Consider the following 288,358-nt stretch of genomic DNA (forward strand, 5'->3'; position numbering starts at 1 on the left):
GAGAGAAAAGTATTTTTTTAAAAGATTGTAGGTTAAAGGTCCATGGACAGTTATTAGAATATTATCTGTCCATGCCTCTTAGAAGTCTTAAACATACTTAATTATGAATATGGAAAATGAGCTAAAGTTCTGGCACCATTTCAGATTTGGGGAAAATAATGATAGATTTCGTATTTTCAAGATGGGTTTAAATACTCGATAATTATTTTAAATGCACATATATTAAAAATATTCTCTGATACTAACCATAGTTAATTATTTGAATTTTTAATCTGTCAGTTTGTTAATAACTTCTAAAACAACTGTTAAACTTAACACTGAGTGGGAAAAAAATGCCATATGTAAAATTTTTTCTTGAGATATGCAAAGTACCTAAAGATTTGTGTGTGTTATGTAATATAAGCTAAGAACAAGTGGAATAGAACCCTCACATCAGGAAAGAATGAAATCTAACTAACCTTGATCAACATTTATTGTCTCAAATATCACAGTAAATTCAATGGCTATTCAGTAAGCATTCTCCATGCACACAGCATCTACTGAATTTCTACTATGAATCTTTGGCAAAGAGAGAAAATTGTTTAAAATTTTGCCTATCACTTATCTATAATTGAGTATATTACTACAAATATCTTGACAGAAAAAGAAATGCTCATTTACCATAATTTAATGTGCCAAGATATATAACTTAAGATCTAGGTGGAATCAAAGTATAATATCATCCTGCAATAATTTCATTTTAGTGTGAATCAGATTTATATTTTAGTTCAAATAATGACCCTGGCATATCTTTCTCATTAAAATGTAGAAAAAACCCAAATGATGAATGTAAATTTTATCTCTGTCACCAATGTTATCACAGTAGCTCCATTGTTTCACCAGAGCTTTAAAAGTCCAACTTTGAGAAAGATACAGAATTCTCCTTGTTGAACCAACACAAAGCAAATCCCCAAGTCTCCCTTCTACATCTCTGGCCTTCCTTCTCTTACCACATTCCCTCCCCTCCCACCACCTCATCCTCTCAAAGGGCAAGAGGTACACCCTAAGAAGCTATGTATGGTCAAAGACATTAGAAAATTAACTCACATTTTTAAAAACACTTTAGTGATTACATCACTCACTAGGAAAATGTATGCAATATACCCTTTTTTAAAACTTTTTTCCCTCCTGATAACAATTCCATCACTTCATCTGTACTCCTGGAAGTGTAAACATATTCTCCTGACAGCAAAAAACAACGAAATTAGTCATGGAGCTTACAAATCAACCATGTCAATGATATTTCAAAATTCTTATTAATGTCAGCTTTATTAGCCCCCATTTGGAATAACTCATTTCCTTTGCTTTGTCAGAAAGACAACTATTTTAAAGGTATATGACAAGATCTGAAACATAGAATTTCGTAACAATTAGAGAGAGTGCATAAAAAATCATTAAGACATTTTATACTTACCTTCAGGAGTATAAAGTTTTTCCTTCACTTTCTCTTTGTTTTTGAACTTTCAATTCAGGAATGAGAAACCTAGTACCTGATATATGTGTTATGTAAGGCCAGTGAAGATAACACCGTTCTCAGGCTCTTATAAATCTTAAGCGAAATGCTGTAACTCAAGATATGGAGCCTAACCATCAAACAAATCTTCCAATTTAAGAGTCAATCATTTTGATAAAAGCACCAAATTTGGTGATGTTAAAAGAAAGTTACAATAAAAAGAGGAAAATGTGACAAAACAGCAGGGCACACTATATTCTAACTTGTCTCACTAGGGAATTAATGCGCTGTAATGTTTGATCATAATTTAGTTGTTAAGGGAAATGATCGTGTGACAAATGAGCATAACAGAAGTGTCGTAAGGACCATCTAGATAGTGAGGGGGTGTTTCATGCCTAAAAAGACAACATCCTATATTAATAGTGCCATGGTAGGAAGAGTATTTTTAATAATGTTTGTTTTTTACTATGAAAGTAATATTTTCCTGTGTCCACATAGTTGAGATATACTATATATAGAATTATATATGCATTATATATGTGTATGTATATACGTATATAGATAGATTTTTTTTGCCCTGCTTTCTTCATCTAACATTACATCTTACATTCTATTTTCTTGAGAAAGTGTTTTGAAAGTGTAATTAAGGGATCCTTTTTCTGCTACACATCCCTCGTCAAAAGGAAGGAAAAAGAATAGTAAAAACTGGGCAGCCAGCTGAACATGCCACAGTGCTAAAGCAAGACTTTTATTTATAAATTATTTTTAACCTCATTATTATTATTGATCATGTAAGCTTTCCATAGGGTGTATCATTAGGGTGTGGATTACTCTTTATGTTGCAGATAACAGAAAACCAAATTCAAACTGCCTTAAACAGTGCTTTAAGCAGCTTAAATCCAGAGGCAATTCTGACTTTAGGTAAGGCTGAATTTAGCAGCTTCATTGATTTTACCAATGAGCCAATTTATCTCTATCTTTCCCACTTTATCTTACTCACTGCTGATTTGATTCTCCAGTTCCACATATTTGCCCCTTGTGGCCCCATCTACAACAGCTGCAAATGTGGTGTCTTCATATCATGCCAGCCAAGAAAAGAAAGACTCCAACAATCAAATACAAATTTTTTTTCAGGATCTTCTTGGTCCAGATTGGATCACATGGCTAACTCTGAACCAATCACAAGGGCCAGGATCTCAGGAATGAGATACTGATAAGCCAAATAAGACCCAGTCCAGGGCTACAAATAGGATCAATCCCACCTACCACATCATTGACTAAGAATAGAAGAAGATAGGATGGTAATGAATACTGCAAGACAAAATAAAACAGAATGATAAAATAAGATGGTAAAAGATGTACTCTATACCAACCACCATGGTTGGCTCAGATCAGACCTTCCTTGATCCATAGTGTTAACAAAATAAAATGACAAATATGAAAAATTAATAGGTAATTCATAGATAAACAACAAAGTTGGCTAAATTTATTTGGATTTCTTAGCCTACAGAAAGGAAATCCAAAATCTGATCCAAAAGACTCCATTAAAGTAGTCATAAAAAAATTATGATCTACATTATTTTCTCTTTCATAAGTTCTCCTAGATCGTCCCTTTAATGAATTCTTCTTGCTATGAGACTCACTGTCCAATCATGGAGTCAAGTTGGAATGTTCTATCACTTCACTGTGGTTTAGAATGGCAGAATTAGCCTGGCATCTTGCCTAAGCATTCTGTCACTCACAATAATAACAACTCTAACAAGGGCTAACTTCTATTGACTGCTTATTATGTGCCAGACAGTATGCTAAGAGCTTTGTGTGCATGCTTTCATTTAGGTCACACAATTCCATTGGGCGGTAAATATTATCATCTTCCTTTTAAAGATGAGGAAATGAATTGAGTTTCTTCTTCTCCAAGGTCACAGTCTCTAAGTAGTGCAGGATTCTTTCTACATGTCCAAATAATAAGCAACACAGTGACCCTATACTGAGCCAGTTACGGAGTTCTGAGATGGGGTATTTTTAAAAAATTTTAATGTTTATTTATTTTTGAGAGAGAGAGAGACAGAGCGTGAGCAGGGGAGGTGCAGACAGACAGAGGGAGACACAGAATCCGAAGCAGGCTCCAGACTCTGAGCTGTCAGCACAGAGCCCGATGCAGGGCTCAAACGCACAAACTGTGAGATCATGACCTGAGCTGAAGTTGGATGCTTAACCGACTGAGCCAACCAGGCGGCCCTGAAATGAGGTATTTTTAAAAAGAAGATTCTCACTTTTCCTGAGGACACTGATTGAGGATGTACTCATTGAGGATGGTTACCAACTCCTGTGCTCTTCAAGTACTCATTACAGCCATTCCAGAAGTATAAGCAGAATTGTACTCATGGATTATGTTAGTACTGGATTAATCTGGCCAAAGACTCTTTTAAAAACTATTGTTCAAATCTGTTTGTCTAATTTATAATAGGCACATAAACCCAATTGAGTTTTAAAGGTTTTTTTACATGCTAAATCTATAAATATTGATTCTATCTTTATAATTAAGCCCCTCTGTATCAGTAAGCAATTGTTCCATAACAAACCACCCCAATACTCAGTCGTAGAAAATAAGCTTTGATTCTTAGTCACATGTCTATGGGTTATTTGGAGTGTCTTTTCTTTAGACTGCACCAGAACTGCTTTGCTTCACTGGTCTCATTCAGAGGCCCACACTGAAGGAGCAGTGGCTACCTGCTATATATTCTTATCCTGGTGGAGGCAGAAGAGAAAGAGACCAAATCCTACTGTGGAAGCATATATCAAACCTTTGCTCACATTTCTAACATCCCATTGGTCAAGATAAGTCACATAGCCAAGATCAACATCAATGAAATAGGGAAATATGCTTCTTCCTTGGAGGTTTTTTTTAGAGGAAGAAACTAAATGTATTGAAAAACTTTTTTTAATGTTTATTTTTGAAGGAGAGAGAGACAGAGCGTGAGTGGGGAGTGACAGAGAGAGAGGGAGACACAGAATCCAAAGAAGGCTCCAGGCTCCAAGCTGTCAGCACAGAGCCTGACACAGGACTCGAACTCATGAGTTGTGAGGTCATGACCTGAGTTGAAGTCAGATGCCCAATCAACTGAGCCACCCAGGCGCCCCAGAAGAAACTAAATACTATTTGCCAAATAGTTGACTCTATCATAACTCAAATAAAGAACTAGAAGAGGTTAGCATGTATTAAGCACATACCTGTTTATCCATCAATTTAGAAAAGATTGTGAAGTAGGTATAATGTACTGATTTGGGGGCTACATGCTGGGATTGCAATAATGAACAATAGCCTAGTGGCAAAACAAATGTAATTTCCTTGTGAATCCTAATAGCAATCCTACTGGTAGATATGCTCTTTCCCATTTGATAGCTAAAGAAACTAAGGCATCAAGAGATCAAACAACTTGGTCAAAGTTGTACAGATAGCAAGTGGCAAAGGCAGATTATAAAAACTGAGAATAGGCCTAAATTCTTTCAACCTCACCAGTGTTGATTCTCAATAATAAATAAACTCTCATATGGCTTCAGAAGTGAATAACAAAAATGGACAACCCATCAGTTAGAGTTCAAGCAGGCAGGCAGAACCAAGGAATTCACTCTTACACACATTAGTCCATACGCAGCCATGGATGTCTGCCGCCTTTAGGTCTGGTAATGAGCCCAAACTTCAGCAGTTAGGAAGAGAAGGTAGACACAAAGGGACAACCAAAGACAAAGCAGAACCTGCTAGGAAAAACGGAAAGATCACCTAATCACTGACTTCTGTCCTGATAATTTAGGCAACTTGAGGGATAAGCCAACATCTCTTTACCATAGGGCTGCACATGCCCCTAGTCCGGGATTCTCAGAGGCTGAAGGAGTTTGATGGGAGCAGGGGGTGCCATGGGTCCAGTAGGTGTCCTTGCCACCAGCAGATCCATGACAACATGCACAAACTCCAACAGTACCCACCCTGCAGCAATCCTCAGAGCTGAGAAATGGGTACCCTTCAGTGCCAAATCCTGCACAAATTTCTCTTGTGGCAAATCCTAACCTGGAACCATATGGGAGGAGAATTTGGGGAAATTGACATGGTACAAAGACATCACACCATGTTAGTACTTTTACTATGAATTAACTAAAACTTGTATTTGACGTAGGAAAGTATGAAATAAAGTGATTTTTCCGAACTTTCAAGTGTCTAGAGTGGAAAATACTGAGAGATGTCAGAGAATTCATGTCCAGAAGCTTCTTCCCATGCAGTGACAGATCGTGAGTACTTTTTATTTATTTAACCCTGACATTTCATACTTACGGAGCCATAACACTTAGTTTTTCTCAGCATAATGTCACTCTGATATATACTATTTTGGTTGGAAGAATTCAAACCAGTGTAAGCAGAAAAGAAGGAATTTGTTGGCTTACATATCTGGAAATTTAAGGATGGCTCTCACTTCAGGAATGGCTAGGTACAGGGGTGCAAATAGTATCATTAAAGTTTATTTAGCATCTCTCAACCATGCTAGTCCCTACTTCTCTTTGATTATAAGGCACATGTTTTCCTACTCCAGACTATCTTCACATGTCAGAAAACATAAGTGCCAGTATTTCCAAGTGTGCATCTTTAAATCTTGAGATGCAAAAAATAAATAAGCCCTTTCTTTCACCACACACACACACACACACACACACACAAAGTTGCCTTGTCTGGGTCAAGACAAAACGGTGAGACACCATGAGTGGACAGGCTTGGGTCTCCTGCCCACTCCTGCAGCAGAATCTGCAAGACACGGAGACTGTCCTTTCTCCCAAAATCTGTAGGATGAGGGAGAAGCCAGTCCTCAAATAACACAGAGGTTCTGGTCAGATTAAAATGATTGATATTTAATGCAAATATACCTTAAATCAAATAATTGTAGAGTCTGCATTGGTAGCAAAGGAAGATGTTGAAGTTTATGCTATTATTCTTTTCCTTTTTCTAGAAAGCATGACAGTGACGTAAAGAAGCACCTGATAACAGACGGAGTGTAGAAAAAAAAAAGGCAGCACATATTGGCAATAGAACCAAATGCAGTTTTCTATAGATAGCACTGGCCTGCTGCTATCTCAATTTAAAATACATTCAAAAAGTTGCCACCAGATGAACTTTATGGCCAGCTTTAGCTTTGAAGGAATTAAAAAAAAATCAAATGTCCAACAGATATCCTGTAATGGTTTGCCTTTGCTTAGGATGTTTTATTATCAAATAATCATGTATGCAGCTGTTACCCATTGGTCATTCACAGTTCATAGTTTCTAATACCAAAAAAGAAAAGAATCCATAAGAATGGAGAGACTTCCTGATAATGAAGAATGACCTCTAATTGTAATGGATTTACTTTCAGGTAAATTGGTTAAAAGCTAATTTTTATAGCATGACTTAGAATTATTATTTTTCTTACTGGTTTTGTTTCAGACAAAATGTAATGCATAGGTAATAACACTGAAATTGGTTCACAACTAAAAGCACTAAAGGATTATCCATTCCCTCATTCTTTCATTCTGTATTGACAGCCCACTGTATTGTCATGCACTGAACTAAGCACTAAGGATACCAAAAAGAATCAGACATGTCCTTGCCCTGGAGAAGCTTCTAGTGTAGTGTAGCGGAGGAAAGCTCAAGAAACAGACAGTGCTACAAACCTCTTATGTCCAGACAGCTTATGACAGCACAGAGGAGCAAACAATGAATTTTGCCTGGGGATGTCAGAGAAGGCCTTTTAGATCAAGGTCTTGATGGGAAAATAGTAATTTTCTAATCAGAGGCCCTAGAAAATGATATTCCAGGAAGAAAAGGCAGCACCCACTGTTACAGGACTTTGTGAATTAATCGTGTCAATGGCCGGACAGGGAACAGTGGGAAGGAATGCCCAGGAAACTAACAGGCTGAGACCAGACAGAATGGGACAGGAATTGATGTCATGCCAAGCAATTTGAAAAGGTAACTCTGGAAGCAGGACAAGGGAGAGAGACTGATTATTCTGGGGCTTTGAAGAGGGTACAGAGAAGGTTGATATGGGGCCGAAATTGAGACTGGAAATTACTAGCAATAAATTGAATGATGGAGCTAAGGAAGAGGGAGGAATCAAAATACCTCTCCTGTATCCAGTTTAGGACACTAGCTGGATGGAGATACCATTAAAGATATTAGGGGAAACAGAAAAACAAAACAAAACAGATATGGGGATAGAGGGCAGGGCTGGGATGGAGTAGGAAAGAGAATGGAGCTCATGATTGCCTATGAGTCCAGACATTAATTGCATGCATAACATAAAACAACCTGTTTCACCCATAACATGTTATTCTTTTATATATTTTGATTAATGCCCCCACTTAAATGTATTCATTCTGTCAAAATACTTGTTATTAAGTAATAGTTTGCACCATGTTATCTGTTTCTATATTTCCAATATTATAAGAGAGGTATAATATTCTGAGTAGCAGTACAGAAATCTCATGTTATGTTTAGTATTCCAGCTTTATGAGAATATTACAGGTTTTTGGGAAAAAACTCTGTCTCCATGTGACTGCATAATATTTTGAGACAAAAACCATTTTTCTGACCTCAACTTGTGATCTCTTCAAAGCCAAGAACTGATACAGTTCATATTTCCTAACCTTCACTTTTCCTGTGGAGATATTTTCATCTCTAGGAGTATTAACAAAGCTAAATCTATGCAAATGGTGTCTCCTGGTTTAGTTCACAAAACTCGTACTACAGACTCTGACAGCTTAGGAGTAAACCATCCACCAGAAACAATAATAGCACCAGTTGTTGAATATACATTGCATTTTTCAATGATGTTCTAAGAAACTTGCTTTACTACTGTATTATAAAACTTCTACAGTGATCCTAGCTAAGGTATTAAAATGAATTACAAGAAAGGTGGCTGAGTTTTTTCCCATCAGATGTCAGGGTGGGGGTTTGGGTGTCTAGTCTTGTTTCACACTGAGTCTTTTTCATTTACTTTTCTTAATGCATTCAAAAGTTGTTAAAGTTTCTTATATAAAAATATGATTGATTGTTACAGTGACAGTAATTGCATTTTAGCAAAAGTAACCATTATAGTAATTTTCTTCAAGGAAGAGAAATCTAACTAACTAAAGTAGCTAGTTACTTCCTCATACATTAACTTTGAAATTTTTTAACATAAAAATACTTGATAAGGGAAGTACAAATTGAAGAACATAAAATGGCACGCAATATTTATAAAACTAGTTCCATTTGATGGTTTACAATTTTATGTAGCTGTTAATCACAAATTATGTGAAACGAAATAAAGGGGGAGACTACAATTTCTAAACAAGTTGGTCAATTAAAGTAAGGCCTCAACAGAAACCTTTTAAAAATGACTCTCAGATATCTCTTATGTTCACTTCTAAACTACAGAAAGTAATCATTTGTTTGTAACCAAGAAGATGTATTCATAGCATGCCCTGAGAAGATTGAATCAAATGAATACATGGAGATACTACGATTACAAAGAAAAAGGAAAAAACAACAATTATACATGTGCATTGACAGGATAATGCTGCATATAGTAACAACTCGTACATGTTAAATCACAAATGAAACAGCATCAGCATTGAATTTCATGTATTCCATTGCACACCTGAATACTAATTAGCAACTAAAATAGGAAATGTGTGGTACTGCATGTATTGATAAGATCTCAGTTCTGTATTCTTCAGACACCAGCGATCTAACAGGAATTGCATACTAAGAAAAAACTACTTTAGCATTTTTACAGTTTCCTTTCTAAACTTTTTTCTTCCTTATTATTGAAAGCAATATACTAATTCCAAAATCAATCAAAGGTAACTGAAATGTTGGCTAAATCTGGAAATGCATTTTCTAATATTTATTGTTAACGATGTACAGACAGTAACTTCCAGGAGGAGTACAAAGCAGAAGCCTCAAATTCAGGATGCAAATAGATGAACAGTATTCAAGGTAACCTAAATCAATGGAGCCAACTCAAATTTTTCATTTTTAAGGGGCCACAGAGGACACTGGTACTTTGTTTCTGCCCCTCCTTAGCCCTGTATTGAAATGGCCCCTGTAACTGCAAAAGAAAGATTTATTTTGAAGGCCGAGACAGAGGAAAAGGAGTTTAAACTTCATGACTTTTCCCTGGCTGCCTCTATTCATCTCTCTCCCCATTTCCATTCCTTTGCTCGCCTCTATATTTAAATTGGCCCTTGCACTACCATTTGATTTATCCTGGAGTTACTCTTATAGAAGAAAATTTCAGTCACAAAGCCATATTTCTTTGAGTGAATACTTTCCTTTATTTTTCCACTATCCCCCATAGATTACATATCCTCTCCTGTTTGTTTGTGCCATTTTGCCCATCAATAGCATCTATAATACAAGTTAGTTTTTGTTATGTATGGCAAGGAATGCAGTGGGGGAAATTGCAGATGTGTGTGTGTGTGTGTGTGTGTGTACATGCTTGCCTGCACGTGTGCATGTGTGTCTGTTTGATTTTAGGTTGTATTCTAAAATAAGGATTCAGTATAAAATTGATGATAGTAGTCTTTCAGCAAAATCCTATTTCCTTGAAGCTTGGCTGGCGTTTCATTTACTAACAGAACACAAACATAAAAGGTAATTACAAAATAATTACACTAGCAGACATCAAAATAAAATGTTTCGGAGAAAAGGACCTGATAAATATCTGCTAAGAAAGTCACAGGGACCGTATCAATTAGGATGCTTCTAGTTATAAACAACAGAACACCCAACCCAAACTTGCATAAACAATAAAGAGAATTTATTGGCTCATGTAACTAACAGTCCAGAGGATGGGAGAGACTCAGGTGCAAATGACCAAAGCTACAGATGATTTGGCTGCAGTTAGTTGTCTCAGTTCTTCCCTTCTTTGATTATTGGCTCTGTCCTGAAACTAATTTCTTTCCAGGTTGCACAATTTTAGCTCACAGCAACCAGGGTCACCTTCTTTCCCACTCACATCTCCCAAGAGGGAGTGTGTTCTTCCCCACCCAGAAAATGAAAGTCCTGAGCCTTATTCTGATTGATCCAATTTGGGCCACTCTTGAATCATCTGTAGTAGCAGGAAGGCAAGATGTATTAGTTTAAACCAACAAAGGCATATGTTTAGCACAAGCTGACATAACTCCATAGTTTTTTTTAAATATTGAAATGCTTCTAAACCAGATGATAAGTAGCCCATGCTCTGTGTCCCCCTACATGTTCCTCACTGCACAGCAATCTATCCTGGAATCCTCCTGACCTACCTTTATCCAGCAACTAAAAGTTAACATCTACAAAGGAAGGATCCATTTGGTCCCTGCTCCGGCAATGCAGCAGGCATCTCTTCTGTTTAGATGGATCAACCCTGATGTGAAACATTTTGACTATAACCTCAGCCTATAGCTGAGGGCATTATCAACCCCACTATATTAGTTTCCTAGGGCTTCCGTGACAAAGTACCACAAAGTGAGTGCCTTAGAACAATAAAAACTCATTCTCTTATATTTCTGGAATCAAGGTGTTGGCTGAGCCATGTTCCCTCCAGAGTCTATAGGGAAGGATCTCTCCTTGCCTCTTGTAACTTCTGGTAGTTGCCGGCCATCCTTGGTGTTCCTTGGTTTATGGTAACATAATTCCAATCTTGGCCCTCATCTTCCCATGATGATCGTCCATGTGTCCATGTCTAAATGTCCCTCTTCTTATAAGGATGCCAGTCACTGGATGAAGGCCCACCTCAATCCAGCATGACTTCATCTTAACTTGATTGTATTAACAAAGACCCTATTTCCAAGTAAGGACACATTCACAGGTTCCAAGTGAACATGAATTTGGGGGGACACTATTCAGCACAGTACACTCTTCTAAGCGGGATGGCTGTTATGTGATGGGAAAGTGGCAAAGTGATACTGGGGAAGTTCCTACAATGCCCACTAGATGCTGGGCCCTCTGGGCCTCAACTCTCTTCATTTACCTGTTACAATCAACAGCTGCATAGTTGACCAGGCATTTCAGATTTTATTTGCATCTTCTGAGCTGGATCCTAGTCTGTTAACCTCATTTTTAACTCTAAGGCTTAAGTCCATGGATTTCAAAAAGTAGTTTGGGGAAGGGATCTGACAGAGAGTCCTTAAATATATATGCCAGTCCAAGCATTATCAGTAGAGTGACTAAGCAATATATTTCAGCTAAGCAAGTACTATTGTTTTTCAAATATACATAGCTGTGATTAATTAAATAAAAATCCATTTAAAATCTTCCTGTATTTATAACGCCTCTTTGTCATTATGTATGTTCTCTATCAACGATAATAAAGGACAACTATCATTGCAAGTTAGCACACTAGCCTCTATTAGAAGGGCCATGCATAAACTGGGATACAAGTCTGTCTGCTGTCACAAAGGCCAAAAGAACAATAGCTCAAAGAAATAGCCATTGATTTCTTTCTCATACAAGAGCTGGAGTACAAGCAGTTGAGGGGTCATATGGCAGGTCTTCAGTCTTGAGGACCTAGGCACTTTCTACACTGTCATTCTGCCTTTCTCAAGACAGGGCTTTCATCCCCAGTCTAAAATGGCTTTTGTAGCCCTTGCTAGTGTGGCTGGATTCTACTTACGTATCATTGGCCAGATCCTAAAATATATGGCCAAACATGGCAGTAAGAGTAGCTGGGAAATGTAGTCTTTATCTAGCCAGCCATGTGCTCAGCTAAATGTTGAGAATTCTAATACTAAAGAAAGAAGGAGCAAATCGATATTAGGGGAGAGTTAGCCCTCCTTAACAAGAGCTACATGCTTGTGGGAGAAAATAATGGATATTTGCAAGTGATATGTATATTCCTAATAGATTATTAAGTTTGTTCTAAGATAATTTTCAAGATAAGTGTACACATCCTTAACATTATAATTTTGTGATGTTTTCTTTAGCCTCTACCTCATCTTACTAACTGTACTTACATAGTTGGACTAAATATGTTCATTAGATGTCTATGGTAAGAAGGTTTTAAAGTCATAAGGAGAATGGTTGTAAATATTGGAGTCAACAAGAAACGTATGGAAGGGGGAAAATGACAATTTCCAGAGTGACTATTTTGCTTGCATGAGACTTTTAACCCCCTGTATCTGGTAACAAGTTATCCAATTACAACTAATAGGAAGAAAAGTTAAGCTAGGGTATCAATATTGAAGATATAAACTATCTGCACAGTGCACAGCCAACCAAGATCTTGTTTACTTAAAACCTGGTACCCAGTTTAAAAGCAGATTCTTCTTAAATAGGAAGAGGCAAGTCAAGGTCTTTATAAATATTGAACAACAAATTTGGGCAGAACTTTGCCAAAACAAAACAAACAAAACAATAATGTCCCCCTCCCAAAAAAAAAAGGAAGGGGAAAAAAGGTGAATGACTTTTTTTAAAAAAAAGAATTAACATTGGAGATTGGAAGTATACTATTCAAGTTACAATTGTTCAAAGGTCTTCCGATGCTGAAATTCTCACAATTCTTTGACTTTTCGCAAAGTCTTATTATAAACTTTTTTATGGAGACACGGGTACTGAATGGCCTCAGTGTGTCCTTTGGATCCATTTCCCATCCCTCCCCACCTGATCTGTACCCTAAGCGGCTGATTTGTATGGAACACATCACTAGACTTGTTTGCCCTTTAGTTTTTGCTGAAACTTGCTAATGAGAGGCTCCAACAGGATATCAGACAATGGAAGGACATTGAATTTGGGTATTTATTCCCCTACTTCTCTCCAAGCCACATTACAGGTTGGCAGTGCCTGTGGTCCTTCACTGAAGACCACAGCCCCTGTCAGCTTGTCCTGTCCTATAATTACAACCATAGTTGCCTTGCCTGTTCCCTGGACCTACAGAATCTAGCCTGGCCCTTCCTATTGATTTAACCCTGCTTATAATTTTATAAATAGTTCATTAATTATATTCTCCTAAATTGCTCTTTTTGGGTGAGCCATCTGTTCTTATGATCCTGAGTGATACAATAAAGAAGAAATGACTCATTCATCAAAAACTAGTCCTACTAATCCAGTGGCTAATGGGCCTGTCTCAATTTTGAAATTCTCTCCTTTCTACAAATCCATGCTCTCTCCTTCCTAAATTTGGATCAAGGCTCACCTCTTTCACGAACCATTTCTAAACTAACCACATGGCTTTTCTTCTTAAAAACACTGGCTATCACTTCCCAGCTCTGCCTATTACTCCACTTACCTACATTTGACACATTTATAAGCCATGTCTAAATTTACTGATGCTAGCTCTATACTATTTTTTTAGAGGTTTTAGTGTCCCCAATGTGGAGATGACTTTGTCTACTTTCTGTACAAATTCTGAACATTTCTAGAGTTCTATGCTTCTTAAGCAACAGATACTCAATATTTGTTACGTCTGGGAAGCAAATACCCCACTTTCTTAGGGTTTGAATTGGGAAGTAAGGTGAATATAAATTTCCTCAAAATGTACTCCTCTACAACTTTCACTGTGAGCAACAAATCAGACAGTTTCTCCTCATCTCCAGCACCTCTTAATGCAAGAGGGACCCAGGATTTAGTCTCTTGTGTGTGTATCCATCCTCTTTCCCTGGTAGTTCCCAGCCAGTCTCATGACTTTGTAGGTCTAGTGAACCTTTCTACTTTTAAGTCTAGTAGACATTTTTAATCTCAAAATTAACATATCCAAATCCAAACTTTGGATCGCCATCTTCACCCCAACTCCAAATAATTGTTCATGTTCCAGTCTTGTTCTCTCAGAAACTCCAGTTTCTTGGGCCCAAAACTTTGGAGCCATCTTTTACTCACCTCTTTTTTTCCCACACCTTACAAAAATCCTTCAAAAAGTTATGTCAGCCCTATATGCAAAATATATCCAGATTCCAGTCACTTCTCACCACTTCCTTTGCTGCCTACTATTCTGGTCCAGGCCATTACAATTCACTAAAGAAGCCTCGTCACTGGTTTCCCCAGCCTAGGCCCTCATCCATCTAATAGTCTTCTCTTAGTAGAGCAGCCTGAGTGCTTCTTTTTTAAATATTAGTCACATCATGTCATTTCTCTGTTCAAACCCCCTCTCATGGCTCCACTTTTATTCAGAGTGACACCCAAAGTTCTCACATGTAGCCTATAGGGTCCCACATGATTCAGCTTCTGCTGTCTGTCTAGGTACATGTCCTACTGCATTCCAGATACACTGGCCTCCCTGTTTCAGGATAACATACCTGCCACCCCCTCTTCCCTTAGGTATCCACAAAACTCACTCTCCCACCTCCTTCAAGTCTCTGCTCAAGCATTACCTGCTCAGGGTGCAGCCTGAGCTGCACCTCTCTCTGATATGACTTAAAACATGCCTCTTTAAACTTAAAACAACAACAACAACAACAGTAAAAGAAAAGATGAAATCAAACATTCATTTAAAAGGGGGAAACTAGGAGCACCTGGGTAGCTCAGTCAGTTGAGCATCTGACTCTTGATTCTGGCTCATGTCATGATCTTATGGTTAGTAAGATGGAGCCCTGCATTGGGCTCTACTGCTTGGGATTCTCTCTCTCCCCTTCTCTCTGCCCCTCCCCTGCTTGCACTCTCTCTCACTCTCAAAATAAATAAAATAAACTTAAAAGAATTAAAAAAAAATAAAAGAGGGTGCCTAATGCCTAACTAGGATTCCACATGTGTAAAACTATACATCCTAGCTTTTAAAAGAAAAACACTGACTAGGCCAGGAAAAAGGCTGAGCAGAGATTAGAAAGTCAGAACCATACACTTGAGCAGACCAAGAGATTATATTAGAGAAACTGCTCTAAAAACCATCTTCTTTTCTCTTTTATGGCCATTGCTGAAGCAACAGCAGCCAAAATGAAATTCAATCCCTTTGTGACTTCTAACCAGAGCAAGAACCATAAAAGACATTTCAATACACCTTCCCACAGTTGCAGGAAGATTGTGTCTTTCCCTCTTTCCAAAGAGCTGAGACAGAAGTACAATGTTCCATCCATGTCCATCTGAAAGGATGAAACAGTTCAGGTTGTATGAGGACATAACAAAGGTCAGCAAGTTGGCAAAGTAGTCCAAGTTTATAGAAAGAAATGTGTCATCTACATCAAACATGTGCAACAGAACCCAATGACACAACTGTCCAAGTGGGCAGCACCAGCCCTAAAAGGTGATCACCACTAGGCTAAAACAGGACAAACACAGCAAAAAGATCTTTGAATGTAAAGCGAAATCTTGTCAAGTGGGAGAGGAAAAGGGTAAATATAAGGCAAAACAGTTGAGAAGATGCAGAAATAAGGTAACCTTATATACAATCTTCATAATACCAACTGCTCAAATGAACAACAGTAACAACAACAACAACTCCCCAACCCTATTCCTGTGATCCACCAGCTGCCCCACACTCCTACTGCACAAAAGGATGGGAGATTGTTTCAAGTTCCTGCTTATTGATTTGATATCAATTAGCATCAGCAAACTGAGATAATCAAATAATTCCAGAAATAAAATTAGGGCCCTTAGTATTAAAAAATTCTCCTATCTTGGTCAATTAGAAAATAGGAGAAGAGTGCCTTCCTTTGCTCTTTTGTTGGTCAATGAAAAAACCTGGGATTGGTTCTGCCCCTTCTTCTCTGAGTCTTCTTTCTTTGAAAGAGGTACAATGTTTGAAAAGCCCTATGTTTTAAAATAACCCAGAGAAGAAAGTGAAAGAGTGTAAATGTCATAGTACACCCCAGACACAACGAAATGTTCTTGGGAAGCGTTCACAAGTAAGTATCTGAAACTTTTCAAAATAAAAAACGAGGTTACGTGAATGACTTTTGAATATTGAAACTTCAAGTATGTTAACAAATCAGAAAGTCTATAAAACAAGACAACACCCTTTCTAACATCCCCTAAGGTCTCTATCATATAAACAGAGGTTCCAAAGGGGGCATTTACATAAGTAATCCACATTTGGAGCCAACACAAACCTCCTACTGATGAGAATATTCTAATTGTCAACATCTCTCAACGCAGTCCTTAAGATTTGAATACCTCACATTATTTGATTATAAGTTTCACTGGTTTTACACCAGAATTAATGTCTCAGAGAAAACTAAAATTTATATAAAACTTTAGGATTTTAAAAGCATTTTATAACTTGGCTTTATTAAAGAGAATTTTGTAGAAGAGAGGTAAAATGTTGAGATTCAACCATACCAGAAAGAAGGCAATGAAGTTGAATTTACTAGACCAAATCAGGATTTCAGTACCCACAGGTACATATGTACATGTTCACAATCTTTGGTTTTTCTCTTATACATCATTGGTGTTCATTGACATACTTCCCAATAGATATGTTTACATTTTTCCTAGTAGTTGGAAATATGGCACAACTTGTGAGGTCTTCAAATGAGAAGATTCTTCAACATACCACATTGTATCTGACCGTGGCTAGCTCAGTACTAAGACTTGGGTGACAGCTGTGGCTCCTCAGAAACTAGCACTAAAGGGTGCTAATACCTTAGGAAGTGCTTAAAGAAGATGTAAAGTTGTCTCTATCTAATCTGAGGTTGAGAACTGCGTATAGAAAAAAGGCTAACAGAAATTCAGCAACCAGACATCTGTGTCTCCTAGTAAAAGACAGTTGGATAAGTCCTCTAAAAGACAGCAAGTTATTATTCATAAGTCAAACATTTGGGGGCCCCTAGGTGGCTCAGTTGGTTGAGCATCTGATTCTTGGTTCTGGCTCAGGTCATGATCCCAGAGTCGTGGGACTGAGCGCCGTTGGGCTCTGTGCTAGTCTCCGAGCTGAACGTGGCGCCTGCTTCAGATTCATTCACTCTCTCCTCTCTCTCTCTCTCTCTCTTTCTCTTCCTCCTTCTGCCACTCTCCCCCACTTGCATGCTGTCTGTAAAATAAAAAATAAAATAAAGTCAAACATTTCTTCTCCATTTGCAAGAGAAAAATATATTCTTTCATCAAAATCTAGTATATGTTATTTTTAAAAATTATATGCCTATCATTGAATGGCTGAGTTCACCTACATATTTGAGCTAACATATCAAACAAAGAAAACAGGCTTGGCTGCAAAGTCAATGAAAGTCAAATAAAAAGCCAAACTAAACAGATGAGACACCATGCCCTGAAGATCAACAAAGAAGATCATTGTTAGGTGAGGAGGGTTTAACAACCAGCAAGGAGGATTTGCTGTGCCCATCATAAACACAAAGCAACTCATTTAAGCTACTTAAATATAAATCCCACTTCAGGACTGATGGGTAGTTGCTTGCATACACAACTGGATTTTTTCTTTATGATACTGTATTAGAGTTAAACTCCATGAGCCTTATATGAATATCTTAGAAGTATTTTTGAAATGTTTGGTAATAACAATAGTGGTAACAGATTGGTAGCTTTGTATCAGTAATTTTTAAAAATAGAGTGCTCTCGTGGCATGCCTGGGTGGGTCAGTCAGTTGAACATCCGACTTGATTTTGGTTCAGGTCATACTCCCAAGGTCATGGGATTGAGCCCTATGTCAGGCTCCATGCTGAGCGTGGAGCCTGCTTAAGATTCTCTCCCTCTCTGTCTCTCCCTCTGCCCATCCCTGCTCATGCGCACATGTCCTCACTTTCTCTAAAATAAATAAAAATTTAAAAATTTGTTTAAATAAATAAATAGATAAAATAAAATAGAGTGCTCTCTATAAATATAAGTGTGAGGGCAATTATGATGACTAGGATTAAGATCATAATGAATTATTTGTTTTAAAACAATCATCATTCCAATACATCCCTTCTAAAATGATACTATAGTTTTTGAACACTGAGCATTACCTAGTCTGGTCTAGAGTACCCAAGAGTCCATAATGTATCTATATTTGTCCTTTCTGAGATTGTATCAGCATCCATTATGAATCTTCCTGCAAGGTATTATAATTATATACCTGGAAAACTCATGAGACTCAACTAGAAAAGCTATTTAGCAAAGTAGTGGGGCACAAAATTAATATACAAAATAAAAACAACAAACAGTATAAATATATAATGGAAGAAAGTACTCATTTTAAAAAGAAAAGAAGATTAAAGGCAGGGGAATAAACTTAATAAGAAGTGTTAAAATCCTACTGGAGGACACACAAGAAATTCTGTACAGAGTGAAGATGTATCTAGTTGGTAGAGTTAACATTAAAAAATGTCAATTCTTTCTGAGTTCATTTATAATTTCAACAAGAGCACAAAAAGCAAAATATTGACAGTGAGTTTTTTGAAACTAGGCAAAGTGATCATGACGTTTTATGGAAAAATTATCAAAAATGGGAAGGAAAACTGGGGGAGGGAAAGGGCAATGAGGGGAAATTATCAAATGTCTTACAAAAACATAAGCATAAAACCTGAACACATCACAGTGGTATTAGTTCATCATTAGACAAACTGACCAATATAATATTATACAAAGCCCAGGAATAATTCCAAATGCATACTACAATTCACCACATGAAAAAGATAGCATTTCAAATCAGTGGAGAAAAGATAAACACTTCAATAAATGGTGATAGAATATCTGAAGAAAAGATGTTGGACTCATACGTCATACCATACTCTAGCAAGGTAGCAGAACCAGGATAAATTTCAAACGAATTGAAGATATACATACAAAATAATGAAAGCATGTGAGTATTAGAAGAAAGCACAGGAAGTTCCTTTCTAACATTTCAGTGGAGAAGGTTTTTTCTGACTCAAACTCTAGAATCCATAAAATAAAATAAAATAAATTAAATTAAAATAAAATAAAATAAAATAAATTTAACAACATATGAAACTATAAACAAAGTCAAAAGATAAATGACACAATGAGAAACTTATGTCATAGACAAATACCAACCTCCCTAACATATGAAGAGCTACTAGAAACCAATAAAAGACTAATCACATACTAGAAAAATAGGAATACACATAAAGATATGTCACATGACATATATGTCATAGAAAAAATAGAAATGGCTTATAAACATAAACAGATGATCAAGTACACTAGTAATAAGAGAAATAAATGTTAAAACTACACTGATATATCAGCTTCCAGTTTGGTAATGGTCTAAGAGCTTGATAACACATTTTGTTGTTTTTAGGAAGACAGCCCTCCTCATACATTAGGGAGAATTGAAAGTGGCACAACTCTGATGGAAAGACATTTTCAAGGTTTATTAAAACTGCACATACATCACACTTTCAGGAATTTATCCTGCAGATATACTTGCCCACATGTGAAATGACATTATGTGTAATGTTATCTAGGTCAGTATTGCTTGAAATATAAAACTGGAAACACCTCACATGCCCATCAATAGGAGACTAGTTAAAAAGTTCTTGAACATTTACAGAGTGAAGTACTTACACAGTGGTTTAAAAAACTGAGGAAGGGGCGCCTGGGTGGCTCGGTCGGTTGAGCGGCCGACTTCAGCTCAGGTCATGATCTCGCGGTCCGTGAGTTCAAGCCCCGCGTCGGGCTCTGTGCTGACAGCTCAGAGCCTGGAGCCTGTTTCAGATTCTGTGTCTCCCTCTCTCTCTGACCCTCCCCCGTTCATGCTCTGTCTCTCTCTGTCTCAAAAATAAATAAATGTTAAAAAAAAAAATTTTAAAAAAAAAATAAAAAACTGAGGAAGCTCTCTGGTATTGATCATTAAGATGTATATTTAAATGTGAAAAAAATGATATAAGCCAGTGTATATTATGTGCTATTTTTTATAAAAAGAGGAAGAATACAACTATATATTGATATTTTCTGGTCAATTCATAAAGAAATCTGTTAAGAATAATCTGTCAAGAATATATAAGAATTAATTATGGCTGTGTGTGTGTGTGGAAAAGAGAGCTGTGTAAACGGTGGACAGAACAAGAGGACAAGTTTTCACTATATGCCTTTTTACATTTTTTGAAAATTTTGCACTATGTGAATATACGACATTTTAGTGTGTGGGGTGGGGATGGGGGGGGAAGACCGTGCTTGCCAGGAGGAGCTGTTCCTTTACAGCCCTAGTCACCAGCAAGTCACTTGCTGCTGGGGAGAGTGGGAAGTCAATTAAGACTAGCTTTTTCATTGCCAAAGAATCCTTTCTATTAAAAAGTACACATGAAAGCCACACTTTGGAAAAAGAACCAAGAAAAATACTTTTTTGTTTTTTTACTTTTTTTGTTGTTTTTTTGAAGATAAAAGGAATTTGGCCCAAAACAGTGGGTCCTTCTTTAAGTCTCTTCTTTGTAACCCTTTTTAAGCACACACAAACACACCATTCAGCATTGTCCTTGTCATAGTACATTTGTCTGCTCTAACAAAATATCACAGATTGGGTGGCTTATAAACAACAGAAATTTATTTCTCACAGTTCTGGAGGATGGAAGTCTGAGCTCAGAGTGCCAGCAGGGTTGGTGAGGACCGTCTTCCATGTCTCAGACTTCCGATTGTATCCTCACATGCTGGAAGAAGCTAGGGAACTCTCTGGAACCTCTTGTAGGCTGAATTTTTCTCTACTTTTGTTGATTTTGCCATTAATCTTTGAAATCCCTCAATTTTGTCCACAAAATTGTTTTAGTACAAGTCTGTCAAATGAAAAGTAGAGTGGAAGGATTATCTTTCAAAATAAATTTTTGGGAATTTCTTTGAAGTTAAACCTCACCTTGTATTTGTCATCTCTGATTTTACACTTTGTTTTCAGACTAACATTTTATCAACTTTCAAGTCATTTCTCTCGCCATTCCAGGATATTAGCAAACCACTTAATTCAGTTCCCTGTGAGTCTGACAATATGCTCTGAAATTTTTATCCAGGACATCAATAAAGATATGAAGAAAATTATCCTCATAGCATGTTTCCACTAATTGTCACTTGATTCACCTCATCTAGAAACACAACCATGGCTAACTACTCTTTGTTGTAACTTTGTCAAAGTGTTTGATTATCCAGAAGTGATATAAACCAGACCTCACTGTTATAGTTGTTTGAAGGCTTCTTCTCCTCTTCTTGTAGATGCTGCAGATATCCCCAGGCCCAACCTGCCTGGATTGAAACTGATTCAATTTTGTCCAGAGGTTCACCAAAGAATACAACGTAGGATAATCATTACAACACTAGCGTGGTGAAAGAAAAGTAACTTCAATAGTCTAGAATCCCCTTTAGCCATTGAGAATTTATAAGACATTTTATGTCATAACTTGCCTTATATGGTAAAGATAATACAAAAGAGATACTGCTGGAATTAGAAGAACTATATTCAGTTTGTTCGTTTTTCTTTTTCTACCCCTAACTTTTTTTTTTTTTTTAACTGTGTTTAATTTGGTTTCAGGACTAGATTTAGAATAAAGAGCAGATTGGTCATGGGGAATAATAATTCATGAGAAAGCAATATTAATACAATATAGTTACCAAAAACATTTCTTCTAAAAATAACCAGCTGAACGGCTCAGTTGGTTAAGCATCTAACTTGGGCTCAGATCATGATCTTATGGTTTCTGAGTTTGAGCCCCACATGGGGCTCTCTGCTGTCAGTCTGCTTTAGATCCTCTGTTTCCCTCTCTCTCTGACCCTCCCCCACTCACACACATACACTCGCTCTCTCTCAAAAATAAATAAACATTTACAAAATAAATTTAAAAAATTAAAAATAACAAACATAAGCAGACTATGACAATTGTAGAAGTTGGGTGATGGATACCCGAGAGTTCAATATAATATTCCTCTACTTTGGTATATTTCAAACATGTTCCATAACAAAATATTAAAATAAGTAGACATTAAAGTATATTCTTAGTCTCTTTTGCTGTGGTGCATTTTATCAGATAGCCTCTAAATTACTCTTGGCCTCATCCCCCAAATTGGATCTATGTCCAGAGACAGAGATGAAAGTATAATTGAAGAAAATGTACTATTATTTTACTGTATTTATTTATTTTTTAAGTTTTTTTTTAATGCTCATTTATTTTTGAGAGAGACAGAGTGTGAGCAGGTGAGGGGCAGGGAGAGAAGGAGACACAGAATCTGAAGCAGGCTCCAAGCACAGAGCCCCACACCAGGCTCAAACTCACAAAATGAGAGATGACCTGAGCTGAAATTGGACGTTTAACCGACTGAGCCACCCAGGCGCCCCAATTTTACTGTATTTAATAATATGATTAGAAAAGTAGAGAGATAGCAAAGTGATGGTATCCCTGAATGCTGGAAGAGAGGGCTACTGAGGTGGGTCGACGAACTTGTTTATATGTTTAGAGGGGACCTGGTGTGGATTAGACAAGGCTCTACAAGGAAATAAGGTTTTCAAGGAACTGTGGGTCTGGATGGTAAAAAAGAACATGAGAAAAGAAGGGAAAGAACAAACGTAGGAACAGCTGATAATGAAAAGCTGAACTCAGGCAATCTCTGCATATATCACATACCCAGAATAAAGGAAAGAAGGTTGATCATGGGATTTCTGTGGGTTCAATCCCAAAGACCTCACACAAGGTTAATACTCAGATGCCTACAAGAACGGTAGCTTTAGCCCAAAACTGATCCAGCCAGAAAAAGGCCCTGCCTTCAATGATAAAGTTTTCTAAAAAAAAAAAAAAAAAAAAAGGTGGGGGCGCTTATCTGCCCTCGGCTTGAGGATGGAAGCAGTCTGAACTAGGAAGAAAGGCAGTGATTTTGATGGTTTGGACTCAAGGAGAGAGCATCAAATGAAAAGAACTGAGCTGGCTTAGGAGAGAAGGGTTACTGTTTTCAGGCTGTTCTGAGTTGATGAAGCAATGTACCCCAGTAACTCACGTCATCCATCTATAGCTTTTCCTGAAGCCCAAGAGGAAAGTAATATTAGTTGTGGGACTGAACAGATTCCGTGTACTGTATCTTGGTTGGATATAAGGGGAAAGGTGTGCTCCAAGGAGGTAAAAAGGGTATGACGCTGTAGAGAGATATGTGAAAGAAAAATCGCCCCTCTCTCCCCCTTGAGTCTTCAAGTGGTTGAGAAGTTAAGTTTTTTGCTCAAGATGAGGGGCAGAGAAAATCCAACTAAAGTTGCTTTCTGTTTGGGATCTGGAGTGGCATTTCATCAGCTATTTAGAACTTAATTGCAAAAGAATAAATAAATATTCCAAGCCCCTTATTCTCTTTATAAATGGCACTTTCTCACTTGTGTGCTATTCTTCATTTGCCTGAAAAGCAAATTAAGGCTTTCTACTAACTATTCACAAATACATAGCAGCTTTGTGGGCCCTGCTTTATTTATTATTCTCATTTGTGATCCCAGGATTTATGTTGAGAGTATACTTATTAAACTAGCTAAAGATGCAAAGTTAGCTGGCATGCCTATTACTTAAGAAAACACATCTTCACAAATCAAATATCTTTAATTCAGGGAACAATTGCAGATTAAATCACCTAAGTAAAAGAAATAGATGTTAGAAATTTACATAAACATGGCAGAATATTATATAGTAATCATGATATATCAAAAACAATAAAAACAATAAAATCTTTGTATTAACATTGACCAGGTCTTAACCAGAGTACTGTTTTCTAGAATAAAGCTTCATAGCATAGATGAAATGACAAGACAAGGATATTTTCTGATAGGGAGAAGTTCAACAAATATGCAAATATTTAAGAAGTGATAGGAGGAAAGCTTAAATGAAGTAGGGAAATGATCACTAATGTGAAGATGGTTTTTAATATTCCTCAGATATTTAGAAAGGAATCATAGACTGTGATCAATCATTCTATATTTGAGTAGAAGTCACGGAAACAACAGGCTGCAGAATAGAAACTTAGTATAATAAGGGATGAGTTCCTATCATAAAAAGTATGTGATATCTAATGAGCGAGCATTATGAAATCTCTCAAAATATATGTTTAAATTAGATGATAAATACTCTTGTATCTCACAGAGACTCTTAAAAGAGGAAGTTCAGAATTCTGTCTGTTTCTAGAATCTTGGGATTATCTAGAGATTCAAGAATTAATATCATACTTTAAGAACTGATTTAAGAGAATTTTAGAGAGTTCTGAAACCATTGACACACATCTAATTTTTATAAGTTGGTGTCGAGCAACTCTGAAGACTGTAGGTGTGGTAAAGAAGCATAATAATCTAAGAGTCAGACACATAAGGTATCAATCCTCAGTCTATTATTCACAGATTTTGATTCTTCATCTGAGTGTACTCATTTGGAAAATGTAACACTTGACCTCCAACTTCAATAGCTATACAGATGACAAGATAATATATGTGAAAGCAGTTTAAGAATCATAGCGCTTTGTAGACATATATGCTTCTGTTAATTAGAAGAAACAATAATATTAGAAACAAATCATTCCTATGTCTCTATGGTACACATTTGACTCTCTTAACCACAAATATGAGAACTTTCACTCCTTACATAACACTCTGCGAGGGAATCTATATCCAAGAATTAAAAAAGGGACTGAGGTTAACCATTTACTTTTGTTTGTTTTTAAAGTGTTTTTTTTTTCAAAGAGTATACATTCATACCATAAAGTTCACATAGTGTATTGCTCAAAGAATTTTAGTAAATAAATTCACTCGTGTAACCACCATCCAGGTCAAGATATGGAACATTACCAACATCCTACAATATTTTCTCATGTTCTATTCCAGTTAACCATCCTAAAGATAACTAATATTCTCACTCTCATCACAACAGACTCATTTTAACTGTTTTGGGAAGGTCACATAAATAAAACTAAGCAATAGGTACTCTTTCTGTCTGGCTTCTTTGGCTCAATGTCATTTCTGGGAGATTCGTCAATGTGGTTGCATGAAACAGTAGTCATTACTTTTATTGCTGTATACTACTTTACTTCAACAAAATCTCAAAACCAAAGGCACTTCTGGAATGGCAGAGTAAAGACTTCTGATTTTCTTCTATAAAAGCAATAAGAACATTCATAAAAATTGTCAAAATTAACTTTTTCTGACTTCTAGAAATAAAGCAAAGACTTGCACAATCTAAAGAGCATTTATTCAAGAAAAATAACTGAATTTTGGTGAAAACAGCAAGCTTTGCAGCATTTTAACTTGCCCTGTTCTGGTTACCCTCTCCTCAGGTCTATCGTAACCTTGAAACCCAGGAGCCTTACACCATAGTAGCTATGAAAATCACCCAAGTAGACAATGAAGGGGAGAGAATGAATTTGGAGCTCCCAAAAAATCCCCAGTCAATTGTCACTATTTGACCCATCCAGCAACTCCCTGGAACAGCCGCCATTCATAATATTTGCCTTTATTTTACCTGAACTAGGGTTTGCTCGGTGAAGAGGGCTCTATCCCCAAGGCATTGTCCAAAACAGTGAGTGGTAATTGTTTAACATCACAGCTACCTAAAACAGAAAAAAACTTAAAAGGGAAATCTGGGGGTGCCTGGGTGGCTCAGTCAGTTGAGTGAGCTGAAGCTCAAGTCATGATCTCATGGTTTGTGAGTTCGACCCCACACTGGGCTTGCTGCTGTCAGCAGCGCAAGCCTGCTTCAGATCCTCTGTCACACTCTCTCTCTGCCCTTCCCTCGTTCTCTCTCTCTCTCAAAAATGAATACGTTTTTTTAAAGGGAAATCTGGGAATCAGATATGCACAGTGGGCTTTGAAAAGCTCCAAAATATTTCTAGGGATCTAGAAGGCCACACGGTGGTGTAGGGCTGTATGCATCTCTCAGAAAAAGTAAAAGGCCCTATTTCTCATTTCTAGCCCAACCTGAGACCCAGTGCAAACAGGAAGTGAAGGCTAAGGCAGACTTATAAGATGCCAGAGCACTGAAGGCATACCCAACACAAACACACAGAGTCTCTTGGCAAAATCTTGGACACTTATTGTTTCAAGACTTATGAAAAAGTCATCCTGCAATTATTAGCTGATCACTAAGCTCACCAAGCAGAGACATCAATATGTATATATATATATATATATATATATATATATATATAAAACAAAAAATAGTAATTTTACAGAATTAGTCTAGGAAAGTCACTAAAAACAACAACAACAACAAATAGCAACAACAATAACCCCTGTGGTATGAAGGTACCACATTATATTGCATAAAAATTTCAGTTTACAACAACAAAAAATAATTACAAGACTTGCTAAGACACAGGAAGTTATGGCCCATATACAGTGGAAAAAGCAGTTAATACATACTACCCCTGAGGAATCTTAGATGTTAAGCTTACTAGGCAAAGAATTAAAATCAGCTACTATAAACATGTTTAAAGAGCTAAAGGAAATCATAGCTAAGGAATTAAAGAGAAATATGAGAAAGATGACTTAGAGAATATCAGGGTGCCTGGGAGGATCAGTAGGTTAAACATTCGACTTTGGTTCAGGTCATGATGTCAGGTTTGTGAGTTCAAGCCCCACATCAGGCTCCGTGCTAACAGCTCAGGCTCTGGAGCCTGCTTCAAATTCTGTCTCTGTCTCTCTCTGCTCCTACCTTGTTCATGCTCTCTCTTTCTCTGTCAAAAATAAACATTAAAAAAATAGAATAAAGAATATCAACTATATATATACACACATATACATGTATACACATATATATACAATATATATATGTGTATACATGTATATGTATACATATTTATATATATAAATATAGTGCTCGCTTCAGCAGCACATATACTAAAATATATATATAAATATAAATATATATTTATATATAAGTATATAAATATATATTTATATATAAGTATATAAGTATGTATATAAATATATACATAAATAAATAAATTTTGAGCTGGCAAAAGTAGAATTAGCAAACTTGAATATAGGTCAATAGAGACTGTCCAGTCTGAGAAACAGAAAGATTTGGGGGCGGGGGGGGAAAGAACAGACCCTCACAGATTTGCAGAACATCATCAGAAGTACCAGTATATGCATAATGGGAGTCTCAGAAGAAAAGAGAAAGAAAGAGACAGAAGAATATTTGAAGAAACAGTGGACAGACATTTCTCAAATTTGATGAAAAACATTAATCTGTAGATCCAGGAAGTTCAACCAACTCAAAGTATGATGAACATAAAGAGATCCATTCTCTTGCATATATAAATGATAGTCACACTTCAAAAGACAAAGAGTAAAAATGCATTTTTGTTTGTAATGCTTTTCTTTTTTTATATGAATTAAAAGATACATGCATAAATTATAAAACTTTGTTAGTGGACATTAATACATAAGAATATAATTTATATGATAATAATAACACCAAAAATGGGGAGCAGAAAGGAACTAAAGCAAAGTTTTTGTATATTATTGTAATTAGGTTGGTATTAATCTGAAGTAGATTGTTTTAAGATAGCATGTTAATTGCAATCCCCATGGAAACCACTAAGAAAATTAACTCCAATAATATAATAGAAGAAACGACAAGAGAATTAAAATTGTACACTGGAAAATATCTAACACAGAAGAATGCAGTGATTGAGAAGGAAAAAACATAATACATAGAACACAAATAACAAAATCATAAAAGTCCTACCTTACCAGCAATTACATTAAATGTGAAAAGATTAAGCACTTGAATCAAAAGATGGAGATTGGCAAAATGTATTTTGAAAAAATGACCCAACTGTATGCTGGCTATAAAAGACACACATTTGACTTAAGAAGCAAAGAGTTTGAAAGTAAAAGAATGGGGAATAGTCTCTTTGGTTATTGTAACAGAGACCCAGTAACTAAAAGAGACTTAAAATAGGTATAATGGTATCAAACAAAATAGACTTTAAAACAAAACTGATGACTTGGGTCAAAGAAGGGCATTTTATAATAAAAAGTGGGTCAATTCATCAGGATGGCATATCAATTCTAAATACATATGCACCTAGCAGCAGAACTCCAAAGTATGCAAAGTAAAAGTTTACAGAATTGAATAAATGGACAATTAAAAAATAACAGTGAGACATCAATGCCCCATTTCTAATAATGGATAGAACATAAAGAGAGAAGACCAAGAAGAAAATATAAAAGTGTATCTCCAATATAAGCCAACTAGACCTAACAAACATCTATAGGACAGTTTACCTAACAGCAACAGAATTCACATTCTTCCCAAGTGCTCGTGGAATAATTCTCCAGGATAGGCCATATGTTAGACCATATAACAAGCTGCAATAAATGTAAAATAATCGAAATCAGACAATGTATGTTCTCCAACATCAATGGATTGATATTAAAAATCAATAACAGAAGGTAATCTTGTATGTCAAGTATACTTCACTAAATAAATACCAAAAAATTAACAGAAAATAATTTTGAGACATTTACAAATATGTGGAAATTAAACAACACTCTTCTAAACACCAAAGGGTGAAAAAAATCACAGGGGAAATTAGAATATATTTATTTTATAATCATGTACATATTTTAATATTGTGTTATTAGGTATATTTAAATTTGTTTATATTCCGGTTGATTCTTCATTATTCAGAAACACTGTTTTTCTATAGTAATACTTTTTGCTTTAAAGTTTGCTTTGCCTGATATGAGTACAATTACACCATTTTCCTTTGGTTATCATTTCACATTATATCTTTCATATTATTACTTCTAATCTTCAATAGTCCTTATATATAAGTCATATCTTTCATGAGCAGTATATGGTTGGTTATTGTTTCTCTGTCCACTTTGACTATCTTTGTCATTTAATTGGAATATTAATCCAAGTACTTAAGTGTAATTATTGATGTATTTAGGTTTAAATCTACCTTTTTTTACTATATATTTCCTATTGTATCATCTTCTTTTGGATTAATCAAGTGTTAATTATTCCATTTGCCCCATGTTAGCTTGTTAGTGATATATATATATATATATGTGTTAGCTTGTTAGTGATATATTTTTTTATTTTATTAGTCACCCTAAAATAAGAAATGCCAAGATTCATTCTTTGTTCATTGCATTCTACTTTAAGTTTGTGCTTTTATGACTTCTTGGATAATACTTTTAGTGTTGTCACGTATATTGATTCTATACTTATTTTAAGTCCCACAGTGATTTACTTACTATTATTTGCATTTATTTACCCTTCTCTCTGTTAATTTTTTTCCTGCAGTTCTGTGTTTAAACCTGAAAAAATCCCTTTAAGACTCTCTTTTAGTGTAGGTCTTCTAGAAACAAATTTTCTCTGCTTTTGTTTGCCTGAAAATGAATTTATTTCACATTCTTTTCTGCTGAGTATATTTGTAGGTATAGAATTCTTGGTTGGCAGTTTTGGTCTTTTCAGAACTTTAAGAATGTCATTCCATTGTCTTCTGGATTCCATGGTTTCTATTAAAAAGTCAGCTGAAGTCTTTGTTGCTTAAAAAGTTTTTCTCTGACTACTTTTGATATTTTCCTTTTATTGTTGTTTTTCAGATGCTTGATTATAATACTCTGGGTGTAGCTTCCTTGTATTTATCCTAAATACAGTTTGTGGAACTTTTTGAATTCATGACCTGCTATCTTTCATCAGTTTTGTAAAATTAGTTGCCAGTAGATTTGAAATGTTGCTTTTGTTCAATTTATGCTTTCCTATTCTTCTGGGACTCCAATTACTGGTATATCAAACTTTTAAAAAAACTTTTATTTATTTTGAGAGGGGCGAAGGGCAGAGAGACAGGGAGAGAGAATCCTAAGCTGACACTGACAGTGTGGAGCCCGACGTGGGACTCGAACTCATGACCCATGAGATCATGACCTGAGCTAAAATCAAGAGTTGGTTGCTTAACTAAATGAGTCACCCAGTCTCCCCTGTTATATCAGACTTTTAAATGTTGTTTCATATAACTCATATTTTCTCTCCTGTGGTTTTTATTCCTCTTAATCTTTATACGTAAACTTGAATATTTTATACTTCTCTCTTAGTTTACTTTTACTATTCTCTCTGATGTGCCTAATCTGTTACTAACTCATCTTTCAATTTGTTTTAGTTCTTGTAACTTTCGGTTCTAGCATTTCTGTTTGGTCCTGTTTTTTACGTGCTTGGCAATTTTTAAATTGGATGATAAACATCATGTGTGAAAAATTGCAAAGATTCTACAGGAAGTTATTTTTTATCCTGAAAGGATTTGATATGCTCCAGTCATATAACATATGGACTGAGCACATTACTCAAGTCAATGCTGGGTTTCAGATTTTGTTAGCCTTATTGATTTTCAGTTTGTTCTAACTCTTAAAATATAGCCTTTAATTTTTAAGAAGTAGCCTTCTTGGATTCTCTTCTGAAATCCTGAGGTGTTTACTTAGGCTCTAGCACCTTGGTGGTTTCTAAATTTTCATCTCTGTCTCCCAAGGTTTCCAAGGCTGTGAAAATCTCTGCTCGGCTATTTAACATCCAAGCTGTTCCTTTGCACTTAGTTTCTCTGCATTTTACCCTGCACAGTTTAGGAGTCAGCACATGCCTTGAGGGGACATTGTACATAAGTTCGGGCTTGCTCCTCTATGGTTTTCTCAATTCATGTATCTTAGTCTCTCAAGTCACAATCACCTTGGTAGCCTCAAACTACAGCATCTGTCTCCCTAACCCAGTGAGATTGCCATAAGCCCAGGCTGACACTTCTTCTTAGCTTCTATTACCCATGCCAAGAATCTGCCAATACACAAGTGAAAAGCTGAGGTGAATGTGGGGCTCAATTCATTACAGTTTTTTCCTCTCTGGGATCTTGGATTCCCTGGTACTGGCTTCCTTAGTTTTTCTCTGGTGACTCCAAATAGTTGTTGTATATATTATTTTTAAATGGTTGTTCTCAACAGGAGAGTTAAAATATTACAAGCTATTCTATCATAGCTAGAAGTGGAAGTTGAATCATTCACTTTTAATTTGCAATTTTCCATAATCTCTACTTTCAATATAGTCTTTCATTTGTGGTTTTAAAACTGCAGAGTTAAAACTGAGTCAGAAAAAGTATGTACCTGGGTGAACTTGAAATAAGAAAAATGAGTCAGGGAGGCATTTATTCAAATATTAAATAAAATCTGTACAATTGCTATTTTTCTATGGTTAGTCTAAATAACAAAGGGAAAATGGATTCCTGAATTATGTAGGTGTTAGTCTAATACTGCAAATTCAGCATTCTGTGTATTACAGGTGTAATGTCAGTATTGAACAACAAAATTAAAACACTCTATTGGTTTTATAAGTATAAAATATAGTGCCTTTCTGTAACATATATTTTGTATTACTTTTTGAATTCATAACATGTATTTTCTCTCTGCAGAAAGGTAAGTCCGACGCTTCAGTATGTAAGTTGTTTTTATTTTTTTTTGTTATTTTTTTTCAAGTGAAAGAAATAGGTCTCTTTACTATGTTGTGTAGGTCTTCTGGATGGGACATGCTCCATTTAGAGCTCGGTTTCCTGCTTGGAGGGACAATTAATATGCTTACTACTTGAGAAACAGCATGGCTCATTGGACTAAGCTTTGAGTCAGTAGTTTGGAGTTATAATCCTACTTCTACTACTGATTCAATTTATGTCCCTGGGCAAAACATTTAACCTCTGTATTTGTTCACCTAAAAAATGGGATAAAATGATCATTTATTTGAATGAGTAGGTAGTAATAACTAATTTTGAATATAAAGAAATGCGTACAATATATTTCGACCAGTTAAAATTACTACAAGTGTTCCTACAATTCAGTTCCCCCCAAAGCCTCAGTATTGCTTTGATTAAAATTCTTCTGATCTAAGTTAAAATGAAGCACAATAAAGTGCAGCTAAGTGTTTTAATTTGCATGCTTAAACAGATGGGAAAATCCAGTGTTGTTTAGCCTGAGAAAACAAAAATTTTTTAGAAATAAAGTGAAAAATAATTTTTCTTTACCCATTGTTTTTTTAATTGTAAAGAGTATTATTTGTCATACACATGTATTACTCTCTATTGCCTCAGTGCAAAAATTCACTTTTACACACAATAACAATAAACTTACATCCACTCTTTTCATTTTCTTATAATTCTCTAGAATGGAGTTGTAATAATAATTACTGTTAAATTTTATGATAATTTGATCTCAGCACAGATTTTTTTAAAAAATGCTCTCACCATATCATAAAAAGGAGCAAATATTCGGATAGTTCCTTTGCCTGGTACTTTACCTTACTTTGCATAATATACGCTTTTGAAAAAATGTAAAGATAATCTTTTTTTTTTTAATACAGAGAAATTTTCAAAATACTTGTATATAGGAAAGGTGCCATTGAAAGGAAGCCTTAAAAAGAATGCCTTTAAAAATTTAATAAATCACCCTCAATTTTTTTTCACAAATTTGAGTTTAATTTAAAATAGAGGACAATAAATTGACTTTCTTTACCATGTATCTCTTTATAACTATTTCTAGTGCACTGGTACTAGACTGAGACTCATTTTTTTTAATCTATGAAATGGCAATAATATCATCAAGGCTACCTATTTAACAAAGTTGTAATGAAAATCAAGTAAGTATGTATAACAAAACACTTTGAAAACCATTTGTCTTGTTGGAGAGAACATTGAGGAATGCTGTCATCTAATAGCCTCCAAGAAAGATCTCTGTATTCTTGAAGTCTTAATGTTTTTACTCCCTTGTCTAATATTTGTCACCATTCTAAGTAGTTTCCACCTCCTTAGAAATGACCCATTCAGCTCACTGGATGCTTTAACATCCAATTTTGAATCCACTGCCAGTCACAATTTTTTTCTATCACTGCATTGGTAACTCCCTGGCCACTGTCATCACAGACACAACTCCCCTCCAAAACCTTGAATTCTTATTCTTAGATAATAGTTCCTATCCTAGCTCACTTGCTTAAATATCAGCCAGAAGGCAATGAGTCCAAATGGTGTCAGCCTTCTAATCCATTGCTCCTGTCACAACTCTACCCACAACAGCCTCTTCTAGATTGCATTTTCTCCTGTCCAACTCAAATTCCATTATTCAGTGTTTCAATACAATTCCTATAACTTTCTTGTTTTTCTTTTACTCAAAAATCACTTACTTAACAAACCCAACCAAGGTAGAACTCAATCATCTGTATGACATCTTTCTCAGTTTTTATCTCATCTCTCTGGCTGTTACTTTTTCATCCCCTTTCCTGGCTCTTTATCTTCCATTTGCTAAATTTCTTCTCTCTGTCCCCTTTCTACTTAAACACTTTTATTCATTCCCATGGACTTAAATACCTTTTATGTGCTGATAATTCCTAAATTTGTATCTGTAGGATTGCCCGTTCCGTGAAACTTCAGTCACATCCAAATGCTTACTTACTTTACATCTCTATTCAGATGTCTTGAGGTCATCTCAGATTTAACATTTTCAAAATTGAGTTCTTTCATTATTCATCTCTCTGCTTCCTTTTCTATATCTCTCCCTCTAAATATTCACCATCTCAACCAATGACACTATCTCTGCTCCTTTGCTTAAGAAAAAAGTAGCAGTCATCCAATTCATCAGTAAATCCTGTTGATTCTTCTTCCAAATTATATCTTGAATCTGTCTGCTTCTTTCCATATTAGTTCATAGTACCATAATCTCTTGCCTGACTTACTGTGACACCTTTCTCACTGGTCTCTGCTTTCTTTGGTAATTTCTTACAACCTGTTCTCCATATAAGAGCAAGAATAATCTTTAAAGACCTAAGCTAGAACTCCCTTAACTTAAAACTGTCCAATGGCTTGATGCTTCACATTGAATAAAATCCAAGGACTTTACTTCTGTCTATAAGATATTGCATGGTCTGGGGCCTGAATTCCTGTTTCTCCTTATTCATACCACTGTCTTCATAGCCATGAGATCCTCTTTTCAATTTCTGGAATACATTATAGGCTTTGTACATACTGTTCCTCCTTAACTAGCTCGATTCATGGCTATCTCCTTTTCGTCTTGTGGGTTCAGTTTAAATACGACTTCCTTAGTAGGTCCTTCCTGATTTATTCTAAATAATGCCTTTTTTCCTCTCCAGTTCCACCACTCTTCCTTATCTCAGCACCCTGTCTGCTTTTATACATAATCTTTCCCACTTGACAATTACTTGTTTACTTGCTATTTTTCCATCTTCCTTATGATACTGTAAGCTCAATGAGGGAAGAGATGATATCCACTTCTTTTATCATTATACAACCAACACCTAGGACAGACCCTGTAGCTAATAATTACTTGTGGAATAAATGAATACCACAGATAAAGATGGACAATGTGATGAAAATGACTGATTCTTATGCAGTCTTGCATTAGAGACAATTTTAGGGCCATAACCATCAAAGCTTTATTTAAGATCTTAAACATTTGTTAAAATGGATGGAAAGCACTATTTTTGAGACAGTCTTAGGTATATAGCCTATTTTCCACTCCAGTCCTTTCAAATGATCTATGGTGATTTTCCCATCTATGAGACTTTTATAAAATACAATAAAACTAAATTGCTAAAAACACGAAATAAAAAAAACAAAATATAAGCCCGATTATTTTTAACTTCCACAGACTTAACATTATTCTTTAAGTTTCTATAAAACTTTTTAATTGAATGTTGTCAATGTCTATGCCAATCGCATTGAAGATCATAACAAAGAGTTTGAGCCAACGCTGGTTTGAGAACTGCATTTTTGAGTAGTGTTGTTTTACTCCAACTTGAATGAATGACTGGGGTCATTGGGATTGATTTATTCACTATATCTCAAAGCACATGTAGCCTTTGTTATAGAAAGAGGAGTTGAAAACCATTAGAAGTAAAATAGAAAACAAAATAAAAGCCATAAGATGTATAACATAGGCATACAATTTAGAAATAAAAGTTAGAAAATTAGTTGAAAAAAAGTTATAAAACTATGAAAACAGAAAACTAAATCCCTGTAGTCATGAATATAAATTGGAGGGTGGGAAAATACCTCTGGATTTTGAAGGACATGAGAGTGGGAGAAAAGTCAAAATTTACCCTTGGGATGTTACACAAGAACCAGTTGGTTGTTGAGGATTCTATTACTACTGGTTAGTATAGCCTTTTTATCAAAGTGCTGGATACATTATTTCCACCACAGCTAGTATTTCCTAACTTTCCTAACTCATTTTCCTGCCTTAAAATATTCTGCCTTCATGTTTTGTCCCACGTCCATTCCCACATCTATATTCTCATTATTTCCTCCCCTTACACCCCACCATTGACATACTGCAATGCTATGCCTAGATCTAAGTAAAAAGAGAGGAGTAGCAGTAGCAAAAGCTAGGATATGGGGAATTTCATTTCCACCTTGAGCATTTAGGGAGAGGAGAATGTTCATAGAAGATATGCTATTATTTGCCTTCCTTTGACTTACCAAGTTACCAAGATTTTCCCCATGTACTATGCTTTACAGCATTGGTATATGAAAAATTCATTACTTATGCCACTTCAGGAACATCCATGTTATCTGAACACAGGAGAAGACTTTTATAGTACCTTTATAGTATACTTTCACATAGTTACACAAATATATACTTTTAGAGTATATCGAAAGCAGCAGAAATATTTTTAAATCCTTCATCTTAGGGAAATTCAACATCCTTCATACTCCAAAGAATTTAGTCATTTTACTGACGATAAAGGAAGAGAGATCTGGCATGTCTATGCTTAATTTATATGTGGCTGTTGGTATGTCCAAAGGCAAGTGAGTACATTACAGTGGGTTTCTTCACAATATATGGCATACCACCCAATCTCAAAGGTACGTTCAAATCTGACCTAATTCAATTCCAGCTCTATTTCAGAGCTGAAGATTTAAACTTACTCCATACCTTTTAGAGCCATATGAGTTTCTAGCATAAAAAATCAATTGTCCTTTATTTTGGAAGCAGTCTATGACACTTGTTTATCTCTGTATCCTCATCTAGCCAACATACACTTGAATTTCTAGATTGAATTGGCCTTTCAAGATTCCTCCAGCTGGGAAAAACTTGCAGTTCAATTGAACTTCTTGTCTGAACTCTGGACTTGAAATTCCAGCATTAGAGTGAATAGAAGACCAGGTCTCAGGCATGGAGATTGAGTGGTGTTAGCTAAAGATGTTTAATACATAATTGTCTAATGCTCTGGCAGACCAGAATTCATGTTTCCTTTCCCTTTCTTCTCCTTCCTTCCTTTCTTCCTCAGTTTGTGCAGATTGCACTGTTAGGGAGGTGTTGGATACGTAGATTAACAAAAAGTGATTCCAGAAATAGGAAAGAAAGAGGGGCAGTAGGGTTAGCTGCAGCTACCTTTGTCTTCTTTTTAACCTTTGGAATTCCAGTGGGAATTAGTCACATTCTCTCATGTTTTACTAGGTTAAATTATTTTTGAATTTTTAAAAATATACAGAGGATGGGGGATTTTAAGAACAAAATAGGTAACTACTGTTACTGGATATTAATAACTTCTCCCATGGGGTTAAACTCTTTATTAGAGAAGAATAGTCTTCTAGTGTGTAAGTGGACTTGTTGCTCCTCTTTCATACTACAGAAAAATAATTTCCACCTTCTCTTACATTCTTTTACTGGCAAATTTAGGTGGTTAGATAAGGAATATATTTTCAAGTTTTAGTCCTATTACTGGTTATTCCAGTTATTCCACTTGCTCTGATTTCACAATTCAAGAAATATGGAAGTGATGCAGAGATAAGACAACAGTGAGGCCTGATCCAGGGTATAACCGACATCAAATTCCTGAATGAATTAAATACACTCTTCGCTTCCAGAAACATTAGTGGCAACTTTTAGTGCAACTGGAGAATGCAAGAAGGTTTATATTTATTCCTCTGACCAGCTCATAAAGTTCAGAGAATTACATAATATGAGATCATTTAGACACCCTGAAGACCAACTTGGGACTTTTCTTAACTCTTGCACAATATCAGTCAAATTCTGAGCACCACAACTTGAGAACTGGAAATCTTGGAGAGAGTTTAAAGAGTCACAATAATTACTAATAACCTTGACAAGTTGTAGAAATGGGCAGATAATTACAGGATGAACTTAATAGACAGAAATATAGAGTAATTTAGAGGAAGAGAAAAATAAAATGTGAATACAAGGGAGAAGGCTTGGCTTTGTGGGAAAAATGTGGGAATCAGTAAACCACCAGTAAAACATGAGTTAGCCGTACAGTACAGTTGTTTTATTATTCTTTATTAATAAACCCCCAAATTTATAGAATACACGCAAGAATATTGCACTTAAAAAAAGGCAATAATCCCCTAGTCATCCATACAATTATACACCTATCACATGCTAGACACTTTGAGTGCAGGCATAATAAAATGGAGAAGACGTAAGATTCCTACCTTCACGGAGCTCGCTAAAGTGTGGTAAATGAGAAAGGTAGTACCTTTAATACTGTTTTAAGTTTGTATTTTGTAGCCAACTTCAAGTATAGCAAATACTGTGAGTTCCTTGAGGTAGGGATCCTGTTTTTGCATTTAGGATCCATTCCGTGCCTCCAGCACAGCACCTTGTAAGCCATCAACTCGTATTAAGGGGTAAAAATAAGTCCTAAAAGAACTAAAATTTGAAAAAGTAAATACTTGTCTGACCATCAAACATGTCGATCGAAATCAGGTTTCCTCTTCGGCACGTAATAAGTATTTACGAACCTATTACGTGGAGAAGAGTTCTCAACACAATGCTTTGTGTATAAAAGGGATGGTGGGAATGCACTCAAATTGCACACGGTGATAACTGCCATGGATATCCTGACCGGGTTGACAGCCCATCCTCCACGAGTTTTTCCCCTTCTTTTTTAGCCAAAAGACAAAACGCTTAAGCAGTAGCTACAGGGTTGGGACGCGGAGCTAAGACTGGGGGCACAGACACCAGCTCGCGCGCACTGAGCTCCGCTCGGACTGGCTCACCCCGGCTTCCCCCGCGCCTCCGTGCGGACGAGGCGTCCCCCCAGAGGAAAGACAGGGTGCCGCAGACGCCCGTCGGAGTCACTGGCCACCCGCCCTGCCTCAGGCTCCTGTTCCTCTTGGGCTCCCACTGATCTTGCGAATGTACGCTCCAAAGAGACCAGCGGGGTGCGCGAGTAGAAAACCAGGCGCTCCAGGTCCCCGATCGCATCCAGTCACCCACCCACTCGAGCCCCGCAGCCCAGCAGGCCCAGCAGGCCGGACGCCGAGGCCTCGCGGTATCGAGCCTCCATCCGCCCCGCCTCCTCGCCCTCCAGCCGGCCCCGCCCTCGCACTCACCCCTCCCCCGCTCCCGCCTCGCTTCCCCGACAATCTCCTCGCGCTCCCGGCCCGGCACGCGCGCTGCGCCCGGCCGCCGCTGCCGCCGCCGCCGTCGCCGCCGCCGCGGCGGAGCGTTTCTCCGCGGTGCCTGGCTTCCAGCTTCGGGCCGGAACCGGAAGTCTGGGGGGCGGGGCCGGCGGAGGCCAGGGGACCGAAAACGCGGCCGAGCCCGGAGCCCGGAGCCGGAGCCAGAGCCTGGACCAGAACTTGGCCGCCGCTTGCACCGCTGCCGCCGCCGCCGCCCGCTGCTCCTTCCCCGCGCCGCAGCTGCCTCGGCCGCCACGGCCGTGAGCTCGGCCGTCAGTGGTCCGCGGACTTTGGGTGTCCGGGTTGAAGGTCGGTCCGGACGTCGGACCCAGCTCGGTTCCCGGACTGTCCGGGCGGCAGCGGACGCCGCCGCCTCCTCGTCGCCTCAGCCTGGCGTTTTGTTCCGAGAGACCCAAGAGGCGAGCGGAGCTGACAGTGATTTTGACAGTGATTTAAACCCGCTTTTGTTGTTGTTGGCTTTTCGTTGTTTGGTTTTGTGTGTTGTGCGTGTGTGTGGCGGTTTTTCCCCCGTGGTGCATTTTTTTTTTTTTTTTATTGTTGTGCTCTCTCTTTTTTTTTTTTTTTTTTTTTTTTCTTCTTAACCCCGTGAACGTTTTTTTGGTCGGGGCTTCCGAATATGTTTTATGACGGTTGATTTTACACCAGGAGGTTTGTCTCCGAGGAAGACCCAGGGAACTGGATATCTAGCGAGAACTTCCTACGGATTCCTCGGAGCCTCGGGAAAATGGGAGCTGCTGCAAAGTTGGCGTTTGCCGTCTTTCTTATCTCTTGTTCTTCAGGTAGGTGCATGGAGCCCGGCGCGGCGGGGCTGCTGCTGCTGCTGCCGCTGCCGCCGCTGCTGGCGGCCGCGGTTGTTGTTGGCCGAGGTTGTTGTTGGGTCGGCGAGCTCCAGTGGAGCCTGGGGAGGTTTTCCCCGACCCGGAGCCCCTCGGCTGCGACCCCCCAGGTCTGATTGTGATCTGGAAACCTCCGTGAATTTTTCTCGTCTAGAGTTAGGCTGGCGAACTGATAAGAGTGACTGCTCTGTTGTGGAAGTGAGAAAGTCATGGTTTGTGGCCATAACACTGGATGACAGCGCTGGTTGGGTTGCAGTTAAGCCACAGATACCACAAGTGACAATCTATGCAAAGGTTTGAGAACCGAAAGGCGTTTTCTGGAATGTCATTTACTGTGGCATTCTCCAAAATAAGGGTGTTTTATTTTAATTGTCTTTTAATTAGTGCTTCACCAGTGACTATCACGACAGAGATCAAGCCAGTAGTTACTTAATTTTGACCGTGAGAAACAATGCATCATATCAGCAATTTCATCTGGGTCTCCCTTTACGTTTTCTTCAACTTCACTGTCCAGCAGTGTTAAAAATAGTTGTAGTTGTTGTTGTTGGAGTATTAACAATAACCCAGTGCTGGAGAGGTATGCCTCTGTGTGTTGGTAATGTGCTGGCTTTCAACCACCATTTATGTGCTCTTTTCTGGCATAGATTTTGCTTACCTACGGAATACTTATTTTAAACGCGTTGTATTGAAGCATTGTTTTTGGTTTAGAGCAGCCATTTGAGATTGTTCATACTGTCAAATACACTATAATCATAAAATAGGTTTTGCCCAAGGTTGGAAGAATAATTTGGTCCTTTTATATTTGAAATTTTGATTTTGTGAGAACGTTCTATGCTTGCAACCAGTGGTTGGAAAACTATCTAGTCCTTTGTATTTGAAATTCTGTAAATGAATATATCATCTAGCTCAAAGGTGCAAATGTACACAACAGGAGAGTTTGTTTGATAGATGAAACAATTTTAAAGTCACAATGGATCTGTTTATCATAAAATTCAATATTCAGTTACTAGGTTGTGACAGAATTATAGGGGGGGGGAAACGAATTGACAGGTTTCATGGCCATGTCTTTATCTCGTTTGCTACAGGGAAATTAGAGGGTGTTAGTCTTTTCTTTGTGTACCTCTGTGGTGTGTGTGTGTGTCCATCCTCCCAACCCTCCCCCCCCCCCTTTAATAGAATCTTTTGTAATGTATAGAATTTTGCTGAATGGTACATTTCCTTGTGGTTAATAAATGGATAAAGTCTAGTCTTATGTCTGTAGTGGTATTGATCAGTTCCGGGTGGGCTAAATGTGTTGTGAAATGGCGATCATTGCCAGAGATTAACCAAAGAATCATGTCTGTTTAAATGGAAGAAGGAACATGCTTAAGGCAGGCTGACAGTTCTTTTTGTGCACGGTTTGGGGAGGAAGATAAACAATGGTGTCTCTGAAATGAATGAATACCTTGATAACATTAAACCTTTTGCTTTTGTGACATGACTTAACTGTGTAGTTTTTATTTTTCCCGTAGTACTCTTTATCCTGTGTTCTGTATGTTCTGGTTGGTAAACTCCTCTTGTTCAAATCCCTTTCTCTGATCTCCTGCCCTTGAGGAGGAGGGGCATCATGGCCACTGACCAAGGAATTGTGGACATTATTCCCTCCCAAACCCACCTGAGTCACACTAATTGGTGAAGGAGGTTATTCTTGAGCAGTCTCAAGGTATTACTTCTGGAAAAGCACGCTGTCGCTACAGATCTTACAGCTTCCTCTGCTTGGTTTGGAAGTAAAAAGAATTGAGCATTAGTTTTTTTGTAGGATCGTTTTAACTGGGCCAAGAGGTTAATAACTAAAATTTTAAAATACAGTAATTTTGTTGCTCTAGAGCATATATATATATATATATATATAGCACACAGAATTACATAAAATTGCTACTAAATATTGTTGCATAGTTTATTTTTCAAATAAAAATTCCTAGTTGAACTAAAATATAATTCTACTGAAGATCATTGAAATCATCTGAAAGACTTTAATCCATGTTTATGTATGAAGATTTTTAGTACTTAAAATATCTGATTTTTTTAAAAGGCTTTTGTTATGAATCAAATATACTCTAAAAATTATTATGTTTCTTTTCCTAATTGATTTTTCTGTGTAATATGTAAATTTGGCATGCTGGAAGCATGAGGATGGCTATTTTTATGTGAATTAAAAAATTTTTCAAGTTGTCAGTTTTTAGTTTCTGGATTTTTTTTTTTTTTAAGCAAATGAGAAATGGTGGTAAAGAGCTCTTGTGTTTCAGGATTTTTGGATGGACGTTTATTGTTTTCTTTAGTATTTTGTGGACTTTGATTTTTCGGTTTCTATCCTGTGTTATATATACTGGAGACTGATTTTGCAGACTGATTTTGCATATTCTGCGTTCTTGTAGAATATGGCCAAATATGTAATTTCTTTCTGTAATTCCAGGGGAAACATTTTGGAGTTTTTCCTTCATCCTCAAATGCCTTCAGCTTCCTTTTGTATTTGAATTTTTTCATTCTCCTTATCTTTCCTCAGATTCTGTTTCAAAACACAGATCTATTTCTTAGATTTTTATTTGTATGTTTTTAAAGCATTGTGGTTAATTTGTATCTTTCTTCATAATTCCTTAAACTGTGAAGCTGAGTTTAATACTTGTTCTAGTACTTAGGTTTATCCTACCTAGAATGATGCAGCTATTGTGGCATTTGAATTGTACTGTATAAGTAGAGAATTTGTTTGGATTTCTGTGAGAGCTGAAGGAGTCTGGTCCATATATTCCATGAAATAAGAACTGGAAATAAAGTAATTATCTGCATTTCCTTCACTTCAGTTAGACAATACTGTGTGTGTGTGTGTGTGTGTGTGTGTGTGTGTGGGGCCCGTGTGTGTATGTGTGTGTGTGTGTGTGTGTGTGTGCGGCCCGTGTGTGTTTCTGTGAGTGAGTGTATGTGCAGTTGGAGGGAGAATTGGCAGTACAGTGAATCTTCTGGGACTCTTCTGAACTTTGGCTAACAAGTGATAGATATTAAATGCTTTGTTTTCTACAGGCAGAATCTCTTAAATCTAGTCTGTGATCAAATTCAAATATAATATATTGGAACATTAAGACCATAAGAGAAACAAAATAAACTCTCTCTCTCCTACTAATTCATTTTGATTTTTTTTCTAAGACAGTAGTTCTCAAGCTTGGGTGTCTTTTGCTCCTTGCCCCTGCACCTCTCCCCCCAGGGGGCCTTTGAAGACATTTTTCCTTGTCACAATTGTGGGGGAGGGTGTGCTACTAGCATCTAGTGGGTAAAGGGCAGGGATTCTGCTAATCATCTCATAATGAACAGGACAGCCTTCCGAAGTGAAGGGTTATCTGGCTCAAAATGTCAATAGTATTGACAATAAGAAGGCTTATTTTAAACTTTTCATTTTTGAAAGCATGGGTATATTAGTAAAAGGGCTTTGCTTTCCTCTCCCACGGTCAATCATCCAAATTTTACAAGTACATGTTATTGATCTCCAGGTGACCTTGTATTGAGAGCTTTCATCTTTTATCTTTTAAAATTAGAATGATTATATTAGAGAAACAGACTATAGGTATGCACATTATTTCATCTTATTATACTTTAATGAAAATATTTTGTTGACTTACGAATAAACTCTCCAATCACTTTGCTATGATGGAGAGTCCATGAAGACTGTATATTCATGAATAGGATGAATGATTGGTCAAGGTATCAAGTTTAATTATATTTGCTTTTGATCCAGTAGTGTCTTTGCTGTAATAATCATCTTTAAGGATATTTCCTTTTATCCTTATTAAAATCAGTGTCTGGACTGTGTGGTGGCAACAGGATTATGTGTGAGAGAAAGAGATGAACATGGTGCCTGTAAGTTTTATATGGAAGAAATATGTTTACTGTTAAATGTCTGTGAAAGGTTTCAGAGTATAAATTCAGGGTTTTTTAAAAGGGTATTTCATCTTTTTTAGATAACTTTAATTTGAAGAAATATTTATTTATTTTTGAGAGAGAGCGAGCGTGTGTTGTGTGTGTGTGTGTGTGTGTGTGTGCGCGCGCGTGCATGCGCGAGCAGCGGAAAGCAGAGAGAGAGGGAGAGAGAGAATTTTAAGCAGGCTCCACACTGTGTGTGGAGCCCAACGTGGACTCCATCTCATGACCCTAAGATCATGACCTGAGCTGAAATCAAGAGTCAGACGCTGGACTGAGCAACCCACGTGCCCCAATTTGAAGAAACTTTTAAAGTAGTTTCTTAATTACATAATTTTCTGAAGAACCATTGGCTGGGTTTTGGTTATCATTAGGCTCATGTAGGGTATACTAATTAATATTCTGTGCTCTATCACAGACCCTTGTCCTTTTTAAGGTTAAAATTTGACCATAATTAATAAGTGCTTACTTTGTTTTGAAATCTGGTTTTAAGGAAGTTAACCAGCCAGGTAAGGATTAAAGTGAAAAAGTTTAAGTGGCACTACACCAGTGAAAGGAAAAATTCTGAAATCTCTCCCACAACAAGTATGCAAATACGCCTTATACTATCTTTGTAACACTTCCCCATACATATATATCTCTGGTACTATTGACATTTTTACCTTTTGGGTTTACCAGACTCCTTGTTTCATGAGAAGTAAAGCATAACTAAACCAAATGAGATTTTAATAATCTCTAAATGTTCCTTTAGATTCTAAAACTATTTTGTTGCTTTTTTACTTTTGTAAGTAGTGTACTCTCATATCTCATCTTTGGTGTCTCAGAAATCTGTGATTTAAATTTGTCTTTTCATGCTCTTTTATGTTGCTACTTGTCAAAGTAAGGTTAGCAGTGTTTGATATTGGGGTCACTAGTACTCCTTCACTTTTTCTTCCATATTCTGTAACTTATAATCTCTTCTGTTCCCTTTCCACTTTCTGCCTTCTTTGTTTACTCTCTTCCCGGCCCGCTCCCCACTGTTCCTTCTGTACTTCCCTAAACTATAGGCTGCTTGCTTGTGGAACCCACTTGTTGCTTAGCATCAGGGGTGGCTCAAGAGGGCACACCCATGGTTTAAATGAAAACAGGTTCAATTTAGGATGTTTGAGAATTAACCAGATAGTCTTTTCCACTGTTCTTTAAATTGTTGGTTTCTGGAATACCACACACACACACACACACACACACACACACACACACTTACACTTGGGAGTAGTGTTACTCTCTTGGAATCAAATGACCTGAACTGTAGATTGCTCTTACACCCTTTTTAATATTCTGGTTTTCTTTAACTCTTTGTTTTTTTCAGAAAGTCTGTCTTTTGTTACTATTCATTCATCATCTCTGGTTAAGCCAAAATTTGACCAGACCAGAGAATATATTTATTGCTACAGCTGGAACCACATCAGACTTCCTCTGTGGTAGATTTAATTTTGTTAGGTTATGATAGTCATGTCTAGACAGAACATTGATTTCAAATTGACTATTGAACATGAAAGTTCCAGGAATAGTGTATAGGGGAAGGAGAAGGAGAAGTCAAGAGGTAAGAAAACTACTGTAGATAGCAATTGACTTTCCGTCATTCTCCAACTGGATTTCTGTTAGGCACTTGCATATACCCAAATGCATCTAGTAGTCACATTTAATAAAGGGATCTAAAGGAAATGTATTGTCTTTGAGGTTCGATTTTTAAAAACTGTTAAATGGTGGGCTTAAAGGAAAAAAATCGGAGGTTCTTATGGATACTGGACAAGAATGTGGTTGTGGCGTCAGTGGACTTTGGTTCTGGTGCCTGCACTGCCACTGTCCAGCTCGTTCATCATTTCTCTTACCTGAATTATTGTTGCACTTTTCTAGTTAGGACTACCTAGGATCTTGTCACTACTTCCTCTTCCATTCCATCCACATGTGACTTCCAGATTGATCTCATTAAAAGATAAATCTAAATATGTCACTCCTACTTAAAATGTTTCACTGTGAGTCACCTTTAGCATGAAACCCAAAGTCTTGGAATGGCATGTACTTAGAATGGTGTTTTATCATTGGTTCCTGTATGTTTTCTCTAACATGTTAGTATATTGGTTGGCTAAGGGAGTTATATTTCCCTGGTTTACATCCTGGCTTCACAGTTTAACCTTGGGCAAATCACTTCACTTTTTGTGCTTCAGTTTGTCATCTACAAAATGGGTATATTAACAGTGCCTCCCTGAGAGAGTGATTTGAAGATTAAATATCACATAAATACTAGGTATTCTGATGTGGCTCCTCCTTAGTGTGAGTCCTATATTCCGGCTGTACAAAGTTGACTTGCAGTTTTTTGAATGTGTCCTCCTTTATTGTGTATCAGTATGGTACCTTTGTATATGTTGTTTCTTCGTCCTTTACCTGGCTAACTCCTAAATTTTTACGACTGAGAAATATCCCCTCTTTGGAAGCAGGTTTTTTTTTTGCCACCCAACCCAGATTGAGCTAGTTACTTTCTATTCTTCTAAATGATCTTGATTCCAGCAATTATTGCAAATGTTTATTTGCCTGTATACACTTTAGACTATGAGCTCTCCGAAGACCTCTTTATCTACAGACCCAGTCCTAGAATCTGGCACACATTAGGTGCTGAGCAAATGTTTAGTGAATGAATGAAGTGAAATTTTTTAATTTCTGGGCCTGAATTTTCTTTTATGTACTAAAGCAATAAACTTGGATTAATTATTCCTGAACTTTTTTTCTGTCTCTAAAAGCTTTATGATTCTATAATCCTAAGGTTAGAGTTTAATAGTGATATTTTATTAAGAAAAAATGATTTTGCTGGTTGTTGTTTTGCTGCTGTCCTTAAGTTCTCTTCATTTTTTTGAAATGCTGTGTTTCTGATCCTTAGACTAAATATTTTAATGTAATTGGAATTGCAGAGATATCGAAGGCATCTTAGAGAGAATCAAGTTCTGTGACTTTCAGCTTTTTTGACTATAACTCACAATAAGAAATGACACATTGCATCATGACTCAGTTCCCTTAAACATAAATATGTATATGTATTAGAAATATTTTTGTGAACTTGTACTATGTGTAAGACTTTTATTTATTTTTATATTCTATTTCACTATTTTTTTTGTTGTGATCCATTAATTAATTCAGTGATCAACTAATGGGTTCTAACCTCCTAAGAAATAGTGACCTACCTAGCTCAACAATTCCTTATTCTCTCCACCCAATATTCTGACTAGAGAAGGAAACTACAAAGTAAATATGTGCAGTGAAAAATATGGGAGCTGAAAAATGTGCTCATTATTTAATCTACAATAGAGAATGTGTACTTATGTACAGAATATAGGGAAAACTCTTCCTAAGGGAGAACATGGACCTGCTCTGTCTAAGCTGTTTTCTCTTCTGGATTCGCAGGATAAATTAAGCACACATAAAGGTGTTAAAACAAAATTAGATTGTAATTTTGAAGAGTTCAGATTCCCCCTCCCCCCCCCCCCCCCCCCACCAAGAAAGGCTTGCTGGAGGACATAGATAGATCCTAATAATAGGGAAAAAAAATAATCTTGGCAGGTAGTTGAGAGGGATGTTCATCTTAATATGAAGGAAAATGTACAAAATAGTATCATTAACACAGAGAACATTTGACAGTAAACCTGACCATGATGGAAGGCAAGTTGAAATGAAGGAATTTTGACTATAAGGAAGAGATTTATGAGATGAGAAGATGTTTATAATTGCTTGAAGAAGTAAAACAATCTTAGTCAAGGGGGTTCAATCAGATGAAAGGTAATTAAAACTAAGAGGGGATAGGAGTGGATGATACAGATCTTGAGGATGTTTCAAATATATAAAAATGTGGAATATAGAAGAGCAATTTGGTAGCACTACTAAATAAAATTGGTAAGGAAATAAACCAGGAGAAAATAGGGTGCATTTTCATAACTAAAGAGATTCTAAAGACAGATACAGATTTAGATTATAAGCACAAATGAAAATACAGATATAGATTTGGAATAATAAGAGTACATAGGAAACGTGAGTATGTGTGATATTCTTTTACAGGGGCAGAGACACTGTGTGATGGAAAAGTCTTCATTGTATAGTTAAAGAATTCTAAGCACTCGTGGCTCAATATGTTGTTTGTATTTAAATAATGGTCAGATTACAGTAATTGCAATTATTGCTCATGCTGGCCATTCAGATTATATTCTTTGAAATCTTCGTGAGGCATTTTCCTCACAGTAGATCTTGGTTCTGTATAAGTAGATTTAGAAACTTTTCTGACTGACTTGATATATGCTGTTCATGTCTGAATCCTAAACCTTTTCAATATCATTCTTTTGGACTAGATAAAAGCACTTTTTTCTTCAGTTAACTATTTTCTTAGTAGCTCTTGTTACATTGGGAATCATTTTATTCTCTAACTTGCTGAAGAAAAGTAAAGCAATAAGATAATTATTAGAAATTCCCATTAGGGAGTGGTTGCTTTTTAAAAGATTTGAAAAATGAACCATCTTTACATATTGTAATAAAAATAAGCCTATCTATATATAAACCTTTGAGAAAGGAATTTTCCTACTTAAGATTTCGAACTTTATAATATATACTTTATAGAAATGAAACATTTATTAGGAAATATCTGTGGGTCTTCACATCTTTATGACTATACATGATAAGTCAAGCTTGCTCCAAAGCATTATTTTAAGAAACCAGGGCAGGGCAAATTATGAGATCTTGGCAAGTTTCTAAACCTCTTAGATTAATTTTTTAAATTTGTAAACCACGATGTATTAAATGAAGTAACATGCCACATAACAGTAAATGGTTTATAGTAGATGTTACATACACATATTAGCTTCTAACCTGTGTTTAAGTCTTATTTTTAAGAATATAATCTGTAAAAACACTTAAAAATATAGATTCATTTCTTGGAATATGTTTTTTAATTTGCTGGTAAATTACTTATCAGTCAATATGAAATAATATTCTGACTAAATGATTCAGCCAAAGAAAATATCACTAAAGAGTGCCAAATAGGAGCCAGGAAATATCTAGAACATTCAGATAATTTTTTTTTTTTTTTTTTTTATGAAGAGTTCTTTAAGGTCTCCTTGTTCCAGCATGCATTAAAAGGAAACATTGGAGTACATTTTCATTTCTATTTATTGGAATTTAAAATATTTTTCTTAGTTTCACTTAAACCTTAAGTGTTTCAAAATTTTTCATGTAAAAGTAAAGTCTTGAAAGATTCTTAAGTCTCTTATAGGGTAACAGCTGCAAGCTTTGAAAACATAATCATTTAAGTTTTGAGATCAGTATTTTGAATGTGGTATAATATTTTGGACTAAAACTTAAGAGCCTCATTCAAATTCCTACTTTGCTACTTACTCTTCTTTTACCTTGGCAATCACTAAGATTTCATTTTACTCATCTCTAAATTAAAGAGGATGAAATAAGTATTCATTTATTAACAAATATTGAACTACATGCTAGACACCGCTAAGTGCTTGGGATGCAGCACTGAACAAGACAGATATGATTATGTGCTTATGGAGCTTATAGTCTTAAAGTAAGTAGCCAAATGAATAAAAATAATTACAAATCATCATATGAGTTCTGACAGAAACAAACAGGGCCCTGACAGGGTAACTCTTTATTCGCCTCACTTCACATACCACAAATCTCTAGTTACTTAGTTTATCTGCCTATTTACTATCTGCACTTTCCACTACTGGAGTGTACACTCTAAGAGGGGGGTCTCACCTTTATTACAGTACCCTCAGGGGATGCACAGTTTCCAGAACAGAATAGAAAGAAGCTCAGTAAATGTTTGTCTATCTGCCTGAAGAAGTGAATGCAGGCTTGGGACTGGAGAGATAGCCTGGGACCAGATCATGCAGGGGCTTTGATATAATGTGGGAAAGAGTTAGAATAAAATCCAAAGGGCAGTGGGAAGCAGAGTTTTAAGGAGGAACTGGATCTGGGTTATGTGTTAAGATCACTTTGGCAGCTCTCTGGAAAATCTGTTGGAGATATGTAGAAGTGAAGAGGTGAGATTAGGAGGCTGTTACATCAACCTAAACTGGAGAGACTCTCCAAGACCCTTCTAGCTTTGAACATTCTCTGTATTCTAAAACTTGCCTACACTTAGCCAGTCTTCCTCTCAGATTTTCTTAGTCACCTCATATTTGCCCTGCTTATTCCTTAAAAAGAAGGGATAGGCTTATTGTGCACCTGAGGACTTTGAATACAACATCTAAAAAAAAAAAAAAAAAAGAAAACTCTTAAAAAAGAGATAATGAAACACAGACCAGAGTTTATTGAATTTTTGTGGCTAGTGCCTACATTTAGATTTTGTACATCTGCTAATTCATATTCTTATTTACTAACCATTTCTAGTTCTCTGAAATTTTGACTTTACTCCTTTTCATATGCCTATATTTTCACAAGATCACCTCTTTATTGTTTTAAACATGTAACATAGTTACTGTTGGTATGGTTGAAGATTCAGAGGTAGAAACAGCATACTTTGTATCTTAATTCTTAGGAGTTTGATATCTTTACAGGTTATCGAGGTCTTACAATAAAGGCTGAAAGGATAGTTAATACTATGGGTCCTTATTTTTATTCAGGGCTGTGGCCTCTAAGTAGTTAGCTTGAATATTTTTATCTGTGAAAGATTTCAAACCTCTACTGTTGGTAGGAGGGGGAGGTAGTGCTTGGCACAGGGAAATCAACTCTATATTGGCAGAAGTTCAGCAGCAGCATCTCTGACTAGGAAAAACTGTATTATTACACAGAGATAAAACCAGAAGAAACATTAAACTTTACTGAATTTAAAAGTATAATGGTGGCTGCCTCTTTTCATTTGGTTTCTTTCATTATGGAAGCAGGTAAAGCTGTCTTTGGTAAGCCACCTTCTATAAAGAAGTGTAGTTTTACCCTGTAAATATTATAAATAGGTCATTTTATTTATTATTACCTTAAAGTAGTTCTTGAAAAATAACTGGTTTGGTAGGTTTTGTGTTAATTGGTAGTGGAATTTCATAGTGTATTATTTGTGAATAGAAATTGCTAAGTGTTTTTATTTAAGCTAAGACCTGAAACTGCTTGTGTAAGTATACTTTAAAATGGTATGGGGAGAAGTGAAAAGTCAAAGTTAAAAGAGAATGGTAAATAGTGAGCAAAGGCAGTTGTGAGATAACTAACTGATACAAGATAGGCATGATAATAGTAAAGCAATTTGATCAGTAGACATTCAGAAGTAGAGTAAAATGCCTTTCTATGTGATGGGGAAAATGATTAAATAGCTCCTGATCATCCTTTCATTTTACATAAATATTACATAACAAATCCTACCAGCTGACGTTTTTTAATTCTCTTCTTTATTTCTTTAGAGATACATACATCTGGTTTGGCTGTTGAATTAGGAAATTAATTGCTAATTGTTTGTTAAAATGTAAATAGAAACTGCCTGTTTGCTGAGAGGGCTAGAAATAATAGAAACAATTAAATTAGGAGGCTTTAACTGCTGAGAGGGCCTAACAGACAGTCAGGTACTATTTTTTCTAGTAACTGCCTCTATCAGAATGATTTTTTGAGGAATAAGCTATTCAAGCTCATGCTTACTTCTGAAGGATGGAGTAAAATTAAAAGATTAGGGTCAGAGAAGAAGAGTGTTGGTTATACTTTTAACGTTTTGAATCAGTGAAGGGTGGTTTTGATCTTTTGTCCACAGATCTTATCTTTCACTACTACAGCCTTAGAATAACCTCACACCAAGAATTGTAATTCCTAGTTAGCAACATACATTTAGCAGCTTGATTAAACAATATTTTAAAATTAATATCTGGTCTTGTTTTCATTATAGGTAAAGATATCAGCTCACTAAGCCAGAGAGCAGAAGAAATCAGAAGAGCCCAGTCTGTTACAGATTATAGAATTTTCTACCATTGAAACCTGTTGGCCAGTAAGGGTTAGTTAATAGAAATAAAAGCTAATCTTGTTGGTACAAATATAGCTGTTGGTTAAAACAGAATGATTTTCTCAAAAACAAATAGTAGTAAGAACGTTCTTTATCTTAAATTCAGTGAAAGTAATTAATTATGCACTTCTTGGACTGATATAGTAGAAAGAGCAGGCATTCTTAGGGAGAAAATTGGGTGTTGGGCCTTTTTTTTTTAAATCATGGTGTGATATACTGTGTGGATTTGGGAAAATTCCGTAATCTTCATCTGTAAAATGGAGTTTATTACACCCCTACCTTACAGGAGTACAGTGAGGATTAAAGGCTATATACACAAATGCAAGCACACTCACATAATACACTTGAAACTTTTTAAACTTTGAAATATTATTCCAGATATTTGTAATCAATGCAATGACTTTTTTAAGGAAAGCAGTAGAATGCTAGGTTCAAGTGAACTGTAACAGTTTTAAATCAGACTTTGTGATTCTTCATCAGTAGACATTATTTATCTTTACATTGTGAATAAAGAGATTAATTCTACAAAAAACTGAATACACAATAAAATATTAGAGGAATGTATAATCCTTACAGTGACCTTAAAGTCATTGCTTGATATGGCCCTTCTCCAACTTCATCTTTTGCCACCTTATTTGTTCCCACAACAAACCAAGTGCTTTTTATTCCCCCTAGCTTTTGTTTTCACTTGCCTTCCATGAATACTTATGAGGGGGGAACCATCTCTGACTTATTCACTCTAGTTTTCCCAGTGTCTGACACATAAAGAGTGTTTTAAACGATATTTGTGAATGAATGTTGAATCCTTTCAAATACCAAGGAGTTCACAAACTTTTTAGTAAAGTGACAGATAGTAAATATTTTGGGCAGTCTCTTTTGCAACTATTTGCTACTAATTTTAACACAAAAACATTTATAGGCAATACATAAATGAATGAATGTGACTGTGTTCTCAAACCCACAAACCTGAGATCAAGAGTCACATGCTCCTCTGACTGAGCTGGCTAGGCACTCTCCAGGTGACTGTTCTAATAAAACTTTATTTATAAATACTGGAATTTGAATTTTATGTAATGTTCCTGTGCCATAAAATATTCTTTTGTTTTTTTCCACCCATTTAAAAATGTAAAAACCATTGTTTAGGGGCTATAGTAAAATAGGCTGCAGGCTAGATTTGACCCCACAGGCAGTAGTTTACCAGCCTCTGACATAGGACATTGTATAAATAGCACCCCTTTCCCAATTTAGAAATGCTTTATGTTTTAAAAACTTTGGAACCTAGGAAGAATTTTCTTATAGGATCATTGTCATATATGTTGGTTAAGTTCCCAGACTAATATCTGAGCCTTTTTTTTACCTCTAGTGTTCTTTATTCCAGCAGTACAACTCTGCTCCCCAGCAATAAAATTGTTTCTGAGAGAATATGGGTATAGAATTCTTTCTTGGACCAGAAGAAAAATAGACTCTTCCAGCACCAGCAGAATTTCCTTCTTTCTGAATCCCTCCTTTTCTACCTGCTGGGCTTTGCATCCTGGGAAGTATCTGGCTCCCTGGGGCTCCAGTATGGTGGTATGATGACAAGAATAAAAAGAGCTTCCTGTATGTGATTAGGGAGGAGGGCATGGAGGGAAAAGAGTTCCAGGGGGAGCAGAGAGAAGAAAGAAAATAGAAAGTATTAGAGTCATCATACATAGTAAGGGTAGTATTTTGTGAAACTTCAGTTATGTGTGTGATTATATGCACATGTGCTGGGTCATAATGAAAAATGTGTTTCTTACTGTGGTTCGTAGTCATAAAGTTTGAAAATTTATACTTTAAGGGTTTAAGATACTAATCCTGAGATCTTCCCCCCACCCCCCCACCCGCTTATTGTATATGAGAACAAAATGAAAAATTGAAAGGAAGTCTTACCGCTTGCTACAGTGTGTTTTGGGTACCAAGTTACTTCATGAGGTAGTTATCTGTTTAATAGATGAGAAGGCAGGATCTTAAACTAATAAGCTTCAGAAGTGATATTCATATAGACACTTACCTTACCTGTATTTTAGAATATGCACTTCTTCCATCATACTATGTGGTTTTACTTGTAGGGAAAGAAGCTATATATGACTTCCATTGTGTTACAGAGGACAAAAAACATCTCAATTGGTGGCAACTCACCAGATTTCTTGAGACAGGGCATTGGCTTAAGTATTAGGACAGGGTCGTAGGAAGAAAATGGTTAGGAACTCTGTATGAAGAGTGATAGGATGTGTAAGAGAGTAGAGGGCTCTGTCATTTTGCCTTTATTTTTCCTTTTCTTCCTCTCTGTACTGCTAGCCCTGCTCTTTCATACCTCACTAGCAGTGTTAGCTCTTAACTAATATCAGAAACAAGGGCTAGAGGATGAGGTTTAGTGAGGAAGAGTAATATAATCTTGTCTTTAGTTGAAAGGAGAATAAGGAGGGAAACCCAAGTAGCAGGGCCACCTGGCCACCTGAACGGGTTCGCTATTCTCAGGTGGCGATTTATAAGTGGGTATAAGTAAAACAGGGACTGCTGTTAATCATGTTACAAGCAGAAGTCTAGGCGTTGGAGACTAGTAGCTTTGATATGCTAATTTAAAATAGTTCCTTTCCAGTTACTAAGGAGAAGCTTCTCTTAAACAATACTTGGTTAGTCCAGATTTAGTTACCCATTTTAAGTAGTTAAAAATTATATTAAATGTCTAAGACATTTCTGTTTCTCTTATATATTTTGTTAGCAAGTATGGTGAAAACTAATTTATGATGATTCTGATCTCTAACTTGATTTACAATTGTCTTGGGAAGAAAAAGATTGATAGGAAGGCTATTGTTCTTAACTAGAAAAGTAACAAAACCATAGCAGACAGATAGATACCTGGTCAATTGAATGGAAAGATGACATAAAAAATATGTTAATCTTTGTCAGGCTGAGTTGGAAGTTTTGATTTTCCAATGGGAATTACTAATTTATATATAGAATTAGTTTCAACTGGTAATATCTGAAGACTTGGACTTAATATTTTTTAGCCCTGTTGGTTAATCCTATGGTAGTGCTTACCATATTCTGTATTAGAATTGCTTCTTAATGTGTCCATATACTAGCTGACACTGAATTCTTTTAGATTCTTTTAGTGTAGTGCTTAGTGCTGAAGGTAGGTATAAGAGCACTGGAGCCAGAGTGCCTGGTTTTGTATCCCGGCTGCGTTATTTTCTGGCGCTGTGATGAAGTTCTTTTTCTCATCTGGAAAATGGAGATAATATGGTACTTTATACAGTTGTTATTAAGTGTAGATGAGTTAATATATGCAAAGTGCTTCGAATGATATCTGGTACACAGTAAAGGTTCTAAATAACTCAGTGAAAATATTAGTGGAAAGATAAGACTGGAAGAAAATACTTGCAATATTTGGTAATAGCTGATAAAGGACTGTTGTCCTCAATAAACAAAGAACTCTTAGAATTCAATAAGAAGAAAACAAACAACCAGATTTAAAAATGGGCCAAAGACCTTAACAGACACCCCACCAGAGAAGATATACAAATGGTAGATAAACATAATGAAACAATGCTCTGACATCATAAGTCATCAGGCAAATATAAATTAAAACAGCAAGATGATACTACGCACATATTCAGAGGGTTAAAATCTGGAACACTGACACCACCAAATGCTGGCAAGGATGTAGAAAAATATGAATTCTCATTCATTGGGAATGAAAAATGGCACAGCTACTTTGGAAGATAATTTGGTGCTTTCTTATATCCTCTTAACATATGATTTAGCAGTCACACCCCTTTGTATTTACCTGGAGGAATTGAAAACTTAAGTCCAAAGAAAAACCTATATACATGGATGTTTACAGCTTATTCATAATTGTCAAAATTTGGAAGAACTAAGATGTCCTTTAGTAGGTGAATGGATATATAAACTGTGGTACATCTAAACAATGGGATATTATTCAGCACTAAAAAAAAATGAGCCATCAAGTCATGAAAAGACATGGAGGAAGCTTAAATGCATGTTACTAAGTGAAAGAGGTTGATCTGGAAAGGCTACATATTGTATGATTCCAGTTACATGACATCTGGAAAAGGCAAAATTCTGGAGACTGTAAAAAGATCAGTAGTTGCCAGGGGTAGAAGGGATGAATAGGCAGAGCACAGAGGTTTTTTTTGGGGATGGTGAAAATACTCTATATGATATTCTAATGGTGGTTATGTCCAAACTCATAGAATGTGCAACACCAAGAGTGAACCCTAAGATAAGCTATGGGCTTTGGGTGATTCTGATGTATCAAGGTTTGGTAACAAATGGAACACTGTAGTGAGTGATGTTGATAATGCAGGAGGGCTAGGTATGTGTAGGGTCAGGGGGTATATGAGGTATTTCTGTACCTTCTTTTTATTGTGAACCTAAAACTGCTCTAAAGTAAAATTAAGTCTCAAAAAAATAATTGCTGCTGCTGCTTATTGTTTTTGCCTAGCGCAATGTCTAGCTTGAACTGTTTATTGAACATGAATGAGTAGAATCTAAAACTGAGGGAATTCTGGTATGTTTAGTGAGAAATTATACTTTTTAATGTTTGTTTATTTTTGAGACAGAGACAGAGCATGAACAGGCGAGGGTTAGAGAAAGGGAGACACAGAATCCGAAGCAGGCTCCAGGCTCTGAGCTGTCAGCACAGAGCCCGACACGGGGCTCGAGCTCACGGACTGTGAGATCATGACTTGAGCCAAAGTCGGATGCCTAACCGACTGAGCCACCCAGGCACTCCGAGAAATTATACTTTTTCAGATGGCTGTGCTGTTCAGGATATAATAGTTTGTTTTATTTATAATAGTTATATTTATTTATATATTTACTGGACTCTAATTCTAGAACATCAGTTGGTTTTCAGGGAAGAATACTAATATTTTCAATTATGTAATTTGGTGGTATTTTGTAAAGAGATTTTGGGGGGATCTTTTCAGAAAACTATACAAAGAATGGAGTAGTGTGTCATTTAGTAGTGTATTCCCAAAGGGGAACATCTCAGAATCTTTCTAAAATGAGATGAAGACAAAAAGGAAGTGAGTGTGTTAGGGGAAATAAATGAAATTTCCGGAAGTGTATTTTATGTGATTTTTTTTCAGCATTTGTTTATCATCATTTCTGGGAAGAGAACTTCCATTTATTAATGCTTTATAGTTTTCGACATGATTTTGTGTATGTTCCTATTTGATCATATTTGAATCTGTTTGAAATAAGTTTCGTGTTTTGTTTTGTCTTTTAGTTTGCTTTAAGTCAGACCTTGAGCTCTAGAAAAATAGCTTGAATTCACTAATCAGTGGAGCTAGAACTTAAACCCTCATTTTTAAGTTCAATGTTCTTATGTAAAAGTAAAGGACGCTTACTAACTTTTTTCTCATCTTCCTCTGCCATTTCCCACCCTTAGTGGGGGGAGGTCTTTGCAGTCAATTATAGAGGTGGTTGTTTTGCAAATAATCCTTATAGTACACTTTGAGAAATAACGTTCTTGGTGGGGAAGTGGGAAGCTGGAAGTAGCTGTACAGCAGCAAGAAACACCAAAGTGAGCTCCAATTCCAGGGCAGGGGTTGTTTTGCTCTTGTTTGACAGCTTGACGGCAACCACAAATCCACATATGTTAATTGTGGCTGTAGGTAAATCCTGCCTTTGATTGCTGCAGATGTGCTTTTCTCAATTACTTTTGCTTTTGATGAAGACTGGTTAATGTTTTTTTTGCCAAAGGGGTCATTATTAGGTGAGTCCCATTACACGTGTCAGAATTTTACATTATCATATTCTTTGGTCAAATTGGGACTGACAAATTATGTCATAGCTCAGTCATTATGTAAAACAATGTTATTAATGATTAACATTTGGTAAAGCTGCCATTATTAATAGCTACCACTTACTGTATGCCTTGGGCTAAGTGCTTTTAAGTTTTAGTGATAATGTGTGTGACTCACCTTACAAGATAGATATTATTCCCATTTTATAGATGAAGAACCTGAGAGTGACTTACCTAAGGCTACGAAACTAAATAAGTTGCAGAGCCATGGTATGTTACCTTGGTCTGCAGGGCTTACATCTATTCTATTGAGTCAAATACTTTGAAATGTATATTAAAATAAAAGTTACCAATTCCAGGGCAGTGTGATTTTCTTTGAGCCTGTTCTCCCCAGGTTCCTGCCCCATGTTCCCACCCTGACAGTAGCTGCTGTTGCTGTCACTCATTAAAACCTACGGTGCAGTAAACAAGGCTGAGTTATCAAATTGAGATTTTGATATTCTAACCATGGTTCCTGTAGCTGATAAAGCAGAGCTTTCTCCACCTCTTAAGTAAAAGTTCACAGCTGTTTAAAGACTGAGAAACAGAAGTTGTCCCTTTTGGCTATATAATGAGCCAGAATCAGAACTAAGTCAGAAATCATTTGCTCTGATCACCATTGGAGAAATTAGTGAATGAAAGGAACCAATCATTTAAAAATGATTATACTTTGATTCAGAGAGAATGAATTAATTGAAATTTACTTGTGTAGAAGAAAACATATCCAGATTCTTTTTGAGTGATATTTGGAAAATAATTTAATGGTAATAGTGGTTAATTGCTGACTCGGTGCCTGTTACCTGTGCTGGGTGAGTGAGAAAGAACGTGTTAGATAAGTTTGAATGGTGCTGGCATTTGGATTTGTGGTTCCCTTGCCCATATTAAGACAGATTGATAAAAAGATAAAGTACATACTTTGTTTTGCAAAATCTAAGGACTTAGTTTTTCTGTTACTGTAACTTTTATAGGTTAGCATGCAGAAAACTGAATGATGAAGAGAATAGGAAAAGAAGGTAGTCCCTTATTTATTCTGTGTTTCTTACATTAGGAAGAATGAATGACAAACAAGTAGTAGAAACTCATAAATCCGTAGGGATTTGGTTTGAATTTAAGTGACTGAATTTATAGAAAAACGAATATTGTAATATCCTTTATCTGTTTCTCTAGAATTGATATCAGCCAATATTTAAAGGGTACCTGCTGTGTGCTTCATAGTATGCCAGGTACTGTGGAGGTTATAAAAGGAATATGAAGTTTTTGTTTAAGAAATAGTCACGTTGGAATGATAAACCTTATACTCTGAAACATAATAAACATTTTGAAACTTAAAATGTAATACAGAAAGCATTTGACACATTAATTACTAAAATTAATGGTGTTAGGCACTAAGGGGGCATTTCTCTCTCTCTCTCTTGTTTGGAGGCTTTGGTTGTCTTTTAGGACTTTTTAGGTAAAGGATGCATTTCAGAAAAAGCCTTCTTGGCTTTGTTTCTTCCTGAATTTAGTGCTGCTACGGTAAAAGCACCATGAAGATAGGGATTATGGCCTTCGTGTTTATCACTGCATTCTTGTGCCCAGTGCTCAGTATTTTTTGAGTGAATTAATGCCATTCCCCCTTTTTCCTCTGTCCAATTTCTTGAAAGGTTTCTGCCCTACACTGGCTTCACATCTGTACCTTCTGTTTTCTCTTCAACCCATTGTCATCCTGAAGTAAGTGAAATAATCCCCTTCATTTTCTAATTGCCTAAAGGATTCTTCTTACCTATGTTCAGTCACTACTTGACTTTCCTGTAACTTTGATGCTGTTGTCTACCTGTTGTTGAAATTCTTTTGTCCCTTTATTCTCCCACTTTTTCTGACTATAGCCACCTCACCACCTCAATACTCAGTCTGCCTGTCCTTTTAGTTTTGTGTTTCTCAAGATTTCAGTCTTCATGGAATTCTTAATCTGCATATCCTTCCCTGGTGAAGTAATCCCATCTCTTATTTTTAACTAAATGTAGATGTCCAGAGATATCTCTCACTCTGATCTCCCTCTTGAGCTCCAGACTTATTTATTAGTCATCCAGTGAACATTAAGTATATGTGAGAATGGGAATAGGGGGATGAATAAGACACAGCCTTTACCCTAGAGGACTCAGTTTTGTTGGAGAATGATTAGTAAAGGAGCAGTTATGTAGCACATTATATCTATATTAGAGTGTCTAGGGACTACAGAAAAAGGTGGCCTAATTCGGTTTAGAGGGAGTCGGGTAACGTTTTCCCTCAAAGATGTTTGAAGTGATTTTGAACGATGACTAGGAGTTCACCAGGGGAACGGAGTGGGAGGAATATTTTATGTTGTCTTTGTCAAGTCTGGTGGGTATGCTTCCTGGTGGTGAGACAGTCCATTATGGAAGCCTCCAAAGTCTGAGAACACACAGCCACAGGGCAGAGAGTGAGCATCTTTCGGTGGAGCCAATGTCGTGGCCAACAAAATGGTATCAAGCAGTAAATCCGGAGGGAGAGAAGTGACTGTCTGAAAAGGAGAGTTAATAACAAAATCCATTACTTCTCAGTCAGCAGCAGTGTGGGTAAAGAAATGATTTAGATTAAGGCTCTGGAAGTAATGTGTGCTAGATTTGTCCTTTTCTGTGTTATCTACATTGTTGTAGTAATGGTTTTGATAAATTAAAGCAGTACTTCTCAGGCTTTAATATGCATATAAATCACTTGGAGATAATGTTAAAAATGCAGATTTTTGATTCAGTGTGTTTGGAGTGGCGCCTGAGGTTCCGCATTTCTAACAATTCCTGGTGATTCTATGTGTCAGTCTCTGTATTTGGGAGTAGAGAGGGACTAGAAGAGCCAAGAATGGCCAGACACATGCAGAGAAAACAACTTATATGGAGACATGGATAATGTTTGAGGAACTGGAATTAGTTCATGAGACATCAGTTCATTAGTTCAGGAAGCAGTGATGGACTCAGTGATGAGTCTGCAGAGTTGGGGAGGGATCAGATCACGAAGGACTTGTTTTGTGCAAGAATGTTAACTTCATGCCGAAGGCTGCCGGAGGGCCATTTTGAGCCAAAGAGTGCTTCATCAGATTAGAACTTCAGCATAAAGAGATTTGTTAAGTTTTCATCAAGTTGAGGTCAAAAACTACTTGTAGCTTATCCTGATAGGAATATCAAATAAGTAGTTGATGATACAGATCTTAACTGGAGAGAGATCTGAGTCTTCAGCTAACAGCTGTATAGGCATGAAATCAACTAGGCAGGAGGAAGAATAAAAAGAGTTCTAAAGGTCAAACTGGGAAACACTAACATTTTCAGGGTAGGGAGAGAGGACAAGGACGAGCTTGTAGAGGAGACTAATATGTGGCCAGAAAAGTAGAAGGAAACAAATATAGTGTCATTGTAAAAAGTCTATTCAGCAGTGCCAGAGAGACCAAATAAGATAGAACCTGAAAAGTCACCACTAAGTTTGTCAATTCGGAGATTATTTGTAATGTTAGCAAGAGACATTTCACTGGAATGGTGGAGACAACCATGCTGTCAAAGATGAGGAGTGACATGTAGATAAGGAGGTGGGTTCAGCTGTGGTCAATTATTTTTTAAGAAATGTTAGCTGAGAAGTGATGTGAAGCAATGGAAAGAAAGCTAAAGTTGAGATGTTCGTTCATGTGCTTAAGGAGTTGGTTCAGGAGAGAGATTATAGAAAGGGGAAGATTAAAATTTAAACCTTTTGGAACCAGAAACTTGGGTGCCATCTTCAACACTTCTTAGTGTTGTGCCAAATCTGAGAAATTACTAAATCCTGTAATTTTACCTTCTGAATATTTCTTGAATCTGTTCTTTCTTACCCATTCCCATTAACAGAGTATTCTACCCTTTGACCATTCCTTCCCCGCACTCTTGAATGGACACTGTTCCCTCACCTCCCCCCAAAAAAGCAAAAAAAAAAAAAAAAAAAAAAAAGCACCAGGGAATAAGAAAACCTGTCTTCCACACTCTTTGCTGGAAACCATAGAGACTATAGAAACTAAAACATGCGTCATGAATGTGCAGATTTGACCCTGACACTCACCTGCTTGAATCCCCTGCACTGACTTATCACCTACACAGGATGAAGGCCAAGCTTTTTTAACATGACATACAAGACCCCCGGGACTGTTCCTTTCCAGCTTCATTTCCTGGCCTTCACTGTCTCCCACTTTGATCCTATAACAGTAAAAAAACTTCTAATCTCTCCCCTTCCCCTACATACTTTGATTTTGCCCCCAAACTCCACTCATTTTGTACTTGCTGCAGCTCATGGCGGACCTCCCCTAGCAAGTTGTTAGTTGCTCCTTTCTGTGTTTCCATACCACCTTATTGATTCAGGAAGTTGTTATACTTCCTACATTATTGACAAAAATTTTTTCTCTGGTTTTCTTTTCACGTGAGATCTGTAAGGGGTTTGTTTATTAATTCATCTCTGAATTCTTGGTGCCTGACTCAGTGCTGCTAGAGTAGGTAGGTAGGTAGGTGCTCAGCTCATGTTCAAGGATTAGATGTAGAAAGAATTATATGTGGAAGTAGTGGCATTTGACTGGACTGGGGAAGAATGGTAGGATTTCACCAAGTGTAATCCCATTGGCCTTTGATGGGGAAGAAGATTCTGTATGATGGGGAAGAAGATTCTGTACAGAGAGGCCAGCATATGGAAGAGCATCCAGGCAATAAACATGATAATACTTACAGATAAGCTGAATGCCTCTTTTAGATAGGAGAGAAGAGGTAGAAAATGTATAGGAGAGAGGGTTAGAAAAATAAGTTGGGTACAGGTGAAATGGAGTGCTTTAAGATTTTCTTTTTTCCCCTGTAGCAACCCTTGTGCATTGTTAAACTGGGAAGTAACACCAACTCTAGAATTTTGAGGAAGGGCTCTGTATCTTCTTGAAATAGGAGATGAAGATAACCTGGGGGCGCCTGGGTGGCTCAGTCAGTTAAGCCTCTGACTTCAGCTCAGGTCATGATCTCCCCATCTGGGAGTTTGAGCCACTTGTGGAGCTCTGTGCTGACAGCTCAGAGCCGGGAGCCTTCTTTGGATTCTGTGTCTCCCTCTCTCTCTGCCCCTCCTCCACTTGTGCTCTGTCTCTTTTGCTCTCAAAAATAAATAAACATAAAAAAAAAAAAAAGGGAAGATAACCTGTCTTTTTTTGTTCAACGTTTTAGTAATTTCTTTTGTTTTTATTTTTTTTTTAGTTCTTTCCTAAAGATTATGAGATATTGCCCTTTATGCCTAGATCAGTACTTTCTGTCACTGTCTTTTAATATCTTTTAGAGCAATCCTTAATGACTTCTCAATGTTTTTCTAGGTGTTTTTCTCTTAGAAATAATTATTTAATAAGGGCAGTTTGTATTGTTCCTTTAATATTAGAAAACATTCTAATATTACACTTTTATGCCCTTTAGAGAACTTCGTAAAGTTGCTCCCTTTTGGCATGGTAATGTGCTTCCTAGAATTGCTTGTTGCAATCTTTAAGTGTGGAGATTCTGCTATACACATACTTTTCCAGGTTATTTGTAAAATCTGTTAAAATTGATTTTGTATCATTGATAAGGGAGACTGACTATTCATTCTTGCCTTTTGTGTATTTCCTAAGCCAATGTCCAGTTTATGACTGCAAGACCCTCTTAGTTATGTGTTTAAATATGATATTGGGAGATTGTGTAAGCAAATCCAGGGATTTAAATGCATTTGGGGGACTGTTAGACAATATTAGATCAAAATGGGGAATAGCACGTAGGGTAACAGCCATTCACAAGGGGTATGTGTGTGCCGTATATTGTGTTCCTGTAGAGAAAACAGAAAGCTGTGATCTATGCTTATGCTCTAGTTGGAGAGAATTCTATATATAAATCAACAGTAAATGTTACAATATAGTTTATATTTAAATGCTGAATTGCTTGAGAAACCAGCTGAGTACTAGCTGAGTAACTAAGAAATTCAGGACCAAGAAAAATCAAGAGGCAAAGTAGTCTGGAAAGCTTCATGAAGGAAATGGGACTTCAGTGGACTTTGAAAGATGAATTAAAATTTAGATAATTGGGAAAGTGGTGTGTATGTGGGGGGGAGGGGAGTTGTTGTGAGTTGAGTGTAGGGACATGAACTAAGATATGGATATTGGAAATATGAGAATGACATTATTTGTGTTGAATGATGTATGGATGTGCTTGGGGATGTGAGAGCTATGTGGGGGTGTGAAAGTTGTGGGTTTGTGTGAGAGGAGAGGATGTGAGGGTGTATGAGCTACGAAGGTGTGTAGGAGTCTGTAAGAGGAAGGTATGTGTAGGAGTGTGAGGGTATTGTGGGCTGTGTGAGAAGAGGTTGTGTGTGGGAGCTAAGCGTGGCGGTATGTGGGAGCGTGAGGGTGTGTATGGAGGGTGTGAGTGTTAAGAGTGTCCTCTTCAAGGCAAAAAAGAAAGTGAAGTGAAAAATGTCCCAAGTATAAGGAAACCTTCAATATTCAGACATGTCTATTAGACATTGTGGTACTTTTGTGTAGCATAGCATCATCAAATTAAGTGTTGGCCTATTTCTTCCTCCCTTTAATATTCTACTTGGTCATCTCTGCTACTTTAATCAAAAGTTGTACCTTTCATCTCTGATAATTCTACCTATTGGTGCTTCTTTTGAATGTCTCTAAGTATACCTTGCCAGAATGCTGAGTTTAATAAGCCACATCTGAGTTTTCTTGTTTGAGCATTTGCAACTTGAGAGCAGGTGTCACAGTTTATTCAGTTCTTTGGCCTGTCTAGTACCTTGTGGGGTACCAAGAATGGAGTTTTACCCTTTACACCCTCTGGCCTAACTTAATAAAGTCAATATGCAGTGACTCTGAATACCATAGGTAATTATCATAAGTTTTTTATTTGCAGAACTGTTTACCCCCATTTTTCTCTTTTCATTCTCCTGTTTAGTTAATCCTGACTATATTGCGAAGACCTCCCTTCTCCCTTCTTCCCTTTTAATGAATGAGCTTCCTTTTTAATTACTTCTTGGTACAGACTGCTTTCTGCACATGTGTCATTCTTTTCCCTGACTACCCTCTTCCTTCTTTAGATGATCAAATATCTTTACTTTCCAAATATAGCTAGAATCTTTTCCATGAACTTTTTCTATGAAGACTTTTCTAATTAATCCTTTATATCATATATATCCTTTTAAATTTTACATTCCTCATGAAATTTTCACATTCTTCATGTACTTGGTTTGCAAATAAGCACAGAAATTATTTTAAATAAGTTCTAAATTTTTGGCATGTTTGATATTCAGAGCGGATTGCCGATTCCCCAAGGTCAAAAAAGGACTTGTGCTATATTTCTGTAATGTTTTGAGTGTTCTGAGTACTTATATTTGGTTTTTGTATAATGGTTGGTACTCCTCTCCAGGACCCAGAAATCATGTGTTCAAAAGGTATTTTCCCTGGGACACGGTTCTGGTTATTTTATTATCATTTTTATGATAGTAAAAATGTGTTAGGAAGACATTTTTTTCTTGCTTTTGGTCAATGTTGAGTAAACGTCAAGTTAACACATTATTACTAATTAAATTAAGTTAATAAGCTTTCTCCTACTTACCTTTTGCTAATCACTTTCTTTGAATTCTAATACTTAAATTCTAATGACCATCAATAAATAATTTGGTTTGCTTCTGCTTTTTAAGTCAGGATTTTATTCAAATAAAAATATTGTATGTTCTCCCTGATAGAAAGATCTGCAGAATATCTGAGCTAGGTGCCTGTGCATAAAAGTACATATGATATATTTAATTATAAATACATTTTTACAGATAATATATCAGTATTTTGTGGTGGAAGAAAAGAAAAGTAAAAAGCTGTGCTATCTGCTTCAGGTAAGTCCTAACAAGCAAAAGCATGGAATAGCTCCTCTTAAGCCTTTAGTGTCAGTGTAATTGAGCAGATATATGCTGAAAAACTCATCTTATAAATATTCTGAGGACTAAGTCCCCTACTTAACCATCTGTTAAGATTTCATTTTAAAGAAAAACTTGCCTCCTGCTTTTTGGGACATCTTAAATTGCTGCTCACATTGCCTTCTTCTTGTTCTTCTTCAAGTTCACATCTTGTTAATTATTCTGCTCTTTCTTTTGTTACTTCCATTTATATTTCTTGTGACTTGATTTTGTTTGTTTGCTGGTCGTTGTCATAGGTAGGAGAAAAACAGTTTGTTTATTAGCATCTACTGTATAAGGGAGCCTTATTGGTGATTCTTGTTCTCTGATGCAAGTTTTTTTTTACCCTTTAGAGTGGCAAACATGATCATGTACTTTCCCTTCCATTTCCTCTGAATTAGCATTGAAAACATGGAGCCCATGGTTTAGTATGTATTTATTCTATCACAGTAAAATTTTAATGATTGATAGCTGACTTCTTAAATGTGTCTTACCTACTAATTTTGCATCTATCAAAAGGGAGTCATGTGTTATTTTTTCCACGTAGAATGTGTTCTGTAAAGCCCAATTAAAAGTAAAATGTGCCTTGATGCAAAAAGCTTGTTTACTATGTCTTAATGGAAAGTTGGATTCCATGGATATTCAACATGTTGAGTAATTGATTTAAAGGATTAATGGCTTACATTTTGTTGTACTTTATATTTACAGAATGTTTCTCAACAGAAACCTCCTTTTCCAGTCTGACATCAACAGACTGCATGGTTTCATCTGGTGTTTTTGGTTTCTCACTGTCACTTCTGCAAATTCAGGGAAGTTGTCATTGATGCATTTCTTGACTCCCACAATTAGAAAAATATTGGTGTGACTTCTTCCTTTGACAGAAATGCTACTAGATGACCATGATAGGAGTCTGAGTCACCTGCCGCTGTCTCCAGGTTATCTAGTTAAGCAGCATTTGTGGCATATGGTGGTAAATGCATCTTTTCTAAAAGTTATAATGATTTTCTTTCTTAATAACAGATCTTCTGACTCTCAGAGTCTTACATACATTATCTTATATACAGATATCTTAGTGATAGGTATCTTAGTGATAGAAGTTATGCAGATATCTTACATACAGATATCTTAGCGATAGAAGTTATGTTTGTGTTTCTTATAGTTCCTAGGGTTTTCTTTTTCCCTTTGTTAGATGTAGCCATTGCCTTACCTTCTTGGGGTAGCTTTTAAGTACACAGGAGAGAGAGCAACAAGAAAAGTTCAAAGTATAGAAGGGGACAGGTTTTAGACTAAGCATGGTAGTTTATATGCCTTTGAACAGCTCGTTTACTTGACACCTAAGTTGTACTTCCCACTTTGGGACATTCATGGTAGCTTCATTTCTAGATGATGTTTCTTGAAATGCACGTGTATATAATTTGTGGTGAAATGTTTTGAAATTTTTTATGGGATGAACTAACTGATATAGCTTTGAGGAGATGGTTCAACAGAGACAGTGGGCATATTCTAAGAAGGTCTCATATGATGTGTTATAATGAGGGCCCTGGGCCAATTAGGCTAAGGAAAGCAGAACTGCGAAAGAAATAATAATGTAAGACACAAGTTCACAATAATGTGAACCACAAGGTATAATTTTAGATTTTCAAGCAGCCACATTAAAAAAGTACAAAAACCAAACCCCAAAAATGAAATTAATTTTAATAATATACTTTAACTCGGTATATTAAAGATATTATTGCAACATGTAATCAGTATGAAAATTATTGATGAGTTTTTGGTACTCTGAAATCTGCTATATGTTTTACAGTTATGTCACATCTCAATTCAGATTAGCCACATTTCTAGTGCTCAGGAACCACATATGGCTAGTGGCTACTGCATCAGACAGCTGAGGTCTGGAGTGTTTGGTGAAATTGTGGTGATGCCAGGATATTGGGGAAGGCATAAGATGAGCAAACATGAATCTCTTAAGATAGACCTAGTGCAGGGAATTCTGTATGAAATGGTATGTAATTTCAGAAGAGAGATTGAGGAACTAGTGTGAAGCAGAGCTTTGGTAGGTGGTGGGGAAACCATCTGGAAGATGAGAACAGCAGAGATTCAAAAGAAGATGAAAATAGGAAATGGCAGGACTTGACAGTGGACAGTATTCTATGATACAGATAAAATAATTATTTTAAGGAAAACATCTTTCCCAACCAAGGACTTTTTAGCATAGGCTATGTCACTACTGAAGACCAGTAGTTACTCATAATGACATTCAAGGGAAACCATTGAGATCAGTAGATAAAACTGATTGCAGAGAAATAATGTGGGTAGCAGTGAGGCAGGGGAGGATGATTTACACTAAGATAGTAGAGAGGAAGGGTCTAAGGTAAATGATTGATTTTAATGAAATAACTGAATAAAGTTCTTGGTGACTTAAGAGCAGGTGAAAGATTATGCAGAATATTAGATCATAATTTATTGCTTAGGCAGTGAATTAAGAGCACCTAGTGATAGGGGACACTAGTCACAGTATAGAAGTGATGTTCAGAGCTCATACTTTTAACTTTAGTCCTGGCCTGGCCTGACCGCTGAATTTTATATTCCTTGGTCAGTTACAATTACGCGTGTGTCAGTTTCTTCATCCATAAAAAGGGCAGAAATAGTATCAACTTCATTGATAAGTATGGATTAAGTGAGTATGCATGAGTATGCATCTTGACTGGTCTGATCTTCCTGTTACTTCTCTTAGTTTGGAATATCTAGATGGAAGAGAAGAGTTACCATAGTGTTTTCTTGGAATATGTGTTCATACCACATCTTTAAAGCTAATATCCCTTAAAGCAGCCTTGATTAACAATTGATGAAAATTTCTTTACACATAATTCCTGTTAAGTGAATAAAGACTTTCTAAGTCTTGTTTTGTGAAAGGTGTGTATAGTGAAAATGAGAACAGAAGTCTGGGGTTGAGTCCCACTGCTGCCAGTAATGAGCTAATCACATCATCTCTCTCGGTCTCGGTTGGGATTGAATTGTTTAGTGATTCTCAAACTGTGGTTTGAGGTCCTCCCAGGATTAGAATCACCTTGAGTACTTGGATAAAAATGCAGATTCTTGAGCTCCACCTTAGACCCTCTGAATCAGTCTCTGAGGGTAGAACTAAGGAAGTTTTATTTAGCACTCACCTGACCCACACCACATCCAGTTTGAGAAACACTGGAAGGGATGGTTCTGTTTGGTTCAAGTATGAATCTTCTGATTGTATTAGAAGCCTAGAGTAGGAATTGGTAGGAATAATGATATCTCTTCCTTTTACCCTATAGGATTGTTGTAAGGATTAAGTAAGATATCTTTGTTTTTAAAAGTCAGTTTAGGGGCGCCTGGGTGGCTCAGGCGGTTAAGCATCCGACTTCGGCTCAGGTCATGATCTCACGGTTCGTGAGTTCAAGCCCCGCATCGGGCTCTGTGCTGATGGCTCAAAGCCTGGAGCCTGTTTCGGAATCTGTGTCTCCCTCTCTCTCTGACCCTCCCCTGTTCATGCTCTGTCTCTCTCTGTCTCAAAAATAAATAAACATTAAAAAAAAAAAAAGTCAGTTTAAGTAAAAAGATAATTAAATGTTAGACTGCTATAGATTGTAATATATATAATGCATATTACCTGTGCATATATGACAATATATAACACATGTATTTTTATTTGTATATATAGGCAGTGACGCTTAGCTGTAAACTATAATGATTTCTGTATTAGGTGAGTCTTGATGGATAACAGTTCCTATTAAGTATATGATACCAGATTTCTTATGCACAAAACAATGAATTTTTATTTACCTCATTTCATTAATTTTTTGCTTTTATTTGTTGCATAGAGGCTAAGCAGCACTGTAGATATTCAAGCGAAGTAAATATATAATTTGAAGGAAAGACTTAGGTCTTTTCTAATTTTTAAATACAGAAGTTTAAAGTGTTTAAGGTTAGGAATATTAATATTAGAAATAATTCCTAATAATATTAAGAATAATTTTTAAAAATTATTTCTGTGACTATTATTTAAATAGAAATCTTGTTTGGGGATTATTTGAAGTCTACCTGCAATATTCTTTTACCGTCAATAAACAAAAAACCCAGCCCAGAATAAAAAGCCACCGCCAACACAAGGGTACTTTCTGGGGATAATAAAATATAATCCCCCATTTTCTCCATTTCCAGAGAGAGCAAACTATTACTGAACATCTATTTTGTGTTGGATACAGCATTTCATCTTCAAAAATTCTTATTTTTGTATCTCATCCCTACACATAATATGTAGCCATACTTACTAAAAATGTAGCGTAACAGACAACACATTATTAGAGAATTTGATTTAGTGGGTCTGGAATGGGGCCCAGAAATCAGCATTTTGGTGATTTTGATGGAGTTTGTGCAGGGCCCACACTTTGAGAAACATTGCTCTGAGTTTCTGGTTGCATCCAGAGGCATAAATTGTAGGCACATAAATTGCATGGCGTGACTTAGGAATAGTATGCTTCCAGCTTGAAAAGAAACATAAAAATGTTGCACATCAGAACTCTGTGTGTGGGTGCTTGTGCACATATATTTTCCCTAGTGACTCAAAATAAGGTATTAACACAGATGTCAAATTAGGGGACAAACCTATCACCTTTAGGTTAAAAACCAGAAATCATTAGTATCCAGAAAGGATTTTTAGAAAAAAGAAAATCATAGAACATGGTTGGCTCTCATAGAAGTCTGTACTTCTCACCCTTCCTTTTTAAGTTAGTTTCAGAGATCCAAAAATGTTACAGTCAGTCCATTAGTGAAAACTGTTAAGATTTTGTGGCAAAATAAATAGGGAAGCAGAAAATAGTATAGACAGGCAGTGTCTGGTACTTCTATTAAGAAAAATTATTGAGCATTATTGTATGCCTGGTTCTGTGCTCCCAGCGTGTTTTCTACACCACTAGTGTTCACCTCTTGGAAGGATTATGTACTATCACTCCCATGAACAATCCTTAGATTTTGGTCTTTTTTTCCTGTTTCTCATTTCAGCAGTCTATTCGTTCACTGTTTTTTTCTGTTTTTCTTGTAATGTGTCTCAATTTTTTGTCTCTCTTATCTTATTGGTTTCCCTTTTTTACTGAATAAAAGTTATAAAAATAAATGAAATAGTTTATAAAAAATTAAAATTTCTAAGTACCAAAGCAAACAAAAAACTAAAATTTGTTTTGTTAAATTTTCTTTCTTTACACCAGTGTGGCTGCTATTTTTCTTAGGTATTTAACCTCAAATCTCTCCTCAGGTGTTAGGAATATGCCATAAATGGTTATTTATATTTGAAAGTGCTAATGTTAAAGACGGATCTTGGGTTGTGTGGCATGTGGGACATAATTGTCATCAGCCTGTCACTGTCATTCTCCTCATTAAACTTAAGAGACTTTTAATACCTATAGATATGTAAGTTCCTGTTGGGTTCAAACTATCATCGCAGTTGTTCCTGTTCTTAATTTGTTTTTCAAAAGGAAAATTGGTCTTCACTGAAAATTGGGGCAGGTGGGTATATGTGCTATATGGGAAGAGGGTGTGTGAATTCCACCAGGAATTGGTTTTCAGACTTAGTGGAAGGCCAGGGATTAGAATTGTTGGCCCCTGAGTCAGCAGCCAGCCAGCTGCTTCACTAAGAACAACTCTGATGGATGCAGTTGTTTCCTGTGTCCTTCCAACTGCTTTTTGTCTCCATCCTTGTCTTCTGTCCCGTTGCTCTCGTCCCTTCTCAGTCTCCTCAGTGCACAAATACATCACTGAGCATGAAAAGGGGTAACAGTGGTAGCATTATTAAAGTTTCTGTTTCTCTGAATTCCTTTGCTTTCTGCTATACATCTTGATCCCAGACTTCCAAGGGTAGATCTGAACCTAAACACTGGCCATCTGTGGCCTTAGTTTCTGGCAGTGGGAAAGTAGCTTTTAAGTTGGGAGTAAAGTGCCCTATATTTGAACATCTTTGAGCCTTATTTTGGTATCTTTCAGTGGCTCATTAGTAAGAATATTTTGCCTTATGTTTAAATGTTTCACAAATAGAGGACTGGGAACAGCCCCAATAATTGTTAGGATTCTGTAGGTCTTTGTTCTTTAACAAAACGATGGATGTAAACATTTCTGGGAGGGAGGATGTTGAAGAAATGGTAGACTGTCATTCATGGTGGGCTAACAACTCTTTTCAAGATATTTGACTTACTAGAACACAAGCAAGGGTACATGAAGGTATTAACGCTCTTCCAGTATTGGATTTAAAAGTAAATAGCTTATTTACTATTTTTCAGTTTTACTTTTCCACAGTTGTCTGTCATAAACATTTCTAGGAGGGAGGATGTTAAGAAATGGTAGAATGCCATTCAAGGTGGAATAATAATTCTTTCAAGATGTTTAACTTACTAGTATATTAGGCAAAGGTGTATCATGGTGTTAACTCTCTTCTATGATTGTATTTAAAAGTAAATAGTTTATTTACTATTTTTCAGTTTTACTTTTTTAAGGTTGTCTGTCATATTCCTGAATACAAAAAGTTCTTTTAACTATTAGCTTAAGCGAATAGTGGTTTTCTTGGTTTCATTAATGAGATGTAGGTGTTGGCATATTAGAAAATAATCATTCACATGGTAAAACTGATCAATTATTAATTACTGTTGAAGTAAACGACTTGTTTTTAGTAAACATGACATTTCAAGTGAACATTATATTAGGGTGATAAAATTTGTGTACTAAATGTAATAGGCTTTACAGATATGTATGTGAAAGCTTTCTGAGGAAGGCTCATTGTAGACTATTTTCTACTATAACTTTGATCCTTGATTGAAACTGTTAGTGTTATATTTATCATGTTCCTTTTTTTATTCTTTGAAAACCCTACTTCTTAACTACTGACTGGTTATACAGAGAAATAGGAATACTTACACTAAAAATGGATGCAGTAGTATATATATTTTATTCCATTAAGTTGTGGAGGGAAAACTCTATTGGGGTGCTATTAAAATAATTCTTTTGTGGTAATTAGCATAGAACAAAATTGTTGTATTTTGGGCAGTATTAAAGGAAGACTGTTTTAGTGTTGAAGAAAAACATTTTTCCCTCAGTTTAGAAGGTAAAGGTTAAAGCTAGATTTGGAAGAAATGTTTTAAAATTGTAAATGTGAAAGATTTAGATGAAGTATCTTTTGAAATATTAAATAATAATGTGTTTGTTAATCTGATTTTATTATTCCTTCTACTTTCATAGCGCCCAAACAAGCCAGTATTTTGAAGCAACTTTGATCATTATTGAAAGATGTTGGATGGACTTTTATCTTCAAAGTGGGCAAATGTGACTTGTATAAATAAACGAATACATTTTTATTAATAAGCAAGAGGCCAGTAACGAAACCAGAGTCAGATACTCATTTGATTTAGAATGTTCATCTGAAATTTTTGCTTAGGTTTCTCTGGGTTTAGGATGAAGGATACATGTTTTGTATTATTGTGACTTGGGATTTTTAGAGAAAGGTTATTAGATTTAAGGGCTTACCTTTGTCTCTTATGAATTAAATACCAAATGAGGCTTTCTTTTTTGGAGGAATTGATAATGGCTATAGACATATCATAGAAAAATAACTATTTTAATTTTTAAGAGCTTGGTTTCTTGGGAATGGAAAATTTGATGGTAAATGTACATATTTTATGTATTTCTTAAAAAAATTTCAATGTTTTATTTATTTTTGAGAGAGAGAGAGAAAAAACGAACAAGCAGGGAAGGGGCAGAGAGAGAGGGAGACAACATCTGAAGCAGGCTCCACGTTCTGAGCTGTTAGCACAGAGCCCGATGTGGGGGGCTTGAAGTTGTGAACCGCGAGATCATGACCTGAGCCTAGTTGTATGCTTAACTGACTGAGCCACCCAGGTGCTGCTAAATATACATATTTAAAGAACTTACTAAATGTAATCAAACTGTGTTCTCAGTAGTTTGAGAACTATTTCCAAATTAGAGTTGATATTTTGCCATGATCTGGTAACTTTTCTCAACTTTTTGAAGCATTTTCTTAATGTTTTACTCCACTCCATTATGTCAGCCATTAAAAGGGGTCTGAAATAGGGAAGGAGTAGTAGAATGTATCAACCTGGAGGAGTTTGTTCTTTGTCTGGTGTGAATTGAGGCTAAAGACGAGCCAGATTGTGGATTGCCTAAGATTTGTTCATGTTTTATTTTAAATGCCTGGGCCGTGGGAAAGCATTGAATGGCTTTACGTTGGGGCAGTGACTGGATTTTGTTTGCTTTACTAAAGGATCTGACTTCTGGATGAAGAGTTGATAGAATGAGATGGAAGTGGAAGCTGGGAAATCAGTTATGGAAGCCATTGCTCTAGTCTAGGAAGAGATGGCTGACTTGAACTAATAACTTTCTTAATCCACTGACACTTCCTTCAAAAGCTAGCTTAGATTTTCTCTGAATTCTGTTGCTTATGACTTAAATCCCTGACTTGGTTTTGTTCTTTTAAAATTTTAGTTATCTATAAATATTCTTGACAAGCTGGGTGACATTATTTTATTGTTTTATTCATTAGAGCTACTAATATGAATGCATGGTTTTTTTATAGTTAGTATGAATACCTTTATAGAGGGTTTATTTACTTTTTAAAGGGTCCTTACTGCCTACAATAAGGAGTTAATGTGGCTGCTTTGTGATATCAAGCAGTGATTAGTAGTGAACACTTTCATGTGCAAGTCAGGATTTCTCACTTGATTTTTATATTACTTTATTCACCTTTTTTCTTGTAAATTTAGTTCCAAGACAAAGTCTATATTTTTAGAGGCACTAACATGATTTTTTCCTTTAAATAAAATACACTGATAAAGAAGCATACTTGAGGGGCACCTGGGTGGCTCAGTCGGTTAAGCATCCAACTTCAGCTCAGGTCATGTATCCTCGCAGTTCATGAGTTCGAGCCCTGCATAGGGAGGGCTCTGTGCTCACAGCTCAGAACGTGGAGCCTGCTCCAGATTCTGTCTCTTGTTCTCTCTCTGCCCTTCTCCTGCTTACACTCTGTTTCTCTCTCTCTCTCTCTCTCTCTCTCTCTCTCAAAAATAAACAAACATTAAAAACAAATTTAAAAAAAAAAAGAAGCATACTTGAAATTCCCTAGCCTTTGTGATTTTCTGATTGTTAATCTATCCTGCCTTCCCACTTACCTTACTGGAGAAATTAGAGTAAGCCTTAATTGAAATTCAGAAGTATCTAAAGGTTTGTGTGTTTTTTCTTTCTACTTTAGTATGTCGTTTTGAAAATTCAGTCTCCTTTTTTTCTCTTTTTCCCAGGTGAGGTTAAAGATTTCTCAAATTTTGAAAATACTTTCTTTTTCACTACTTCTGCTTAGTACCCAAGTGTCAAAGTGCCTGGCACATAGTATGGCCAACACTATATTTGTTGGACATAGAAAATGCTCTACCTCTGTGAAATACTTAATGTCCTCTAAGATTTCATGTAGCATGTCACCAAAATAGACTTTAAAAAGTGTCTTGCCAGGGACAGAAGGGGTTGTAGAGGGGTAGAATTTTCTCATTTGTGAAGGAGAAAACATTGGGCCTCTTTTCCTGTTGTTTTTTGGTGGAAATCTCTCCCTCATAATGTTATCAGAAATCTACTTATATTCGCTAAAATTAGAAGACAGCAGGTCTTTTCTTACAACCATTACTCCTTCCTGACTTTTTACCCCTATTAAAAACAGGGAGGTTGAGGTTTGGAAGCTTGCCAGGATTTCTTGGACTGTCCTAGAAAAGTAATCTTAAATATGGTCCCAAGTGCTCGTCATTTGAATCAGAAGTAAGGCGTTTGTAATTTGTTCTTTTCTTGGTTCCTGTTATTCTGTATATACTTTATGTATTCAGGAAAGTGAAGTTCTTTGATAGTTGATGATAAAATCAATGCGTTGTTCTGGGCCACCAACCAAATATACCAACTTGAAGTAATTTTCTTTTGGGAGAAGACATTATAACGGATGGCTTTTGTTATTTATCAATTTAGTAATCAACTGTAGGTTAGGTAGTTTCTTATTGAACAATGCCTTTGTAAACTATCTTCTGTATGTATGTATGTATGTATGTATGTACGTATGTATGTATTTATTTAAAGAAAATTTTTTAAAATGTTTATTTCTGAGACAGAGAGACAGAGCATGAGTGGGGGAGGGGCAGAGAGAGAGAGGGAGACACAGAATCCGAAGCAAGCTCCAGGCTCTGAGCTGTCAAAACAGAGTCCGAACTGGGGCTTGAACCCACAAAACGAGAGATCATGACCTGAGCAGAAGTCAGACGCTCAACCGACTGAGCCACCAAGGCGCCCCAACTATCTTCTGTATTTAGAGAAGAGTTTAAGAAATGAGGTCCTCTAAAAGCTTTGCTAATTAAGAAATGCATCTTTTTATATGATTAAGTGAATAAAAAAATTAGAAATTGTAAGGACTTTAAAGAGGGCTGTTTGCCTCTTTCAAAAAGGAAATTCTACCATTACAAATTTGATGATCTCTTTGGGGATCTAAAACTTTATTTATGTAGGTGCTTTTTAAGGAAGAGGTTTGAGAAATTGAGAAATTTATGTTTTTCTTCAAATCTTGGTCTTTATTAACTATAGAGAACAAACTGATGATTACTAGAGGGGAGGTGTGTGGTAGATGGGTGAAACAGGTGATGGGATTAAGGAGGGCGCTTGTGATGAGCACTGGTTGATGTATGGAATTTTTAATCACAAATGGTATACCTGAAACTAATTTAGCTCTGTGTTAACTATACTGGAATTAAATTTTAAAAAATAATATTAAAGAAAATCTTCGTCCTTACAAAGTAGATATATGTTTATTTTGGAACTATCTACATGGGAAAAATTAGTCACTTATGAGTTAACAGTGTTCAAATATACTTTAGGTGGTTATCTTAGTGATTTGTCAGGAATTAATATGGAATTAACATTAGGAGTCCTTAAATAACCAGTGGTTAAATGTTGACTTACAAGTACTATTTATTTATTTATTTATTTAAAAGTTTATTTATTTATTTAGAGAGACCGAGAACACAAGTGGGGGAGGGGCAGAGAGAAAGGGGGACAGAGAATCCTGAGCAGGCTCCTCACTGGCAGCACTGGGCCTGACATGGGGCTTGAACTCACGAAACCAAAACCGAGAGATCATGACCTGAGCCAAAACCAAGAGTCAGATGCTTGACTGACTGAGCCACCCAGGCACTTCAGTTTTTAAGTACTTTTACTCTCCTTTATCACACACACGTGCACATACTGTGTCTAGTGTTACACCATACAACGTTTAGATTTTTAGTTTATTCCATATTAGTTCTGTTTCTAGTTTATATTACTTGAGCTAGATGGATGGAATCTTGCAATATTTTGTCAGACTGATAGTACTAAGTACAGGGTATAATAGGTAAAGCAAAAAAAAATTTTTTTGGGAAGAATGCCAGAAAGTGTTTGTGTTTTCCTTTGGAAGTGACTGTTTGGTAGTATGGAAGTACTTGGTTTAAAAAAAAAAAAAAAAAAAAGATAGGGCCTAAAATGTTTTTATTAGCATGTAGAAATTTTATTTGAAAATTTATTTCTCCTTCTTCATATTTCTGGTATGTTTATCAGAAGGCTTTTGGGACATTGTGGATTTCCTTTTCTTGGTAATGCTTAAAAACAGCCCAGGGCAGCCAAATAGGGAAGGTGACTTGTCTTCTATGATGCGTACTAATATAGAAATGAAAGGATACCAGAAGACCTGTAATGTACTTACAGTTGCATAGAAAATATTATTAAATTGAGATTTGAAATAGGACAGAAATTACATAACATACAAAAGTAATAACAAGAATTTTAGGTTTTTTTCTTTTCTAGTACTAGGAGTCTTGGTTATAAATATGAAAAAAGCTCTTGGTGATTTTTAAAATAAGGCTAGTTAAGTGATTCTATACCCATTGTTATTTAATGTCAGTTTGTTTTTAGTCTGCATTCTTTTCCTTTAATAGAATTATATGGCTAGTTAAAGCTACTCTATTAAGTATTGGTAATTTTCTTCAATTGTGGATTTTAAAGTGCCTGATATCACTTTGATGAACACTTTTGCAATGAGGTGTTTTTTTTTTTCCAGTTTCTCTTTTTTTATTTTATTTTATTTTTTTCAGTTTCTCTTTTTTTTTAAGTTATTTATGAGAGAGAGCGCGTGCGCGCATGAGCCCTCTGTGGAGGGGCAGTGGGAGGGAGAGAATCCCAAGCAGGCTCTGCACTGTCCACGTGGAGCCTGATGAAGGGCTTGGTCTCATGAACTGAATGAATGTTGAGATCATGACCTGCGCCAAAATCGAGAATTGGACGCTTAATTGAGTGAGCCACTCCTCAGATTCTCACTCTTGATTCTACTGGCTCCTCAAGGGTGATATTTCACATTTACTTTCATAGGAGCTGAAATGATCCATTTTTATAGTCTTTTTACATCAGACAAGAGTTTGATGATTTACTAAAAAGGTTGCATCTTCCAAAGTAAATAAGGTACTAAAAAACCTTAATGTACATAGTGTCTTTGTGGTGTAATTGAGACTCCTAGATTGTTTTTAGTAGGAACTATGTGTGTGTGTGTGTGTGTGTGTGTGTGTGTGTTACCTTAATCTATTTTAGGAGCTCTGTTCCGATTTTGAGAATTTACCTTTTATCTCTTACTATTCTAAATTTATGCCCAGTTTTGGCTTTTGTACAATTTCTAAAATAGCCCATTAATTCCGATGGAGTACTGGCCTCTGGCTGCAGTCACCGTCATCTCCCCTGCCCTCATAAGATGAACATCTAATATCAGAAATCTATTTTACAGTCTAGCTAATACTTGTATCTACTTGTATTTGTTTTGATGTAATGCATATTTCGAATGAGTGCCAGAGAACTGGGTAGAACTATTTTAATCTTGCGTCCTGGGCATTTGTAGATATCCCACACATTTTGTGGCTGTAGGCAAAAACACTTTTCTGTTGTGCCTCATCTTTGAAGATATCTTACTTATCCTGAAAATATGGATCTTTTACGACAGTAAGAATAAATATCAGGAAGAGAGTTAGCAACTAAGAGAAACAAAGGGTAGATAGTATGGAAGATTTTTTTTTTTTTTTTTTTTTGGTCAGATGATGAAACATAAACATTTGGAAACAGCCAACCATCTAAACCCAAGTCACTTTTATAAATCAAATCGCTTTTATCTCTTACTTTCTTACACTCAGAGTGACCAAGTAAGGGACTATGGAAAGCAAAAATTTGATATCTGTATTCTAATTTGCCAGTCCTTTTGATACTTGGGGCTGTCTAGTCAACAAGTGATATTGTAGACCCTTGGTTTTTATTGGGTAGTTAGTATGACTTACTGGGTTTCTTTCCATTACAACACTGTTTGCTTATTGTATTCAGATTAATCTTAAAATATCACTTCAATTCTTTCTCTTAACTTCTGATGTCTTGCAAACCTGCCTTGATTATACCAGATACTAAACAACATGGAATGCTCATGTCTATTGACAGCAGTTTTGTCAAACGCTCTGATTATCCACATACTCATGTTTATCTTCTCTGCCTCTGTTTACCATAGTTTTGCCTCTCCTTAGTAGTTTGCTGTAGTCGCACTTCCTCCATAAAGCCTTTCTTTTTTTCTTTTCTGTGTGAATTGATTGATTTTGTGTACATTTATGGAGTTGCTGTACTGTGCCAGGCACTGGTGATACAGAAGTGGTGACAGGGCTTGTTCTAGAAGCTCAAAGTCTAATGGAGGTCCTATGTTATCATCTCTAATTTCTCTGGCATTTATCTGGAGCCCTTATCTTGGTGTGTTAATTTACAGTGCAAGCATATGGTCAATATGCAGTAAATGCTCACTATAAAGCATAATTTTCTCTAAAAGATTATTCCTCAGAAAAAGTGTAATTTTGTATTTGAATTCAAATACAAAGTTGAATACAAATACAAATACAAAGTTGAATACAAATACAAAGCTTTTCATATTTTGAGGCTCTCTCAATTTTATTTCCTTTGGAGAAGGGAGACAAATTCGAAATGATGCCAGTTAGTGCTATATTAAGTGTTTATGTCAGTTTCCTAAGGAGAGACGTAGAAGGGGATAAAGAATTAAAAAAAAAAAAAGTTATTCTTGATGGGGTGGTGGTTTTGGGTAGTTTACTATCATTTGTTGTAAACTGTTTACAAAGACTGTGAAGAAACTTTAAAAACTCATTTTTAAAAATAATATCGTAAGTAGTTACTTTATGAAGATCACAAAGTATACCTATAGAACACTGGAAAAAATCTTAGTATTATGTGAATGGATATTATTGGCTTGGAAAAACATTTCCAGTGACAATATTCTATATGACTTTAACACATATTCCTTCCCAAGCAAGTTAAAGTGAAGATGATTCATATTTTTATGCTTTTTGATGACTCACAAAGTATTGAGAGGACCCTTGTTAAGAGATGCATGTGAAGTTAGAACCAAATTTTTTTGTAAAATTTTTGTGCTTTATGATTTTAAAACATTTGTAAAACTAAATTAATTAAAATAAGTATATGTTGAACTGTTTCATATAAATATACAAAAGTGTGTATATTTCAAGTTGGTCAGAATTTTAAAAATCTCCTACTGGTGGAAATTGGGGAATCCTTCAAACTGAGGGTTGTATGATATTCATTCAAGTTGTATTTGGTGGGGTTTTTTTAATTCAGTTGTTACACTGCTTTTTTTTACATTTTATCATTCATTAAATACTGTTTGTGTTTTTAGGGCAAGTAAGATGGATAGTTTTAGACTCATTGGCATTTGGGTGTAGCAAAGAATGTATAAAGAGACAATTGATTAAAAACAATAAATAAATGTAAAATAATACATTTTATGTTGGATTGCAAGTGGTGTGAATTTTGGGGGAAGGAGGAGTACTGATTAAAAGATTTATAGGATTTTGTTACATCTGCCTTGAGAAAACATGAAAATTGTCTCATGTGAGATTTAGCCTGGGAGTCTTTTTGCAAGAGCTGGGCTTTCAGGAACTATTAAAATGATAGATAACAAAGGGGAGGGCATTTAAGAAATATTTGCTTGAACTATGACCCATTGCTCCAGTGCTATTAAAAAAAAATTTTTTTTAAGTTTGTTTATTTTGAGAGAGAGAAAGAGAGTGAACTAGCGAGCAGAGTAGGGACAGAGAGAGGGGAAGAGAGAGAGAGTCCCAGGCATGCTCCCCACCGTAGGCGCAGAGCCTGATGCAGGGCTCAAACTCAGGAACCATGAGATCATGATCTTTACCTGAGCCAAAAAAAAGAGTTGGTTGCTTAACCAGCTGAGCCACCCAGGTGCCCTGCTCCAGTGCTGTTTATTGAAAAAGCTATCTCTCATCTACAGAATTGCTTTTGCTTATTTGTCCAAAATTAATCAGGCGTATTTGTGTAGATCTCTTTCTGGGTTTTCTGTTTCATTAATCTTTGTACCTGTCCCTCCTCCATTACCACATGGTCATGCTTATTGCAGCTTTATGGTAATCTTTAATATCAGTAAGCATGATTTCTCCCACTTTATTCTTCTTTTTCAAAAATGTTTAGAATAAGCTCATTTATGTCGACAAAAATATTTGATGAGATTTTGGTATGAATTGAATTACTTATCAAATCCAATACATCAGTTTAGGGAGAATGGACATCTTTATTATGGTATGTCTCTCCAAGTATTCAAATCTTCTTTTTATTTCTTTCATCAATATTTTATAATTTTCTTCATACAAATTTTACACATTTTGTCAGATTATATTGTAAGTATTTTATTATCTAAGGAACAGTTATAACTGGTATTGTATTTTTAATTTTAGTTCTATTGTTCAGTTCATTGTTAGTATATAGAAATGCAGTTAATTTTTGTGTATTGATCTTGTATACTATGACCTTACTGAACTCACTTATTAGTTCTAACATTTTTTTGTTTGAAGATTCCTTGGGATTCTCTACCAAGACAGTCATGTCATCTGCATGTAGAAAGTTATATATATTTTTCCAATTGGTATGCCTTTAATTCCTTTTTCTTGTCTTGTTAGAATAGCTAGAATTTTCAGTACATTGTTACGAGTAGTGGGAGTAGACATCATTACCTTGTTTCTGATCTTAGAGGGGAAACATTCAGTCTTTTGCCATTAAATATGATGTTATTAGCTATTGGTGTTTTTGTAGGTGCTCCTTGTGACTTTGAGGAAGTTCCCTTCTATTCCTGGTGTACTGATAGATTGTATGATTTTTGTGCTTTAGCCTTTTGATCTGGAAGATTGCATTGACTGATTTTTGAATATTGAACCAACCTTACATAAATCCTACTTGGTATGTGTTATTATTATTTTTTAAATACATTTTTGGAATGTGCTAAAGTTTTGCTGAGGACTCTAACATCTAAGTTAGTGAAAGATACTGGTCTATATTTCTCTTTTTTTTGTGCTGTCTTTGTTTATTTTGTTTTATCAGGGTAATACTGGGCCTCATAAAATAAGTTGGTGAAGTAGTCCCTCCTTTTCTGTTTCTGGAAGAGATTATATAGTTATTCTAGGTGAAAAATTTGCTTTTTCCTCATATGACGAGTATTTTAGATTCATATATGACCTTTCTAGGGCTATTTTTTGGTCAAATGTTCCACCAAGATTCAGATCCAGTGTTGGTTTTGTTTTTGTTTTTTTTTTTTAATGGTAGGAAAAATGGAAGTCAGGAAGTCAGTACTACTGGTCATTAATGCATAAGTAGTACTTTGGAAATAGAAGTATTATCTAAATTCTGGTACTAGGTTCTGTGATTAGACTTACTGATTTATTACAGCTAGGCTGAATGTGATTTATGAAACTATGGAATTAACCATAATAATTATGAAATTTTTATGGAAATCCATCGGCTATGGCAGCAAGGTAGTAAAAGTTTTGGTAATTTAACTCAAGGTCACAGTTTGTGAACAAAATCCCAAATTCATGTCACAGTCTTTTAAACCAGTGGTGCTTAACTAGGGAGGAACATTAGATCATCAGTGGGTCTTTGTCAAAAAGAAAAAGAACAGACACACACACACACACACACACACACACACTTTCTCTGTGTAAATACCCCTCCTGTTGTATGCTTTTCAGTTACTTGTTCCCAGGGCTACAAATGGCACTGAAGCATGAATTTGAGAAAATGTAGGGGATTCTGTTATACATAATTAATTTGTTAAGAACCACCATACTAAATGATGCACACATACATTTTATGTCTATTTCTTTTGAAAATAGTATGAACTATTTCGAATTACTTTGATAGAATAAATTTATGGGTAGAAATTTTAAGTTTTGGAAAATTTTAAATTAGAAGTTGCTAATTGTTGAAGTTGTTAAAAATTAGTACATATAAGCAACTTTTGCCATCTTTTTTTTTTTTTTAATGTTTATTTTTGAGATAGAGGCGGAGTGCAAGTGGGGGAGGGGCAGAGAGAGAGGGAGACACAGAATCTGAAACAGGCTCCAGGCTCTGAGCTGTCAGCACAGAGTCCGATGCGGGGCTCGAACCCACAGACTGTGAGATCATGTCCTGAGCCGAAGTTGGATGCTCAACCGACTGAGCCACCCAGGCGCCCCTGCCATGTTTTTTTATAACTACACCTTTAAAGTCACAATGTGAGCTTATGAGCATAAAAATATATGTGATGTGATTTTATTTGTATAATTATCATGTTACTATATTTAGTATTCAGCTAGAGATATGATGGGATAGAGACTGATTACAGGATCAGCTTGAGCTAGTGGGTGGGTGATGAAATTGTCACAATTTTCCATATAAGCAGTCTTCTTTCTGTCTCTGGAAAATAACAAATGGTAGTCTAAATCAAAAAACCATCTAGAAATCTTGTTTGCCTTTAAAAATTAAGTGGTAGAGTTTTCTTTTTTTAATTGAAGAAATGGTCATTTATCTTTTCTTTATTTTTTTTTAATTTTTTTGTTTATTTATTTGTGTGTGAGAGAGAGAGAGACAGATTGTGAGCGGGGGGAGGGACAGAGAGAGAGGGAGACACAGAATGAAGCAGGCTCCAGGCTCTGAGCTGTCAGCACAGATCCTGACATGGGGCTCAAACTCACGAACCGTGAGATCATTATCTGAGCCGAAGTTGGATGCTCAACCGACTGAGCCACCCAGGTGTCCCTGTTTATCTTTTCTTTAGACCAGAGATGGCAAATAAAAGACTAATTTTGCTCCCCCTCCTTCCATGCTAATTTCAAGACCCTTTTACTTAAAAATCTTTCTCAATATACTACTCCACTCAGCTACTATTAATTGATTGGAATTGACACCAAAGATGAAACCTATTTGACATTTCTGCTCTAGGCAATATTTTGTTTTATTTTTGTCAGTTTTGTTTAAGTGGTGTTCTTGTGCTTCAATGGTGTCTTCCGTGGAAATTAAAAATAATGCTCTTAAAAATAGTTTTTAAAATTTATTTTCTTTTTTTGTTTGTTTATTTATTTTGAGAGAGAGCGATGGAGAGCACGCATGAGCAAGGGAGGAGGTCAGAGAAGGAGAGAGAGAATCCGGAGCAGGCTCCGTACTGTCAGTGCACCACTGCAGAGACCATTGTGGGACTCGAACTCATGAACTGTGAGGTTATGACCTGATCAGGTCTGATTAAGAGTCACTCAACTAACTGAGTCATGCAGGCGCCCAGATTTTTTACATTTTTAAATGGTTGAAAAAAGACATGGAAAAATATGAAATTTTGCTTTTAGCGTCTATAAAGTTCATTTACTGTCCTTTGGATGCTTTTGTGCTGTAATGGCAGAATGGAGTAGTTGTGACAGAGACTATGTGGTCTGCAGAGCCAAAAATATTTACTCTTTGACCCTTTACAGAAAAAGTTTTCCTTCCCTTGTTTTGAGATAATAGTGTTACAGTGAATAGATTGATTTTGGGTTATTTAGTGAAGGACAAAACTTATTTTGCTGGTATTTTCAACAAGTTTCTGAAAAGGAATAACTTAGGAAATAGCTGCTATTTTATACAGGTAAATAGAAATAACCCTTCTTTTTCTTTTTTTCTTTTTTTCATTTGTTTTTATAGAATACAAAGAACATAGAGTTACCAGTCTTACAGTCTGTGAGCTCATGCTATTATGTCTTATGTAGTTGAGAGGAAGTCCATAGCACTGATACTGCCACAGATTTTAGCAGCTTATAATTACACCTGTGTAGTAGGACATTGCAGAACAGCAGCAGTTCTTACACTCTTTGGTCTGAACTTCTTTAAGACTTTAAAAAATGTAGAGTCCCAAAGAGGTGTTTTTTTTTTTTTTTTTTACTATTTTTTAATGTCTTATTTATTTTTGAGAGAGAGAGAGAGAGAAAGAGAGAATACAAATGGGGGAGGGTCAGAGAGCGAGGGGGGCAGAAACTGAAGCAGGTTCCAGGCTTTGAGCTGTCAGCACAGAGCCCAACGTGGGGCTCAAACTTGTGAACCATGAGATCATGACCTGAGCCACCCAGGTGCCCCTGTAAAGAGTTTTTTTTTTTGTAAATACAGGTTATATCTATCATCCTTGTCACATTAGAAAATGACAAAATTTTAATATATTTATTTAAAAGTAACAATAATAAATCCATTGTATGTTCACAAAAGAACATCTTTATGGAAAATATTTTGTAAAAAAAGTTAGTAAAATTTTTGCAAATCTCTTTAATGATTGTTTTAGTAGAAGACAACTGAATTCTTGTACCTCTCCATACACTCTGCTGTGATATACATGTTCTTTTGATATGAAGGCAATCTGGCCATACATAGATACATAGTTAGAAAAATGAGTATTTTAATAGCTTTTTTAGATAATTGTGGATGTTTCTCTTTGATACTATACCAAAACTCAGCATGTGGTAGTGATTTTGCTTTTTTTTTTTTAAGTTAGGTTTACTGAAGTTTAATTTACAAAGAATAAAATGTGTGTGGGGTTTTTTTTTGTTTTGTTTTTGGTATATAATTCTGTGAGTTTTCATTAACCCACAAGTCATATAACCATCACCATAGTCGTTATGTAGAATATTTCAGTCACTCTGAAAAGTTTCCTCATGCCCTTTTATAATCAGTCCTCTCCCATCATTCCCAGCTTCTGGCAGCGTCTGATCAGATTTTTGTCTCCATATTTTTGCCTTTTCCAGAACATTGTATAAATGGAATCACATAAAATATAGCGTAATGTATTTGCGATTCATTCATGTTGTTACAGCTATCACTAGTTCATTTCTTTTTGTTGTATGGATGTTTGTTTATCCATTTACCAGTACTGGATATTGAGTTGTTTCCAGTTTTGGGGGGGTTGTAAATAAAGCCACTAAGCATTCATGTACATATTTTTACATGAACGTATCTTTTCATTTCTTAGGTAAATAGCTAGGCATGCTATTGCTGGGTAGCATGGTAGGTGTATGTTTAACTATAAGAAGCTGTCAAACTGGCTTTCCAAAGTGGGTAGACCATTTTGCATTCCTACCACCAATATGTGAAAGTCCTAGTTGCTCTACATATTTACCAACTTTGAGATGGTTTTGTTTTAGCCATTCTAATCAATATTAGAATTAGTTTCAGTTTGTATTTCTCTAATAATTAATGATATTGAGAATCTTTTCCCTTCATATCTGTTCAGCAAAGCATGTTTTTGAATCTTTTGCCCATTTTTTTTTTTAAGGAATTTGGTGGTTTAAAAAATTATTATTGAGTTGTTAGAAGTTTTTCTGTATTCTGAATTCTGAATATCAGCCCTTTTATTTAGATATATAATTTGCAAGTATTTTCTCCTAGTCTGTGAATTTTGCTTTCTTTAACTTTTGAAGAAAAGTTTTAGTTTTAATGAAGTGCAACTTATCAGTTCTTTTGTGTTCATGTCTTTTGTGTTCTAAGAAATCTTTCATAATTTAGGGTCATAAAGATTTTTCATGTTTTTTTCTACAGGTTTTATATTTTTAGGTTTTATTTTATGTCTTTGATATGTTTAGAGATCATTTTTGTAAACAGTGTGAGATGTGAATTGAAGTTTTTGTTTTTTCATAAGATGTCCAGTTCCAGCATCAGTTGTTTAAAATACCGTGTTTTCTCTATTGAAATGTGTTGGCACCTTTGCTGTGTGTCAGTTGAACATTATGTGTGGGTCTATTTCTGGATTCTCTGTTCTATCCCATTGAAGCATGTGTCTGTCTTTTCACTAAGACCACACTGTCTTGATTGCTGAAGCTTTATAATGAATTTTAAAAACAGGTGGTATGAATTTTCCTTTGTAAATCTTTTTAGAATTATTTTGGGTATTCCATTTACCTTGTTTTTCCATATAAGACAAGAGAGAGTTTTTTAAAAGTTAGTTTTACAGTGCAGAATTTGAAACATTAATCCTCTGTAACATTAAAATCTATGGGACTGTCTTGAACATTGAATGAATTTTTTAAACCCGTGAATACTTTTATAACATCACACGTAACTCATTTAGAAAATATTGGTTTCTTGAATTATATACATCTACTAATTACTGGCACATTTCATTATTTAATATTTAAAAGTTAAATTTGTTATCACCACTGATTTTTTTCAGAGAATCAAGTGTTGGGAAAGTGTCAGGCTGATGGTGGCAATACAGATTTTCCAAATTTCTTCCCTTGCTTGAAAATTCAGATTTTATAATTGGCAATGCGTACTGTCAGTTGTTTTTCTTGAAGTAATAGGCTTACTTGGTTCATTTTTGAGAACAGGTCTGTCAGATATCGACGTCTGAATAACTATAGTTGGTGTAGTTCCCAACTCAGTCATGCAAAGGCTTTTTCTCGAGGCAACCATTGTACTTCAGTAAGCAGCACAGGTACTTTTGCCTAGTCCCCATTTTGTCACACAGAATATTGAAAAGAAGTCTACCTAGGGTCAAGATACACTTAGATTAACAATTTTACTGCTTTTTATCAAGGACATTCTTAAAAGTGAGACTGGCCTTTTCCAGAGAAATGTTGCGATAAATGTGGTCACTTTGTATTATTGTTTATTATACTTCAAGTACAGAGATTGACTTGGAAACCTAAACTTAGTGTTACAACACTAGGAAGACAGTAAGTTACTGACATTTTAGGAACATTTGAGGTTGGTATACTGTGAGACAGTTTCTTATTTTAAGAGCTAATACAGTTATATTAAGTTGTTGTTTTATTATCTTATAGGTGCTATACTTGGTAGATCAGAAACTCAGGAGTGTATTTTCTATAACGCTAATTGGGAAAGAGATAGAACCAATCGAACTGGTGTTGAACCCTGTTATGGTGACAAAGATAAAAGGCGACATTGTTTTGCTACCTGGAAGAATATTTCTGGTTCCATTGAAATAGTGAAGCAAGGTTGTTGGCTGGATGATATCAACTGTTATGACAGGTAAGGAAACATTTTATTTTTTTTATGAGAATGTTGAATAATCCTCTCTATTCCCTTTTTAAAGGGGAAAGATCATTGCGTGGATTTTCACTTAAAGGTTTCTTTTTTAAGATGAGATTATGAAAACCATTTTAACATGCTCTAATGACAAGATACACATTTTAAAGTAATAAAATAAGTATGTCATGTTTATGTTTTATCTTTGATATACTTTGAATAGTCTACCAAGTAGTGAGAATTATAGATAAGAACCATTTTTCCCCTATGTTATTAGGATGATAAACTTTTTTAATATCAATTTTAAGGAAAAAGGATTTTTAAAATTGCTTTAAAATTAGACAGTATATCTATTGAAAATCTATCCTCTGTCCTCAAGGAGAGTAAGCCTAATCATAGTATTTAATTTCCTTTTAGTTTCCCTCTTTATGTATCTGGAAGAAATTGATCTTACTGCATTTCTTTTTCTTGCAAAGTAAGCCTTTGTTCTTTACCCCCAAGAGACATTTTAACTTGACGTTCAGAATTACATCAGAACTAACACAGTCCTCATAGAAAGCTACATTTTATTTAAAAGATTGTGCTTAAATTGTTTTATTCTGTACTGGAAATAAAATACATTAGACATGTTATTGACTGCCTGTGATCTTTCTGTAAGGAGTCCCACAGATGTTGGGCTGATCACTGAAACTGACTGGGCCTCAGGATTTCCACTGTAGGTGGGTGCTGATCACCGAGAGGCTGTAAGGTCCTAGTTAAACAGACATTTTGGAGCCAGAAAATACTGATATACTCATGGAACACTAGGTACTTGCCTTTCCACTTTTAGGAACCTCAGTTCATTACCATGAACCTGTGGTTGATTGGCCATATGTGATTAATAGCAAAATGTGTTGAATAAGCCCATGAAAATGGAATTATATTAATTTTTATGAGAAATTAAAATCTTGGGTATGTATTTAGTATTTAGAGTATATTTCCAAATCTGTAAATTTTCCAGGTATTATTTCTCTGTAATTACACATTTTAGCTACATTTCTGATTCATAGCCTCCCGATTAACAGAAGTGATCATCAAGTGATATTTGCTATTATGAAAGGTAAGTGGGACCACTAGGAAAACAGGATAGAGATTCTTCAAAAAATTAAAAATAAAACTGCCATATGATCCAGCAATTCCACTTCTGGGTATTTCTCTGGAGGAAATGAAAATACTAACTTGTAAAGATATATATGCACCCCCATGTTTATTGCAGCATTATTTACAATAGCTAAGATGTGGAAGCAGCCTGAGTGTCCACTGATGGATGAATGAATAAAGAAAATGTGATGTGTGTACACACACACACACACACACACACACACACACACACAGAAGAATATTTCCCAGCCATTAAAAAGAAAGAAATCTTGCCATTTGAGACAACATAGATGGACCTTGAGGGTATTATGCTAAGTGAAATTCATCATACAGAGAAAGACAAATACCAACCATTACGATCACACCTATGTATGTAATCTTAAGAGAAAACCAAAAAATAAAATGAATGCTTAGATATAGAGAACCAGGCATTGTTAGTTGCCAGAGGCGAGGGTTGGGATATGGATGGTTAGGTGAAATGGTTAAAGGTGGTCAGAAGGTACAAACTTCCAGCTATAAAACAAGTCCTAGGGTTATTAGTAATGTAGCATGGCAACTACAGTTAATAAGACCATATTGTATATATGAAGATTTTTTTTTAAATGTTTGTTTATTTTTGAGAGCGAGAGAGGGCATACATGCATGCTCCAGGCTAAGCATGGAGCCTGACATGAGGCTCACTTCCATAACCATGAGATCATGACCTGAGCTGAAATCAAGAATCTGTTGCTTAACTGACTGAGCCACCCAGGCGGCCCTGTGTTTAGGGAGTTTAAATCTACTCAAAAAAACAAAAACAAAAAACCTGACACTCTTAATTCCCAAATCTAGCTTGGGTCTCTGATGCTGAGATATGTTCTGCCATGATAGGAACTTGTGTCCTTTTGTGTATACTATGTATATTTATGTCCATGTATTTATGTGTATACATACACATAATTTTATTGATAGCATTTAGCTTTTGTATTTATGCCATAGGAAAGCTGTATTTCCTATAAGAGAAAGCACTCCTAAAGCAAATTTCTTCATTGGCTTAATGTTCCTTTTCAAGCTTTTCTAGTAATTAAAAAGAAATAAATAAAAGGTGGTTGCCTTAGATGGATCATTAAAAACCAAAATAAAGTAGTGGTCTCAAGGAGTTAGTGTGATTGCTATAAAATCATCTGTTGTGTTTTGATGAGATTTAATAACAGGATTACAGAAACATTTTTGGCTCTTAAGAATTGATCATTGAATATTAATAAAAATCTTGAGGTTGACTATGAATGACTTTTTCATTATTTCATCTCTCAGAAGAACTTTAGAAAAACTCCATTGTAGATTCAATATAATGTTGATTTTAATTATTTCTCCTTTGTTTGTTTATAGGACTGATTGTATAGAAAAAAAGGACAGCCCTGAAGTATATTTTTGTTGCTGTGAGGGCAATATGTGTAACGAAAGGTTTTCTTACTTTCCAGAGATGGAAGTTACACAGCGTAAGTTTACAGGGAAAATACATAGGTCTGTTCAACTAGTACACTGAAAACAAAGCATATTTGTGTTGATGGAATAATTTACTGATACCTTCTCCTAAAATTTGATACCATGATAAATATTTCTTGTGGAATTTTGTAGGCCAAATCTGAATTGTTTTTTTTCCTTCCATTTTCCACAGCTACTTCGAACCCAGTTACACCTAAGCCACCCTATTACAACATACTGCTCTATTCCTTGGTGCCACTTATGTTAATTGCGGGGATTGTTATTTGTGCATTTTGGGTGTACAGGCATCATAAGATGGCCTACCCTCCTGTACTTGTTCCAACTCAAGTAAGTTATTGTCTTGTACTTTGTGCTCTTTTAAATTTTATATTTTAAAGAACTACCACTGTGGTGAAACCCACCAAATTGCTATAAACCATTTTCTTTTGGAGTTAACTTTTGGAATGTTTGTTGTTATGAGAACTATAGCTAGTTTTCCAAACGTACTAACTGCTATATCCTGAACTCCTCTTACTCAGGAGTTGAGCTAGTAGAGTGGAACAAAGGATATTCCTGTTCTTTGGACAGTTTTATTGTCATTGTAGTACTTTCGAGTGGGAGATTCTCCCTGCTTTGTTTCTTGAGAATTAATTGATGATGGAGAAGCAATACCACAACCCTTTCTTTCCTTCCATTCTTTTTTCTATTCTTAAATTTTTGTGCCTTTTTCAAGACAGCTTGCCAAATTATCCTTTTAACCACAGGGAGGGATTTAGCAAGATAATCAAGAAAAGTGTGGAAAAAAGAGGTTTCACAAAGGCTCCAGGAAGATATATGCATAAAAATGTTTTGGGAAGAAGAGCAGATAATCAGTGCTTCTCATTACTTGTCATTGGTAGTTGCAGGTGCATCGTTATTGTTTGCAGTATATCAAGCATGTACTGAGGACTAAAAGCTTTTTTTTTTTTTTTTTTAAGACTAAAAACTTTTGTAATGCCCTCAATTTCACTCTCCTGACCCCAAATATACCTGAAAATGTAGATATGTTGGGTAATCAAATTAAATTCATGAAATTTTCTTCATTCCCTGTCATGGAGGCAGTGGTGCTGGTACAGTGGTTTACAAACTCTTTTAATATAAGTAGTTAATGTTCTGCAGGCTGAGGAGTGGTGAAAGCTTTGGCATACTTGTGTGAGACATCTTTGAACTGTAGTTTTTACTGTGTTTCTTTTAACTATTAAGATCAGATTACCTTGGCCTTCTGGCTCTCTTGGTTTAACTTTGTTTCTCTGATACCACTAGGATTAATGGTTAAAACTTGATAGAAAAAAATGGTGGAGTCCTATATTTTAATGACCAAAATAATTTCTTTCCCTTTAAGCTTTATTTACATAACATCCTTCTTCCTTAGTACTTGAAGCAATCTGTTAGCATTAGATTATTGACCCCCATAATCTTTTAAGATGTGTGTATGGAGAAATAAACCCAAAAGTGAAATACCTTATTCTGCAAATTAGGTAAACATGCTATTTTGTGCAGCTGAAATATTTTGACTTTTGCACATTAGTAACTAAGTTATGAGTTTATTAAAAATTGTCTCTAAAAAAGTATTTTAAAATAAAAAAATAAATGCCTAATAAATATATGTAGTTTACTCCAAATGGTCGTAGGCTGTACACTTTATCTTCTCTTGGTGGCAACTGTTTTTTATTTTATGTTTGTATTTAGAAGGGAGAGTATTTAGTACTTGTAGTAGTGTCTGAATTTACCCTAGATTTATGTGATGATCGAAACAAACTGGAAACTCAATTTAAAAACAAATTTGTTAAGTTTCTTAATAAAACTTAAAAAAATAATGTAATTTTATAGAAAGCATTGATAATTATATAATATTAGCACAAAGGTGTGGTTGGGCTTTCTTTTAAAAGGCTCAGTATCTTAACACATGAGGCCATTTTATTTAGAAATGATAATTAATTCAAACGTTTAGACTTTAAAAAGGAAAGATGCAGTTATTCATAAATAACTGAGAATCAGGAATCTTCAATGAATATCCATTTCTGTGGGCTTTGGATATTTGTTACCGTATTAATGATACTGTACACATTTATTTAGCACTTGAATTGCTCTGTGTTGAATTTGCATGGTTTTGTGATGGAATGATCTGGAATGGTCAAGCTTTGTTAGGAAAAATATAAACATGCCTAACTTTATGCTTTCTTTCTGTTGCAAACTATGTTGTGCAAAAGAGGGGTTGTCATCAATTTGGAACTTAGTTTATATCATCTCTCACTGTCTCAAACAGTATAGTCTCATGCTTTAAGTCTCATTTTTGGTGAGAGGATTATACAAAGTAGTTCTGCAACACTGCTTAGTGGCCATCCTGTTACAAAATGATCAATTTTATCTCCTATTTTAAAGTAATTATTGATAATAACATCAAGTATTTATTGAACACTTAGAATGTATTGTACTGGGATACTGTTACATAAATATATAAAGACAAGAATTTTATATAAGAATATGTAAAAACATACATAAATTTTTTTCCATGGTTCCTATATTATGACTGGTATGTAAGGCTCATCTTTGGAATTTGTTAAAAAATACAAATTCTTGGGCCACATCCCTGTAAGTATGGAGTGGGGCCTGAGATTTTATGTTTCTAATAAAATTCCAAGGTGATTCTTGTGACCAGCCAGGTGTGAAAAATGCTGATTTGATTTTACCTCACAGGGTTGTTTATGTAGTTTCAATCCCCATTTTATAGATAAAGAAATTGAGACATAGCAAAGCTCACAAGTGTCAGAGCTGGAATCCGAACCAAGGACTCTGACACTAAAGCTTTACTGCTTTATGCTGTTCTGCCTCCCCCCCTCCCCCCAGGAAGCTGATGTCTCTGCTGTTTTAAAAATTCAGTAAACATCACTGCCATCTCAAAATCATTCTATAGGTTAATTTATTTTCCTACTTTGGATATTGAATAGTCTGACTACTAAAATGAGTAATAACATCATCATATGGCCTCACATAGGACAAAAAGGAAAAGTCATGGAAATATAGAAGGGCATATTCCTGTGTTTCCATTAAGAAAATTTTTTAGCACATTTTAGAATAAGGTTTATCAGCATTGATTGGTTGTAGGTAAGGATTCCTGAGCCTCTGAATTGATAGTACCCCTGCCTATTAGTTACTCAAGACTTTTGTGAGAGACAGGGGTAGTAAGGGAGACATACATTTGAAGTCTTACGGTGATTTCCCTATTTCGTCCATATTCAGGTTCCCATATTCAAAGCTTAATTTCAAGGTTTATGAATTAGGAAAATTCCAAGGTTTAGGTTTAGGAATTCTGGAAAGATCTTATATTCTTGTGGATTTTTCCTCCCAAATTTTCAAACATTTTTAGACAGTGTCATCATGAAATATTTCATTCCTTTTATTAGGTAAACTTTTCCTTAAAGCTTTGGCTAAAGGCTGGTTTGTGAATTAATTGGTCTTTGTAAGACATTAGTCTCATTGTGGTAATATCTTCTTGAAAAGTCATTGCTACAATAAGAACTATACTTGAGAATTTACAGTGAATCTCACAGAGCAAGCTGAAGTTATACATACTGTGATCATTCCTTGGTCTGATTTCAGTCTTTTATTCTCACTGGGGGCTAAAAGATGAGTCCTATGGCATCCTGGAAGACGAGAGATATCCACATGTATCTTTTTACTAAGCTGGTTCTGACAGCTAAATTGTAGGATTCTTTATTTCTAAGACGTCGAGTTAGAATTTCTTCTGGTGTTAGTATTTTATTGTGAGGAAGTGATATGGAAATATACCTGCTTTAAAATCTGGTCTTTAATTATGGTTCTTAGTAACCAGTAAAAAATATTTATTCTCAGATCTAGTATAGTTAGAAGTATGGGTAAAGTAATTTTGTTCTTTTTTTTGTTTTTAATTGAAGCCATCCTTCTTTCTTTATAATCTGTTACTGTTACGTTTCTAACATTGTTCCATGGTATCACTGTCTTGGTATCATCCAGTCATCCTGGGTGGAAAGCCTTGGAGACAGCTGCTACTTTTTTTGGCCCTGTCATTTACCAAGTCCTGTTCATTCACCTTTTTATCTTTCTTGATCTTTTGTAGTTCAGGACATTATTACACCTGTGGCTGAGATTATTTCTGTAATCTCAGCTGGTCTTCTCTCTTCATCTATACTGTTACTGTAGAATAGTGTTTTACATGTCTGATTATATTACTTATTATTATTATTATTATTTTTAATGTTTGTTTATTTTTGAGATAGTGTGAGTAGAGGAGGGGCAGAGACAGGGGCACAGAGGATCCAGAGTAGGCTCTGTGCTGACAGCAGCAAGCCTGACGCAGGGCTCAAAACTCACCAACAGTGAGATCATGATCGGAGCTGAAGTTGTACATTTAACCGACTGAACCACCCAGGTGCCCCATGTTACTTCTGTTTTAAAAAATATTTGAGGGCTCTCAGTGACCCACAGCAAAGAATACACAGTTTGGAGTATGACATATGGGCTTCCATACCTCCATACATCTACCTTTTTATTCTTTCCTCCCATTACACCTTAAGCCATCCATTATATATATATGGAATGGTATTAGTTGTGTACTGTCCTTGAAAGAATTGAGAAAATAGTGCTGAAGTCAGTTTATATCTTGTGTGATTCAGATGAATAGCCCCAGTTGAGAAAGGCACTAGTCATTTGTGTACATGTTCCAGTCTCCCACTTGATTGTAAGCCCCTTGAATACCATGGGTGTATTGTAATCACTACTGTCTGTCACCTACTGTTTGTAGATATAACCACTCTGTAAGTGACGAATTACTGAATTGACTTTGTTGCATTTAGAGTTGTACTGAGATGATAATGCAGCATGCCCAGGGATTCCTTTAATAAAAAGCTTTAGGGCTTAGTTTTAAGAAAAATATTGAGGCTGTATGTCTTTAGGGTAGAATAAGTTGAAGTATTCAGGCTTTTATAAGAGAATGCCAGTATTCAGTTCTTTCTGCAATCACAAGCTTTGAAGCATCCTTTTAATTTGCATCACCTAGGTCCTTTTCTTTTGCCTGTGCTGAAACTGTCTTTCCACATGTAGGAATTTGCTCTTGTATCTACAGTGAGTAAACTGAACACAACTGGTTTTTCTAGTGCCGGTGAGTCAAGAATAGGAGGGAATAGATGCATTGACTCTATGATTAAGAAGTCTTATTGTGGTTAGAGTTAATGTGGTTTCAATAAAAGTGTTTGCATCGCTCTCAAAACCATACGTGAGCTTCAGTTTCCTGTTAAGATCTATATTTGTGCTGATAAAAAACACTTGCTGATAAGAAAGCAGATTTCAGGAACTAGAAATTACCTACCTTTAACAAGGTATGAAGTTAACTTCTTGTGCATTTTTAAAGGCTATATAAATAGCACTGTAGTATTGCAACATTAATACTTATTTAAGTGACATCAGTCTCTTCAGTTCTTTGCATCATGACATTTTGTCTAGAATTTGGTCTGGTAGAGAATAAAGGCTGTCAGATGTTTGGGATACTGAATTGGGCATACAAAATAATCCTGTTGACCTTAATATTAAAGTAATAATAGGTTGTCATTTCATGCTCTGCCAAATTACTGTCCACTGAGAAACCAAGCTGTCTGAAAATGCTGTGTAGGACTTTCCTGTTGAACATGAGTCTGTATGTGTACCCATTTAAAATTAATAAGATACTGAAAGGGTAGCCTAACATTCAACCAAGCCAGTTTAGGGAAGTGTGCTGCTTATTTATTTGGGGAGGATGAAGGGGAAATTTACTAAATTTAAGTGAGTATTTAACATGCTAATATTGTTATACTTGCAAAACCACATCTTGAAATAGGTTGACTCACTTTCTCTTTTTAATTCTTTTCTTTTTAAGAATGTATAATACTTGCTTGTTATAATAAGACAAATTCTACAGAAGGAAGTGTGTGCAAAAGAAAGGAGATAGAACCATTTGTTCTTCCTTTTTTTTTCCTTTATCATTTTCCTGAAATAATCAATTTTAACGGGTTGATATGTATCCTCTGACACCTTTTTCTAATCTCATTCGTTTGAATACATGCTTTCCTTCCCTTTTATAAACTACAAATGTTATTTCACAATTGGTTTCTTTTAATTTAAAGGTATACTGAGGATAGCTTCTCAGCTCAATACTTTTCAGTCTCATTCTGATTAAGTGATGTGTTCTTAAGTGAAACTTAGTGGAGCTCTAATGTATGCTCATGAAATTTCAAAACTTGATGTTTTATTAGCTTTGAGTTGGTGTTAGGTTTCTGCTAAGACCTGGAGTCTACATTTCACAATATTTTTAACTGTCTTATTTTAGTAGGTTTAAAATCTGGTGATATAATGCTCTTGTCTTGCAGTTGAGCATCTTTTTTTTTTTTTTCTGTGTTCTACCTTTGTGTGTGATTATTTTTGTTACAACTTAAATTACAACTAAGTTTTATGTATACTTCTAAACTGATTGTTGGGAGAAGTGTCATAAATTATTTGTAGACTTGCAGCTTGACAAAAAATTACTCTCTTAGGCATATATGAATTATTTTACTTAACAAATGAATGGACAAATCTCTGCTTGAGATTTGCTGAAATTCTATGTCCAAAAGCAAAAAAGAAGGGAAGAGGAGAAGGAAAAAAATTAAAAGCTTTATCCAAAGTTTAAAATGAGTTAAAGCTGTACATTAAAGTTAATAATGGAGCACTTTATTTCTAAAAATGACTTCCATTTAATTTTTAAAATCTTGAGTTCAGTTTTTCTTTGGACTGTGGAGGACCGCATCTTCCAATTTACAAGTGGGACTGATGCGTATAGATGAGAGTACCTAATTTCTCCTTTTTCAGGGTGCCTGGGTGGCTCACTCAGTTAAGTGTCCTACTTCAGCTCAGGTCATGATCTCATGGTTCATGGGTTCGAGCCCCACATTGGGCTCTGTGCTGACAGCTCAGAGCCTGGATGGAGCCTGTTTTGGATTCTGTGTCTCCCTCTCTCTCTGCCCCTCACCCGCTTAGCTCTGTCCCTCTCTCAAAAATTAAATAACCATTAAAAAAAATAAAAAATTTCTCTTTTTTCTTATCTGGCAAGATGGAAGATAGGAAGAAGTGACTTTGATTTTCTCTCAACTTTACTTCCTGGACCTCATCGTAGATCTGTTCCTTCATTCTTAGCTACTTCATCACTGTCAAATCTTTTCTGTTAATTTGAGACAATAAAATGAAAAGGCCCATTTGTTAGTGAAAAGCTGCTTGTATCACATAGGCTGGCGGGTGTTTGTTCGGGTTTGTTTGTTTTGTTTTAGCTTAACCACTCACCTAATGCTTGAGAGCCTGTTGTGTGCTGGGCATCATGCTGATGTGTGGTGATAAGCATCGGAGGGACAGTTCTTCCCTTTTGAAGCCCACAGTTAGTATATAAGGGAACAAAAAATAGGTTGGTGATTGGTTGTTTGGCTTTGCAGCTTGGCAATGACAGGCAGAGTAAGAAGGGAGCAAGAGTGGAGGAAAAGAGGAGAAATGTCTGACTCCAGTTATATAGTGACCAGGAGCCATATCTGGGACGCTTATCTAATGATAAGGCTCAAAACCTGTTAGCTATTATTGCTGCCAGAGTAACAACTTCAGAATTGTACTCGAAGTTGTATTTATTGAAGCCATTGAAGATACATATTTATATGCCAATACTTTGAAATTAGCGTAATAAAAAATTTCAATTTTGAGTACTCTGTCAAGGACTACACAGAGCACTTTACACAGATTAATCTTTCAACACCCCAAATATAGGTTCTGTTTTATTAAGTCCATTTTATAGATAAGAAAAACAAGGGACAGATAGGTGAAGTGTCTTGCTCTAGTGTCAGTCTTTGGAATGGTAGAGTCTGGGCATTTATATCCAAGGATTATTATTCACTGAAATAATTTTAATTGAATGGCTTATTTATTCCAGTAGGTAATTTAGATGGGGTCTGTAAAAAACTAAAGCAGGATAAAGAGGACGATCAGAGTATATAAAGTATGTTTAAAGTAGTTTTTTGTTTTTTTGGCTGATAACTAAATCTTTATTTACATTTATGTCATAAATAAAGGAGCAAAACACAGGGAAGTTTTGAGAAAAATATTACAAACACCTACCACTCAGAACAGACATTTTCTTACATCTACTTTGGATCTTTAGGAAAACGTAATTGAAATAAAACATTATTGATAAAGTTGAAGTCCCTTTTGTATCCTTCATCTCCAAAACACTTCCCTTCTCAGATACAACCTTGTATACCCTTTGAGTTACTGTTTATATAAAAATATAAACAACGAGAGGTGCCTGGGTGGCTCAGTTGGTTAAGCTTCCAACTTTGGCTCAGGTCATGATCTCACGGTTCATGGGTTTGAGCCCCACGTCAGGCGCTGTGCTGATGGCTCAGAGCCTGGAGCCTGCTTTGGAATCTGTGTCTCCCTGTCTCTGCCCTTCCCCACTCATGCTCTCTCTCTCTTTCAAAAAAAAAAAAAAAAAAAAAAATTAAAAAATATAAACAACGAATATTTATAAAGTCAAAATAGCTTTTATAGTAAGTGCATATAACCCTGTAGGTAAATATAACCATTTTACCACGCCATAATTTATAGAATATGTAGTGATCCTTTTCCTTTTTGCAGCTTTACTTGAAGAATACCAATGCTAAAATAAATAAAAATTTCTTCTATCCTTAATAATAAACCTGATGCTTTTGAGCAGTGGCCAGAAGGAGATTGGTTTCTTCAGACTTTTAACCTCCCCCCTGCTAACTACCCTGAGGAGCTACCTTCTCCTTAGGGAACTTATTCAGAATCCTGTCTCATCCACCTCTGTCTGCCTTTGCCTTGCTTTCAGGAGTTAGTTGAGAGAAACTGGAGGAAGTAGGAGTTGGTGCATCACAGTGGAATTTTGAAGATCTAACTGGATAGAATGATGGCTGTGCATTTGGCGGTATCAATATTATTGAATCTGTTAATGTATAATGTCTTCCTAGCTCAGAAACATTTGTTCTGATACATACACTATATTATTTCTTTATATATTCTATTTCTATCTACTTGGCAATAGTCTTTTTTAAAATTAGCAACTGTAACATTTCCTACAGCATGAGATAATTAGATGACTAAGATCAGACAAATTCAGAATTGGTTGGTTTTCAAATACTTTGTGTAGGGGGCAGGGGGTAGGAGGGGTCCTTAATTCTTCTTGAGGTCCTAAGAAGATATTTAGTGAGTTATCCCCGTTAGATATATATATATATACACACACATATATACATATATATATGTATATATATATATGTATATATGTATATATATATGTATATATGTGTATGTATGTGTCTATATGTGTATATATATATGTATATGTATATATACACACATATGTGTATGTACATACACACACACGTAAAATATATCAAACTTGGAATGATTTAAGTAGTAAATAAGATAAAATTCATAGTATATGTCCTATATGTTTATAGTATATAAATGAACCAGAATCCATAATCTAGAAAGATTTCTTTGTATTCCTGTTCTGTATATCTAACTGCCTACTAAACATCAGCAATTAGATATTTCCAAGTAGTTAACATTCAGGGAAATAATCTCTCCAAACCTCGTTCTCAGTAAATAGAACCAGTAACCATTTGGTTGCACGAGTCATTGTATCCCAATGCCATTTTCCTACCTAATCTGTCTCCCTCTAGTACTTACTCCATTTTTCAAGGATCCTCTCCCCAGGAAAATCTTATTTAACCTGCCAGTGTAAGTCAGTTTTCTCCTTACAGGTGTTCAGGATACTGAATTTCTTTTTATTGCAATTATTTCATAATTATGCATTCATTAGTGTGGTATCTTTGATTAGTCTTACTTCCCCACACTGTAGTAAGCATCACGAGAAGCCAGATAGTCAGTGTCTGGCGCAAAGTAGGCACTCAGTAAAGATTGGTTGAGTGAATGGAGAAGTCCTAGTCATTATTTTCTGATATTTGGCAATATAATTTAGTTAAATTTCTTTCCCCCTTATGGAATAGGCAGCGAAGTCTCTTTCGCATCCAGGAGCCTAATGACTTGACATTAATGTGCTGATTTGTTTTTTACTGTTCTCTCCAGTTATAGTGCATGATAGTCAAGTTTCATTTTCTGTGTTGTGAATTCAGATTGTTTTTTGTGTGTTTGTTTGTTTGGCTTGGTTGCTTTTTATCCATGTATTTCAGTGATTTAATTTTTTTGGATTCTGTTTTGACCCTTTTATTTTGTAACATAGTTTACACATTGAGGCCTGTTGTTGGCATCTCTTGTTTAGCTTGATCATTCTAGGACTTATTCTCATGTTCATTTATTGAGAAGTATATTGGGCAAAGATAGACTTTTTGGTAAGATGCATGGATGGCACATACTTGCACCGTGTTACTTGCAGTGGTAGGTTTATTATCCCTGTTACAAGTCACTGTAAAACAAAACCTGAGACATACCTATGCCCTGGGAAGCTAAAGTCTAGTTATTCATTTGGCATGTATTTCTTTCAAAGAGATGAATTTTACTCTGGAGTACTGATAAGATGTTGTGATAGTAGGATTAGCTAAGCCTTTTAGATGAATTATAAATAATCCTGAACCATTATCATAGGAGAAAAATCAAGAAGGAAGAAAAACTAAGCTGCTGGTACAGATAAATGAGTTGTCAAATCAGTGCTATTCTCTGTATAAATATTGTAGAGATATTAGAAATGGCGGTTTTACTCAGCGATTGGAGGGGATTTGAAGGAGGGGATTTTTACATTGGTGACAGTATTTCTCTTAATTATAAATTTAGGCCCTTAACTATATTAGGATGACTGGGAAAATGAAAATCTTATTTTCAAAAGTCTTGTCAGTATCTAAGTGTCCTCAGACTAAAAAATATGTATGGATACTTGTTCTCATGGCCACCACTACTTGACTTCTTCACTCTTACGTGGCTAGTAAGTAGTCAACAGTGGGCCTGGCCTGTCACTGTGTTCTACTTAAATCTCATTTTTAAAATTTTTTCCTCGGTCTTATTTTCTTACCCTAGTATATTGTTTATGTTGCACACACAAAGACATCAGGAACATTTTTCTATTATGATTCTACTGTCTTCCATGAAAAGGGGAGTGAAGCAGTTCAGGAAATAGATTTTAGAGATTCGTAAAACAACTGTTGGAGTGTGGGCTGAGAACCAACTTCTAGTTACATAAAAATGTCTCCTGTGCTGCTCCTGGTTTTTGTTAAAGGCAATACTGCCCTCTCGTGTCCAGAAGCCAATTCCAAGATATTTTCTCAATTAAATTGCTCATTTTACTCTTCCAGTTGAGACTCTAGAACTTCTTAGAAAAACAAGTAACAATTACTTAAGACTTGGAAATTTATTGGATCAGGTAACTTGGGGTCATACCAGAACCATGTATATAATAATACCCCTTATCTGAAAGGTAATGTCCAAGTTTTTTGTTTGTTTGATATTACTTTCCTCTGTTTATAAGGAAAGTGTTCCCAACTTTTATTTTAAAAATATGATAAATTGGATCATTGCCAATTTTAAAAAGCTAAATCATTATTCTCTTTCTTTCACTTTTGTAACTGATGTGTCATTTTTCATTTCATTCTTGATATAAATCGTAATTTCTTTTGCCTGTGTTTTTTCTTCACAAGCACGCCTTTCATATAATGATAGAGGTAAGATGCATTGATGTTTGTTTTATGGTTGTGGAACTTTTTGTGGATGCATACTGAACATTTTGTTTTTAGATTTTTGTTGTCGTTGTTGCTTTATTGTGCATCCTTTATAAATTTGTTATGATTTTTTTTTTTTACCACTTTTAGTATTAAAAACATGATTGATTTGCCACCGTAATAGTTTTGGTTTTCAAGGAATCGTTACCAGCATTTATACTTATCTAAGTTGGAATGTAGAAACAACGGTTTTAGTTGAGTAGACATTAACCCCTAGTGGCTAGAAATGTCACTAGCTTAAATGTTCACGTATGCACATTTTTAACAGGAGCTGACTTTCTGGTTGAACCCATTATCTTTTATCATGAAATCTGTATTTTCAGATAGTTTCTTGCATCTTTAGCCTCTGTAGCAAATGGTCTAGCCAGTTCATCTTTTGCTGTCTAGAGATTGAGGCTTTATTTTAGATTAGAATTCACCCTTCTCACCCTTGAGAACTCAGAATAAAGAAAATGATCACAGACTACTTTGCAGCTCTTCACTTGTACTAATTTATTCCAGTCTTGATTTTAGTAATTCTAGAGGGTAGTGGTGTTTGGGTAGGTGCACTTTTTTTCAGCTACTGCCATTTGTTGTTTCTCAACATGAGGTCTTCTGATGCCGGAATTGTATAATTTTCATATACAAATGGATAAAGGAGATGTAATCAGAGCTATGTTCTAATACATGTCTTCTTAACTGTGCAAAGTAGCATGGGTATTTATTGCAAGAGAACTAGAGACTTAGGGCAAGTTTTCAGGAATTCTGCAGACCTTACCATTGCTCCCTAAAAGGTGGTTTTCTGTGTAGCAGGGCGAAGACATGTTTTATGGATAACATCAGAATGTTGATGTCATTATGAAGTTTAAATCTGAATTTATCTCTTTGGGTTGTTGATATATTTTAAAGGTATAAATCTTTATTCCTAGAATCAAGTACAGTTGACTCTTGAACAATGCGGGGTGAAGGGAGTGCCGACGCCCTACACGGTCAAATCTGCATGTAACTTTTTACCCCCATCAAAGTACTAAATTTTGTGACTGGTAACACAAACTGTTGATTAACATATATTTTGTATGTTGTATGTTTGGTATACATACTTACTTTATTCTTACAATAAAGTAAGTTAGAGACAAAAAAAAATGTTATTAAGAAAATCATAAGGAAGAGAAAATACATTGCATTATATTTATTGGAAGAAAAAAGAAACCTAATAAGTGGACCGCTGAAGTTCAAACCCATGTTGTTCAAGCGTGAACTGCATAGACTTTTGGTGGGTAAATTAGTATAATGATGCTCATAAACTGAAAATAATTTCTGATATTCTTAGATGATAGGATAAATAAAAGCCAAATATTAGAGATACAGTTAAAGCGTCTTATAAATTTAATGAAGAGTTGAAAAGTATGACATAGAATATTCTAGTAATTTTTCATTAAAACAAAAAGGCATATTGATTTGGCACTATATATTTTATTCAGTTAGCTGTACTTCATTAGCTCATTTTGAGTCTCAACTTTTCAGTATTATAGAATATTATTTAAAAAACACACATGTATCATTTCTAAAAGTTTTGAGATTTTATAGGAATGTGTTTTTGTAGACCTTTTCCTCACCCTTTAAAAATTTGCCAGTGTTCTTAAATTTAAGCTTTTTATTTATAAGTAATTTTGACAACAGTCTGTTTTCAGGTTGTTATGATATAATACTGAATAGAATGGTAATGTCATTGGGAGAGTGACCTAAGATACTTTACTGAAATAATGGTAGCTTAGAACTTGCCAAACAAAACCTTGGAAACTTATGGGAACCTTGAAGTTTATCTTTGCACTTAGAAAATATTCAGTGATCTTTTCCCCCTAAATATAGACATTGAGAGTTCTTGCATGTTTCCTAAAATTAAGGTTAGTATTATTTTGAACTGCTGACATATTCTTGAGATGTGGATTAAGTCATCTAAATACTGTTTTATAGACTAAATCCTAGCTGTGTGGTTGGTACTCTTTAGAACAGAATTGGTAATATAGAATGTTATCAAGAGACATTATCAATTTATATTAAAGTTATTCAAAATCTTAATGTTTAAGTAAAGAGCGATTCTATTCTTTACCTCGTTATTTTGCCTCTTCACCTTTCAGCTCTTATCTGCATACTTTAGTTTTTGGTATCCCTGCTTTGACAACTTGACGTTTCTGACTTATTTCTAAAGAAGGGGGGAAATCATTGATTTTAACTTTATAGTAATTTTAAAGTTTTTCAGGGACACCTGGTTGGCTCAGTCGGTTAAGCGTCCGACTTCAGCTCAGGTGATGATCTCACAGCTCCTGAGTTCAAGCCCTGCATCGGGCTCTGTGCCGACAGCTCAGAGCCTGGAGCTTGCTTCGGGTTCTGTGTCCCTCTCTCACTCTGCCCCTCCCCTGCTCATGCTCTGTCTCTTCCTCTATCTCAAGAATAAATAAACATTAAAAAAAATGCTTATAAAGTTTTTCAAACATAAATTTTTCTGTTAACATTAATTAATTTATGCAGTTATCTAATAATTCTTGGACTTTGAACATGAGTGGTTTCTCTTGCCTCCGCAAGAGTAGTTTTCAACCTTTTTTTCTCCTGTCTCCACATCCACATAAATAACATACTCTTTTTCAGTAGAATCTCTTATTACAGTTATAAGTGACCAGTCAAGGAATGAGGTAGGGTAGGTTTAGTTTTGATAAAACCTCTGCATAGATTCTTCTGTCCTCTCCCACTGAGAATCGTAACTTTGGGGGCCATACTTCTCTAAGATTTGTATCTGACTTCCTAGACTCCTCACTCTGTGAAACCGCAACACTCTTTAGCTCTACTGTATAACCTTTCATCTTTTCAATGTGTGAAGGAAAAGCAGCTTTTGTAGACATTTTAAAAATAAACATTTGAGGTTGAAATTAGTTACAGGAAGTATTCTAGTTTATCCTCCTATTTTAAAATAGGAATTCTCAAGCCATGTTATAAAGATTGCCCACAGTGAAATTGCACATTTTTCCTCTTTTATACCTTGCAATGTTTTTATTTTTTGAGGGTCTTTCTAATGTAGATGTCAACTTTTAAAATTCTTGAGTGCCACCAATAGGCTGAATAATACCTAAAGGGAGCACTGACAGTCTTAGGGCATTAGAAGAGATTTTTGTCTTGAGAGGAAAGGGAAAGAGAGCTGCATGGATAAGGGTATGGCACACTCTTTCCAAGTGACTTAGATGCCATCCAGGGTCACAGTGTCTGTTGCTGTTGCCACAGAAATTTTAGTTCCTCCTTACAATACTCATTATGCAGCCTTTCAAACATTTTTATTACTTTGCTCTGGAAGCTTTTCTGAAGGCTTCCTACATCTTGTTTTAGTTGTAGATATTGAACTGATACGAGGCTTCTAGTGAGGAGTTTGTATAGGGAGGATTCCCTTGTGTTTCATAAATGTTGTGCTCCTGTTCACATACTGTATTTCCTCCATTTTTTAAATTACCTGTAGCAGTACTCTTCTCTTTTGTTTTACTTACCTTGTACATCTACAGTGACCACTCATTTTCTGGATTATAATTTGTACTTTCTTTGCCAGTCAGACTCAGAACACTAATAATTTTTATTTCAGGTCAATTTGGTAATTGTAAGCAAAGGGATGAATTGTTAATAGGTTGAAAAATCAGAATGAACGTAATAGTTTGGCTATTCAAAATATTTCTCTTATGTGCTTTGATACACTTATTTGCAGTGTGTTTGAGAAGGACTATGGGCATTTCTGAGATTAAAGATAAACAGTCACTGGGGAAAGTAGTGGATTTTGAGGAGTATTTTTCTTTGAGACATAGTCATAACTTGCTGTTGCTGGCACTTTTAAAATCCTCCTCTTCTAATGAAGTATCAACTAGATGAAACCATTGAAATACTGTTAAGTAATATCCTAAAAGTCACAGAAAATCTTAGTCCAGAAAATTAGTGAGACTAAAAATGATTTGATATTTCTCCTGCTGTACTTAGATAGCAGTAGTGAATGTTATTCACTGAATGTTATTATGAAAACTCTTGATTCAAGTGGCTTGCCTTATGATCACTATAAATAATTAGTAATGCTTGAGAAATCAGTTTTGGCAAGACTGAAGTTAATGTCATTTGTATGTGTTTACCATTTCTGTCAATTGATTCCTCAGTATACTCCCTTTTTTCTCATATTTAGAATTGATATGTATTGTGTGCTGCTTTTTAATATTATCATTATTGTTTATCTTAGGACCCAGGACCACCCCCACCTTCTCCGTTACTAGGTTTGAAGCCACTACAGTTATTAGAAGTGAAAGCAAGGGGAAGATTTGGTTGTGTTTGGAAAGCCCAGTTGCTCAATGAATATGTAGCTGTGAAAATATTTCCAATACAGGTATGTTATTGTATTTTTCTGATCTGCACATATTTTTTAAAAGATACACCTGGCTCGATTAGTATAATTCAGAAACAGTCTGAAAATACAAACCATATATTTCAAGGTGGTTCTTTGTGATACTGAGGAAAATGGTTACCCCTTTTGTCCGCCTTCTCATATGAAGCATGGAATTGTACAGTAGTCTTTGGAGTGGTGGAAATACAATAAATGAACACACAGGAGATCTTTTGCCAATAAAAATTCTACAGAAGTGCAAAATGAAGATGAGGATTCCAATAATATAATTTCATTGGATAACTTTTAATATCCCATTGACATTATCAGAAAACAAACAGAAGAATGATAGAATAGCATGCTTGTTTTAGAGTTATTTAGAGGTATTATTACCCAGACTGATTCATTTTGTTTGGTGAATTATCAGAGGCAGTGAATCAGGATGCCCAGTAATTGGTTTACTGTGGACTTGTTTTTCTTTCCCTTTTTTTAATTTTTAAAATATTTATTAATCTTTTTTTTTTTTTTTTTTAAGAGAGAGAGAGAAAGAACCCAGGGGAGGGGCAGAAATAGAAGGGGACGGAGGATCTGAAGCGGGCTCTGCACTGACAGCAGTGAGCCAGATGCGGGGCTCAAACTCATGAATTGTGAGATCATGACCCGAGTTAAAGTTGGACGCTCAGCTGACTGAGCCACGCAGGCACCCCGACTTGTTTTTCTTTTAAAGGGGGCTTACCTCATAAAACCCTGGTCTAATGCACCTCTGAGCTGTTCTTATGTTTTGTTTTTTTCCATTGGTGGTATCGATCTATGATGATTTCTTCTTCCTTGTCTCTTGCTTATACGCCCCTCTAGCTAATGCCATGTGTGGTATTGTAATCCTGGTTGGGTTTGGTGATGCAGGCTCCACCACTGTATCTTCACAGATCTTCCTTATTCCAAAGTTATACAGTCAAGTTAATATACCTATCTTTTATCTTTCTTGCCTCCTCTAAGGCCTGTTAGAGTTGGTGAAGAAGTTTTTTACCTTTTTTTTTTTGGTAGCAATGCAGATATTTTAAAACTATGGTTCTCAGAGGAAGAGTTGAGTCTGTACTGCTAATATTCACAAATTCAGGGTTCTTCTTTCATTGTTGGAAGAAGCTTAAAAATGAGAGAAAGGCTGGGGTGCCTGGGTGGCTCAGTCGGTTGAGCATCCGACTCTTGATTTTGGTTCAGGTCATGATCTCATGGTTCGTGGGTTCTTGCCCCACATTGGGCTCTGCACTGACAGTGTGGAGCCTGCTTGGGATCCTCTGTCTCCCTCTGTCTTTGCCTCTCCTCTGCTCTCTCAAAATAAATAAACTTAAAAAAAAATTAGAGAAAGGCCTTCGGATATTAACATAAAGGTAACAACAGCAAGAATAACAGTAGCTAATATTTTATTGAGTGCTTCTGTTGTGTCAGGTGGAGGTGCTTCACATACGTGTACTCTGTAATACGTATCGATACAGTACTCATACATAGAATAAAACATACAGTATACCTATAATACAACAACTCTGTGGGCAGACACTATAGTCTCCATTTTGTTAATGAGGTAACTGAATGATGATGTAACTTGGCAAAGGTTTTTAACATAGTTTGGATCCAGAGGGTTCCTAACCATTATGCTATGGTGCCTCAAACTTTTATTATTCTTCCATTGTGAAGAGAAACTAATCCTTTATAAGTAGACATGTAGTAAGCATGGATCACTTGCAGGCACAAATGAGCATATAGTATTTAAAAATATTGTATTGCCTATTTATCCCCTATTGCTCTCCTATTGACTTCGTGGGGTATTCTCAACATTTTGTTAAGAATGTTTGATATAATGTTAGTCTTTGAACAAAAACATTGTCCTCTGTTGAGATGAAGTCGTTCTACCTGAAATTCATATCTTACCGAGATTATTCTGAATAAACACAAGTAACTTCATACCATGATAAAATTACACTACAGTACTAAATTGTAAGCAGAATGTATTACCATCGTTAGATACAGAAGTATGGCATTTCTGCTAACTCCTATATTTACAAGCAAGAAACACAAAAAAGAATGTTTGAGGGAATGGGGCAGGGAAGGCATTTGTGATGGAGTTGTTACCTTATTGTCAGATTTATTTTATGAAAAAATAAGATGAAATCAAAGAGTCTTTTAACACACAGCTTTATTTTTAAATTTTGCCTTAGAATCTTCTTCAGTTATCTCTTAGATATGGTTTATTTGCCTGTGTTCTTTGGATTCTTACCATTCCTTCTTTTTAACTCTAGGACAAACAGTCATGGCAAAATGAATATGAAGTTTATAGTTTACCTGGAATGAAACATGAGAACATATTACAGTTCATTGGTGCAGAAAAACGAGGCACCAGTGTTGATGTGGACCTTTGGCTAATCACAGCATTTCATGAAAAGGTAAAAACTACTTTTCGTTTTAACTCTGGATCAGGGTTGGCTTACCTACTTAATGTTGGCCACAAATCGCTCAGATTTATTTTTCTGGGAACAGTATGTTATTATAGACAGTTAATATTTACAAATTTTTAAAAAAAATAATATAAGAGCAAAGATGGCAACTTTTTCACCTAACCCTCTTACTTATATAATACCAGTCTTCTGTCCCTTATTTCTCGTGCTGCAGTTTTATACCTCTCTCACAAATAATTATTTCAGTGTAGCGAGTGCTTAGTAATTTTCATTTACCATACGTGATCCATTTTTATTACACGGACCATTTTTTAGCTTGAATTTTGTTTCTTAAAAATCTTTAATCAGTGTAGCCTGTGAGAAAAATAGAGGCAGGAGATTTATCTGATGATCTTTGTTCTGTCACTGATTTGTAGAGTAGTTATCACTAAAACATACCTGCTATTTTTCCTCAATTTTTCTACTTTCAGATTTAGTGTGAAAGTACATTTTAATGAAATAGGAAATTGTGTTCTCCTTGGCAGTCAGTTTCGTCACTGTCAGATATAAGTGGCTCTTATACTTCCCTAAATTCTTGACCAAAAGGATGGCAATAATCTTTAGAGGAAGATTCTGGCATAGTTTATTGGTCTTAATTTTGGGTTTCCCAGTCCTATGGTGTAACATCTCTGTAGTCTGTATATTTTAACTTTTTAAATATTTCTCGAACTTAAATTTTCAAATAGTCTTTTTTTTTTTTTTTTTTTTTTTTAAACTTCTGCCTTCTAAATAGGAGGAAGTCGACTGTGTCTTGTAGCAAAACTTTAAAGATTAGGGGTATTCCTTCCTACTCAAATGTTTACTAAGAGGAAACTTGAACCATTCCAGAAAAATGGATTTTTAGATGTTAATATTCGCTAAAAGTAAAGATATGTTGCCTCCTATCATTTCTTAAAGTCTCCATGTCATATGACTTTTATCAAGAGCATAAGTTGTTTTTCCCCCCCCCCCGCCCTTTTCTTTAGGGTTCACTGTCAGACTTTCTAAAGGCTAATGTGGTCTCTTGGAACGAATTGTGTCATATTGCAGAAACCATGGCAAGAGGATTGGCATACTTACATGAGGATATACCTGGCCTAAAAGATGGCCACAAACCTGCCATATCTCACAGGTAGAGCTAAAACTTATACTGTTTTCCCAAATAAGTCAATATTTATTATTTAAATTTTTAATAATCCTGTGGAAAATTTATTTTCCCCCTAATTCTCCAACCATGCTGTAGGAGGCACTTGATTTTCATTTCTTTTTCACATTGGCTTTGAGATTGGCTAGGAAGTATTTTGGATAATGTATATATTAATATCATTAGCAAAATTTAATTATTGACTTACAAAGTTTTGTCTCATTTCTGAAAGCATGGATAACATTGAAAATGTATTTTATCTATCACAAAGGAAGAAATTTGTTTTGCCTCAAAACATGATTTATTTCAAGGATAATTATTAGATATAATTATGGAGAGAATTTGAGTTACCTTTTTTTCTTATGTTTGTAATGACTATGTGATCGTTACCTGAGCTGAGGTAGAAGGAGGCATCATTTGGATAACTGGGTTTAGTCAATTGCCTTCATCAGTGAAGCAATAGTAGTTGGACCCAACGATTGTCATACCTTCAAGAGGGAAAATGTTAGTTCCTTTAAACATGGGATCAGTTTGTCTTCTTGTATTCAATTTAAAGATAGTTGCTTTGGAAAAAGACCCAAAAATACAGAGAACAAACTGATGGTTGCCAGAGGGGAGGGGAGATGGGGGGTATGGGCAAAATGGGTGAAGGGGAATGGGCAAGAAGCTTCCAGTTATGGAAGGAATAAGTCATGGCGTTAAAAGGTACAACATAGGGAATATAATCAGTGGTGTTGTAGGTGACACATGGTAGCTGCACTGTGGTGAGCACAGCAGAATGTATAGATTTCCTGAATCACTGTGTGGTAGGCTTGGAGCTAATGTAACGTTGCATGTCCACTATACTTCAATGAAACAAAAAAGATTTGCTTTAAAAGTAGTTATGAACCGATTCATTTAACAGATACTTAGCTGAGGGCCAACAGTTGGGTGTTTTGGGTTCCTGGGAGGCATTTCTTTTAATTCAACTCTAGCATAGCTTCTGATTTTGCAAATCTTGAATAACTTCCACCTCAGAAAGAGCTCCCCTTTTTTCTCACCTTCCTGCATATAGTCGGTCTCTTCCTGGGTTTTTGCTTACCTCACCTAGACCTATAGGGAATTCATTCTTTGGCATCCCCAAAGATTATTAGGAGTAAGGTTCCAAAAAATCTTCTGAGGTGAAAACTGATTGGTTTTTATAGCATTCGTGGGTGTGTACCTGTTGCCTCCTGTGTTCCACTGTTCGTTCTGTGTCTGGGCACATAAATTTAACCACTGCTCATGGCATAGATGTATTTAGCTAGAGTATAGTAATCTCTAGGATGAATCTTTGAAGCTAGTGTGTAGAAGAAGATACCTGATGGTTTTAAAATGGTTAGTCTTCAGAACACCAGGATCTAGCTGGAGCTTGTTTATGTTTACGGTGAAAAATTTCTGTTACACATTCTTAGAGATGTTACATATTCTTAGAGATGCTTTTTTCTACAACAAAGCTTATGAATATAAGAACCGCTAAGGGACCATTCTAACATGTAGGCCTGTACCAATAGGCCAGTTCATTTTGTTTGAATATTCTTTGTTTGGTGTCTTAAATTTCAGTTTCAGTGGGAGTTTCTCCAACTATAAACTCTGAAATATTCTTATTACCTCAAAAAACAATTTTATGTTTGGTAGGTAGGTAGGAAGGAATGACCTAGACAGTATTTTTAGAATAGCAGCTCTTTAAAAAACTACTTCATGGAGAAAGTTCCTTACTGTCCATGTTATGAAAAATGAGTTTGTCACTCTACTTGTGTACTTCATGGTATAGGGGGAATTTGCTTAAGCTTTTTCTCCCTCTCCTTTTTTCTGTGTATCAGACTTCTACAGTATACACTCCTTTCTCCCTTTCAGTGAAAATTTTTAAGAAATAACTTGTTTAAAATTAATTTGAATACTTTGTCTTTTTATTTGCAAGGGACATCAAAAGTAAAAATGTGCTGTTGAAAAACAACCTGACAGCTTGCATTGCAGACTTTGGGTTGGCGTTAAAATTTGAGGCTGGCAAGTCTGCTGGTGATACCCATGGACAGGTAAGGATGATAACTATAACCTGTAAGAAAGAATAATCTTGTCCCATATTTTCTTCGAATGGCATATCTGGATTGAATTGTTCTAAAATTATTGTGATGGTTATTATTTCAGCATCTAATACAGAATGACTCTCTTAAAGTAATACGTTAAATTTGCTGAGGAAGACATTTTCATGTGGTGAAAGACTGTTAGGAGCTCCAGTGGTTTAGATCCATTCATAAAACAATTTAGACACATATGTCATGGGATTCTGTTTTTAAAACAAATCAAGTTAGAATCCAGCACATTTAAATAGATCTAATTCTTAGGGAGTTCTTAGTATTAACTCAGTAGTTTTAATTTGTTAACTCCTTCATCATCCTAAGAGGAATGGCAGAATAATCAGTCACTATTCATGCTACTGTGTATCTATTATCTGTTTTTTTTTTCCAGACAATAATGATAGTTTCTTGCTTCTTGGTCTTTAGTGCTTCATTACTTCTTAGCTTTTCTCTGAATTCTCTCCAGAGTTCAAAGCACTTATAAAGCCCTGTGCAATGAGCCTGTCTAGTCAGGATCTTGTACCAAGAGCTGTCAACAACAGGAATCTTTAAGAGAGCCAAATAGGAAAGTAACATTATCCATACATTTATCCTCAGAAACTGTAAGGTTAGTAAAGGTGCTTTCACTCCAAAAGATCACCTTTTTGTTAAGAAGACCAGTTTAACCTGAAAGGTGACATTTCCTTACCAAGTTGGTATGATTATCTCTTCATCTTTCAAATCATGGAAATAATTTGGTAATCGAATACTCAGCTTTCATTTTTCCTAGTATATTGTCCTCCAAGAATAGTTATTAAAGAATCATCGCATAACAAATTTTGACAGTATTGAATAATGATATAAGAATCTAGTTTAGAGCAGTGGTCAGCAGTCATAGTTCTCGAAAAGTTGACACCAGATGTGTTTGAAAGAAGGCAGTCTTGTGGAGTAGATTACAGAGATGGGAGATTGTGCAGGAGGCCTAGGGACAAACGTCTGAGCTGATAGTGTGATTATCATAAAACTGAAATTGGGAAATACTTTAATCCTCTGGCATCTCATAACCCTCCCCTCCTTTTTTTATGAAATAATTTTGGGACCCATTCATATCTTTTACTGCCCTCTCAACTGGTTTACATGAGAAGGAAAAATAATTACATAAGTGGTTCCCTTGACTTTATATTTCATGGACCAGAAAATTTCGAAATACACTTTATTGTACATTTTATATACTGCAAAGAATGCTGGAGAAAAATAAGATTTTTATCTTATTAATTTATAAAAGAGGACATTTTATGCTTGAAGGTAGTTGTCATTTCATAAGAAAACTACTTTGGATGGCATACATTTATCTTTAGGAGGTGTTCAGAAATGCTTGCTCCTAGTACAATTAGTTACTCAGAGTAGCAAAACAGAGCTGCCATTTTTTTTCTTTCTTTAAAACATTCTCTTATTAAATGAATTAAAAACCTGAACTTGGGAGTCTTAGTGATCTATTCCTTTTTTTTTTTTTTTTTAAACACTTCAATTATATGTGTATTTGCAGATAATCATCTAACTTCTAGTCTAGAGATTAGTCACCTAAGGATAGAGCTTTTTGGAACCCATTATCTGGGCTACTCCCTAAATCTACAAAAACTCAATTAGATTGTGATCCACCCAGCTATCTTATAAAATTTTTAAGCGTTCATATATGAATACTGTCAACCAAAGCAAGCTATAGTAGCTTGGTAACCATAGTTACATTACTAAGAAATACCAAATTGTTAGGGACAGATATAAATAAAGAATGCCAAGACAGAATTCATGAATAAATAAATATTATAGACTTTATAGAAATAGAACTTTAAAAAGTTTATCCATCCTTTACTTGGCTAATTCTTTTTGTTATATACTATTTTTTTTTTTTTAACAGAGAAAGAGAAACCCTCAAAAAGGAGTATTTTTTTTAGACACATTTCAAACAGGAATCAGAAGGGCAACTGAAAAGTAGTTTTTCTTGTCCTCGTCTCCAACAAAACCACCAGTGTTTTTGTGATTACTTCCAGAAGGGGGAAAAATTCTAAGCCAACACCCAGCATGTCTCCTGATGTATTTATTAAGTATACCCAGAAAGGATCTTAGCATATATACTGTTTTGTTCCTTGCTGTACAGTGTTTTTGGGAATCTTTCCTTATCAGTCCAGGTTTACCCCCACATTTTTTAAGAGCTGCATGGTACTGTTAAAGCAATCCCTACTGATGGAAACTTCCCACTTCCAGTGTCTTGGCTGTTACTACTTGAAACGGAATAAAATTCTGCTGGACTCTGTAGTCTGGTGGTCATAATTTAGTTACCTGATAGCAGACCATGCTTGGTTTTGTTTCTTTTTACAGAATCATAAAATACTAGTTCATAAAGTTAATGAATAAGTACTGTTTGCTTTCAACATCTTTTTCAGGTTGGTACCCGGAGGTATATGGCTCCAGAGGTATTAGAGGGTGCTATAAACTTCCAAAGGGATGCATTTTTGAGGATAGATATGTACGCCATGGGATTAGTCCTGTGGGAACTGGCTTCTCGCTGTACTGCTGCAGATGGTAAGGGAAAAAATATTTTTTAAAAAGATATGCCTACTGCCTACTACACATGTACGAAAAGGGATGATTACACTCAAAGGTATTATGTTAAAGTACAAAATTTTTTTTTAGGTAGACTACAGGTCTCCAGTAGCTTAAAGAGAATTCAGGAGGCAGGGGATGAGGGCAGGCTGGAGAGGGAAGGTATTGATTGATATGTATTGATCTTTACCATTGCCAGGTGTTTTGCCGGGCACTTCACATACGTCTAGCTTATTTCCTAAAACGACTTTGGAGGTAGTTATTATCTTAGTTTTACCAGTGAACAATTTGAGTCTCAAATTTTAAGTAGAAATTAAGCGGATTGTCAGTTTTAGCTTCAAGGTGGTACATGGTGAAACCTAGATTTGAAACTCTGATCCAGATGTAGGGACAGGGCTGCTACTTTTGTAGGTCCTGCAGGTCCTGCCTGCCCTCAGGTTCCAAAGTCAAGTTTCATGGCAAGAGAAGATGGATGAAGAAGAGCTGGGGGATTTTCCGTCCCAAGTCACTCACAGCTGAGTCTGTTCATCACTCCCATGATGCCCAAAATATACCTAACCAGATGGAATTTACAGTCTGTCCTCCATGACAGAATTGAGCATGCCTTTGGATATACCATAGGTTAAATCCTGCCTCCTAAAAGCATCGAAAGTCTGAGCCGATGTAGACATTATTGTGAACACCAGCTGCATTCTCTATCACACTGGTTCTACAGGATTCCTATTCTTTGTTTTTGTTATTTAAATCCTTGTTCAAGTCTTATAAATATTTGCACTGATTGATTATAAACTTGCATACTATATTCCTGGTGTGAGAAAATTAGTCCTTAGTTCTTCTCATAAGGCCTCTATTCTCTTGAATTGTGTTACAGCACTTTCTTTTGGTTGTGCAGATACAAGGCAAACATCTTGACAAATGTAAATTAGCTTGATCTTTTTAAATTTATAATTACCTAAAAACTTCCTGCAGATTGTGAAAGACCATAGAAGAAACTGTAGAGTACTTAAACCAACTTAACCTGTGTTTGTAAGAATATTTTCCGAGTACTTTAATGGTTTCTCAGTGTAGGACAGACTACCTCTGGTACATGAAATTTGATTTGGGGTACTGCGTTTTTTTTTTAATTATTTTTAAACGTTTATTCATTTTTGAGAGACAGAGTGGGAGCAGGGAAGAGGCAGAGAGAGGGGGAGACACAAAATCCGAAGCAGGCTCCAGGTGCTGAGCTGTCAGCACAGAGCCTGACGTGGGGCTCAAACCCACAGACTGTAAGATCATGACCTGAGCCAAAGTTGGATGCTTAACCGACTGAGCCACCCAGGTGCCACTGGGGTACTGTGCTTTTAAGGGGAACTTGGTAGAGTGCTCAGGAATCGACAGCCATTCATTCTTTTAAGATCATGGGTTTGGCATGGGAGTTGATCCAGACCTAAGAAAGTTTGAAGCAATTTGGATATAATTCTAGCTTAGAAGTTCTATGCAAGGAAGAGTAAGCTTGAATGTTCAGTGTAGTTTGGCTCAAAGTGGAAGAGGAGGTATGTTTATTATGTGCATTTATAGAAGCAGAAGTAGGTTGGATGGCAGATACTCTAGGAAAATATATTTCATAAGAACTTTAATAATATGAACTCTCCAAATCAAACCATTAGATATGGTGTTATGGGGGATGTACAAGGCCCTGCCCTTAAGTAATGTGCAGTCTAATTACGGGGATAAAATATACCCTGGACAATTAACTCTAGAGTAAGGTAAGTGTGAACGGTCCAGCTCTGTGCTCAGTACGTACATATCCAGTGAGTTATTTTGGATGAATATAATACCTGAGAAATGTAAAGGAGTGATATGGGAGTTTAGAGGAATGAAAAATGCTTTTTTTCCGGGTAGAAGGGTTATCAGAGAAGTTTTTATGAAAAATGAAAAGGGCAGATGCTGACACTTCTTAAATGCTTTTGCATGTGCTATGAAATACTTACAGATTCAGGCTAAGTCTGAAATGGGGCAGGAGGGGATGGTGTGAACACTGCTAAAGTGAGTGCTGTAAACTTTAAAATCAGCAACTCTCAGACTTTAATATGTACTGAACTCCCGGTAAAGTTCATGTTCTGACTCAGTAGGTCTGGGCTGGAGCCTGCTATTTACATTTCTTACAAGCTACTAGTTGGTGCCAGTGCTGCTGACCTGTGGACTGTAGCAGGAGCGGAATAGACCCTCTAGAATGCCAATACTCTGAGGCATTGGAAGCGCTCAAGCAGACACGGGCCATCCAGGCATTGAGGGAGGAGTCTTCCATATAGACAGGGTGGAGTTAGATGTTAGACGGCCTTCTTCTCTCCAGGAGTATCTCTCCAGGAGTATCTGTTACAAGGTTTAGGTCTATACAGGAAATTGCTCTTCAGTGACTGGTTTCCTTCAAGGGCAGGTCAGGAGTATAGTGATTGAAAGCACAGACTTTGGAGTCATGCAGAGATGGATTCAAATTCCAGCTCCACCACTGAATGCTCTTGTGTAAATCATGAACTTTTCCGAGCTTCTTTCCTATCTGTAAAATAGAGGTAATGCTCCCTTCACTGCAGAGAGGTAAAATGTAAGTAAATGACATATGTGAAGTTCCTATTTAGGATAAGTGCTTATAAGATTATTAATTCGTAACTGCATTTTCCTATTTGAGTATGCCTAAAAGGAACCGTTTATTTTGTTGAATAAATCATCTGTGAAGGCACATTCTGAAGACTGGTTGGGAACCCTATTTGGAGAGTATGTTTGTGATTTTTTAAAAACTATTCTTGGCAGCTCTTTTGAGGGCAAAGAGGTGTGACTCTCAGGTACATAGTTGTGCAGGCAGAGTGTGGGGCGGGGGGAAGGGGCGGTTAGGGTGTGTCACAGAGTAAAGATTGTTACACAAGACATTGCCCCAAATTGTCAGAAATGGAAGCGCCACTGTTTACCCATCTGATTTGAATTGTAAGAAGTACCTTAAAGGGACATTATAGCCTTGATTTGCAAATATTGATAGGGAAGTTCCCTTTGTCCTATATACATATGGAGATTGGCATTCCTCATTCGGTAGATAAGAAAGCTCCTTTACGGAATCCTTAGCAGGTTTACATGCCAAATCACGGAGTTTTTGATTTCTCCTAAATTAGCATTTGGGTCAAACTGTGGCAGTAGTTGAGTCTGTTTCTCTCCTGTCATTATAGCATGTTAACAGTTGGGAAAAGGTGATACAGAGTATGTTTCAGAAAATTTGTTCCAGTTTGGAAGTCAGGAAGATTTGAATTAAAATGACTTTTTTTCTTTACATTTCAGGACCTGTAGATGAATACATGTTGCCATTTGAGGAGGAAATTGGCCAGCATCCATCTCTTGAAGATATGCAGGAAGTTGTTGTGCATAAAAAAAAGAGGCCTGTTTTAAGAGATTATTGGCAGAAACATGCTGTAAGTTATACAGTAGCTTTTCATTTGAAATTCCAGTAAAATGCTTTTCAGAGAATGATTTCTATCTCTGCACACTTTTCTTCTGGGAGGATTTTCTGGGGAGGTTATATTCATACAGGATATTCTACCTAGAGTTCTGGAAACAAGAGAATTTTAGAGCTATGAGGGAAGACGGTAAAGTCATAGAGCCTAAGGCGGCTCTCATTGCTGTGGTCCTACGAGTTTGTATCCTATTTGGAAAGCTTCCCAGGGGGAAGGAGTACCTGACACTGAGCGTGTGGATACTGGGGTAACCTTGATGATCACCACCTAATGCTAGATTTAAAAGGGAAGCCGTTTTCTGCTCTCCATGTTTTGATTTGGGATTGGGATATATTCAGGTTAAGAATGCTCTAAAACTAGAGACTTAGGTAGGTGCAGAATGGAACAGTATTGCCCTCGTTATTTTGGCCCAAATATAACTGGAAATGTCGATAAAATCAGGTAGAGTATCTCGAGGATGCTTTTCTAATATTTTTTTTCTATTTAACTACAAGACAGAAATGCTGATATTAAGAAAACAACAAAAATTGGTTTAAAAAAATACACCTTAGTTTTGAATCCAGTTCAAGGGTTAGCATCAAATTGACCTGGTTTATAAGCAATGGATAGGGATTTTTTGAATTAAAAATACCTAATTACCTGCTGTGAGTCTCCATTGTTAAGAAGTTTGATTTTTTTAATGCTTTTCTTCTGTTTCCTGCATATAATAGATATTCATAAGTGGATGTTGACAAATAATATCAAACTTGGCTAATCTTGAACTTTCTTTGACTCACAAAAATAGCAATTTCTTTTTGGAAATATTACTGTTTCCTATTAGAAAACAAATTTTGTGTGTATGTTTTTCCTTTTTAGGGAATGGCAATGCTCTGTGAAACGATAGAAGAATGTTGGGATCATGATGCAGAAGCCAGGTTATCAGCTGGATGTGTAGGTGAAAGAATTACTCAGATGCAAAGACTTACAAATATCATTACTACAGAGGACATTGTAACAGTGGTCACGATGGTGACAAATGTTGACTTTCCTCCCAAAGAATCTAGTCTATGATGGTTGCACCATGTGTACACACTGAGAAACAGGACTCTGAACTGGAGCTGCTAAGCTAACGAAACTGCTTACAGTTTATTTTCTGTGAGAAATGCGTAGGATGTCTCCCGGACACGTCAAGATGACCCTCATTTGAAAATGTGGCTCTGGGAGACGTACAGCATTGCCTGCAGCAGAGACGTGAAGGACGTGAGACTAAGAAAAGTTGCAGACTCTAAAGAAACTTTTGAAAAAGTGTACATGAAGAACATGGCCCTCTCCAAATCAAGGATCTTTTGGACCTGGCTAATCAAGTGTTTGAAAACTGACATTGGATTTCTTAATGTCTGTCAGAAGACACTAATTCCTTAAATGAACTACTGCTATTTTTTTTTTTTAAATCAAAAACTTTTCATTTCAGATTTTAAAAAGGGTAACTTGTTTTTATTGCATTTGCTGTTGTGTTTCTATAAATGACTATTGTAATGCCAATATGACACAGCTTGTGAATGTTTAGTGTGCTGCTGTTCTGTGTACATAAACAAAGTCATCAAAGTGGGGTACAGTAAAGAGGCTTCCAAGCATTACTTTAACCTCCCTCAACAAGGTATACCTCAGTTCCACGGTTGCTAAATTATAAAAATTGAAAACACTAACAAAATTTGAATAATAAATTGATCCATGTTTTCTAACAAGGTATTACAAATTCACTGTGTTATTTAAGAAAAAAAGGTAAGCTATGCTTAGTGCCAACACTAAGTGGCCATTTGTAAAGCAGTGTTTTAGCTTTTCTTGTGCTAGCTTGTAATTTAAGGAAAAAAAAGTGCTGTTTTTTGAAATGAAAAAATGTCATTTCCCCCTTCTTCCCATGTTTTAAAGCTTCATCTTCTATCCAGTTCCCAAATTATTGCATACTTACCTAAGTATTTTTTTTTTTTTTTAAAGGTGTGCTGTGTTTGGGGAATATTTGAAAATTTAAAGCATGATTTAAATTTTTTAAAGTGAGCTGTGACACTGGAAAGCTCTTCATTTTTATTCTTTTAAAATAGATTTTTTTCCTATTTATATATGTAAAATTGTAGTGTATTTCTTTTCACCAAACAGTGTGTGGGACATTCTTTATCACTGTTTAAGGATCACCTCAGGAAGTGTCATTACCCAGAATTCCTCACTCTCTGCTTTGAGACTTGTAACTTTATCACTATATTTCTGCTTGGTGCCATCTTGTCAGAGTAATATTTGATGTCTGTGATACATGAAGAATTATCCTAGGATAGAGGTATTAAATTTTAAGCACAGATTTCAGATGTTACTGCTTTAAAAAAAAAAAAAATCAGGGATAACAAGTTAAACTTACAAACTTAAAATATGCAATGACATTTAGAGGTAACCGATGTTGATACAGGTAATATAACCTAGCCTCTTCCCATAAATTGCTTTCACAACTATGATATTTAGAATAGTTTCCTTGATAAGAAAATGGAACTGATGGTAGGTAGGTGCCAAAGTGCTTTTCAAAACACTATTACATTAGAATATAATTGGATTCTTCCTCAAATTTATACAGGCCAAAGTAAAACATTAATTTCCTGAATTTCTAGATTACTGACCAACAAATAGCCAGTATTATGCTATGTACTTTTGTCAGGTCATTTAAAAATCCATACATTAATTTTATACAAGAATTTTTTACATGTCACTATCAGGAGCTCACTGTGAATGTATTATCTTCAAATGGCTATTTAACCACACAGTACACTACGTTTTACATATAATGTGCACTTAATCTCTGGGAATAATATATTATTTATAGATAATGCATAGGTCAACAGACTCTAAGCAGGGAGGGAAAGAAGAGTAATAGCATTGTTGTCTGTGTGCCACACACCATACAGAATTTTGTGCTCTTGGGTCACATATATACCCAAGTTTTCATTGTATTCCTAAGAATTCCCATTTCAATGTTGAGTTTCACCTCTTTATTTCAAAAAGTACTTGACATCTCAATTTCTTGATTTCGTTTTACTTCCACTTTGAAACTTACCAAGATGGGAAAATGACAATGTTCATAACATGGAAACTGTCAATCTCCTGAAGACCAATTTCTACCTGTTCTAAACATTTAATTCTATTTTTAAGAGTAAAAAAAAAAAAAAATCAAATCAAAACAAAAACAAGGAATATTATGATGAATGTTTGGCTTATGTGAGCACTTGAGATAAATTTTATAAGATCAGTTATTTTCTCTTCATGTTAGAAAACATTTTTAGAAATCCTGGGTATTATACTTAACTCTAGCTAACCAACTTTAAAACTTGTATCCTTTTGAAAACTATATTAATAGAAAAACACTTTTTATAAGCAGTAAAATAAGAATGTTCCAGTGACTACCTGTCCTGATACCTAGTCTTGTTAAAACTTTCTTTTGCAGGGCATTTTCATGTTAGGTTTACAGTCAGTGCAGAGTGGGCAAGCTTACAAAAGGTTTGAGCTAGGGATACTGAAAAATAGATCCAAGAATGAGAAAAACGATGACTTCTTTGTTTTGGGGTGAACTGAGACCCCAATATTTTTTTCCTCATGTGTATGGTGCTCTTTATGATTCGTCTTGTATTTTGCCTTTCTGATACCCATCAGAACTGCTGCTCTTCCACTCTTTAACCTTGCCCAAATCTCCGCATAAGGAATGCTTTATGATCAACTGCCATAGGACTGATGGATTAACCAGTGTTTGGCTTTATTCGAAGTCTATGCCCTGCACAGCTCTTGTATGTATTTTAGATGCTAGGAAGTTTTTAGCATGTGAAGTGTGACTCTCGTTTGAATGTTTATTACAGGTACCTTGTGAATTCCAGAACAGAGACTGTGCCTCACAATTGTTGGTCCCATGAACTTGCACTATCTTTCATGGTGATGTTTTAAAAATACAATCAGGAAAACAAAAGGCGTTTGGATTTAAAGTAGAATCATCTGTCATCAAATTTAAAAAGAACCTCTTCTTCCTCCTTTCCTCAACCCTAAGTAACAGCTACGTTTAAGTAAAATGCAGGTGGGTAGGGGAAAAAACCCTGGCCAGATGATAGTTTAAGTGGAATTAAACTGATTACTATTTTAGAAAAAATGCTTCTCCACAAATATTTTCCAGTTTCTCTTTTTTACCTTTTTAAAAAATTACTTTTTAGAAACATTTGGTATAATGTGCATAAAATTATTTACTGATTTATGGGCAAAATGATACAAGTAGCATCTTGATTGAACATCATTTACCTCAGATATTCAACCAGCAGTACATTTTTTATGCAGTCTCAATCCATATCCTATTTGTTACCTCTCAAAATATTGGTAAGCAATTATTTTAGCTTTACTCTGTATTTCTTGTCAGTGTTTTGGGCACAGGTTGTTGTACTACTGTCAAATTGTACTTGCTATTTTTTTCTGCAAGTATTTAACAAAAAGCTAAAAAAAAAAAAAAAAAAGCCCCATAAAACCCCACCTTGGATAAGTGATTGTTAAATATTGTACAAATAAAATGTATGCTATCCCCATTCCATCCCCGAGTTAAATAAAAAAAAAAAAAATGAGTATCATATTATTTGCTTATGCAGTTTTCCTTTTGCTATACATTCTTTTGTTTTGTTTTTGAGAGAGACAGAGTGCTCGTGGGGGAGGGGCAGAGAGAGAAGGAGACACAGAATGTGAAGCAGCTCCAGACTCTGAGCTATATCAGCAGAGCCCGACGGGGGGTGGGGGTGGGGGGCTCAAACTCACAAGCTGTGAGATCATGACCTGAGCTGAAGTCAGATGCTTAACCGACTGAGCCACCCAGGCGCCCCTACATTATTCTTAAAGAGGGGAAAAGTAGCTCTGTAATATGGTGAGGCTCACACCTTGAGATATGCAAGAATGGAGACAGTGGTGAAAGAAGGCAAGTTTATCAAGGGTGGCATTTCCCTCCTTTATTGTCTAAGCAGACTGCATTCCCACCAACGTTTGTATGTTGGTCCTGCCAGTTTTAGGAAACCAGAGGCTAGCTGGCATTGGTTATACAGAAACAGAAAAATGTGGCTTAGGAAATAATCATCAAAGATATAAACTACACTTCTTAAGGGTATATCTATTCTACTGAATGAAAGAATTCTGGCATTTTCACTTAGGGTAATCAATCAGTAAGAGTAACTGTCAAACTAGCTTTGACATTTTTGTTACCAAGGCTTTTGTTTATCCTGTGGCTTTCAAAGGAAAGGGGGATAGAAAGCACCAAATTGTAGCACTGAGTGTCACAGTTCACTCCAATGAATTCTCAGTATTTTTGAGGGTAAAGGTGAAGGAAAGGACATTTAAGTAATGGTGGTTTGAAACAACCTGCACTGCCTTCTAAACCAAATGAAAAGGCAAACTATGGTGGAATATGCACTGAATCTCTACTGAAAGATTGAAATTATTTTCCACAGCGTATTCTCCCAAACTGATTCAAAAGTTGATAGATGGTGTATACTCAACATACACAGCATTATGATATACTAAGTTTGGACCAACAGGTTTTAATTCCTCAGAGCCATTCACAAGCATGTGCGCGTGAACTGGAGAGGTGTTTTGTTTTGAGTAAGATCCTGTTTCGGATAGGGCACTGGAGGGATCACACTGAGGCCTCTAAAACTCTTCCCCACCTGTTTTCCAATCTGATGACTCATGGAGCTCATGTATTTTTTTTTTTTTTTAATTTTTTTTTCAACGTTTTTTATTTTTGGGACAGAGAGAGACAGAGCATGAACGGGGGAGGGGCAGAGAGAGAGGGAGACACAGAATCGGAAACAGGCTCCAGGCTCCGAGCCATCAGCCCAGAGCCTGAAGCGGGGCTCGAACTCACGGACCGCGAGATCGTGACCTGGCTGAAGTCGGACGCTTAACAGACTGCGCCACCCAGGCGCCCCTATAGCTCATGTATTTTTGTGCTGTTAAAAGGCTACATGACTAGTACGTGAAGAAAATATCCTTAAGCCTTATTTGTTAATATTCTTAAAAATTTTTCACTAAAGATTTTCAGATTTTTTTATTGATGATGTTTTAAGCAATTTAAGAGATGGACCGTAATGTTTTTCCCAGTACATCTTAGCTTCTTTGTATTAGGGAATACAGAAAGGGGAACATCAACACTCCTCCTCTCAATGCCTTTCTAACGTAGGCATGTTTTATTTGTATGACCTTTTCTAACTTTTTTTTTTCTGATTTGCTTTTAAGAACTGTTTCACTGAGAATGATGTATAATATATATGTTATATATATAAATATATAATCTGTATACCTGGATGTTGAGGAGCTTCTGTAGGTCTTATGTATCCAGGAAGGCAGATGAGAGCTTCCAGCCTTTTAGTGGCATGTTAAAAAAGCTAGTAATTTGCAATCTTCAAATCAAGTTCTTTAGGTGCTTTCTTTCACAATGAGTGCCTTTAAGGCAGATAATACTTCCCTAAAATAGTTCAGAAATTTTTCTTAAAGGGAAAACTTAAGCTCAAGTGAAAAATCCTTGCTTCTAGTTAATAGTGATGCTACCATGCTAAGTATTTTGGCAAAATATCCCCTAAAAATCTGTAGACTATTGCATAGAACCAGTATGCAAGCCTTACCTTTACTGAGACACTGCTGAAAAGTAAATGACAGTGATCTGAAGACTGAGAAGGCAGGGAAGGACCAGCTATGTCTGCAAAAAAATAGGCTGAACTGAAGAGCTACTTTTATGCACAGAAATCTTACATTCCATTCTTCATCTGCTATTTCTTAAAAACCAGATAAGTCATTTCTTACAGCATACTTTAAAAAATATGTGCCAAAACTCGTTAATGCATTTTAGCTCTTGATGGCAGGGCTTTGGTGTCAGTCAAACCTGAGTTGAATTCCAGGATCTGTCCATCATTCTCTACCTCTGTGATTCTGAACACTGCCACTACCATGCTTTCCTAACAGAACCTGAATATCATAGGGCGTTTGATATTCAAAAGGTTTATGAACTACACAAGCATATGGACTGTCTACTGTAAACCTTCCATGAAAACAATAGGCAATTAAATATTCTTGAATAAAGGAAGTCACTAACTTACTAAATTTCATTTTAAACATATACCTGTATTAATTCCTGGACTCCTGAATTTATGAGGTGCGCATTTTCCACATTCGCTTTAGGGATTTTTGATACAAATATATTTACCTGATAGTGCCAAGCACTTCCCATTAATTGTGAGAATGTTTTTCCAGGCATTTCCTAAAGTCCCTATTAAAAAGACTCATTCTAAATTCTGATACTTTGGGCCTATGACAGGTGCAAGAATATGCCTGGTAAAAAAAAATTCTACAAGGCATTCTTCTATAAATGATGTAAGTACCACTTTTGAGAAGCCTGGAAGAAAATGTTCAAACTTTTCTTTTTTCTTCCATGTGAACCATCTTCTGGCCAAACTGGTCAGTATCCTGAGCTAGAAAACCTGGGTCTGGGACAGAAACCAAAAATCCATGGAGAAAACCAATGCAGCACTTCCCATTGGACAAAAACATTACTCATCATTACACCACAACTCTTACCATTGTTTCTTTACTGCTTTAGGGTTTGTGAAAAACACTTGGCTGCTGGGTTGGAACGAACTATTCAAATATATATGCCACATAAATACTTGACAAGTGTTAAATAAGCATATGGTTCATTTCCTAAAACAGTCACATTTATTTCTTTGAACTCTTACAATATAATCTAAACCACTGGAATTATAAATCATGTAACTGTTCATGATTCAAAGGCAAGACATAGCCAAGACCTACATGTATAACAGTCTCCCATAAATACAAAAATACAGTTTTATAAATATAAAAAAATGTAATAACATATCTTGTTAAAGGACAATAGCTTTTAGTTCCTTAGAGAAGTATGCCTGAAACTCCATAAGTGAAGCCACTGGTTATGTTCATAACCAGCTTAGTGAGGATGTTGCCCACTGCCTAACATCTGTAGGACAGTTGGGGTATTTCTGCAAAGCATTCATAATTTGAGTATTATCCAAAAGTAGTTTCATCAGCTGGTACTCTCTCTGTGTATTTACTGAAGTTCTTTCCATGGGCCTTATTAATTCTAATTGTTGTAAGTGTTCAAAAGCCTGAAAGATGAAAGAAACAGTGTAAGTTGAATAGAGGAAGCAAAATAACAACATTAATCCAGTAAACAATTAGGTTTGTGGTCAGTTGTAGAACAGAGTACCAGGAAACAAAACTTAACAGAAATCAGTAGGGTTCAAAACAACTCTCATCAACCTCACAAAAACTCCATGTATCAGGTGAAGCAGAGTCAAATATAAGTTCTGTCCCTGCACTGTTGAATGTGAACAGGGCAAACTCTAATTCACTCTGCACAATATGGTTTTTCTTCCAAACCTCATTCGATATCTAACACCTAATAGTACTTAAGATAAAGGAAGCGCTTTTAGTTCTCTCTAAAAACCCAACATCTGATGCCATAACCTGTAAAAAAGTCCCTTTCTTCCACCTTTCCCTCTAATAGTGTTGTCTACTGTTTCATCTCACCTCTAACATTCATGTATTATGTCTTTTCTCACCCTGATTATTGTTTTAGGTATTTTATTAGTGTATGAAGAAAAAGAAACCATTAATGACTACTAACCATTAAATACTGACACATTGAAAAAGATTCTGGAACTTTCTATTTCTATTATATTGTGAAAAAATATCAAATATATACTTTATGTATCATAAGAATTCTTCCAATGAAAAGAAAAATAGACACCAGTCATTTCTGAAAATGAGAAAATATCGGCTGCAGGTATTATTGGGGCTGAATAAAATTGAGAGCTAAAATATATCTAGGCAGCAAATATTTTATTTAAAATGTAGAAACAAGCAGCTACAAAATTGCTCATAAGAATTTAAACGTTCATGTAACGAAAACTATCACACAAACATGGACATTAGAAAGGGGGGAAAACCAACCTCTGGTAGGCTAAACACACTTTTTCTGTTGTTTTGAAGAAATGGCAATGCTCTGTAATCACATTTTTTAGTTGGTAGAAGAAATAAAATTCTGACCACTAAGAATGATAAAAGACTTACGGGTCCACTGCTTTTAAAAAACAAACAAACAAGGGGTGCCCGGGTGGTTTAGTCAGTTAAGCGTCCGACTTGGGCTCAGGTCATGATCTCACAGTTTGTGGGTTCAAGCCCCGTGTAGGGCTCTGTGCTGACAGCTCAGAGCCTGGAGCATGCTTTGGATTCTCTGTCTCTGTCTCTGTCTCTCTCTCTCTATTCCTCCTCTCTCACCCATGATCTCTCTCAAAAATAAATAAATGTTAAAAAAAAAAATATATATATGTAGATGCACACACACACACACACACACACACACACACACACATATATGTATATTTAAAAAAAAGAAAAAAAATGCTTTTTCGCAGAAAGTCCTTTAGAGCTGCGTTGTCCAGTAAGGTAACCACACAGGGCTACTGCTATTTGTGGAACCTGGTTTCAATTTTTTTTAATTAAATCATGTAATTAAGTTTAATTTAAAATTTGATAGTCAAGTTGATTAGAAAATTTTAAGTTTGGAACAATTTCAGAATATAAATCTACTTCAGCTACAAATTTTAAGCAATCTAAAGAGCAAGTATTTCCAATGAATATTTAGTGAATTAAGATGTGTTTTAAGTGTAAACACACATGAAATTTTTAAAATGTAATACATAAGAAAACATAAAAATAGTTTAAAAATCTTCTACACTGATAATAGGTTAAAATATTTTCATATGTTAGGTTAAATAAAATTTATAATTAAAATTAATTTCACCTTTTTAACATTTTTGTTGCTACTAGAAAATCCAAAATTACACTGTGAGTCACGTATTTCTGGTGGACAATGGAATGCTCTAATAAAGTTCCTCAAGTTTTAAAACTTACTCCAACTCCTAATAACACTTCGTATGTCCTCACTCTCCCATGAAATTTTTTCCCTTAGTTTCTTAATGGCTAATATCTGCATTTTTGTCTTTCTACTGCTAAGATTACAAATCCAACCCTTGGATTGTAAAGGGACAGAGTTTTATTCATGCATTTGATGAACTGCAATATATAGTTCTTTGCAAGATGCAGTGCTAGAAACAGACAGTAGAGGGCAGTATATTCCCACAAACTGGGAAACCATTGGCTGCTTTCTTCAGAATTCAAACATTTCATTTTGAGATAATTTTGGTCTGTTACACACACACAAAAAAGCTCATATGGCAAATACCTAATGTTTCCAAATCAATAAGAGAGTAACTATGATATATACAATCAAATGATACAAAAATATACCTGACAGCAGAAAAATAACTATGGACTTCTTAAATCTTACCTTCATGACAACAGGTTTCTCAAAATTATAAACAGAATGGGCCTTCCTTTGAACAAACTTCTGAAACTCTGTACAGAAAGCAACAACAACATTAACACCTTCAAATAAGCAGTGAAGTAGAGTCAGAAAAAAACTACCAACATCTCATCTCACCATTATAGACCATTTGAAAATTAAAGGGCTCCTCTTCATAGATGTCATTTAAATGTTTCATTGCTATTATAAGACATATTTCCAAGACTGACAGACCTATAGTAAAAGGGAAACAAATTATGAGTTGTAGTTTTCTCACTGATCCAGAAGATTGAAATAACTGTCCTCTCAACAGAATGATAAAGTGAAAGACATTATTTTGAGGGGTGGCAGGAGATCAAGACCTCTCCAAGGTTCAAATGTGTTTCAGTCACAATGACTTACACAATCCTAAGCAAGCTACTCACCCTTCCTGGGCTTAGCTTTCATATAAGCAAACTATGGATCTTCTTAAACTTATAGAGATGAGAGACAATATCATCAAGCACTTATCATATAGCCCATAGTAAACATAAACTGAAATGGCAATTATTATGTTTTAAATCACACAGCTTCCTTGAATATTGAGAGAAGTCCTAAACTCTTGGAAATTATATCTAAAAGTTTCTTTTTTTTTCTAGACAGAAGAAAATTCATTAGATTCTTAAAAGGGATAGTGAATCCAAACTGGCTAAGAGCCAACTCTCTTTACTAGTACTCGATGCAATGTGAATCCTGCAATACAGTGTTAGCTGGACTTTCAATGTAGCAAGGGAGGCACATCAAGTTTCCTTCACTTTAAATGGGAGTGATAATACCTTTTGCAGGGCTGAGTTAAAGGCTGTATGGATATATAAGTAGTCTGTATCATACCCAATGTCAAGCATAATTTTGAAAGAATTCCATTATAGCAAGTTTCTCACCATGTACGATATTTGCTTTAGAGTCCATGCTACAGAACTGGTGGGCCTCCATCATATCTGCTGCAGTCATAAACGGGTGTGATGTTGTTACACGATTTAAAGCAAGCATCTAGGAAAATGTGGATCAGAAAAACATTTACATCTAGGAAAATGTGGATCAGAAAAAAATATCTGGAGATATTACTGAACAAAATTTCTTAATCTGGAGTCTATTCTCAGAGTTAGTATTAATTGCTTGGGAAAGGTATTCTCATGCTTAGCTCTATTAAAATACAGTATTTCAGTACCAATGCCATGTAAGTCTGTAAGAGCATAAAAAAAAGTTCTTGTTGCTCTCTATACCTCTTCCCATTTGCATATCTTATTTACCATTCCTCAAAAGAGAAGCATTTAAAAAGGAGTAAGGCAAGGAAGAGAGCCAAAATAGGTAAGATTACTATTCAAAGGTTATTTTGATTTCATGGGAAAATGGAGTAGGGAAATACCTGAGCTCACCTCCTCCCATGGACACACCAAAGCTGCAACTACATATAAAGCAACTCTGTGAATGCCCTGAAAACTAGCAGCTGAAGATATTTTAAAAAGCCACACTGCAAAGGGTAATAAAGGCAGAGATGTGGTTGGGGTAGGAACCAAATACCCAGTGCAGTGCCCCACAAGCAGGAGGGATGTCACTGGTGTGGAGGTCCTTCCTCAGGAGTGAGGGGTTCAAGCCCCACAGTGGGCAACTTCTGCCTTGGGTATCTGCACCAGGAAGACAAGCTTCCATAATGTCTGGCTTTGAAAATCAGTGGGGCTCAATTCTGGGAGAGCCAGAGGGCTACAGGACATGGAGACTCCATTCTTACAGACCCCATACGCAATTTCAATTGTTCAGAGGGAGCAGTCTGAAAATCGTCTGGGCCATACAAGAAGGTACATTAACCAATTTAAGGTATGTGCTGGAGGGGCAGGATTCTGTAGGAGCTTTCTTTGGGAATGGAAATGTTGGCAGAACTATTTTTCTTGTCTTCCTTCAGCTAAGCTCATTAGATACTTACAGGAGCCAGCCGTGGCACTATCCATCTACCTTGTTAGCACCACTATCCATGCCAAGGGCATTCCCCTGTGGAACAACCCCACCCAAATCACCCACCTAGTAGGTATCCCTTCCAAATGAGTCCTACTCAAGGAAAGAGGGAGCCAGCCCCACCCACCAGCAAGCACAGAAGAGTTATGGTGGGATCTCACAACCAGCCACACAGGGGCTGCCCCACCCACCTACCCTCAGCAGCTACATTCTGCTCTCTCAGCCACAAGGGCCAGCTCCACCTGCACACACTGGTATGCCCGCAGTAGTTGTGGTGAGGCGCTGCAGCTATTTGGGCCAGGAGCCAGCCCTGACAAGTGCGCCCAGTACCAACAGGGGAGTGCAAGCAGCCCACAAGAAACAGCCCTGAAAGCTCCAGTTCTAGTGACCAGAAAGGATTGTGTTTCTGGGCTCCAAGGATGCCTTCTACATGAGACCACACTACCTTTAAGACCAGGACATGTCGCTGACCTACCTACTATAAACAAACACAAATTCAGACAAAATGAGGAGACAGAAGAATATGTTCCAAATGAAAAAAGACAGAACCTCAGAAAAAGAGCAGAACAGTATAATTAAGCAATCAGCCTGATAAAGACCTCAGAATAATGGTCACAAAGATGATCACCTAACTTGGGAGACGAGTGGACAAACTCAGCAAAAACTTCGACAAAGATATAAGAACAATAAAAAAGAACCAATCAGAGCTGAAGAACACAATAACTGAAATGAAAAATAAGCCAGAGGGAATCAACAAATTAAAAGATGCAGAAGAATGGATCAGTAATCAGAAAACAAGGTAATGGAAAAGACCCAAGCTGTACAGCAAAGAGGAAAAGGAATCTTGAAAATGAGGATACATTAAGGGACCACTAGGACACCAAGCATACTAATATTCACATTACAGAGGTCCCAAAAGGAGAAGAAAGAGAGTAGTGGGCAGAAAACTTATTTGAAGAAATCATAGCTGAAAACTTCCCTAACCTGGAGAAGGAAACAGACATCCAGGTCGAAGAAGTACAGAAAGCCCCAAAGAAGATGAACCCAAGGAGGTCTACAATAAGACACATAATATTCAGAGTGCTGAAAGGAATAAACCTACAACAAAGAATATTCTACCTAACAAAATTATTATTTTGAATTGAGGGAGAGAGAAAATTTCCAAGATAAAGTTAAAGGAGTTCATCACCACTGAACCAGCCTCACAAGAAATGTTAAAGGCACTGCTTAAAGCAAAAAAGAAAAGAGCTCAAGAGGAATTTTTTAAAAATTTTGGGAAAAAAAATTCACTGGTAAAAGTGAACATATAGTAAAGGGAGGAGAGCAATCACTTATAAAGCTTGAAGGAAGGTTAAAAGACAAAAGTAATACAATCAACTATATCTATGATTAGTTAAGGCTTATATTAAAGGATGTAAAATATGAGACCAAACACATAAACTGTAGGAGTTGGAGGAGAGTTAACATGCAGTGCTTTTAAAATGCTTTTGAATTTAAACAACTACCAACTTAAAATAGATTAACATACAGTGTTATATTTATATATGTATATATATGTGTATGTGTGTGTGTATATATATATGTATATATGTACATATATACATATATAAATACACCTCATGGCAACCACAAACCCAACAACTTAAAACAGATACACAAAAAATAGAGAAACGAATCCAAACACTATACTAAAGAAGTCCTCAAATCACAAGGGAAGACAACAAGAGAAGAATAGAGAACTACAAAAGCAACCAGAAAACAATTAACAAAAGAGCAATAAGTATATACCTATCAATAACCACTTTTAATGTCAATGGACTAAGTGCTCCAATTAAAGACATAAATAAGGTTGCTGAATGATTAAAAAAAATAAATAAATAAACAAGATCCATCTATATGCTGCCTACACAAGACTCACTTCAGACCTAAGGATATATGCAGACTGAAAAGTGAAGGGATGGAAAAAGATACGCAAATGGGGGAAGAAAAAAAAAAAAGGCAGGGTGGCAAAGGTTCTATCAGACAAAATAGACATCAAAAAAAAAAAAAAAAAAACACAGACTGTGATAAGACACAAAGGACATTATGTAATGATAAAGGGATCAATCCAGTAAGAGAATATAACAATTGTAAATATATATGCATCCAACACAGAAGCACCTAAATATATAAAGCAAATATTAACACAAAAAGGGAGAAACTGACCATAATACTTAAAAAAAAATTTTTTTTTAATGTATTTATTTTTGAAGGAGAGAGAGACAGAGCATGAACGGGGGAGGAGCAGAGAGAGAGGGAGACACAGAATCCGAAGCAGGCTCCAGGCTCTAAGCTGTCAGAATACTTTTTATAATTACATTAATTATAATTTAATACTCCACTTACATCAGTGGATAGATTATCCAGACAAAATCAGTAAGGAAACATGGGCCTTAACACACTAGACCAGGTAGATTTAGCAGATATATACAGCTCATTCCATCCAAAAACAGCGCCAAACACATTCTTCTCAAGTCTATGTGGAACATTCTCTAGGACAGGTTACATGTTAGGCCAGAAAACAAGTCTCAATAAATTTAATTAGACTGTAATCATATTAAGCATGTTTTCCAGGTATAATGGTTTGAAACAGGAAATCAGGTAACATGGGGACTATACTTATGGTGAGCATTCTATAATGCATTAAAATGTCGAATCACTATGCTGTGTGGCTGAAACTAGCATAATACTGTATGTCAACTATATGTCAATTAAAAAACAAAGTATTATTCAAAGCCCTAGACCAAATCACAAAGGCAGACCTGTGACTTGTATAAACTTTTTGGCTACCAAATTAGCTAGTTCAGGTTAGTGTTATGTGACAGAAGTTACCCACTTTATGTTCAATTGTACATAAAAGTTACCCACTTTATGTTCAATTGTACATAAAAAAAAAAAAAAAAAAATTAAAAGCCAAAATGACACCCAGAGACAACTTGTCATGTAGCTACTTGGCTTTCCAACAATTTGAAGATTCCTTTAAGTGTAATTTTCATAACATTTAAATTTAGTCGGTAAGCAGAGTTAGCAGATGAAAATGTTATGACAACTGCTTACATTTGAATTACAGGTAAACAATGAATAATTTCTTAGTGTAACTATGTACCCTGTAATATTTGGGAAATATTTATACTAGAAATTCTCCCCCATGTTAACTAGGGCCCAGGGTCCTTAGTTGAACAGAAGAGTTTGGAAATCCTTGTCCTTCATTTCTCTATTGGGAGAGAACCTGGTACATAGTAACTCCTTCTCTTACTCATAGTCTTAACTGTAACTTTTCCCTTTTATTATAAAATATTTGTGACATACAAAAAGGCAAAGGAATGATGTAACAGATATTTATGACCACTTCCTCAGCTTATAAAATATAATCTTACAGACTCTATTTCTTCCCTGGTTGGACTCCTACTCTTTCTCGTACAAAAAACCATGCATGCTGTTATACTTCTACTACATATGTATACATTCCTAGACAACACAGTGTAATTTTTAAGTTTTATATAAATACCATATTGTACTTATGCAACTCTCTTCATTGAACATCTATTCCGAAAATTTACCCATGTTGAGGTATCAATTCCAGTTTATTCATTTTCCCATCATATATCCTCATTGATAGATATCTGTTATTTCCCTTTTTTTGCAATTATAAACAAGGTGGCTGTAAGCAATCTTGTACATGCCGTCTTGTGCATCTGAGTTTCTCTGGATATCTAATTTACCAAATTGTTTTTCAAAGTATCTATACATATTTACACTACTCGCAGCCATAAATTTAATAGTCACAGATATTTATTATACCATTAGACTTACATTTCTATATACTAACAATGAGTATGTTAAAAACATAATTAAAAACAAGGTATCATTTACATATGATATCTGTATAATATAATTTTCAAAGAAAATGAAGTACCTAGGTATACATTTTAAGCATGTACAAAATATGTGTGGTAAAAATTATAAAATGATGATGAAATAAATTAAAGAAAAACTAAGTAAAAGGAGAAATGTATCATAGTCTGGATTGGAAGATTCAGTGTAGTAATCATGCTAATTCTCCCAAAATTTATCTGTAGGCTTAATCAGTTCCCATCAAAATGTAATTACCTAGTGAAAGAAAATGAGTGGTAAAAATAAAATGAATACAAACCAATAACATGTGTAATGACCGCAGATTTTTGCTGACATTGAAATGCTTTTGTAGTACTTCTCGCACACTTCTATCTTCTGTGAGACACTAGAGGGGAAAAAAAAAACAGTAAAACAGGTAAGTAGTAAAAAGGCAGTTTAAAACCTAACTATAATGTTGTGCCTCACTTGTTGCTGTAGCTCATTAATTCTGACATTTATTTATTATTAAATATGTGTTGGTTTTATTTGTAGAATACAAAGATCAAAATAGGTCAAAATGAAATTTCCAGTCTATTAATTTTCTTCTTATCCATGTTGATTAAATATACACAAAAGTAAAACAATCCTTAATATCCCAAACTTTCTGGTCTAAAAAGGGAATCTATAGTCATACCAGTGGGATGACCAAAATTCAGCACAAAATACAACAGAGAGTAAGAATTACTATATTTGGGAAAACAAGGTAAAGCATTACAAAGAATGCTTAAACTGTATGTATGAGTCAATACGCTAAAAAGAAAGCATTGCATCTACAGGGAACAGCATGAGCAATGTAGGAAGATTGTGGCATACTGACAGAAGATGAGTAGTCCTGTACCTCCAAGTTTCAGTTTTCTCCTGGTCAGTTCCTGCTAAATCTTCTCACCTTCTGTTAACTAAACAGGAAAGATTATGACAGTGGCTAAGGTCCTTGAACTTAGCTATAGTACTCTGGGGGAATTTCCTTTGAGGAGAATTAGTTATGGTCCTTTTAAATGCTCTTTTACAGGAATTTCTCTTATACTGCCATGCTGAGATGGTGTTCATTCTACTTATTTGATTCATTTGGGGTAGGACTACAACAAACATTCAAGTTAGGCATAATATCCAGGTTCAACCTTATCCTGAATATGTTTCTTGGATGAAATTCCACAGGCAACCTGTTATCTATACCATTGCTTTGGTTTTAACATGGGAATCAGAAAAACTTGCTGGATAGTCAGTACTGAGAGACAGGATAGCTCCCTCAATGCAGCCCTCCCCTCTTACAGGACAGGGCCTCTGGCCATGGTGCTGACTTATTTTTCAAATGAAGTTCCTCTATTAGCGCACCAAAAGTAAGTGGCAAATGAGGATTAGGATAAAAGGAAGAAAACTCTAGAACTAACTCCAGTTGTACTAGTTCTACCTTATTAAAAAACTGCAAAATTGTAAAAAGGAAACAAACAAAAGACCAGACAGTCTTCTATCTTCTCACATTCATTTCTACCATCTGCCCCTAAATTCAGTGATATAGAATCAGCAAAAAATGACCAAAAACACAAGCGTTAGCCATCCTCCTACCACACGGCTACCATTTTCTAAATCATCCAGAATTATGCTTCATCAGTAACCCTTATCATCTTCCTTTATATACCCACCCAGATGCACAGAATGCAATATAGCTGGGAAGGACAGAAAGATAAATGACAGCACAGTACAACCTGGGCTATGTAATTCATCTTGGGAAAAGACAGGAAGTAGAGACAGAAATAACAGAAGACCTGGCAAAGACATTTAAATACTATGAAAGACTGCATTTGAATGTCTTGTAACTGTACAGGGTGAAAGTCTGTGAGGCACTGAAAGTGGATTCAGAGGCCAAAGATCCAGAGCTCTGATCTGCTACAGACCTATTTAAGGAAAGGGACAATGTGGAAGTACCAAATATAAAGGGTTCCTAAAGAACAGAATCTTATAGTAAGATACAGTATCAAAAAAACTTTCCTGAGCTGACAAGTATCTGAGTCCCAGGTGAGATTAACTTGGGGAGAAGGGTACAAGGGAAAACCCACACCTAATTATATCATAGCACAATACGTGAATTTTAAGAATAAAGTCAACCATTTTTGCATACAATTCTGTACAGTTATACTAAGAATAATATGAAGTATCCATCAGAACAAAATGGGAAAGGGAAAGCAAAAGTAACATGCAAAGTTTGAACTCTTTATGTAGTAACAACTTCAGTATGTATATGTTTGAAATGCTATAAACCAAATAATTACTCCGTACTAAAGGGAGGGAGATAGGCATGGATATAAGGAAAACTTTTTTTTTTTTTTTTTTTAAGAGAGAGAGAAGGAGAGAATCTTAAGCAAGCTCCAAGTTCTGTGTGGACCTCAACATGGGGCTTGAATCCCATGACCCTGGTATCTTGGGCCAAAATCAAGAGTCAGACACTCAATCAACTGAGCCATGAGCCATGCACCTTTCACCGTATATTTATTCCTATGAACTGATTAAATTTTACTCAGTGAACTTTTAGTAATTTCTACACCCAATGTGGGGTGTAGACTCATGACCCCAAGATCAAGAGTCACATGCTCTTCCAAATGAGCCAGTAGCGTGTTCCCGTTTGAGGAACTTTAAAAAAATTAAAAATGACAAAATTAATAGTACTTATATGAGTAGACTATATTTTATAATCAAAACAAGAATCAAGTTTTAGTTATGCAAGATGAATAAAAATATCACATAAAAATGTGACTATGGTAAACAATATTGTACACCTGAAATTTTTTTCGAAGATAGATTCTAAGTGTTCTCACCTCCTCCCACAAAATAAAAATGGAAAAAGGAGAAAGGAAAAAGAATAGAAAGAAAATGGTAACTAATGGAGTGATAGATGCATTGTATAGCTTGATTGTGGCATTTCCATATGTATTTGTATATCAAAACACCAAGCTGTAAACCTAAAATATATATAATTTTTATTTTATCAATTATAGCTCAACAAAGCTGGGAAAAATTAAAAAATTGTTTAAGAGCAAAATAAATGCAAAGTTCTCACATTTAATTTGGTATTGATATTCAAGATTAAAATCACTATTGCTTCTTGAATCAGGTTTTGTTTTTGCTTTTGTTTTTGTTTTTAAGGTCGGCTCCATGCCCAACGTGGAGCCCAATGCAGGGCTTGAACTCATGACCCCGACATCAACACTTCAGCTAAGATCAAGAGTCAGATGACTAAGCCATGCTGGTGTCCTCTGACTCAGTATTTTTGTATCCTTTGGGTAAATACCTAGTAGTGCAATTGCTGGATCATAAGGTAGTTTTAACTTTTTGAGGAACCTCCAAACTGTTTCCCAGAGTGGCTCCACCAGTTTGCGTTCCTACCAGCAGTGGGTTCCCCTTTCTCTGAATCCTCACCAATATCTGTTGTTTCTTGTGTTAATTTTAGCCATTCTGACAGGTATGAGGTGATAGCTCACTGTAGTTTTGATTTGTATTTTCCTGATGATGAGTGATGCTGAGCATCTTTTCATGTGTCGGCTAGCCATCTGTATGTCTTCTTTGGAAAAGAAGATGTCTTTGTTTTATGAGTGTTGTAAGTATTTTATGTATTTTGGACACTAACCCTGTATCAGATGTCATTTGCAAAAATCTTCTTCCATTCCATAGGTTGCCTTTTAGTTTTGTCCAATGTATCTTCCACCATGCCAAAGCTTTTTATCTTGATAAAATCCTAGTAGTTCATTTTTTGCTTTTGTTTCCCTTGCCTCAGGAGACATATCTAGTAAGAAGTTGCTACGGCTGATGTCAAAGAGTTTACTGCCTGTGGTCACCTCTAGGATTTTGATGGTTTCCTTTCTCACATTTGGTCTTTGATCCATTTTGATTTTATTTTTGTGAATGGTATAAGAAAGTGGTCCAGTTTCATTCCAGAGAGGCAAACCATGAAACAGACTCTTAACTATAGAGAACAAATTGTGGATTGCTGGAGGGGAGGGGAGTGGGAAGGTTAAATGGGTGATGGGTATTAAGATGGACACTAGTGATAAGCACTGGGTGTTGTATGCAAGTGACGAATCAGTGGATTCTACACCTGAAACTAATATTACACTGTATGTTAATGAACTAGAATTTAAATAAAAACTTGAAACTGCAAAAAAAAAAAAAAAAAAAAATTACTGCTTTGACATAAACAATATTTTTTAGAGCCGGTGAATACACACTGTGCAAATTTAATTGTCTAAAAATCTAATTATTTGCATCAGTATTTAATATTATAGATCAGTTTTTCCAAATTCTTTTATTTATTTATTTATTTATTTATTTATTTATTTATTTATTTAATTTATTATTTTTTTTTTTTTTTAAGTTTATATACTTTTGAGAGAGAGAAAGGGAGGGACAGAGGAGTAGGGGAGGGGCAGAGAGAGACTCCCAAGCAGGCTCTGCACTGTCACCATGGAGCCTGATGATGGTTTTGAACTCACAAACTGTGAGATCATGACCTGAACCAAAACCAAGAGTCGGACGCTTAGCCAACTGAGCCTACCAGGCTCCCCTCCAAATTCTTTGAAAACCAAGGACTCTCCATTATCTTCCACCTTCACAAGACCCATAGTTTTGAAAGATTCTACCATGTGGGATTTATTCAGCAATAGTTTTTCAATTTTGTTATTAAACACACTCCTGGCATACTCTCTCCCTTCATCCTGCCAACTGAAAATTACTTAATGTTTATTTTTAGACAGAGAAAGAAAGAGTGTGAGTGGGGGAAGGGCAGAGAGAGAGAGAGAGAGAGAGAGAGAGAGAATCTAAAGCCAAAGTAAAATCCAAAGTATCTCATGAACCATGAGATCATGACCTGAGCTGAAATCAAGAGTCAGATGCTTAACCAACTGTGCCATCCAGGTACCCCTGAAAACTCTTGTCAGTGTAAGATAAACTGATGCTAGTATGCTGAGTTGATATGACAATGGTCTATATAAGTTAGGCTATTCAATTTAAGTGTAGGTAAATTTATAGAGTCCACAAGGTTTATTAGTAAACTTTTAAATCAACATGTGAACGTGCCTTGGTAGCTAAGACTCTCAGGGTTCTAGGGACTGCATGATGATATTCACCCACACAGACAATACAACCATGCCAAGCCTTACTTGACCCAAATGAGATAAAAGTTAAAACTGTCTGAGAATTAGAAAAGAAAACAATCCACACTGGATAGTTAGTGATGAACCATTAAGCTAAACTATTGCTAAACTTGTAAATAAAGAAAATAAAATTTTTTTAGTAACCTAAATATTAACAAAATAATCTAAAATATAAGTAGATATAAATAAAACAAAAATCTCACTAAAGTTCTTTTGAGAGAAAAAATTTAGGATATGACATTTCAATCTCCTTTAAAACACACACACACATGCACGCACACATAAGTGTATGATTTGTATTAATGCAGTTCTATGCTACAGTAACATTAGAAGCTTTGTGCTAATTTACAATTTTTTTTTAATTTGTAGGTTTTTATTGCTTTGAATGGTATACCAAAGCACAAAAATTACTTTAACATTATTGCCTCTGTTCCAAGTTACCTGAATGCTCTCATTCCACTTCTCAGTGAAGAGCTTGTCTGGAAATTCTGCAGGTAGAGATAATTGTTCTTTAAATATTTTAAGATATTGTGGAAAACCAAATGAATTCATTAAATGTATCTGCCGGTGAGAAAATCGTGACTTCACTCTTTTTTCTAAGAGTTCCAAAATATCCTTAAAAACAACAACAACAATCCATATAAGATGCATGTTTTTTAAAAAACAACATACCAATATTAGAAGTATAGATATTCGAACAATCACCTGTAATTAACAATGTTTATCCTATAATACATAATTGAACTTTAAAACTTGTGTAAGCCTCCAAAACCTCAAATCATTCCCTTGATTTCTTTAATTATTACACAAGCTAATTTTATTAATTCCCTTCTAAGCATTGGTAGGCCTGGTGTTATGCCTTTTACCTACTATGCTACTATCAGTTAATCTTTAACATTCTAAGACCAACAATAATTGCAAAAGAATTGTAACTATTACTGAATAGTTCTACACCACAGTAACAACAATAATTTAAGTGTTTATTTACTTATTTTGAGAGTGAGTGTGACTGGGGGAAAGGCACAGCACAGAGCCCAACACGGGACTCGATCTCATGAACGATTAGAGAGTGTATGACCTGAGCCGAAATCAAGAGCTGGACGCTTAGCTGAATGAGCCACCCAGGTGCCCCATCACCAAGAATTTCAATAAGGAATTGCATATTCTATAAAGAATTCAGATTAAAGAAATGGTAAAATGTAGTAAGATTATTACATTCCTGAAAATTTAAATATCTTCATTATTTTATGTAACAAAGACTCAAGAAATAGTACATGTAATGGAGAAAAGTTGAGTTCACAAAACTACCTATAAATTCAAGCTGAAGCAAGCTGAACTACAAGAACAAACTATAGGAGAGGAAACTTGCAGGAACATGGCATGACACTGATAAGTTATTCTGTCTTTTGTCTTTTTATAGTGATATTTTAGAAACTACTTGCATTTGTGCTATTTGTCCTTAAAAAGTTAAAATCAAGTTTACTGTCAAGTTTCTATAGTAAAAAAAGCTTAAAAATGCTCTGGTGAGGCCCTAAAATATGGATTTTTAAATCCACCCAGATGATTTTCCTAATTACTAGATTGAGAAACCAATCATATAGAGCTTGAAAGAATTCAAGTGATCAACATGGGATCATGGTTAGTCTGGAAAGGAAGACAGGAAAGACTTAATAACTTGGGTTTAGAAGGGAGAAGGTGAATAAAAAACCTGGAATGTTAATAGGTTAAGTGCCAGCATAATTAAAAGAGACGAAAGTTATGTTCGGAAACAGCAGTATTATAAATTTACTTTCTATTAAGGAGTAGTTCTAGATCATCCATATAGGTAGGTGCCTGAAAGGTAGTGGAAACAACACTCTATACAACCAATAATTAAGAGCTTGAACTTGGGAATGAAAAGAAAGAGGTAGAAGTAAAAGGTATTTTAGTGGTGGAGAGTAATGACAGAAGCTGGCAATGTGGGAATAAAAGGGATAGTACCAAAAAAGAAATACTTCCACAGGGAAGAGGTTGTTTGCTGGCAAACTCACTAATCCACCCATCTTTTGACTTTTTTCCTATAAACATGGACATATGGATATACTTAGAATTGAACTGCATAGTTGGAGAATTATACACGTAGAATTTTTAAAGGCCTAAGATAACACTGCTAGGGAGCAGATGATTCTTTATTTGGTCCTTCATTGGGTCAATAACATTTGCCACTGCTTCTTCTACCCAAAGAGTTTTTTGGTTTTTTTGTTTTTGTTGTTTTTTTTTTTAGCAAGAAGATGCTTCCTTAACTCCTGTGGTATAACTGCTGCTTTTGGCAAGGAGCAATAAAGACCTGGCAGATGTTCTATGAGGGAGGCTTATTATGAAGGCATATATCATAGGCTCTAGAGCACCGGGAAAAGAAAACAGAGGAAGACACTACACAGAAAAACAGCACTGGCAGGAGGACTGTTGAAAGATGACTTAAAGCATTTCACTGTTCTAAAAAAAAAAAAAAAAAAAAAAAAAACAGCTGCAGGAAAGAAAAAGAAGTAAATGAGCCTGATACAAGGCTACCAAGAATGAAGGAGGGAAAAGAAGGATGAAAACAACAGACTCACGGCAGCCAGAGCATGAGAAGAGAGATGACCCGTAAGTACCAGTTTTATCTGAATTCAGTAATAAAGTTTATAATGTAAAAGAAGATAAAAAAAGGCCTGTGTAGCCATCTGAAGGTACATAGGGTTCAACATGTAGTCTTCACAAAGTAATGTGATAGCAACAATGAGACTATGGTTACAATCATTCTAAAATCCCCCCAAAAAGCAAAGAAGCCACTATCTACTCTGACATCTTGACAGAAGTAATCCCTTCCATTTCTCAAGATGTGTACTTACAAGGAGGGGATAGTATCATTTTTACTCAATTCCAAGCATTATCAAAATACAGAATGAATCTTAAATATAAAAGTAATTAGCAATTTTTATAACATGATGGTAAGATTATTTCATTGTCTGTTTACTTGCTAATGTAGAAATTATACTAGCGTAATCTGACTTCGCATTTTCATTCAGTGATTCCACTGGAGAGAGGGAGGTATTAGTTTATGAGTATGTGTGAATAATTGTTTCCTTCAATCTGAGCTGAAAAGTAGGATAAATGCACAAGGCACTGATAAAACACATTTGAAAGAAATGCTTAATATAATCACCTACATAAGTGACTACATCAGTAATTAAGCTTTAATTATCTAAATATTATAATCAATTTTTTAATAGAAAGAATAACTTACCAATCTACATGTAAGACCAATAACTGCTAGTGGAGTCTGTGCAGACTGAGAAATGTCAAAAAGATTATAAAGGAGTGTCTGGTTTTTATGATGAGCAAAAAGATCAAATTCATCTAATATGAAGATCACTGGGCAACTACTAGACCTGTCACCTAAGATAAAATAAGAGTTTTATATTAATAAGCAATTATATCAACCTTTCTTAAGTTTCCAAATTATTCACTACATTTTAGTTGTTGAAACTCAATTCAACAAATACATACTGAAAAACCTACTTTGGGTAGGATACTTAACAGTGCATGTACATTTATTCAACAAAAAATTATTCACATGACAAGATAGCCCTTACTGCCCTCAAGTAGTTCACAGTCTAATTACCAGATTCTAGTTTACTAATAAAAAACTCAAGAATTATTTAAGTGATTATGCCATTATTTTTTAAATTATGGAAACATAATCTTTTACCATCAAAAAATTGACAAGGATCTCTTAACACCTACATAGTCCAAAACACTTTGGGATTAATAATAAAGGGAGCAACTAACTTATGAACAAAACTTTTGCTTCAAAAGAGACTTGTTTAGTTAGCAGAAATACAAAGTGCATTTTCCCAGGTGCTTAAAATTTTTACAAATAAATTGTTAAATTATGAAATTCAACCAAAGCCACTTTTAACTCCTTTTTGAGCCCTGCCCTGACAATTTTAATATTTCAACAATAGGGAAAGTTCAACATGACTCTGTGAATTCATTTTTCTCATTACAATGAGGGAAACTACTTTAACAGACGAATCACTATTACCTTAAAGTTTACAGCTTTATATTTACATACACAAGTGAAAAGAAAATCTGATAAGAGGACATTTAACAGATAATAAAACATATACAGAAACCTAAATGGCATGAAAAGCCCGAGGACTACTTAAAAAGTCTTATAAACAAACCTATATAATATAGAAATTTAGTATTTGATAAAATATGCCATTACAAATCAATGGGGAAAAGTGGTTTATACAAGGTCACATCTCAACTTTACACCTTATCAAAATAAGTTCTCACCAGATTATATGTATTAGATGAAAACATTAACTAGATGTCTTCAAAATCTGAAGACAAAAATTTCGACTATGTAAAAAATTTAAAACTTCAGCAGAAAAGTCCAAACCAAATTTAAGAGAAAAATAAGTGCAAGAATTTTCATGAATGAGTATGAGATAAACATCACCAAAATAAGGCAAAAGAACCAACAGGAAATACACAAACCAAAAAATATCAGTGGCCAATAAAAGTATGAAGTGGTGAGCATCATTAACACCAACATTATGCATATTAAACTAAGAGATGTATTTTTTTCTCTTAGGCAAACATGAAAAATAATAACTTTGAATAAAAGTTGTGAAGGAAAAGGTACTCTCAAATATGTTTACAAAATAGAACTTCCAAGGTAGTTTGGTTATATTTATACTTTTAAATGTGGTACAGTTTGATCAAGAATTCTACTCACTAAAATTTACCCCAGGAAAAATCCAAATGACAATTTAAGCATTTCTTCCTAATTGTACAAAGTTAGAATGTCCAGAACTGGTGATTAAGAACCCAATTTAATATATTTGGAGCATAATTAATTTATAAAACAGAATATATGAGAACCATAAAAATGATGGTGTAGCTCACTAATTACCGACACAGAAAGATGTTCACAACACACCGTTAAGTAAGTGAAAAGATACAGGTTATACAATATGGAAAACTATTTTAATCTTATACAAAATTACGTCCATCTGTATCAGTGATATACTGTAGGTGATATCTTCAGATGGTGTTAAATATGCTAATATTTACCTTTTTTCAAAGCTTCCAGAAGAAATGAAAGGTTTTCAGCAAAGCTTCCCTGAACAACAAAAATAGACACCATGACTAAAAGTTTAATGAAATAAAGAATAAAAGAGGACTATGATATTTGGACATTATACAGGCATTATGTATCTATTTTTTTCTAGATTCAAATTAGTCAGCAGTCAGATTCTGAGCTGGATATTTCTATGTGCATCAATAAAAACTTAAAATGTTGAAGCAGGGATGGCATAGTGTTGAAAACGGCATTACTCTATCATGTTTACAATTTTGCATTTTCCAGATAAAATCTGTAAAAATGTTAACTTTAAAGGTTGTTTTTAAGACTTGCTATATTCTAAATACAGTCAGAGAACTAAAACTCCATTGTACTTCAAATACATTAAGCTCTTGCCAGTCTCAGATTAATTTGAACATTAAAAAATGCCCATGAATTTAAATCAGATCCAAAAGGAAATGGGAGAAGAAATTTGCCTCAAATATTCCATACTATAATTGTTTTTACCTATTCAAGAGCATATCATAGAATGTGTATATATCATATCAAATTTGGCTGTTTACTTGGAACACAGCCAAAACATTTTTGGATAAAACTTAAATATATTCTACATGGAAATTAAGAGAGTAGCACATGCATTACCCTGATGTTCCAGCTTGTGGATAAAGGCCCTTTAAAATATTTTTTCATTTAAGTCATTAATTTTTACATTATTCAGATTTTTTGATTTAAATAAAAAACCAACTTTAAATTTGCAAAGACATAGCAGAGAAAAGAAATCCACTTGTTTCCCAATTTTGAGAGAACTGATACAAAATAGCATAATAGGTTTTTAAGAACTTGCACATATTTTACTATAATTGCATGTTGTCAAATCAACATTATTTCCAAGACAGGTAGGGCAAGAGGTATTAACCATAATATAAATAAAGGCTCACAGGCTGTGGGTAAGTCAGTAGCCAAAGTTATTCAAACGTTGTTACGTCTTTTTTCTAAAGTTTATTTATTTATTTTTAAGAGAGAGAGAGTGTGTGTGTGAATCCCAAGCAGACTCTGTGCTGTCAGTGCTGAGGCTGATTTGGGGCTTAATCCCACAAATTGGGAGATCATGACCTGAGCCAAAATCAAGAGTTGGACGCCCGACCAAAGGAGCCACCCAAATGTCACCCTCCTTCTTTTTAAACACAGCTATACCTGACATTAAGTTTATCATTATATAAATACATATGCACATATAAGAATATCCTTATATGAATACATATACATGTATTGTATATAGATATCCATATACATTTACAGGAATATAGAAATTTGCTCTAAGTATATCAAAACAGAAAGACTCTGGGTTCAGTTAAGTGACTTAGGTTCTTAATGTCCAGCCTTTGTCATTTTATGACCTTAGGTAAGCTAAATATATTGTTTGCCTCAGGTGACTGATCTATATAATGTAGAAGTTAAATAATGTCTTTATGTGATGCTATAACAAAAGTAATGACCCAGGATGTTAAACAACGGTGACTTTTTAATCAATTCCTATGAATCCAATATGAATAGGTCCATTTAGGAAAGTTAGAAACACCAGTCTACATCGATTGCAAACCGAAGGCCAAACTGAGCCTACCTAATAGTAAATCTCCTTGATCAGGTAGGCCACTGTATTCAACAGTACAGTCTTAACAGGAGACAGAACATTAGACTTATAGAAGGGGCATTATGAACCTGTAGACAGTGTAGAAGGATAACACATGATTGGCTCAACTTTTTATAAGTAATTACGAAAGAGGCTTACAACTATGGCTATGCCATTGCAGAAAAGAGTATACATTTTAGAGTGATAGTACTGTATGATCACCAGTGAGCAGAAAATGAACCTGGGATGTATACAACCCACTTTAATTGAGTAAGCAGTAGGAGAGGTAGTCATTTCATTATGAAAGTTAAGGTAGCTATAAATTAATGTTTCTCTTGAACCCTATAAATAAAGTGATAGGGTAAACATTTTAATAAAAGTTCCAGAACAGTGCTGATCAGTTTCATTTAAGTAACTGATGTTCACCAATCCTGAGATTCCAAGCTGCTACAATAATGAGGTATAAATAAGTTTCTGAAAACATTTTAATAGTAAGAGATAACTGACATTTGTAAGAGATAACTGAAATTTGTATAGTACATCACAAACCCAGCATTTTTCAAATATAAATTATGTTCAATGCGCCCTTTTGTCTTTAGAATAAATCTGTTAAGTATGAGAAGATAATGCACATTTAACACAGATGAGAAATCTCAACTTCAGAGATACTAGCCATGATGGCCATGTAGTCAATAGTTTCAAGACAAGGCTCAAATCCACATTTCATAGCTTCAAATTCAGCACATTTTCCATTACACCTAGCTACCCAAGTCTCGAAAGACTAAAAACAGACTGCTAGAGTGTAGTACTTTAAAAAATGTATTAATCTACCTCCAAGGACAGAGAATCAAGATATTTCTCTTAACACGTAAAGAAACAAACTCAGATAATATCTACAGAAACACGGATTTCTTGACTATTTTATAGTGTGATCTACTTAAAAAAATCTAAATATAAAGATATGAATAAATGCATCCTAGAACATTATACTTTTTTATGACAAGAATATTTCAGATTTCAATTTAGAATCTCTGAACCTGCCCTAGTCTTTCAAAAATATAAAAATATCTATGCCATGCAAACATTAAAGCCTATTTAATAAAGGAATAGAAACGATACTTACAAAAACTTTATCTCCAACTACATTTTCCAGATTTAACTGTCTTGTGATTTCCTTTAGGGCAATTTTATCATTGATCTGCAGCAGTCCTGAAATAAAGTCCATTTAAAAATATTTAATTAAAATGAAATATTTATTTGATAGAGCACAGGTTATTTTCCAGTCAAGTAAGTTTTCTAACGCTTTTTAAATTTAACTAAAAAGAAAAAAGTCAAAAGCCTGTTTGTTTACATTACTTCCTTTTTGAAGCACAGCAATGAAGATGTGGTAGACTTAAAGAACTATCTACCTCGGGATTCTTTTATTTTAAGAAAAGAAAGACAAAAAACAAGAGTCCTTATGTGCCTCCTTTATATATTATTATTATTATTATTATTATTTTAGTTTCTAAAAATAATGCATATGGTACTTTAAAGTGGAAGTTGTTAAACATGAATCATGTTTTTAAAATATAATTGTCATCCACCTTTAAACATTTTAGGTAAATTAGGTTTTGTATTATAAAAAGCTCACATGGCTTATATCATTTCCAATGGCAAAATTATGACATACTTACCATTTAGGTGAACTTGTAATACATTCTCACTCACTTCTTCTATTTCCATTAGTTCTTTCAAAGCATGGTTTATTAACTAAGTGGTATTAAAAAAAGTTTATGGAATATTTAGATAAAAATCATAAGCTTGTATTTTTTTAAACTATGAATAATAGAAACAGAACATAATAAAAATATCATTTGAAACAAATAAATTTGCACATTATTCAGATAAAAGAAAGGTTTAAGTAGAACATCTAATGTCCGACTCAAGATGCCAGAGACAAGACTGATGTCACACTCTCTCAATCATCTCCCCAAACTAATAAATGTTTATAAACAACCGTCAAGTTTACAAAGACATATTTGTCTGTTAAGTCACATAAGTCACATGTATCAAATGATTACAAAAATCAACCCCAATCAATATATCAATTTCTATGAAATACTGTTAACTACTCTGTATGTTACCATGAAATAAAAACAACCCTCAAGTTTACAAAGACATATTTGTCTGTTAAGTCACATTAAGTCACTTGTATCAAATGACTACAAAAATCAACCCCAATCAATATATCGATTTCTATGAAATACTGTTAACTACTCTGTATGTTACCATGAAATAACAACTGGAAAAGTAAAAACTACCAAGAGGATAACCTGAAAAAGAGATGGCCCCTCTGTTATAGTTGCTAGGTATAGTACCCATCCCTCATCCACAGTTTCAATTTCCATTAGTGTGGAAGCAGATGAATCCTCCTTTTGACGTTATGGTCAAAAGGTCAATAGTAGCCTAATGTTACATAAAAATGCCTACATCATTCACCTAACCTAATCTCATCATGTAGGCATTTTATCATCTTACATCATCACAAGGGTAAATAAAGGACAAAACGATACTTTGAGAGAGACACCTCACTGAAATAACTCACTGTATTTGTTATAACTATTCTATTTTATTACTATTTATTTTTTATCTCTTACTGTGCCTTATTTATACATTACACGTTCCCAAAGGTATATATGCATAAAAAATAACAGTACATATAGGGTGTGTTACTATCTCCGTGGTTTCAGTCATTCACTGGAGTCTTGAAATGTATGCCCTATGGGTGAGAGGACACTACCGTACACAGAACAAGACCCTATTAAAGAAACGTAGAGCTTGTAATAAGAAAATTACTACTACTAATATAATTACTACTAAAAATACACTCACAAAGTGTTATACCATCTTAAACTGTTTTAATTATAAAGTTTCGGATTTGTATAACTACAGATTCCTATGCCACATACTTTCTATTCTCTATTCTTTTGACTTGTGATATCACAATTACACTGCAATATAATATACATCTCTTCACATTAATATTGCATTCATTTTTTTAAATTTAAAAATGAACACAACTAAGAAAAGCAAAAAAGCTTTTAAAAGGAAGAGCAATGATGAAGGACTACTCCTTCTAATATTAAAATAGAAAGGACTATTACAAAATAAATGGTCGCCCAAAATAGGCTGTGTATACAAAATTAAATTACTAAAGTTGGTATCAAAATTTAGTGAGGACAAAAGAATTATTCAAAAAACAAAAAAAACCAATGGAACAACTGGTAAGCCATTTTGAAAAACAAAATACTATTTGTATTTGCAATATTCTATTTGTCACTACAACATCTTTGTGAAATAGGAAGAAGTAAATATCATTTTAAATTATTAAGTTTCACAATATGGTATCAAACATACTAGCCATTCTGGTATATCTGTACTGTTTTAAAAACAAATGGAACTCTATGTCAGATCATAGTTAAACTAAGTCCTCTAAAAAAGGGATAATCTCAAAATATTAAGTGACATACTACGAAATAAAGCCTAGTAAGAAGTGACATTCTTTATAGAGAACCATTAGAAAATGAGGTGGCACTTCTTGGCCTTTAGATTAAGTATGAGTCTATCGTAAGAGTTCGTCCCCAGGTAATACAAACTTCATATCTCTAACAATCAAATCATCCTAAATACCCCAGAAATCAACCTGAAAACTGGCAAAAAAAAAAAAAAAAAACAAACAAACAAAAAAAAAACCCTCCACAAATAAAGGTAGAGAGGAGGCTACATCAAAGGAGGTAGGAAGTATGGAGAATCAACTTGGGAGAAAAATGTATCGTAGCCAATGGGGTAGGGAGGAAGTTACCATCTGGAGAAGGGCAAGAGACAGGCTAACACATAGGGAAGTATACAGGAAATGAATCCCCACAGCAATTGGCTTGGAAAGTGAGAGGGCCTGAATTTCTTGAGTTCTTGCAACCAGTGGGGCTTAAAGCCTGGAGTTCTAAAGGTCAGCATGCTTGGCTCAGGGAAAGCTGGGACTGGGACACTGGGACTGCTCTTGGAGAGAAGGCTGGGCAAACAGCCTATGGACACAGCTTGCAAAAACCAATCTGGATAGTGCCCGGGGCACACTGTAGGGAGGTTAGCTACTTCTCTCTGAGACTGTTCCAGAGTGAGGGCATTCAGAGAGAGAGAGAGACCTCCAGGTAAAAAGGAACTGGCAGGTACCAATTACCTCACCTGCCTGTCAAAATACAGAGCTACCAGCAAAAAACAGTCTTGGGCCCACACTCATTACCTAACTTGCTTACACCAAGCCCCACCCACCCCCTCACAATCTGGGGAAAACAACCTTCCTAGTCACTCTTGCCTAGGTCACAGCATGGCAGGCCCCCTCTCCTACAAGACTGGCCCAAACCCGTGCCAATACTATGGCTCCTACTGGTAAGTTTTGCAAAGCTGCAGTTTAGGTGATGGTGGTGACAGGTTATTTCACAAAGCAGACCAGAACACATTTAGTTAAAATGCACTACATTCAGGGCAGGGACCAAACACTGCCCACAATAGGCATCTGTAGATGACTGCCCTGAAGCATAAAACTATCAGGACCACACAACAGCAGAGTACACTTAGCATTGCTGGAAGTGCCAGGTCCTGGGGAAGAAGGGACACTATACTACAGGGCACCACAGGACCTCTTCTTCATAAAGCCATTGCCCTCAAAAATAGGAGAAGTAGCTGACTTCCCTCACACATAGACACTGAGACTTATACAAAATGGGAAGACAGAAGAATTTCTCCCAAATGAGATAACAGGACAAGGACATGGCAAAAAACCTAAGTGAAACAGATAAAAGAAAATTTAAAGCAATGATTACAAGTATACTTACCGGACTTGAGAAAAGAGTGGAGCACATCAATGAGACCATTAACACAGAGATAAGAAGTAACACAGCACAGAAAAAGGACTCAATAAATGAAATGAGAAACATGCTTGATGGAATAAACTGCAGGCTGGAAGAAGAGGAACTAATTAATGACCCAGAAGACAGAGTAATGGAAAATAATCAAGCTGAACAAAAGAAAGAAAAAAGAATTATGGAAAATGAGAACAGATGTAGAGAATTTCAATGTCTCCATCAAATGTAATAACATTCATATTACAGGAGTCCCAGGAGCACAGAGAAAAGGGAGTAAAGAATTTATTTGGAGAAATAATAGCTGAAAACTTCCTTAATTTGGGGAAGGAAACAGATATCCAGATCTAGGAGGCACAAAGAAACCCCAACAAAAGCAGCAAAAGTAGATCCACACCAAGACATATGTAATTAAAATGGGAAAATACAGTGGTAAAGGAAAAAATATTAAAAGTGACAAGATAAAGATAGACAGTTATATACAAAGGAAATACCATAAGGCTACCAGAGAATTTTTCAGCAGAAACTTTCCAATCCAGAAAGGAGTGCCATGTTATATGCAAACTGCTGAATGGGAAATATCTGCAGCCAAGAATACTCTTTCCTGCAAGGCTATCAGAATAGAAGGAAAGAGTGAGTTTGTCAGACAAACAAAAATTAAAGGAGTTCATGACCACTAAACCAGCCCTGCAGAAAATATTAAAGGGGTCTCTTTGAGTGTAAATAAAGGAAGACCAAAATGACAGCATGAAGGTAGGAAACACAAAAATAGTAAAAATGAATATTCCTGTAAAAAAAAAAATCAGTAAAGGAATTCACAAAATGAAAGGATATAAAACATGACACCACATACCTAAAACATGGGGAGACGAAGAGTAAAGAATGGGTTCAAACTTAAACAACCATCAACTTGTATACAGGCTGCTCTATGCCAAAGATGTTATATACAAACCTAATGGTAACCACAAATCAAAAACCACTAATAAATATGCAAAGAATAAAGAGAAGAAATCCAAACATATCATTAAAGAAATCAGCAAACCATGAGAGAGAAAAGAAAAAATCAGAAAATCTTCAGAAACAACCACAGAACAAGTAATAAAACGGCAACAAATGCATATCAATAATAACTTTGAATGTAAATGGACTAAAAACTCCAATGTAAATGTAAATGAATGTAAATGGACTAAAGACTCCAATAAACAGACAGAGGGTAACAGAATGGACAAAAAACCCCAAGACCCATCTATATGATGTGTACAAGAGACACATTTTAGACCTAAACACACCTGCAGATTGAAAGTGAGGGGATGGAGAAACATTTATCATGTAAATGGATGTCAAAAGAAAGCCAGAGTAGCAATACTTATATTGGCTTTAAATCAAAGACTGTTAACAAGAGACCAAGAAAGACACTACGTAACAATTAAGGGAACAATCCAATAGACTATAATAATTGTAAATATTTACACATCCAACATGGGAGCACTCCAATACATAAAACATTTAATAACAAACATAAAGGAATGAATCAATAATAATACAACAGTAGGGGACTTTAACACCCCACTGACATCAATGTACAGATCATCTAAACGGAAAATCAACAAGGACAATGACTTGGAATGATACATTGGACCAGAAAGATTTAGCAGATATATTAACATTCCATCCAAAAATAGCAGAATACACATCCTTCTCAAGCACACATGGAACTTTCCCAAAACAGATCTCCAAATATTAGGCCACAAAACAAGCCTCAACAAATTAAAGTCATACCGTGTATCTTTTATGAAAACAACATTATGAAACTATACGTCAACCACAAAGAAAAAAATCTCAGAAAACCACAAATACATGCAGGTTAACTAACATGCTACTGAACAATGAATGGGTCAACCAGGAAATCAAAGAAGGAAATAAAAAAGCACATGGAAACAAATAAATATGAAAATATAATGGTTCACACCTGTGGGACACAGTTTTAAGAGGGAAGTTTATAGCAATATGAGCCTACAGGCCTACCTCAAGAAGCAAGATAAATCTCAAGTAAATAATCTTACACCTAAAGGAGCTAAAAAGAACAAAAAAACCTAAAACCAGCAAAGGAAGGAAATAATAAAGATTAGAGCAGAAATAAATGATATAGAAACCAAAAAAACAATAGAACAGATCAATGAAACCAAGAGCTTGTTCTTTGGGGGAAAAAAATGATAAAACTGGTAAGCCTCTAGCCACACTTACCAGGAAAAAAAAAAAAAAAAAAGAAAAAAACCAAATAAATAAAATCAAAAACGAGAGAGGAGAAATAACAAACACCACAGAAATATAAACATTCATAGAACAATATGAAAAACTACATGCCAACATTGGACAGCCTAGAAGAAATAGGTAAATTCCTAGAAACATGTAACCTACCAAAACTGACACAGGAAGAACAGAAAATTTGAACAGACTAATAACCAGTGAGAAAATTACATCAGTAATCAAAAAAACTCCCAGGAAACAAAACTCCAGAGCCACTTGGCTTCTCAAATTCTACAATCATTTGAAGAACAGTTAATACCTATGCTTCTCAAACATTCCAAAAAATAAAAAAGGAAGGAAAACTTCAAATTCATTCTATGAGGACAGCATTATCCTGACACCGAAACTAGATAAAGACATCACAAAAACAACTACAGGCCAAGATCTCTGATGAATACAGATGCAAAAATTCTCAACATAATACCAGCAAACAGAATCCAACAATACATTAAAAAAAATTATTCACCACAATCAAGCGGGATTTAATGCTGGGTTGCAAGGGCGGTTCACTATTTGCAAATCAATCAACATGATACAGCACATCAATAAGATAAAGAATAAGAACCATATGATTATTTTAGTAGATGCAGAGAAAGCATTTGGCAAAGTACAACATCTATTCATGATAAAAACCCTCAATGAAGTAGGTTTAGAGGAAACATACCTAAACATAAAATAGAGGAGGAACTGAAAGCCTTTCCCTTAAGGTCAGGAACAACACAAAAGATGTCTTTGTATTCAACACTTGTATTCAACATACTACTGGAAGTCCTAGCCACAGCAATCAGAAAATATAAAGAAATAAAAAGCATTCAAAACAGTAAGGAAGCAGTAAAACTTTTCACTTATTTGCAGATGACATGATACTCTATATAGAAAACCCAAAAGACTCCAACAAAAAGCTGCTAAAATAAATGAAGTCAGTAAAGTGGCAAGATATAAAATCAATGTACAGATCTCCATTGCATTTCTATACGAAGCAGTAGAAAGAGAAATTAAGAAAACAATACCATTTACAATTGCACCAAAAAGAGTAAGATATCTAGGATAAACATAACCAAAGAGGTGACAAATCTGGTCCCTGAAAACTATAAAGCACTGATGAAAGAAAATGAAGAGGACACAAAGAGATAGGAAGACATTCTATGCTCATGGATTGTAAGAATATTGTTAAAATGTCTAAACTACCCAAAGCAATATGCATTTAATGTAGTTCCTGTCAAAATACTAAGCATTTTTAACAGAGCTAGAACAAATAATCCTAAATTGTCTATGCAACCACAGAAGACCCCAAATAGCCAAAGCAATCTTTAAAAGCAAAGCTGGAGGCATCACAATTCCAGACTTCAAGTTACATTACAAGGCTGCAGTAATCAAGACAGTATGGTACTGGCACAAAAACAGACATGCAGACCAATGGAATAGAAAACCCAGAAATAAACCCACAATTATATGGTCCATTAATCTTCGACAAAGTGGGAAAGAATATCCAAAAGGAAAAAGATAATGTCTTCAAAAAATGGGGGCACCTGGGTGGCTCAGTTGGTTGAGCATCCAACTTCGGCTCAGGTCATGATCTCACAGTCTGTGAGTTCGAGCCCTGTGTTGGGCTCTGTGCTGACAGCTCAGAGCCTGGAGCCTGCTTCGGATTCTGTGTCTCCCTCTCTCTCTGCCCCTCCCCTGCTCATGATCTGGCTCTCTCTGTCTCAAAAATAAATAAAAACATTAAAAAAAATTAAGAAACAAACCAACAAAAAATGGTGCTGGGAAAATTGGACAGAAACATGCAGAAGAATGAAACTGGACCACTCTCTTATACCATATGCAAAAATAGACTCAAAATCTACTAAAGACCTAAATGTGAGATCTGAAACTGTAAAAATTCTACAAGAAAGCACAGATAGTAATTTCTCTGACACTGGCCTTTAGGAACTTCTTTCTAAATAGCTCCCCCTGAGACAAGGAAAAAAAAAAAAAAGCAAAAATAAACTATTGGGACTATATCAAAATGTAAAGCTTCTGGATGGTGAAGAAAACCAACAAAACTACAAGGCAACCTACTGAATGAGAGAAGATATCTGCAAATGACATATCTGATAAAGCGTTAGTATCCAAAATATATAAAGAGCTGATACAACCCAACACCCCAAAAACAAATAATCCAATTTACAAATGGACAGAAGACAGATATTTTCCCAAGGAAAACATACAGATGGCCAACAAACCCATTGAAAGATGCTCAACATCACTCAGCATCAAGGAAATGCAAATCAAAACCACAAGGAGATATCATTTCACACCTGCCAGAATGGTTAGAATAAAAAAAAGAACAGGTGCTGGCAAGGATGTGGAGCAAAAGGAACCCTCATGCACTGTTGGTGGGAATGCAAATTGGTACAGCTACTGTGAAAGATAATATGAGGTTCCTCAAAAAGTTAAAAGAGAACTAACCTACAATCCAACAAATATACCAGTGGATATTTCCCTAAAGAATACAAAAACACTAATTCAAAGAGATACACACACCCCATGTTTATATAGCATTATTTACAACTGCCAAATTATGGAAGTAAAGTGTCCATTGATAGATGAATGGATAAAGAAGACATGGTATACACACACAATGGAATATTATTCAGCCATTAAAAAAATCAAATCTTGCCTTTTGCAATGACATGCATGGAGGGATAATGCTGAGTGAAGTAAGTCAGAGAAAAAGACAGATACCATATGATTTCACTCATGTGGAACTGAGTTAACAAAACAAGCAAAGGGAAAGAGAGAGAAAGAGAGAGAGGCATACCATGAAAAAGACTCAAGTTTAGAGAACCAACTGATGGTTACCAGAGAGGAGGTGGTTGGGGGGATAGGTAGAATAGTTGTTGGGATAAAGGAGTGCATTTGTGATGAGCACCAGGTGGTTAAAATAAAAACTTAAAAGAGTTAAAACAAGTTTATAACATTCTTTCCATTAAATTTACTTTAAACAACTTATTATTTGTCTAGATCAGCTCACAATTTTTACATGATGTGTTTGTGTGATCTGAAATGATAATTTAAATGTATTAGCATATGTGTCTTCAAATAATTTTAGTTCAAATCCACATATTGCTAAAACTGACTGGTGTGTTACCTATTGTATAATTTTTTTTTTAATTTTTTTAACGTTTATTTTTGAGACAGAGAGAGACAGAGCATGAACGGAGGAGGGTCAGAGAGAGAGGGAGACACAGAATCTGAAGCAGGCTCCAGGCTCGATGTCAGCACAGAGCTCGATGTGGGGCTCGAACTCACGGACTGAGAGATCATGACCTGAGCCAAAGTCGGGTGCCTAACCGACTGAACCACCCAGGCGCCCCCCTATTGTGTAATTTTTTAACAAATTGTGTAACTGGTAAATTTTTTACTGTATACAATTTCATCTTTCCAAATATTTTAAGCTACATTATATACTAAAAATACTTAGTTGATATTATATTACACCAACCACCATAACAAAGATGGCTACCCCATTTCCACAATCTTTGTAGCTAACAATTAATTTTGCAAACATACTGGCATAGTTCATTTAGACCTGCCAGCAATCAGGGATTTTTATGCTTACCTACTATTACTGTTACCACATGCTTGTTTCTTTGTCTACAGTAATTTCTGTATAGAAAAGTATTTTCCAGGATACAATCTGTCATTTGGAACCACATGTATTTTTTCAATAAAATGTTTGAGATACAGTAAATCACACTAACTTTCTGTTATCTTTATCAGTTGACTGCAGATTTAAAATTTTTGTATTTCAAGTAGTTTGGCCAAAGAGAGTATTAAAAATATACTGTATTCTTATTAAATTAAAATTTACATTTAAAAAGTTATACTAATAAGAGTTCTTGTCTAAAATCATCTATTTTATGTCTCAGGATACTCCACACACAACAAATCACAAAAGTTAAACAATCCTCCTTGGCTCTCTGTCCTCTCAATATTGGAGTGCAATAGGAATAAGTCAAATCATAACAAAATGGAATACCAAGTATGGGATTCTTCCCTATTCCAGCAAAGTCAGACTTGATAAGTGACTTTAAAGCACCAGAACAGGCTTCTCTGGTTTGAGAAGTAACAACAATGGGACAAACTGTCAGCATACCACGAACAATCTGTTTTATTAAGTGATAAATACTATGTCTTAATGGCTGTCTTCTTCTTTAACCTTGAATAAATAGAAAAACCTAACATGGGAGTTTATATAAAAATTATGTTACATAAAGGACATAAGCTGATGAAAAAGACTAATTAGTACTGAAAATGTGTATTTTAGAAAATAAATATTTTGAGCTGTTTAAGCCAGACTTAGATAAACACAAAACAACAGACTAAGAAGGTACATGACAAGGAGGCAGACAAGTAGGAAGGACTGTTAGAAGCTAAAATGCAGTATCACATTAGAAGAAGCAAAGTGTGGAACTGCTGGTGAAGAAAATCACGCTGGTGATATTGCAGAATGCTGAGGGGGAAAAAAAAAAAAGAAAGAACATGGAGAAATGACATAGAGAAATAAGAACAAAGGCTTAAGAACTGGATATGCTAATGCTAAGAAAGGACAAGAAGAAATAAATGAGAAATATCCCAAAATAAACTTATTCTTCAGTGAAAACAGACCTAAATTCATATTAAGAGGCTTTGAATAATATTAATTTTATGATCAGTGCTTAAACATAGCCTGTGAATGACAAATGCAGGAAGACAAGAGAATGAAATAAAAGGTACAAAAGGAAATAGGAAAGAAATAAAAACTTTCTGTCATTTGCAGATGACATGATTGTAGAAAATCCCCAAATATTGACAAATTTTTGGAACAAATGATCAATTACAACAAGATTGCACGATACAAGATAAAACACAAAGTCATTTGCTTTTGTATATATCAGCAATGAGCAGGTGGAATCTGAATTAAAAACGTCATACTACTCACATTAGCACCAAAAGTATTTACTTAGTATAAATCTAATGACATATGTGTAAGATCTATATGAGAAAAACCACAAAACTCTGATGAAAGACCTAAATAAATGAAAAGATATTCCATGTTTATCAATGTGAAAATTCAATATACTTAAGAAACCAATTTTTCCATTGTGATCTATAGATTGAACACAAAATCCCACAACTGAATACAAAAATTCCAGTACTTGGAAATAAATACATAAATTCTAAAGTTAATAAAAAGGCAAAGTACCCAGAATAGCCAAAATAGTACTGAAGCAGCACACAAAGTTGGAAGACTGTCAATGCCTAACTTTAAGCCTTACTATAAAGCTACAGTAATCAAGACAGGCAGAAACAGACTGACACAAATACAATCAACTGACCTTTGAAAAAGAAGCAAAGGTAATTCAGTGAAGAAAAGACGGCCTTGTCAACAAACGCTGAAACAATTTAAACATTCATATACAAGGAAAAGAAAAAAAAAGAAAGAAAAAGAATTTAGACACAGACCTTACACCATTCAAAGAAATTAACTCAAAATAAATCACCAACCCAACTGTAAAACACAACGACTATAAAAGTTCCAGAAGGACACATAGGAGAAAAACCTAGAAGGCCTTGGATTTGGTGATGAAGTTTTAGATATAACACCAAAATCACAACCCATGAAAGAAATAACTGGTAAGTTGATATGGGAAAACTGCTTGCCAAGGAAACTCATAATAGAATTAAAAGAGAAACCACAGATTTGGAGAAAGTATCTGCAAAACACATAGCTGGTATATCCAAAATATACAAAGACTTCTCAAAACATATCAATAAGAAATGAATAAACCCAATTCAAAAATGGTCAGAAAATACCTTACCAAAGATATACAGATGAAAATAAGCATATGAAGATACTTAATATCATACATAATTAGAAGATTGCAAACAAAAATAGCATTGAGATACTACTACATACCTACTAGAATGGCTAACATTAAAAACAACGATAATACCAAATGCTAATGAGGATGCATAACAAGAGAAACTCTTATTAATTGCTGGTGAAAAAGCAAAATGGTACTGACACTTTGGAAGACAGCTTAGTACAGTCTTACAAAGCTAAACAGTCTTACCATACGATCCAACAATGTTGCTCCCAAGTATTTATCCAATTAAGTTGAAGATTATGTCCACATAAAAACCTGCATACAAGTGTTTATAAAAGCTTTATTCAGAACTACTCAAAATTGGAACTAATCAAGTTCCTTTAATAGGTGAATGGATAAACAGTGGTACATCTATACAAAGGAATATTATTAAACAATTAAAAGGAATGACCTATCAAGCCATAAAATGACATGAAGGAACCTTAAATTCATACTGGTAAGTGGAAGAAGGCAATCTTCTTAATTTTATGATTCCAACTGTGACATTCTGGAAAAGGCAACACCATGGTGATAATAAGAAAATTAGTGCTTGCCAAGGATTGGGGGTGGGAAGACTAATAGGTAAAGTACATTGGATTTTTAGGGTGGCAAAATTATTTTGTATGACACTGTAATGTTGGACACATGACTATGCATATGTTAAAATCCTCAGAATTGTACATCAGAAAGAGTGAACCTTCATGAAAACTATGAGACGCTAGTTAATGACAACATATTAATACTGGTTCATGAATTTCTACAAATGTACCATGCTAAGGGAAGATGTTAATAACAGGGGAAGTTGTATGTGTGTATGTGGGGGGTGGGGGGGAGGGATGGTTATAACAGGGGAACTCTCTGGCACAAAAACAGACACTCAGATCAACGGAACAGAATAGAGAACCCCGAAATGGACCCACAAACGTTTGTATGGCCAACTAATCTTTGACAAAGCAAGAAAGAATATCCAATGGAATAAAGACAGTCTCTTCAGCAAGTGGTGCTGAGGAAACTGGACAGTGACATGCAGAAGAATGAACCTGGACCACTTTCTTACACGATACACATAAATAAACTCAAAATGGATGAAAGACCTAACCATATGACAGGAAACCATCAGAATCCTTGAGGAGAAAGCAGGCAAAAAGCCTCTTTGATCTTGGCCACAGCAACTTCTCACTCAACACGTCTCCAGAGGCAAGGGAAACAAAAAGCAAAAATGAACTATTGGGACCTCATCAAAATAAAAAGCTTCTGCACAGTGAAGGAAACAAGCAGCAAAACTAAAAGCCAACCGATGGAATGGGAGAAGATATATGCAAGTGACAGATCAGATAAAGGGTTAGTATCCAAAATCTATAAAGAACTTACCAACTCAACACCCAAAAAACAAATAATCCAGTGAAGAAATGGGCAAAAGACATGAATAGACACTTCTCCATAGAAGACATCTAGACGGCCAACCGACACACGAAAAAATGCTCAACTTCACTCATCATCAGGGAAATACAAATCAAAACCACAATGAGATGCCACCTTACACTTGTCAGAATGGCTAACATTAACAACTCAGGCAACAACAGATGTTGGCGAGGATGCGGAGAAAGAGGATCTCTTTTGTGCTGCTGGTGGTAATGCAAACTGGTGCAGTCACTCTGGAAAACAGTATGGAGGTTCCTCAAAAATTAAAAATAGAACTACCCTACAACCTAGCAATTGCACTACTAGGTAATTATTCAAGGGATACAGGTATGCTGTTTCGAAGGGACACATGCACCCCCATGTTTATAGTGCACTATCAACAATAGCCAAAGTATGGAAAGACTCCAAATGTCCATCGATGGATGAATGGATAAAGATGTGGCATATATATACAATGGAGTATTACTCGACAATCAAAAAGAATGAAATCTTGCCATTTACAACTACATGGATGGAACTGGAGGGTATTATGCTAAGCCAAATTAGTCAGAGAAAGACAAGTATCGTAGACTTCACTCATATGAGGACTTTAAGACACAGAACAGATGAACACAAGGGAAGGGAAGCAAAAATAATATAAAAAAAGGGAGGGGGACAAAACAGAAGAGACTCTTACATATGTAGAACAGAGGGTTACTGGTAGGGTTGTGGAAGGGGGGATGGGCTAAATGGGTAAGGGGCATTAAGGAATCTACTCCTGAAATCATTGTCGCAGTATATGCTAACTAACTTGGATGTAAATTAAAATAAAACAAAGTAATAAGTAAAAATAAATATTGAAAAAAAAACAGGGAACTCTCTTACATGTTTAAATTTTTTTTGGTAAAAAATAGGTCTATTTTAGCCAATTTACTAATTAAATGAGTAAAGTTTCAATTTGTATTTAAACATCTTTACAAGTGTTTACTAACTCTACTTCTTTTTTTTTCTGAACCTTCTCCATGCTTTTAGGGACAAACTTCCAAGATGAAGTTCAGAATAAATTCAGTTGCTTGCTTGCGACCCAAGTTATATTTTTAGGCTAGACCCTTTAATATACACACCATTGAGATACAACTTCTCTGTTGTAATGCCACTTTGTTTCAAGATGCATAGTTTATGATGGAATAATAGGTCTAATGTACTGATTTCCTACATCTCATTTTCTCAGAGTATCACTAATGGAGCTCTTGAAGAATTAAAGCATTATCTAAAAATAATCTTTAAACATTTGTATGATGATGTGTTTTCCAAAGATAACAGAACAATGAAAACTGGAAAAAAAATTAACCTTTACTGAAAAAAGATCTAAATTCATATTAAGGGAGTTTATACAGTATCAGTTTTTATGACCTATGCTTATAGTCTGAAATTTTTACACTGCTAAGATAAAGAAATTCTACAACTATCAAGTCAGGGAAAAATCACACAAAAAACAAGTTAGCTGTGGTGAACATCACAGACATTCACCAAATACTTCTAGCAATCCCTTCTAGGCATCTAGGAGAAATCCACTTCTTCGCTCTCTTGAAATTAGGTATGAGCATGTGACACTCTGGCCAGGCAACTGTGAGGAGATGCAGTCTGTATCACCTCTGGGTAGGAACTGTAACAAGAATATGTGTCTGTGTTTCATCATTCTCCCTTTTCCTACATCAGCGCTTGCACTTTTATGTTTTGGAGGTGTTGCTTTCCTTAAACCTCATGAACCAACTTCTGCTAGCTTCAAACTTTTCTTCTGCAGCTTCCTCACCTCTCTCAGCCTTTGAACAACTGAACAGAATTAAGGCCTTGTTCTGGATTAGGCTTTGGCTTAAGGGAATGTGTAGGCCACTAAAACTTTCTCCATATCAGCAATAGGGCTATTTCACTTTCTCACTACTGGTGTGTTTACTGGAGTAGCACTTTTAATTTCCTTCAAGAACTTTTCCTTTGTATTCACTGCTTGACTAGTGTAAGAGGCCTAGCCTAGCTTTCAGCTTATCTTGGTTCTGACATGCCTTCTTCACTAAATTCAATCATTTCTACCTTTTGATTTATTTTTTTTTTTTTATTTTTATTTTTTTAACGTTTATTTATTTTTGAGACAGAGAGAGACAGAGCATGAACAGGGGAGGGGCAGAGAGAGAGGGAGACACAGAATCTGAAACAGGCTCCAGGCTCTGAGCTGTCAGCACAGAGCCTGACACGGGGCTCAAACTCACGGACCGTGAGATCATGACGTGAGCCGAAGTTGGACGCTTAACCGACCAAGCCACCCAGGTGCCCCTCTACCTTTTGATTTACAGTGTTTTGATTTAAAATGTGTGACTCTCCCCTTCACTTAAACACCTAGAGGCCACTATAGTGTTATTAATTGCCTAATGTCAATATTGTTGTATCTTAGGGAATAGGAAGGCCCAAGGAGAGGGACAGAGATGGGGGAGTGGCCACTGGGTGGAGCAGTCAGAACAAACACATCAATCCATTAAGTTTGCCATCTTATATGCACATGGTTCCTGGCACCTCAAAACAATTATAATAGTAACATCAAAGATCAGTGTTTACATATCACCATGACACATATAATAATGAATATGTTTGAAATATTTTGAGAATTACCAAGATGGGACAGAGACATAAAATGACCACATGCTGTTGGAAAAATGGTACCTACATACTTGCTCAACAAAGCGTTGCCAAAAATCTTCAATTTGTAAAATACACAGTATATGCAAAGTGCAGCAGAGCAAAGTAAAATGAGGTATGCCTGTACAAACCAATACAAATAGGATATTTTTTCCTCTTCCCTTTTTTCTGGACTACAGACAAATGTTACTTTTTGCTGATGCATAATAATCTATCATATGGATGGATGAACCGGCATTTATTAACTGGTATTCTGTTGATGGACATTTATGTTGTTTCTCATCTTTCACTATCAATAAATGTTGTTGCAATGAGTAAGTGTATATACATCATTTAAAAAGTACAAATTCCTAGAATGCTGTTGCTGAGTCAAAGGGCACATGAATTTGTAATGTGGTTAGATACTGTCTCTTATTCTAGTTATGTAAATTTATACTACCAATAGGAACATGTGTCTATTTTCCTATAAGTTCACAATTTTAGTGTTCGCAATTTTACAGGTTTTGTCATCCTGGTAGACAGAAGTGCTAATGCTTTAAATTTGTTACTTATCGGGGCGCCTGGGTGGCTTGATCGGTTAAGCGTCCGACTTCGGCTCAAGTCATGATCTCGTGGTCTGTGAGTTCAAGCCCCGCGTCAGGCTCTGTGCTGACAGCTCAGAGCCTGGAGCCTGTTTCAGATTCTGTGTCTCCCTCTCTCTCTGCCCCTCCCCTGTTCATGCTCTGTCTCTCTCTGTCTCAAAAATAAACGTTAAAAAAAAAAAAATTAAAAAAAATAAATAAATAAAAAAAATAAATTTGTTACTTATAAGTAAGATTGAAGATGCTTATAAGTTTAAGACAGATTTGTATTTAATTTTCTGTGACCTTTCTGTGCATATCCTTTGCTCAGTGTTTCTACTGTTAATATTATTGTTAAGAATTTAAGATTCTAATAGCTCAAAGGCATACCAATCACATGGCTCTCTTGTTAAAACTATCCCAACAGCATTGAAGTCAAACACAAAGGAAAATCATAATAAAGAAAGCAAGAATAAAAAAATAGTGGTTATATAAAATGAGCAGAAGGATTGAATCAAATACAGTATAGTCAAAATGAAAATATTATTCTAAATATAATTGTAATATAATAAATGTGAAAAAGTATTCCAAGATTAAAAAAGAAAAGAAATTACCTAGATCTGTATTCCCAACTTATATACTTCAAATACTGGAAATGGGTGAGAAGAGTAAAATACTAAAGTCCTTATTTCCTCACGTTACCTAATGTACAGTCAATATTTATTGGTTACAAAATAAGCAATATTACTTATAGTTTAACTTAATATAATTTAATAATTATAATTAACTTATAATTTACATAATTTTATTTAATACATAATTTTACTTCTACACATAAAAATAACTATGTTAGTGAGAAATCTAAATTCACTGCATGGAATATAGCAGAAAAGAAATTCTACGCAGCCCAAGTACTGAAAGTTAATAGTAATATATTCAACGTAACAGCTATAATTTGTCTCATATATCGAAAAGAATGTGAAAAGACAAAATCAGAGGAAAAAGCAAGAGTATGCTTTTGAGGTAACTAAGCGAAATATGATGGAAAGTAGAAAAGAATTCTAGAAGATGGGACTATAATGAAAAAATTACTTGAGTTAGGATTAAACAGTAAATAATCAAATAGTAGGGAGAAAAGAATGCATGGTATGATAGTTACCCAATTTATAAACAGAATCAATGCCTACCTTACAGGGTTAGTATAAAAATGATAACAGATAAAAAGCACAAGTTAAGGTACAGGACATAGATAAAAAGCACAAGAAACATGCTCAATAAATGCTAATTTGCTGTTTCTACTGGCAATCACTAATTCTTCAAGGACAAAAGACAATGGGAAAACATCAAATGAAAATTTGTTACTGAGGAGGAAAGTAAGGTAAAAAGGATATGCTCAATTCAAATATACCACCCTAAGTTTTAAGGCTTTGTAGGTCTTCTATGATTTAAAGAAAAAAACAAAAGCAAAATTAACAAAATAATGAAAATAAAAGATATTTCCGGTATTGGCTAGAAGAATCATCACATGTCTACAGAAGCAAGGAATTACCAGAAATCAATAGTTTTACCGTGGTCTTTCCTGATCCTCGGGGCCCAATAATGAGAACAGAGTTACTTTCTCCATGGATAGCAGTTCTTTTTAGCAGCTCAATTAAGTGTCTGAAATGACATAAATAGCCAACATTTAAAAAGGAAGCTAGAATAACTTGCTAGATAATACTTTTTAAAAGCTGAATATGAATATGCACAGAAAATAGGCATTCCCTTTTTCTCTCCCACTTGGCACTTGACTTATGCTGTATATAGTCCTACACAGAAAAACACAGGAAGAGATAGTAAGTCCATACGAATCTCTAGAAACTTCAAGAGGAAACCAAGTTAAGTTTGAAATATCTTGGCTTTATGATGATATGGGACAAGGGACAACAGTGGCAATTCTTGTAACCTTTCACTCCACAGCTGGCACTCGAGAATCAGGTACAAGACCTCAGAATTTGTCTCCATAATACCAGATGACAGAAACAACAAAAGATTCAAAGTTAAGGAGCTTTCCTGTTATGAAAACATTCATATCTGCTCTTGCTTTATAATATTCAGTGCTTCTGTATAAAAGCAAAATTTTTTATCTCTATAAAAACGTTAGCCATATTCAAGATAAAATCCATGTAAGGTAACGTAAAATCTATGTAGGTTTTTGAAAAACCTAAAGGGCATCTTTAAGTAGAAAAAGGGATAGCTAAACTTACTTGTATTGTACTTGTACTCCAAATAAGTTACTATGTGGGCTTTGATGACAAAATCTTTCCCGTAAAACTCTTTGTACCTGATTTAAAAAAGTGAGTAAATACAAATGAAAATGTTATTCATGAAATAAAAAATGACTGAGAATACACATTTATAGCAGTCAGAATTAGGTATTAATCAATTTATTTAACCCTCCATAAATAGCTTGTGTTCAAGAGTTCTGGTACCATTTTCATGAGTTGTAAAATTAGTGGGTTTTTTTTCTTTTTCTTTTTATTATCCCAAGTCCCAGAAGAAAGATGAAAATTTACTTGTGAAATCCAACAAGAGAATTACTTTAGCCACATCAGCAATTGGAGGGCTGTTTTACTGCATGTGAATGAATGATTGCTTCACTTTGTACATAACATATCAGCCAAGGAACAAAGACACAAAATCTAATAACGTAATGTCATCTAATAATGCTCATGAACCACACCTCAATCTCTAGAGACCAAACACATCTAAACTGGCTTAGTTCAAGCCCTATCCATCTACATCTATCTTGACAGTCAGGATTTGAGAAAATAAAGTTTAAAAGTCTATATACTTATTGAGGACCTATTAGATTCAGAACATACTACTACTAAAGGAGCATGACCCATGCCTAAAGAAACACTGCATATAAATTGGAAAGAAATGACATATTGAAAAAAGTAGTAATTCAGCACATAAGGAAATGCTCAATTACATGGAAGAAATTGTGTTCATCTACACCTATAAAATGAAGAATCATTGGAATGAATTAAGAAAAAAAATCTTGTAAGGACCTAAATTTTGAGTTTGCCTTAGAAAAAAGGGCTTAGACTGGGTTTAAAAAAATTATGTCAGACAATCTAGCATAATTTTTCAAAATATAGACCATTAAAGGCATTCCGTTTCTGAATCTGCTGCTACTACAGAGGTCTTTCAGGGACAAAAGTCTTAAGAGGCTATTTCAGATTTGGTCCCATCATCAGAAGAAAGAAGCTTCCAAGATTATTTGCTTCTCCCACACTGACAACATTGGACCGATACTTCATGTACCAAAAAGATAAATCTGAGTCCTGTTTCCATGTACCAGAGGCTAAGCAAAGCAAATTATTCAGTAGAGATAAAATAATCCATATTATCATTGTATAAGAAGGGGAAAGAATAAGGAGTGATGCCAGAAGTCAACTACATGGATTTTAAAGTTAGCCTTTTCTAAATGTTAATTTTTTTAATCTACAAAATTGAAACAATTTTCTGGCAGGCCTGTTCTCAAGATTAAATAAGGCAGTCATCTGTAACATAACACAGGTATTGTATAGGTAACAGCTGATACCTATAAAACACTTAAATGAGCATCTACAGAGACTCAACTAAACATAATGCTTATTTCTCTACTTACGTAAGATCATTAGAAATCAAAAGATAAACCTCACTTTTTTTTTTCTTTCTCAAACTTCATTAAAGTCTAATAGAAAGGCAAGAACTATGTATAACATCTAAGGGGTAAAGTGAAGTGAAGCTGTAGTGAACAGTGAAAGGTTCAAAAATCTCAAGTGATCTGAGATGAAGGTTAAATAGGTGTATACATGTACAGAAACTGAACTGTATGTAATTTGTGCACTTTACTAGGATATGTAAATTATACTTCAGCTAAAAACTTTCTTTGAAACAGAGTTAAACATTTTCCTTCCAAAAAGAAAGTAAGGTCTTATATGAAGGGATGCCAATAACTTACATTTAGTTTTTATTAGAAAAACACACAGTTCTGGTCAAGCCAGATAAATAGAAATACCAGAGCAGTTATTATAGCCACTCCCTACTATATTCCTTAAGGGAGACACACATACATATATACTCACCATTGGAATACAGTATGCACTTAATATTAAATTTTCATGATAAAAACACCCAACATACCAGGAAAAAAGACAGCATCCTCAATCTGATTAAGGGTACCTACAAAAACTATAGCTAACATCATATCAATTATGAAAGAATGAATGTATTTCCCAAATATAAAAAATGAAACAAGAATGTTCTTTTCACTTTTACTCAATATTGCACTGAAAGTTCTAGTTGGGGCTATTAGACAATAAAAAAAATTAAAGTCAACTAGACTGAAAAGGAAGAAGTAAAACTATATTTGCAGATGACATGATCTTATATATTAAAAAACTAAAGAATACACTAAAAACTATTAGAACTAATAAGTCTGGCAAGGCTACAGGAAACAAGAGTAATATACAAAAATCAATTTCACTTAGATACACTAACAATGAACAAGTAAAAAAAATTAAGAAAAAAACTCCCATTTATAACAGCATCACAAGAAGTAAAATAGGAATAAATTTAACAAAAGAAGTCCAAAACTCTGAAGATTACATTAAAGTAGATGGAAATTAGAAGACATTTGGGAAGGCAGAAGTCAAGTTAGCACTCCAACTATCCAAAGACTTACAAAGAATAAATAAATGTAGTGTAAGGCATTCTACCCTTTTGAATGGAAAGGGAGTTATGTTCTCCCTTCACGTTAAAGGGAGAATTCCAGTTAAGAAGATGACAATTCTCTGATCAGCGTTGCATGTTATGAGACCTTAGGATTAATGAAAATACTAACCTGTGAAAGGAGCTCTGCATGTATTAAGTTGTTACTCTTTGATTTACGACTGCTCATTTCAACAAACTGAAATCCTTAAAAAAAATAAATTAGCATGAATACAAAACATTACTGGCTTGAAAAGATTATTTAAGAATTTACTATCATAGAATCAAAATAAACACAAGTTTTAAAACATGAAAACATGAAAATGTCCAATTTCTCAAACTTCAAAAAATTTGGGCTAAACCTAGTGTGATAATCATTTCACAGTATATGTAAATCAAACCATCATGCTATACACTTCAAACTCATACCTTAATGTATGTCAATTTTTTCTTTCTTACAGACAACTACTCCATTTCTCTTCAATCTACTATTCACATCCCTTCCTTTTTTTTTTTTTTTTAACTATGTGCTTCCTTCATACAGAATGTTTCCCTCCCCATCCATCCCACAGGATCATCACATTCCACAAAACCTTTGCTTTCTTGCTCCATTCACCAACCATACACAATCATTAGAGAGTAGGTAAAATGCATCTTCTCTGAACATCCATAATTGCCTGTATTTCTCTTTACCCGTAATCAAATTACATTAAAAAAGATTTCCACTTAATTGCCAGTATCCCCAAACTGAGTATATTTCAAAATTAGATGCATTTTAGCATAATGTCCAAATAAAGTTGGGAATGATAGCAGGAATGAAAAATATATATACTATTAAGAAAAAGATAACTTTTGTAAAATTCTTCTTTAGGGCAACATATTCACAGATAAATACTTTTGGTTAAAAGATCTAATTTTTTTCACACTGACTTCCAATAGCAATCCTTTACTAGTCTGGTAATAAGAACTTAAGCAGTGTTTACTTATATACCAGGAACTGTTATAAGTGCTTCGTATATACCTCATTTAATAACTCATTAGCTCATATTTTTAATTTCACATACTGACAATTAGATGCCAACCCCTGGAATGCTGTTTTATGCTTCCCTGGAAATGCTAACAGGGTAACATCTGAAAAAGGCTATGACAGATAAATAGCAAGAAAATCTGCCTTCCTTTTATTGTATAAGCCATGTAGCCAGGGCCTAAACTCTGGCTTCTGGTGCCAAGCTCCCAAACTGGAAACTCAAAAACAGAGTCATCAACTGCTGTCTTAACCTTTAAGAATATTTTTTCTTAGGAGAAAATTAGTCTTCTCAGCTGCCCCTAGAAGGCACCTAATCCCTAAAAGGCACCTTCTATCAGCCTAATGTCCATGCAAGGCACCTTGTTTCAGCATCTTTACATTAATTATTTTTACTTGATTCTACTTAATTATTTTTTCCCTTAAATCAGAGTTGTATGTGGGGTTTAGAAAACCCTTTCAGCAAAATGAAATGACAGCCTCACTGTGGTTTAAGATACTCTTGACTATGAAAAAGATCTGTAAGTCAACATCTGAACTCACAAAAAAAACATGAAATAATTGCCTACTAGAAAATGAGGACTGAATTTTTAAAAACCGGGGGAGAGCTTTTACAATATGCTTTTGTTTTTAGGGCTATAATAGCTATTTCAAACTATCACTGAATTAAAAAGTATTTTCCCCATTTCATAGATTAAGAAAACAATGCTCATGAAAGCTAAGTAAAATGTCTGAGGTCATAGGTAGGTGTCTAATCTGCCTCCTTGCATCAAATATAATTCAAGTAAACCATTAAAAGCATGCATTTGTCTTCTTTTGGGGATCATTCATGAAAGAAACACACACAGTACTTCAGTGCCTACCTTGCTGTAAATTAAATCTTAGTCAAAAGATTAATTTTAATACGTTTTGCCCCTCCAAATAATAGTCAAATCTGCACTCCATAACAAAGTATATTTTAAAAAACAATTCTAATTTAATAGAAAAAAAACAAGCTTTAGAGCATGACAGAAAATATTTGTAATCCACATATTTGACAAAGGACCAATATATAAAGCATCTTCAAAATTCAACAAAAAAGAAACAATCCAATTAGAAAAATCTGCAAAAGACATAAACAGACATTCCACTGAAGAGGCAATAGGGATGGCAAATAAACATGTGAAAGATGTTTAACATTATTAGCCATTTGGAAAATGCAAATTAAAACCATAATGAAATATCAATACATATCTGTTAGAACAGCTAAAATAAAAAAGTGAGGTAACACCAAATGCTGGTGAGGATGCAGAGAAACTGGATTTTTCACACAACTACTGGTGAGAATGCAAACTGGTTACAGCCACTCTGCAAAGTTTCTTGCTGACAGTTTCTTAAAAACCTAAATATATTCTTACCATGCAACACAGCAAACAACTGTACTCTTGGGTATTTATCCCAGAGAAATGAAAACTTATGTTCAACCTAAAGCCTTGTAATGTGAATGCTCATTACAAATTTACTCATAATAACCCTCAAACTGGCAACAATACAGATGTTCTCCAATGAGTCAACAGAATTTAACAAACTCAAACATCCATCCATATAAGGGAATATACTTGAGCAAAAAAAGAGGAGTAACTACTGATACATGCAACAACATACATGGATCTCAACAGTATTTATTACCCATAGTAAAAAAAAAAAAAAAAAAAAAGCCAACCTCAAAAGAAAATTACATATTTTATGATTCCACTTAAACAACATTCTTGAAACAATGTGAATAATAATTTGTACTAAAAACTTCTACAGTAATTGTAGTCACCCAAGCTTACATTTGGTACTAAAATGATTAATAGCCATGTATAGATATTTAGTTCCTCTTACACTTTGTCTAGTCCTACTATTTCGGAATAGTAAATAAAATAAAGCACAGAGGGAAGTGGAAGGAGTCCCAAGATCCACTGGTATAACTGAAATGACAAGAGATTAAGAACAGAGTGGTAGTGGCTAAGAGACAGAGTCAAGGTTGCAGGGGTGAGTATAACTACAAAAGGGTTGCATGGAGAGTTACTCTGTAATGGTGGAACAGTTGTGTATCTTTATTGAGGTGGTAGTCACACAAATCTATACATGGGATCAAATCACAGAGAATTATACAGACATACAAAAATCAGTGCAAGTAAAATCTGCTTAAAAACCAAATAAGACCCATAGTCCAGTTAACAATATTAGAGCAATATTAATTTCCTGATTTTGATATTGCATTATAGTTATACGAGAGTTATACGTATTAACTCTATATATAGAGTTACACGAGAGGTCATCCTTAACAGAAGCTGGATGAAACCGGTTTACAGGACTCTAAGTACTACTTTTGCAACTTCTGTGAGTCTATAATAATTTCAAAATAAAAATTTAAGAAAAAGACAATTCTAATTTTAAAGTTTTTTTCCCCCAACTGCTTAATGACAAAAAATGAAATGAATAATAGTGGTACAACTAAATCTTGATTATCTGAAAATTGATTATTAGAGTATGCTTGGTTGAATTTCTCTTCAAATTATACCAGTGCATCCAGGGACTACTTCCACTTCCTACTGTGCTTTCTATAATATGATTTTATTTGCTATTCTAAAATAGTAGGACTAGACAAAGGGTAAGAAGAGCTGAATGTCTATGCATGACTATTACTCATATTGGTGGAACCTGGGTGACTCTAATTATTTAATTGTAGGAATTTTGGTACAACTTACTATTACTTACTGATACTATTTCAAGGAGCAGTGAAATGGGTAATTCCAAGGAATGGTTTACTCTCATATTATTTCTTTAGCTTCCAGTGGACCTTCCTCTCAAATTATGTTCTGCTAGAGTGAACGCACCAGTTTTCAATCTCAGATGCTGGAGTAACAATTGGCCTATTATACTGCCTAAAGAATTTCAACCCAATCCACTTCTGTCACTAGCTGCTTCGATCCCACTTTAGATCAACATCATGTCTAGACCAGAAATCTATAGCAACTTTTTTATCGGTCTCCAACTCTTATACTCATTAGTGATACCACTTTCACATAAAAACCCCTCAGTTCCCCCCAAGCCCCCAAATTCTGAATTCCAAATTCTCTAACACCATTTAAAAGGAAGGGTCTGGGAGCACCTAAGTGGCTCAGTCAGTTAAGTGTCTGACTTCAGCTCAGATCATGATCTTGTGGTTCACGAGTTCAAGCCCTGCGCTGGACTCTGTGCTGACAGCTCGGAGCCTGGACCCTGCTTCAGGTTATGTGTCTCCCTCTCTCTGCCACTCCCCTCCTTGTGCTCTCTCTCTCTCTTTCTCAAAAATAAATAAAAACATTTAAACAAAATTTAAAATAAAAGTTAAAAAAAAAATAAAAGGAATGGAGTGCCTGGATGGCTCAGTCAGTTAAGCATCCGACTTTTGCTCAGGTCATGATCCTGGGGTCCATGGGTTTGAGCCCCACGTGGCTCAGACAGCTCAGAGCCTAGAGCCTGCTTCAGATTCTGTGTCTCCCTCTCTCTCTCTCTGCCCCTCCCCCACTCATGCTCTGTCTCTCTCCATCTTTCAAAAATGAATAAACGTTAAAAATAAATAAATAAATAAATAAATAAATAAATAAATAAATAAATAAATGGAATGCTCTGAATGACTAGCTTCTCAGTTTAACTTACTAGCTCCTTCTAGTAATATTCTGTCTGAACATTCAACAATTCTTGTATCCTGCTTCATTCCAACCTCTGGAATACGTTCCTGTGATACCCCTATATACTCCTACTCTGGGTAAAGTCTGAGGGGATGTGTCCGTCAAATGCTTTCAGGATATATGCTATCTTCTCCTTTCATAAAACTTAATCATCACACAGTGTGATATAACTAACTCTGTGCTTACTTATATGTTTGCTCCACTGGATCACAGTCTCCTTAAAAGAAGGGCTCAGAAATTATGCCTACCATTGTATCCAAATCAACCAGTACAATGTTGGCATACAACTGGTTTTCAAGAAAAGTATTTGATAAATGAATACATGCTAGGTAGTGGAGGATGTCCACAGGTAAACTAGCTGCCAAAAAAGAAGCCAGAGCCAGGTTAAATCAACTTCTTAGCTAAGTTTCAAATTTTTTAGCAATTACATGCCATGACTCTAAAAAAACTGCCAAGTATAAAAGAATAATAAATTATAAAAATACAGAATGACTTATTCTCTAATTCAAGTAAAATATATGCAGTATATCTCATGGTAGTGTCACAGCAATGGAATTTCAAAATGGTTAAAATATAGTTAAATTATTTATGAAATTCATTTAACCGAGAACTTACAAGATTAACAAAAGATAAAGTACATGAAAATTTTTTAAGAAATAATTTTTAAATCAAGTTGCAAAGCATATAAAGCTGTATGTCTGGTGATTCAAAAGAAGCTAACGTCAATTATTGTTAGACAAAGACATCAGGAATTTTTATCTTTTTATAAGTGACTGACAGCTTGCTAGTAACATTAAAAAAATTAGCAAAATATTCTTTCTGGAATTAGGGTTGTATATTTCATATTTTATTTACTGCCTTCAATTAAACCTTGAGGTTTAGGAGGAATATTTATTCCAAATGAAGATTAAAATTACTAGTCAATAGCTACACTTTTCCTTTTCTAATTTGTAATTTTGCCATGATTTGGAATATTCTCCTTACTCATTTCAAACTTGAAAATGCTAGGTGCATTTTAGCATGTCTGAAAAATTTGGCAATAGAGACTTTAAACCTTTTACTGAATATATGAAAAGATTTCCATTTTTGAAATTAAACCAGAAAAAAGTAAAGGTATAAGAAGTGAATATGAAGATACCAGAATTTTTCTAGAAATTTTTAGTTTTTCTTAGAAAGTCACAAGTGATGAAACTAAATATATATATATGTGTATATATATATATATATATATATATATATATACACACACATATATTTAAGAACATTATTCAAATTAGAACTGTGAATAAGGAGAAGTAAATGGTAAAGACCATTTATATCAAATTTAAGATAAACGCAAATTCAGAAAGAGCCAAGGAAAAGGAGAACTAGAGAAATGAAATTGGTAGCAATATTGTGTCCTTAAAGAGCTTTGTTACTAGCAGGGCCTAGATTTGGGTTCTTGTTCTGTGGTGTCACTTTTGCAAATTAACTTTCCTAAGTCCTAGTTTTCTCCTCTGCAAAATTGAGATAAAACTATTATCTAACTCATTGGGTATTGTGGGGGTTAAATTAAATGGTTTACTTGATATGCCATGCTGTCAAATCCCATGCACAGTGAACACAGTACCCTTTCTAAATTATCACATTACATTGGAGAAGAACCGAAATGAGGATGAGAGGGGTGCAGAAGCACATCATCTTATTCTAAACAATTTCTGTGACAGTACTTCTTTGACAATGCAATAAATGTCAAGTGCAACTTCAACTAAGGTACCTCAGAACTATGAGAGCCTACTTCAACGGTATACATTTACTGAGTTTTGCTCAATACAAAATACAGTTTTAAATACTGGTATAATAAAAAGAAATTATGGGCAGATCAGTCTATAGTTACATGGATCCCAAAGACCTCAAATCACTAATTGTAAGAAGCTATTCAACACCTGGAAGAGATGATTGCTGGGCAGCATCCCCAGGGTTTCAGATTTAATAGGTCTGGGGTAGTGGTTGAGAATTTGCATTTCTGTTAAGTTCCCAGATGATGCTCCTCTTGCTTGTCCCCAAACCATATTTTGTGTACTACTGAGAAAATTGACTTGATTACCTTGCATTCCACATCAGACCTGGTAAAACTGATGAGACCACAGAAGGTAAAGAAATCCATGGGTATAGAAAACATCTCTTCAAACCAAGCTAAGCCTAAAGGTAAACAGTATCTAAGGATCACACTTAAATAGTTATCTAAGGGTCATCAAAACAGGAGAATTTGGAATAGGAAAGACACCAGGAAGCCAAGGGACTTTTATCACGGTAAATAAACAAATATGCTAGAAAGCTTCCTATTAGATAGAAGAATAGACCACTGAACATAAACCACAAGTAGAATAAGAAAGTGAGAAGAGTTTTTCTTTCCTCTAGTTACTGAAAAGTAATAAAGGTTTTGTCCTATCATCTGATAATTCAGAGAGACTTTGGAGGACATTCCAAAACAGTATACATTCTGTGATCTACTTGAGAGATTCTTTTGGTTGCCTGGATCTTTTACATTTACATGTTGTCCCCTGATTTAAAAGAAACCCAAAAATCTTTCCTGAAAAGAATTTGAAAATTGTTTTGATATATATGCTTTAACAGCATAGAAGACAATGTTTTTACAAACAGTTTTTGATCCGTCAAGATTTCTTGGGAAAAATTAAAATCCCTAGGCTAAAAAAAATTAAAAGTAAAAATTAGTGTCTAAAAAATACTTTGGAAAATAGTTATTAACCTAGTACCAGTCTCAGACTGGTATCAAACAACATGAAAAGCACTTAATATAAAAAGAACAATAAGATGTGCTTGATTCAGGAGATAGGACAAACATTTGCTCTGATGAAGCCAGCTAAATAATGGTGCTAACTGAAGATTACAGTCTCACAGTTCCAATGACAAGATGAGAAAAGCACTAATGGTGTGGCACTGTTAGGCTGTGTCAGTTACTATGATGCCAAGTGGGTGGTCAATGGCAAAGAACAAGTAGTATTCAGGTAGACATGAGCAAAATGGATGAATGGTCATTAAAAAAAAAAAAAAAAATCCCAGGGCAATAGATCTGAATCTTTAGGGGTAGAATCCGCCCCCCCCTTTTAGTGCCATAAATTATTATTCTGATATATAGTGTTGGAAAAAAAACTGGAATAGTGTCACAGAACATGCCTGTAGAATTGCTGGTAAATGACAAAGGGGTTGTTTTTATAAAACCTGAGCAAGTTAGGTCTGTGTTAATTTGTCCACTTCCCTAGACACTGATCTCTTGAGCAGTTAAGTGTACCATGTAAGATCGTTATCAGAAGAATTTATTGCCAATATCCACAGAAGGAAGGTACTTTTTTGCCCAAGGCCACCTGCTTCAAACACTGTTGAGGATGTGATGACCTCACAGCCTAAAAAATGCAGAGAAGCTACCACAGATACCCTGTGAAGAGCAGTAAAGCAGGAAAAAAAAAAAATTTTAAAAACAAAAACCACACCTTTTCTTCCTATTTACTTAATGTTTCCATGCATTGGTCTTGGTGAATAGATATTTAACCTAATTAATTACCTGCCCTTATTTATTGTACATGTTTATGCGAGAGTTAAAGTTGATTCTTAATTATATAACCTTCTCTCTATATATATTACCACCAAAGGGTTCAGAATACAAATGAGGCAATGACTTTAAAAAAAAAAAAAAAAAAAACCTTCACACTTGAAGATATTAAAAACTCTTAACCAGATAACTAAAAATAAACAATGTCATTTTACCCATGCATAAATGTGCACATATGAAGCTACTCAAGCCAGAATATTCATTCACACAACAGCCAAATAAAGCATACCATTCATGGAATATTCACACACACACACACACACACACACACACACACACACACACACACACACAAACAGATAAAATTTGTTTTTCATTAACGGTCTTCTAGATGTTCTTACATGTCCAGAGCTAAGGCACTAAACTTGAAAGGCTTCCTGGCTATGCTACCCAAGATTTTACTTTCACTAGAAGCTGTCAATAGAGAAAAAGCTAAAGCTACACAGAACAGGCATCTTTAAAGTATCTGAATGTCGGGGTGCCTGGGTGGCTCAGTCCCTTAAGCATCCAGCTTCAGCTCAGATCATTATCTCTCAATTTGTGAGTTCAAGCCCCACGTCGGGCTCTGTGCTGAAAGCTGAGAGTCTGGAGCCTGCTTCAGATCTGTCTCCATCTCTCTCTGCACCTCCCCTGCTCACGCTCGCTCTCTCAAAAATAAACATTAAAAAAATAAATAAGTAATAAAAAAATAAAATGTCTGAATGTTAATCATTCTTCTCACCTAATTATACTGTTAACATTCCTCAGGATCATGTAGTATAGTGGAATCAAACTAAAGGGTAGTTAGATCATAGCCAATTCATCTATGATGGGATTCTGCTCTTTATTATTTCTTATATCCTTGTGCACCCAGCGAGGTACCTTTAATGTGGTATGTACAATGAAATGCAGTAGGTCCAGTGAAAGCATTCTTCTCACAAAACAAGAGTACAAGCTCACAAATTATTACACTTTTTTATTTTAAAAAGGCAAAGGAAAATCAGCTGGCATTAATGAAGTTTTGGACCCAAGGGTAACCTTAAACTATAATTAGAAACATACACAAAGAATCAATTATTTGCTTTACTCTATGTAAGTTTCCCAAATATCATTAATTGCCTGGGAAAATTCTTCTAAAACATGATTTGCGTGTCTTGGTCATAAATCTGGGTCTACAGAATGTTCTCTGATGAACTTTGCTCTACTACCAGGTCTAGGAACCACTGCTCTTCACTATTGGCTCAAATAAGTGAATTGCAATGTAGCTCTGACTTCTCTCTTAGGTCATTCTACTCAGTTCTGACATACACATAAAGGTGGATATATATAGAGGGTGGAAAGATTCTCACCACACCAATTCCAGAGCACTTCTAAATTGTAAATCAGAAAGGTACTGACCACTGAAATTTGTTCCTATGTTGACAAATGACCAAAATGACAGGAATTATAAAATTATGTCACATGAAGCTGCCTGCTCAGAGTAGCCTATCTACATTTTCCATGGTCCCTACAACTCACACTAATTGAAGAAGAAATGTTAAAAGGTGAAACACTAAAATATATTCCTTGATGGATACTTAGCAAACCTATATGTGGAATTTTAGACTTTTAAAGAGATGTTAAACAAAGCAGGATGACTACATTAATTTAAGACACAATCATGTGTATATTCAGCTTCCACTTACCAACTGAGGTGGCTTATTTATCACAGTAATTACCCATTTCTATTCTTTCCAAAAACTACATGTTGACTAATTCCTAAAAATTATGAAACATGTCCTTTACTGCTCCTGAGATTTCAATGGGCACTTATAGCTCTTCTTTATCATAATGCCTTCCTCAGCTCCAACCTTCACTCAGAGCCTCTATCTATACGTCATTGTCTCTACATCATATATTTTAAATTAACTCTGGCCAACAATAAAACATAAAAGTGATTATTCTGAAAATCTCTTAACTTGTAAAAACATAACAAGAAAAGAAATAAATGACAGTAATAACGTATTCCCAAATAGAGCTCAATATTCAGCAAGATGTCAAGTTGTTTTCCCAGCCTAGAGATGGCAAACATAGATCTACCAGGTAGGCACAGCCAACTTAATGTCTTCATCTTAGTTTGGTTCTAATCATTGTCTTTGAGACTAACAGAATAAGAAACGATTCAGGGAAAACCAACTTGGATAAACTCCTGGGGAAGTCCTTTTAAGTCAGATTTTTTTTTTTTAATTGAACTACAGATGGCACATAATGTTACATTAGCTCCAAGTAGAGAACATAGTGATTCAAGAAGTCTTTACATTATGCTTTGCTCACTGCAAGTGTAGCTACCATCTGTCACCATACAACAATATTGCAATACCATTGACTATATTCTAAATGCTGTACCTTTCACCTCCATGAGGAAATGCTGTACCTTTCCTATACATTCCATAATTGGAAGCCTATACCTCCTACTCCCCTTCACCCATTTTGCACATCCCCCCCCCCCCCCCCCCCACTCCCTTCCCCTCTGACAACCATCACTTTATTTTCTGTATTTCTGGGTCTGTTTCTATCTTGTTGTTGTTTATTCATTTGTTTTGGTTTTTATATTCTACATATAAGTGAAATCATAAGGGATGTCTTTCTCTTAGCATAATTTCACTTAGCATAATACCCTCTAGGTCCATCTATGTTGTTGCAAATAACAAGATCTCATTCTTTTTTATGGCTGAGTAATATTTCACCAATTCAAACAAAAAAACCAGATTTTTTTAAGTTTAGTAAATTGACCAAATATCTCCCAGCTTGCTGATCAGTAACAGGATATAATATCTGTATTATAAGATAAAACCAAATTGTAACTGGTAATATCTAAAAGAACTTCAAGTTATCAAATCTTACAAAGGCACAGATTATGGCACTTGCTTTGATAACCACCAGCTATAGCTGAGAATAAGCTGCTCAATAAATTACTGAATTGATTTAATAAATATTTCAAAGTAAAAAACATTGTTTCACCAAAATGATACTGTTGCTTTAAGTCACTAAGTCCTTTTATGCCACAGATTTTAGGTACTCAACTTGCCAGCTGTGTAAATTAGATATAAATTTTTTGGTAGTATTATTACATGGTGATTAACATTTCCTGACTAATTTGACTCAAGACATAAATAAGATGGCTATACAACATATTTGTGTGTCTATGTGTGTGTATATATATATATATATATATATATATATATATGTATGTATAAATGATTATGGTTTCAGTTTCAGACACTGCTTAAAGGAATATTTTCACCCCATTAAATAGAGATTGTTACCTGGAATGACATTACAAACAAAATAGAAGATAAATGCAATCTAAAAAAATGATTAAATATTTATTTAAATAAATAAATGTATAACTGCCTCCCTGTATTATAATGAGAAAACCAAGTAGCACCAAGCTAATAACAAAGATTCTCAACCAATTCAATTTAACAAATATTTAGTGAATGGGTACTTATTACAAGGCCCTATGAGAAGTACTATGGGAAAGATAAAATATTAAAGTTGGTCTCTATCCTCAAAAAGCTTAAAGTCTGACTGGAATAAGATATATGAATATAAAAGTAGAAAAAGCAGTGAAAGTACAAAACAAGGAATAAACTCATGGATTTAGTAATGAAAGGGGTCTTAAAGAACATACAGTCCACTTTTTATTAAGAGTAGAAATTGGGCAGAGAGATTTTTTTTTAATTTATTTGAGAGAGAGCGAGCGAGAGAGGGAGGGAGTGAGCACTGGTGCGTACACATACGAGTGGGGGAGGGGCAGAGAGAGAGAGGGAGACACAGAAGCTGAAGCAGGCTCCAGGCTCTGAGTTGTCAGCACAGAGCCTGATGTGGGGCTCAAACCCACAAACCATGAGATCATGACCTGAGCCAAAGTCGATGGTTAAAAGATTGAGCCACTCAGGTGCCCCTACAACTTAGGTTTTTAATAAACCTCTGTATTTTTAAGATAAAAAAACTTAACATTCAGAAGTAATACTTATTTATCACAGAAACTTTGGAAAGCCAATAAGGAGCCATGTGGATAAGGATCATTGAGCAAAATGAAATCAGAGAATACTTGTCCTTGCAATATCTAATAATGAAGAAATGTCCTGGGGGATGATGGGAAAATGGATTATGGAACCTAGGAAGCACCAGGAATCCTTCTCCACACCTAGAAAGCAACTGTACAGGGAAGAATCCAATATAAGTATTTTGGAGCTCTGGAGTCTATTTACGGTTTTCAATATTCAGAGGAAGACTTGGAAAGCAAATTGCCAATAATTTTGGTTAATTTCAGCTCTTTGCTCAGTAGCAGCTATCTATCCCCCACTACTGAGCCCAATGGTAGGCAACTATGAACCTGTTCCTTGAGCATCTTGCACATAGTTTATGGTGACAGACTGGTGACAAAGGGATCCTGTTGCCCAAATGTCAGGGATTTGTGTTGATGGTGGCTTTTCACCTCAGAAACAGAGAGACAAGATGCCATTATTATTCCATTTCCCCTTATTGTTGGAAGTCCCTCTTTCTCCTGCAGGTATAACTTCCATGGGAATAAAAAGGCTAGTGCCCACTTTCCGTCCCTTTAGTTTTTTCTTCCTCTTTTCGGAAGCCAGAGATTACAGACTAGGACATTAAAAAGAAACTGTACAAATGAGGGGAATTAGAAAGTCATGATACATATCCAGGGAAAGGTGAAGGCTCACAGAGACCTGAGAAATTGTAATTTTATACCTGAAGCTGATTTTTGGCACAGAGACAACACTACAACAATTAAAAAAGTAAAGTAATGGACAAAGACAAAAAACCCCAGCAAACTTTGCAGAATAGGGATATCTTCTGATTTCTAGAATTGTAAATTATTAGATTCAAATGCTCACTTTTTAAATAGAAAATATCAGGTCATACAAAAAAAACGGGGCGGGGGGAGGAAACACTTCTTTTTCAAGGGAATAGTCAGTAAAGTTACAAGGAGAAAAAAATTTTAATGGAGACTGCACTAGTAATGTGAGCAGGAACTGTAACACTGTATACCAAAGAAAGCATTTACAAGAGAAAACAGGTGAGAATATGTCCCATTTACTTAGTTTTAAAATTGTCCAAGTAGGTCAAAGACATAATAAAGAGTCTTTCCTACCCTGCAGAGGAATAGGCTCCAAACTAGTTGGTGCAAAAAAAACCCTCCCTCAGGTAAAACAAGTATTTATTTAAAGGGTTCTATTTAAAATATTTATCTAAAACATGAGAATTAAATTAAGCTTAGATAATATTTAATATATAAATTGACATTAATACCTCCACTTGATCTGTGTTAGCTAGTTGTGTCATGTCACAACAGCAATCCAGGAGCCCTAAGAAAGAATGGGAAGTAAGTAAAAGATAGGGGTTACAAATTGCACCATGTTTTATTCACGTTCAGCTTTTTACTATATGAGTTAGGTGTGTGAGTCCAGTTGGATGGATAATGAACTTAAAGGTATTGTTATGACGTTTTAAAGGAAGATGAACTAATTCAAGTACTATGGGGAGGGGGGGGAAGGACAGGACAAGGACAAGGACAAGGACAAGGACAAGGAAAGAGAAAAACCAAAAATAAGTAGAACTTTAAAAATAAAGGTAGGAAAGAAAGATTTTTGAAAGAAATTTGTGCTATGGAGAAAGCATTTTAAAAATGTTTTCATCTCTGATTTTGTGTCTGAAAATGATGTATTATCTATAAAAATCTTTATAAATATACAATTGACACTTATGAAGAAGACTTTCTAACACATATACCTATAAAGAGCAGAATGAGCTTTATTTATATATTTATATCAATTTGTTAAAAATATAAAAACACACCTTTACAATCAGTTTGGAAAAACACCCAATTTACAATGAGAAAAGATGAAATTTACTAACAGAACTCCTACAAAATCTATGTAAAATTGGTGGATGGGACTGAAAATGAAAAACATACAATCATTATTTTTACAAGACTTTTTTTTTTTTTTTTAAACAAAACTCCGAAGTTCCAGCAGAGAGTATTACTTTGTGACAAGAATGCCTGGTTTAAAAAACAAACAAACAAACAAAAAAAAAAAAACTCCAATGATGAAGAAAAAAAATTGAAAATAATACCACTATCAATCTTTAATTTAGGTAAAAGTAAAAATACAAATTCTACTACTGCTTAGTGTCTAACTCAGTATGGCTGACATTTTTCAAAGAACAGTAAGAATGTACAAAACATTAGAACTTTGCCTCTCTTAAGTTAGAAAAATGTCCTTGATTGGATAAATAGTCAAATATTGTAAAACAAGAAATATTTTAGGAGAAATCTGTGGGCGGTTTCCACATTTTGTCATTATTCTTTAAGATGAAACTGAGGTAAGAATATATGTTTTTCAGCCAGCTAGAATTAGTTTCCACACTTATCTCTTGCCAGTTGGAGTGTTTGCAGCAAGGAAAAGACTAAAGGAAGGGTTGAAGGTAGAAGAAATAAGGGACAAAATAGGTATAAATTCCAAGTTTACAGACTAGCAAACATATTGTTAGTACTTCCTAAAAGGATCAAGTTGAAATGCTATCTATGATATTATGTGAATTTAGTAATTAAGTCAAGTTAGGCAGAGCCTCTGGTGAGATGTTTCCTTGAGTTCCCCAGAGCTGAAGAGTAATCCCAAATAATCCCAAATAATTGTTTTTTTTGTTGTTTCTAGATATAACTCATCCACAGTAAAGTAACTAGTAACTCCTGACAACTTCTTAAATTTTTTTCTTCTTCATTTGTTCTCAGTGAATAGAGGGGACACAATTTACTCAGAAACTCACTCAGGCTCAAATGAATTCAAGGTTTAATCATCTTTAGTATAATTACATAATGACATGCTATTCTCTTCATTGATATTAAAATGAAGGAAAAAATTCTATAATGTCTAATACTCAAAACTGACCAAATAATTCAGACTCAAAGGTTTACAATTCTCCAGAAAAGCCATGCTCTCTCTTACCTTTTAGTTTTCAGTACTGCATAGCAATGTGCCTGGAACCACATATACACATGGAGACATATCCATACATGTACATATGTATCTATGTACATTTATGTGCATAGATACATACAGTACTTTGTAAAGTACTATTATAATCTTCATATTAATGAATATGCCCACGGAGTTGTTTCTAAGAACATTGGTGGATGAGCAGTCAACAAAATAAGTAAATACTCTCATTGGGAAAATCATTGGTTTAACAACACAAAATCTTCAGGTAAAAAAAGGCATTTATAAGTTACTGCAATATTTTATGATTATTAACCATGAAACATCCCATATAAATAAGTATCAATTTTGTATTAGTGTAAAAAAAAATATTGAGAGAACTTCTTTAAAGCACACATTTAAAATATATTCACTTTTGAATTATATAGGCTAATGAAAGACGCAACACACATTTGCAAATAATCTAGAAATCCTTTCAGCTTTTGAAATGCATTGTATCATTTTACCAGCATTGATTTAGCTTGTAACTTTATCCTAAATGTTATACTGGTCAATTATACTCTATTTTCTCTGAGCACATGGAATGTGACTAGAAATATGCTGAATAGAAAGAGGAATGAAGGCTGCGAATCAAAGCTAATATGCTTACTTAGGTGGATAAACAGCATAAAGACAACAAAGACTTGAATCAACAAAAACATCATTTTGTTTTGAATGGAGGAAGGTACCAAAAATAGGAGTCGATTTAAGACCTGGCTTCTAAAATCAGTGAGTAAGGAGAGAACACGTGTATATAGATTTTTTTTTTGAAAAGTATATGGTATACTTTATAGACATAAAGTGTAATATTGTACAGTATCGTATTTGCTTGCAAGTGCAATTACTCCAGGGCATATGTTGATTTAAGAAGAATAATGAATAGAATCCTCCCCACTATTTAGTTTTTTTCCTTTGACATGTTCACAGATAAATTTATGTAAATGTAAATACAATATGCTACAACCTCAGTGAATCAATTAGCAAATGTTAAACTACTTTTAGAAGAAAAAAAGACTGAAAACACTGCCTTTGGAAAAAAATTTTGAGAATTTCTAGAAATAACCCGATGTAAACCCAAAATCTTACAATTTATCCTAAAAACTTTAAGAACAGTTTGTTGTTTCTAATGAGACTCTTCAACGTGTGCAGGAAACAGGGAGATCAAATTCCTATAATTTGAGTCCTAGGGCCCAAAATTATATTCTCCCATGGTGTTTGCTAATGAATATTAATGAATATACACTCCCTACACCCATCAGCATGCTTAGATAACTCTGCCATGACAGATAAAAATATAAGTTTAAACATTTATACTGTAATTAGGTTTCCAAATAGTTGGATTTTTTTAAAGGGAGAGAGTCCCCAACAAGTTTTTTTTTTTTTTTTTTGCTTTAAAAGGACAGCTTAGAATTTTTTCTTATATAACATGGTACAAATTCAGAGGAAAACTTTATCTTTTTGACACTCCAAACCAGAATTCTCAGGAACTTACATTTTTCCTTGTACTGCAAAATAGCTGTTCATCATGATGAGTTTAAGGCAATAAAATACCCAAAATGTCTTCATAAAAGTGATACTTATTTTTAGCAAGATCATCAAACATAACTCCCTCATTTTTACATAAGAAAAAAATGAGACACAAATTTACTCAGAGACCCAGTTGCAGGCATATTCAGGTTAAGAACTCAGGTGCAATAACATGTCTATCCTTTTCTGCAACCCATCCCCACCCACCCAAGGTTAAAGGGCTGTCAATGAGAGGACTAACTGATGATCAACTGTGGACAGACAGGTTCAAATATACTGTTTCCTATATTTGTGTCACTTTTTATACACCTCTTCTTATGTAAACACCATTCTCTATTCGGAAAAAAAATGTATTTTTTAATCAGTGACATAAGGAAAACAAAAATAAAAACCACTCTCATCGAAACAAAACTCCCAACAATAAACAAAAGCACTGGTCTGGTTAACTGGCTACAGGGAGCACTCACTCTTCTAGCTGAAAAAGTTCAAATACATTTGACCAATGAATTTCCTAATTCTTAAATAAGATAAAGGTAGCTCATGAAACCCACATTATTTCCTTGAAAAGGCATTAGGTAAGCAAACACAGAATTCCCAACACTAGATCTGCGGTGCAATATGCTTGCTAATAAAAAATGGTCTTTTTGAGGTAAATACACACGAAAGCAAAGAGGAGTCTTTTCTCCCCTTGGAGCCAGACTACACTGCATAATTGTGAGACAAACCATTAGGCTCCTATTGACAATAAAAAGAACAAATCTATACCATCAGGTAAGCTAAAAAGATGAGATGACCAGAATGCTGAAAAACTTCTGTTAAGACATAAAGCACACTGACTAAACAGAGGATATTATAACCCAGTATTTGTAAAAGACTTCCATAAAACCTAAGTTCTCTTAGGACCCTAGAATAACTATAAGATCTAAAGGAAGAGGCCAAGGGGCGCCTGGGTGGCTCAGTGGGTTAAGTGGCCGACTTCGGCTCAGGTCATGATCTCGCGGTCCGTGAGTTCGAGCCCCGCGTCGGGCTCTGTGCTGACAGCTCAGAGCCTGGAGCCTGTTTCGGATTCTGTGTCTCCCTCTCTCTGACCCTCCCCCGTTCATGCTCTGTCTCTGTCTCAAAAATAAATAAACGTTAAAAAAAATTTTTTTTTTAAAAAATAAAGGAAGAGGCCAAAAACCATAAAAGAGATGAGGAAAATCAATGGTAAAGGAGTTTACCAATCTTTAATTATTTTTGAGACACAGCATCGAAGTAAAAGTGGGGGAGATGAGGAAGAGGAGGGAGAGGGAGGGGGAGAGAGGGAGAGAGTATCCCAAGCAGGCTCCATGCTCAGCACAGAACCTGATGTGGGGCACAATCCCATGGTCCTGGGATCATGACCTGAGCCCAAATCAAGAGTTGGATGGTCAACCAACTGAGCCACCCAGGTGTCCCCCTCCCCCCCCCCCTTTTTTTTCCTACCAATCTCTAATTTTGAACTCAGCAGTTCAATTTATCCAACTCAAATGCACAAAACTATAATTCTCTACGTAAAGTGAGAGCTTTTTCAGAAGACAGGCATGCATAAGAGAAGGTCTCATACTCAAAATGCAAGGTTTTTCTTACATCCTAAAAGAAAATTTAGTAATTCCACTTTATTTTAACTAGCTTCCAAAATGGCCCTCAGTGGTTCTCAACTTCTAGTATGCATGTCTGTAACCAATCCACTACCACATTATAGAGCTGGCCAGTATAACCAAGAGGATATTGTGAAAATAATGGAGTGTGACTTCCGAGGATAGGTTTTGATTTCATTTAAACCACCTACTCTGAGGGAAGCTACCTGTCATGCAATGAAGTCCTGCAACTCTATGAACAGGTCCATATGGTAAGTAACCAAGCCTCTTATCGAGAGTCAGTAGAAACTTGACAACCATGTGAGTGAACTATTCTCCAGCTCCTGTAAAGCTTTCAGATGACTGCAACCCCAACTAACATCTTGATTGTAACTTCATGAGAGTTGAAGAACCACAACTATCCAACTAAGTTGCTCCTGAATTCATGACTGACAGAAACCGTGTGAAAAAAATGCTTGTTATTTTAAAACACTACTGGTTGCAACTGTTGTGAAACAGTGTGCTACATAGCAACTGATAACCAATATTGCCTACTTAAGAATTTATAAAAAACACTAATAGTGATAATCCAATTATTAATAGAGAATTGATCATAAATAGTGTAAATTTCCCCTACCATAAAGAAAAACAAAAAACCCCACAAAATCCAGAGAAAAACTTTTGGTATTTTTGAGATAATACAAAAATATTGATCTCAGGCCCTGGTTCCTGCACATACTCCTGAAACCCTTGTAATTTCCTCAGTGTTAAGAGCACTGGGAGCATTTTTTTGGTTCTAATATTTTATCTTTGACCCTGGTTCCTACACAGGGCTCCTGAAAACCTTGTAATTTCTTGATTGACAGGAGTCTCTTTTGTTCTAATGAGGCAGCTTTTAGTGGAATTGTGGATAGGTCCCAGTCACTAGAAAGAGGAACGAAGCTTGGAATTTTCAGCCCCACCCCTATTCTCTTGAGAAGGGAGAACTGAAAATGGAGATGATGATAGATCATGCCTGGGTGATCATGCCTGTGTGATGAAGCTTCCCAAAGTAAAAGAAAATCCCAAAAGTATGAAGTTCAATGAATTTCTGGGTTGGTGAACACAGGGGAGATTTAGGGAGAGTGGCATGCTCAGAGAGGACATTAAAGTCTACACCCCTTCCCACATTCCTTGCCCTATGCATCTCATCCACCTGGCTGCTCCTGAGTTATGTCCTTTTATAATAAACTGCTAACCTAATAAATAAAATGTCTTTCTGCATTCTGTGAGCCACTCAATAGCAGGGGAACATTGGAACCTCTGATCTACAGCAGGTTAGTCAGAACAGGTGACAACTTCAACCTGTGACTGGCATATGAAGTGGGGGGTGGGGGGGTAGTTTTATAGGACTGAGCTCTTAAACTGTGGAATCAGATATGATCTCTAAGTAAACAATGTCAGAATTGAGATGAATTGGAGGCCACCCAGCTAGGGTCTGAGAATTGCTTGGTGGTGTGGGGAACACTCCCTCCAATACTTTTGTTGGAACTGGGTGCAGAACTACTTGGCATTAAACAAGCTTGCAAACTTATTATTAAAGAAACTAAATGTGAAATGTGTAACATTTAACTTAAAAAACTAAAAAAGTTTAAGTGAAAAAGTGCATAATGTAAAAAAAGGCAGAAAAATGACAAAATAATTATTAACAAAACAAATAGTAAGAAAAGTAAAGGCAGAAAACATGAAAAAATCAGTGATCACAAAAGAAATGGGAAGGGTGCTCAAAACTTCGCACAAAAATAGCTATAGCACCAAGGAGTTCTAAAATTTAAATTTCTTTTTATGTTCATTTTGAGAGGGAGAGAGAGAGGGCACGCTAGAATGAACACAAGCGGGGAGGGGCAAAGAGAAGGGCAGGGGCAGAGAGAAGGAGAATCCCCAGCAGGCTCTGCACCAGAAGTGCAGAGCCTAATGTGGGCTTGAACTCATGATCCATGAAATCATCATGACCTGGGCCAAGATCAAGAATCGGATGCTTAACTGCCTGCGCCACCCAGGCAACCCTTGAAATTTAATTTTTAACGAATATTCAAAAAAGAAGTTTATAGGGATTTAAACAATTCCAAAATCTAGAAAAAAAAAATATATAGGCCTTCGTACTTTATTCTATGCACCTGATATAAGCTTTGTTAATAAAACTTGGCAAAAGGCAAAAAATATCACTGCAGATGAGGCTCACACAGAATTCATAAACAGAATAAAAGATTCTGGATCAAATATTTATTAGCCAGTAGTCCAATAAATAAAAAAAGGTATCTTTTAGAAAGTAAAAGATTGGGGCGCCAGGGTGGCTCACTCAGTTAAGCCTCTGGCTTTTAATCTCAGCTCAGTCTTGATCTCAGAGTTATGAGTTCAAGCCCCATGTTGGACTTGGAAAAATCTGGTTCTTCAGTTATAATACGATAGGTATCAAAACCCACTGTAAACGGTATTACAAATAAAATCATGAATATATCCACTATTACCACTAATACTTAATTCTAGAGAAATCAAGCAAGAGTAAAAAAACAAACAAATAAATAAAACTACAGGCCAATATCTCTGATGAAAACAGTTACAAAAAAAATATCAACAAAATAACAGCACTCCAAATCCAACAACACATTAAAAAGTCATTCACCATTACCAGGTGGGATTTATTTCAGGGATGTAAGGGTGGTTCAGTATTTACAATCAAATCAATCAACATAATACATCACATTAACAAGAGAAAGATATGAACCATAGGATAATCTCGGGAAATGCAGAAAAAACACTTGACAAAGTAACACATCCATTCATGATAAAAACTCTCAACAAAGTTGGTTTAGATGAAACCCATCTCAACATAATAAAGGTCATATACGAAAAACCCACACCTCACATATTCTGTGGGGGAAAGACTGAGAGCCCTTTCTCTAAGGTCAGAAATAAGACAAGGATGTCTACTCTCAACACTTTTATTCAACATAGTACTGGAAGTCCTAGCCACAGTAATCAGACAAGGAAAACAAATAAAAGGAATCCAAATTGTTAAGGAAGAAGTAAAACTTTCACTTATTTGCAGATAACATGGTATTACATATAGAAAACCCTAAGACTCCACCAAACCATTAGAACTGATAACTGGAAAAAAAAAAAAAAAAAAAAAAGATAAATGGATTTAGGAAAGTCACAGAATACAAAACTAACATACAAAAATCTGTTGCATTTCTATACACTAATAATGAAATAGCAAAAAGAGAAATTATGAAAACAATCCTATTTACAATTATACCAGGATGAATAAATTACCTGGGAATAAACATAAGAAAGTGAAAGACCTATATTCTGAAAACCATAAAACACTGACTAAAGAAATTGAAAATATATGTTAATGGCCTGAAAGAATTAATACTGTTAAAGTGTACATACTACCTAAAGAATTCTATAGATTGAATACAAATTCCTATCAAAACATCAACAGGATTGCTCACAGAACTAGGACAAATAATACTAAAATTTGTATGGAATCACAAAATAACTCTGAATAGTCAAATCAATCTTGAGAAAGAACAAAGCTGGACATACAATAATCCCAGATTTCAAGGTATACTACAAAGCTGTAATAATCAAAATGGTATGATACTGGCACAAGTATAAACAGATCAACAAAACAAAACAAAGTCTAGAAATAAACCCATGCTTTTATAGTGAATTACTCTATGACAAAGTCAGCAGCACTATACAATGGGGAAAAGACAATCTCCTCAACAAATTGTGCTCAGAAAACTGGACAGCTACATGCAAAAGAATGAAATCAGACCACTTTCTTGCACCATATTAAAAAAATAAACTAAAAATGGATTAAAGATCTAAATGGGAGACATGAAATAATAAAATTCCTAGATGGAAACATAGGCAGTAATTTCTTTGATGTTGGCCACAGAAACATTTTTCTAGGTATGTCTCCTCTGGTAAAGGAAACAAAAGCAACATTAAAGTAGCAGGACTACACCAAAACAAAAAGCTTTTGCATAGCAACGAAAACCATCAACACAACTAAAAGACAATCTACTGAATGGGAGAAGATATTTGCAAAGGACATATATCTGATAAACGATTGATTTCCAAAATATATAAAGAAATGACACAACTCAAAACCAAAAGAACATAATCCAAACAAAAAGTAGGCAGAGGACTAGAACAGACATTTTTCCAAAGACATACACAATCACCAACAAACACATGAAAAGATGCTCAGTATCACCAATCACCAGGGAAATGCAGATTAAAACCACAATGAGATATCACTTTATACCTGTCAGAATGGCTAAAATCAAAAACACAAGAAACAATAAGTATTGGTGAAGAGGTGGAGAAAAAAGAACCTCGTACACTACTGGCATGAATGCAAACTTGTGCAGCCACTGTGTAAACAGTGTGGAGGTTCCTCAAGAATGAAAAATACAATTACCAAGTGAGCCAGTAATTGTACTAATAGGTAATGACCAAAAGACTACGAAAACACTAATTAAAAAAGATATATGAATCCCTATGCTTGCTGCAGTATTATTTATAATAGCCAAGATATGGAAGCAATTCAAATGTCCATCCATACATGAATGCATAAAGAAATTGTTATGTACATACATACTGAAATACACATAAACACACGCATATAAAGGGACATCACTCAGCCATAAAGAAAAAGTGAGAACTTGCTATTTGCAACAATATGGATGAACCCAGAAGGTATAATGCTAAGTGAAATAAGTCAATCAGAGAAAGACAAATACCATAAAACTTTGTGCATATGTGGAATTTAGGAAACAAGGGGAAAAAAGTCAAAAAATCAAACTCTTTAAGTACAGAGAACAAACTGGTGGTTGCCAGAGGGTAGGTGGGTTAGAGGATGGTTCAAATAGTCTTAACAGAGATTAAGACTGCACTTATCTTGATGAGCACTGAGAAAGGTACAGAATTGCTGAATCATATTACACACTTGAAACTAATAACTGTATGTTAATTACATTTGAATAAAAAAATTGAGGAAGAGAACAAAGTGAATTTCATCTTTAAAATAAAGTTCTTTCCCATTAAAACTAAATTTAAAAAGATTAAGTGAGGTACTATTTTGGCACACAAAGTAAAATGTTTGAGTTAAGGTAATAGTATTGGTAAGGCTGTGGTTAACTGAAGCAACACAAAATAATGGTACAAACACATCTTTACTAGAAGGCTCAATTTAATACAGACTTTGATCCTGCAATTCCACTTGCAGGAATTTACTCAAAAGAAATAATTACAGATATATACAGATACCTAGCTATAAGGATGTTTAATATAATTCTGATTATAAAAAGGAAAAATTAAATAGCTAGTGGTAGGAAGTTAATTAACTACATCACTATACACACACAATGAAAAACTTCAACTACAGTCTTCACTAATTTGATTTTAAAGTAAAAACAAACAAAACCAGAAATTTTTATTCAAAAAGGATCAAGGTTCTGTCCAGCATGTAAATGAGAGCTTGGAGGTTGACACTCTTCTCTTCATAGCAAGAAAAAACTTAAACAAACTGAAAAACAACAACTCTTCTTAGATCTGTAAGAATGAGGTCAGAGGGCACTGTGTCTTCCAATATTAGACACAGGCAGATATAGAGAATCATAGCTTACTGGAGCAGAAGCCCAGGTACAGAGACTGCACTGGAGGCAGTTCCAAAATATACGAAATTAGAATGTGACTGACAATTTGCTAGAGGTTCAATGTTAAAAAGCTTAAGAGTTAAAAACTCCAGGAGGGCCAGTCTTAGGGAAGACCCCACACTTATTCTGAGTTTTACCTCCAAGTACCCTTCCAGGTTCTCTAGACCCTTCTGATCTTCTAACAAGGATCAGAAAAAATTTCTTCCTGTTGCAACAGGGATACGGGAAAAGTAGACACACTGAAATATATCTAGAGCATTCTGTCCTCTTTAACAAGGCTTGCCTGCAAAGCAAATTATTTTACCAGAGTCCAGCTCTCTTAGGGAAGGGAAATACCCAACTCTAGCCCCTTCTTCCCTTCATGACTCCCCTAAAGGGGTAATGTGTGTGTTACTTGTTGAGGGTGGGGGAATCTGAGAAGTACCTGTATAGGTACTATGTTCAGGGGGATAGGTTCTCTTACACACAAAACTGAGACCTAATTACAGGAATATATGATGCTTCTCCTCCCTCAACATCTTCCCACCACATTAACAGGGCTCCTGTATTAAAGTAGGGGTTTACAAGTGAAAGAACTCTCAGACCTTGTTTATGAAATCTCTAGGGAATTCCAAAGAAAACAGTTGGAGACAAAAGCAAGAACACAAGAAGAAATTTTAGTTTCTGACACCTAAGGGTGCAGCAAACAATAAACACAACCTAATTTTAAGCTGAATAAACATAAAAATCTCACACTAAAGACTTACTTACCTCAGTTCTTTATACACAGTACATCATTTCTGGCTTTCAACAAAATGTTACAAGGCACACTAAAAGGAAAAAAGACATAGCCTGAAAAGACAAAACGAGGCTCAGATGTGACTAAGATTTTGGAATTAGCAGACTGGCAGTATAAAACAACTACAACTAACATGTTAAGGGCTCTAATGGAAAAAGCAGGTATCATGCAATTACAAACAAGCATTGTAAGCAGAGATGGAATTTCTAAGAATGAATCAAGAGGAAACAGCAAAAATCAAAACCCCTAAAACAGAAGTAAAGAATGCTTTGATATGCTTAACAGTATAGCATATACTATCCTTTATAAAGGATCGGAGTAAGGAATTAGGAATACTCTATTGCACGATACTTTTGCTAACCATTAAAAGGTATAGTGTTTTTTGAAAATGGGTTTGGATTGCTTATACATGTATACTGCAAACTCTAAAGTAACCACTGAGAACAAAAAGTATAATTTATAGCCTGAGAAAGAGCAAAAAACTCTGAAATAATGTAAAATGCATGGTTATAACCACAGAAGGCAGAAGAAAGAGTGAAGGACAAAAAAAAAGAAAGAACAAGAGCAACAAAGGGAAAACAGCAATAAATTTGGTAGATATTAATCCTGCTATGTCAGTGAGTACTTTAAACAGCGGTCAAAGTAAATACACCAAGTAAAAAAAAAGACTATCAGAGTGAGCAGAAAAACAAGACTCAACTATATGTTGTCTGCAAGAAACCTACTTTAAATCTAATGACATAGATTAAAGTACAAAGACAGATAAAGATATACACTAATCAAAAAGCTGAAGTAGCTATACTAATTTTGGATAGTGCAAATTTCAAAGCAGGCAGGCATATCAGAAAGAAAGAGTATTACATAATGATAAAGTAGTTAATTCTCCAATAAGACAATACTACTTAATGTGTGCATGTTCAACAGAAAGTCAAAATTCATGAAGCAAAAAATGATACAAATGCAAGAAAAAATTGATGAATCACTCTTATACTTGGAGACATCAATATCCCCCTATCAGTAATTGATAGAAAATCAGAGAAGACCTACCTGAACTGGACAGTACCATGAGTCAAATGGATCTGATAATTATAGAATACTGCATTCAACAAGAGCAGAAAACACATTCTTCTGAAGCTCACATGGCACATTCACCAATCACATTCTAAGCCATGAAATATTCAAATTTAAAACAACAGAAATCAGATAAAGCATGCTCTATCATGATGAAATTAAACTAGAAACAAAAAATAAAAAGATACCTGGAAAATCTCACCAAAAGGAGATTAAATAACACATTCCTAAATAAAAATAATACATGTGCCTAAGAAGAAAAAACAAGAAAAATAAAAATTGGGAATGAAATGAAAAAGAATATAGAACTTAACTAAATAAAGAGATGCAGCAAAAGAAATCCTTAGAGGACAATTTATAGCACTGAACACATATACTAGAACAGGAAAAAACCTAAAACTCAATAATCTAAGTCTGTACCTTAAGAAACTTAGAAAAAGCAAACCAAAACCATGCAAATGAAATAATACAAATTAGAGTAGAAATCAATCAGGAAAATCAACAAAATAACTGGCTCAGTTTAAATTTAAAATTATAAACATCTTGCCAGGCTAAGAACAAAATATTTTAAAAAGATAAGACACAAATGACTAATAGAAATGAAAGCAAGGCCATCAGCACTGATCCTTTAAACATTAAAATGGTAATAAGGCAAAATTATGAACAACATCTCTGTCCACAAATTTGATCCCTAGATGAAATGGACCATTTCTTTGAAAGGCAAAGTCTAACAAAATGTATGCAAGAAAAATAATCTGAATATGTTTATATGTATTAAAGAAATCGAGTCAATAAATAACCTTCCAAAACAGAAACCATCAGGCCCAGATAGGTTCACTGGTAAACTCCACCAAACATTTAAGGAACAAATGATAGTAATTCCCTACTAATGATAAGTCTCTTCCAGGAAATAAAGGTGAATGAATACATTCTAACTAATTGTATGAGGTAAGCATTACCTTAATAGGAAAACCAGACAATGACATTACAAGAAAGGAAAACTATATACCAATATCTCTCATGAATACAGATGCAAAAATTCTCAACAAAGTAGTAGTGAACTAAATCACACAATACATAAAAATAAGTGGGACTCATTCTAAGTATGCCAGACTCATTCACCATTCCTAAAACAAATGATTAATCCATAACAATAGAATAAAAAAAGAAAAATATGATTTTATCAAGAGATGCAGAAAAAGCATTTCACAAAATCCAATACCAATTCAAAAATACCAGGACTAGAAGGGAATTTCTTTAATGCTAAAAACATCTAAAAAAATATATCTACAGCTAACACCATTTTTAATAGTGAGAAATTACATGATTTCCCACTCAGATAAAGAAGGATCACCACTGGTATTCAAAATGATACTTGAACACTTAGCTAATGCAGTAAGACAAGAAAAGGAAATAAAATGTATACAGATAGGGAGGAAGAAATAAAACCATGTTTGTAGATGGTTAAGATCATGAATGGAGAAAATCCCAAAGAATACACACACACTATTGAAATTAATAAACTACTAAAGCAAAGTTGTAGGATACAAGGTTAATATACCAATGTCAACTACTTTCTACATGAGGAAAACTAAAAAAATCTGATTAAAAAAAAAATCAAAGTGGACCTAAATACATGAACAGATATTCCATTTACATGGATAAGAAGACTCAGTATTGTTATTATGTCAGTTCTTTCAATCTTGATCTATAGATTCAATGAAATCCCAATCAAAATTCTAAAGTTATTCTGTAGATATAAACTGATTTTAAAGTTTACGTGGAAAGGAAAAAGACACAGAAGAGCCAATATGATATTGCAAGAGAACAAAGTTGGAGGTCAGAAACTACCCTACTACAAGACTTACTATAAAGCTAAAGTAATATATACAATTGACCCTTGAGCAACAAGGGTTAAACTGCTTGGATCCACTTATATGCACACATTTTTTTTTTCTTTTAATAAATATAGTACAATACTGTAAGTGTATTTTCTCTTCCTTATGATTTTCTTAACATTTTCTTTTTTCTAGGTTATTTTAAGAATATAGCATATATTATATATAACATACAACACAGGTATTATCAATTGTTTATGTTATCAGTAGTTAAGACTTCCAGTCAACAGTAGGCTATTAGTAGTGAAGTTCTGGGAGGAACTAAAAGTTACACACTCATTTTAAACTGTACAGGCAGTTGCAACCCTAAAACTTGTGTTGTTCAAGGGTCAACTGCAGAGTGTAGTAATGGTGAAAAAAATAGAAAAATAAATAAATAAATAGAACAAAATAGAAACCCAGATATAGACTCACAAAAATATTTTTGACAAAGAAGAGAAGATAATTCAAAAGATAAAAGTCTAAAGGTACTGGAACTGGACATCCACAGGTAAAAAACTGAGTTGACAGAACACTTAAACCTCACAAAAATTAAATGTAACATACACCTATACATTAAACACAAAACCGTAGAACTTCTAAAAAGGAACACAGAAAAAAATCTGTGTGACTTTGTGTCTGGCAATGAATTTTTAGGTACAACACCAAAAGCACAATCTAGGAAAGAAAAAATTGATAAACTGAATTTTAAATTAAAAACTTTTGCTCTATAAAAGACACTGTTAAGAGAATGAAGACAAGCCACAGACTGAGAAAAAAATACTTGCAAAACACAGATTTGATAAAAGACTGGTATACAAAACATACAAGAACATTTAAACAATAAAATGGAAAAAAAAGCAACCCAGTTAAAAAATGGACAAAAGATCTGGACACCTTACCAAATAAAATATATAGGTGATAAGCATATGAAAAGATGCTCAGTATTATATGTCACTAGAAAATTGCATATTAAAACAATGATATTTCTGCTCTATACCTGATAGAATGTCTAAACCCAAAAAATGATGACATCAAATGCTGGTGAGGACATACAATAATAAGAACTCTGATTCACTGCAGACTAGAATGTAAAATGGTACATCTACTTTGGAAGACAGTTTGGCAGTTTCTTACAAAATGAAGCATACTCTTACCACACAATCTGGAAATCAGACCTGTTGGTATTTATCCAAATGAGTTAAAGACTTATGTCCATACAAAACCTGCACCAGATTGTTTGTAACAATTTTATTCATAATTACGAAAAAGTGGAAACAACAAAGATATCCTTTAATAGGTAAATGGATCAACAAACTGTGACACATCCATAAGATGAAATATTATTTGCTGCTAAGAAGAAATGGGCTATCAAGACATGAGAAGAAATGAAGGAAAGTTAGACACATATTGCTAGGGGCAAAGGACAATTTGAAAAAGGATACACACTGTATCATTCCAGCTCTATGGATGGAAAAGGCTAACCTATGGAGATACTCAGAAAGATCATGGTTGCCAAGAATTCAAGAGAAGGGAAAATGGGTGGAGCACAGAAGACTTTTAGGACAGCTAAATGATTTTCCTGTGATACTGTCACAGTGGATATATGTCATAATACATTTCTCAAAACCTGTAATGTACAACTCACAGAGTAAACCTTAATCTAAACTATGAACTTTTCTTAATACTAATGTATCAATACTGGTCCATCAATGGTAACAAACATACCACTCTAGACAAGAAGCTAATAATAAGGTAAACTGGGTTAATGCTAAGGGACCTAGGCCAGTAGGAATATATGGAAAATTGTTGTACTCTCAAGTTAATTTTTCTCTAAACCCTTAAACTGCTCTAAAAAAGTTTATTAATAAAAAAAATCCAAAAGAAAGGAAGAAATGATCAAAAGTCACAATTCTTACTCTTCCATGTGGACAACTATGGTGACCCCAAAAAACATGCAAAAATACACACTCAAAACTGCTTTACTCTATGATAATTTGTGAAAAACAGAGATGAAAACACAAACTTACAGAACATTTGTGAAAATGAAATGTAAGTACCAAAAACATAGTTTCAAGTTACTAATACAGATTATAAAATGAAGTAAAATTTCTGTAAAGTAAAATGTATAGACAAAATCTGTTTTAGCAAAATATGACCGTACAGAAAAGTTTGCAAAACAATAATGGTAATTCATAGGAAATATTAGCTACTTTAAAAATGCTTTAGGGGCGCCTGGATGGCTCACTTGGTTGAGCGCTGACTTCAGCTCAGGTCATTATCTCAGGGATCATGAGTTCCAGCCCTGTGTAGGCTCTGTGCTGACAACTCAGCCTGGAGCCTGCTTCTAATTCTCTGTCTCCCTCTCTCTCTCTGCTCCTCCCCTGCTTATGGGCAGGTGCTCTCTCTCTCTCAATCTCTCTCTCTCTCTCAAAAATAAAACATGAAAAACACATACTTACACACACACATGAGTAAAAATACTTTAAAACTAATTTACCTGGTGCGCCTGGGTGGCTCGGTCGATTGAGCACCTGACTTCATTCAGCTCAGGTCATGGTATTTCAGTTCCTGAGTTCAAGACCTGCATTGGCCTCCCTGCTGTCAGCAAAGAACCCGCTTCAGATCCTCTGTCTCCCTCTCTCCCTGCCCCTTCCCTGCCTCGCACACACACACTCTCTCTCTCAAAAATTAACAAACGCAAAAAGAATATTTATATACAAAAATAAGAAAAATTGTTATAGTTTGTTCTTGTCAACACTGATCATGGCACTATTTAGGAACATAACTCCCAGAGGCTGGCAGGTTATTTCTACAATATAAAGCAAATATACACAGTACTATCTTATAACAGTATGTAATATACTGGAAAGATATTAGTTACATATTATTTCTTTTAAAAGTACACAAGGGGCACTGGGGTGGCTCTTGATTTCAGCTCAGGTCATAATCTCATGGTTTGGGAGTTCAAGCTCCAGGTCAGGCTCTACACTGACAGTATGGAGACTACTTGGGGTTCTCTCTCCCATTCTCTCTGCCCCTCCCATGTCCTCTCTCTCTCAAAATAAACATTTTCTTAAAAATAAAAGTACACGGCAAAACTTTATGATCTGGCTGTTAATAAATCCATAGAAACAGATTAAAAGGACTAAAATTACATAAATCAACATCTTAGAATTGTTTCCAGGTGCAGGAATAACAGATTATCTTCATTTTTTCTCACCACTTTTACACTGAATATATTACCTTTTTTGAATTTTAAAAAATCATGTTGCACATTTAAATCAAGTAATATATAATTTGACTATATAAAGTTTTCAGTGCTCGAACAATAAACATTTTATTTTAGCTTCTAAACATGTTACACATGTAAAATTCGTTTCAACCTAAGTTTAAAACATGATACCCATCAGACATTGCATCAGGATGATGCTGTATATAACACATTGGACAGAAGTCTAATAGTTATTAGCTACAACACAGCTTTTAGAGAAAATACACTGCTTTTTACTCATTGTAAAGTAAGTTGACTAAAACATACACAAGCCTAGAAGTGATTACTTTAAGAAAACAATATAAGGTGACATTTCTGGGTCATCTATATTAAAAAATGTCTATTTTTACAATGGTGGCAAGATGCGAGAAAGTGAGAATGTGTAGGCACACCAAAAGAAAAGCTAACATACTTAGACCTTTAATCTTGTCAAATCTGATCTCAATCTTTTGGTCAAAACTTCATAGTAATCTGTCACATCATTCAAGGAAGAAGTAAAATATCTAAGATTTTATTGTGTTTTTAAGGGACATTGGGATAAGAAGGGACATTGGGAAAAGAATATACTATTAAGGGGAAGAAGAAATCAGGAAAAACTAGCAACCCCAAAAGATGCTTCTTTGAAGATAAGCACCTGGGAAAAATCTGGAGTGAAATGGGGTAATAAAACTGAAATAGAAGGATGAGGAACAATTGTCAGTTCCAGACTTCACCCATTTCCTAGTTTATAATCTTCAACTTGCAGCTTATTTTCTCATTTAAGCACTTCATAAAACACAGTCTCATCAGCCAATCCGGTTCAAATAGAATAAACACATAACAAGGTCACTTAATAATCAGTATTTTAATTTGCAATAGAATTCATTTACAAAGCCATCTCTCAAAAATCTACATTCCTAAAACAGTTAAAATTAAAATGGAAGCCTCTATCCCACTCCATCAGAAGACAAGAGATTCTACAGAGAGTAAGAAAAGGACTTTACATTGGGAGATACCAGACACAACAGAAGGTGAGGATATCATATAAAAAAAAATCAAATGTTGTGATTCTTGTGCTGTTTTCAGCTGGTTCTCAAATCCCTGGCAATCAGGCTTATGCCTTCTGTGAACAGGGTTTCTCATAATAGGCACTAATGACATTTCGAACTAATGCTTTGCTGTGAGTGGCTGTCTTATGCATTATAGGATGTTCAACAGCATCTGCAGCATCTATCCACCAGTTTTCAATTGCAACTCTTGATAACCAAATATGTCTCTGGACATTGCCAAATGTCTTCTGGGAGTCATATTGTCACAGCTGAGAACCACTGACAGGAAAAGGCAAAAGATTAGAGGCAAAAGATTAGAAAATTCTACTCATTGGGTTCTTATTAGCCCAAGAGAAAAGACTTTCAAATGAATAAAAAGTTGATGTCGGTGATCCCCCCACAAATATGCTCCAGACAAATCCTTCCAGCGAGAACCATTAATAACTAGCAAGCCTCAGCCAAATTCACACAGCCTGAAATAGCTTCCTGATGCCCTTTACATAAATTTGAACACACAACCAAGAATCACAAGACAGCTGAGGAAAACTTCTAAGATGAAAGCCTCTGAAACATCCTAACAGAAAGAAAAACTTAGAGAAAACCAAGTAAGTAGGGAGAAATAAACTTCAAAACATTAAATTAAATGCTTAACTCAATTAAACATTCAAAACTTCAATTAAATCCATAAAGAGAAAAAATATCAGGATGCCATTTTAAAAATGCAGAGATCAAAAAAGGTATTGGAAATTAAAAATATAACAACAAAAATTAAAGTCTCAAATGTTTAAAAAATCAAGCAAGTTTCCAAAAAACTGTAAAGCAAGACTGGAAGATGATTTTAAAAATGGGAGAAAAGAAACAGCTCTAAGAGTGTAATATCTAATTGCAGCTTCAGAACCAAAAATAGAGGTAAGGATATTACAGGACAAGTATCAGAAACTTTCTCAGAGGTAAGGAAAACAAGTTGCCAGACAGAAAGAACCCATGAAATGCACAGCAAAGTCACCTCACAACAAACACTGTGACATTTCAGAACACTGGGAACAACAAAGAACATTCTTTAAGCTTCAAACAAAAATAGGGTGCAGAAGCTTCCATAAAGAAGAAAAGAGTGAAATGCAAAGTGTTGAAAATAAGAATGGCTTCAGATTTTATATCAGACACTAAGAATTCCTTTGCAATTCTGAAGAAAAACATTTCCAACTTAAAAATCCTACATCCAAACTAAGTTAGGGTAATCTAAAAATATTTACATACAGAACATAACGCCTCAGACCATTCGCCTCTCAGATAGCTACTGGAGATTGTGACCAAATAATATGAGGATAATCATTAACCTTAATGGATAACCATTAATCTTTTAATGATGATAACCTACGTTAAAGAAATTCTGAAGCATGTACTTAAGCAAAAGAAAACAGATCCTCAAAGAAAACTCAGAGATGCAAAAATTAACACAAAACGGAGAATTACATGGGATACAGGAAACAGAGGATCCATCACAGAATAGAGAGAGGTTGCATGAGGGGTAACCACATCAAGGAGCCAGCCTAAACTGGAGATAAGAATGTTCTAGGAGAAATTTCTCAGCGATAGTTAAACTGATTAAAAAATAAATAAATAAATAAATTGATACTTCTGAACCTATGCAGATGTGCTGACAATAAGCAAGCAGATTGTTCGGGGCTGAATTAATGATAAATATTGAGAAACTACACAGACATAGGATGGTTATTTACCAAAAACTAAGATATCAGTGAAATGATGGGGGGCGCAGGGCTTGGGTATTTGTGGGAAAAAACCAAATTTACATCGCTCACTGTGGAAGTCAACGGATAATGCCTAACATGGAAAAATCAAGTGGCAGCATATAAGACGTTATTTGTAAATACAGAGTTAAATATCAAAAGAATTAGCCAAAAAAAAAGCTTTAAAAGTTTTTGCCCCTAGTGAGGGGGAAGTAAAGGCTTTAACAGCCACTTTTTCCAACATCACATCCTCCCTGGGGCCTAGCAAGGTGTGCAGATAAAGGCCCAACCATTTCAACCCACCATGGTGCAATTCTGGTGGGCCACATTCTGGAGAATTGAACCTGTGATAAATAAATTAAGCTTTTTTTTTTTTTTAATAAGCCATGTACAAATAGTTAATATTTCAAGTGCATGTTCGTTTACATTTGAAACTTAATACTTAAAAAAATATATTTGAAAATATTTTCTAAATTTTAATTACCTTGGCATCTTATGCTGTTGAGGCCAATTTGATTGAAAAATTTTAAACTAATGTATGACAAGTTAAAACACACAATTTTGGCTGGAAGTAGAAAGATCTTGAAATCAAATCTCAAAAATAGAAAAGAGGTTAAGGGTTCCATATATGGTAATGGCAGATCAGATCAATCCTATTAAAACCAACAAAAAACCTTCACAATAAAAACCAAAGAAACAAAGCAGTATGAAATTACATGCCAAAATACAGGAGGATAAATCAGAAAAATAAATACCATAGTCAGTCACTTTTTCCTGAAGACTTGTACTTATCCAGAAGAAAAGACTGAGCAACAAGAAGAAAGGCTGAACTACTGGTAGCTCTGTTGGGGTATGAAGAAAAAAATCGAAGCACAAGATCCACCAAACCCAGATGCAAATAAATCATCACTCAAATTAAAGTTGAGATCTTAAGGAACATCATTGGATTAGGAAGAACTGGAAGTAAAATGGAACTTGTAGAACTCATGACTTAAGTCCTACTTAAAGTTAAGTGTAAAACAGAAGTACTCTGAAGTCCTGAATATGAACTAAGTGACTTGGGACTGGTAGTGTGCCTGTTACCTTTCCAAGGAAAACATGGCTTCTTGAAAAAGATATCATTATCCTAGGACTCACATATTCTTATAATTTTTCAAATCCAACAACTGGCACACAGGCACACATGAAAAACCATGAAACCAAGAAAAATCATGAACCAGCAAAAACAGACCCATTACAAATTAAGAAATTGGAATTACTGGTCACAAACAACAATTATGAATACTGTGCCAATAAAAGCCACAGTAATTTTTAGTAAGTAGCTAGAAACAGTAAGAATAGATACAGGTGATTTACTTCTTAAAAAGACACTGATCCACAGATTCAAGAATTTCAATTAATTCAAAACAGGAAAAAAAAATTCTACACAAAATGCCATAAAGAAATAGAAGAAAACTTAAGACAAAGAAACATTCTTTAAAGATTTCTTTCAAATCAGCCAGTATTAGACTGACAGGTGACTTCTCAAAATCAATAATCAAAAAAAAAAAAAGAAAAAAAAAGCAAAAACAAAAACCCACAATGGAACATTATCTTCAAGATTCTGAAAAACCACCACAATCCTACAGTTTAAAAGACCCAAAACTTTCTTCAAGATTGAAGGTGAAAAAAGACACTTGGAAGGTAAGCAAAAAAATTAAGGTAATTGGCCATCAGTACACCTGAATTAAAAATATTCTAGGGGCTCTGGATGGTTCAGTGGGTTAAGCGTCAGACTTTGGCTCAGGTCATGATGTCGTGGTCTGTGAGTTCTAGCCCTGTGTCATGCTCTGTGCTGACAGCCCCAAGCCTGGAGCCTGCTTAGGATTCTGCGTCTCTGTAGCTCTTGCTGCCCCCACTCCCACCCCCCAGTTCACCCTCTGTCTCTGACTCTCAAAATATAAATTAAAAAAAAAAAAAAAAAAGATTCTAAACAGTGTACTAGAAGCAAAAGGAAAAAGATCCTCAAAGAGAATTCAGAGATGCAAAAACAGTTGAGAAAATTCATTTACATACCCAAGTTGTTCCAAACATACTTAAGCATTTTTCAACAACTGAATCAAGTATCAATTTTCAAATTTAAATTAACACTTCATAAAACTAAAAATTCAGTTCCTCAGTAACACTTTTAGCCAGATTTCAAGTGGTCCATAGCCAGCCACAAGCTGGCTACAGTATTGGGTAGCACAAGTATAGAACTTCTTCGAGTTAAAATTACAAATAAATTTAAAACAATAGGAATTAGCATATAAACCACTAAGGAATGAAATGAAGATAAAAATCATCCAGGAAGCGAGAAATGCTCCAATTATAGAGAAGATATTTGCGATACTAGTCAAATATTTAAGTAAAACACAGACTACCCAATAGAAACATTGTGACAATTCAAATAAGAAATCCAAACAGCCTACAAATATTTTACAAATTGCTCAAAGTCATTAATAACCAGGGAACTGTGAAAACATAAAGCCACACTCATCATGTTGGCATCAACAAAAAACATCAACTGTTGGTGAGACTGTAGAAAAAAAGCATCTACCATATACTGCTGGTGGGAGTTTAAGTTGATCTATTTTGGAAAAGTTTGGCATAATCTCCATTCTACAAAAATGCATGCTATGCGTGGAAAAATACATGCACAAGAACATTCACAGTAGCATTGCTCGTAACTGCTAAAAACTGGACACAATCCAAATGCTTATTAATATTAGATGAGTTACATTAATTGTGGTTTATTCAGAAAAAGACTACATCACACTATAGACATTACCATATAAAATGAAAAAACATGAACAATAGCTAAATGTACTAATTGGGTTAAATATTGGGGACACGTGAGGAAAATAACACATAATGTGTAACTCTTTTACATACAGGTAAAATACAGATAAAATTCATCTGAATCGGGTAGTAATGCCAACACTGGTGGTTAAAAAATACTTGAAATAAATGTAGAAAATAATTACCATAAAAATCCGGTTGCTGTTAACCTCTTGTAGTGGTGAGGCAGGAGGAATATTCAGGAATTGATGGGGGGAGGAGTAGGTCTCCAGTACTAGAAACGTTCTAGTTCTTGACTGTGGTAGTGATCACTCAGTGTTCACTTAATAATTACTCATTGTATTGTATACTTATGATCTGTGCATTTTTTTGCATATTTAGTATTTTAACATAAGAAATTAAAATTTGTTACCTAAAGCACTTATATTACTTTGCTGTGACTTTTTTTCTTTTATAAAATGATATATATTTGGTTACAATATAAACAACACTTTAAGGCACAGGACTCTAGTTTCGATTCCACTCGACAAGATTACTGCACACAAAGAAAGCAGTTAAGTACTAGGCAATGATGCATAAATAGGGTTAATTGCCAAAGCGTAAGTAAAATGTAGAAAACAAGTAACACAACTTTAATTGATAGTGTATCCTAAAGAATAATTATTACAGAATTAAATACCTGTATGAGGAACAAACATGAGGAATTTTAGATTACTGGCCTTAAAAGAAACTATACAGAATGATAATCTTTCAAAGTACTTTTACAAAAGAAATTAAAGATTGAAATGGTTCTAGTTAAGATTTATGAAATGATGTGAAAAATGGTGACTTTACTGAAAAAAAGCCTTACTGATGTAAATACACGAATCCTTTAATAGTCTGAATTATTATCTTATGAGGGAAACATTTCCAGCAAAAATAGGTAGCATTTGAGACACCAAAGGATCTAAATCCGAGACTAGTAACCAAAAAAACTTAAAGCAAAATATTCATTTAAAAATCTCTTATCTACACCATAGAAAAGGAAAAATTTGTGATGTCTCTTCTCTATCAACCGTAACATTCCTCCATATCGAGGACTACACAATCCCATATCGCTTTCTGAGAGCAAGCATAAGCGTTTTGTTGCAGCAACAACGCCAAGCTAGAGAGAGGAAATTCCATTCAAGACTTCCCAAGCTTGCTCCCTCCCCAAAAACCACTCCAGAATTCCAAGGAGGGTAGCGAAGTAAGGAATAATGGTCATAATACCTAATACAAGCAATGCATCTAATGCCAGAGTTGTCAAAATTCACACATGGCGCTTCTCTCTTCCCCTGCTCTGAAGCAGTCAACAGTCATCTGCATAGGCTCCAAAGATTCCATTTCTCTCTGACAGCAATATCATCACATTCCTTACAACCACCATCGGGTGTAGTCAATACCCAGCCAGAGACCTAGTTCCATGAGGAATCCCTACAAGCTTCAGAGATTCGTAGGCAGCCTCACAGGAAAGCCACGAGACAGAAGTGGCCTTCCAGATTTCTGGCCTGCCTGGCCTAGACAAGCCTGCCGCCTTCCCGCATTCTGAGTCTCCACAACCTTCCGTCCTCATTCTTTTCGATTCGCCTTTCAACACTGGCGACCTTAGGCCTTCGTTTCGAGGCCAGCCTAGCCCATATTACCTCTCACAGAAAAGTCGCCCTTACCAGGGCAGAGCAGCAATCTAGCCACCACAGGAACCGCTTCACAAGCGCCCCTGACCGCGTAGTCAGCTCAGCTTCACCTGCCGCTGCCAACGGTACACCAATACTCCCGGCATTCCCCGCGCACGCAGCGCGTCTCCCACCCCGCCCCACTCCCGCCCAAACACGTGACCTACATTAGTCTCCGTCCACGCCCACTTCCGTTCCTCCACTTTCCCTTAGGAGGTAGGAGGGGTCAGGGGGTTGTTAAAGAGTAGCGACTTCCTCCTACTCCCCGCCCCCGCCCCTCTACCCCCTGCTACAATGTCTTCCGGGTCGCAAGTGCCTCGGAGCCTTCTGGGAAACCAGATCATTTCCTCCCCTCCCCCTCCTCTTGCCTTCAACCAACCAGCCTCCCGTCAGAGAGAGACATGCGCAGTGAGTGCCTCCCGTCTCTTCTACCCGAACCCCCCCTCCCCCCCCCAGCAGAGAGACCCCAGCAGCAGCAGCAGCTGATGATGAAGAGAGAGGCAGTGGCAGAGGGGGGGCACCTTTTATTTCTATTTTTAAAGGGACAGGACACTAATTTTACCCCACTTCAACCTTGAATTGAGGGGGGTGGGGGGAAGGCGGCTGAGTTCCTTCCCCCACCCTCCAGCCCTGAGACCTGAGAGGGGGATTGAGCCTGAGAGAGAAGAAGAAGGAGTTTCTTCTTCTTCGAAAACCCCCATCCACGACTCCTACCCCCTCACCCCTCCACTAGCCTCCCTCCCGAGCCCCCTCCACCCTCCTCCTCTTTGGCCGTGAGAGGAGGAGAGAAAGAGACCAAAAGCCTCTTAGCAACACAGACCCTTCTCTGCTGCTGCTGCTGCTGCTGCTACTGCTGCTGCTGCTTGGCCCTGGCTGGAGACATCTCACTACACCCAGGAGCAGCCACTTCCCCAGCTCTCCTCCTCCTTCGCCTCCTCCTCCTCCACTCCCCCCCCTTTATTACCCTTTGTGTCATCCTCCACAGCTCCAGGGAAGGCACTCAAAAGTGGGGGGCAGGAAAGGTAAGTGTGTCTGTGGGGGCTTCATTGCCTTCCTCTGGCTCTGACTTTAACTCCGGGGCAACAGTAGCACCAAACCACATACGCAGTGGAGCTCCGGGGTGAGGAGGGGGTGGTGCTGGGGGGGGGGGGAGTGAAGGAGGGGTTGGAGTGGGGAGGGGTGTGTGAGGTGGGTGCCCATCCTGTCAGAGGAGGAAGGGCACTTTTATTTTTATTTGCTGTTGTCAAAAGTGGTTTCTCTTCTCCAGCTAACATCTGATTGTGTCTTGCTCCAATGGGGGAAAATACAAAAACAACCCCCTCCTTCCTCCAATGAGGCGCCAGGGAAAGAGACAGAAAGAGGCACACTTTCTAGATGTCACTTGAAAAAATTCATTTGGAGAGCTTTTTTCCTTTTTTCCCAGGAAAAGCTCCACTGCATTTGTTTCTGAGTGGGAAAATGTCGGGATCTGGATTGTATTGGAACTGCTTATCCATTTGTAGACCTGAGTGTTTTCCCCTTTTTGGTTCTGTATGTGATTTGGAAATTGACTTCAGTGTTGGAACAGACTTGATTGGTTTTTGCTTTCTGGGTTTAATTTTTCTTTCTTTCTTTCTTTTTTCTTTTTCTTTTTCTTTTTTTTTTTTTTTTTTTTTTTGTTGTGTCTGACTTGCATGGGAGATTTCAAATTTTTAGTTGATAGAGGCCTTTGGTTAGGTTTTGACTTGTATTACAGCCTTTTTTGTTAAATGTTTGTTTCATATATTAGCATATAAAGTTCAAAGCTTAAAATGCTTAAAGTTTCAATACCACTAGTATTGTCTCTCCTTAGATAGGTTCTTGATATTTTCCACAAGATGAGAATATTAGCTATTTTGTAATTAATCTGGATATTTTTCTTATCTTTGTAACTTGTCTGAACAAGTAATCCCCATTGAAAACTTTATGTTGTTCTGGCTTCATGGAAGGCCAAACCTCTCCATCAATAGTTTGCTGGATTGGTACCACTTTCAATTTTAACTGAATTATTTATTTACTGTTGTAAATTGAGATGAGTTTTTCATCTCTTGGGGTACTGAACCAAATTGCTCACTATATGTGAAAGGAGACAAATTTCAAAAATATATTTTCATGAGTCAAATCATGAAGTTGTAGTTAGTATATTCACTGTAGTTTAGACATAAATTGAAAGATAAATTCAGGTTTAGGTTTATAGAATAACAGTCTTCATAAAAATCACTGTGGCTTTCGATTTCAGTGCTGTATTTTATTTCACAAATGCTAGAAAGTATGTTTCCAATATAGGCCTTTTACTAGAGCTTACATTGGAAAGTGTTATTTTGTTTCATACATACATTTCTTTATCCTTTCCTTGAAGATGGATGCACACATTCATATATTCTCTCTCTCTCTCTCACACACACACATACTCTCTCTCTCTCTCTCTCTCTCTCTCTCTCTCTCTCTGACACACACACACACACACACACACACACACACATACACACACCCTTTTTTGTAACTGCATTGGTATCTCTGATCCCGTAATTTATGTCAGCAAAAAATATTCTTCTGTAAAACAGCAATTTTATGATCAGACTGATAATATGAAAACAGCAATTTGATCAAATAGAAAGGACTGAAGAAAAATAAATCTAGATGGATATTTGACATAAATATTATAAAACAGGATAATACTTTTAATTTTTATTTTTTTATGGCAAAGCCAAAATTTAATGCGCTTATATTTTAGTGGCAGAAAAGCAATGCAAATGTAGAAACTTGTTCTGTAAATTTTCATTAATGTGTACAAGAGTAGACATTTAGACACAGGAAAAAAGCTCTGTAGCAATAAACAATATGGCCTTATTTCCTTCCTTTCTGTTATAAATTTGAACAATTTCTTACCTTTCTCTAAGGTGTAATTGGTGCATTTCAGCAGAAATCTGTGTCAAGTTCAAGTTTTTCTCCCAACATCAATACTAATATTCCAGGTCCACCTAGGATTTCTTGTCCTCACTCTAATACCTCAGCAACCTTAACATAAGAGGGAGAAAGTAGAACTTAGTGAAGAAATCAATTTTAAATAAGGCGAATTGTGCAGATAATTGGATGGTGGTTGCCCCGTCGGCAGCTGAGTGAAAATTTACAGTCTTGAGTATAATACCTTTACTTAATTTATGTCTGCTTTTCTTTTGAAAACATTCCTTTATCTCACCACTCCCTGGCTAACCCTGTATAATTTGAGATTTCCAGACTTCCTCTGAGTTGGATAATGATTTATGTTTAAAAAACCTTTTTTATTCTAGCTTATTTTTAAATATTAAGACATATTTTAAGATTGTAATTTTCATCTAAGTGACATCTTGGAGGTCACTTTATCCAACTCTTCATTTTCCATTTTGCTGAAGTTCAGAGAGTTTGTGGAACTTACCTAGGTTCCAAGGCCTGTAAGTGGGCAGAGCATGGACCAGAGAACTTAGGTCTCTTAACATTTCCTGTGCTACACGACCTCATTTTCTTTGTTGGAAATGAAACTGTCATTCACAATTTTGTCTATAGCACTTAAGGATTTTATGTGGAGGCGTATTATCCTAAGAATATTTAGGTAAATAGCTTTAAGTCAAAACTTTGCTTGTTTGTAATTCAATAATTTGTTGATTTAAAAGGTACTGATTTCTCTCATTGTGGATAGTTACTATTTTGAGAATTATTTGTTTCCCTTGATGCTTATGTTTTCTCTGCACTTCTAATTAATCAGTAAATATGCTTTTTACGCTTGGATTAGAGACATATATATAATAATGACCCATATTGTATTATAAACATTTACCTGCTAGTCTTGCTCTGTGAACCACTTAAGACTAAAGATTTGTATCTTAAGATTTACATCCCTCACGGTACAGTGTCCGGTGCACAGTAGGCCCTACTGATTAATTGACGTAATTGGTATTAGAGTTAGGCATATTTGAATTTCTTTACTCCCATATGTGGGGTTCCTTTCCTTTCTTCCTTTTTCCTTTCCTCTCCTCCCTGCTACAATTTCTCCACTACTATGAATTTTTTTTCTTTATTTTTACTGTAGCTCTCACTTTTTCTATTAGCCAAATTAAATCCTGTTAATAATATAGTACTCATAGAAAGTAAAAACATATTCCCTCTAATCCTGTACAGGATACAATTTGACAAAAGTAATTTATTTTTAGTGAGAGATTAAAAAAAATTCCTATTAAAAATATCCTAGCAAATATTCAAGATACACTTAAATTTCATTTCATTGAGAGACTAGTGCGATAGGTTACTAGAATGATTAGGCCACTTTTACCAGCTCTATAAAGCAACTGTTACTTAGGTGACATGTTTCCCTGACTTTGTTTTTTTGGTCCTTACCCAGACACTTATCAACTTTCCAGTTTTCTATGGATATGAAGATTTACTCCTAGTCATCAGTGGGACCCCATGAAGTCAGCCAGAAAGCCTATGTCCAACTTATGTACCTTTGCAAACTTGTCTGGATTTTGAATGTATGTGCAAAACAGATTGTACTTAGGTATTCATTAAACATCTTTTGAGCATCTACTGTCTGTCAGGCACTGTGCTAGGCATCTGAGAAACAAGGATGGTCCCTACAGTTTAATGTGAAGAGGTATTTTAATTGTATTCCACAAGTATATTGGTCATAACTTTATTTTGATGTTTCTAAATAAATTTTATATTAACTAAATAAATGGATACTGTTAGGTGGAAAAATGCATGTTTAAGAAGGATTTTGCTGTATTTTATTAAAATAGAAATATATAATGAAAAATTTTCCACTTAATACTGTATTCTGGGGCTTTCTATTCTGTATATAATTCACTAATTTTAGACCATAAAAATAGTCTATGTGACCATCATTACTAGTATTTTATTGATACATACTTTTATTTGAAGATTATCAACATTGTTTATTGAAGTATCTCTTATAAAATTATTCCAAAACAAAAACCAAAACCCAAACTCTCCAAACTTAAACTTTTTTTTTCTCAAAAGTAACTTCTCTTCTTACATTTCATATACCAGGTTATCTTTCATGGTTCATTGGAATACATGGTACATCATTTTCATTTTGATCATTTAGTTATTTTCTATAGTTTAAGCTAACAGTATAATTTATTTATCATGGAATAATTATGGTATATACTGTTCAGGAGTTTTGGAATTTTCATTGTGTGCTAGATAAATTCCTCCAAGATCCTCATTAGAAACTTTCCAGTTCTATCTCTAAATTGGTTAGTTGCAATTATTAATCCTTACTATGTTCTGTAACTTCAGTAAAATGGGTTATTAATTTCTTAGTTAATGGATGTTTCAAAACCAAAGAATACTATCTTGGTTCCTATCATGGCTTTCGTATGTAATTTAAAGATTAGAGAGAGATTTCCTGGATTTTCTTTGTCCTTCTTAAACTGTACCTCTTAGAGTAATATTGATTCACAATTTGGAAGGAGGAGGGGCTTGGGCTCCCTTGCTGGTACAGTATTTTTGTGCAGGTAAATAGATTCCTGAAGGTCAATCTGATCTCTTTCAAAGTCATTCTTAACTTTTATTTTAGTACTAATCATAATTACCATTTATTATAAGTATCTAATACTGTGACAAATATAACAAAACACTCATCCTGTGAATTTTGAACATTGTTCCCGTGTTATAAATGGGGAAATCTATTACTGACAAAACAGCATTTTACATATAGCAGCAAAATATTCAATCACAGTAAATTCATAACTTTTTAATTTAAAATACAGACACAGTAACTTTTATCAGTCAGTAATTTCTCTGGTAAACATCAGTAAAATCATTGCCCCAGTAGCTTATTGATGGAGTGATGGAAAATTTCTAAAAGTTTACAAGGACAGAAAAACAATTAAAAAAAATCCAATTCTTTATAAGGAGCATAGATACAGATCAGTGTGCAACTTGAAGTAAAATACACTTGACCCTTGAACAACACAGGTTTGAACTGTTCGTCCACTTATATGCAAATTTTTTATAGCACTGTAAGTATTTTTTTTCTTCCTTAATGATTTTCTTAACTTTTTTCCTCTAGCTTTATTATAAGAATACAATATATAATACATGTAACATACAAAATGTGTGTTAATTGACTGTTTATGTTATTGGTAAGGCTTCTGGTCAACAGTAGGCTTTTGGTAGTTAACTTTTAGGGGAGATAGAAATTATACTGGATTTTCAACTGCGCAGAGGTCAGCACTCTCATTGTTCAAGGGTCAGCTGTAAACGTAAAGTCAATCTTCTCTTTGTATGGCAAAAATTACATTTAGGCTTTCTACATATTGAACTTCCTTTCTCTTGCATGAGTTACATTTAGCATTTTGTTACATGAAGTTTGAAAGTTCCAACAATTTGTGACCCAGTGAATATTTACTATAAACATTTTAATGTAAATGTGGATAATGGAAAACCTCGAAATAGAGGAGACTTTATATTGTCTAATGCTTGAGTGTTTATATACACATATCTTCTGGATCCTGTATCTTAAAAGATTTTCATAATTACCACATTACACATATAGAATTAAGTTTAATGTATTCTTTTTAGTACTATTTAAAGTCAGAAATATTTTTAGTATAAGAATGGACAACTTGTTGGTTTCTCCAGATTCCTAAATTATTATTCTTTAAAGCAGCTACTGAATTAAAATACTTTTTGATCTAGCTAACTAGAGTTGATTTTTACATTCTTTGCTTCTAGGAGAAAAGAGTAATTTGTAAAAATTACTAATCAAGTAATTTTCATATTTATCCTAAGTAGATATACACATTCATCCTATATGCATAAGTTGCTGATATCATTCTATAAGCAATTATGCCAATGCATTATGTCCTGTAGAATTGCAAAATATTTTAAATGCTGAGGAACTATTCTCTGTTATCTATTATACTTCAGAGAGGAAATTTTATACCAAATTAGTTTTATTGTTTTTAAGAACAATCTAAGTAATTGGTCAGATAGAATAAGTCATTGGTCTCCAGTAATTTCCTTAGATAACCCAAAGGTAATTCTTAAGAGGTAATACCTAAATATAGGTACCCAAAGGTACCTATATTACCCAAAGGTAATACCTAAATATAAAGATTAAAAGTAAAGATTCTTACTTGTCATTGTTTCTGTTTGAGGTACTTCTATATCATGTAAAGTTTCAGAAGTTGGAATGACTCAGAATTTTTCAGAAAGACAAGGTGAGAACCAGGCTTAACATCTATTAAAGACATATCTTCTAATGTAGTTGGACATAATGGAAAATAAAATCACTAATGACATCATACTGGTGTAAAGCATACACTTCATTCAAAGTTGTAGGTGACTAATTCTAACTTGAGTCCTATTTCAGTTGACCTATATAACCTTTTCTTAGAGAACTTGTAATTAAATTTTGTGTCATTGAATAATTTATTAGAACATATTATGTTAAAGGACTAAAATGAGTTACATAAATCAGTCACCAGCCTTGCAGTGGTGAAAAATTTTTGCACATCCATGCTTCACTGAGTTCTTTACCAACCAACCAACATTCAGGCAATGAGAGGAAAAATTTCTGTATGGGGCTAGTGTTAAAATTTACATTCTTGTGCTGCCCTTTTTTTTTGTTGTTGTTTTTAATTTAATGTCTAACTCATGGAAGTTTGTTTCTTCAGGTTGACTGAATGCAAAATTAGATTTATCCTTGCATCCAAAGCCATCTTTTTCTATATACGTTGAGTTCAGACATGTTCTACTGATCTGTTGACCATTAATTAACTTAGTTTATACAATCTTAATGTTACTACTATCTAAAAATAATAATCTTGGTTGTATATATACAGTCACTAATGTTGGAGGAGGGAAGTATTCCACATCCAACAAAAGAAACGTATTGATATTTAAATAGCTTTCCATACTTGGGATTACTGATCTAAAAAACAGCAGCTATGTAAGTTAAAAAGGATTTTTATTTATTTGGAAAGTCAAATGTAAAGTGTATCATTAATGAATGAATATTAAGCAACATCAGAATATTTAGAAAGTCAAATACATGTTGCAGTAATGACAGAACTATAGAGGCTATTTTTTAGCATTATTCCAAAATCATTTTCCTTCTTCTACATTTGTCACACGAGTTTTTGCTGAAGGATTTCTTGGCCATTTTAGAGACTGTAATCTAGTTAAAAGGTTTGTTTATACTTCCCATCTCTGTTCTGCTGATGGTATTAGAATGCAGGCCAGAGCCAGACATCTAACTGTTTATAACATTCAAACTTCAATTAAAGCTGCAGTGTTCAGTTCACTATATATCAGAAAGCTTATACCAGCTACAAATATCACCACTAATGATGGCAATGATTTTGTGTAGCCATAGGCCTTCCTAAATTATGCCATTCCTTGTGAATACTTTTTTCATTTTAGATGGTATTAACATTAATTCTTTCATAGAAATCTAAAGATGAAGTTTATTTTCTACCAGTAGTAAAACATTTTCTTTAGCAGTTTCTTTTGATAATGAAACCAAACAGCTTATATTATTGTATATCTTATTTAAATGGCCAGTTTAGTTTTTAGTTGTTTTTTTTTAATTAATAAATTTGATAGTAGATGTTTGTTAGCTAATTGATTCAACTCAGGTTTCCAGTTTGAAGAAAGTAGCGATATGTTGCGTAATAGAAAACAAAAGTAACAGTCATATTACTACAGTGTTTTGTGTATGTGAGGAGACTAGACCCACATAGTACAGATTTTAATTTAATCTTATGTTGTTTTTCTGGTCTGCTGCTCTGCTGTTTGTGGTTTCTATGTTCTAAGTATGTTGGTAAACTATTTAAATTTTTTTCTTTTGAAAACTTTTAAGAATTCTTTAAAAACATTTCTTCAGCAGCTTCACTGTTTTTGCTCATTCTACCTCATTGATTTAGAAAATGAATTATGTGTGTATGTGTTTAATTTTGTAATGACTAGGCAAATTTGCTATGTTATATTGCTTTCTCTTTTTATAAGAATAAATTTTAGTTTTTACTAATTTTAGACCTTGATTACTAAGTTTATACATTCTTTATGTACATACATATATTTTTTTATTAAAATACAAGTTTATAGGAGGCTTAAACGTTTTAGGAAAGATGAAAAATCATATTAAATTCAATGAATACTTGCTATAATGCTTTTAATTAAAATACATTACAATGGAAAAATCTACATTACACATTTTCCTGGTACTGAAAGAAAGAATTCATTTATTTTGAAATTTTATAAGAAAGTTAAAAAATACTACCTAGAGTGTTTGAGGATAAGAACTAACAACAACCAGAGAGCCTGGGTGGCTTAGTTGATTGAGCATCTGTTGATTTTGCCTCAAGTCATGATCCCGGGGTCATGGGAATGAGGCCCGCATCAGGCTCTGCACTGAGCATGGAGCCTGCTTAAGATTCTCTCTCCCTCTCTCTCTCTCCCTCTCTCTCTCTTGCTTTCTCTCTCCCTCCCCCTCTCTGTCTCTCTCCTTCTACCTTTCTCCTCCACTCAATGCTCACCATCTCTAAAGTAAAAAATATAATCATAAAAAAGTAAAAAGAACTAACAACAGCCATGCAAAATTTGGATTTGTAAGCTAAAAAATATGGAAAGATCTCTAAGATAAGCTAAACTGAAAACAGGGCACAAAATGATGTGTACAGTATGATCCCATTTATGTAAAAAATTGCCCAAACAGAATAAATATAAGAATTTATGTTTACATGCATATAATACATATTTTATACCATATGTACATATATTTATAAATTAAAAATTGCATAAAATATATGCCTTATGTTTATGTAAATATATTAAGATTTGGAAAATATGTAGCAGATTATATTCTTGGTTTATAGAAAGTATGTGGGATGCTAGAAAATTAAGAACTCTTACAGTTTTGCATACTTTACTTGGGTTTATTTTTAACAATAAGTTTATATTCATGTAGTAATTTTATAATGGAAAGAAATACTTATGTATTAAAGGAATGAGAAAAAGAATGACCCAGGAAAATTGCAGTCCCATCCCCTAATCATCACATGAATATATCCCCTTGAATACCTTGAAGAGAATTGAGTATTGGCTAACAATCATCATAGCTCGATACAGAATAAGGTCTGTTAGACTGATCTAATCTTATCTAACAGGGTGAAAAGCATTGTCAATTGAGGGAGGAACAATGAATATGATCTATCCTGACTTTAAAATACTTTGCTTCTTATTGCTAAATGAATTTCTCACGAACTTGGGAAAATACCAACTGGGGAACTGGTGGTAAAGAATGTCAGTCATAAAGTGGTGATGATAAGACAGTTTCAGTCTGAGATCAGAGAGAATATGTGGTGGACCTAAGATAGACTCTTATTATTTTAATCAGTGCTCCAAATTATTATATCCTCATTCAAAATACAGATGGCATAGTCACTTAACATTTTTATAATTTTTCTGTATTCAGGTACTGGTTTGAATAGAAGACAAAGATAAAACAAGTTTTTAACTTTAAGTCTTTTTTTTTTAAAGTGACTGGAATATGTACTTGAAAGACACTTCAGGAGCTTTTGTAAAATAACATCAAACTGAGTATGAAAATACGCAGAGTAAAGAAACAATTAGAATTCTGTAGAGTTAATCACAGTGGGCTTCTTGGGAGGACATGAGTTAATCAGAGTTTAGGTAGAGGAGAAATCATAGGTTGGCTCAGGAGAGTAATTCAAGTTAAGACAAAGCTTCCAATGCGATATGGGGTTAGGGGAGCTTATTTTTAGTAGTTTGAAAGCTAGGATTAAAATTCAAAATAACTTGGTAAATTAAGACAGACGTTAGAAATAATATACCTTGCATTTATGTTTTTAACACTTCATTTCCAAGAATGCAGGTCAGAAAAGAAATAGGGAAAAAATAACTTACATAAAACATAAGGAAGTGAATAGTTCTTTATAGTTATGACTGGAAAATTTGTCAGGAGCCCGAAGCAAATATATTCTGAAAGAGTTTGAAATAAAATGCTGTGTAGTTAAAACAGGAAAATTTGAGGGCGCCTGTGTGGCTCAGTTGGTTGAGCGTCCCACTTCACCTCAGGTCATGATCTCGCGCTTTGTGAATTCAAGCCCCACATCGGGCTCACTGCTGTCAGCGTGGAGCCTGCTTTGGGTGCTCTGTAACCCCCCCCCCCCCCGCTCTCTCTCTCTGCCCCTCCCCTGCTTGCTCTTTCTCAAAAATAAACATTAAAAAAAAAGTTTAAAAAGAAATTTAAAAAAATAGGAAAATTTTATTCAAGGATATTAGCTGAGGTTCTTTTTCTTTTCATAATTAAAATTAATACCCAAGTTGGTCCCTAGGATCAATAGTAATTAGTATACAATTAAAACTGTAAATCTTACATATAAATTCTAGAAATAACAAGAAGATATAGCTTATATTTTCTCCATTTACTTGAGTCTTATTTGCATCTGGCATAATTTATTTCCATCTGGCTGCCTCATGTCAGTTACCAATCCACCTATCTGTACCATCACAAATTGAACTTTTTTTTTCTCCTGAAAAATGTCAGTTTTAAAGAGTTCTATCAAATATGGCTCTGTATTTTGTTTTCATCTGAGAAGTCAGTGATTTTTCTCTTATGTAGGGGTCATTGTAAGTATTCAGTATTCCTTATCTCTCTCTCTCTCTTTTTTTTTTATTTATTTATTTTTTTTACCAGTGCCTTGCCAGTGTCTTTCTTCAGCCAATATATGTTGACATCAATTATGTGCTCTGGAATAGTGACCAAAAATAGACATAGGTCTTGCTCTTTTGAACTTATCCTAAAGAGTAAAGATAGTAATCAAATAATTGTATAAATGAATGCAGGGTTGGAACTATTCCAATTGCTGTAGAGAGGTACATGGGATTTAATATGAGGCTCTTAGAAGGATAATTTAACCAATCAATGGGATCAAGGGAAGTTAGTTTTGGTTTTTGGTTTTTTGGAGGAAGTGCTTAGTTAACTGAAATCTTGATAAATTAGTTAACTTGATCAAGAGAGAGAAAAGTTTTCTGAAAGGAAGGAATAGTATGTACAACGGTACTGAGGGGTAAGGAGCATAGTACCTAACATTAAATGAAGGTCAGAATGGCAGAAGTTTCAAGAACTAGAGAGTGCATAGTAAAAGGTGATGCTAGGGATTAATGTAGGAACCAAACTGCAAGATGTAGGCCAATGTTTTCTTTTCCTTATGATTAATATTTATATTTAGACTAATATTCTTTATTTTCAATGCAAAAATTTACTACCACATATAAAAGGGTTGTTTTATAAGAGTTCACTTTTATTTCAGTTTAAAACTCAATGCTTTTTCTCATGGAATTATGATTATAGTGATCAGGTCTTATAAAACCTCTTTAACACAGATAACAATGGAAAGTAGTGAACATAACATCATGCCCTAAACATAACTAGGTAGAGGTTAGAAAAGAAAAGGAAGAAAGGGTATTAAAATTGATGTTTGTATGTATTCAAGAGAATATCCAGGGTGTGATTGAGTTATAAATAATGAAGAAAAAGAAAAAGTCTGCAAGTATAGTAGGCTGATATAGGATATCATAGCAAATGATTGTGAGGGACACATTCAGTGGGACATCTTGAGAAGACCTTTAACTGGCACCTGAACATATAATGTGATATCTGTAGCAAACCAAGACAAACAGAGTAGAAGACATCATATTCACAAACAGAATGTCGCAAATCTAGGGAGTATTTGTGTTGATGTTATTAGAATATAAATTTTTTTTTAATTCCCTTAAGAAAAGTAGAATTACTAATCACAGTACAATGCCAACTTTATTTTGCTAATTTTTAGAATAATTTGTACAGTCAGAATTAATTATAAATTATTAAGTTGCATTAACTATTTCAGGCCTCAATATTAGCTTTGAAAATATTGACGTATCTCAATTGAAGTTGTAGCTTTAAAGACAAAGTTGAAGAAATTTAATTTTTAATTGTTATTTTCCATTTAATTTATATTGCTGATGAAATATCTTTATGTTGATCTTTAAATTTTAAGCCTCTTTGAACACTGGTTTCTGTCTGTGTTAAGTAAGAAACCATGTAATTAATAACTAAAAGTTCAAGAAATATCCCAAATACTAAGAACATTATAAAAATAGATTAAGTCACTTTAGTTAGTATAAGACCAAAATATTGCAAAGATGTGTTAAATGGTAAGAATGAGGTAAATATATATAAGCATTTACTGAAGGGACAAGTTGTATCACGTTACTATTGGTTGGTGAATTCTGCCAGTGCGTCATCCATCTGGTGATCTTGAACGTCACTTTCTGGCGTTCTCAGAAATGGCAAACCATGGTTTTAAAGCAAGTTAACATCTAAAATTAAAAACTACAGAATTGAGTTTGTGTTATTTATTCACTTATTTGTCTTTTAACTAATTTATAAAGCATTCTTAATGAGACGGTATCAGTAACATTGGTTTATTTTTCATGCAGTGTCTAGCTGACCACTGATGATTCATAGACCATAAGTGTTTGGGAAGCTTACTGTGTTTGAAAAGATAGTTTACCAAATTAATTTAATAATTCTGACGGGTCAAGGTACTTTTTAAACAGAAATGAGGAATCACTTGGGAATTGTTTAGGGATTGATATGTTCTATGTTTTACATTTACACCTTCCTGTTTTTCTTTCTATCAAAGTGTGTTCCAGAGATCCCTAGTTCTGTGATAAGTTAATAGGTATGACACAGCCCCACCAAAGTTCCTTTATCAAACTAAGTTTAGAAAGTAAGATTATGGGGCACCTGTGTGACTCGGTTAACCATCTGACTATTTTGGCTCAGGTCATGAACTCACAGTTCTGAGGATAAGCCCCACACCAGGCTGTGCGCTGGGCATGTAGCCTGCTTAGGATCCTCTCTCCCTCTTGCTCTGCCCCTCCCTGATGTGCACTCTCTTTCTCAAAGAAAAATATGATTATGATTAAAGAATGCTGGGTAGGATTTTTTACTGCAGTAGTAAATCACTAACATGTATCAAGTGCTTACTTTCTGCCATTCACTTTGCTAAGTGTTTTACATACATTATCTTATTTAATCCTCTTAACGACCAGAAAAAACATTCAGAAGTATATTCTTCATATTATACACTGCTTATAAGCACCAATACAAAAAAGTCTGCTAAGAATGTAAAAGTGAGACAAATAGCACTTTAAACTGTTACAAACCAATAGCTTTGGAAAAGAAAGGTTACGAAATTTATGCTTAAAATTAAATATTCAATAGTATGTTTCTCTGTATATTTTATATTTGGAATGAACTATTTAATTTTTTATTTGAGTATAGTTGACACATTATATTAGTTTTAGGTAGATAACATTGATTCAATAACTTTGTATGTTGTGCTGTGCTCACCACAAGTGTAACTGCCATCTGTCACCATGCAACACTATTACAATACCACTGACTATATTCCCTCTTCTGTACCTATTATTCCTGTGACTTAATTGTTTCATACGTGGAAATGGTCACATTTCTATATACTAATAATGAAGTAGCCGAAAGAGAAATTAAGAAAACAGTTCCATCTACAATTACACCAGAAAGAATAAAATACCTGGGGATAAACTTAACCAAGTAGGTGAAAGACCTGTACTCTGTAAACTATAAAACACTGATGAAAGAAATTGAAGATGACACAGGGGTGCCTGGGTGGCCTGTTGGGTTAAGTGTGGTTTCCGCTCAAATCATCATCTCATGATTGTGAGATCGATCCCCGTGTCAGGCTCCATGCTGGGTATGGAGCCTGCTTAAGATTCTCTCTTCCTCTGCCCCTGTCCTGCGTGCGTGCATTCACTCTTTCTCTCTCTCCCCTCTAAAAAGAAAAAAAAAAAAACAAAAAAAAAAGATGACACAACAAATGGAAAATAAACCCATGCTCAGGGATTAGAAGAAATCATATTGTTAAAATGTCCATCCTACCACAAGCAATTTACAGATTCAGTTCAATCCCTATCAAAATACCAACAGCATTTTTAACCTAGAACAAATAATACTAAAATTTGTATGGAACCACACAAACACTTCTGAATAGCTAAAACAATCTTGAGAAAGAAGAACAAAGTTGGAGGTATCACAATTCCAGAATTTGAGATATACTAAAAAGCTATAGTACAACTATAGTATTCACAGATGATCAGTGATAACCATACTTTTTTTTTTTTTTTTTTTTTTTAATATGTAGCAACTTTTAGAGCTTCAGAAGCAGTCCTCAGTTTGAGCACTGGCTCCACATACTGAGCGTATCGTATGTAGCCTTTGGTGAGCTGTTAAGGTTCTGAACTTGGGGGATTATCTGTAAAATTAGCATAGTGACTCCATTCTCACACAGTTATGATTATTAAATAATAGAGTGCATATGAAGTCATAGCATGTTGTGGACATTCACTGAAATTTAATTTCCTTTTCTTTCTTTGCTTCTATTAGTAATAACTACATTTCAGCATCTTTGTGAAATTATGAATTTAATTTTTTCTCCTCTTTTTAAAAAAATAAATTTATCCATTACTCCTAAAAATACTTCAAACTTTCCCTGAAATTCTACCCATGAGGACCTAATCTACTCTTTACTTTTGCTTTCCTGCGCTCAGCTAATAAAATGGTACCTATAAATACTGCTGGGCTCAGGTATTAGAGAAATTTGAATAAATGATCATACTTCATTAATGTAAATATTCTATTCCTAGCTTACAGCAGTGCTTTTGGTAATTCTTATTAAGTGAAATAATATATAAATAGGTTACTTTTCTTTGTCTAGTTTCTCCACATCAAACTTAAGGCAGTATTAGGGTGTGTGTGTGGTTCAGTCAGTTGAGCATCTGACTTTTGATTTTAACTCAGGTCATGATCCCAGGGTTGTGGGATCGAGCCTCATGTCAGGCTTCTCGTTGAGCATGGAGCCTGCTTAAGATTCTGTCTCTCCCTCTGCCCCTCTCCCCTATTTGCACTCTCTTTCTCTCAAAAAAAAATTTTTTTTTTTTAATTAAAAAAAAATAGGCAATATTTTTTAAAAAGTTAAGAGCTTGGACTCGAGAGCCAGTCTGTCTGGATTCAAATCCTTATTCTACCATTTCCTATCTGCCTCAGTTTCATCGTTAGTAAAATAGGTGTAATAATTATGCCCACCTCAAGACTGTTTAATAAGATCAGGGTATGTAATATATATGTGTGTGCGTGTGTGTGTGTGTGTGTACATTTGTATATGTATGTATGTGTATATATATATATGTGTGTGTGTGTGTATATATGTGTATATATATACATATATATGTATATATGTATATATGTATATATATACACACACACATATATATGTAGATATATCTTTAAAAATGCCTGGCACTACTGTTAAAAACATTAACTGTTCTAGCAATTATATATTGAAAAACTGATGGCTTAAATATGGTGAGTGTCTAACTTGGTAATTTTTCATTTGCAGAATAAAACAAATTCAGTTTAATTTACAGTTCCTTGAAAACTATGTCAGACTTTTATTTAGGATTTTGTATTTTCCAAATTCTTTACATTATTTTTAAATTTTTAATCTTATTGTTGAAACATAGTGGGAAAAACCTCCCCATTGTTTCCCATAAAGAAACAGAGACATACGGAAAGTTCATACCTTTTAAAGCATGGCAGTAGAAAAGTTAGTAGGAAGACTAAATTAGAATTCAGAATATTTCATGTGCCAGTATTTTGATCCAGCTATGTCTGCTCTTTATTAAGTATTCAAACAACACACCTATTCATTGGCAAAATAAATGTTAAAGTTACATTACTCTGTTCTTCAAAAATTTTATTGGCTTGTGTTTCCGTGGATGTGTCCTTTTAAGTTTTATTCACTGAAAACTTGTATGAAAATAATGTTTTAAATGGGATTAATGGGGTGACTGAGTGGCTTAGTTGGTTAAGCGTCCCACTTCAGCTCAAGTCATGGTCTTGTGGTTCATGGGTTTGAGTCTAGCCGCCTCGGGCTCCCTGCTGATAGCTCAGAGCCTGGAGCTGCTTCAGATTCTGTGTCTCCCTCTTTCTGCCCCTCTCCTGCTTTTGCTCTGTCTCTTTCAAAAATAAATAAGTAAAAATTTAAATAAAATAAGAAAAAAATAAATGGGATTAGATTAAAGCTATCTCTTTGGATATTTAAGGATCCAGTATTTTTTTAAAGGTATCAATGGCTTCCCCCCCTCCAACCCCCGCCATGAACTAATTAAAAAACTCCTTGCCTGTTTCTCATATTGTCAGTGTGTCATACTATATATTATGGGCTCAATGTAGTTTTCCAAGCCATCCTAGAAACTTAACCATCATTGTTAATATTTCGTTTCTGTGAAAAGTAATTCCAATTTCAAAGAGTAAATTATTGTACAATTAGCTTTTGAAAAGTAGTAGGATTATAAGAACAGTATGTTTCTGTAAAGACACATGAGAGAAACACTAAAAAGTTGGTTTTTTGTTGTTTAAAATATTATGTAGTGTTTATAATTCAGCATTAAGAAAGTGATAAACAGCCTGGTTGGGATACAGAAAATAGTAAGATTAAGACCGAAAGACTCAGAACCATCTCTTTGAGAGAGAATTGTAAATGATTTCTTAGACAAGTAGTATAATAGTATCTAATTTCAAGTTTGTAATTATTGTTCATAGTTGCTTAGGAGGTAGGATTATTGTGTACAATAATTTATTATGGATTTTCTTTTTAAAAATAACAAAACTTAAAGTTTAGTATTCCAATCTAATAATTTGCTAACATTTATGGGGATTTTTACAAAAATGTCACTTTCATTATAGAAAATTAAACAAATACAATTTCATATGTATTTAAAATAGGAAGATAATTAAAGGAAAGACAACGACCTTGCTACTTTCCACATGAAATAATGTTTATATTTTGTAAACAACTTCTATAAAATGCTTGTGCACACACTTGCTCTCTCTCTCTCTGGTATTTTGATATATTCATTCTGATGATCGGGGGCATAGACTCAGGAATCCTAATCAACTGACAACCTAGTTCGAAAACTCAAGTTACTTTATTTTGCAAATTCTGATGCCATTAAACCACTTTTATGTTTCTGCTAAAAAAATCAAGTTATGTCTAAGTCTTTTTTTTTTTTTTTAAGTTCTGTCTTGTGAAAAGAATTAATCTCTTTACATGAGATTATTGTGGACATTTTAGGCTAACAGTGGCTAAGGGACATCAAATTCTAACTCAAGGGAATAGTAGTATTTTTCTAAGCAGGAATTTTTCTCAAAGAGAGAGAAAACATGGATTGTTGTGTTGATTCTTATTATATATGTAGTTAGGTAAAGAGAGACCTAGGAGTCAAGAAATAATCTTGGGTTTTTCATAGTGGTATCGAGAAGCATAAATTCTATTCATTCATTCAGTTACTTGCTCTACAAATACTAACTACTTGCTATGAGTTAGTTACTCAGCAATAAATAAGACAGGGACCAAGATGCTCAAGAGTGATCCACATTACAAAGACTAAACAAGTGTTTCAGGTAGTTAGAGAATAGAGATACAAGTTGAGTTGTAAGACAGACATTTCGAGATGATAATAATAAAGGCATGTAATTTTCAGTGTTTTAGTTTTACTGATGAAGAAATAGAAATCTGTTACTAGAAAAGGTGAATGGTATATCCAAGGCCATATAGCAAGTGGTATATCTAGGACTGAGGTCCCCTGCCTCCTGGACTTTTTATATTTGCCACTTGGATTAAAACAGGAAGCTGAAAGAGAAGAAAGTAAGGCAAGGTACCTAAAAATTTGAACCAGACACTTTGGACTTGAACATAGTTTATGTATTTTGAGAAATTGTACTTTTTAAATTTACTTATTTCTTTGTGCTTGTTTTTACTTTATTTGAATTTCTTTAAATTTCCTTTGGTTTTCCTTTAACATTTACTAAATAGTTTTTTACACTACATCCATATTTGTACAAAATTTTTAAAAGGGAGTTCTGTGCCCCTGTAAACCATTATGTTGGTTGTATGGTTCTTGAGGCTCTTGTCCACTATAACTTTTCAGGGGTTTATTCTGGGTTTTTTCTCAGTAAAGAAAGTTGCTTACTTTAATTATCTTGAATTTGCTAAGCTACAGTGTACTTTGCTGGGTAAAAAGAAAAATGGGATGCTAAAAGATTAAAGACACAATTTTTCCTGGGATACTTTTGATTAATACTGGTTTGAAATCCTGTTTGTCTACACTAATCCTGGGTGTATGTGATAAGAAAGGCTTCATAATAAATTGTAAAGGATATTCCAATTACAAATAAAGTTTTGATTAAACTAATAGATAAATTACAAGGATTTGTAAGAAAGTTATATGATTTCATCTTTGTTTCCATTGTAATTTCTGTATTTTTGATGTTATAGTTTAAATAAGTTTGAATTTTTCTTTAAGGATATTAAATAGAAAAACTACAAATCCTAGTAACTTACTTTGACTTGGGGACAATAAAGCACAATTATAGGATCACATTTGAGAAGTAAATAAAAGAGTTTGAAAGTTGATTCTGCAAAGCTAGACATAGTAACAACATGAAGCATCCCACCTACAATGCATATGGTAAAGGAGAAAGGTGGTGCAACAGACGACAGATAAAATAGTTGGAAGTTAAAAACACATATTCTGCTTTACAACCTTAGATCTGTCATCTCAGAAGTAGTAATACTATATCTTTCTTCCAGATAATAATGATATGAAGATATTTTGATTTATAAGAAACTTTTTAAAGTATTTACTTCATATTATTACATTATTTATAGTTACGGCATAATGTTTCCTGTATGTTTTATATTTTGGGGGGTATATATTTGTGCTTTTTGTCCCTTAGGGACACATACTGTATTCACTTTATTATGCCAAATTTTAATAAATTTGTTACATGAAAAATTGAACCTATAAAGACTGTAAAGTAAATGATGAAAAAGGTTTCACTGAAGAATTCCTTTAAATAGAAAGCTCTTCTGATGCACTTAAGTGTTTTTAAAATCACTTCCTACCCTGGGCTAACTAAAAGAGATAGAAGAAAACTCAGTGCTGAAATGTCAGAAGCCACTACTGCTTGAATAGTAATCAGAAATGAGGGTAAAACATTTCTGAAATTTTAATCATAAGCTAATGAAAAGATATTCTGCATATAGAAACTCTGTTTGAATCTAACTTCTGAATATATTCATTTTGAGTACTACTGTATATTCTTTAATTTTGTTATCTTTGAAAGTAGTTTTTACAGTCCAAATGAAAATAATATGTAGAATAATGAGTTTTATATATAAAAATGACATTGTGTGAGTATCAATTAAGCACAAAAGCACTGGCCTGTTAGTTATGTTTCAAAATGTTTGATAGTTTGTGTATGTGCTATTGCTCCTTATTTAGCAAAACGGAATCCAGTGGTCTATAATACTGGACTATTGTCTAATACAGTATTTAATCAGAGCACCCTACTGATAAGTAATATCTTCTTTAATTATTTTAAATTATAAAGAAGTTCATGTCCACTAAATGTGAGCATATGGTGTATGCACAGAGTATTTAGTCCTCTGATTCTGTTTCTGTATTTCTGTAATCTAATTAATGAAAACTAACATGGTTTATACATTTAATGGTGTTCAGAGTCATTGCTGAAGTTCATAATTAGGCAAATATAATAAATAATTGCTATAAATGATAATAATAGTGTTTTTTAATACAGCTGTTTTTTTCTATTTTATTTCTCCAAACACTAGTATCAGATTTTATAACACATTTAATCTTTATCATATGTATACATCCACTATTTATTAATTGCTTATCTCATTCTTAACAATTTGACATGTCAAAGCAATACTTTTTGTTTGTTTTTGCACACTTCTTCCTCCTAGATGTAAAGTAGTATTTCTAATGGATACACATTAAAATCATCAAAGACCAGCCATAAGTTTAAATCAGAATATCTGAAGATGAGGATTCTTGTATTATTATTATTTTTTAAAGTTTCTCAGATGATGCTAAAGTGCAGCCAGTGTTGAGAATTATTGTTCTAGGGCTAAGGTCTGCTGGGTTAACATTTTCATGCCTTTCACTTGAGAGATCCTTAAACACCAGGATCACAGGTTGCTGGAAGGCTGATGGCACTGCAGAATCTGGACTCTAACTTGTTTTGTAACTGATAATAGAATGTGATGAAGATTCCTGTGAAAGTGGCTTCTAGATTCTCAGCTCTGGTTGCTTAGACTAGAGCAGGATAGCTGAGAGCACTCATCCTTGCTCAGCCCAGGGGAGAATTAGGAGAGGGGCTTTCTTGACTGGGTGGCTCAGTTGGTTGAGTGTGTGACTTCCACTCAGGTCGTGATCTCACGGCTCCTGAGATTCAGCCTTGTATTGGGCTCTGTGCTGACAGCTTGGAGCCTGAATCCCGCTTCAGATTCTGTCTCTGTCTCTTTCTGCCTCTCCCCTGCTCTCTCTCTCTCTCTCTCTCTCTCTCTCTCTCTCTCAAATATAAACATAAAAAAAATTTAAAAAAAAAAGGGAGAGGGGACTTTTTTCAATTAGGTGAAATTGAAGTGAGTTTAGAAGTCCCAGAAAGTAATAGTTAAAAATAGCCAATTATATAGCCATTCATGTCCTGAAGTGCCTTGCAGTGGACCTCCAAAAAAGCTACCCCATGCCATAATGTACAGTCTTTCTTAGGGAGAAAGATGAGAACTGGGCATTAACAGGCTATCCTCTGTAACAGTGCTCCCCCTTGTCCCAGTGTACACATGCACTCAGGCATATCTTACACAGCTGCCACCCTGTTACTCTAAATCAAGTAAGGTTACACATGTTTTGATGCAGAAATTGATTACTGAGGCAAAAGAAGATTCTTCCTTGTCTCCTTGTCTCCACTGCCTTTCTTCTGCTTTCCTTCAACCTTCCCACTCCAAAAGCATAAACAAAAAACTTTCAATACCTGTTGGCTTGTACTTGAAATTCCTTTAGAGGAATGGATTTTTTTCCTTAAATAGAGGTGAAGGAAGCATACACATTGGCATCTTCTGACAGAATAGAGTAGTCTTAACAAGTTAGATGTGTCTTTATCTTTAACTGTTTTTACTCCGAGAGAAAGGGAAAGGATAGAAAAGCTCTGGCCACCTAAGGGAGATGGCTCATTTCCTGATTTGCTCCTTATCTTTCATTGTGAACAAATACATAAAAGATGTACAAAAATACTGTTCGCTACTCAGCCTCAGATGAGCAGTCAAGTTGCAGATAAGTGATTAGCATATAGTATTCTTTTTTAAAAATGCAGAATTTCTTTTTTATAAGAATCTATGGGGATAGAAATAGTAAACACTATTATAATAAGAGCTATTAGATAGATGTTACCATGGTTCAGAAAATAACATTTTCTTCCTTTTTCCTACATAATAGTCTTTAGAATAACTAAACATGCTGATGAACAAGGCACTGCTACACTAAGAATTCAGTGATTGTACATCTCTCTATACCCTTTCTTGGCAATTTTTCCTACCATTTGTTTTTAGTGCCTGAATAACACTTTAAAGTTAAGTCTTCCTTTACATAACTGATGAGAAGTATATGCCTCTATGAGGAAGAAAAGGGGTTTATGACCTAAAGATAGAACATTTCTCACAGCTATGAGTAAACTATAGGGAACTTCAAGTTAAAGGCCAAAGAGCCTTTTTTTTTTTTCTCTTTAAATAATGCCATTGAATATCTGAAGCTAGTTAGCCTCTCAAAAACAAGGACAATTTTTAAACTTTTACATTATCAGGTCAAATTACATTATTTTTTTAAACTGCAGTTCCTCTAAAATCCACATTAAATAAAGAGTAATGTAGTTACTTTATTTTAACAAACTTAGGAAGGTGAGGAAAGAGCCCCACAGAAACACTCAAAAACCAAACTGTAAATAAGAGAAGTTGCAGATCTCAAAGTCTCTTGGAAAGAAACGTGATGTTGATAAAGTTTCTATACTAGCATTTGGTAATTTTATAAAAATTATAGGGTGACTGCCTCTAAGTATAAAAAAAAGGTAAAGAAAACCAGACTAGAAGAAATCTTACAAGTTGTCGGAATCCCATTGCTGGTCAGGGATTGTTTTACTGGGGCTTCAGGGCTACCAAAGGCAATGTGGCTTTTGCCCTGTTTTGGGTCTTGGCTCTGTCTGAGAATCTGATAAAAGTATTGGACTCTTGGGATGCCTAGGTGGCTCAGTCTGTTAAACTTTCAACTTTGGCTCAGGTTATGATCTCGTGGTTCATGAGTTGGAACCCCGTGTTGGGCTCTTTGCTGACAGCTCAGAGCCTGGAGCCTGCTTCAGATGTTATGTCTTCCTATCTCTCTGCCCCTTTCCTGCTTGTGCTCTGTCTCTGTCTGTCTCTCTCTCTCAAAAATAATCTTTAAAAAATAAATAAAAGTATTGGACCTTTAAGGGAGAGTGTCAGTGAAAAATCCTTTATGGCCTTCTTTATGTACCAGGGAATTTTTTAACCTTTTGAAGACTAATGACCGCCTAGATCACCTGCTTCAGAGTCCCCCAAGTTGCGTATTAAACTACAGTGTACCCCAAACTTACTGTATTAGAATTTCCAGTGAGTTGGGCTGTGGAATCTGCATTTTAACAAGCAGGATTTAACAAGAATACAGGATTCTTCTGCCTACTGCTAAAGTTTGAGAATCACTTCTCTAGAGTTTTATGTATTATGCCATTTCTGCCCTTGGCCAAGGAACAAGGTTTTCTATGATACCTGACTTACAATACATTACCTACTAAATTTTGTTTTTCAAATTTTTATTTAAATTCTACTTAGTTAACATACAGTGCAGTGTTGGTTTCAGGAGTAGAATTCAGTGGTGTATCATTTACATACAACACCCAGTGCCCCTCATAACAAGTGCCCTCCTTAACAACCATCGCCCATCTAGCTCATCTCCCACCTACTTCCCTCCATCAACCCTCAGTTGTTCTCTGTCTTCAAGAGTCTCTTATAGTTTGTTTCCCTTTCTCTCTTCCCCCCGCCTCCCATATGTTCATTTGTTTCTTAAATTCCGTGTATGAGTGGAATCATATGGTATTTGTTTTTCTCTGACTTACTTCACTGAGCATAATACACTCTAGCTCCAATCGTGTCATTGCAAATGGCAAGATTTCGTTCTTTTTGATGGCTGAATAATATTCCTGTGTGTGTTTATACACACACCATATCTTTATCCACTCATCAATCAATGGACATTTGGACTTTCTCCATCCTTTGACTATTATTGATAATGACTATTATTGATAAACATTGGGGTGCATGTACCCCCCTCAAATCTGTATTTTTTTATCCTTTGGATAAATACGTGATGCATTACGTACTAAATTCTTAACCTAGCTACAAAATATCAAATCAGTGACATTAATGAGCATGAGGATTGTAAAAAACTGCAGTTGTTTGTACTGGGTTACTCATTTAAATTGAAAGAAATAAGTTATGAGTAATAAACATTTTAGCCCCTGGGTCTGTAGGTATGTATAATACAAATTAATGAAAATTTTATTAAGACTTTAAGACTTATTTTAGTCTTAGCAAAATATACATATTTGCTCTTAAAATATATCTGCATGTTTAATAGACATTAGACTAGGATTTCCAATGATAGCTACTTGAGAGTACTGCTAAATCAGAATAATTGAGGTAATCCAGTGACTTTTGCAATTGTTTAAAAATATATTCATCTTTACTTCAGATGTATATAGTGATATAACTCTTTCCAAGAAGAATCATCTCTATATCTGAATGAATCAGCCTTATTTGTAATGCACATATTAAGTAGCGGTATGTAAATCAATGCTGCTAAAACAGTTTAAAGACTGCTTGAAAATAGTATGTAAAATTGGAGAAACATTTCCTTCTAAATCTTATTATGGTCTTAATTTATTTTTGCTGGTTTCCTTCATAGATAAATTCAGGGTTGAACTTTAGACTAATAGGGACATGCCGTTATCTCATTTCAAATGATTAAATCTGGATTAATGAGCTAGTATGCCCATGTTGCTGAACTATTTAGTATTAATGCATAAACACTTTTTCACCATGGCACTGAGAGATGGGTTATGAATCCAGTACTCTTAGGACTTTTTGTTTAAACACAGAAGAAAGAATTCCCTAGTTACGGATTATAAAATGTATTTTAGTCAATTTTCTTATCAAACATGTTGTTGGGAGACAAGAGAGTCCAGATAAAATAATATAAATAGCTCAGTGAAGGATCTTTATTGCTAAGAGGAAAAAAACTTATAAGGTGATCAGTGGTAAGTCAGAAATATCATTTCTGTGTGGGAAAAATATTTGTGCTATTGTTACATTATTTATTGATAAAATAAAAAGACCTATAAATGCCCATCTGTGTATTTCTTTCTTAAAAGCAGATTAGAGTTAAATATTATCAATGTAAAATCTGTTATTCCTAAGGTCCTTATTTCTGGAAAATACATGAAAATACCCTATAAATTTTTTCCATGTTTCCTGTGATCATCCAAATTTACATAAAAATTACAGTTTAGATAGTTATTCTACAAGGATTAAAATTTAGTTAATAATTTTATCATTGCATCTTATTTCTGACTTAAAGTTTATTTATGTTTTCCTACAACATACAACTTTTTATGGTATCTTTTTCAGTGTATTGAATTTAATTTCTTGGTTCCCTTTCATTTCCTCACATGCATGGGAGCACACACACATGCATGTATACATACACATATGTATATATTGTTTTATTTCTTCAGTAAGAATGACATATATTTTTATATTTGACTAAATGGATTACAGTGTTTATAGTTATAATAGCAGCTAATGTTTGGATTAACATACAAACTGGTACATAATAATAACATTGTTTATGTGCAGTATGCCTTTTAATACACACAGTCACCAAATACACACAGTCACCTTCAAAGTAAGTAAAGTTTTTATTCCCATTTTATTTTTTAAAATTTTTTTAAATGTTTATTTATTTTTGAGGGAGAGAGAATGTCAGAGCATGAGCAGGGGAGGGGCAGAGAGAGAGGGAGACGCAGAATCTGAAGCAGGCTCCAGTCTCTCAGCTGTCAGCACAGACCCCAACGCGGGGCTCAAACCCATGAGCTGTGAGATCATGACCTGGACCGAAGTCAGACGCTTAACCGACTGAGCCACCCAAGCTCCCTTATTCCCATTTTATAGATAAGAAAGCATATTTGAACTAACTCCATCAAGGTCACATGACTAATAAACTTTAATCTAGGCTTAATATCAGTGTTTGACTTTTTTTTTCCATTTTGTTTGTGTGTGTGTGTGTGAGAGAGAGAGAGAGAGAGGGAGAAAGAGAGAGAGAGAGCACCACATGTGTGGTGGAGGGGCAGAGAGAGAGGGAAACACAGGATCTGAAGCAGAGATCATGACCTGAGCTGAAGTTGGATGCTCAATCGACTGAGCAATCCAGGCGCTCCTCAGTATTTGACATTTTAACCAGTATATGTTAGTAACTTTGAAGATGACTTTAAAATATAATATCCGAAGTCTTATATTAAAAACAATATTTAAAAAAAATACAGATTTTTCTCTCCACTCATGAAGAACTCATGAAGGAAAACTATTAACTTGCCTACTTATTATATATCAGAAATAATTACGAACACTTTTACATATAGCATTTAATTCTTATTTATGAGATAGGCCTTGTTATCCTCTTCTGCAATTTTAAGCTAAGGATCCACTTTTTATTTTGCTGAAGGCCATACATTATCTGAAAGTGCCAATATCTGACACCATAGTCCTCATGACTAGTGAATAAAAGACTGAACTTGGATCGCGTCATTTTCTCAAGTAAACTGGATACTGATTATTCCAGGATAAAGAGCAGATAAACCAGGAGTTACAGGTGAAAATATCCTCTAGCTACTAGTAAATGTATAGAAATGTTATCTTTTTTCTTTCTTAATTGCCTTCATTTTACAAAGTATATAAGGATTCTTTGTATATAGCAATCTAGAAATTTTGATGATTTTTCTTAACCCTATAATAGATAATAAAATTGTGTCTAGATTTATGTACAGACTCATGGTCCACACAAATCAAATCAGTTCACCAGGGGTTTGTTTTATTGTTGTTTTAATGAAGTCTTTATATGTGAGTGATGTGAAGGAAGTAAAATCCAAGATCTGCAAAAATTTTAGCATTGGTTGAGAAGTCTACATAAACACATCAAATTAATTCAACAACATATGATTAGGTCCTAGATTAAGTGGTTAACATTGTGTCCCAAAGGTCCTTCACAGTCAGCATTTCTGTGATTAAACTCACTAACATCTCTCACAAATGTCTCTTCTGCTTATATTTACTCTCTTGGATAGTGTCATTCTGTTCCCCCCAGGTCCCAAATTAGAAATGTCACAATCCTCTGCTATCCCTTGCTTTACCTCCATAGTCAGCTAGTCAGTAACTTCTATAGAATTTGTCTCCTTCCTAACACCTAAGTCTGTTCAGTTCTATCTTCACGTTATGCTTATTTCTGTTGCTTTAGCTCATTCCTTGGCTAGGCAATGATAGTAAATAGTCTCTTTAGCTAATGAGTCTGCCTCTGGCCTTCTCTATTCCATATTCTGTCTTTCACTGAAGTTAGTTGTTCTCAGACATAAATCTAGTTATGTCACTACTCTGATTAAAGTCCCTTCTTCTCAGCTTATATAAAACCTTATTTTCAGTCTGGCACATAAGTCCATTATCTTTATTTTACTTTATCTTAGACCTCCAACCTCATCTCCTATTACTTTTCCCCTTGTCTTGTTGCAATTCAGCAAACTGCTTCCTCCTCAAGAGTATGTTGTGCTTCTTCAGGTCTCCTTGCCTTTACACATATGCTGTCTTCTGTACAGTGCCTCTTACCTTACCCATTCCTGGTTGCCCACCTCCTCCCCCCCCCAAATGAACATGTTTTACTTTAAAACCCAATTTAGATGTTACTATCAAATCATCTTAAACCCCCCCCAGCAAAATTAATTTACTTTTTCTAGTTAATGGCACACACATTTATCTTTTTTATCATCAGATAAAGTTCTCTCTTTACCTTCAGTGCCTAACTACTCCCAAGATTTTCTAGTGCTTGCTTTGTTTTTATTTGTACTTTGAAATCTAGCCTAAGCCATAATAGATTCATGTCTCAGGTATATTGTAGACTTTAAGACCGTGACCTTTGCAAAGAGACAGACCTGGATTGAAATAAGGGCTCTGCAACGAAAGGAATGGATACATTTTGTGTGGAGAAGCGGGAAGTTTTAAAAAGGAAGGAACATGGGCAATAGCAAATCTGGATGTTTTTCACATCCTTCTTGGCCAGTGTTAGGGGCAAATCATACCTCAAATCTACCCAGGGGCCAAATGGAGACATAGAAATGTGGTTGGCCAAGATTTTTATTAAATGCCTCAATGTTTGTGTGGCTTTGTGTTACACAATCACTACAGATACAAGGAGGAGTAAGAAATGGATTCTGCATGTGAAAAAATTCAGAGTGAATAAGAAAGATAAGTAAATAAATATAAAGTCTAGAAATTTGCATTAATAAACTAACCCTGATTTATAGAAACTCCTTATGATAATATATTTTTGGCAGAAAAACCTCAAATCCAAAGTGATGCCCTCACAAAGTTTTAAAGTGTGAATTGGAATTCTACAGATGAATAAGGTGGTAAGGACTTAGTAGACTAACAACAGCATATACTAAGGTATTAAGTGCAAAAGCAGCAAGATCAGAGAAACCATTGTTTGCAAGAATTCATACCAATGGCTGTTTATTTTAGAAAGCCTCATAAAGAAGCCTCCATTAAGATACCATAGATAATTCCCAACTTAAGTGTTTAAATATGCTCTCTTAAAAAAAATCCTTTTATATTAATTTATCCTTTCCCTTTGAATATAAAGTAGATAGGAGCATGAACTGGATATCAGAATTTGAGTTCAAATCCTGAAATACTTAGCTTATTTAAGCATCATTTTATCCATTCAGAAAAAGGGGATATTATCTTTACCTACATCTCCAAGTTTTTACAAAGATTCAGAGAGAGAATGCATACAAAGCTGTTGGCACAGAGCCTAGTCCATAAGAAGGTCTCAATAGGACTCCTGATAAGCCTTTTTTTTTTAATCTCACATATTTAAGATGTGATTTATTGATTGCTTACTATTTATCAGGTGCTGGCATTACAAAGATGAGTAAGGCACAACCTCTGCCCTTGAAGAATTTATAATTTAGTGAGGATATGTACTATATTCTACTGTATACTGAGAATCAACAGTTATAACCTGACACATGCTTTAATGGTGGGGGTGGGAGGTTATAAGAAGGTAAGAACTGAGAAAGGAGCACCCAAAACTCCTTGGGGGCATTAGAAAAGTTCATCAAGGAAAACTGTGACTTGGAGAATGAACAGTTGTCTGGTTTTGAGTTGGAGGCTGAATAGGACTGAGGCTTTCCAGGGAAAGTAAGGTTAAGGCAATATAACTTGTTCAGAGAAAAACAAGTGATATGAAACCTCTGAAAGAAAAGGATGATAGTAGAAAACATACACTTGAATCTTCTCAGGTGGAACTCACTAGTTGAAAAGTGCCCCAGAGGACCGGAAGTTCCATCTTTGCTCCTTTGAGAAGAGAGAAGAGAGAAGAGAGAAAATCCTCAGGGTGAAAAATTGCCCTGTCACAGCCTGAGGTACTGACAAGTTCCACTCATAAGGCATGGGGTCTTGCCTGGGTCTAAGAAAACATTGGTAGTGCTCTGAACAGTGAGCATTGAGCACTGAGTGGGCGAAACAGGAGGAGCAAAGTGACACCATTTCATTAGTGATACTAGTTTCTGAGAGGTGGTGCCAGCAGCAAAAGTAAAATTGACCATGTTGTGGGAGTTGGTAAGAAGTTGCCAACTTCTTGGCAACTTTTTTTGTGGTTGCTTAAAGAGTCTGGTAACAACACATGTGATGCATTGACTGACTAGACTGTGGCTTGACTGCCCAGTGGTATACTCACTGGTTCTTGGCAGCCCAGTAGTTTGTACCCAGAAATTGGACAGCACCTTATTTCTCTAGAAGCTAGAAATCACGTGACATGTGGAGGTGGTGGGATATCCCAGGGAGTCAGCTATTCTTTACCTTTCCTTTGAACCAGGGGAAGAATTTGGGTAGTACTAGAAATCCCTGGAAACTCTGGGAATGTACTAGTCATAGAATAATCGTTCTATTGTTTTATGCTCCAACTATTTCCAAACTATGAGGCCTATTGCAATATCTTTTAAACCAGTAGGTGAAGAAGAAAAAACTGAAATTTGTTGAGCATTTATCTTGCTCTGGTTGGTTGGGGTTTTTTTTTGGGGGGGGGAGGATTTATTTTTACTTTTATGAGATAAAATTTAATTTTGACCATTTTAGAGTGTAGTCAGTAGTTTGGGGTATATAAACAATGTTGTGGAACCATCATCACTAATTCCAGAATATTTCTGTCACTCCAAAGAAACCTGTGAGCAGTCACTTAAAATTTCCCCCTCTACCACCCCCTGGCAACCTGTAATCTACTTTCTTTTCCTATTGATATGCTTATTCTGGACATTTCATATAAATGAAATCATATAATTGTGTCTGGGCTTATTTTATTTAGCTCAATCCATGTGGTAGTATATCAATACTGCAGCCCTTTTTATGGTGGAATAATTTTTCATTTATGGTTATAGCAGCACATTTTGTTTATTTATCAGTTGATAGACATTTGGTTTGCTTTCACTTTTTTGGTTGTGATGGATAATGCTGTTGTAAACATTTAAGTACAAGTTTTGTGTAAACATGTTTTCAGTATAGGTAGGCATATACCTTGAAGTGGAATTTGCTGGGTCATATGATAACATGTTTAACATTTGAGGGACTATCAGACTGTTTTATAAAGTGGTTGCAACATTTTACATTCCCACCAGTAGTCTATGAAGGTTCTAGTTTCTGCACATTCCTGCGCATTCTTGTTATGTGTCTTTTGTATTATAGCTATCCTAGTTGGTGTGAAGTGGTATCTCATTTGATTTTGATTTGACTTTCCTGGGGATAATGATATTCAACATCTTTTCATGTTTTAAATGGTCATTTGCAGAACTTATTTGCAGACATGTATATTCAAATCTTTTACCCATTTTTAAAATGAGTTATTTGTCTCTGTATTTTCTTTTTATTGTTGCGTTTTAAGAGGGTTTTTTTTATATATATTTTTGGACATGAGATTCTTATCAAATATATATATTTGCAAATATTTCTCCCATTTTGTGTGTTGTCTTTTACTTTCTTGGTAATGTCCTTTGATGCACAAAAAATTTTAATTGTTACAATTTGTTTATTTTTTGTCATTACTTGAAATTTTAGGGTCCTGTTTAAAAAATTAATGTCGAATCCAAGGTAACAAAGATTTATACCTTTGCTTCTAGCAGTATATATTTTTAGCTCTTGCATATAAGTCTTTGATCCATTTTGTGTTAACTTTGTATATGGTATGAAGCCAAGGTCCAAATTCATTCTTTTGTACATCCAATTTTCCCAACACTGTTTGCTGAAGAAACTATTGTTTCTCCATTGAATGATCTCAGCACCCTGTCAAAAATCAATTGGCCATAAATGTATGGGTGTATTTCAGACTCTCCATTCTTTTCTATTGATTTATATGTCTCTCCTTATATCACTACCACAGTGTTTTGAGTACTGTAGCTTTGTAGTAAGTTTTGAAATCAGAAAATGTGAACCCTCCAACTTTTTTTTTTTTTTTTTTTTAATTTCTAAGACTGCTTTGGCTACTCAGGATCCTTTTTATTTCCATGTGAATTTTAAAATCAGCTTGTCTCTTTCTGCAAAAAGGAAGGAAGGAAGGAAGGAAGGAAGGAAGGAAGGAAGGAAGGAAGGAAGGAAGGGAAGGAAGGAAAGACAAGAAAGAAAAAAAAAGAAAAGGCCTGTTGGAGTTTTGATAGAAATTGCATTGAATCTATAGATTGATCAATTTGGAGATTATTACAGTCTTAATAATGTTAACTTTCCAATCCATGAACATGGGATGTGTTTCCATTTATGTAGGTTTTCTTTAATTTATTTAAACAATGTCCTGTAGTTTGCAGTGTGCAAGTCCTACACTTCTTGGTTAAATTTATTCCTATCTACTTTTTTTTTGATGCTATTGTAAATGGATTTTTTTTTTAATTTTCTCTTTGGTTTTTTCATTGCTAGTGTTGAAAAATACAACTGCTTTTTGTATTTTGATCTTATATTCTACAACTTTGCTGAACTCATTAGCTCTAATAATTTTTTCCAGACTCTTCAGGGTTTTATATCAATAAAATTATGTTATCTGCAAATAGTGATAGTTTTTTCTTTTTTTAAACTTCTTCCTTTCTAGTGAGATACTGTGTTTGTTTGTTTGTTTGTTTGTTTTTTTCTTACCTAATTGACCTAGCTAGAACTTCATGCTGAATAGAAGAGGCATGAGCAAAGATCCTTTTCTTGTTCCTGGTCTTAGGGAGAAAGCTTTCACCATCTCACCATTAAGTATGATTTTATCTGTGGGTTTTTTTGTTTTTTCTTTTTTTTTTTTTTTTTAATGCTCCTTCAGGTTGAGGAAATTTCTCTTCTACTCCTAGTTTGTTGAGTGTATTTTTTTTTTTTTGTCATGAAAGGTTGTTGGATTTTGTTATATGCTTTTTGCATCTATTGTATTGATCATATGGTTTTTCCCTTTGTTCTATTAATATGGTGTATTATAATTCATTGAATTTCAAATGTTAAACTGACCATGCATTCCTAGAATAAATCCCATTTGATTATAATGTATAATCCATATAAATGCTGCTGGATTTGGTTTTCTATATTTTGTTGATGATTTTTACATTTATGTTCATAAGAGATACTGGTCTATAGTTTTCTTGTGATTTCTAGTTTGGGTTTTGGTATCAGGTTATAATGGTCTCATAGGATGAGTTAGGGAGTATTCTTGCCTCTTCTCTTTTTTGGAAGAGCTTGAAGAAGATTAATGTTAATTTTTCTTTAAGCATTTGGTAGAATTCACCAGTAAAGCCATCTCGTTCTGGACTTCTATATTAGTAATTTATTTATTATTGATTTAAATCTTTTTACTTGTTACAGGTACATTCAGATTTTCTACTAGGAACTTGTCCATTTCATCTACATTATTTAATTTGTTGCCATACAATTGTTTATAGTATTCTCTTATAATCCTTTTTATTTGTATAAAGTCCTCAGTAATGTCCCTGCTTTCATTCTTGATTTTAGTAATTTTAATCTTCTCTTTTTGTTTTCACTTGGTCATTCTAGCTAAAGGTTTGTCAATTTTATTTATCTTTCCGGGGAGCTGACTTTTGATTTTGTTGATTTTTTTCTCTTTTGTTTTTCTGTTCTCTATTCTTTATCTCTGCTCTAAACTTTATTTAAGTTTCTTCTTTTTTCTTTGCATTTACTTTGCTCTGTTTCTAGTTTCTTAAGGTGGAAGATTATGTTATTGATTTGAGATCTTTCTTTCTTTTTTTTTTTTTTTAAATGTGAGCATTTACAGCTATAAATTTCCCTTTTAATATTGCTTTTGATGCTGGCAGGCTGGGTCTGAGGACCCAGAGAGGCATCTCACAGGACCAGGGAAGAGGGTCCTTGGCTTCACACAGGTTAGAAATTAAACATGAGCCAGAGAAAATGGAAACAGAGTTTAATGAACAGTGCAAGTAAAAGAGAATAGCAGTGTCTCTGGGAGACTTGGAAAGGAAAGCAGAATGAGTCATCTCTTAAAGCTTGGGGTTTATGTTAGAAAGGGGTCTGTGGTTCCTTCAGGAATCCACGGTAGGGTCCAATCAAAGGTGAGTGTCAGGTGAAGATACATGATATTCCACAAATTACTGAAGGTAGGAAGCCAGTCACAAATGAGGTTTTTTAAAGCTAATGTCCTGAAATGTGTTTGGGATCTGGGTCTTCTTAGATGTTAACAAGTGTTTGCGGCCTAGGACAAAACTGAGAGAATGATTAACTTTTTTTCTTTCCCCTTGAAGTGGGAACACAGCTTCTTTGGCTTATTCAGAGGCAAAATATGGAACATGAATAAGTAGGGCCTCACAGATAAACAACAGAGATGGAGCCTTTCTAAAATGGAGACCCTTCAACTTCCCTACTAAACTTTCACTGCATACCTTAAGTTTTCGTATGTTGTGCTTTCATTTTCTCCTGTTTTCAAGTATTTTCTTTTAGACAACTTCAGAAGTGTGTTGTCTAATTTCCACATATTTGTGAATTTTCCAAATTTCTTTCTGCTGTTGACCTCAAATTTCACTCCTTTGTGATCAGAAAACACACTTTGAGTTCAGCTTTTCAAGCTCAGATATACAACATTTCTGTTATCATAGATTTTCTTGGATAGCACTGCTCTAACATAGTGCTTTTTAAAACTGTGTTTCACGGAGCAGTACTGATTTGCAAACTGTCACTGTTCTGTGACAAAGTAAGTATAAAAGTTGAAAATATTTAGAAACTTTAATAGTTGCAACATCCAAGCCCATGACTAGTTATCTAGCAATTCATTTGTATTATATTGTACATGAATATTGATCTGTAACAGATTGGAAATTTTAATAAATACAGCTGGTTGTTCACAATGGATAGTTTCAGAAGCACTACTCTAAGGTAGATTTATATAGAATTACAGAATCACAGTGTATACATATGTTCAACTTTATAAGATAAATTCATTCTGTTTTCCAAAATTATTGTATCAGTTTATGCTCCTACTACCAGGGTATGAGAATTTCCATTGCTCTGCTGTTTCTTTGACCCTTGATGTTTCCTTCCCCAATCCCCTTTTTTAAAAGTTTTGCCATCTGGTAGGTGTGAAATCTTACCTTAAAATTTGCATTTCTTCAATGACTAATGAGGGGGGTTAAATATATTTTAATAGGTATATGATATAGTTGTGATTCCATTTTGGCATTTTAGGAATTCTTTACATGTCTGGATGTTAATTATCTGTTGGTTATTCATGTAGCAAATACCTTCTTCCATTTCACGTTTTGTTTTTATGGTTCTTCGATGAAAAGAAGTTCTTAATTCTTTTTATTTTGTGTTGAATAAATTTTCCTATAACATATTTTTAAGTTTTAAAGTATTGTCTTCTACATTTCTTTATACCTACCTGCATCTGAAAGTGATTTCTGTGTAGACTTTGAGATAAGGATCTAATTTTATTATTCCCTTCAGTGGCTAATTGTAACAGCATTGTTTATTGAATGGATTCCCTTTTACCATTAATTTTTAATACTCCATTTGTTTTAAATTGTGTTTTAATATATGTTTGGGTCAGCTTCTGAACTTACTATTGTGTTCCATCAGTCGTTTGTCTAACTGTTGCATAAAATTGCTACACCTTTAAAATAAATCCTGATAGCTGATAGCATAAGCCTTATCACATAGTGCATCAATGGAAATATGATAATCAGAATATCATAGTCTATTAGAAACTTCAAATGGATTTTTATTCTTATTGACCTCAGTATTATAACAAGTCTTTAAGTCTAAGACCATGGGATACTTCTTGTATTTTAGCCTTTAATGTCTCACAAAATTTTGAGATTTTCCCAGTTTATTTTTTCAGTATAGTTTTGGTACTTTAAAATACATTGTATCTCATTTTTGTACAGAAATGCAGTTATCTTTTGCATATTTGTTATTTATTCAGAAGGCTTACTAAGCACTCTTTTACATTCTAATAATTTATATGTACATTCTCAGAGTATTTTCAAAATAGATCACCATAATCAGCAAATAGTGAAGTTTTATTTGTCCTTACCAAGCCTTATACCTATTATTTCTCTTCTTTGCCTTTATTTGGGAGCTAGAATCTCCAGTTCTGATAATAATGGACATCTTTGTAATGTTGCTTCTTAAAAAGAGTTCTTTCTACATGTCACCTTTTAAGTATGACTTTTTTTGTGTGGATGCCTTTTATTAGATTTTTAAAGTCCTTTTCTGTTCCCAGTATTAAAAGTTTTTATCACACACAAATACTGAGTTATATTAAATGCAGTTTATTGAGTTATTTATATGATTTTTCTTCTTTAATCTGTTAATGAAAATGTTAATTTAAATTATGCTTAAGTGATTTTCTAAATTAAACCAACTTGGCATTCCTGTTTTAAACCAACTTAGTCATGTTGTAACACCTTTTTTCTACATCGCTAGATTAGATTTTTAAATGTTTAGTTTGAGCATTTTGCATCTCTTCATGAAGGAAGACTGCTTTGTATATGTTCTTTTTAAAAAATTAGTTGGTATTTATCCTTTTTTTTCTCATTCTTTAGAAGTGTTTATATAAGGTTGGAATTTTGTTGGAATGCATGCTGAAAAATATCTGTAATCCATCAGAGCTGGTGTTTGTGTTTGTGTGTGTGAGAGAGAAGGTTTTTAACTTTTATAGATATAATTGCTTTAGTGGTTAAAGAATATTCAGTCTTATTCTTTAGGTAATACATTAGGAAGTTTTTAGGAAGTTACCTATATCTGTTTTTTCTTATTTATAGGCATAAAGGTGTTCCTAATATTCTCTTATCTGTTTAATATATGCATTATTTGTTACATTCCACTCTTCATATACAACATTTTTTATTTATGTGTTTTTGTTGTTCATGATTAACCTTGTAATGGCATTATCAATTTTGCTCTTCTTTTTGAAGAAATAGCTAGCTTTTGGTACTACTGATAATATTGTATCCTTATTTCCTACTTAATTTATTTCTATAACTATCTTTTATTTTTTCTTCCTCTTTTAAAATTTATTTATTTTGAGGGTGGGGGACAGGCAGAGAGAGAAGGAGAGAGAGGATCCCAAGCAAGCCCCACTCTGTCAGTGCAGAGCCTGATATGAGGCTGGATCCCACGAATCATGAGATCATGACCCAAGCCAAGATCATGAGTCTGATGCTTAACCAACTGAGCCACCCAGGTGTCCCTCTTTTACTTTTTAATTTTACTTTATTCGTTATATATTCTGCTGACTTTTAAAACTTTAATTTAGATACTTTCTCATCAATTTTCAGGCTTTTATCTTTTTTAATGTAAACATTTAAGGCCATTAAATATTGCTTTAACTATATCCCACAAGTTTTGAAATGTAGGGTTTTGTTACTCTTCTTATAAATATATTTTGATTTCTATTGTGCTTTCTTCAGTGACTTCTGAGTTCTTTAAAAGTGTCTTGTTTTGTTTGCCTCAAGCCTTTAAGAATATCTTTTGTTTGTTTGCTTGTTATTGATTGCTAAATTTTAAAGGCATTATGTTCATGGGATAAAGATTTTGAATTTTAAATCCAGAATGCTAAAAAACAAAAGTACATCCAGTGTGCTTTAGGGTTTGTAATTTAGCCAAAAATGCATTTGTAGTACGATCATTACTGAGGTTTCTCACCTTGAATCTTAGATCCTAGATGGTAGCAGCAGCATGAAGAGAATGACCACAACATCATTCCCATGCTTAAAAAATTGGATTCTAAAAATTCTTACTGAGTTGTTGTTTTATTTTTTAATATGTTTTGTTTTCTGGACCCTGAAATAAGCACTAGTGTAAACGTGGTTCACATTTGTTGATTATAAAGAACAGACATTAAAAATCTTCAGTGTTATTCATAGTTCATTCCCAGAGACATTATTACATCAATGATAACATTTTCACCTTGTACTTGAAATACATTAAACTCCACAATGAATATTGTTCTTAGAGTGCTGTTTTAAGAAGGGAAGGTATGATTCTCGTCTCCTTACCTTGTGCCTCAGAGTTTGAGTCAGTATTTTTTCCCTACTTCTATCTTATAATATGTATTATATTTATGTAGCATTTAACTCTTACTTATCATTTAACAGTATCATGAACTGTTTTCCCTGAACTATTTCTTGGATGCTACAAATTAGGTAGTGTTCTATATGTTCCAGATAGTAAAACCTAACTGAAATGCTAAATTTAATCATCAATATCCCTTAGCTAGTAAGTGGGGAAACCCAGAATTCAAGCCCATCTAACCCCAATGTTGTCAGCTTTTATGTTTCTATAAGTTTTACTCTGTAAATCTTTTGTGATATGTGTGATCTTATTAAGAAACAAGTTTATTTTATTTTTAAAGGTTTTTAAGTTTATATATTATTTATTTTGAGAGAGGGAGAGAGTGAATGGGGGAAGGGCAGAGAGAGAGGGAGAATCCTGAGCAGGCTCCACACTGTCAGTGCAGAGCCCAATGTGGGGCTCAAACTTATAAAGAATGAGATCATGACCTGATACTTAACTGACTGAGCCACCCAGGGCTCCCCAACAAACAAGTTTAAATTATGGATAGCTTAACATGTCCCAATATATTTGAATATTTATTTTGACTTTCTAGATTGCTTTTATATGCATTGCAAATGCTTTTAGAAAAGATTTTCAGAGATTCTTACTTGTTTACTACTAAATATTCTCTACTGTCATTTAGCTTTTGTTTTATTCATTTAAAAAAATGAGCAAAGTGTAATCATAAAATTTGATTCTGTCTCCCTACATACTTTTCCATTTATTAACTTATTTATTTACTTATTTAATGTTTGTTTATTTATTTTGAGATAGCATGAGTGGGCGAGGGTCAGAGAGAGAGGGAGGGAGAGAGAATCCCAAGAGAGCTTTGCACTGTCAGCACAGAGCTCCACTCCGGACTCAATCCCATGAACTGTGAGATCATGACCTGAGCCAAAATCAAGAGTCAGACACATAACCGACTGAGCCATCCAGGTGCCCCAATTAGTTCTAATATCTCTATAGGATAGACACAGTGCTTGAAGTTTTTCTCAGGTAGATTTCATTATTTCTGTCTGACTTTAAAAGGTTTGTTCAAAAATATCTATTAAGCAAAATCTGTGAGTTATTAGCTTAAAAACTTCCTGCCACAATGTATTTTGTGTGTGTGTGTGTGTGTGTGTGCGTGTGTGTGTGTGTGTTTATTAAACATGGCATTGCAGAAAAACATAGTTGCCTCGTATGAATTTGGTCAGAACTTCTGGCTATTTCAATATTTAAATTAAGTCATTGGAACTCAATGAGAGTGTTTCATGAAGTGTTTTGGATAGATGGATGGATGGATGGATGGATGGATGGATGGATGGATGATGGATGGATAAATGAAAGTTTTTATAGTGTAAGTTTTTGTAGTATCTAGTCTCCTGTATGTGTACATTTGCGATATTGCTAATGTTATCAATACAACAAGGAAGGAAGACTTCGGATGAAGAGCCGTCGTAAGAACTTGTACCCCCCATGGTGGTATTATGTACTTGTATAAAAAGTTATGTATCTACTCTGTAGTTTGCATATATGCATTTTAGCATCATTTATAAATACATATTTAACTGAAGAGTTATCAATGGCTTTATATATAGATACATGTATTAGCTAACATACAGTGTATACAATGTGCTCTTAGGTTCTGGAGTAGATTCCTGTGATGCATCACTTACATACACCTAGAGCTCGTCCCATCAAGTGCCCTCCTCAATGACCATCTCCCATTTTCCCAGCCCCCGCCTCCCTCTTCCACCCTCAGTTTGTTCTCTGTATTTAAAAGTCTCTTATGGTTTGCCTCCCGCTTTGTAACTGTATATAATTTTTTCTTTTCCTTCCCCTGTGGTCTTCTGTTAAGTTTCTAACTTCCACATATGAATGAAAACATATGATATCTGTCTTTCTTTGACTGACTTATTTCAATTAGCACAATACCCTCCACTTCCATCCACATTGTTGTAAATGGCAAGATTTCATTCTTTTTCATTGCCAACTAGTATTCCATCATATGTATATACACCACATCTTCTTTATCCATTCATCAGTTGATGGACATTTGGGCTCTTTCCATAATTTGCTGTTGTTGATAGCATTGCTATAAATGGCTTTTTTTATTATGAAATGTTAGCACATGTATGAAAGCTGGTTCTGACAACTGAAAAAAAGTATAATTTACTATTTACCTTCCATATATACAATAAGCTACAGCATTTACACATTTAATAATGGAATACTCAGTAAGCAACTTTTTTATCCTATTGACATCACCACACTTTTTTTTTCATCTTCATTGAGGTATAATTAAAAATAAAATTTAAAGTTTATGATGTGATGATTTGATGCATATATGCATTGGGACAGGATTTCCTCCATTGAGTTAATTAACATATCCATCACTTTACATATTTGTCTTTTTTTTTTTTTTTTTTTGGTGAGAACATTTAAGTTCTGCTCTCTTAGCAAACTTCAGTTATACACTACAGTGTTATCAACTGTAGTCATTATGTTATACATATCACCATAGTCTTAAGTTTAGATAAGTAAAGCTGTTTTACTTGATACTAGTAGAAATATAATTGGTATTAAGTAAGCTGTACAAATATACTAGTATAATTAAAATGTATAATAGTCTGAATTTAAGTACATTTAAAATTACTTTTCAATTAAAAAATAATTAAAGGAAATTCTTCTAATTCTTTAAAGGATTTCTTTAGCACAGTGCCAAGAGGAATCTTGGTTCTTGATAACTGGTGAGATGCTTTCGGGTATTTGAAGGCCTCAAATACATGGAACCATGCCTTTAAAATGCTAACTTTATAAATCTTTTAATTATATGGCTTATTCAAAACAAGTTTTTGTCTTTCATTCTTTTGGTACTTGATAAATTTCCACCTTATATTTTCTTTCCACAGTAGTGAGGATTAATTGTTTATATTGCATACACTTGTAAACTGATTATTCTAAGGACTTAACTGAGGTGTGGACTGCTCTCAAGTATTCCAAAATTCATTAAAAATTTTTAAGTTAAATATATATTTTATTGTTAGTGTCCTTAATAATAACGTAGACTTTTGTTAATGTATTAAATAGAAGATGTCACAGAAGAAACAGAAAAATTTATTTCTAAGTTTCTTTTTCTTATGACTGATAAAGCATGATAATTTGTTCTATAAATATATTTTTGTCATTCTCCCTTAATGACAGAACCTCCCTAACCTCAGTCAAATCATATATATTGTTTTTGCCTCCTTTCATATACTTAGATGCCTCCTGTTACTTTGGTATTTTACTGTTTGTTCATTACTTAACCAAAGAGGCTTTGCACGTTTCCATCAAGAGTCTAAAAAGGTTAGAAAGGACTAGTTTCTGATGCCAGTATTCTTTATCCCTCTTTTTATTCTTTGTATTTTACATATTTTCTTCTCCATTGCAAAATAGTTTCCAAATCTCAATTTTGATATAGTTGACTCAATTTTTGAAATAGTTTTTGAGGTTTGATTTTTGTCAAGGTTTTTACAAATTAAAGTAACATTAATAATTTCTACTAGTTTTCCATTTTTAATATGCTCACAATCCCATAGAATTTTTATTTAGAATATTACTCTGTTACAAAATGCTCTTCCCTATATCGTAAATAACTGCTTGCCTACTTACTAGAGGTGTAGATCTGCCTGATCTGTAATTATAAGGTTATTGTAATTATAAGTAGCTAGTAATAGTATTTAAACGATCAATGGCACAGTGGCAATTATTTTTTTCCTTTTTATGTTTACCTTTTCTGATGTTAAGTCTACTTCCTGCTCATTCTGATAATTAGGAAGTACATAAAATTAGAAAGAACCACTTTTAAGACTTTAGCATGTTTTTTTTTTTTTTTTTTTTTTGGTTTTTGTGTGTGTGTGTGTGTGTGTGTGTGTGTGTGTGTGTACCATTTCCTTTTCGTAATTAAGATCTTATTGTGCATCTAGTATTTCCTACTCAAAGAAAGTGGGAAATGTACTCTCTCATAAATATATTTTTGGGGAGCCTGGGTCACTCAGTTAAGCGTCTGACTTCAGCTCAGCTCATGATCTCACAGTTCATGAATTAGAGCCCTGCATTGGGCATCGGGCTCTGTGCTGACAGCTCAGAGCATGCAACCTGCTTCAGATTCTGTGTCTCCCTCTCTCTCTGCCCCTCCCCCGCTTACACTCTCTCTCTCTGTCTCTCTCTCTCTTTCAAAAATAACCTGTAAAGAAAAAAATTTTATAATATATATGTATCTATATATATTTTCATGTTATACAAAACTTTCAAATGTAGTATTTCTTATGTGTATGTATCATAACTTATTTGGCCATTCCTTTAATGTTTGACCTTATATTATTTCTAATATTTCATTATTCCATATCAGTGAATGTTTTTTTACATAAGACTGTCAGTATCTCAATATTCAAAGACTAGAATTCTTGAAAATGAAATTTCTGAGGCAAAGTCTATGAAAAATTTTAAAGCTATTGACTCATGTTGTCAGTTTGCTTAAGAAAGATGAAACTGATTCATATATCCCATCTGGCAATATATCAGAATGACTTACTGTACAATTGAAAGCTTTGAACTTTCTCCTCTTTAAGATCTTTAATTTTTATTTATTAGTCTTCAGGATGGTAAAATATATCATGTGTTCCTTACCATTGGTACTTCTTTTTATCTTAATAAGATATGTATTCATGAAATCTGTTTTGTTCTTTTATTTTTTCTATTAAGGCCTTAATTTTTAAATTTATGAATATTAAATATATTATATAGTGTGGGTATTAACATTTTGTTGCAGTTGACCCTTGGACATGTGGAGATGAGGGGTGCCAGTCCTCCACATGGTCAAAAATCTGCATATAACTTTTGACTCCCCAAAAGCTTAACTACTAATAGCCTACTGTTGATCAGAAGCCTTACCCATAACATAAACAGTTGATAAACACATATTTTGTACATGTATTATATACAGAATTCATACAGTAAAGTAAGCTAGAGAAAATAATATGTTAAGAGAATCGTAAGGAAAATACATTTACAGTACTGTACTTTTAAAAATCTATGTGTGAGCGGACCTGTGCAGTTCAAACCCATGTTCAAGGGTCAACTGATATATTAAATTGAAATCAGAATTATTATAAAATTGTTCTACAAATTCTCTTTCTGTTGGCAGTCTTAACCTTGAGATGAATAGATATAATAATATATATATATACACACATATATTATTTTAGTTTTTTTTTTGGTGAGAGGAAAGTTGCAAGATAATAAAATTTGATGTGATTTCCTAGAATCTTAATTTGTAAAAAGTAAAAACGACATGGTTCCTGCTATTAAAGCATTTGTAGTCTTTATTCAAAATGCGAATACTTTCTAAACTACACTCTTCAGAGCTTTCAGTAACCATGGAAAATGTGAGTCCCTTAACATGTTTTCAAATTATATATAATTTTATATGTGTATTTAGTATTTTAAACATTTAACATATCGCTGTCTATATTCTATAAGCTGAGAGTAATATATATAAACTTTTGCTGAAGTCTTTCTGTTTTAATTTCATGTAACCATTGTGTTTTGCAGATGTATGATTACTGTTACACGCAAACAAATCTAGCTTGGACTTTGGTTTAGGAGTTTGTAATAATTAATGGTAGTCAAATTATAAAATCACTTGAGTTTTAACTATGTTGCTATGATTTTTTGATGTCATTTTCCCCCTTCTACTGACATACTCTGATAGGATTTCTCAAATATTACTATTGTATGTACAACACTAAAAGAAAAAAAATGTTGCAGACTCTTTTCTCAAAAACTTCATATATATGTATCATTAGAAAGCAGGTATGAATTCAGTTTCTTATACCTCCTATATACCTGTAACTACCACCCCCACATTAACAAAGTAAAGTACAAACAAAAAGCAAAATTACACATTGTCTTGGAGGCACAAGAATTTCTCTGAACATATTCACAGGTTCCTTGGGACCTGTGATCCTGTTTGAGAAGTAGTTCTCTTAGCCACTCTTTGTTTCACTATTTTAATACAACTTTTAAATAATTATCTTGGTCACTAATAGGGAGAAAAACCACAAATGTTTTTAAAGAAACCTGAAGTACATACTATTTTTAGAATTTGCTTTAGGGATTGTGGATCCATTGTATACCAATGTTATTTCATTTGTTTAAAATTTGTTATTCAAGTGTTTTGAATTTGTTTTTCCTGAAATTTTAGAACCTTTATACATTTCTTGTCTTTATTTTACTATAAATCTTGACCTGAAAAAATACATGTTTTAATGTATCTGAGAAATAGAAGTAAAATAAATGGCAAGGATGGAAGTTGGAGGTCCTTTGGATTTGTTCTAGATAGTATTACCCTAATGCACACCTCAATACATGTTTTCTGTAAAGGGCCAGATAGTAAGGCCCTTTCTGCTTTATGAACCAGCCTCAACATTGCTTTTGTAGTGTGAAGTCAGCTATTGGCAATACACAAATAAATGGGCATGCCTGTGTTCTAATACAACTTTTTTTTTTCTTTTTTCTTCTTCTTCTTTTTTTTTTTTTTTTTTTTTTTTACAAAAATAGATGATGGGCTTAGTTTGCTGACTCCTGTGCTAATGTATATTTTGGATGACACTGCCTATGTGTGACCAAGGACTACTTTGTTTTAAAAAGTTGCAGATCTTGGCAGCTTTTGCCATCAGTACAGTTTATACATTCTGAAAAACCCATCAATGTATCAGTTATAATATTGCTACTTGCTTATTTATTAAGACTTTTTGCCCTACATATCTATCCAACCCTGTTCCTGAGCTGGGGTGTTAGTGATCTTATTCTTTCATGGCCATTAATCTTTCTCATTTTTAGCCCAGTATCCAAGTGCTAGGTTGATTCCAGAAGTGCTCTAATGTCAACAAGGTATAACCTTATCCCGCCACTGCCACCCTATTTGCTCAGTCTGACTCGATAACTTGTTGAGTACTAGTAAACTTCTGTTTCTTGAGATCTGATGGGACTGCAGCCCATTACGCCCAGGCAGAGAATCCTTATGCCTCCAGGTCTGTTCTGTATAGATCTTGAGGACACTTATGCTTCTATCAGTTGTCTTCAAATGTCACCACCACACAAGGATTCCTTTCATATTGCTCCTACTACCAGATAAGATAATTTGGAAATTGGTGCTACCCTGGTTCAAATATACATTCTCCTTCATCACCCTGTGGACACTAATTTGGCTGCTATTCACCTTTCTCTGAGATAGCTAATGCCCCCAGTCCCAACTATTCCCATTCCCAGCAATTTTGCATAGGGGCCCATCAAACCTTAAACCTGAATTCACCTTTATTCTCTTACTTAGTGACAAACATATTAAAGGAGCTATAATTTTTAGATAATACTGCAAGTAATTAGAGGCTTGATATAGGCCACTTTTTCCAATTTTCCATCCCGTCATGCTTCCTTCCATTTTCTTCCCTTCTTTCCTTCTTTTATTCCTTTAGTAATTGATGTATGAAAAACAGAATACATAAAATATTGACAGCAATTCATACTTATTTGCAGCCCACAATTTTTATATTAATGTATTTCTGAAAATGTACTTGAGAGCTGAAATTATACCTTATGGTCAATTCCTGATACCTAAAATTATGGTTCATGCTTGTCTTACTTTCTTCAAGCCCCAAAATCTAGTAAGTAGGTGAGATTCTTTACTGCTTTGGAGTCTAACAGAGATAGAGTTGCACAGCCAGCATCTGAGACAATAAATTTAGGCATCACCCTCTCTAAAAGGAAGATTTGGGGCTAGATAACTCCCAGTCTCATCCCTAGTGTTTTACATGTATAAGCCTGACCTGCTTGGAGCAGGAATAGGGGAAGGGTAAAACATCTTTGCTTTCCTTTGGAGCATATACCAAGAGGGGCCTAGAAGGCCTCTTTCCAGAAGCCATTATAGGCCCCATGATGAGGCTTTCTTATTTTTGGGTAGCCTGGTATTTTCCAGCATTATTAAAATAGAGGGAGGGAGGAAGGTGACATGAGAGTAACTTTAAGATTAGAGGAAGCTGGGAGCAGTAGGCTGTGTGGACCAGAGGTTCTACCTATTGGTTGGGAAGGGCAAACCTTTGAGTTTGTGAGGTGCTTCTGTGTTTTCCTAGCCTGTGAGCATTCTCTGTCCATTGGTTGAAACCAGACTGTCTCCTTGAACAGTAACATTTCCGAAGCAGTGTCATGACCATTTGAAATAAAAAAAAAACCAATCTCAGGAAAGGAAATTATTATAGGGATATCACAGTATAATATAATAAAGTATGAATTTTTTTAAGTTGAATGTATTACAGTTAATGACTGTGTTTTAGATAAACCAGGGATGACATGGAAAGTGGGAAATAGGAATGTTATAAAATGCCAAATTTGAAAATTCTGTGGATTTTTCAGTAGAAAAGACCATAAACTCTGAGCCTTGTATGAGTTTTCTTAAAAGTAGGAAGAACTATCTATACGCATTGCCTGGATTATATACAAAGCAAAGCTAAAAACATGAGCTTAGCATTTAATTGATATGTGGTTACTAAAATATATCTGTTATTTGTTTGTTCCAAAATTAAGCACATGGTGTTGTTAAAGCTTTGGGAGTTAGGAGGGGGCAAGAGACATTTGTAGCATTATTTCCATTGAGTAGATTTAAAGACATTTATTTGTCTTTATTGCCACATGTTAATAGGTAAATATTTTCTGTTCATCTCCAAATGAAACCTCATCTCTTGCTGCTTTCTCACTTTAGTATTTAATATATCCTTCAGCAATACTAAGCTGTTTTCAGATCTATCACATATACCATGTTTTTTCTCACCTCCAGACCTTTGCTCAAGCTATTCCTTCAATGAAGAATGCATTTCACTTACCTGTGATTGTTTCTTTCTTATTACTTAAAGTTTGGCTGAGACATCCTGTGAGGCTTCTTTTATCCTTCAGTGACCTAATGGTATCATCCAGTATTGTACTCTCAGCCATGTTAGAGTTTTCTGGAAATATCTAGAGAGCAAAGATGGTGTTCCCAAGTGACTAGTACAGATCATAGCACATAGAAGTACTTGATGAGTATTTGTGGAACGGAGTATAAATTTAAGAATATCTATACTTATTCTGGTTAACGCTAAGAAAATACTAGTTAATGTTGGTAGAAGTTTTGACTCTATTCATAATAACTGTGAAAAATAGAACTCAAAAGATACACTCTCTGAATATTCATTAATTCGGTACATTTATTGAGCACTTACTTTGAACCAGACACTATAGTAGACATTGACATGTTTAGGAGCTTTGAATGTATCTACATCAAAGAAGTATTTAGAACTCCACATTAGGAGCTACTCAGTAATTGTTAGCCATTTTTGTTATGTTTGATTTTCTTTACAGATTATCATTAGACATAGAGCAAGATACAATCTCCAAGAATTCAGTAAACATCTTATTTCATTTGCCAAGGCATAAATACATTTTTCTTAAGTTCTGATACCTTCAAGCCTTAAGAGACAAATCTGTATTTTATAGATTTATTCCAGATGACTTGTTACTTAAGTAAATAGAATTTAGGATTTCACTCTGTCTGCTTGTCTACAAAATAAACTCATTGAATTTAGATTCTGTTTTTATTCAAACACGAACTAGAATTAAATAGAAATAGGTGTTGTTCAGGATTACAAAATAATTTTATTCACTTCTTTTCCCCTGTCTTATACTACCCCCTACTTCTTACCCTTCCCACCTATATCCCTCCATCCTCCAAAGCTGACTTAAAATCTCATAGTAACTGAATGCTCATTCTTACTGTCATCTCTCACCAGTGCTCCAAGGAAGTATCTTGCCCTGTATGGGCAAAGGCTTAACAAAAACATTTTCCTCTTCAGCATGAGGGTTTGACCTTCTGTTAACTCTGTTAACTCTCCAACCTTGTATCCTTGGTTATGTGATAAGGGTGGTATATCAGCTGTGTCACTAGATAACATTATTTATGGAAAAAATGTCCCCTAATTGATAAACTTCATCTGTACTGATAGCACTGTAAATACTTAGCAGAAAGCCATATCTTTGGATTTCCTTGAATGTCCCTTGGAGGAATCCTGGAAGCTATGCCTATGGAATTGTTGTAAGTGATACTGACTACAGATGGTACATGAGGTGTCTAAGTCAGTGCAACTTCCTCATCTGTTTGATGTGGGTCTATCCTGTACCAAACTCATGATCTAGAAGGCCAGGAAAGAGAGCTCCCAGATGGCTGACTATATGAACCACTCTATGGAGTGCTGCAAGGACCCCTGCAGAAGATGAAAAGCTGACTCTGCCCTGCTGGCAGACATTGGTGCTTATCCTATAACATGCTGGATAAACTGGTGTTCAGAGTAGCCTATGGTTGTCTTGTGAGTCTGTACATCCAGTTGAACCTAAGAAGATTTTTTAGTGGGTATTGATGATCTGGCTACACTTTGTTTCCAGAATTGTGCTAAGGAGAGATTGTATTGAAAGAATAGAAGCAAAGATCTTGGATTAGTTATTTCACAGTGATGCTGTCTCTTTGTGATCATAGTACCCATGTCTTCTTGAGTTGTAGAGTTCTTTCCACAGTAGTTTGTAGAATACTTAAAACAAATACCTTCTGTTGGAGAAAGTCTGATGTAGTTGTGTGTTGCAATATTTGTTTATTTATCAAATATTTCAACTGATAATGCATTGGTAGTTTCCTTTTTTATTGTTTTTATGCTTCAGGGACCATCTTCAGAGGTGAAGAAATAATGGTAACTAATTAGCACTTTTGGGGTATCGTAATTCACTTTTCACTATATCATTGCTCTGTATACTATATTGATAGGTCTTCAGTTATTTTACTTAAAATTTGATCTTTAAAGTCATTTATAAGAAGCTTTTCAGTCCTTGGTCATAATTTTAAGTGATGTGTTGTTACTAGTAGGTAAAGGAAAATATCACAGATTTTTCAAAATTGGGAAAGACTTTAAACTAAAACCCAAATTTTCAGCTAATGCAGGATTCACTCATCTAATTTGTTTTAATGTTACAGAAACAATGTATGTATGTTCTCTTTTGAAAATTTGCTATGTCTGGATAAATAAGAGAAAAGTTTCAAAATGTATAATTCTATTATTCAAAGATACCCACTGGTTAGCATTCATGTTTCTCATTCCAAGCCTTTTATTACTCTGTGTATATACATAGAGAAGGGGGAGGGAAGGGAAGAAAGGAGGAAGTGAGAGAGAGAAAGCGAGATGGATCTATTTCTATTTTAATGGAATCAAAATGTGCATACTGTTATGCAGGCCTTTTTCACTTGATACATCATGAATACATTTCCATGTCAATACATTTTCATCAACGTAATTTAAAATACAGAATAGAGTTCTAAATGGAAGAACCATAATTTATTTGACCAATCCACTATTGTTGGCTTTTATGTTTTTTTCCTTACTGACAGGAATCTCTCTTTTTTAAAAATAAATAAACATTAAAAAAAAACTGTTAATGAACATCCAACCAATGCTTTTTGCTGGATTTAATATTTATATAAATGTCAGCTTATACTATGTTCCTGTGTTTAGCAGCTATGTTGCATTGCTGGATAATAAGGAGCTTGTGGGGAACGAGAGCATGCAGTTCCCATTTATAAAAGTATGACGAAACTATTTTCCCCCTTTCAATGTCTTCATTAATTAATAAAAATACTGAATAGGATCAAAGAACAAAAGTATGTGACACTTCCCTAAAACTTCTTTCTACATTAAATAACACTCTAGGGGTAAGATTGTTAAGCCAGTGGTGCTCTATATCATGGTGTATGTAATATCCATTTCATTAATTTGATATTGATAATCTATTTGTTATATACTAATTAATCCCAACATCACTATCCAAAAATACCACCAGAATTGTTAGAACTTAACACCATTAAGAGATCTCTTAGAAAAACAAACCAATAAAAATTCCTTAGACAAAATGACCATTGTTTGTTATCATGGTGGGACCAGGGTTCTTTGATGGAGAAGTTGGTAGGATAAAAGGTATGAGAGTCTGAGGATCATATCTCCAGTTCACATTTTACCATCTTGCCCACAAGCATATATCGAAAATTTTTTGCTCATTGTATTGTTAGACTTCATGCCATTCTTGTGACCCAACAAATTCTGGATTGTTAGAATTACAGAAAAGTCTGGCAGCTTCACTAGTATAAAAATTGGAAATACAGGAATAACATTAATCAAGATCTTAATACTATTTTCTTTATACAATAGCGTTTTAAAGTGTAAGTGTAAAACTAACACTAATATTACTATAAATTGATAATTCTGAGTAAGGTAGTAATTTAACAAATTAATAGACATACAGGCTAAAATATTGAGAAGCATTTTAATTTAAAGTTAAAATCATTAATATTAGCCTAGTAGATTATGATTTCTCCCCCTCTTTCTGACAAATTCCAACTGTCTTACATATGTAAACATACATAGGTATTTATATATAATGTATTTTTTCTCTGTGTGTATGTAAGTAGGTGGTGGATTTATAAATTTGTGCATGTAAATACGTGAATAGTTACCAGAGGGCCAGTTTATTGAAGCAGACTTTGTACTAAGTCACTTTATATTTTCATTTAATCCTGCTAATAATCCAATGAAATAGGCACTATTCGTAGCCCCCTTTTTTATATTTATTTTTATGTTTATTTTATATTTATTTTTGAGAGAGAGAGAGCATGGGCAGGAGAGAGGAAGAGAGAGAGGAACAGAAGATCTGAAGTGGGCTCCCCGCTGATAACAGTGAGCCCAATGCAGGGCTAGAACCCACAAACCATGAGATCACAACCTGAGCCAAAGATGGACACTCAACTGACTGAGCCACCCAGGCGCCTCAGCCCCGCCCCCCCCCCCCCCCGCTTTTTTTTTGAGATGAGGAAACTGACATGTAGAGAGATATAACTTGTTCAAGGTTACACAGTCATCAGAAAATAGACCATGGGGCTCAAACTCAGGTCTCTCAGTGTTTTCTGATATGGTAGCCAATATGTGCATATATGCTCAATATGTTCCTACACCTGTTTGAGGATATATTTATTAAAAATGATCTGAGATATCTTCTTTCTGATAATTCAGTATTACCCATTTCTCTTCTGAGTCCTTTTAGTCTGGCCTCTGCCTTTCAAATGCCTTTTGTGTTAAACACTTTTCAAGAACAAAGTTTATTATTTTCCTCCTACAAATTTTGCATAGATGTTATGTTAGCTATCTTTTTAGTTGAAAATGGAATAAAAAATTAGCATCCTCTGAGTTTTGGAATCATTAAGTTTTAAAATAATGTTCATGGTGAGTTCTAATACTAAATTTGAAAGATTATGTGAAGAAAATCTTAAAACTTAATTGGAAAGTGCATTTTTACAAAATGTCTTACATGATCAGGTGTTCTCATTATCTGGAGGAAATAAATCATAGCGAAATGCACATGTCTGTACTCCATGTTTTAATCATTGTATGCCAATGTACATTCACCTAGAAAATTTAGTATGCTAACTGAAAGGTAGGTTCTACCTTGCTTACACTCTCCAATATAATAGCATTTCTTGTAGTAGATATAATGTCTTGAGACCTACTGAAAATTCTAATAACAAACACCTTTAGGTAATGGAACTGGGTAAACCTATATAGTTGCCTGAAATCTGCATACTGTAAGTGAGTCATCATTTAGTTAAAAATAAGTTTACTAAATTGTGCCCTTTTACACAGTGTCATCCCTCAGGATAATATATTTTTAGATGCAAAACAGGTTTCTCTTTTACCAGAAATCAAACATTTAAAAAATGTATATGCCAAAATGCAGACTTTAATCTTTATGGGTAAAACTTCTGCTGTTGTGTTTTATTTATTTTTTTAATGTTTGTTTATTTGGGGGAGAGAGAGAGAGAGAGAGAGAGAGAGAGCGAGAGAGCAAGCCAAGGAAGGGGCAGAAAGAGAGGAAGAAAATCCCAAGCAGGCTCTGTGCTGTCATTGCAGAGCCTGATGCAGGGCTCGAACTCATGAACTATGAGATCATGGCCTGATCCAAAACCAAGAGTCAGACACTTAATCGACTGAGCCATTCAGACACCCCAGTTGAATACTTTTAATTCCTTAAGGGGTACATGAATTAGCTGTTGTTTGAAAGCTGAATAAAATGGCATTTGATTTCTTCTGCCAATAGATCATCACTTTTCATGACAGGCGCTTATATTATGAATGTATCAGATTTATTTATTAACTCAAAAGTTTTACCATTCAAATTTTCATATCCCATGAAGAAAGCTAGATTGGTTGGATCTGACGGAGGTAGTATTTCCTTTCACCCATGGTAAATGTTTATGTTTGTTTTCTTTAAGCTTTCTAAACAACAGTGATTTGATCAAGAAATACAAATTTCTGTTTTATTTTGTTAATATTCTGGGATACACATATGCAGTTCTAAAGTTTATCCTTTTAACAAAAAGGATGAGATGGAGTGATAGATGGAATAAATATTCCATCTAGGTTTCTTTGCAAACCCAAGGCCTTAAACCCCTCCCATAGAACTGGCGAAGAATCCTCAGGAAGAAATATTTTAGTTTCTTAGTACCTGATGTAATCTAAATATCCTGCACTCAGAAGAGTGATATTCTCACAGTGATGATTTTTTATTACTGTGTGACAAGAAGATGGATAAGATTAAGCTCCCTACTGAGGTGATAAAGTCCGTTTAGAAGAAAAAAAGGTTATGATTGTCTTAATTTTAGATTTACTGGGTTTGGGGAAGAGGGGTGTGAGGTGTAAGTCAGACTGCCCATTAAACCTTTTATCTTGTACAAATAAAACTCTTGGGAGTTAAGGGGAGGGTATTTGCTAAAATTGGTGGATTTGAAGTTAACGTTAAAATATAGTGTCATTGTTTTTCATAAATTAAATTAAAACTGTGTAAAAATGACTTTGTTATCCCTCTGTCTTCCTTGCTCTTACATGTAAAAACATTGCTTCAGGGGTTCCTGGGAGGCCCAGTGGTTAAGCATCTGACTTCAGCTCAGGTCATGATCTCATGATTTGTGACACATCCATTTCAGCTCACATCAGGTGAGCTTGAGCCCCACTTGAGGTGAGCACAAGCTGCACATTGGGTAATCACGAGCCCCACTTGGGGTGAGCTCAAGCCCTGCTTTGGGTGAACACAAGTCCTACTTCAGATGAGCCCCACTTCTCTCTCTCTGCCCCTCGCTCACTTGTACCCCTTCCCCCAAAAAAACAAACACAAACCCAAGAACATTGCTTCAGTCGAAGCAACTTAAATATCCATTCCGAGGATAGTTTAAATACATACAGCACTTTCTTATAATGGCATACTGTATAGTCATTTCATTACTTTTTAAAGTTTATTTATTTATTTTTAGAGAGAGGGGAGAGAGAGAGTGGGTGAGGGACAAAGAGAAAGGGAGAGGGTGAATCCTAAGCAGGCTCCGTATTGTCAGCACAGAGCCCATTGTGGGGCTTGATCTCACAGACTGTGAGATCGTGACCTGAGCCAAAATCAAGAGTCAGATATTTAACCAACTGAGCCACCCAGGTGCCCCTGTAGAGCCATTTTTAAATGGCGGATGTAGACTATATTACAATAACCAAGACATGGAAACAAGTGTCCATTGACAGGTGAATTGATAAAGAAAATGTGATCATCTCTCTCTATATATATGTATATCGATATCTATATAGATATATATGTAGATAGATATGTATATGTTTATGTATATATTATATACAGTGTGTATATACTAAAGTATACATGTGTATACACACACATACAAAAATGAAATATTTAGCCATTAAAAAGAAGGAAATCCTGCCATTTGTGATAAGTGGATGGACCTTGAAGGAATTCTTCTAAGTGAAATAACTCAGACAGAGAAAGCCAAGTGCTGTATGATCTCACTTCTATGTAGAATTTAAAACAAACGAACAAACAAAAACAAAAGAACAAACTCACAGATACAGAGAACAGATTGATGGTTGCCAGATGCAAGGGGGTGGGGATGGTGCTATAAAATGAGTGAAGGTGGTCAAAAGGGGCAAACTTAGAGTTATACATTAGGTAAGTTCTGGGGATGTAATGTACAGCGTGGTGACTGTAGTTAATAATACTGTATTGTATGTTTCAACATTGCTAAGAAAGTAGATCTTAAAAGTTAAAAAAAAAATAGGTTCTCAAAAACCTATGTGCAGTGATAGATGTTAACTAAACTTATTGTGGTAATTACTTGCAATATATACATATGTCAAATTATTATAATTATTAATATGAAAATGACATATTTAAAAGTAAAAATTAGTAATAATTGTTGAGCACTTATACTCTGGGTACTATTCTGAACAATTAGCATGGAATATATCTCATATCCTCAATAACCCATGAGATAGGTACTTTTAAGTATGATTTACCATAGATAAAGAAAAATAGCTTGCCAAAGTTCACCTGGCTATTAAGAAGAAAAGTTAGGTTATGGATCCAGAAGTATGACTCCAGAGCCAGTGCTATTAACTATACTATATAAATCTCTGTTGCTAATATGGAAGTATTTATTATTTATAAAAACAACAGGGAAAAATAATATACAATATATAATATGATTCTATTTGCATGAAATTGTTGACCCTGGTAATTTTGGCTTATAAGATATCAGATAATTGTTTTCTTCTTTGAATTTTTTTATAATTAGATTTATGATTTTTCCAATCAGAAAAAGTAAATAAAGCTTTGCGTTTTGGAAACAAACTACTGCGCAAAGTATCCTCTCTTTCATTTTTTGGTTTGTGTTTCTTCCCTTCCCCATCAATCTTGGTGCTTTAACTTCTACTAAGCATCAGTAACACTGCTTAGTCTGCTTACCTTCAAGTCCCTCATTATTAGAAGCACCTTTTATATTTGTAATTTGTGTGTATCTTTTTTTTTTCCCTTTGGATGCTTCCTCTTTCCTTTGTAAATCTCTGTATAATGTAGCTTGGTGTTTATTGGACTTCTAATAAATGTTGAAGACGAGGAAAAAAACAAACGTGAGCTTTCTGATTAAACAGATTTATAGGTATGCTATTTCTTTTTAAAAAGAGTAGTGGGTATAACTGTAAAATAATAAACCTCAATGGAATAGAACTTTTTACATGAGGATATGGCAGTAATGATTTGGAAATGATCGTGAGTGGCTTAAGGAATGCTGACCTCCTACTTCCCTCAGATTCTTGTGTTATACAAGGGGGTTGAGAGAATAAAGCTTGCTTCCTCTAGAAAGATCCACCAGAAAAAGGTGTTCTCTGGGTTTCTACTAAGGCAAATAGGTCTCTAGAGGGAGCATTTTGTCAAGATGATGAGGTAAAGGGGATTGTAAATTGTTAATTGGTGATTATAGTAGCAGTAATAGAGGTACAGTAGAAAAAACATTACAGGAATGGATTATTTAAAAGGTGGCTCAGTGAAGAAGCCCAGAGTAGAACGAGGCAACTAAGGAAGACTGTAGATGACTCTAGAAGAGAGGTTTCTGTTTCAGGCAGTAGCCAAAGATGACAGGGCTATAGGGCATACTGGGGTAAACTAGATTTAATCAGGTTTGTTTATTTGCTATTGTTTGGTAATGACAGTCAGAAGTAGAAACTGATTTACACTGTTTGAAATCAGAATGAGAGTCTAGAACCCTGCCCACTATACCTCTTTTCCTTGTCTGATCTCTGTCTCATTGCTCTTCTTTCCTAATGCTCTAGACTAGGCTAAGAGAAATGGGAATAATTGTTCTGAGAGGGTTATAACATCAGCTATTAGAATTTTTCTCATCTATAAATATTTTTATATGTATATCTAAAAGACAATTCAATTTAAAGAAACCACAATGCCATTACTACACTTTAAAAAGTTAGACATAATCCTAATTATCATTGTACATCAGTCAATTTTCAGATTTTTTTTCAATTGCATTAAAATTATGGCTTTGTGTGTGTGTGTGTGTGTGTGTGTGTGTGTGTGTGTGTGTGTGTGTGTGTTATGGCTGTTTGTTTGAATCAAGGTCTAAATAAGATCCATACATTGTAATTAGTAGAGGGTGCTCATGTTTCTGTATCTATAGGTTTTCTCCCTCAGGATTAATAATTGATTAGACTTATATGTATAATTTCTCTAACCATAGAGATCTTAGAAAATAACAATGTATATTGTAGTGATTATATTTATAAGAAAGTACTTATTGAGGTTTTTTACACAGTCCTCACATAAATGCATTAACAATGAAAATAACTAGTTTGCAAGAAATCAGGAACCACTAGTAATTATCCAACTTATTTCATTGTAAATAATATCTATATAGTTGTTTTCTTAATTTGCTCTACAAGTGTGGTCTTAGAATGTAAATATTATCTTGATTATACTATCTTGGTTAGGAAAACAGGTCACAAAAATGGAATAATTGGTGATTTATCCCAGATTACCCTTAGAAACTAGTTTGAAAACTCAGAGCCCTTGGTTTCTTAGCAGAGTGATAAAATGCTTTTGTCTTTCTGCTGTGTACTGCAGACAGGCGTGAGTTTTAAAATAGTTTGCATACAACCTGAACATAAGAATGTGATTGGTAGTGTATCAGTCAGGCTAAGCAATATTATGAGGTAGTGAGAAACAACCACAAAACCTCAGTGGTTTGAAACAATAGAGGTTTATTTCTTATTCTCTTTGCATGTCCATCATGGTCAGAGGTATCTATGCTCATAATAGTCACTTAGGGACCTAATGGAGCAGCCACCATTCAATCATTGCTGATCATCACACTGAGAAAAGAGAAAAAAAGAGCCCTGGAAGGTCTTACATCTACAATTAAATGTCCTAGCCTATAAGTCACAAATCCAATCACAAGGAGGCTGGGAAGTTAGTTTTCTATGCAACCTCAGAGAGAAGAACCAACTATTGGTGAACAGTACATATAACTAATCCTATAAGTAATAATTCTGTTACCGACTGCTAACAGATTTCTTCATTCATTTATTCATTCATTTGTTCATAAATCAAATATTTAATGAATGGCTGCTATGTGCAAATCACTAGACTAGACAATAGAAATATTAAAATGAATAAAATACATTCCATCCCTTCTCTCCAGGATCTCATAGTCTGTTTATTTTTAAATCTTAAAAAATTGAAATTTTCTTCAAAAAATAAGGACATAAGTATACTGTTAATAATCTTCCCCTATTTTACCCCTTCCCCCACCCACTTCCCCTCTGGTAACCATCGGTTTGTTCTGTATGCTTAAAAGTCTGTTTTTTAGTCAGTTTGGCTATTTTAAATAACGCTCCATTAAACATAGGGGTGCATATACCCCTTTGAATTAGTGGTAATGTATTTTTTGGGTAAATACCCAATAGCGGAACTACTGGATCATAGGGTAATTCTATTTTTAATTTTTTGAGGAACCTCCCTCATGTTTTCCACAGTGGCCACTCCAATTTGCATTCCTGCCAACAGTGCAAGAGGGTTCCTTTTTCTCCATATCCTCACCGACACTTGTTTTTGTTTTTCTTTTCTTTTTAGCCATTCTGACAAGTGTGAGGTGATACCTTAGTGTGGTTTTGATTTGCATTTTCCCTGATGATGAGTGAAGTTGAACATCATTGTATATGTCTGTTGGTCACCTGTATGTATTCTTTGAGCAATATCTGTTCATGTCTTCTGCCCGGTTTTAAATCAGATTATTTGTTTTTGAATGTTGAGTTATAGAAGTTCTTTGTGGATCTTGGACACTAACCCTATATCAGATATGTCATTTGCAAATATCTTCTCCCATTCAGTAAGTTACTTATTAGGTTTGTTGGATGTTTGCTTCCCTGGGCAAAAACTTTTTATTTTGTAATAGTCTGAATAGTTGTTTTTTTTTTTTCTTTTTTTCCTTTGTTTCCTCAGAAGACATATCTATAAGGATATTTCAGAGATCAGTGTCAGGGAAATTACTGCCTGCCCCCTCTTATGGGATTTTTGTGGTTTCAAGTATCACATTTAAGTCTTTAACCAATTTTGAGTTTGTTTTTGTGCATGGTGTAAGAAAGCGGTCCAATTTCATTCTTTTGCATGTAGCTGTCCAGTTTTCCCAACACCATACATATCTTGAAGAGACTGTCTTTTTACCATTGCATATTCTTGCCTCTTTTGTCAAAGATGAATTGACCATGTAATTGCAGGTTTATTTCTGGGCTTTCTGTGCTGTTCCGTTGATCTATGTGTCTATTTTTGTGCCAGTACCATACTGTTTTGATTATTACAGTTTTGAATATAAGTCTGGAATTATGATACCTGCAGTTTTGTTTTTCTTTTTCAAGAAAGCTTTGGTTATTTGGGGTCTTTTGTGGTTGCATAGAAATTTTAGGATTATTCTAATTCTGTGAAAAATCTTATTGGTATATTGATAGGATTGCATTAAATCTGTAGATTGCTTTGGGTATTATAGACATTCTGATAATATTTGTTCTAATCCATGAGCATCAAAGTTTTAATATTTTCAGAGTAGAGGTTTTTCACCTCTTTGGTTAAGTTTATTCCTAGGTATTTTATTATTTTTGGCACAGTTGTAAATGGGATTGTTTTCTTAATTTCTCTTTCTGCTGTTTCTTTATTAGTGTGTAGAAATACAGTGGATTTCTGTATATTGATTTTGTATCCTTCAACTTTACTGACTTCATTTATCAGTTCTAGCAGGTTTTTAGTGGAATCTTTGTAATTTTCTGTATATATATAGTATCTTGTCATCTGAAAATAGTGAAAGTTTTACTTCTTCCTTACTAATTTGTATGCCTTTTTATCTCTTTTTGTATTCTGATTGCTTTAGCTAGGATTTCCAGTCCTTTGTTGAGTAAAAGTGACAAGAGTGAACAACATTGTCTTGTTCCTGACTTCAGGGGGAAAGCTCTAAGTTTTTCCCCATTGAGGATGATGTTAGCTGTGTGTATTTCATACATGGCCTTTGTTATATTGAGGTATATTCCCTCTAAACCTACCTTGTCTGAGGGTTTTTATCCTGACTGGATATTTACTTTGTCAAATGCTTTTTCTGCATCTATTGAAATGATAATATGATTTTTATTCTTTCTCTTAGTGTTGTATCATGTTGATTTGCAGATATTGAACCACCCTTGCTGATCTGATACTACATTTCTATGGAAATATAAATGTTTTCCTGTGTTGTTGGAATGGTGATTTTTATTGGTATTTTGAGTGATCTTGTTGTTACTGGGCACTGGAGACATGAAGTACCTATTCAATTTGCTGCACAGTTGATTACAAGATGGTCAGTCTCCTAAAATGTGTATATGCAGATATTAAGTAATTATTTGTCAGGAACAGGAAGTAAAACAACCATGAAGATGTCTGTGTCCTCAGAGAAATAAGACCTAAACTTTATGGACTTTAAAAATCAAAATCAGGGGCACCTGGTTGGCTCAGTTGGTTAAGCGTCCAACTTCAGCTCAGGTCATGATCTTGCAGTTCGTGAGTTTGAGCCCCACAATCGGGCTCTGTGCTGACAGTTTAGAGCCTGGAGCCTACTTTATGTGTCCACCTCCCCCACCCCTCCCCTGCTCACAATCTTTCTCTCTCTCTCCCTCAAAAATAAATAAACATTAAAAAAAATTAAAAAAAAATTAAAATCAGTGAATGGAAATACACATAAAAGTAGATTTTAAAAATTTTCTGTACTATGGACTGAACTGTATTAAGGAATATAATTTTAGTTATTTCTTAAACAGAACAAGAGACTGTGGTTCAAAGTATATATAGAGTTCAAAGACTATATGTAGATTCCCTGCTATGAATGAGGCACTTGAGATACAAGGACAAGTGAGAATCACCCCAGATACTCAAGTTCAAAATAAAGGAAGAGGGTATTCTGATTCAGTTTGAGAGGAATAGGATTGTATAAAAACAAATCTGGTTTATTCTAAACCAGAGGCAAAGCCTCCAAAATATGTAGCTTTCATAGCATGAGAGAAAAGATGCCTTAAGCTTATACTTGATTCACTCTTGTATTGACCACCAGAGCTCAATTCAGTTAGATCCTCATTTTTTTTTTCCTTGCATGTTCTATTATAGCCTTTACCAGATTCCACACCAGTTTTACAGTCTACTTAAGGTATTCTGATAGGTGAAATGTAGATTGTCAGTGCCACGAACACCTGTTTAACAACAGTCTGTGGAATTCTAGTCTTGATCAAGGTCAGCTTCTTTCCTATTGAGTTACTTATAAGAATCAAATTTTTATAGATGAGGAGAAAATCCTCCTTCAGATCTGGTGTTCAGAGCTTGAACCCTTAAAACATTACTCTCAACTATTTCACAATCACTGAACTTTATTTTTGAACAATGAGCAAGCATATTTTTCAAAGTGATTCCTAGGGTTCTTTCTAGTGTTAGGACTGATTGTGACCAGATGACAGATGTGGCTCGGCTCTGTGGATCTGAGTAACTCTAATCAGGTTCTAAGCTTGTATACTGAATAGCCTGCAGTATCCACTGGGTGCAGTTGACTTACATGTCAGGCTGGCATAGTATTTTGCCAGCTTTCTGTTTGTTTTAGGACTGATAGATTACTCAAAGTAGACTGAATGCACTAGCGTTTACTATGGATTTTGTATGATCCATTTCTCATGACTATTGATTGCTGCTATATGTAATTCTGAGATCATCATTTAAAATCACCTTTTTCCTTATGTAGTCATTTTATTATTAATTTCCTTAAAGTGAACTGCCCTACAGCTTATCAACCACAAATGTACCATTATATAACAAGGTCATATGACTGACTTCCCTTTCTACTGTAGCTAAAGTAATCCAGTTTAAGTATGTATTATCCTTCATACTTCTTTTATTTATTTTTGAGAGATAGAGAGAGACAGCACAAGTGGGGGAGGGTCAGAGAGAGAAGGAGACACAGAATCCCAAGCAGGCTCCAGGCTAGCACAGATCCTGACACGGGGCTTGAACTCACAAACCGTGAGATCATGACCTGAGTGGAAGTCAGACACTTAACCGACTGAGCCACCCAGGCGGCCCCCGCCACCCATTGATACTTCTTTTAACACACATGCTTTGACCCTTTCATATCTCTGATTTCTACATTACAAATTTAGCTTTTTTCTTGATTATTGTGAACTTCTTTTGGTTAATGCTAATTACAAATGTAATTTTCACATAACTGAGTATCATAGCTATAACTTGGAATTAGTCAATAATCCTGCTATTCTGTTGGAAAATTTAATACTATAAAAGAATTAGTGCATAAATTATTTTGTCATCAAAATATTTTATCCATGGAGATGAATGCTACAGAGACTGGAACAAACGACCCCATAGCTAACATTCTTAGACATGTTTACAGAAAAATAATGTTTACTATTGTTAACTCATCTCTTCCATCTATATTCTTCATGTATAGCTTTTCTGTCTTCATTTTGAGTAATCCATTGAAATACATTTCCGGGTCAACATCATTAAAGTTTTTAAAACAATATTGAAATGATCATGTGTTTAAAGTTATTCATTACCACTTATACCACTTCTAATTCATAAGATGCTGACTTGGAATGTCAGCAGAATTATGAGTAGTTTGGGTTCTGTCTTCTAATCTCAAAACCACTGTCTTTGTATTGCCAACATTTTGGGTACTAGGTTTAGCCTAGCCTCATTCAACCTGTCTTATATCAGTGATTGACAGATGTTTTAGAGGGTAACAGTAGTGTTGGCAGTAATAACAGCCTCTGAGGAGATTGTTGTAGTCAGTTTTGCTAATAAAAACTAGAGAAAGTGAAGCTTCATAGAATCTTCATGGTTAGTGAGTGAATACAGGAAATACACCGTCTTTTATGTACCTGAAATTCTCAAGTCTGAGAGGCAGTCCCTTCTCATTCACTTCATCCCCATCTCAAGTATAGTTGTGACCACCCTCATCTCTATTAAAAAGCTATATTTGCCTATTTTCATTAGTGTCCAGATCCCTGAATCTAGTTAATTTGATAAATCATGTTGTCATGCTAGTAAATACTACTTTATTTTTAGTGGATCTTTTAGAATTAAAACAAAGTGAAAACAAAACAAAACAAAAAAAACCCCTCATTGTGTAGAGGAAGTGTAGAGTCAAGGTAAAGGTACAGTCTGGAGGCATAGAATTGGTGGATTAATCTATTCCTCAAGTAGAGTAGACAGGTATCATATGGAGGCATACCCATTTTATTGTGCTGCACTTTCTTGCTCTTTACAGATACTGAGTTTTTTACAAATTAAAGATTTGTGAGTTGAGCAAGTCTGTTGGTGCTGTTTTTGCAATAGCATTTTCTCACTTTTGTGCCTCTCTGTCACATTTTGGTAATTCTCGCAATTATTACAACTTTTTCATTATTGTATTTGTTATGGTGATCAGTGACAATTCACTGAAAGCTCAGATGATGGTTAGCATTTCTTAGCAATAAAGTATTTTTCAATTAAGGCATATACATTGTTTTTTGGACATAGTGGATTGCACACGTAATAGACTACAGTATAGTGTAAACATAACTTTTATATGTACTGGAAACCAAAAAATTTATTTGACTCACCTTATTGAGATACTGCTTTATTGCTTTGGTCTGCAACCAAACCTACAATCTCTCTGAAGTAGGCCTGTACTAAACTTATTTATGAGTAAGCTATTGTCAAGCTGAGACATTTATATCATGTAATGCAAGAGATTTATTAAAATCATAGTTCTTCAGTAAAATCAGTATATATGGAAATTCACTCTATTCTGTATTTAGTTTTTTAAAGACGTATTTACAGATAACTTTAAAAATGATCCAGAAATGTTGAGTCACGAGAGATGCAGAAGTTTAATTTGGATAAATATTCTTTTCTTTAAAAAAATGTGATTCTTCAGTTTTCTGAACTTTTGAGTTATATGTTTGGAAACTGATATTTCACTAGTTGCTAAATAAATCTTTATTATTGAAAAATCTCATCAATTTTCTCATTAACTTTATTCAATAACAAATCTAAAGTAGAAATTTTGGTAATATAAATACAACATTTTGCTGTATATACTAATGCTTTAAAAAAATGTCTAGCATCAGATTTTGAACCTAGCATTGTTTAGACTTAAAACCTTTAGTTTTGGACCTCAATTTAAAGACTAGTTATGCTTAAAATAGACTTTTTTTTTAAGAGCATGGGTGTTTTATTATTTTTTTTAATGTTTATTTTGAGAGAGAGAGAGAGAGCACGCAAGCATAGGAGGGGCAAAGAGAGAGGGACACACAGAATCCGAAGCAGGCTCCAGGCTTCAACCTGTCAGCACAGAGCCTGACACAGGGTTTGAACTCATGGACTGCAAGATCATGACCTGAGCTAAAGTGAGATGCTTACAAAATAATAATAAAAAAAAATAATAATGATAAAGTGAGACGCTTAACCGACTGAGCTACCCAGGTGTCCCTTAAATAGACTTTTTGTTTCATTCTTAAAGTTTTTATATGGTTTTGGGGAAAGATAAATACATATGCTGTTCTTTTCTTAATATGTGGTCTACTATTTTAAAAGTAAAAAATTATGAAGTAATGAAAAATGTTTAAAATAAAATTAAAAAATCAAATTTATTATATATTGTATTGCAAATATGTAAACATATAGCTATTTAATCATGAGAAATATTAGAAGAAAATGTATCAAAATGCTGTAATAAATTGCTAATATTAGGGCCTTTTTTCCTTCTAGTTTCCAATATTTCTGTAACATGGTTGTTACTTTTATGATGAGAAGGATAAATATGTTTTTGTAAAATGCAATAAAGAAAGCTAAGATTAAATACAGAAAAGCATTTGCTGCTTCTAATTATGGCAAATGTTTCAAAGGCACTTATATTAAATATAAGGATAGTTCATATACCTAAAAGACTGTACTATCTTTAGAGTATATTTCAGCATAAGAAGCAACTCACAGCTCACAGTGTCAGGGTGCTAGGCAATCTTCAAAATTAGTATCAAATAAGTTTTAGTATAAGGGGTCAAATAAACATTTACTTATTTATTATCTTTCAAACCTTCTCATTTCCCTAAACACTTATAATAAAGACTATAAAGGTGGAGTTCTTGTCTGTCTTTTCGAATTGTTATATCCCTAGTATTTAGAATAATTTCTGGGACATAGTAGGAGCTTAATAAGTGTATGTTGAATGAATGAATGAATGAATGAATGAATGAATAAGTAACAAATGAGAGAGATATGCAATTAACTCCTAATTAACTATGTATAGATAGTTCCAGTCTAAATAACTTATGTTCCCTATTCCCTCGCCATCTCACTTTGTTTAAGCTATTAAACCAGAGGAATATGAAACTGGATTAAAGATGCCTTGAACTATAGAGAATATCGCAACTTGGGACCAAGCAAGATCAACCTTGATAAGGAGTTATATCCCCCTCACTCACAGCAAAACATGTGGCTCTAAGGGAATGAGATACAGTAGTAGCAGAGAAGTGATAGGTATATCCCATAATCCTGGTCTGCTTTCCATAAATTGACCCTGTATTGCAGCACAACTCAAGGTGGCCCCCACTCTGTGCATACTTAGATGACCTGATGCAACCTACTCTTGGGGTCTACCCCAGAATCACAACTTTAGCCCTTCTGTTTCTTCCACATGGTACCTACTGCACTGTAACTCGTAGTTTTGTGGGGGAGTTCCTGGTATCTTAGAACAAAACTATATAAAATATAAATAGCTGCTCATTTGGAAAGTGATTGCATTAGTTTAACTGGTAAATCATTTAGTCTTGCTCATGACCAGTATACTCATTGTTTCCTTTCATTCACTTCAGCATGATTCTATGTAAATGATCTTTAGGCTCTTCTGAATCTTCTGCTTTCATTTATTCTGTAGCCTTATTCCTTTTGGTTGTCTACTTCCATATTTTCCTCTTTGAGAAAATATTTCACACTTCTTATGCAAAATCGGAGGCATTTCTCATGGATCCTTTAGACTCTGAGACCGCATAATTTTCTTTCTTTAGCCCTAGACCTCTAAAGTTTTGGGCTAAAACTGCTCTCTCCAGAACTGCTTGAATGTTTATGTGATAGCATCTGTCACTTCGAGTTCTGAGTTTTCCAATTCTTGTCATTCTGTGTCTCCTGTAGTATCTTCCCCTTTCTAGAGCATATATCCATCTTACTGTGACAGTTTTTTCAAGTCTGTTCCTTTTGGTTCTGACGGGTTCTCTAAACTCCCCAGGTCTCTGCCATTTTCCCAGGGCCACCAGCATCTCATTCTGGTTTGTTTTTCCTCTTAGATGGTTATATTTCTCATTATTTATCTTTTGACCTTTTTATATCTTCTCTGATTGACATTAGCACATTCACTTATTCAGTCATTCAACAGGTATTTATTGAGTCACTACTATGTACCAGAGCCATTCTAGGTGTTAGGATAAACGGTAAATAAACGTAGCTAAACCCTTATGGAGATTTCTGTCCAATTGAAGCATAAAACATTAAGCTCACACATCTACAACTATTACATTTATATTACTGAATCTGCATGTGAGTTCAGGGGAAGGACGCTTTTATTACAAAACTTCCTGTACATTTGCAACCCAAAAAAGAATAAAATAATCTTACCTGCTTGCTGGTAGCTTTGGCACAATTTCAAGACCATTTGGCATGTTTCCGACAAAATGAGTATGTTATCCTCTATAAATGTCTCATTAATAATTATAACCTAGGGACGCCTGGGTGGCTCAGTTGGTTAAGCGTCTGACTCTTGATTTTGGTTCAGGTTATGATCTCATGGTTCATGGGTTTGAGCCCTGCATCAGGCTCCATGCTAATAGCATGGAGCCTATTTGGCATTCTCTCTCTCCCTCTCTCTCTCTCTCTCTCTGCCATTCCTGCACTCTCTTTCTCTCTCAAAATAAATAAATAAATTTAAAAAATAAGTAATTATAACTAATATTTATTAGGCATGTGTTTCTTGCCCATTATTGGTATTATTTCCTATTGTCCTGATAACAAACTTATGAGGAAACAACCACAAAGAAGTTAGTTATTTGTTCAAAGTTATTAAGATACCAAGTGAGAAAATGGGATTTCAAATCCAAGTCTGTTTGGTCCCAAAACCTGAGCTCGATTCTCTCTCCTGTTTGCTGATTTCCATCACTAGTGAAATTCATCAAAAGTCAAATGTGTAAAATTTATGTTCCCCCTTCTATTATTAACCATCCAATATTTCTGTTCTATAAAATGTCAGGGAATCTTAATTTTAAAAATCAGGATATAACCATATTCATAAACCTAATATTTGGTTGATTGTTTTTGATTGTGAAAGAGATTATGACTTTGGGGACCTTGGAAATATTTACTACTAAGTGGAAAATGTTTTGGTGAAAAGGATTGCATGTTAGTATTATACATGATTTTAAATCATAACCTCTGCTTGATTGCGAGTCAGCAAACATAACTCTCTTTGTTACAGATGAAATTTTTTAAAACAAGAAGATAAAAAGGCACCATATATGGTTTCCTCTGAAGTATAATATGTATATTTTTCACTTTTTAACATTCACTTAACATATTTCATCCAAAAATAAGAAGTAAAGCACCCCAATAAAGGCCCTATATTCCATCCTGCCCTTACTGAAATAGTTCCCTTTTCATCTATTGTATATATCACTTATGAAAAATATTTTTATATCCTTCACATTTTCACTACTAGGAGACTTTTCCCCCAGATGAAGATTGCACCTCCCCTGCAAAAGGAAAACCTGGCATAGAAATGCTATGATATAAAGTCTTTTTTGTTTTGCTTATTTGCAGTTTAATACTTAGTTTTATGTTTTAGAATATAGATTTATGTAGTATTTAATAGCATTGGGCTGGAAATTAAATAAGAACTCTGCCTTCCTTTACCATTAATATTGGGCAGATTACTTAACCTTTTGCATGCTTCTGTTCTTATATGGGATGCCACCAACTCACTGTGACATGCCTAACTAAAGCTTTATCTTTATGTTGGGATTATAAAATTTACTCAAGTAGAATTTAATCCCAAAAATAAGAACAAATAATACAAAAGGCAATATATTATAATAGCCATTGAAAAAGTGGAACAATTTTGACACTGATCTCAAGTAATACCTACCTTATTTTCTACCTCTTAAAGATTTTTAAAATATTTACATATTTCAGTACAATGTTTGTTGACTTCCAAGTTATTTTTTCAGTACATATTTTTCATCATTATTACATTGACTGTTCAGTGGAAACTTGGGCCTATTGAAATCTTTATCTCAGATGAAAAACAATATCTTTACTATCTGTAATAGATTCTGCTTTTTTTGTTTTTAGGACCAAGTAATTAATCTTCAATATGGAAATAGCATATACTTTAAGAGCAATTCAGGCTGATCCCATATTGGCTCATCTTCTCAAAAAAAAAAAAAAAATGCCTTCGCTTTAAAAAATACATCACCATGAATTCATTGGAAGAAAGCCATTATATATATATACTGGGTATCTTGTTACTATTTACAGAATATTTTTGCAATTTCTTTTAATGGTGCCTGACTTTTTTTTTTTTTTCCTGAGTCCTTTTTCTTCCATTCTTAAACAATCCACTCCCCTATTCCCCAGACCCAAGGAAATATTTCCTTGTTGCCATCATTTTCCCTTATTTATTTGGTTGAAAATTGATAGTTATCGATGATGGGTTTTAAAGAGTTGTATTAAATATTTTTGACCATCTTTAAATTTGGCCTTTACTTTCCTTTTTTCGTAATATAATATTTTTGTCTTTTTTCAAAACATTTGACTATTGGCTTCCATTTTATTTGATTTAAGGAGGTTGATGGGACATCTGTAAAGAAGAGATATATAGAAGGAAGACATTTTTTTATAACCATAAACCAGTACTTTCAGAAAAGTTAACACTGCTTTTATCAGTGTCATGGGATGAAGTAGGCCAAGAAAAGCCAAGGATTAAAGTTGATTCAGGCCGATAAGAGGATATAGAAAATAAGGGTCTCAGCAAACACAGAGCTTCATTCAGAACGTTAGCTACTCTAGAAGGGAGAATAAAAATTATTTTTTTTAATTTCTTTAAATTCAAGTTTGTTAACATACAGTGTAGTATTGGTTTCAGGAGTAGAACCCAGTGATTCATCACTTAAATATAACACCCAACAAGTGCCCTCTTCAATGCCCATCACCCATTTAGCCAGTCTTCCCACCCACCTCCCCTCCAGCAACCCTCAACTTGTTCTCTGTATTTAAGAGTCTCTTATGGTTTGCCTCCCTGTTTTTATCTTATTTTTCCTTCCCTTCCCCTGTGTTCATCTGTTGTATTTCTTAAATTACACATATGAGTGAAATAATATATTTGTCTTTCTCTGACTGACTTATTTCACTTAGCATAATACATTCCTAGTTCTCTCCACATCATTGCAAATGGCAAGATGTCATTCTCTTTGATTGCAAAGTAGTATTCCATTGTATATACATACCACATCTTCTTTATCCATTCATCAGTCAAGGGACATTTGGGCTTTTTCCAAAATTTGGTTACTGTTGATAGTGCTGCTATAAATATTGGGGTGCATGTGCCCCTTCAAATTAGCAATTTATATCCTTTGGATAAATACCTAGTAGTTCAATTGCTGGGTCACAGGGTAGTGTTTTTTAAAATTTTTTGAGGAACTTCTATACTGTTCTCCAGAGTGGCTGCACCAGTTTGCATTTCCACCAGTAATGCAAAAGGGTTCTCCTTTCTCCACATCCTCACCAACATCTGTTGTTTCCTGAGTTGTTAATTTAGCCATTCTGACAGGTGTGAGGTGGTATCTGCTTGTGGTTTTGATTTGTATTTCCTTGATGATGAGTGACGTTGAGCATCTTTTTATGTGTCTTAGCCATCTGGATGTCCTCTTTGGAAAAGTGTCTATTTATGTCATCTGCCCATTTCTTCACTGGATTATTTGGTTTTGTTTTTTTTTTTTTGGTGTTGATTTTAATAAGTTCTTTATAGATTTTGGAAACTAACCCTTTATCAGATTTGTCATTTGCAAATATCTTCTCCCATACTGTCAGTTGCCTTTTAGTTTTATAGTTTCCTTTGCTGTACAAAAGTTTTTATCTTGATGATGTCCCAATAGTTCATTTTGCTTTTAGGGAGAATATAAATTCTTTTATTTAAAAAAAATTTTTTTTGATGTTTAGTTATTTTTGCATGAGCAGACAGAGTATGAGCAGGGAAGGGGCAGAAAGAGAGAGAGAGAGAGAGAGAGAGACACCAAATTCAAAGCAGGCTGTAGGCCCTGAGTTGTCAGCACAGAGCCCAATGCAGGACTCAAACTCACAAACCACGAGATCATGACCTGAGCTGACGTCAGACACTTAACCGACTAGCCACTCCCAAGGGAGAATATAAATTCTTAAACAATAGAAGGTAGAGTCTAATTTGAAGTCAGAGAAATTCCTGACAGCAGAAGTGAGTAGATTCCAAGTATAGATATAGAAATTGGCACAAAAGCGGTCAGTACGAAGGAGGGAGAAGGAAACACTAGGCTGATTAACCCAGGTATAGCATCCTCTGTGCCATGTAAATGTATTTCATCTATGTAAGCAACACAGCAGCAGATCATGACCACTGAAACAAGGGCAGGGTTGAGCAACACTGCCCAGGTTCAGGGCGATCCACCTGAGTGTGAGGAAACAAGGAATGGCAGGTTTTGTTGGCAGGGAGTATAAAGCAGAGTTACCCACATCATTATTATCATTATTACAGTAATTGTTGATTGTGGCAGAGAGGCTAATCAAAATCTCGTGTTTTGGATAATGGCATTTTCTTACATTCAATTTAAGAAAAACTCCCCCCCCCCCCCATCACTTCAAGTTTTGAAAACTTTTCAGGAATCCTTGGGCACTAGAACAACAATTACTGATATTCAGGGTTTTTTTTTTTAAGCTTTTCATCTATTGTCAATTAGTCTTTAGTTAGTTAGGAAGCCCCCAAATTTTCTTTTTGAAAGGTGACAGTGGATCATCCACATGAGGATGTTGAGAAAATAACACTGACAAATACTGATATAATTGTTCATAGTCCCTTATCTATATAAGTCCTCTATCTTCCAGTTTGGAGAAAGACCCTTTTTTTATAAGAAAAAAAAATTAAGTAAAAGTACATTTTGTTCGTGCAGCAAATTCAGACTTGAACTTATGTCATTTGGTGGCAAATCCACAGCTGAATTTATATGAGACTATTAATAGACTTTATATTTCCCATAGTAAATATTCCTATATTTCACTCCAGAAATATTAATGTTTGATTCTCAGATGCTGCTCCAGTTACCTTGGGGGATGTTATATCATATATAGTATAATTATATAGTGTATATATTTCTTAGTTTAAACTTCTAAAATAAAAAAGAATACATGTATATCAATTCTGAAATTTTGCTGGCCCCAGGGGTTTTGAGTGAGAGATATTGTGCCCAATAGTAGTTTCAATCATGTGACCTTGGAGTCACATATTTAGTAACTGTTAACTGTGATAGGCCTCATCATCCTGAAAAGCTTAATATAGATAGTCTCTAATTTGTCTATCAGTTTTCTCAGAATCTGTTTATCATAGATGTGCTATTTTATGTGGTGGTTGTGCCTGGTGGTATAATGTTCCTTTAATCAATCTATAATGTACATAAAACATGATATTAACAGGTCTATGGATCTTATGGCAGTGTTTCTATGGAAAATATTTTTAGACTATACCTATCTCCTTTACCTTAGCCTGGCCCATCATCAAGGATAATAAACACACCCCGACTGCAGTCTTCCCAGGAGTCTTCCCAGGACTTCTGAGGCTCACTTATCCTATCATGCAAAGAGAGTGAGATTTCCAATAGGCTGAGACCATTGCTAAAGGCTCCTTTAACTGACAGGATGCAGGGTGGAATAAGTTGTTGTTTTTGTTTGCTTTGTTATTTTGCTTATCATAGCTTCACTATTGTTTGCATTCTTTTCTTCTGTGGACTGTAGGAACTGCCCTATGTAAGTCCTTTCTCATTTATGTCCTCTTGTAGTTCTGTTTATTTGGAAGTAATGGGACTAGGTTTCCTTCTTTCGTATCTACCATTTCACCTTATCTTTGATTTTGAATTGTCCACTTAACTCTATTCTATGTATCTCAATTTTCCTTTCATAAGGAAGGCTAATAGTTTCTACTCAAATATACATGATAGATAATTAAAGGTATTAAGTAACTGAGGCTGGGTCGAAAGAATATTGGAGTACTACTTCCAAGAAGTTAGAAAAGCTGGAAGCATGACTTCTTGTCTATCATGACTTGATTTTCTTGCAGATTATTAGTTATATGACATTCAGTTTCCTAAGGAATACTCCCATCGGACCCTTTTCCTATGAAAGATCTTTCAAGTTACTGTGTGTTGTACAATACAAACAATGCACACATTGGTAGATTGCTTTTAAACAAATCCTAGAAACTATTCAAACAAGTATTCTTAGACAGTAATGACATGAGAGGCTATGCACTCACCTCAGTGCTGCTGCTCTGCTTAAATACTTTTGGAACTCCTTGGGTTGTCTTCACAGCCTGTACCATATTTTGAATGTTTCTGTATTATTAGTCATTTTTTGAGAGTTAACTTAGAATTTATAGATAACTGTCTTTCTGAGTAATGTCTAATGAGGAAGGTTTTTGTTTTGTTTGTTTCTTTCTTGGTTAAAAACAAGTGAAAGCTAAAAAAGCAGATTTTGGCAGGGGAAGGTTTAAATTGATTCTTATACTAGTTCCAGAGCAGGAGGTTCAAAGCTATTTGAAACAGTTGTAGCCCTGTAATCCTATACTTAAATGGCACAACATTTATTTTGTGTATAGGCTATTGTATGTTGATTTAAAATACATATTCTTTATTCTTAGGTTTGTTGTTACACAAGTGTATTTAAACATTCACATATAGACACATATACGATATGACATCATTAGGAAATTGAATCTATGAGGATTGAGATACAAAAGAAAGTTTTCTTCAAAACTTGGCATGTTTCAATCATTCTTTCATTTCTTTGAACTGATTAATATATCTGGAAGAGCAGAAGAGACTGATCTGAAATAGCATTTTTGTAAGTTTTGTTTATTAAGTACCCACAAAATAACAGGTAATTATCGGGTATTCATTATACTATTTAATATTCACAACATTTCTTAGAGATACTTGCTCTCTTTTAAAGATGGAAGAAACTGGGGTGCAAAAAATTGAAGGCTACCATGTCTTGATCACATGGCTAATGAGTAGCAAAGCCTTCTGAGCTTCTGACTTTTTCTGAAACTGCTCTAAATTTCTTTCTCTTTTTTTTTTTTCTTCCAAGTTTTTATTTCAATTCAAGTTAGTTAACATATAGTGTATAGTATTGGTTTCAGGAGCAGAACCCAGTGATCCATCACTTACATATGACATTCAGTGCTCATCCCAACGAGTGCCCTCCTTAATGCCCATCACCCATTTAGCCAATCCCCCACCGGCCTCCCCTCCAGCAACCCTCAGTATGTTCTATGTAGTTAAGAGTTACTTATGGTTTACCTCCCTTTATGTTTTTATCTTATTTTTCCCTCCTTTTTCCTATGTTCATCTGCTTTGTTTCTTAAATTCCACATATGAGTAAAATATGATATTTGTCTTTGACTTATTTCATTTAGCATAATACATTCCTTGTTCTATCCACATCACTGCAAATGGCAAGATTTCATTCTTTTTGATGGCTGAATAATATTCCATTGTGTGCATATACCACATGTTCTTTATCCATTCATTAGTTGATGGACATTTGGGCTTTTTCCATAATTTGGCTATTGTTGATAGTGCTGCTATAAATATTGGGGTGCATGTGCCCGCTCAAATCAGTATTTTTGTATCCATTGGATAAATACCTAGTAGTGCTATTGCTGGATTGTAGGATAGTTCTATTTTTAACTTTTTGAGGAACCTCCATACTGTTTTCCAGAGTGGCTTCACCAGTTTGCATTCCCATCAGCATTGTAAGAGGGTTCCCCTTTCTCCACATCTTCGCCAACATCTGCTGTTTCCTGAGCTGTTAATTTTGGCCATTCTGACATGTGTGAAGTGGTATCTCATTGTGGTTTTGATTGGTATTTTCCTGATGATGAGCAATGTTGAGCGTTTTTTTATGTCTGTTAGCCATTTGAATGTCTGCTTTGAAAAAATGTCTATTCATGTCTTCTGCCCATTTCTTCACTGGATTTTTTTTTTTTTTTTGGTGTTGAGTTTAATAAGTTCTTTTTAGATTTTGAATACTAGCCCTTTATCTGATATATCATTTGCAAATATCTTCTCCCATTCCATCGGTTACCTTTTAATTTTGTTGATTGTTGCCTTTGCTGTGCAGGTTTTTATCTTGATGAGGTCCCAATAAGCATTTTTGCTTTTGTTTTCCTTGCCTCTGGAGATATGTCTAATAAGAAGTTGCTATGGTTTACATCAAAGAGATTGCTGCCTGAGTTCTCTTCTAGAATTTTGATGGTTTCCAGTTTCACATTTAGGTCTTTCATCCATTTTGAATTTACCTATGTGTATGGTGTAAGAAAGTGGTCCAGTTTCATTCTTCTACCTGTCACTGTCCACTTTTCTCAGCACCATTTGTTGAAGAGACTGCCTTTTTTTCCACTGGATATTCTTTCCTGCTTTGTCAAAGATTGATTGACCTTATACTTGTGGGTCCATTTCTGGGCTCTCTATTCTGTTCCATTGACCTGAGTATCTGTTTTTGTGCCACTACCATACTGTCTTGATGATTACAGCTTTGTTGTAATATAGCTTGAAATGTGGAATTATGATGCCTCCTGCTTTGCTTTCCTTTTTCAACATTACTCTGGCCATTTGGGGTCTTTTCTGGTTCCATATAGGTTTTAGAATTATTTCTTCTAGCTCTGTGAAAAATACTGTGTTATTCTGATAGGGATTGCACTGAAGGTATAGATTGCTTTGGATAATGTAGACTTTTTAATATTTGTTCTTCCAACTCATGAGCATGGATGTTTTTCCATTTTTTTTGTGCCTTCTTTGATGTCTTTGGTAAGTGTTCTATAATTTTGAGTACAGATCTTTTACTTCTTTGGTTAGGTTTATCCCTAGATATCTTATGGATTTTGGTGCAGATGTAAATGGAATCAATTCCTTGATTTCTCTTTCTGCTGCGTCATAATTGGTGTATAGAAATGCAAGAGATTTCTGTAGTTGATTTTATATCCTGCAACTAGGCTGAATTCATTTATCAGTTATACCAATTTTTTGGTGGAGTCTTTTGGGTTTTCTACATAGAGTATCATGTCTGTGAAGAGTGGAAGTGTGACCTCTTCCTTGCTACTTTGAATGCCTTTTATTTCTTTTTGTTGTCTGATTGCTGAGACTAGAACTTCCAGTACTATGTTGAACACATAGTACTGTCAGGTGATGAGAGTGGACATCCCTGCCGTGTTCCTGACTTTGAGGATGATAGTAGCTGTGGGTCTTTTGTATATGGCCTCTATGATTAAAGTGCTCTAAATTTCTTAAATTGTGCCTACTACTACGGGCATGAGCCTTTGACCAATTAAAAGTATATTCTGTTATCTATATGGTGAAACATTTCCTTACAGATATGATGCCAGCAGATCAATTGCAGAATTCATTGTTTATATTTTAATGGAAATTTTTGAGTATGGTATAGTGGAGATCTCCAAACTCTTTACCCTGGTCCAAATGACCCTATATGATTGATTTGACTCCTGACTGTCTTCGCTCTCATGTATAATCCAAATTGACCTATCTCCTGACACACAAAATTTATTCCTCCATCAAGACATTTATATGACTTGTTTATTTTGCCTAGAATGTCCAGTCAGGTCTCATCTTAAATGTTAATTCCTCAGAGAGGTCTTATCCAACCACTACCAAAGTTCAAGAAATCACTCAAGTCACATCACTTTGTTTTAATTCTGTTTATGGCACCTACTGCAATCCAGCATTTCCTGTTTACATGTTTATTATCTCTCTTACCAGTGGATTGTAAGCTCCATGACAGCAGAAATCTTGTCTATTTTGTTCACCACTTTATTACCAGAACCTGAAACAACCTAGCCAAGAAATTGTTGTAGGAACAAATGAATAAATTAGGTCAAGAAAATTACATAACACATTATTCAGATTAAAGAAGATTAGGAATAATAAACATTTAGGGATCCTTGCAGCAGTGATTCTCATAGCATGCTGAACTAGCCAACATCATCACCTGAAAATGTTAGAAATGTAAATTCCAAGAATTTATCCAAGACCTATTAAATCAGAAACTCTAGAGGTGGGGCTTTGCAATCTGTTTTAATAAGCTTTCCAGGTAGTGATTCTGGTTCAGAACCACACATTTAGACTTTGTACCAATCAATTGTCAGAATTATCAGTTTTGTTTTGTTTAAAGCCAGACTGCCATATTTAAAATGTATTTTTTTCTGTACATGATTTTGTTAGCAATATATTTTTTAAATTGTCATACATGTAGAAATTTCAAAAATGTACACCTCTAATGAGAGTCAATATAGCTAATTCCGTGAATTGAGAACATAAGTTTGTCTGCTTAAATATCATAAGACTTGGTTTCCAAAAGTATTTTTTAAATTACATTATGCTAATTTCTAAGGAAGTTTAGAATTTCCTTGAATCTATTTTGAGATGAACTGTTCCAAAGATTAATTAATTTTTTAGTAAGTTGTAGACAAAGCTTGATCCAAGACGTGCATTGGCATTCTAAGGATTAGCATAGTCCAGTATCTCCTACAGATCTTTAGAAGGAAAATTCAATATGGAACCCTGTATTTGAAGCCCACTACTCTAAAATAAGGTTCACTCAGGGACTTTGAAGTATTTTCAAAATCTCACTTATATTTTATCTGTCTTGAAATATTAATTTACACTGTAATTTTAATATGTACCCTTTAAGTAGTATTTAACTAAATTTAATGGCATGAGTACATATAAAGTAGTTCAAAAAAAGAATGAGTCCAGAATGGCATCGGCATTAATTTTTCAGATACTGATGTTTTTCTTATCAGGCACAGTACTAGTGCCCTAACTTTTTTGATCTAGAATAGAATACTGTGAAAACTAGCATGTTTAATTTTCTGAAACTCTAAACATCTTTGAAGAAGAAGAAATACAGCTTATGGAATGCTGGCCATAAACCAGGTATATACAGATATTTGAGTTAATAGTTCTAATAGCCATAAAATATGTTATTCAGAGAATAAGTAACTTGACCAAAGTTCCATGAGTACTATGCCACAAAGACAGGATTCAAACCTAGGTGTGTCTGATTCCAAAACAGTGCTTTTTCTCTCAGTGCTGCCTTATAATTCCAATGTATAAAAAAAAACAGGTGAATCATCTTAAGTCATTATTGGAAGCTAGCACAGTATAAATAATAAATGAATAAATAAAATTATGGCAACTGATTGCTCTCTACTCACTAAATGTAGTTAAAAGGTTGACATTACTCCCAGCATATGCCTAATCACTTGAAAATATTGGATCATGGTTAAGAAATACAGATTCAGCAACTCTTTTTAATATGTGGAAAAAGGTTGTTTGTCATAGAAATGTTCATTTTCAGATTCCTAAAAGAACACAGTGAATATTAAGATAACACCTTAAAATAAATATTTGTAAGTGAAAAAATTTTCCCTTATTCTTAAATTTTATCTAAGAATTCCCTTATTCCCTTAAATTTTAATTTAGAAATTAAAACCACAGTACTTCTTTATGTTATTTCTACATTAGATACTGAAGGAAATATAAAATTAAATGTAATTGCTGGGAAATGATTTATAGTTGACTGCTTGTCATACTATATATTGTTAGTTCTATAATACCTTTAATATATACAATCTGGATTTAAGTAAAAGTGTGTTTGAGTTACCATTAAAATGCTGTAGTAATACAGAGTGTATTTTAAAAAAGATACTTTTATTTGAAGACTCATTTTCAGATGCTTAAAATTTATTCCCCTCTTATAAAAGGTGGGAATGTTTAATTATTAGATTTAACATTTATAGTGTTTTGAGAGTGTGTGGTATAGTATAAATACAAATTGCTTATTATGAGCAATATGTCTCTATGCATAATACTCATATTTAAATTAATTCCTTCACTGGAGCGCCTCGGTGGCTCAGTCAGTTAAGTGTCTGACTTTTGCTCAGGTCAGGATCTCACTGTTTTGTGGGTTTGAGGCCTGTGTCAGGCACTGTGCTGAGAGCTTGGACCTTTGGAGCCTACTTCAGATTCTGTGTAGAATCTTTCTGCCTCTCCACCACTCATACTGTCTCTCTCTCTTTCTCTTTCTCTCTCAAAAATAAACATTAAAACAATTTTTTAATAAATTAATTAATTCCATTACTGTGAGTTAGATTCTTTTTGGAGTCTTCTTACTACCTTCAACAGACTTGAAAAAAAAAATGTTCTGAATGAGAAGCAGTTTTGTGCTCAGTGTTCAGTGTTCAGTTCAGTGTTTGCAATGTTAAATGTTAATTGGAATCCCTGAGCTATAAAGCCACCTTAAATGGTCTTATGTGTGGGAGAAGGGAAATTGAGGTAGTCCTTTCTTCTTAAAAGAGAATATAGGAAAAAAGTAATTGAAATACTGCTAAGAGTTAAAAGAGCAATATTATCAATATTTAATTACCCCAGGACAAATTGTATAATCAGTTTAACATTTACACTTTTCCATTTTCTTTTTTTCTTTGATATGCTTTTGACTATTTAAAAGCAAATTATAAGAGAGCAGACAAGGAAAAGGAAATTACAGAGAAAGAAAAGGAAATACTACAGACAGACTATAAACATTTAACCTACTAATTTGTTAGGAGTTCTGAAAAAAATTTGAGGGGTAAGTTGTTGAAATAACAAAGCTGCAGAAGTATTGTTCTTATTTTAGAGCAGTAGTTCTCAACTGTGGGTAATTTTGCCCCTCAGGACATATTTGACAGTGTTTGGTGATATTTTTGATTGTCCTTACCTGAGAGAATCAGGATGTTGCAACTGGCATCTGGTGGGTAGAGGTTAGGGAAGTTATTAAACACCATACATGCACAGGACAGTTCCCAACAACAAAGAATTTTCTAGTTTAAAATGTTAATAGTGTTAGGTTAAGAAACTGTGTCTTAGAAAGAGACATATTCCCCTTATTTCAAAATAATAGAAATACAGGGAGATATGTGTAACACCACACAACTACTAAATGAAGTAGCCGAAACTTGAACTTGGATCTCCTGACTTTTTGAGTTAGTTTGCTTCCCTTGCTTCTCATTGTTCTTAGAATCACAGCTTCAGTTAATTTTGGAGAATAATGGATTAAAAAAGCAAGAGAATTATCAAAGTCAATGATGTGTCTCCATTTCTGTTTCTCTTAACTACAGTGTAATTGGGTTTATATTTAGTTTGTCCAGATGTCCCCTTGCTTATAAAATATCTAAAGTGCCCTTTGTTTTGGAATTGATAGCTTCAATTTTTTCTCCATTAAACATTTAATGTATATTATCCATGTTTATTCAGTTCAAGGCATCTAACAAGGCATACGAAAAGGGTGTAAGAATTTAAAGATGAAATTCTAGCTTTCAGAGAAACTACAGGATGAAAGAAAATGAAACCTTTAAAATGTGAGAGAAATTATTCAAATTTAAGTTGAACAAAGAAGGTAACTATCTTGCATCTAAAACTGTTTGCTTGAGGGGTGCCTGGATGGCTCAGTCAGTTGAGCGTCCCACTCTTGATATTGGCTCATGTCATGATCTCATGGTCATGAGATCAAGCCCTGCATCAGGCTTTGTGCTGACAGTGCAGAATCTCTCCTCTCCTTGGGAGATCCCTCTTTGGGATTCTCTCTCTCCTTCTCTCTCTACCCCTCCCCACTCATGCACTTGTGTGTTCTCTCTCTCTCTCAAAGTAAATAAACATTTAAAAATTAATAAATAAAATTGTTTGCTGGAAATCTGCTGAATGTCCAAGAGTAGGACATGTTTGGGTACATGACAGTATTTATATATAAAGGAATATTATGTACTCATTATAAATGATTTTTCTGATGAATGTGTGATCACAAAGTTACATCCTATGTTAAGTAAAAAAAAAATAAAACAAGATACAAAATTTATATGGCAGCTTTTAACTAAAAAGAAAGGAAAAATACTGGCAGGTAAAATATCTGGTGTATAATATTACTTATAAATTCAGAGGGTAGTACTACAGCATTCCATTTAATACAGCAGATTATACTGATGCATTTATTCATGTAGCATATTTCTCAATGTCTTCTATGTTTCAAGTACTATGCTAGATTCTAGGGACAAGGTAGTGAGCAAGGTAGGGACAAAACTTTTCCTTAAAATGCTAATAGCCTTATGAGGGAAAGCAGATAAGCAATAACAAATTGTGCTAAGTAGTAAAGGAGTCCAGTAGGTGTATATAGCTGAAGACCTGTATTGTTATTAGTAAGGGTAGGCTGGGCTAAACTTGCTAACAAATTAAATCAGAAATCTCCATAATTCATCATTAAAGGATTTTTTTTTCATTTGAGTGATGTTCAATTACTTGTCCTCCACCATCTCACAAAAACATGTAGCTTTTCACTCTGGAAAGTAGTATGGAGGTTCCTCAAAGAGTTAAAAATAGAACTTCTCTACAATCCAACAATTGCACTACTAAGTATTTACCTCCCCCCCAAAAAAAAATAAATACTAATCAGAAATGATACATACACCCAGATGTTTATAGCAGCATTATCTACAATAGCCAAATTATGGAAATAGCCCAGATGTCCATCGACTGATAAATGAATAAAGAAGATGTGATCTATATCTACATCTATATCCATATAATGGAGTATTATATACATATAATATATACCATATATATGTGTATGTGTGTGTGTGTGTATGTATGTGTATAGATACACATACACATATATATGGCATATATATATATATATATATATATATATATATATATGCCATAACAAAGAATGAAATATTGCCGTTTGCAACAAGGATGGAGTTTCAGAGTATTATGCTAAGCAAAATAAGTCAGAGAAAGATTTCACTGATTTCACTATGATTTCCATATGATTTGCATATGGTTTCACTCTTGTGGAGTTTACAAAACAAAACACACAACCATGGGGGAAAAAAGAGGGAGGCATACATACCAAAAACACACTCTTAAGTGTAGAGAACAAACTGATGGTTACCAGAGGGGAGGTGGGTGAGGGAATGGGTTAAACAAGTGATGGGGATTAAAGAAAGCACTTGTGATGAGGACTGGGTGTTGTATGGAAGTGTTGAGTCACTCAATTGTACACATGAAACTAATATTAAAAAAAAAAAAAAGAAACGTGGCTTTATCAGTTGTCATGACAGTGAAAGGGAGAGCTGGAAAATCCCATTGGACATTTTTAAAGACCAGTCTTGTAAGTGATTTATATGTTTTTCCTGCACATCTTACTGTCCAGCAACCAGCCTCATTGTTACAACTAACTGAAAATGCTAGAAAATGCAGAACAGCTACATTTGGCTGTTTGTTGAGCACTAGCACTGCCACTGGTCTTTACCACAGATTAGACAAGTCAGGAAAGGTTTTTCTAGACGCTGTGGTATTTAAATTGAGACCTGGAAAATAA

At 34.9% G+C, this 288,358-nt stretch overlaps 2 protein-coding genes, 2 long non-coding RNA genes and 1 pseudogene across 16 annotated transcripts; 3 read left to right on the forward strand and 2 right to left on the reverse strand.

The window, feature by feature from the left end:
• Positions 1-15,401: 15,401 nt before the first annotated feature.
• Positions 15,402-15,924, forward strand: LOC107179282 (annotated as a pseudogene).
• Positions 15,925-17,393: 1,469 nt separating this feature from the next.
• On the reverse strand, positions 17,394-28,663 carry LOC107179284. Its single transcript, XR_001509873.2, has 4 exons — positions 28,579-28,663; positions 25,805-25,892; positions 20,909-21,124; positions 17,394-17,433 (listed from the first exon to the last, which is right to left on the reverse strand). It is a non-coding gene; the product is annotated as an uncharacterized LOC107179284 (long non-coding RNA).
• A 10,685-nt stretch (positions 28,664-39,348) lies between these two features.
• On the forward strand, positions 39,349-120,367 carry ACVR2A (activin A receptor type 2A). The gene is made up of 11 exons (XM_042994408.1): positions 39,349-39,565; positions 87,594-87,801; positions 90,307-90,416; positions 90,596-90,750; positions 106,453-106,596; positions 108,888-109,031; positions 110,048-110,193; positions 112,145-112,259; positions 114,722-114,860; positions 118,188-118,318; positions 119,216-120,367. The coding sequence occupies exons 1-11, from the start codon at positions 39,511-39,513 to the stop codon at positions 119,408-119,410; spliced, it is 1,542 nt and encodes a 513-aa protein (XP_042850342.1). The 5' UTR covers positions 39,349-39,510; the 3' UTR covers positions 119,411-120,367.
• Positions 120,368-126,081: 5,714 nt separating this feature from the next.
• ORC4 (origin recognition complex subunit 4) lies at positions 126,082-207,678 on the reverse strand. 13 transcript variants are annotated; one of them, XM_042994414.1, is made up of 15 exons: positions 207,567-207,675; positions 182,717-182,772; positions 169,220-169,293; positions 166,593-166,669; positions 165,915-166,005; positions 148,275-148,350; positions 147,722-147,807; positions 144,959-145,007; positions 143,118-143,269; positions 140,294-140,467; positions 134,971-135,057; positions 129,710-129,818; positions 128,928-129,023; positions 128,775-128,842; positions 126,082-126,528 (listed from the first exon to the last, which is right to left on the reverse strand). In XM_042994414.1, exons 3-15 carry the CDS (start codon positions 169,274-169,276, stop codon positions 126,340-126,342), a joined length of 1,311 nt encoding a protein of 436 aa, XP_042850348.1. In that variant the 5' UTR covers positions 169,277-169,293; positions 182,717-182,772; positions 207,567-207,675; the 3' UTR covers positions 126,082-126,339. The 13 variants fall into 13 exon arrangements, with proteins under 13 accessions (XP_042850348.1, XP_042850349.1, XP_042850346.1 ...); XM_042994415.1 differs by having other exon boundaries at positions 207,543-207,675; XM_042994412.1 differs by lacking the exon at positions 207,567-207,675 and adding an exon at positions 194,033-194,113.
• A 188-nt stretch (positions 207,679-207,866) lies between these two features.
• Positions 207,867-212,332, forward strand: LOC122240917. Its single transcript, XR_006220708.1, has 2 exons — positions 207,867-208,594; positions 211,966-212,332. It is a non-coding gene; the product is annotated as an uncharacterized LOC122240917 (long non-coding RNA).
• Positions 212,333-288,358: the final 76,026 nt, after the last annotated feature.

This window comes from Panthera tigris, chromosome C1, assembly GCF_018350195.1.
Source record: "Panthera tigris isolate Pti1 chromosome C1, P.tigris_Pti1_mat1.1, whole genome shotgun sequence".
NCBI lineage: Eukaryota > Metazoa > Chordata > Mammalia > Carnivora > Felidae > Panthera > Panthera tigris.

What these genes read in the sequence shown, in the direction of transcription:
- ACVR2A (XM_042994408.1), top strand. Translation starts at nt 39,511, where the DNA reads ATGGGAGCTGCTGCAAAGTTGGCGTTTGCCGTCTTTCTTATCTCTTGT. An exon ending in TCTTATCTCTTGTTCTTCAG is followed by an intron (nt 39,566 to 87,593) that starts GTAGGTGCATGG and finishes ATTATCTTATAG; the next exon opens with GTGCTATACTTGGTAGATCA. An exon ending in AGAGATGGAAGTTACACAGC is followed by an intron (nt 90,417 to 90,595) that starts GTAAGTTTACAG and finishes CATTTTCCACAG; the next exon opens with CTACTTCGAACCCAGTTACA.
- ORC4 (XM_007078548.3), bottom strand. Translation starts at nt 169,276, where the DNA reads ATGAGCAGTCGTAAATCAAAGAGTAACAACTTAATACATGCAGAGCTC. An exon ending in GGAGTACAAGTACAATACAA is followed by an intron (nt 166,006 to 166,592) that starts GTAAGTTTAGCT and finishes ATGTCATTTCAG; the next exon opens with ACACTTAATTGAGCTGCTAA. An exon ending in GGTCATTACACATGTTATTG is followed by an intron (nt 129,819 to 134,970) that starts GTTTGTATTCAT and finishes ACATTTTCCTAG; the next exon opens with ATGCTTGCTTTAAATCGTGT.